The sequence below is a fragment of the Heterodontus francisci genome, chromosome 14, assembly GCF_036365525.1.
Source record: "Heterodontus francisci isolate sHetFra1 chromosome 14, sHetFra1.hap1, whole genome shotgun sequence".
Lineage (NCBI taxonomy): Eukaryota > Metazoa > Chordata > Chondrichthyes > Heterodontiformes > Heterodontidae > Heterodontus > Heterodontus francisci.
In genome coordinates, this window is record NC_090384.1 from 104,304,542 (window position 1) to 104,592,899 (window position 288,358).

Consider the following 288,358-nt stretch of genomic DNA (forward strand, 5'->3'; position numbering starts at 1 on the left):
GGCCTGGATAGAGTGGCTGTGAAGGGCCTATTTATCTTAGCAGAGAGGTCAGTGACTAGGAGACATAGATTTAAAGTGATCGGTAGAAAGATTAGAGGGGAGATGAGGAAAAAAATTTTCACCCAGAGGGTGGTGAGGTTCAGGAACTCACTGCTTGAAAGGATGGTAGAGGCAGAAACCCTCAACTCATTGAAAAGGAAATGCACCTCAAGTGCTGTGGCTTGCAGGACTACAGACCAAATGCTGGAAGGTGGGATTTGGCTGGGTGGCTCGTTTTTCAGCCAGCACAGACATGATGGGCCGAGTGGCCTGTTTCTGTGCCGTAAACATTCTATGATTCTAGTGACTCCCAGGTACAATAGTCGACATTTAGGGCCTCAAGTCACACTTGCAAGCATCCTTGAAGTAGAGCTATGGGCACCCCACTGGCCATTTGGCCCCAGCTACTTCACCATACAGAAGGTCCTTGGGTATGCGACAGTCTTTCATCCTGCGGATGTGTCCAATCACCGAGGCATCTCTGTTTGATTAATGCCAATACACTTGGGAGCTCTGCCTTTGAGAGGACTGCCGCATTTGTGATTTTGTCCTGCCAGGATATGCTCATAATGTGCCTTAGACAGCGAAGATGGAAATTATTGAGCTTCTTTTCCTGGTTGCTGTAAGTCGCTCATGTTTCACAGCCATACAGCTAGATGCTGAGAACACAGGTTTGGTCCTAAGGGTTTGCTTGGTGTTATCCCATGCGTGTTTCGTGAGTTGACCGAAGGTGTGTGAAGTATTTGCAATGGAACCAGTGACCTTCAGTTCCTTAGGTCTCAGGCCGATTGGAGTGGAAACTGGTACTAGTGACGACCGGTGGTGGGTGAGGGGCTGGGGGGGGACAAGAGTTTTCTTTTGCAGGAGAGGGAGCGAGGAGGGTTGGATGGAGGGTTGAAAGGAGGGAGGGATGGGAATTGGAGGGAGGGAGATAGAGGTTTGAATGGAGGGAATGAGGTTAGGAGGTTGGAGGGAGAGGGGAGGGTGTGGGGTTGAATGGAAGGTGGGTGGGAAGGAGAGAGGGGGGTTTGGAAGGAAGGGAGCATGAACCTGTTGGGCTGAATACCCTGTTTCTGTGCTGTAAACTCTTTGTAATGTACTGGAGGAGTAGAGGGTGAGACTTTTATCGGCTTAAACAAGGCATCTTGAATAATACAGAAGTATACAGGGGAACCCACCCTGAATGGCAGGAAGTTCCTCAGAGAAAGTTTCAAAACAATTCATTAAAAGATTTGCCTGACAGGATGGACTCAAATGTTATGGATAGTGTGTCTTTCTTTAATGACCCGCAAACCAAATGCAGTCACCTTTTCATATTTCCTTTACCTACACTGGCTGCGAAACGCTTGGGACATTCTGAGATTGTGAAAGGAGCTAAATGCAAGTACTCTCTTGACTGATTCCAGAGTTTTTGCCTCCACCACACTCCTCAGACAACATTCCAGGTATTTTTCACACTGCATGAAGAAGAGCTGCTGTACATTAGTCTTTAACAACACCTCATCTTTCAATTGGAAACTTTACAACCATTAACATTGAGTTTGACAATTTCAGATTAAAAGCACTGCTCGCATTATTCCAGGCAGCAGGTGTTGCCTTTCTTGTCCCATTATTCCCCTCTTTTGTCATGCACCATCATCCCTTTTGTTCCACCCTTTCCCTACCTCTGTACTTGCTTAAAATGTGGTACTTCTCTTACATTTACTACTTCTGACAAAAAGCAGTAGACCTGAAATATTCTCTCTCTCCACATATGCTGCTTTACCTGCTAAGTGTTTCCAGAATTTTCTGTTTAATTTCAGTTTTTAACTTGCTGTTTACCAGTTTGTACTCATGTCCTTGCAATCATTGCTTAGGATTATTGATTTCTGCTCTTCTTTTGGGCCTCCTTATCTCGAGAGACAATGGATACGCGCCTGGAGGTGGTCAGTGGTTTGTGAAGCAGCGCCTGGAGTGGCTATAAAGGCCAATTCTGGAGTAACAGGCTCTTCCACAGGTGCTGCAGAGAAATTTGTTTGTTGGGGCTGTTGCACAGTTGGCTCTCCCCTTGCGCCTCTGTCTTTTTTCCTGCCAACTACTAAGTCTCTTCGACTCGCCACAATTTAGCCCTGTCTTTATGGCTGCCCGCCAGCTCTGGCGAATGCTGGCAACTGACTCCCACGACTTGTGATCAATGTCACACGATTTCATGTCGCGTTTGCAGACGTCTTTATAACGGAGACATGGACGGCCGGTGGGTCTGATACCAGTGGCGAGCTCGCTGTACAATGTGTCTTTGGGGATCCTGCCATCTTCCATGCGGCTCACATGGCCAAGCCATCTCAAGCGCCGCTGACTCAGTAGTGTGTATAAGCTGGGGATGTTGGCCGCTTCAAGGACTTCTGTGTTGGAGATATAGTCCTGCCACCTGATGCCAAGTATTCTCCGAAGGCAGCGAAGATGGAATGAATTGAGACGTCGCTCTTGGCTGGCATACGTTGTCCAGGCCTCGCTGCCGTAGAGCAAGGTACTGAGGACACAGGCCTGATACACTCGGACTTTTGTGTTCCGTGTCAGTGCGCCATTTTCCCACACTCTCTTGGCCAGTCTGAACATAGCAGTGGAAGCCTTACCCATGCGCTTGTTGATTTCTGCATCTAGAGACAGGTTACTGGTGATAGTTGAGCCTAGGTAGGTGAACTCTTGAACCACTTCCAGAGCGTGGTCGCCAATATTGATGGATGGAGCATTTCTGACATCCTGCCCCATGATGTTCGTTTTCTTGAGGCTGATGGTTAGGCCAAATTCATTGCAGGCAGACGCAAACCTGTCGATGAGACTCTGCAGGCATTCTTCAGTGTGAGATGTTAAAGCAGCATCGTCAGCAAAGAGGAGTTCTCTGATGAGGACTTTCCGTACTTTGGACTTCGCTCTTAGACGGGCAAGGTTGAACAACCTGCCCCCTGATCTTGTGTGGAGGAAAATTCCTTCTTCAGAGGATTTGAACGCATGTGAAAGCAGCAGGGAGAAGAAAATCCCAAAAAGTGTGGGTGCGAGAACACAGCCCTGTTTCACACCACTCAGGATAGGAAAGGGCTCTGATGAGGAGCCACCATGTTGAATTGTGCCTTTCATATTGTCATGGAATGAGGTGATGATACTTAGTAGCTTTGGTGGACATCCGATCTTTTCTAGTAGTCTGAAGAGACCACGTCTGCTGACGAGGTCAAAGGCTTTGGTGAGATCAATGAAAGCAATGTAGAGGGGCATCTGCTGTTCACGGCATTTCTCCTGTATCTGACGAAGGGAGAACAGCATGTCAATAGTCGATCTCTCTGCACGAAAGCCACACTGTGCCTCAGGGTAGACGCGCTCGGCCAGCTTCTGGAGCCTGTTCAGAGCGACTCGAGCAAAGACTTTCCCCACTATGCTGAGCAGGGAGATTCCACGGTAGTTGTTGCAGTCACCGCGGTCACCTTTGTTTTTATAGAGGGTGATGATGTTGGCATCGCGCATGTCCTGGGGTACTGCTCCCTCGTCCCAGCACAGGCATAGCAGTTCATGTAGTGCTGAGAGTATAGCAGGCTTGGCACTCTTGATTATTTCAGGGGTAATGCTGTCCTTCCCAGGGGCTTTTCCGCTGGCTAGGGAATCAATGGCATCACTGAGTTCCGATTTGGTTGGCTGTATGTCCAGCTCATCCATGACTGGTAGAGGCTGGGCTGCATTGAGGGCAGTCTCAGTGACAGCATTCTCCCTGGAGTACAGTTCTAGGTAGTGCTCAACCCAGCGGTCCATCTGTTTGCGTTGGTCAGTGATTATGTCCCCCGATTTAGATTTGAGGGGGGTGATCTTCTTGATGGTTGGCCCAAGAGCTCTCTTCATGCCATCATACATTCCTCTGATGTTTCCGGTGTCTGAGGCCAGCTGAATATGACTGCATAGGTGTTGCCAGTAGTCGTTTGCGCAACGCCTAGCTGTTCTTTGTGCAGTACTTCTGGCTGCTTTAAGTGCTGCGGATGTTAAATCGCTGGGGGCTTTCTTGTAGTTCAACAGTGCAATGCGCTTAGCGGCTATGACAGGTTCCAGCTCTTCATTATGAGATTGAAACCAGTCTGCATTTCTCTTCGCACTTTTGCCGTAGGTGGTCAAAGCTGACTCATAGATGGCGTCTCTGATGTGGGCCCACTTGGTCTCAGCATCCCCTGTGGGAGTGTTTTGAAGGGCTGTTACAAGTGAATTTAGAAATTTTTGTAACAGCTGTGGGTGAGAAATTCTGCTCGTGTTGATGCGCGGGTGGCCCTTCTGCTTGGAATGATGCAACTTCTTTGGTCTGAGTCTAACCTTGCTGCACACCAGGGAGTGGTCGGTGTCGCAGTCCGCACTGTGGAAGCTGCGTGTGATTTGAACACTGTTTAAGGCGGCTCGCCTTGTGACAATGAGGTCTAGCTGGTGCCAACGACGTGATCTTGGGTGCCTCCATGAAACCTGGTGACAGGGTTTAGTGTGAAAGAACGAGTTGGTGATGCAGAGGTTATGATAGGTACACAACTCAAGCAGTCTCTGCCCGTTCTCATTCATCCTTCCAACGCCATAGCGCCCAAGGCAGGAGGGCCATGAGTCATGGTCGGCCCCAACCCTGGCATTAAAGTCCCCCAGCAGGAATAGGTGTTCGGTGTTGGGGATGCTGCTAATGATGTTATGGAGTTGTTCATAGAACTGGTCTTTAGCTTCAGGTGCGGAACAGAGTGTTGGAGCATAGATGCTGAGTAGGTGTACTGGACCAGAGGTGGTGAGCAGTCGGATGGACAGTATGCGTTCCGAGCCATTTGAGGGAGGCTCTATCATGCTGAGCAAGGAGTTTCTGATGGCGAAGCCCACTCCATGCTGTCTTGGTTCTTCAGGATCCCTGCCCTGCCAGAAGAAGGTGTAGTCTTGCTCTGCTAGAGAGCCACTCGCGGGGAGGCGAGTCTCCTGAAGTGCTGCAATGTCCACATTGAGTCTACTGAGCTCGTTGTTAATGATGGCGGTCTTCCGAGAATCGTTGATTTGTGTAAGGTCTTCCGACAGGCCAGGACACATAGTTCTGACGTTCCAGCTTGCAAAGCGAAGGGCTGGTACCTTCTTTCCTTTTTTCATGTTGTTTGGTGCGGTGTATCAGTCCACCTTTCGGGCAATGACCCTGAGCTCCAAGCACCCATTGAAGCAGGCAGACTGTGGCGGGACAGAACCTTATTGACCGGGGGCTGCCCGGTTTGAGGCGGGCGGTAGCTGTCCAGTGAGGTGCAATGACCTCTCCCACCGACAAAGGCAACCCGTGGCGCCCAGTTTCTACGCCAATTTATCTGGACTTATAACCCGTAACTGCTGCCTTCCGTGTTGTTTCAGTCGCTGTGAGGCAACTATGGAGTGACCTCTCCATGGCGCATGCCTGGGCAAATTTATGGAGGTTGAGAGTTGCCCAGTCGTCAAAACCCCCCTCTCGGCCTTTCTGGTGGGGTCCAAAGGAGTGCAGGACACGACGTTTGGCACCAGTATGGCTGCAGGAACTGCCGGAAACATGCCAAAGGTGACACATGACCGCCTACGGGGTTCCGCTCCGGATTTTCTGTTAGGGTTTACTCCCTTAGCCTTGGTCTCTCCCGAGACGCCCACAAGGCAGTGGGGTTGTTGGGGCCCCTACACAGGTGTAGGATGGTGCCGGTGGGAGGAGGGGATGCAAGGGGGAGGGGTAGAGGGAGGAGGGGGGGGTGCAGGGGAAGGGGGTGCGGGGTGAAGATGGTGCGAGGGGGGGGCGGGCTGGGACGGGGTTGTGAGGGGGTGAGCTGAGAGGGTGGAGCAGGGAAGGGGAGGTGGGTGGAAGGGGGGGTAAAGGGGGGGGGGAGGGGGGGTGGAATCTGGTGCAGGTAATAAGCCATTTCCTCAGTGCCCACCATCGACGTCGCTCTAATGTAGTATATTTAATAACTGTAAGGTCCTCTCTCAATTGTTTTGAAGACTGAACGTCATCTGCTACTGTTTGAGTATTTGATTTATGAAAGCATGGAATAATGTCCTAGAATTTCTATTGTTTATTATTAGAAATCTAGCTCAATAGACTTAACAGTTTAGCACAGTTCAATTAACGTGTTAGCGCTAACATTTTTGTGGAAATTGCAGTTTCCACAGGGATGTGAGTATATCATTTAATTAGACTATGGCGGATCTGCACTTTTCCCTCTTTTGCTCCATATTTCTTGATGCCCTTTAAGGGAGGCGGTGGCATAATGGTATTGTCACTGGACTAGTAACCCAGAGACCCAGGGTATTGCTCTGGGGAGAAGCAGAAGGTGGAATTTGAATTTAATTAATAAATCTGGAATCAAAAAAATAGTCTAATGATGGCCATGAAACCAGTCGATTGTTGTAAAAACCCATCTGATTCACTAATGTCCTTTAGGGAAGGAAATCTGCTGTCCTTACCTGGTCTCGCCTACATGTGACTCCAGACCCACAGCAATGTGGTTGACTCTTACAGCAAGCCACTCAGTTGCATCTAACTGCTAGCACCGTGGGTGTACCTACCCCACATGGACTGCAGCGGTTCAAGAAGGCAGCTCACCACCACATTCTCAAGGGCAATTAGGGATAGGCAATAAATGCTGGCCTGGCCAGCGATGCCCACATCCCATAAATGAATAAAAAAACCCAAAAAGTTACCAATCTGTTTTGAAAACTTCAATTGTGGCAGCATCCACCACCCTTTGGGTGAAAGAGATTCAAATTCAACTTCTAATTTCCTTGCTATGATCCATATTTGTATGATTTCTACACTGTTGTCTTTTTGTGATTGCAATTTTGTGATTATTACAGTCCCAAGAAATGCAAGTACTGCTCATGAACATCCTATATCAGTGTCATGTTCTGCATTCTAATAAAGTATTGCTCCCTAAAGTTTAATTGATCTTTCTCTTTCAGACACGGAATCACTTACTGCACTAAAATAAAAGCAAAATACTGCGGATGCTGGAAATCTGAAATAAAAACAAGAAATGCTGGAACCACTCAGCAGGTCTGGCAGCATCTGTGGAAAGAGAAGCAGAGTTAACGTTTTGGGTCAGTGACCCTTCTTCGGAACCTTCCGAAGAAGGGTCACTGACCGGAAACGTTAACTCTGCTTCGCTTTTCACAGATGCTGCCAGACCTGCTGAGTGGTTCCAGCATTTCTTGTTTTTATTATCACTTACTGCACATTGCCAGCATTTCTTCTTTTACACTATTAAAAAAAACTTGAGAATTGCATAAAAAATAAACAGGCCCCTGAGTACGAAAAATCTGCCACAGCAACGACGACAACAATAACAATAAGTACAACATCTCGAGGTGTTTCACAGGAACTTTATCAAACAAAAATTTTCACTGTGCCACATTAGGAGATACTAAGACATGTGACTGTAAACTTGGCTAAAGAGGTAGGTTTTAAGGAGTGTCTTTAAGGGCAGAGAGAGAAGGTGAGAGATTTAGGGAGGGAATTCCAAATCTCAGGGCTACGGCTGCCAATGGCGGTGCAATGAAAATCAGAGATACAAAACAGATGTGCTTCAATTAATCCAGACTGAATTGGAAGGGCTGGCTGCTTTATTTCCTCCAATGATTCGGATATCATTAATAATTTGGCAGCTGAGAGAGATGAATCTCCGAGATAGTGGTGAATATGTCACTGATTCATTAATAGAAAACTTCAAGAGTGTTGGTAATGAGTTAGGCTCTTGCTGTTCTCCGCTATGTCAATGAGTCAATACGTGCTATTATGTGTGATGACGTGTGATTTCCCATGGAGTTGAGTGCCCAATCTTGTCTGCTCTGGAGAAGATAGATGTAAATTGGGAAGAAGACAAGAAATAAGAGGGAAATTTACTCTAGGTTGAAGACGTGAATCTCCCAGGAGTTAGCTACAGACTGACTGGCAGCCGGTGGGGACACAATGCCTTAGTGGGAAGATGAAAGATGGGACGGAAATAAAATAGCACAAAAAAACCTGTCAACTCTTTTTCCAGGTTAATAAAGGTTTTGGAAAGCATACACAAGAGATTTATTAGAGTAATTCTGGGATGAGTTATATGGATAGACTGGTGAAGCTGGGGCTGTTCTCTTTAGAGCAGAGAAGGCTGAGGGGAGATTTGATAGATATGTTTAAAATCTTGAAGAGTTTAGATAAAGTAAATAAAGTAATTGCACTCGAGAGGGTACAGAGGAAATTTATGAGGGTGTTGCCAGGACTGGAAAAATACAGCTATGAAGAAAGATTGGATAGACTGGGGTTGTTCTGCTTGGAACAGATGAGGCTGAGGAGATTTGATTGAGATGCACAAAATTGTGAGAGGCCTAGATAGAGTGGAGGTGAAGGGTCTATTCAGCTTAGCAGAGAGGGCAGTGATGAGGGGGCATAGATTTAAGATGATTGGTAGAAATATTAGCGGGGAGATGAGGAAAACCTTTTCACCCGGGGGTGGTGGGGTGTGGAACTTACTACCTGAAATGGTAGTTAAGGCAGAAACCCTCAACTCATTCAAATGAAGTCTGGATATGCATCTCAAGTGCCGTTTTCTGCAGGACTACGGACCAAATGCTGGAAGGTGGGATTAGAATCGTTTTTCGGCTGGCACAGACACAATGGGCAAACTGGCCTCTTTCTGTGCCTTAAAATTTCTATGATTCTAAAAAAAAACTGTTTCCAATGCCTGAAGGGTTCATAACCAGATGCCACAGATTTAAAGGGATTGGTGAAAGAACCTGAGGTGATGTGAAGAAAAACGTTTTTATGCAATGAGTGGTTAGCAAGTTTGAATGCACTGCCCAATAGGGTGGTAGAAACAGATTCAAAAGGGAACTGAATACATGTGAGAAGGATGAAAAGTTGTAAGGATAAGTGGAAAGACAGGAGGAGGTGGAGTGTCTGGGTAGCACTTCTAAACAGTTGGCGCAGACTTGCTGGGGTGGCGCAGTGGTTAGCACCGCAGCCTCACAGCTCCAGCGACTCGGGTTCAATTCTGGGTACTGCCTGTGTGGAGTTTGCAAGTTTTCCCTGTGTCTGCGTGGGTTTCCTCCGGGTGCTCCGGTTTCCTCCCACATGCCAAAGACTTGCAGGTTGATAGATAAATTGGCCATTAGCAATTGCCCCTAGTATAGGTAGGTGGTAGGGAAATATATGGACAGGTGGGGATGTGGTAGGAATATGGAATTAGTGTAGGGTTAGTATAAATGGGTGGTTGATGGTCGGCACAGACTTGGTGGGCCGAAGGGCCTGTATCAGTGCTGTATCACTAAACTAAATGGCTTCCTTCTGTGCTGTATGCACAAATGGCACAATGCACTGCTGCAAGTTAGCAGGGTTACTTTGATAACACCTCCCTCCTCCTGTGGCCTCTTATCAGAGAGGAACAACAGCAGCAATGTTGTGGGGACACCAGAGCCTTCAAGTCATACCCAATCCTGCCACAGAAATACATCAACCATTACTGGCTTGTGACTGGATGAACTCCCTGCTAAACAGCGCTGTGGGAGCACCTTCATCGCACGAACTGCAGTGGTTCAAGAAGGTGGCTCACCACCGGCTTCTCAAGGGGCAACTGGGATGGCTGACTGCTGCATCCCAAGAGCAATTAAAAAAAAATACAAATCTGTTAAATGTTTGGCCACCAAGATTGGTGGCAGCAATGACTGGTATATGCTGGAGAAGATATTGCACTCAGTGATGAGATATCTCTGGTATCTACGCAGTTGCTTACTTACCAGATAAGTCAGAAGCAGCCCTATCCCAATTACAAGCATCCTCCAGATTGTAATCATGTCGTATGTCATTGCTGAGCAAGATATATTTCATTAATCACAGTTGAAATTATAAACTGAAAAACTTCATTTGTATATAGTTACTGTGTATCTATATATATTTATTTCAAAGCCTAAAATTAAAGAAAACTCCTGATGATGTTACTTTATAATTGTGATGTCACTACAGTGGAAAAATCTTGCATTAATTGATAAATGTGATTTTTTTAAAAGTTCATATAATCTCCCCTGATAAAACTACATAATTCTGGCTAAGACTTGGATGTGTGTTGTGCGTGTGTCTCACAAAAGGGGGTGCATGGATTTACTTTTCTAGTCTTCCCTAGCTGCTTGCAGTAGGATAACTCCATGACTACAAATTGCTGCAAAAACTTTGACAAGGAAAAAAAAAATTGTCAGAAAAGAAAGTTTTGAAAACAAAAGAAAAAGTTGAAGTCAGGGTGACAAAGGCCAAGTCGCACTCTGATTGGGTAGAAGTCTCGCCCAATCGTCGCGCGCTTGACAGCGGCGAGAGCTGTTATTGGTCGCTGTCAATCGCACGTCTTGTCCAATCAGGGGAGAGTGGGGCGTGGCTCTAGCTGCGGCGCTAGATTCGAAATTGCTTTTTACTTGACTGGAAGGGGCTTTGAGAGGAGCTTGTCATAGCTGTCAGGGGGAGAGTTGGAAATTTATAAAGCAGTTTCCAGCAAAGCATGAGCAGCTGCCCGATCGAGAAGCACTCTGTGCTGGGCTTTGACCAGTTCGGTTTCGCCGTGTTTCGGAGGCATTGTGACAATTGGAAGCAGCAGCATCGCAGCCATGAGTACAGGCAAGTCACCATCTCCTGAAAATTACCCACTTAATAACCCAGCCCCGACCCCACTTACACTGGCAATAACCCCTAGCCCAGCCCCCACTTACACTGGCAATAACCCCCAGACCAGACCCCATTTACACTGGCAATAACCCCCAGACCACACATAGCCCAGCTCAAAAACTCATTAAAAAACCTAGTTCAAATCCTCTTAGACCGTCAGTAACACTGACTTGCACACCTCCCCCCTCCCAAAACGCAGCAACATTTGACTGGAGACTGCAGATTTAAAAGAATTGGTTGTGGGTCTGTTGGACAGGTGCATCTGTTGCAGGAAGGATGGAGTCCACTTGATTTTTTTTTTAACCAAGAATCACATTGGCAGCTGAGTGCCTGGAGGGGTTATTGTTTGAGGACTGGACCAGTGGCGGGTACACAGGCAGCTGCTCAATCCAGCAACTGTCAGTATTGTGCTGTGTATTCGACAGCTTCATTCAAAGTGTTCCAGTGAGCAACCGTACGATTTGCTAATCTCGACCGCGAACAAGGCCAAGAGAGAATGCGGCTGCCAGTTTATCGAGTGGGTGTTGCAACTATTGAAAGTGATTTCAATGTTACTTCCCTTTCTGGAAATAGCGTTGCCGTTCGGGAAAAATGAGTACAAATTGTGGGCACATTTGCGGAAATGTAAGGTACTGTAGATGTGTCGCTTCTTGCTGACTCCGCAGTAATTACCTAGATGCGACCTGAATTTGAAATTAGGAATTGAGCTAAAGAGAAGGGGAAATTGGGAGGGGTGGCGGTATTGATTAAGGAGAGCATTGTAGTACTGGAGAAAAAGGATATCCCAGAGGGGTCGAGGACAGAATCAATTTGGCTAGAGCAAGGAACAAAAAAGGTTCAGTTACATTGCTCAGTGTTGTCTGTAGGCCACCAGTTAAGCGGGAAGAATGTAGAGGAACAATTTGCAAGGAAATTAGAGAGGTGCAAGGATTATAGTAAAAATGGGGGATTTATTATCCAAACATAGACTGGAACAGTAGTAGTGTAAAGGGCATGAGGGGCAAGAGTTCCTAGAATGTGTTCAGAAAAATTTTCTACAGCAGTATGTTTCTAGTCCAATGAGAAAGGAGGCACTGCTGGACCTGGTTCTTGGGAATGAGGTGGATCAAGTGTCAGTAGGAGAACATTTAGGGGACAGTGATCATTGTACCATAGGTTTAGGCTGATGGCTGACTATGGAACAGGATAAAGAACAATCCAGACTAAGAATAACTAACTGGGGGAAAGCCAACTTCAATGGGGTAAGAATGGATCTGGAACAAATAAATTGGAGTCAAAGGTTGCCAGGAAAAACAGTAGTACAATGGGCTACCTTCAAAGAAGAGATAGTTTGGTTTCAGTCCAGGTATGTTCCCGCAAAAGGGAAAGGGAGGATAAACAAATCCAGAGCTCCCTGGAGGACAACATGACAAGATAATAAGCTAAAGAAGAAAAAGTGTGTTTACGACAGATGCCAGACCGAAAATAATATCGAGAACCAGGCTGAATATAGAAGATTCAGAGAGGAAGGAAAAAAGCAATTAAGAGAAGCAAAGAGAGAGTATGAAAAGAGACTAGCAGTTAACATAAGAGGGAATCCCAAAGTTTTCTATAGACATATAAATCGTAAAAGGGTGATAAAAGGAGGAGTGGGGCCAATTCGGGACCAGAAAGGGGATTTACACATGGAGGCAGAGGGCATAGCTGAGGTATTAAATGAATACTTTGCATCGGTCTTTACCAAGGAAGAAGATGTAACCCAGGCAATGATGAACGAAGAGGTAATTCAGACACTAGAAGGGTTTAAAATTGATATGGAGGACATATTAGATAGGCTGTCTGTACTTAAAGTGGATAAAGCAGCAGGGCTGGATGAGTTGCATCCAAGAATACTGTGGGAAGTGAGAGTGGAAATTGCAGAGGCACTGGCCATAATTTTTCAGTCTTCCTTAGACTCAGGGGTGGTGCCAGAGGACTAGAGAATTGCAAACATTACACCCTTGTTCAAAAAAGGGTGTAAGGATAAGCCCAGTGGCTACAGGCCAGTCAATTTAACTTCAGTGGTAGGGAAAATTCTAGAAGGATTAATTCGAGACAAAATTAATTGTCACATGGACAAATGTGGGTGAATTAAAGAAAGCCATCATGGACTTCTTAAGGGAAAATCATGTTTAACTAACTTGCTGGAGTTTGTTTTGAAGAGGTAACAGGGTTGATGAGGGTAATGCAGTTGATGTGTACATGGACTTCCAAAAGGCATTTGGAGCAAAGTTACAGCTCATGGAATAAACAGGACAAACAGTAGCAACATGGATACAGAATTGGCTGACTGGCAAGAAACAAAGTAGTGGTTAATGGATGTTTTTCGGGATGGAGGTACGTTTGTAGTGGAGTTCCCCAGGGATCAGTGTTGGGACGCTTGTTTTTCCTGATATATATTAATGAGGTGGCAGCGGTGGTGTAGTGGTATTGTCATTGGACTAGTAACCCAGAGACCCAGGGTGTTGCTCTGGGGACATGGGTTTGAATTCCACCATGGCAGAAGGTGAAATTTGAATTCAATTAATAAGAAATCTGAGTCAAAGGAAGATGGTTGTGGTTATTGGAAGTCAATCTCAGCTCCAGCACATCTCTGCAGGAGTTCCTTAGGGTAGTGTCCTAGGCCCAACCATCTTCAGCTGCTTCATCAATGACCTCCCTCCATCATAAGGTCAGAAATGGGGACATTTGCTGATGTTAGCAGGATGTTCACCATTCGCAGCTCCTCAGAAATTGAAGCAGCCCATGTCCAGATGCAGCAAGAATATCCAGGCTTGGGCTGATAAGTGGCAAGTAACATTTGCGCCAAACAAGTGCCAGGCAATGACCATCTCCAACAAGAGAGAACCTAACCATCTCCCCCTTGACATTCAATTGCATTATAATCGCTGAATCCCCCACTATCAATGTTCAGGGGGGTTACCAATGACCAGAAACTAAACTGGAATAACCATGTAAATACCATGGCTACAAGAGCAGGTCAGAGGCTAGGAATCCGGCAGCGAGTAATCACCTCCTGACTCCGCAAAGCCTGTCCACCATTTACAAGGCACAAGTCAGGAGTGTGATGGAATACTCTCCAAATGCCTGGATGGGTGCAGCTCCAACAGCATTCAAGAAGCTCGACATCATCCAGGACAAAGCAACTCACTTGATTGGCACCCCATCCACGAACATTCACTTCCTCCACCACTGACACAGTGACAGCAGTTACAAGATGCACAGCAGCAACTCACCAAGGCTCCGTAGACAGCACCTTCCAAGCCTGCGACCTCTATCACCTGGAAGAACTAGGACAGCAGATACATGGGAACACCACGACATGCAAATTCCCCTCCAAGTCACACACCATCCTGACTTGGAAATATATCACTGTTCCTTCACTGTCACTGGGTCAAAATCCTGGAACTCCCTTCCTAACAGCACTCTGGGTGTACTGACCTCACATGGACTGCAGCGGTTCAAGAAGGCAGCTCACCACCACCTTCTCGAGGGCAATTAGGATTAAACAATAAATGCTGGCATAGCCTGCAACGCCCATGAATGAATAAAAAAAAGGCCTAGACCTTGATGTACAGGACACAATTTCAAAGTTTGCAGATGATACGAAACTTGGAAACATTGTGAACTGTGAGCAAGATAGTGTAGAACTGCAAAAGGACAGAGACAAGTTGATGGAATGGGCGGACAGGTGGCAGATGAAATTCAATGTAGAGAAATGTTAAGTGATACATTTTGGTCAAAAGAACATGGAGACACAATATAGAATAAAATGTGCATTTCTGAAGGGAGTGCAGGAGCAGAGGGACCTGGGTGTATATGTACATAAGTCATTAAAGTTGGCAGGGCAGGTTGAGAGAGTGGTTAATAAAGCATGCAATACCCTGGGCTTTATTAATAGGAGCATAGAGAACAAGAGCGAGGAAGTTATGCTGAACTTGTATAAGACACTAGTTCAGCCTCAGCTGGAGTATTGCGTCCAGTTCTGGGCACCACACTTTAGGAAGGATATGAAGGCGTTAGAGAAGGTGCAGAAAAGGTTCACAAGAATGGTTCCAGGGAATATGAAGTTCAGTAATGAAGATAGATTGGAGAAATTGGGACTGTTTTCCTTGGAGAAGAGAAGGCTGAGAGGTGATTTGATAGAGGTATTGAAAATCATGAGAGGTCTGGACAGAGTAGATAGAGAGAAACTGTTCCCACTCGTGAGGATTGATTACACGAGGACACCGATTTTAAAGTAATTGTTAAAGGAAGCAGAAGTGACATGAGGAAAAAGTTTTTCACACAGCGAGTGGTTAAGGTCTGGAATGCACTGCCTGAGAGTGTGGTGGAGGCAGGTTCAATTGAAGCATTCAAAAGGGAATTAGACTGTTAGCTGAAAAGGAAGAATGTGCAGGGTTATGGGGAGAAGGCAGTGGAGTGGCACTAGGTGAATTGCTCTTTCGGAGAGCCGGTGCAGACACGATGGGCCGAATGGCCTCTTTTGGCGCTGTAACAATTCTGTGACTACCTTGCGAGGGGAGTCCCTCACTTAAATGTCAGTTGATTTAGACTACACAAGTTTTAAATTTGATGAGGAATCTAAACTGTTTTCCTCTGACTCTAAGCTTTGTAGTTTTAAAACTAAATTTGCCTCTAAGTAATTTTAATTTCAGTGGAAGATGAGCCCCAACCCTGGAGAGAAATTATTTCTGCTGGTTGGGGAGTCTAGGACTAGGGGACATATCCTGAAAATTAGAGCCTGACCTTTTGGGAGTGAGATTAGGAAATACTTCTTCACACAAAGGGCGATAGCATTTTGGAATTCTCTTCCACAAATGGCAATTGATTCTTCTTCAATTGTTAATTTTGAAATTGAGATCAATAAATTTTTGTTAACCAAAGGGATTAAGGGACTAAAGGGATTAAAAGCGGGTATATGGAGATGGGTCACAGATCCCATTGAATGGCGGAACAGGCTTGAAGGGCTAACTGTCCTCCTCCTGTTCCTCTTTCCTAAAAATGACCCAGAAATTCATGAGACAGCAGAATTCATGCCAGAGTACAAAAGATCGAGTAAAACGAGCAGAATTCAGTGCAAATACTCGGGAAAGCATTGAATTTATTCCAGATTCCTCCTTTAAATTCTGCTGGGTTTGATGATTGGAGGGGTTAGTTCATCGCATCTCCGTGAGGTTAAATTAAGAATGGTTGCATTCTGTACAATATGTGTGCGGATAATATAAACCTAATTGGCGTACAGTCGGTCCTTGTCAGTAGTTCAAAACAAATTGGCCTTCTACTTTACACCCTGCCTATAATAATGATCTGACTGGGCAAAGTCAGCATGGATTTATGAATCGGAAATCATGTTTGATAAACCTGTTGGAGTTTTTGAGGATGTTACTAACAGAATTGATGAAGGGGAGTCGGTGGATGTGGTATACTTGGATTTTCAGAAGGCTTTTGATAAAGTCACCCAAAGGAGGTTGGTTAGCAAAATTAAAGCACATGGAATAGGAGGTAATAAACTGGCATGGATTAAGAATTGGTTAACAGGCAGAAAGCAGAGAGTAGGAATAAACTAGTCACTCTCGCGTTGGCAGGCTGTGACTAGTGGGGTGCCGCAGGGATCAGTGCTTGGACTCCAGCTGTTCACAATATATATCAATGATTTGGATGTGGGGAACAAATGTAATATTTCCAAGTTCGTGGATGACACAAAACTAGTTCGGAATGTGTGTTGTGAGGAAGATGCAAAGTGGCTTCGAGGGGATTTGGACAGACTTAGTGAGTGGGCAAGAACATGGCAGATGGAATATAATGTGGAGAAATGTGAGGTTATCCACTTTGGTAGGAGGAATAGATGTGCAGAGTATTTCTTAAATGGTAAGAGATTAGAAAGTGTAGATGTACAAAGGGACCTGGGTGTCCTCGTCAATAAGTCACTGAAAGCTAACATGCAGGTGCAGCAAGCAATTAGGAAGGCTAATGGTATGTTAGCCTTTATCGCAAGAGGATTTGAGTACAGGAGTAAAGTATTGCTTCAATTGATAGAACCTTGGTTAGACTGCACCTGGAGTACTGTGTGCAGTTTTGGTCCCCTTACCTTAGGAAGGATATTGCCATAGAGGGAGTGCAATGAAGGTTCACCAGACTTGTTTCCGGGATGGCAGGACTGTCCTATGAAGAAAGATTGGAGAAACTGGGCCTGTATTCTCTCGAGTTTTGAAGAATGAGAGGTGATCTCATTGAAATCTGAAAAATACTTAAAGGGATAGACAGGGTAGGTGCAGCTGAAATGTTTCCCCTGGTTGGGGAGTCTAGAACCAGGGGACACAATTTCAAAATATGGGGGAAACCATTTAGGACCGAGATGAGGAGAACTTTCTTTTCTCAGCGGGTTGTGAATATTTGGAATTCTCTACCCCAGAGGGTTGTGGAAGCTCAGTCATTGAGTATCTTTAAAGCAGAGATTGACAGATTTCTAAATATCCATGACATAAGGGGCTATGAGGATAGTGTGGGAAAAAGGCATTGAAGTGGATGATCAGCCATGATCATAGTGAATGGCGGGGCAGGCTCGATGGGCTGAATGGTCTACTCCTGCTCCTATGTTCCTATGCTCCTGCTGGCCCTTTTAGTTTGAAGCCAATGGAAAAGGAAATTGTGAGAATGGAAGTGCAATTCGCTATCACCTGCTTCGACGCTACACCAGGAACTAATTTCACCTGCTGTCTGTCAGTCATAGCTGAGTGGTTGTAATTTTGCTGCAGTCAGAAGGTCCCACTACAGAGACCTGAGCCCATTATCCAGATTGACATTCCCAGCGTTAGTACTGGGGGAAGCTTGTGCTGTCAGAAATGCCATCTTTCGGATGAGACATTAAACCGAGGCCCTGTCTGCTCTTTGGATGTAAAAGATCCCATGAAACTTTCAAAGAAGTGGAGTGGTGTTCTTCCCACTGTCCTAGACCAATTTAGCCCCGAACCAACAAATTATCTGGTCAGTTATCTCATTGCTGTTTGTGGGAGCTTGCTGTGCGTAAATTGGTTGGTTGTCTAGTTTCCCTACATTACAACAGTGGCCAAACTTCAAAAGTACTTAATTGGTTGTAAATCATTTAGGGATGTCCTGAGGTTGTGAAAGGCACTCTATAAATGCAAATCTGCCTTTCTTTCTCTCTCTCTCTCTGCTCTTGGGCTTTGACCTCTTGTATCTTGGTTCACAGTTACCCAAGTGTCAGTGCTTCCAAGCTAGAATTATGGCAGGAGATGCTTAGCAACTGGAATGAGGCTGGTGCCTGCACGAATAAGGTAATGGGAATATTGCAGACTTCTGAAAATGTTTTTTTAAACAAAGTGTAATGTGTACCAGTCGTGGGCATGTTGGTTGTATGTGGGATGTTCTCTTGCCTTCCTGACCTCATTTTCCCCCAAATAAAGATTCTGACCAATTGGTTGAGGAACCCGTAACTAGTAAACACCAATATGACAAACGTCAAGAAGAAACTTGCTTTGGGCGAAGCGTACTAGTGATGTTCTCCTTTCGAGGAGGGCATTTGTAGAATGTTTCGTTCATTTTATTGAAGGCACTGGATAACACCAGTGCCTGCAAGTGAGTGAGCTCATGCCCATGATTTGCCAGACTGAGAGCTACTAATCTTACCTCATGGTTGTAGAGAAAAGTCAAGCAGGGGCCAGGTCTTTCCGACACCCAAGAGGGAGAGGGAAATTAGATGGAGACTTGCCCTCTCCTGATCCCACTCACTCAGCTGGCAAGGAAGCAGCATCAGCGGAGGCATAGTGACCATGAGAGCAGAGAATATAACACTACATTACTTATACTAAAAGTTTACTAGTCCTGTCTGTTTTGGGAGTTGCACTGAAGGAACTGAAATGGATGTTGCAGCTATTGAAAGGGCACATAAAGTGGGAAATCAGAATGAATGCGGGAGAAAACAGAGGGATTGGATTCTGAGGAGCGATTACATATATTGGGTGTGTTGTCACTGGAAAAAAGAAGTTTGAGAAGGGTCTAAATATTGTGGAGCTGGACACGTCGTTTCACCTTGTCCAGAAAACTAGAACCAGAGGACACAGCCTGCATTTGAAGGGGATAAATTCAAAACTAATCTGTGGAAACAATATTTCAATGAGTGAGGGGTCAATCTATGTAACAGGATCCTTGAGGAGATGGGAAAGGATAGAGTGTTAATTCATTGAAATGCATATTAGATAGATTCCTTTCATAGACTATATTTTATGAGTAATGTGAGACACAATGTGTGCTGGGTGTAAGGTGCTTGGGAGGAATAGGTGACTTTGGGCGTATGGTTCCCACATCTCTCCATCATTGGGGGTTTTCCTCTCCATGTCTGGCTCTGTTGTAGACTCGTTGATAGAGATTGATCGCTGTGATTGGGCAACAACTCCATTATCATTGGATCATGTGACTGCCAGGATGGTAGAAGGTGAACATGGGAACATCGGAGCAGGAGTAGGCCATTTATAGGGGGAGATGGTGGCGTAGTGGTAAGGTCGCTGGACTAGTAATCCAGAGCCCAGGCTAATACTATAGGGGCTATGGGTTCAAATCCCACCACGGCAGATAGTGAAATTTGAATTCAATTAATAAATCTGGAATTAAAAGATAGTCTAATGGGTACCATGATTGTTGATTGCTGTAAAAACCTATCTGGTTCACTGATGTCCTTTTAAGGAAGGAAATCTGCTGTCCTTACCTGGTTTTGGCCTACATGTGACTCCAGACCCACAGCAAAATGCCTGAAATGGCCCAGCAAGCCACTCAGTTCAAGGGCATTAAGGGATGGGCAATAAATGCTGGCCTAGTCAGCGGCACCCACATCCCACAAATTAATAAAAAAAAATATTCTGCCTATCGAGCCTGCTCTGCCATTCAATTAGATCATGGCTGATCATCTACCTCAACGCTATTTTCCCGCACTGTCCCCATATCCCTTGATGTCATTAGAACTAGATGGTACTTGAGAAGCTGGTGGTAGGCTGCCTTCTCGACCCTCTATGGTCCCGATGATTCATGAAGGTTTGAAATAACTGAATAGCTGGCTAGCAGTTGCAGCATTTCTGCAGTTAATGGTAAAAATATGTTGGCATGGGACTGAGTCACATCTAGGCCCAGACCGGGTAAGGACGGCTCCTTTCCTAAAGGACATTGGTGAACCAGTTGTGTTTTTAACAATGATCTGACAACTTCACAGTCAATTTTGCTGATCCCAGCTCCTTATTTCCAAATTTAAGAAAAAAAAAACTAAATTCCAATACTCGAACTGCCCAAGTCGGGATTGAACTCCAATTCTGGAGGTTATTAGTTCAGAACTCTGGATTGCACTTGAATCTTACTGATCTCCATTTAAATATCTAGAGCTATATGTATCTTGATTTAATCTGCTCTGTATGAGGGAGGTAGAGCACCATCCTGATCCTTCAGCACGTGCAACACCAGATCCTTTCGAAAACCCATCTCCATTTACTTGCAAAATACTTCAAACTTTGTACGTTCTGCTGCACCGTTAAACTGCCGCTGCATTTGGTCAGTTTGTTCAAGAGTTCAGAGTCTTTTCTGATGAAACTTATTTCAGATGCATAGCTTCCTAGAAGCAGGCGTTCCCATCAAACTACGTGGTCATCTCTGGAAATGCCTTTTGGGCAGTGACCTGGTTAAAGAGGGTAGTACTCACACCTACCAGGTAAGAAAAAGTTTATTTTTGATCAGAAGTGCAAACATATTAATTTTTTAAAAAAGTATATCCGTATCATACTGTCCGTCAAAACACCAGGATAGAGATTACAGTAAAGAAAAAGATAGGCCTACATTTATAGAGCGCCTTTCACCCTTTATGGATTCTCAAAGTACTTTATAGACAATGAAGTACTTTTGAAGTGTAGTCGCTATTGTAATGTGAAAAAACGCAGCAGTTAATTTGCACCCAGCAAGCTCCGATTCACAGCAAGGTAATAATTTTAGTGATTTTGGTTGATGGATAAACACTGGGCAGGACACCAACGAGAACTCCCCTTGCTCTTCTTCAAAACTGTGCCATGGAATCTCGAAGGCAGATGGGGCCTCGGTTTAGCGTCTCACTCCAAAGATGGCACCTCCGACAGTGCGGCACTCTCTCAGTACTACACTGGGAGTGTCAGCCTCAAGTTTGTCTCTGGAGTGGGACTTGAACCTATGACCTCCTGTCTCTGGAGCGTGCTACCCACTGAGCCATGGCTAACGTGGCTGAAAGACATACCATTGACTCCAACTGTGATCAATGCCACAGGAGTCGCAATAGGGATTTTCAAAGGAAAGGTCATCAATCCAAAATTCATATTATATGAAGAAAATAGAAAATTTCACTCTGTAAATCTGACTGAAGTGCATAATAACGGTTACACCCAACATCCAATTTATAGCTGCTTGGCAGACAAAAAGCATATTCATTTTATTTGTGTCAGTTTTTGTTTGTTTAACTCTCAAATTTTAAGGTGTCCTTCTGAGTGAAGGAGGAAAGATTGCTGTATGAAAGTTGGACCATCTTTTCGAACATCAGCCTCAAAAGGTCCCACTCCCTCCGAAACTTCCACATAAACTGCAAAAGCCTCCTTTTCAAGTATTTATCCAATTCTCTGTTGAAAGTTACTGTTGCATCTGCTCCGACTGCCCTTTCAGGCAGTGTGTTCCAGATCACCACAACTTACTGCATTGAAAAAAAAATTCTCATTTCCCCTCTGGTTTGTTTGCCGATTATATTAAATCTGTATCCTTTGATTACCCTCCTGCCACAAGAAACAGTTTCTCCTTATTTACTCTTATCCAAACCCTTCAAGGCTCTGCACACCTCTATTAAATCTCCTCTTAACCTTCTCTGCCCCAAGGAGAACAATCCCAGCTTCTCCAGTCTCTCCACATAACTGAAGTCCCTCATCCCTGGTACCATTCTAGTAAATCTCCTCTACACCGTCTCCAAGGCTTTGCTGTCCTTCCTAAAATGTAGTGCCCAGAACTGAACACTATATTGCAGCTGAGGTCTAACCAGTGCTTTAAGGAAATAAGGAATACTTAAGGACTTAAAACTTCTCCCAGGAGTACATGCAGGAACTCTGCAGTCAGCTCGCAAGCCTTGGCGTGAATGAGTACGGAGTGCAGACGACTATTTCTACACTGGGCAATGCAAACAAAGAGAGGGCAGCAACGGACAGCAGATCTCGTAACCTGATGCCTTACCGAAACCCCGAGGACATGATTGAAACATTGAGACAGATTGTGCTGGATGTTGGTAAGGTGGTTGCTTTGTGTGGAAATTAATGGTTTTGTTTCTTGTTGCCCAGTTGATAAAGCTCAACGGGCCAACCTTTTAGGACTTAGGTAAGGAGATTGTGAATCTTTGGAATTCTCTACCCCAGAGAGCTGTAGATGCTTAGTTGAGTATATTCAAGACAGACGTTGATGTATTTTTGCATACTAAGGGAATTAAGGGTTATGGGTATAGGGGAAGAGATGGGACCAGTCATGGTGGAGCAGCCTTGAAGGGCCGAACAGCCTACTCCTACTCCTTCTTCTGTTCTTGTGTCTTGGGGTGTCTGAGGGCGGTGGGAGGAGGGCAGAATGGGTCTTGCATTTGGGCAGCCACGTGTGTGGTGAAGTGGACCTGGGCAGCAATACCCTTGCTGCCAAGGCGATGGGTAGTCCATGTATTTGGATGAGCAGAAGGGGGTTGGGGGTGGTCATTGATAGTTTGTAGTAGGGGGTTCTGAGAGCTCGGTCATAGATTATCTGCAAATTGGTGATTGTTGCCACGCTAATCGACCAAAATTGACCCGACAGGCAAAAAGAAAAGCATAATTACTGCACAATTTAATTACCCCACCTCCCATTGTCCCTTGCATGCATGCACATCTACTTAATGCCTCACCTGTCTAGACTGTGGAATGTCTAGCCAATGACTGACTAGTGTATGTCAAAATGTGGGTGGCACAATTGAAACAATTGCAGCACATCTTTTCTGACTATCTGGAGAGAGCAGGCTAGTTCTATTGATACAGGTATGATGTGGGGGATTGATACAGGGCAATGGGGAGAGTGCAGAGCAGTGGAATTAGTTTGGGAATGATACAGTGCTATATGGGAAGATTGGGGCAGTGGGATAAGTTTGGGATTTATACAGGGCTATGGGAAGAGCAGGGCAGTGGAATTAGTTTGGGATTTACACAGGGCTATGGGAAGAGTGGGGCAGTGGGATTAGTTTGGGATTTATACAGGGCTATGGGAAGAGCAGGGCAGTGGAATTAGTTTGGGATTTACACAGGGCTATGGGAAGAGTGGGGCAGTGGGTTTAGTTTGGGATTGGTACAGGACTATGGGGAGAGATTGGAGCAGTGGGATTAGTTTGGGATTTATACAGTGCTATGGGGTAAGGGCAGGGCTGCAGAAAGTAAGAGCCCTATTAATGACGTGATAATTCGTGCAATGCCGATGAATTTCTCTGGCCCAGAAAGGGAACAATTTAAACTATTGAATCTTATTCCTACAGGCAGTAAATTGTTGGAGATTTTAAAATTGTCAAAGTTTAATTATTCTTGCTTCTCCTTTCTGTCTCTCTTTCAATCTAATCTTTCTTTGCCTCTACCTCTCTTTGTCTGATTTGACTGTTGGTTCTGTCGCTCACTGAGGTCCCAGATGCCTCGTTTTCCTCACTGAGGCGTTATCAGCTCAGGCTCCCAGCAAATAACAGGGCAAGTTATATTCGAGACGAAGGGCGAAGGAAACTGTCTAGCTAACAGGGCAGGATGCGAGAGGCTCCACTCTGGCAAAAATCTGGGCCAATATTGTCTTTTGTTTCATGTTTCTTTGTCTAATGTTTTCCCTCAGAGTTTGTAAGTAACTTTTTATTTTGCCGGGGGGCATCAGAAGGTCTCCCTTGATAAATTACCATTGATAATGCAAATTTTTGGAACCTTTAAACAACAATAACTTTGTAAACAGTTACTTGTTCTGTGATTCATTAGTCTTTTAGTTATAAAAAAAAACTAGTAACCTTAACTTGGGAAATGTCCCAAAGACTCTTTGCAGGAGTGTAATCAGACAAATATTTACATCTAGCCAAAGATGCTGGGTTTTGGGAAGGAGAAATTTAGGGAAGGATTTCCAGAGCTTAGGGTCTCGGCAACTGAAGGTACGGCCCCTAATAGTGGAGTAAAGAGAGTTGGGGATGTGCAAGAGGCCTGAATTGGAGGAGTGCAGAGACCTCAGAGGGTTGTATGGTTGGAGAAGTTTACAGAGATGGAGAGGGACAAGTCCATGGAGGGATTTGAACATGCAGATGAGAATTTTAAATGTGAAGTGTTGGCGGACTCCGAGTTAGTGTAGGTCAGAAAGCACAATTGTGGTCAGTAAACAGAACTTGGTGTGAGTTAGGATACAGGCAGAAAAGTCTTGGATAAATTTTACAGCACAGAAACAGGCCATTTGGCCCAACTGACTTGTGTTTATGTTCGACTCCACTTCATCTCATCCCATCAACATTTCCTTCTATTCCTTTCTCCCTCATGTCTTTATCCAGCTTCCCCTTAAATACATCTATGCTATTTACCTCGACCACTCCCTGTGGTAGCGAGTTCCACATTCTCACCATTCTGAGTAAAGAGTTTTCTCTTGAATTCCCTAAAGAATTTTTTTAGTGACTATCTTATATTTATGGCCCCTAGTTTTGGATATCTGACAAGTAGGAACATCTTTTTTGCATCTACCCTCTCAAAACCCTTCATAATCTAACTGTGGCAACCCTCAGCCTTCTCTTTTCTAGAGAAAAGAGCCCCACTTGTACAATCTTTCCTGATAAGTATTATCTTATTATCTGATGATCTCAAGTTTATTGGAACAAAGACCATAAACAAATGGTTTTATAAACATTAATATTCTTTGTGGCTTTTTATTTATTGAAGCATGGAATGTGTAAAAGGCAATCTCTTTAAGCACAGTGCGCTTTGTACTTTTACTGTTTTGTGCAGAAAGATCGTTTCCTACTCACTGTTCCCTGATGGGTAGAAACCCAGAGGCTAAAGAGGGGCAGGCGAAGCTATTCAGGATCCTCTCTGCGTATGCCAAGTATAATCCACAGATAGGCTACTGCCAAGGTAAGAGCCACGGCCCCTGCTCGCATCTATCCAGCACACCTTTAATGCAGAGAAAACATACCAGGCACGTCAACTCTGTCACCACAATGTCATTGTAGATCATTCGAAACTCGTAAAAGGAAGGACAAAGTTGCATTTATACAGTTCATTTCATGACCACATCTGAGAGTTTTACAGCCAATGAAAAGTACTTTTGAAGTGTAATCACTGTCTTAATGTAGCTAATTGTGGCAAAAATTTAGGCACAGCAAGCTCCCACAATTAGCAATGTGGTAACCTGTTTTTAGGTGATGGTTGAGGGACAATTGTTGTCCCAGGACAGAGTTCTACTGCTCTTCTTCGAAATAGCAGCACTAGGATCTTTTTCCATCAACTGAAGAGAGGCAGATGAGGCTTCTGAGGCTTAGGGAAAATAAGATGCTGAACTAAAGGAAGAGAGAATAGGAGGAGCAGCCAAACACTTGGTCAGAAGTGGGCTGCAAAGAAGGAGAGTGGTGGTGAAGAGGGGATTAAGGAGGGGAATTGGAGAGAATGTGACTCAAACGGCAGAAGGCCATTAATGGTGAGGCAAAGGGAAGAAGGGGTGCACAGGAGACTGGAATCAGGAGCTGATGGCTCATGGGGCATCATTGGGTGACAGAATTGGTAGGGGGAAAGGCCTTGGTAGGATTGAAACAAAAAGGGAATGATTTTAAATTGGAGGGTTTGGGAGCTGGTATAGCTCAGCGACTGCAATTGGTGACGGTGCACCCCAAAAATGATGTTGGATAGAGAATGTCAGCATCGATCAAGGATCTGTCAGGATGATGGGTGACTTGGAGGTGTTGGAGTTTCCATCGAATTTCTGCTCTTGTTCACTTTGCTGATAGTGTACACTGTGGCTCAGTGAATTGCATTCTTGCCTCTGGAGTCAGAAGACTGTGGGTTCAAGTCCCACTCCAGAAAGCTGAGCACACCAAATCGAGGATGACACTCCAGTGCAGTACTGTTGGAGGTGCCATCGTTCAGATAAGATGTTAGCTCGCGACTCGGTCTGCCCCTTTTTGGTGGATGTAAAAGATCCCACAGCACTTTCTCAAAAAGGAGTAGTGGAGTTCACCCCACCTAGGCCAACAGTTATCTCTCAATCAACATTGCTGTTTGTGGGAGCTTGCTGTGCGTAAATTGGCTGCTGTGTTTCCTACATTACTAGAGTGACCACACTTCACAAAGTACTTAATTGGCTGTAAAGTGCTTTGTGGCATCCGGAGGTTGTGAAAGGAGCTATAGAAATGCAAGTCTGTCTTTTTAGGAGTGCAAAGAAGGCATATATATTCTGATAACCATAATATGTAATGGTTCCTGGAGTAGCACAAGGTGGGTGGGGGAATTGTACAGTGTTTGGTTAAGCATTCTGCTTCACATCACAGCATGTCAACCTTTTATGAGTTTGTACTTTTTGTGGATATAAAATTTAAGGGCGTGATGGAAAATCTAAACATGGTGTTAATCATTACAGCAGATACAATGTTGTCCTGAAGATCCCTCCCTGCTATCTCTGCAGGATCCCCTCCACTGGGGAAAATACAAGAACTTAACTGAAACACTCATTCCAGACAACTGCCTCTGTGTAGATATGAGCCAAAAGGGGGCAGTAATGTTCCAGCTAATCAAACAATCTGTTGAGGTCTCAGCACGATTTGCACACTTAGCATTTTAGAAAAGTGAAAATAAATGTAGCCTTCACTTTGTAGATAATCATTGACTTTTTAAGCCTTTCGAATGGAAAAGTTCTGGATTTAAAACCAGTTGATATTTTTTCCAACTACCCAGGTGCACTCGCACAATCCTTGGGTAAAGTGTATGTTATTGAAGTAGAACCTTCATTGGCTGTGATTTCATTCCTGCTTGATGAATGCAACGTTGTGAGGAGCCCTGCAGGTGGAAATTCAGCTGGGAAAGTTTCAAGTGAAGGGTCAAAGCAGAGCCAGCACGGCCACAAAGGGGAAGAAGGGATGGAAGAGCAATAACGAGCCGAGAGGGGAGATTACAATTGTGGGAGTCGGTGGCACCTATTGCCAGCTCGCTATGCAATCTATTGCCACCCTGGATATGACGAAGTTGGAAGTAATTCTGTAAAGTATTGCAACAACGACTCACATTTATATAGTGCCTTTAAAGTCGCAAAGTGTTGTACAGGACGACTACCAACAAAATCTGACTCCAAGCCACATGGGACACGTGACCAAAAGCTTGATCAAAGAGGTAGATTTTGAGGGGTGTCTTAAAGGAGAAGAGAGAGGTGGAGAGGTTTAGAAAGGGCATTTAAGAGCTTAGCGCCCAGGCACTAAAGGCACGGCTGCCAATGGTGGAGTGATGAAAATTGGGAATGCTCGAGGCCAGAATTGGAGGAGCACACAGACCTCGGGGTTGGGTGGGGCTGAGTAGTTGTAGGGTTGAAGGAAGTTTCAGAAATAAGGGATGAGTCCATGGAAGGATTTGAACATTGATAAGAATTTTAATTTTGAGGAATTGGTGGACCAGAAGCCAATGTAGATCAGTGAGCACAGGAGTGATAGGTATATTTACATAACCTAACCATCTTCTTCTTCTTCTTTGGCCTCCTTGTCTCGAGAGACAATGGGTAAGCGCCTGGAGGTGGTCAGTGGTTTGTGAAGCAGCGCCTGGAGTGGCTATAAAGGCCAATTCTAGAGTGACAGACTCTTCCACAGGTGCTACAGATAAAATTGGTTGTCGGGGCTGTTACACAGTTGGCTCTCCCCTTGCGCTTCTGTCTTTTTTCCTGCCAACTGCTAAGTCTCTTCGACTCGCCACACTTTAGCCCCGCATTTATGGCTGCCTGCCAGCTCTGGCGATCGCTGGCAACTGACTCCCACGACTTGTGATCAATGTCACAGGACTTCATGTCGCGTTTGCAGACGTCTTTAAAGCGGAGACATGGACGGCTGGTAGGTCTGATACCAGTGGCGAGCTCGCTGTACAATGTGTCTTTGGGGATCCTGCCATCTTCCATGCGGCTCACATGTCCAAACCAATAAGCTAATATACAACCCTTTAATTACACCTAGAGTTAGCTATCGATGAACGGAAGCATGTTAGGGATCTGAAATTAAGCTGCACATCTCTAGTGCTGATTCAGCAATCTAAACTCCCCTTCGAATGTGGGGTTGCGAATTTATCTTTCAACGTAACATAGTGTCTCTTCCAAAATTGTTTTTCCTGACCCCCACGTTTCAACAATTTTAAAAACTTTTATTTGAAGGCTTAAGAGTCAATGAGTTTGAAAACACTGGCGAATTATAAGGCAAGTGTAAAGTAAGGATGTATATGTTTTACAAGCTGTCTTTGTGTGTTTTGTTCTTTAAAGTAACTTTCTGGGTGGTATACATTTCAAAGCATGTGGCAGCAGTTGGTGTTTGTGGCTGCCCACAAGCTAAGGTAACACGACCCGTTGACATTTAAAGCGTAGAGGAAGAACCTGCATTTCACAGTACCTTTCATGACCTCAAGATGTCCCAAAGCACTTTACAGCCAACTTAGCAGTTCTTTTTTGAAGTGTAGTCTATTATAATGTAGGAAACATGGCAGCCAATTTGCTCACAAGAAGCTCTGGCAAACAGCAATGAGAGAACTGGCCAGATAATCTTTCTTTTTTGGTAACGTTGATTGAGGGATAAATATTGGCCAGGGCACTGGGGTGGGGGGAAACTCCCCTGCCCTTAATCAAGGTAGCGCCGTGGGTTTTTTTTTATTCTGAGGGCAGACGGGGTCTTGGTTTTGACGTCTCATCCGTAAGACGGCACCTCCAATAGTGCAGCACTCCCTTAGTATTGTTAACTGTGTTCAAGTGGTGTGTATTAATTGGGGACTCACCTGTGTTGACACGTAGGGGCAGGGTGAAAGAGGGGTTTTTGTTGGAGCTGTACAGAATGCAATGTAAATAAAAGCTTGTAAGCAAATAAAGTCTAATCTCCAGTGTTCTGTTCTTCACCACCTGGCTATCTGAGTTTTGACAAGTACTGCCCTAGGAGTGTCAGTCTAGATTTTGTGCTCGAGTCTCTAGAGGGGGACTTGAACCCATGATCTTGTGTCTCAGAGGCAAGAACACTCCCCACTGAGCCACGGCTGACATCTCATGTAGTGAAACACAATCACTCTGGAGTACCTTGGACTTGTGATTGACACCCTTGAGTGACTCACTAGTTGTGGGACTCTGGCTGTCCTGGGCTGGGTTTTGTGGAATGTGTATGGATGATTTGCTTTTGTTATCATCTTGGTTGTCCATCCTCCCCAAGCAGACTCCGAGGGCTTGTCTTCACCTACATGTTTGGACAGCTTTGCTGATGCTTAGTCACTGGCAAGACCGGCATTTATTGCCTATCCCTAGCTTCCCCCTTGAGAAGGTGGTGGTGAGCCACCTTCTTGAACCACTGCAGCCCAGTGTGCTGAAGATACACCCACAGTGCTGTTAGGGAGGGAGTTCCAGGGTTTTGACCCAGCGACAGTGCAGGAACAGTGATATAGTTCCAAGTCAGGATGTTGTGTGGCTTGGAGGGGAACTTGCAGGTGGTGGTGTTCCCATGCATCTGCTGCCCTTGTCCTTCTAGCTGGTAGAGGTCGCGGGTTTGGAAGGTGCTGTTGAAGGAGCCTCGGTGAGTTGCTGCAGTGCATCTTGTAGATGGTACACACTGCTGCCACTGTGCGCCGGTGGTGCAGGAAGCAGATGATTACGATGGTGGATGGTGTACTGATCAAGTGGGTTGTGCTGTCTTTAGAGGGAGTAAGGATATTAAGCATCAGAATCTTGCAATGTTCAGCTGTTGAGGCCTCCAACTGATTACCCATTTCGATTCTCTGAACTCTGAGTGTTCAGAATTCACTTATTCTAAACAGCACGCCGATTATTATCAACTTGACACAATGGGTAGCATTCTTTGGGTGCTGCATTGTCAAAACTGCAAAATTTGAGCTGGGACGTTAAAATGAGGCCCCAGCTGCCTGTTCAAGGAGACCTAAAAGATCCCATTGGCACCAAAGAGCAGGGGAGTTCTCCCAGTCTCTGAGCTGACATTCTTCCCTCTAACCCAAAAAAAATCAGCAGCTCACTCATGGAATTTGCTGTTTGTGCGGCCTTGCTGTCCATTAATTGGTTGCTGAGTTTGCCAACTCGCAGAACGTGTAGCAATCATCTGGCCTTGTATGAACTTGTATTCTAATAATACTCGGAGCAGGAATAGGCCATTTGGCCCCTCGAGCCTGCTCTGCCATTCAATAAGATCCTGGCTGATATTCTACTTCACTCCACTTTCCCACCTTATCTTCGTATCCCCAATGTGACATTAAATCCACTCACGTCATTGATTAGCCTACAGTTTGAACACTGTGACCAGCTTTGGGTGTCTTAGTTTAGGGAGGATGTACAGGTTACAGAGAGAGAGAAAAGCTTTCCCAAGCTGATGCCAGGGACGGGATGGTTTTAGTAATGAGTGAGGAAGCTGGGGCTCTCTCTGCTGAAGCAAAGCAAGTTAACAAGATCTGGTGGAAGTGTTCCACATTAAGGGCTTTGATGAGGGTAAATAGGGAAAACCTGGTTGGTGTGTTTGTAACTGGAATCATGGAATCAAGTCATGCAGTGCAAGAAGAGGCCATTCGGCCCATCATGCCTGTGCTGGCTCTTTGAAAGAGCTATCCAATTAGCCCCTCTCCCCCCTGCCCTTTCACCATAGCCCTGCAAATTCTTCCCCTTCAAGCGGATCAGGTGCTGGAAGGTGGGATTAGATTGGGCGGCTAGTTTTTCAGCCGGCACGTACACGACGGGCTGAATGGCCTCCTTCTGTGCTGTAATTTTTCTAAGGTTCTATGGTTCTGAGTACAGTCTTTAACTGATTCTATGTTTTACTATTGAATCTGCTTCCACCGCCCTTTCAGGCAGCGCGTTCCAGATCACAACAACTCACTGCGTTAAAAAAAGGTCTCCTCATCTCCCCTCTGGTTCTGTTGCTAATTATCTTAGCTACAGAGAATGCATTAAGATCATCATGAAAAGAATAAAGGGAGAGGTTAAGAGTATTTTTTTTCATGCAGATGTTTGTTGGGACAAAGTGGCGAGAAGCAGAATCCGTAATGGCTTTTAAAAGGGAAATGGATAAATCTTTGAAAAACAGAAAAAGTTTGAGTGGAAAGAGCGAGGAAGAGAGAGACTAGTTGGCTAGCTCTTTTAAAGAGCCAGCATAGGTGTGATGGGCCGAGTGGCTGTTTTCTGTGCTGCATAATTCCGAGGTGGTAATTTTAGGGTTCGGGTTTTGGGTTTTGCCCCATGCCCAATGTTCTTCATTGATGCTTTGGAGAATATATTTTAGCGTGGAGTAAAACTACCATAACTCGCCCATCTCCTATCTGGGGGTGGTGGTGTTTGGTTAAAATTAACCTCTGTGTTCATTGTTAGATTAATTATCAATTGCCTTTCACTGTAATGCATGCAGTTTTTTATTAGTGAATTCTGTACCCAATTTATTTTTAATGTATTTTATTTTGCCAGGTATGTCCTATATAGCTGCCATGCTCCTAATGAACATGCAGGAAGAGGATGCTTTCTGGGCTTTGGTTGTCCTACTAGAAAAGCCAAAGTACTTGGCTGGATTTTATGAACATTCTCTAGATACGTATGTGTCAGTACTAGGGATTTAAGTGCACCTGTGCATGTGTGTGTGTCTGTCATTGCTGCTCTCGCTCTCACTCTCCTCTCTCCCTCTCTGTGTGTGTGTGTGTCTCTCTCTCTGTCTATCACTGTGTATGGCTGTCTGTGTGTGTGTGTGTGCCATTGCTTTTCTCCCTCTCTGTGCCTGTCAGTGTGCATCTGTCTGTGGGTGTCTCTCTGCACCTGTCATTGTGCTTCTGGCACTGTGTGTTTCTGTTTCTTGTCTGTGTTGCTGAAATGTAATTTGTTAAGGAATCAAAATTAAAACCACAATCACTGAGATCGAACCACAAACTTCAGTCAAACAAAAGAAAAAAAGACTTTCATTTCTGTAGCACCTTATATTCTTGACCTTATAAAAGTCCCAAAGTACGTCACAGCTTGCAAGGTAATTTCAAAGCGTACTCACTGTTATAATGTAGGAAATGCGGCAGCCAATTTATGCACAGCAAGGTCCCACAAATCATCATCTTCTTTGGCCTCCTTGTCTCGAGAGACAGTGGATAAGTGCCTGGTGGTGGTCAGTGAAGCAGCGCCTGGAGTGGTTATAAAAGGCCAATTCTAGAGTGACAGACTCTTCCACAGGCGCTACAGATAAAATTGTTGTCGGGGCTGTTACACAGTTGGCTCTCTCCTTGCACTTATGTCTTTTTTTCCTGTCAACAGCTTAAGTCTCTTTGCCTCGCCAAACTTTAGCCCCGCCTTTATGGTTTTCGCCAGCTCTGGCGATCACTGGCAACTGACTCCTATGACTTGTGATCAATGTCACAGGACTTCATGTCGCGTTTGCAGACGTCTTTAAAGTGGAAACTTGGATGGCCAGTGGGTCTGATACTAGTGATGAGCTCACTGTACAATGTGTCCTTGGAGATTCTGCCATCTTCCATGCAGCTCACATGACCAAGCCATCTTGAGCACCGCTGACTCAGTAGTTTGTATAAGCTGGGGATGTTGGCCGCCTCGACGACTTCTGTGTTGGCGATGCAGTCCTGCCACCTGATGCCAAGGATTCTCCGGAGGCAACGAAGATGGAATGAATTGAAACGTCGCTCTTGGCTGACATACGTTGTCCAGGCCTCGCTGCCGTAGAGCAAGGTACTGAGGACACAGGCTTGAAACACTCGGACTTTTGTGTGTTCGGTGTCAGTGCGCCATTTTTCCACACTCTCTTGGCCAGTCTGGACATAGCAGTGGACTCCTTTCCCATGCGCTTGTTGATTTCTGCATCGAGAGACAGGTTACTGGTGATAGTTGAGCCTAAGTAGGTGAACTCTTGAACCACTTCCAGAGCGTGGTCGCCGATATTGATGGATGGAGCATTTCTGACGTCCTGTCCCATGATGTTTGTTTTCTTGAGGCTGATGGTTAGGCCAAATAATGCGGCAGCCAATTTGTGCACAGCAAGGTCCCACAAATCACAACGTGATAAATGACCAGAAACTCCATAAACTTGAGGTCATCCAATACTCACCTGTCCGTGTGTCCTTACTCGTTCCCCATCACCCCTGCATTCGCTGATCTACATTCACTCCCAGTCAAGCAAAGCCTCGATTTTTAAAATTCTCACCCTTGTTTTCAAATCCATCAATGGCCTCACCCCTCGTTATCTCTAATCTCCTCCAGCTCCACAACCCTCCGAGTTATTTGCACTCCTCTAATTCTGGCCTCCTGAGAATCCCTCATTTTAATTGCTTCACCGTTAATTGCTGTTCCTTCAACTGCCTGGGCCCTACGCTCTGGAATACCCTCCCTAAATCTCTCGGCCTCTCTACCTCACTTTCTTCCTTTTAAAATGCTCCTTGAAACCTACCTCTTTGACCAAACTTTTGGCTATCTGTCCTAATATCTCCTTACAGTCGCGCTGTCCAATTTTGTTTTATAATGCTCCTGTGAAGTGCCTTGGGTCATTTTATTATGTTAATGGTGCTCTATAAATAGAAGTTGTTGGATTGAGGTATAGATGTTGGCCAGGACATCAGAAAGAGTTAGACCAATAGCATTAGAAAGCAGATAATCTAGTCATTTGATCTCATTGCTGTTTGTGGGATTTTGCCGTGTGCAAATTGGCTGCCATGTTTCCTACATTACAACAGTGGCTGTACTTCAAAAGTGACTGTAATATGCTTTGGGACTTTGAGGTTGTTAAAGGCACTATATAAATGCAAGTCCTTTTTCTTTTTATATAGCTTCGTCAGGATGTCCCAAAGTGCTTTGCAGCCAGTGAATTACTTTTTGAAGTGTAGTCAGTTGTTTATATGTAAACATAGCAGCCAATTTACACAGCAAGACCCCTTGGCAATCTATTTTTTTCAGGCGTTGACTGAGGAATAAATAGTGGCCGAGATACCAGGAGATTCCCCTGCTTGTCTTTCATATCCACCCCACCAACCAGATGTTTGACACCTTATTTCAAAGATCGCACTTCTGACAGTGCTGCACTGGGAATGTTGGCCTGGATTACGCGGTCTAGTCTCTGGAGTAGGACCTGAACCCATCACCTATTGACTCAGAGGCAAGAGCGTGGACAACTAAGCCAAAACTGACTCCTGGCCAACATTCTTCCCTCAACGAACACTATGAAAAGCAGATGATCTGGCCATTCATTTCATTGCTGTTTGGGTGACCTTGCTGTGTGCAATTTAGCTGTACTGTTTGCTCACAAAACAACACTTTAAAGCAAATTCGCTATTTGAAGTCCTCTAAGTCCTATAATAAATATGAATTTCTTGTTTGATTCTAAATGAATCAAGGTACTCTTTCTCTTTTTTTTTAGTGTTTTTCTCCCTTTTCTCTTGCTTCTAGCCAGTTGAGGGGCCAGTTGACTTCCTTTAGCCCTCCTGGATGTGCACTGACAATCCAAAGGGATCATTCTCCCTGTCCAAGAGGCTTTGGTTTGATGTTGATGTGGGGCACCTACCTTCAGACACAAATTCTAGCCGCGTGGGCTTCACAGATTTTAATTGCTCCACCATTGGTGGCTGTGCTTTCAGCTGCCTGTGCCCTAAACTCTGGAATTCCCTCCCTAAACCTCTCAGCCTCTCTGCCCCTCTCCTCCTGTAAGACCCTCCTTAAACCCTACCTCTTTGATCAAGCTTTAGGGTCACCTGACCCAATGTTTCCCTGGATGATTCGGTATAAAAATTTTTTTTGATCACACTCCTGGTAGGTTTTAAATGTTAAAAGCGCTGTATAAATTCAAGCTGTTTTAAATCTTGCCACATTGCTTATGCACACTGAAATATAACTGTTTGCTTTGCAGAATCCAAAGGCACGCCAAAATCTTTCAACAGCTGCTGAAACATCGATTGCCCTGCCTCTGGCAACACATGGTAAGTGCTTATTAATAGACCTGTAGCTTTTATCCCATCCCACTTTCTCTCAGATTTAGTTACTAATTCGCTGCCTTGTGAGCTAAGTTTTCTCGGGCACAGACACATCTTGTTATGCAAATGTTGCGTTTCCTTAGTTTGGGGTCGCGCAGGTGTGTTTTACCAAGCATCTGTCGTGATTGTGAATGTGTAGAAAGGCTGCAGTTTACTCTGGGATTAAATGACTACCTTTCTTTACCGGTCATCTCTGTGAAACTAGCGAGAGGCCAGTTTGAGTACCAAAGCTGCTGCAATTCCGTCTCTTTTATCCAAATAAGACCTCCTGTTCATTCTTATTTTTATTTATTTTATTTTTTATATATTTTATTTTTATTTAGAGATACAGCACTGAAACAAGCCCTTCGGCCCACCGAGTCTGTGCCGACCAACAACCACCCATTTATACTAATCCTACATTAACCCCATATTCTCTACCACATCCCCACCATTCTCCTACCACCTACCTACACTAGGGGCAATTTACAATGGCCAATTTACCTACCAACCTGCAAGTCTTTGGCTGTGGGAGGAAACCAGAGCACCTGGCAGAAACCCACGTAGATACAGGGAGAACTTGCAAACTCCGCACAAGCAGTACCCAGATCTGAACCTGGGTCGCTGGAGCTGTGAGGCTGCGGTGCTAACCACTGCGCCACTGTGCTGCCCATTCTCATCCGTGATTTTGCTTCTTGGCGTCTGTGCTGTTGCTACTGTGCCTCCTTGTCTGCTCACTCCCACATATTGGTTTCCCCCTCCGACCTCACCACATTCTCGCTCTCTGCTGCTGCTGCTGCCCAGTCTTCCTTCGCCATATCATCTTGTACCATCCCCTGCAGTCCCCCCAATCTCCAGCCTCCGTATTCTTCCCCTTTATTACTTCCTGAGTTTACTGGGCCATGTGGTAGCCAGTTCCACATTCCAACCACACTCTGGTCACTGACTCCCTGATCTCATGCTTATCCCCATTAATTTGCATCTGCCATCACTCTGCCCATTACTGAATTAATATACTGTAATATACAGTGGGTTATTTGAACCAATGTTTCAAATTATAAAGATTGAACAGGCTAGGACTCTCTGCAGAAATGAGAAAATTGAGGGGTGACCTAATAGACGCCTTTAAAATTATGAAAGAGTAGACGTTGAGAAGATGTTTTCACTGGGGGATTCTAGATCTAGGGATCATAAATGTAAGATTGTCACTGATAAATTTAACAATGAATTCAAGAGAAACTTCTTTACCCAGAGAGTGGTTGGAATGTGGAAGTCGCTACCACAGGGAGTAGTTGAGGCGAATAACATAGATGCATTGAAACTCCGGCATGAACCAGTTGGGCCGAATGGCCTGTTTCTGTGCTGAACGCTCTATGCAAGAACTTTGAGTTGTAATTAATTGTGCCGTGCTGAGTTTGGAATTGTGTTTTTATAAGAAGTTTATAAATCCTGTGCTAATGCTTGAACTCTCCTTTCTATCTTGTTTGTGTGAACAGTGCTAATTGATGCATTCTGTTGTAAATCCTGGCAGGAGAATTTGCAAGTGGCACCATTGCTGTTCATCACCACTTGGTTCCTAACCCTTTTTACATCCTTCCCCTGCTGGGACTCAGTGTTGGCCATCTGGGATCTAATCGTTCTAGATGGTAAGAGCATAGTCACAGGGCAAATATTAGATAATCTTTGGAGTTAAATTATTTATACCGACCAGTAAATACGATGGCCAACCTTGCATGGTTCTATAAAAAAACATTGAAAGAATGCAACCTCAGTAGTATGATGCTGGTGTTATAAGCTGCGCTGTGATGATTTTTCTACAGAACCATAGAATCTTCCAGCACAGAATGAGGCCATTGAGCCCATCCTGCCCGTGCAGCCTCTTTGAAAGTGCGGTCCATCTAATCCCACTCCCCCTGCTCTTTTCCCATTGTCCTGTACAGTTTTTCCCCACAAGTATTTATCCAATTTTTTTTTTCCTGGAAGTTACTATTGATTCTGCTTCCTCTACTCTTTGTGTTTCTTCATATCGCCTCTGGTTCTTTTGTCAATCACTTTAATTCTGTGACCCCTGGTTATCGACCTTTCAGCTACTGGAAGCATTTCTCCTTATAAATGAAGAGTAATGTCCCCAAGGTCAGCTGCACTTTCTCCATGACTTGGACATGTTAATGAAGCAGGGTTAACCAGGTTTGACAAATTTACTTATTTGGGCTGAGTTGTCCTTTTCCCAGTCCTTTCATGGGATTCACTTTCACCTCTGGAGCTGGAGATTTCTGGTTCAGGACCTAAGACAGATTGTGCACGGTCTTTTAGATTCATTCATGAGATGTGGGCATCGCTGGCAAGGCCAGCATTTATTTCCCATCCCTAATTGCCCTTGAGAAGGTGGTGGTGAGCTGCCTTCTTGAACCACTGCAGTCCTTGGGGTGTAGGTACACCCACAGTGCTGTGAGGAAGGGAGTTCCAGGATTTTGAGTCAGTGACAGAATCACAGAATAATACAGTGCAGAAAATGCCCTTCGGCCCATCGAGTCTGCACCAATGCATTAAAGACACCTGACCTGTCTACCTAATCCCATTTGCCAGCACTTGGCTCATAGCCTTGAATGTTATGACGTGCCAAGTGCTCATCCAGGTACTTTTTAAAGCATGTGAGGCAACCTGCCTCTACCACCCTCCCAGGCAGGGCATTCCAGACCATCACCACCCTCTGGGTAAAGAAATTCTTCCTCAAATTCCCCTTAAACCTCCTGCCCCTCACTTTAAACTTGTGTCCCCTCGTAACTGACCCTTCAACTAAGGGGAACAGCTGCTCCCTATCCACCCTGTCCATGCCTCTCATAATCTTGTACACCTCGATCAGGTCACCCCTCAGTCTTCACTGCTCCAGCGAAAACATCCCAAGCCTATCCAACACAGGGCGTTGCAGTGGTTAGCACCGCAGCCTCACAGCTCCAGGAACCCGGGTTCAATTCTGGGTACTGCCTGTGCGGAGTTTGCAAGTTCTCCCTGTGACTGCATGGGTTTTCATCGGGTGCTCCGGTTTCCTCCCACCGCCAAATACTTGCAGGTGATAGGTAAATTGGCCATTGTAAATTGCCCCTAGTGTAGGTAGGTGGTAGGGAATATGGGATTACTGTAGGGTTAGTATAAATGGGTGGTTCTTGCTCGGCACAGACCCGGTGGGCCAAAGGGCCTGCTTCAGTGCTGTATCTCTAAATAAAATAAAATAAAACCTCTCTTCATAGCTTAAATGTTCCATCCCAGGCAACATCCTGGTGAATCGCCTCTGCACCCCCTCCAGTGCACCCCCTGACAGTGAAGGAATGGTGATATAACTCCAAGTCAGGATGGTGTGTGAATTGGAGGGGAACTTGTAAGTGGTGGTGTTCCCATGCATCTGCTTCCCTTGTCCTTCTAGGTTGTAGAGATTTTGGGTTTGGAAGATGCTGTCTAAGGAGCCTTGGTGAGTTACTGCTGTGCATCTTGTATATGGTACACACTGCTGCCACTTTGCGTCAGTGGTGGAGAGAGTGAATGTTGAAGATGCTGGATGGGGTGCTGATCAAGCGGGCTGCTTCGTCCTGGATGGTGTTGAGCTTCTTGAGTAGTGTTGGAGCTGCACCCATCCAGGCAAGTGGAGAGTATTCCATCACACTCCTGACTTATGTCTTGTAGATGGTGGACAGGCTTTGGAGAGTCAGTAGGTGTGTTACTCGCTGCAGAATTCCCAGCCTCTGAGCTACTCTTGTAGCCACAGTATTTATGTGGCTGGTTCAGTTAAATTTCTGGTCAATGGTGACCCCCCAGAATGTTGATGGTGGGGGATTCAGCGATGATAAAAAAAGACTTGCATTTATCTAGCGCTTTTCTCAAACACTGGATCCCAAAGTGCTTTGCAGCCAATGAAGTACTTTTGAAGTGTAGTCACTGTTGTATTGTAGGAAACATGGCAGCTAATTTGTGCACAGCAAGCTCCCACAAACAACAATGTGATAATGACCAGATAATCTGTTTTTTGTGATGTTGATTGAGGGATAAATAATGGTCTGGGCAGGGGGGAGAACTCCCCTGCTCTTCTTTGAAATTAATGCCATGAGCTCTTTTCTGTCCACCTGAGAGAGCAGACAGACCTCAGTTTTAATGTCTCATCCAAAAGATGGCACTTCCGACAGTGCTGCATTCCCTCAGTACTGTACTATAGTGTCGGCCTAGATTTTTTTTTTTTGTGCTCAAGTTCTGGATTGTGACTTGAACCTCCAACCTTGTGACTCGGTGGTGAAAGTCCTACCAACTGAGTTACAGCTGACACTACAATGTCAAGGGGCAATGGTTGGTTTCTCACTTGTTGGAGATGTTCATTGCCTGGCACTTGCAGGGCGTGAATGTTACTTCCAACTTATCAGCCCAAACCTGAATTTTCTCTGCGTCTTGCTGCAACACAGGAACAGACTGCTTTAGTACCTGAGGAGATGAGAATGGTACTGAATATTGTGCAGTCATCAGTGAACATCCCCACCTTTGACCTTAATTGGACAGAGGTTCACTGATGAAGCAGCTGAAGATGTTGGGCCTAGGACACTACCCTGAGGAACCTTTGCAGTGATGTCCTGGGACTGAGATGATTGGCCTCCAACAACCACAACCATCTTCCTTTGTGCTAGGTATGGCTCCAACCAGTGGAAAGTTTTCCCCCTGATTCCCATTGACTTCAATTTTGCTAGGGCTCCTTGATGCAACACTTGGTCAAATGCTGCCTTGATGTCAAGGACAGTCACTCTCACCGCACCTCTGGAATCCAGCTCTTTTGTCCATATTTTGACGAAGGCTGTAATGAGGTCTGAAGCTGAGTGGCCCTGGCAGAACCCAAACTGAGCGTCACTGGGCAGGTTATTGCTGAGTAAGTGCTGCTTGATGGCAGTGACACTTTCCATCACTTTGCTGATTGAGAGTAGACTGCAGTCCCTGTGGTGTAGGTGCACCCACAGTGCTGTTAGGAAGGGAGTTCCAGGATTTCAGGTTCCAGGCAGTAATTGGCCGGATTGGATTTTTCCTGCTTTTTGTGGACAGGACATAGCTGGGCAATTTTCCACATTGCCGGGTAGATGCCAGTGTTGTAGCTGTACTGGAACAGCTTGGCTAGGGTCGCAGCTAGTTCTGGAGCACAAGTCTTCAGTACTATTGCCGGACTGTTGTCAGGGCCCGTAGCCTTTGATGTATCCACCGACACTCCTGATGTGGTACCGAGGAATGCTGAACTTGCCAGAAGTGCCGTCTTTTGGATGAGGTGAAAAATCAAGGCCCCATCTGCTCTCCTAGGTGACACTATTGCATGAAAGGCTGGAATTCTCCTGGTAATATTTCACCCCTGAACCAACACCATCAGAGACAGATCATCTGAATCATTTGTTCATTTGCTGTATAGGGGAACTTGATGTGCTAGAATTGGCGGCCGCACTTGCCTGCATAGCAACAGTGACTATAATTCAAAGTTGGTTGTAAAGTGCTTTGGGATGTCCTGAGGATGTGAAAGGCAATTTATAAATGCAAGTTCGATCATTTCCTTCCTGCAATATGTGTCGCTCTGCTTCCCTCGCTTGTATGTTCAGTGGGAACTTTGCCACTTTCTTTGGCAGACTGTAGGGGAGGGCTGATGCTCACAGGCTCCACGCCAGGGCTCATTCTGAACCAAGACGCCAGGTGCTACTGGAGTGCTCCTGTCAGACTATCCTGTTTCCAGGGCGCGCTGCAGCAACTCACCAACACCTCCTTTGGTAGCACCTCCCAAATCTGCGACATTTCTACCCCCCCCCCCCCCCACCCCCCCATCCCAGAAGGGTAAAGGAAGTAGGCGCATGGGAACACCACCTGCAAGTTCCCTCTGTCCTGCCTTCCCTTTATTGGAGTAGTGTTTGGGGTGGGGGTGGGGGAGGGGGAGGGGGAGGGGGGTGGGGTAAAGAAGCAAGTAACTTCACCAAATCTAATTTACTAAAGGTAGCATTTTGCACTATTTCCTGGGCCGTCATTCCAGGAAGATGGCTGATTGATTATTCTGCGGTGACTGAGAGCATTCGGAATGAATGAGTTAACCCTTACACATAGATTAAAACAAACATAATCTTGGAGAGTTAACCTATCCTCCAAAATCCCTGACCTGTACCACCTCAGAGGACAAGGACAGCAGGCGAATAGGAACACCACCACCACCTGCAAGTTCCCCACCAAGTCTCTCACCATCCTGATTTGGAACTATATCGTCGTTCCTTCATCATTGCTGGGACTGAATCCTGGGCTCATTCTCCTGTTCGGTCCCACTGTACAGATGCAGTAGTTTGCTGCCACAGGGATATTGGAGGATAGTCTAACACTGTGGAAAATCTCCACAGTTTCCCCTGGTATCTCTCCTAGTACTCTCTGCAACCACCACTGCTCGTTTACTAAGACATCTGTCCTGCTTCCTACTGCCTGCTTGTTCTAATCCAGAAAGCCAGTTGGTGAAGGACTGAACTGGAGTGAATCTTTACACACTTTTATTTTCATTTACGGAGTTACGCATTACAAACATAGACTGCCTAACCCAATAAACACAGTTTTAGTCTGTGTCTGTTTATGGGGACTGAAGTGAATCTCCAGTTAATGTGCGCCACCTGCATACAATTAAACGCAATTAACACTGCACCTATTATAGTCACTGTCCAGAATAGCAAGAGGAGCATCTTTGATTTAAAGTCACTGAATGCACTCCAGCGCCAGTATTGAGGGGGTGCTGTATTGTCAGAGGTGCCGTCTTTTGGATCAGACATTAAACCAAGGCCCCGTCTGTCCTCTCAGACAAGGTAAAAAATTCCATGGCACTATTTTGAAGAAGAGCAGAGGAGTTATACCCAGTATCAGGGACAATATTTATCCCCCAACCAACATTAGAACAGATGATCTGGTCATTATCACATTGCTGTTTGTGGGAGCTTGCTGTGCACAACTTGATTGCTGTGTTTTCTACAAGAGTGACTATACTTCAGAAAGTACTTGCTTGGTTTTAAAGTGCTTTGGGATGTTCTGAGGTCATGAAAGGTGCTGTAGAAAGGCACGTTCTTTCCATTTTCTTTCATGCCAGCTCGGGGAGCAGTCACAGTGACCTAGATTTATGAGTTGAGGTTGTAGCTGGCTATGCATTGATTGTCCTCAGCAACGAGGCAGATTTTGATTTATAAGCTTTTGTAAAAGTACCTGAGTCAACAAGAAGTGGAATTCTTTAGTGCTTTTTCACATTGGAGCTTGCTGTGTATAAATTGGCCGCTGTCTTCTTCTTTGGCCTCCTTATCTCGAGAGACCATGGGTAAGCGCCTGGAGGTGGTCAGTGGTGTGTGGAGCAGCGCCTGGAGTGGCTATAAAGGCCAATTCTAGAGTGACAGACTCTTCCACAGGTGCTGCAGAAAAATTTGTTTGTCGGGGCTGTTACATAGTTGGCTCTCCCCTTGCGCTTCTGTCTTTTTTCCTGCCAACTGCTAAGTCTCTTCGACTCACCACACTTTAGCCCCGCCTTTATGGCTGCCCGCCGGTTCTGGTGATCGCTGGCAACTGACTCCCACGACTTGTGATCAATGTCACAGGACTTCATGTCGCGTTTGCAGACGTCTTTAAAGCGGAGACATGGACGGCCGGTGGGTCTGATACCAGTGGCGAGCTCGCTGTACAATGTGTCTTTGGGGATCCTGCCATTTTCCATGCGGCTCACATGGCCAAGCCATCTCAAGCGCCGCTGACTCAGTAGTTTGTATAAGCTGGGGATGTTGGCCTCCTCGAGGACTTCTGTGTTGGAGATACGGTCCTGCCTCCTGATGCCAAGTATTCTCCGGAGGCAGCGAAGATGGAATGAATTGAGACGTCGCTCTTGGCTGACATACGTTGTCCAGGCCTCGCTGCCATAGAGCAAGGTACTGAGGACTCAGGCTTGGTACACTCGGACTTTTGTGTTCCGTGTCATTGCGCCATTTTCCCACACTCTCTTGGCCAGTCTGGACATAGCAGTGGAAGCCTTTCCCATGCACTTGTTGATTTCTGCATCTAGAGACAGGTTACTGGTGATAGTTGAGCCTAGGTAGGTGAACCCTTGAACCACTTCCAGAGCGTGGTCGCCGATATTGATGGATGGAGCATTTCTGACGTCCTGTCCCATGATGTTCGTTTTCTTGAGGCTGATGGTTAGGCCAATTTCGTTGCAGGCAGCCGCAAACCTGTCGATGAGACTCTGCAGGCACTCTTCAGTGTGAGATGTTAAAGCAGCATCGTCAGCAAAGAGGAGTTCCCTGATGAGGACTTTCTGTACTTTGGTCTTCGCTCTTAGATCTGCCACCTGATCTTGTGTGGAGGAAAATTCCTTCTTCTGAAGACTTGAACGCATGAGAGCAGCAGGGAGAAGAAAATCCCAAACAGTGTAGGTGCGAGAACACAGCCCTGTTTCACGCCACTCAGGATAGGAAAGGGCTCTGATGAGGCACCGCTATGCTGAATTGTGCCTTTCATACTGTCATGGAATGAGGTGATGATACTTAGTAGCTTTGGTGGACATCCAATCTTTTCTAGTAGTCTGAAGAGACCATGTCTGCTGACGAGGTCAAAGGCTTTGGTGAGATCAATGAAAGCAATGTAGAGGGGCATCTGTTGTTCGCGGCATTTCTCCTGTATCTGACGAAGGGAGAACAGCATGTCAATGGTCGATCTCTCTGCACGAAAGCCACACTGTATTTCCTACATTACACCAGTGGCTGCACTTTAAGAATTACTTCATTAGCTGTAAAGTGCTTTGAGATGAACAAAGAACAGTACAGCACAGGAACAGGCCATTCGGCCCTCCAAGCCTGCGCCGATCTTGATGCCTATCTAAACTACAAACCTTCTGCACTTCCGGGGACCGTATCCCTCTATTTGAGATTGTGAACTTACTATAGAAATTTAAGTCTTTGTGTCTTTTTTTTGGGTGGGGGGGGGTAGTGCGGTGGGGGTCAATGAGGAATATTAATCGGCAGTTGGGTTAATGCCTTCTTTATGATTCAGCTTGGCATAGATGCTCTACAGGTTCATAATAACACCTCCGACTGTAATCTCTACCCCATAGGCATTTAAAGCAACACAGCCAAGCACAAGTTGGCACAATGCCCTGCGTGGAACTCAGTGTCACATGCGGACAGTGTTGAAAATCAGATCTATTCACTAATTATTTTAGATTTGCTATGTAAGGTGAAAAGCCCTTCAAAGGCAACGGTTACCAGTCGCGATTCTATTTTGGGCCAAGTGCATCGAACCCTTTTCTGTGTTTCTACCTTCAGGTGCCATTCCTCATCAAGGCGTGACATTTTTGACTTGCGTGCCAGCTCTGGCCTAGCTCCAAGATGTATGCATGTTTAAAACCTGAATTTTCTAAAACTCCTTACACGATTAAGACATTGATAACAAAAGAGGAAGAGTTTTGCTGAGGGGCATTTAGTCTACAGAGCCAGATCAGTGGTAAGGATAGGGTGTGTTCAGACTGTGCCTTCATTGTGACTGTGAAGTGGTTTCCGGCCCTCAGCAACGCTCCACTTGTGCTATCAATCTGAGATCAGCAGCCGACCTGAACTGGCTCTGGGAGCATGCTGGAATTTCCCTATCGGAGCAGCCGCCCACCCTCTTTTCCCCCCCACCCATTTACATGCCTGAAAACCGCTCAGGGAATCCTCAGGCACCTTCTAAATTTGACTGCTAGTGATTTTAAAATCACATTCTCCGCCACCCACATTCTCTCTGAATTAAATTTTTTCTTTTTTCAAGATATTATTCACTGTCGGACGCTTATTGCTGATCCCTAGTTGTCCTGAGAAGGTGGCGATGAGTCACCTTCTGTTTGAACTAATGATTGGATACAACTGAACAGCTTTCTAGGTTACTGCAGAGGGCAGTTAAATCAAGAATTTGCATTTATAAAACTCCTTTCGTGATCTCAGGATGTCCCAAATTGCTTTACAGTCAATGAAGAGCTTTTAAAAAAAAAGTGTAGTCCCTGTCGTAATGTAGGAAATATATTAACACAGTTAAAACACAACCACGTTGGTGTTGGCTGGAGTCACATATAGGCCCAGACGAGGTAAGGATGCCAAGTTGCCTTCTCTGAAGGACGTAAATGAACTAGTTGGGTTTTTATGACAACCCGACAGCTTCATGGATGCTTTTACTGACCCCAGCTTTTTATTTCCAGGGCTTTTGTTTAAAAGAGATTGAACTGAAATTCTCAAACTCCCATAGTGGGATTTGAACTTGAGTTCTCTATTATTCCATAAGAACGTAACTAACAGGACCAGGAGTTGGCCTTCTGCTTCCCTCATTCAATAAGATCAACTCCATTTTCCTGCCCGATCACCATATCCATTGATTTCTTTGGTGTTCAAATATTTATCAACATTAGTCTTGAATATACTCACCAACTGAGCATCCATAGCTCTGGGGTAGAGAATTCCAAAGATTCACAACCCTCCGAGTGAAGAAATTTCTCCTCATCTCAATCCTAAATGACCGACCCCTGTGCCCCTGTGTTCCAGACTCTTGAGCCAGGGGAAACTGTGTCTCTCAGCATCTACTCTGTCAAGCCCTCCCAAAATCTTGTATGTTTCGATGAGATCACCTCTCCATTCTTCTAAACTCCAGGACATGACCCACTGCACTACATTACCTATTAAAAGTTTCAATGCTAAGAGAACAAGTGTACACGTATGAGCTTGTGGTACAGACAGCAGCAACATTGAAACATAAACATGGCAATGAATGGGATCCTGGATTTAATGATGTGTGGGACCCCCCTTTCCTCACTGCTGTGTCGGTCCTCCCTCCCAGACTCTGATACGGGCCTACCTACTTTACAAAAACAAAAGCCACAGACACTCCTGGTTTTGATAAAGTAAATAAGGAGAAACTGTTTCCAGTGGCAGGTGGGTCAGTGACCAGAGGACACAGATTTACGGAAATTGGCGAAAGACCCAGAGGGGAGATGGGAATTGCTTTTATGCAACGCGTTATGATCCAAAATGTACTTCCTGAAGGGGCTATGGAGCCGACTTTATAATTTTCGGAAGGGAAATGGGTAAATGCCTAAAGCGGAAAAAATTGCCTGTCTATGGGGGAAAGAGCAGGGGAGTGGGCCTAATTGGATCGCTTTCAAAGAGCTAGCACAGGCGCGATGGGCCGAGTGACCTACTTCTGTGCTCGAAGATTCTAATCTTTTTTCATGCATTGGAATTCTTGCACCAACCACTGAGAGGTGCAAGAGAGCAACTTGAAGTCAATCTGGAATTTTATAAATTTCCATCCCTTCCCCAGAGAGGATTTCTGAGTTTAGTGGCCCTTAGTGGTTGCCATCCAGCAGAGCAGTTTCCCAATGTGATTTTTCACAATAGGAAGTAGAGAACTACAAATGCGCACTCAGTTCAATCATTCCAGCTGAACTAATCTGCAACAGTATTGAAATTATAAGAGATTCCAATTTGGAATAGACGGGATTGAGAGCTATTTCTGTGTGGCCCTTATTAAAAAAAAAACAACTTGTTGAAGAGGATGCACCTTGTCGTTGTGGCCTCTGGTATCGATCGTTCATTTTCCGCCCTCTGTAAACCTCATCAAAAACTCTGCTGTTCATATCCTAATTTGCACCAAGTCCTGTTCGCCCATCACCCATTGTGCTCACGGACGTACATTGGCTGTCGCTCCTGAAACACCTTGATTTAAAAATTTTCATTCTTGTTTGTCAAATCCCTCTCGTGTGTAAGCTGTGAGGAGGGATGATATGTTGGAAGGTTCATCAAATGAGGCCATATCGATTGAGCTAAGGAACAAAAAAGGAGCAATCACGCTGCTGGGAGTGTACTATAGACCCCCAAACAGTCGGAAGGAGATCTAAGAGCAGATATATAGGCAAATCTCTGAGAAGTGCAAGAAGGGCGGCACAGTGGCGCAGTGGTTAGCACCGCAGCCTCACAGCTCCAGCGACCTGGGTTCAATTCTGGGTACTGCCTGTGTGGAGTTTGCAAGTTCTCCCTGTGTCTGCGTGGGTTTCCTCCGGGTGCTCCGGTTTCCTCCCACAGTCAAAAGACTTGCAGGTTGATAGGTAAATTGGCCATTATAAATTGTCCCTAGTATAGGTAGGTGGTAGGGGAATATAGGGACAGGTGGGGATGTGGTAGGAATATGGGATTAGTATAAATGGGTGCTTAATGGTCGGCACAGACTCGGTGGGCCGAAGGGCCTGTTTCAGTGCTGTATATCTAAATCTAAACAAACAATAGGGCGGTAATAGTAGGGGATTTTAACTACTCCAGTATTAACTGGGAGAGTTTTAGTGTGAAAGGAATTGAGGGAACAGAATTCTTGAGGTGCATTCAGGAGAACATTTTTGCCCAGTATGTAGCAAGTCCAACAAGAGAGGATGCAGTAATAAAAACAAGAAATGCTGGAACCACTCAGCAGGTCCGGCAGCATCCGCGGAAAGAGAAGCAGAGCCAACGTTTCGGGTCAGATTTCCAGCATCCGCAGTATTTTGCTTTTATTATAAGAGAGGATGCAGTTTCAGACTTAGTTTTAGGAAATGAAGACAGGCAGGTGGAAGGATGGAAGTGGGAGAGCATTTTGGTAGTAGTGATCATAATTCAGTCAGTTTTAACATAATTATGGAAAAGGACAGAGATAGAACAGGAGTTAGAGTTTTCAATTGGGGCAAGGCCAATTCTACTAACTGAGGAGTGATTTAGCGAAAGTGGACTGGAAACAGCTGCTTGAAGATAAATCAGTGTCAGAACAGTGGGAGGCATTCAAAGTGGAGATTCAAGGGATTCAGGGTAAACATGTTCCCACAAAGAAAAAGGGTGAGACGGTCAAATCTAGAGCCCCATGGATGTCAAGGAGCCTACAGAGTAAGATAAGGCAGAAAAGGAAAGCTTATGTCCGACACAGAGAACTCAATACTACAGAAAGCCGAGAGGAGTATAGAAAGTGGAGGGGTGAAATCAAAAAGGAAATTAGGAAAGCAAAGAGAGGGTATGAAAGAACATTGGCAAGCAAAATCAAGGTGAACCCAAAGATGATTTATCAATACATTAAGAGTAGGAAGATAACTAAGGAGAGAGTAGGGCCCATAAAAGACCAAAAAGGTAACCTATGTGTAGAGGCTGAAGACGTTGGTATGGTTCTTAATGAATACTTTGCGTCAGTCTACAGAAGAGAGAGGGGCAATGCAGATATTGTAGTTAAGGAAGAGGGGTGTGAAGTATTGGATGTGATAAACATAGGGAGGGAAGAAGTATTAATGGGATTAGCATCCTTGAAAGTTGATAAATCTTTCGGGCCAGATGAAATGTACCCTAGGCTGTTAGAAGAAGCAAGAGAGGAAATAGCAGAAGGTCTGACCATCATTTTCCAGTCCTCACTGGATACAGGTGTGGTGCCGGAGGATTGGAGAACTGCAAACGTCGTACCTCTGTTTAAAAAGGGAGCGAGGGATGGATCGAATAATTACAGGCCAGTCAGTCTAACCTTAGTAATGGGCAAATTATTGGAATCTATTCTGAGACACAGGATAAACTGTCACTTAGAAAGGCATAGGCTAATCAAGGATAGTCAGCATGGATTTGTTAAGGGAAGATCTTGTTTGACCAACTTGATCGAATTTTTTGAAGACTTAACACGGAAAATAGATGAGGGTAGTTCAGTTGATGTGGTCTACATAGATTTTAGCAAGGCTTTTGACAAGGTCCCACATGGCAGACTGGTTTAAAAAACTAAAATCTCATGGGATACAGGGAAAAGCAGCAAGGTGGATACAAAATTGGCTCAGTGGCAGGAAACAAAGGGTAATTGTTGATGGGTGTTGTAGCGACTGGAGGGGTGTTTCCAGTGGTGTTCCGCAGGGCTCCGTACTGGGTTCCCTGCTTTTTGTGGTATATATTAACAATTTGTATGTAAATGTAGGGGGCATGATCAAGAAGTTTGCAGACAACACAAAGATTGGCCATGAGGTCGATAGCGAGGAGGATAGCTGTAGGCTGCAGGAAGATATCGATGGTCTGGTCAGATGGGCAGAAAAGTGGCAAATGGAATTCAACCAGGAGAAGTGTCAGGTGATGCATTTGGGGAGGTCAAACAAGGCAAAGGAATAAACGATAAATGGAAAAATACTGAAGTGTAGAGGAATTGATGGCCCTTGGAGTGAATGTCCACAGATCCCTGAAGGTAACAGGACATGTTGATACGGCAGTTAAAAAGGCAAATGGAATCCTTTCCTTTATTAGCCGAGGTTTAGAATATAAGAGCAGAGGGGTTATGCTGGAACTGTATAACTCATTAGTTAGGCCACAATTTGAGTACTGCGTGCAGTTCTGGTCACCTCATTACAGAAAGGATGTAATTGTGCTAGAGAGGGTAGAGAGGAGATTTACGAGGATGTTGCCAGGACTGGAAAAATGCAGCTGTGAGGAAAGATTGGATAGGCTGGGATTGTTCTGCTTGGAACAGAGAAGGCTGAGGGGAGATCTGATTGAAATGTACATAATTTTGAGGGACCTGGATAGAGTGGAATTGAATGGACTATTTACCTTAGCAGAGAGGTCAGTGACGAGGGGGCATAGATTTAAAGTGATTGGTAGAAAAATTAGAAGGGAGATGAGGAAAACTTTTTCACCCAGAGGGTGGTGGGGATCTGGAACTCACTGCCTGAAAGTGTCAGTCATAGAGTTGTACAGCACATAGAAACAGCCCTTCGACCCACCACGTCCATGCCAATCATATTGCCTGTCTATGCTAATCCCATCTGCCTGCATTAATTCTATATCCCTCTATGCCTTGCTCATTCAAGTACCTGTCTAAATGCCTCTTAAATGTCGCTACTGTTCCTGCCTCCACCACCTCCTCAGGCAGCTCATTCCAGATACCCACTATTCTTTGTGTGAAAAATTTACCCCTTTGATCCCCTTTAAACCTCCTCCCTCTCACCTTAAATCTATGCCCTCTAGTTTTAGTCACCCCTACCATGGGAAACAGACTCTGGCTATCTACCCTATCTATGCCTCTCATAATTTTATATACCTCTATCATGTCCCCTCTCGGCCTCCTTCGCTCCAGGGAAAACAGACGAGGCAGAAACCCTCAACTCATTCGAAAGGAGTCTGGATATGCACCTTAAATCCTGTAATCTGCATGTTGGAAGGTGGGATTAGATTAGGTGGATTGTTTTTCGTCCGGTACAGACACGATGGGCCAAGTGGCCTCTTTCTGTGCCTTAAGCTTTCTATGATAGCTATGATTTCTTGTCTCCTCGCCCCTCCCTATCGCTAATCTCCTTCAGCCCCACAACCCTCTGAGATCTCTGCACGCCTCCAGCTCTGGCATTTTGTGCATCCCCAATTTTAATCGCTCCGCCATTGGCAGACGTGCCGTTAGCTACCTGTGATCCTAAGCTAGCAATTCCCTCCCTAAGCCTCTCTGCCCCTCTTTCCTCCTTTTGATCCTTAAAACTACCTCTTTGACCAAGGCTTTTGCTACTTGTCCTAATATGTCCTTCTGTAAATCAGTGGAAAATTTTGTTTGATAATTGCTCCTGTAATTCTCCTTGGGACATCTGCCTATATTCAAGGCATTATATAAATGCAGGTTGTTCCTATGGAACTGGCCTGTAAAGTTGCAGAGCAGGTTCACCAATGCTAAATACTGTAACAACACAATCAGTCTTTGGGGCTGGCATTAGTGCCAGTAGCTGGTTGAGTGGTTATTACTCATATACTACAGCTGTCCCTATGTTTCTAGGTATATATTCACAATTCCAATGCATATACCCACTTGAGATGTGTACAGTTAGAAATTGCATTCAGTGCTGTTCTTGTGTGCATTTAGAGTAAGATTATAACCAATACTTCATTGCACTGTTTTGAAGTTAACCCAGCACATAGGAAATTTAGAACCTTAGAGGCTTACTACACAAACAGTCCATTCATCCCATCATTGCTGTGCCAACTCTTTACTGTAGCAACCTAAAATTGACGCCACTACCCTGTTTTCTCCTCATAGCCCTGTATCTTGCTCTGCTTCGAACATTTATCCAACTCTCCCATAATAGCTGCAATGGTCTCTGCCTCAACCACTCCCTGTGGCAAATCACTCTCCTGTTCCAGCAATTCTCTGTAGGAAGAACTTTCTCCTTATCCCTCTCCTCACTCTCTTAGTGACCCTTTTAAATTGATGTCTCCTTGACACTATTTCCCTAACCAGAAGGAAGTGCCTTTCCTTATCCGACCCTTCATTATTCTCCTTTAAAAAAAAACTTTCTATTAAGTACACACTCGGCCCTCTCTACTTCAGTGTAGAGGTATCTATAAGGACATAAGAAAAAGGAGCAGGAGCAGGCCATTCAGCCCCTCTAACCATCTCTGCCATTCAATATGATCATAGCTGATCTGATTATGGTCTTAACTCCATTTTCCTGCCTGCCCCCCATAATCCTTGACTTCCTTGTAGATCAAAAATCTGTCTAACTCAGTCTTGAATATATTCAATGATATAGCCTCCACTGCTGTCTGGGGAAGAGAATTCCAAACCCTAATGACTCAGAGAAGAAATTTCTCCTCATTGTCTTAAATGAGAGACCCCTTAATTTGAAATTGTGCTCCCTAGTTCTGACTTAAAGGTGAGAGCACTACCCACTGAGCCACAACTGGCATCCGATGCAGTAAATTTAAGACTGGTTACGAGCGATCGGATCTGAACCTGGGTGTCTCCAAAAATGTTTATATAAAACCGAGGTTCAGATCCAATCGCTCTTAACCAGTCTTAAATTTACTGCATCGGATGCCAGTTGTGGCTCAGTGGGTAGTGCTCTCACCTTTAAGTCAGAAGGTTATGGGTTCAAGTCCCACTTCAGAGGCTTGAGCACGAAAATCTAAGCTAACACTCCCAGTGCAGTAAGAGGGAGCGCAGCACTGTCAGGGCTGCAGTCTTTTGGATGAGATGTTGAACTGAGGCCCTGTGTGCTTTCTCAGGTGGACGTAGAAGATCCCAATGCACTATTTTGAAGAAGCTCAGAGGAATTATCCCTGGTGTCCTGGCTGGCCAATATTCATCAGTCAATCAACATCACTAAAACACATTATCTGGTCGTGATCACATTGCTTTTTATGGGAGCTTGCTGTGTGCAAATTGACTACTGCATTTCCTATGTAAGTGACTACACTTCAAAAGTTCTTTGGCTGTAAAGCTCAGTGCTATTCTAAGCTTGTGAATGGTGCTATATAAATAAAAATTTTTCTTTCTCATTTTATTCCCTTCCTCTCTAACTTGCACAAAGCCAGCTTGAGATTTTATTATTTTGGATTTCTAGCACTCCAGGGCCATCTTCATGAGCCTCTCAAGTTATTTTTCTATTGCTGCTGACAAACTGCATTGCTGTCAGTACAATGAATAATACTTGTTCAGAATGCCTTCAGTGACCCCTCAGAGCAGTGTGAAGTTGCCTTTTTGACCTGACAGCCTGTCTGTAGTATTTAGCAGTCCACGGGTTTGACTGATAACATTGCTGAAATATCTCCAATCCCTCCGGTCAATTCGTCAGCTAAATTAGTGAAACACCTTTCTGGTCGTTTGGGGTCCATCTTCTGTATGTGGCCCATACATAAAATATTTTAAAAATTATATGGGGCACCACAAATATAATCTGCTATAGTTCCATCTCTATCTCTCTTTTCTGTAGTACATATATATACAAAAAAAACTTGAATTTATATAGCACGTTTCACATCAGGACATCCCAAAGCGCTTTTCAGCCGATGTACTATTGAAGTATAGTCACTGCTGTAATGTAGGAAACATGGCAGCCAATGCACGCACAGCAAGATCCCACAAACATCCAAACAGCAATGAGATAATGACCAGTTTAGCTGTTTTAATGATATTGGTAATGGTTAAGAAAATTATGATGAATCTTTATAAAACACTGGTTCAGCCTTAACTGGTGTATTGTGTCCAATTCTAGGCACTGCACTTTAGAAAGTATGTGAAGGCTTTGAGAGAGGGTGCAGGAAAGATTTACGAGAGTGGTCCCAGGGATGAGGAACTTCAGTTACGGGGATAGATTGGAGAGGCTGGGGCTGTTCTCGGTGAAAAGAAGGTTGTGAGCGATTTGATAGAAGTATCAAAATCAAGAGTAGATAGGGAGAGACTGCTCCCATTGGTCAAGAACTAGAGGACACCAATTTAAGGTGAATGGCAAAAGAACCAATGGCGCCATGAGGAAGAACCTTTTTTTTTACACAATGAGTGGTTCGGATCTGGAATGCACTGCCTGAGAGTGTGGTGAAGGCAGATTCCATCAAGGCCTTCAAAAGGGAATCGGATAAGCACCTGAAGAGAAAGTTTGCAGAGCTACTGGGAACGAGTGCGGGAATGGGACTAGCTAAATCGTTCTTGGAGAGCTGGCATGGGCTCAAAAGGCCAAATGGCCCCTATCTGTGCTGTAACCATTCTGTGGTTAAGGTATAAATATTGGCTAGGACACCAAAGAGACACCTGCTCTTCAAAATAGTGGCCATGTGATCTTGTGCATCTCCCTGACAGGGCAGACGGTGACTCAATTTAACATCTCATTTGAAAGTTGGGTTAACTATAGGTGTGTATAGGTATGTGTATACATATACATAAATAATATATAGATCAGATTAATATAATGTTTGCACTGACATGCCCCATATGTCATTTTTATGTATCTTAATATGAGCTGACATTTGTTTTATGTTAAACACAGTTTTTGCGCTTGATGTATTTTGAAAACAGATCATTTTTTTTTAAATTATGAATTTCTGCACTTTGACAATTTACAAGGCTTTAGAATTATTGTTTTATTGTTCCAGTAAGATATTGGGGGCTTTTAATCATCACATTTGCTGAAATATAGTCTAAAATATGAGTCAGCAGAGGCTCATTTTTGTTCAAACTTCAGGTTTTGTAATCTAGCTGTCTGCTGCACTTTTAATGCAATTTGATTTTTTATCTCTCAGCAAAATCTCTTGGTTTCAGCAGTTTGGTACACCTCATTTAGGTGGGCTGAAAGGACTCTGTTCCAGGTCCTGTTGCCCTCTTTGCGCGCGTGTGTGCGCGTGTGAGTGTGCGTGCCAGTGAGTGTGTGTTTGTGTGGGTGCACCTACACCACACGGACTGCAGCAGTTCAAGAATGTGGCTCACTATCTCTTCAAGGACAATGAGGGATGGGCAATAAATGTTGGTTTTGCCAGTAATGCTCATATCCCATGAACAGATTCTTTTTTAAAAAGTGTATCCGTCAGCATCTGGGTGTTGCAAAGAGAGAGATAGAAAGAGCATTATACTTAATTGTGATGCCCTCTGGTACTCACTGTAGACTCGACCATGAAGATAAGCCAGATGAATGAGGGATCAGATTGGTCGTGCTGAGTGTGGATGAGTGCCCCAGTAGCACCCTCAGGATAGGAAGAGAAACGGAGAAGGAAGCAACTTACCTATTACACTCCAAATATAGTGAACCTACTGCACACGCTCAAAGATTACTTAAAGCAGACATGCATAAGTATTCTCAAACCCATAATCATCATCTCATCCTATCAGCATAATCTTCTATTCCTTTCTCCCTCATGTAGTTTCCTAAGTTTCCCTTAAATGTATCTATACTATTCACCTCAACCACTCCCTGCGATAGCGAGTCCCACATTCTCACCACTCTCTGGGTAAAGACGTTTCTCCTGAATTCCCTATTGGATTTATTGATGACACTCTTCTATTGATGACCCGAATAGCAATGTACATATCTGTCAGTGCATATTGATAAACAACGGGCAAGGTTCCTAGCATGCACAGAAGATTTCGACCATTATCTCTTGTTTCTCTCCATTTATACAACTGCTGCAGAGTCCACTGTTCTTGACCCGTGATGTTACATAGGGAGTTTTGCAGCTGAAGATATTTATCTGTCGATCTGATCCACAGAAAACAAATTAAAAGCAATACTGACACTAATCCGCTTGAGATCTGGGAAGTGCAGCGCATCAATAGTTGTCAAAACACAACACTTCCTAAAGAGATTGCGAAGCTGGATCATGGAGGAAATCTCGTTGCTGGAGAACAGCCAACATCAATGCTGGATTCTGCTGATTCTGCATGAACTTCAGTTGTGATGCACAATATTAATAACAGAACGGAGGGGTTATAACTATCAGGAAAGATTAAGCAGACTGGAGCTCTTTTCTCTAGAGAAGAGAAGATTGAGGGATGACCTGATAGAATTCTTCAAGATTATGATCGGGTTTTATAGGTCGATGTAGAGAAGATGTTTCCATTTGGCAGATGGGACCATAATTAGGGGCCATCAATATAAGATTGTCACTAATAAATCCATAAGGAAACTCAGAAAAATAATTACTGCTGCTGATTACCATCTACCGCCCTCCCTCAGGTGATGAATCAGTGCTCCTCCATGTTGAACACCAATTGGAAGAAGCACTGAGGATAGCAAAGGCACAGAATGTACACTGGGTAGGAGATGGCCAAGAGTGGTTCGGTAGTACCACTACTGACCAAGCTGCCCGAGCCATGAAGGAAATATCTGCCAGACTAGGCCTGCAGCAGTTAGTGAGAAAGTCAACAGGAGGGAAAATCCTACTTGACCTCGTTCTCGCCAATCTACCTGTCGCAGATGCATCTGTCCATGACCGTATTGGTAGGAATGACCACTGCACAGACCTTGTGGAGATAAAGTCCTGTCTTCACAATAAGGGTACCCTCCATTGTGTTGTGCACACTTTTCTTCTTCTTTGGCCTCCTTGTCTCGGGAGACAATGGGTAAGCGTCTGGAGGTGGTCAGTGGTTTGTGGAGCAGCGCCTGGAGTGGCTATAAAGGCCAATACATTCGCCCGGGCATGCGCCATGGAGAGGTGCATACTACTACTGTGCTAAATGGGATAGATTTAGAACAGATCTAGCAGCTCTAAACTGAGAATTCACGAAGCGCTGTGGGCCGTCAGCAACAGCAGAGTTGTATTAAGCCACAAACTGTAACCTCATAGTCCAGCATATCCCTCACTCTACCATTACTTTCAAGCTGGGGGACCAACCCTGGCTCAATGAGGAGTGCAGGAGAGCATGCCAACAGCACCAGGCATACTTAAAAAGGATGTACCAACCTGGTCAAGCTGCTATACAGGACTATTTGCATGCCAAACTGTGGAAGCAGCATGTGATAGACAGAGCTAAGCAACGGATCAGATCAAAGCTCTGCAGTCCTGCCACATCTAGTCGTGATTGGTGGTGGACAATTTAACAACTAACAGGAGGAGGTGGCTCCACAAATATCCCCATCCTCAATGATGGGGGAGCCCAGCACATCAGTAGGCTGAAGCATTTGCATCCACCTTTAGCCAACTTCAGCCGGAAGTGTCGAGTTGATGATCCATTTTGGCCTCCTCTTGAGGTCCCCAGCATCACAGATGCCAGTCTTCAGCCAATCCGATTCACTCCACGCGACATCAAGAAACAGCTGAAGGCACTGGATACAGCAAAGGCAATGGGCTCTGACAGCATCCCAGCTGTAGTATTGAAGACTTGTGCTCCAGAACAAGCCGTGCCCCTATCCAAGCTGTTCCAGTACAGCTGCAACACTGGCATCTACCCAATAATGTGGAAAATTGCCCAGGTATGTCCTGTCCACAAAAATCAGGACAAATCCGATCCAGTCAATTACAGCCCCATCAGTCTGCACTCAATCATCTGCAAAGTGATGTTATCAAGCACTCAGCAATAACCTGCTCAGGATGCTCAGTTTGGGTTCCACCAGGGCCACTCAGCTCGTGACCTCATTACAGCTTTGGTTCAAATATGGGCAAAAAAGCTGAATTCCAGAGGTGAGGTGAGAGTGACTGCCCTTAATATCAAGGCAGCATTTGACCGAGTGTGGAATCAGGGAGCCCTAGAAAAACTGAAGTCGATGGGGATCGTGAGAAAACTCTCCATTAGTTGGAGTCATACCTAGCGCAAGGGAAGATGGTTGAGGTTATGGGAGGTCAATCATCTCAGCCTCAGGACATCGCTGCAGGAGCTCCTCAGGCCCAACCATCTTCAGCTGCTTCATTAATGACCTTCCCTCCATCATAAGTTCAGAGGAGAAAATGTTCACTGATCTGCACCATTTGCGACTTCTCAGATAATGAAGCAGTCCGTGCCCACATTCAGCAAGATCTGGACAGCATTCAGGTTTGGGCTGATCAGTGGCAAGTAACATTCATGCCACACAAGTGTCAGGCAATGACCATCCAACAAGCCAGAGTCTAACCTTCTCCCCTTGACATTCAATGGCATTACTATCACTTGAGCCCGCTTGTTTGGCACCCCATTCATCACCTTAAACAATCACTCCCTCCAACACCGGTGCACAGTGGCAGCAGTGTGTACCATCTACAAGATGCACTGCAGCAACTCACCAAGGCTCCTTCGACAGCACCTTCCAAACCTGCAACATCTACCACCTAGAAGGACAAGGGCAGCAGATGCATGGGAATACCACCACCTGCAAGTTTCCCTCCAAGTCGCACATCATCCTGACTTGGAACTATATTGCCATTCCTTCACTGTCGCTGGGTCAAAATCCTGGAACTCCCTCCCTAACAGCACTGTGGGTGTACCTACACCAGATGGACTGCAGCGGTTCAAGAAGGCGGCTCACCACCACCTTCTCAAGGGCAATTAGGGATGGGGAATAAATGCTGGCCTTGCCAGTGACGATCACATTGCATGAAAGAATTTTTTAAAACTTCATTACGCAGAGGGTGGTGAGAGTGTGGAACTCGCTACCATAAGGAGTGGTTGAGGTGAATAGTATAGATGTATTTAAGATGAAGCTGGCTAAATTATGTGACATAAGGGAGAAAGGAATAGAAGGATATGTTGATAGGGTCAGATGAAGTGGGATGGGAGGAGACTCTTGTGACACATAAACACCAGCACGGATCAGTAGGGCTGAATGGTCTTTTTCCATGCTGTAAATAAGTTGTAATACTTTGTTACAATGCTCTCCTAGATTCTGATGCCACTGCAAGGTTGCGTTGTACACTAGGCAGTGGTGAATAGCCCTGCTCACTCCTTGCTGATGTTGCATCGGAACAGGCGTTGGCCATTTAGTCCCTCTTGCCTATTCCATTATTTAGTTAGATCGTGACTCATCTGCACCTTGACTCTATTTTCCCACCTTTGTTCAATATCGTTTAATACCCTTTACGCAACAAAAATATAGCAATCTCAGTTTTGAGATTTTCAACTCCCAGCCTCAATAACAATTTCAGGGAGAGAGTTCCAGATTTCCACTGTGGAAAAAGTGCTTCCTGATTTCATTCCTGAACAGCGTGGCTCTAACTTTTAAGATTATGTCCCCTTGTAAAGACGCAAACGTGAAAGGAAAGTGATTGAAAAAAATGTTTTTTGCACAGTGAGTGAGTAGAAGGTGGAATTTTGGGGGAAAAAAAAAAGGATCAATATAAAAGACTGCAGGTGAGCAAGAGAATTTGGAGAAAACTTGGCAGGTTGCACGGGTCGTTCTAACTGCTTCTTGTGAGGACGGAGATGCAATTCTTGCTGAGGGAGGGTGCTTGCAGGGGAAAGGTTCTTATAAGGGGCATCTTATAGAATCATAGAAGCACAGAAAGAGGCCATTTGGCCCATCGTGCCTGTGCCAGCTCTCTGAGAGAGCAATCCAATTACTCCCAATCCCCCTGCTCTTTTCCCATGACTCTGCCTTTCAACTTACTTCTCTAATTCCCTCTTGAAAGTTACTATTGAATCTGCTTCCACCACCCTTTCAGGCAGCGCGTTCCAGATCACAACAACTCACTGCGTAAAAAAAAAAATCTCTCTCATCTCATGCTGCCACCCTTTTCTCCCCCATGGCCCTGCAAATTTTTCTTAATTGTGCAAAGTACTTCTACGGATGGAAGTGAAGAAGTTTTTAGTACAGCTATTATATAAACATTTCTCTTGACCTGACTTTCATTGTGTAGTCTCTTTTAGAAATATTTCCAGAATTTAGGCAGCTCCACTATTGGGGAACTTGATTGAACAGTAGATCGCAGTGCAAGTGGACCGAAAAGGACCACCATATATTGCTGTATTTCAGCCCCAGGTGGATTCATCTCATGTTTAATAATTAGTGAGGTGGTTTCACAAAGTTTTGCAGGGTAGGACTTAAGCCCAAAGCCTGCCACTCACTGCCCCACGGCTGAGACCTGAGAAGAGAGAAAGAAGATTATTTTGCTTGAATTATTACTAATGAGAAATCCTGTTCTTTTCTTCCACCTCTAGGTATCAATGTAATATTCAGCACAGGCCTGTGTATTCTGCAGCTACTGGAACCTCGTCTCCTCGCTATGTCTGATGTCTCTGTGCTCCTTCCCACCCTGCTCCGGATCCCTGTCGATGTGTATGTACAATGCCACCTTGCAATTGCCAAAACTGCACCAATTGTCACTTGTTACTAGATGTGTGCGCGTGCGTGTTTGGGCGGTGTTTACTGGACCCAGACCTGCCAGCTTGAGGTTGAGAGTTCAGATCCCACCAGGCCAAGCCTTGAAATGAGTTTAATAATTCAGGCCAATTTGTGAACTGGTAGCAGAAAGTAACTGTGAAGCTGCTGTTTAGCCATTAAAAAAAAACAGCTGGTTCACTAATGTCTCCCTGGGTAAGGGGATCTGCAGTTCCTTGCCTGTCTGGTTTGCAAGTGACTGGATTGGAACTGGACCAGCCACATGGATACTGTAACTGTAAGAGCAGGTCAGAGGCTGGGAAATGTGCAGTGACTTACTCTCACCTACTGACTTCCCAAAGCCTGTCCACCGTCTACAAGGCACAAGACAGGGGTGTGATGGAATACACTCCACGACATCACTGCAGAAATTCCTCAGGGTAGTGTCCTAGGCCCAATCATCTTCAGCTGCTTCATCAATAACCTTCCCTCCATCATAAGGTCAGGAGTGGAGACGTTTGCTAATGATTGCACATTGTCCTGTACCATTCGCAACTCCTGATAATGAAGCAGTCCATGCCCACTTGAAGCATGACCTGGACAACATCCAGGATTGGGCTGTTAAGTGGCCAGTACATGTACCTACCCCACATGGACTGCAGTGGTTCAAGAAGGCAGCTCACCACCACCTTCTTGAGGGCAATTAGAGATCGGCAACAATTGCTGGCCTTGCTAGTGATGCCCACATCGCATGAATGAATATAAAAAAAGACCCTAGTGCCACTGTACCTGGGTGACTCCTAATGCCCTCAAAAGCAGAAACACTTCTCAGGGCATTTCAGGATGGTCTATCAATGCAGTCTTACCATTGTCACCCACACCCCAAGAATGATTTCATTTTTGTTAAAAAAAAAAAGGCTGCCTGTAATGACATCACAAGTCCTGGAGAGAATGGAAAGGATTGGATAATCTTCCTGTCAGGAATGCCTGGAGACCGCACTCCTGTGAGTGACAGGGATTGATTTTATGCACATCACGCGTAGCATGTAACTATCCTCCACTAACTGCATTTTGCTGTGGATATAATCTTGCTGGAATCAGGAGAAGTTGCTGCAGTTTCAGTCATGAGTTCTATTTGCTGCAGTTCATTGACACTCCTTTTGAAATGACACTGTAGACTCTTTGCTGTAGCTTGTAGAGATGCTGTTTAAACAGACTGTATTTATGAAGTAAATTCACTATGTTTCCTGTGAAATAGACTGCTGAGAGTCTCGTCCCATCTCCAACTCATTGGCTGGCACAGTGGTGTCAATATTCACGGTTTGAAAAAAATTGCCTTTGAGTTGCTAAAGTTGTAGAAGGTGTATCCTGTTAGTAAACATGTTTCCTCTATGAAGACAATTACTGAAAATTACAGAGCAGGCATGGCGGAGTTATATTTCAGTGTCATCGCTGGTTCAGTGGTAGCACTCTCACCAGAAAGTCATGTGTTCAAGCCTCGCCCCCATAATCCATGCTGACATTCCCAGTGCAAGTACCAAGGGAGTGCTGCACTGTCGGGAGGTGCCGTTACTAAACTGAGGCCCCATCTGCCCCCTCAGGTGAACGTATTATCCACGGCACTATTGCTGGTATCCTGGGCCAATATTTATCCCTTAGTCAACATCACAAGAACAAAGACGATTAATCCGATCATTTATCTCATTGCTGTTTGTGGGATCTTGTTGTGCACAATTTGGCTGTCGAATTTCCTACATTGCAACAAGTGACTGCACTTCAAAAAGTCCTTCATTATCTGTAAAGCACTTTGGGATAAACTGAGTGGTAGTTTCCATCCTTAAAATTCAGGCGTGGGAGCTAGATGCATCTCAGAAATGTGGGCAATCATGGTGTGCGATCTGCAACCGTGCATTTCGGACTCTCAGCCAGCTAGGAATGGTCAATAAGTGTCTTGCCTTACCAGCGAGTTCCACATCTCAAGAACGAATATAATTTTTTCCAAAATGATATGTCAGAATCTCTAGAACGCAAACTCTTCAAATGGAAAATTACACCTTGCACACACAGGCCAAATCGAAAGCTCCACACCCATGGGACAGATCATGTTGCTGTCCTGCCAATGCCCATGTCACCAGATGTTTCCTATCAGCAATTGTTCATGCTGTGCTTAAGGATTTTTTTTTTATTATGCGCTGTCGACAGTGCATCATTCTCAGACCCCCTGAGAGTGCGGGTCTTTACTAAACAATTTTAGTTGCCAAAAGTTATTTCCTTTTACCCGTGGTTTTAGCTACACTTCTGTTAACACAACCTGCTACTGGTGACGGGTGAACAATTTCTTCAGATAACTTGGAGCAGATTTTGGTTTTTCTGCTTTATTTATAATGTGGATAATATGGGATTCTTTTTATATACCGACACACATTCATTCACACATACGCATACTCTCACACACATTCATTCACACACATTTGCTCACTCACTCATACACTCTACCCATGCATACTCACACTCGCTCACTCATACTCATGCATTCAAAGAATCGCTCACTCACTCTCTGTTGACATTGGAATGTCTGCATTAATTTTTGTGCTCAAGCCCTGGAGTGGGACTTGAACCCAGAACTTTTTTATGCAGTGGTAAGAGTGCTACCATCTGAGCCATAGCTGACATGGTGCAGGATATACTTGCCTCAGAGGGAGTGCAATGAAGCTTCACTAGATTCATTCCTGGGATGAGGGGATTATCCTATGAAGAGAGATTGAGTGGACTATATTCCCCGGAGTTTAGAAGAATGAGATGCTGAGAGGGCGTGTCCCCTAGCTGGGGAATCTAGAACTAGGGGTCACTGTTTCAAGATAAGGGGTCGGCCATTTACGACTGAGATGAGGAGAAATTTCTTCACTCAAATGGTTGTAAACCTTTGGAATTTTCTACCACAGTGAGCTGTGAATGCTCAGTTGTTGAGTATATTCAATACAGAGATTGATAGATTTTTGGACACTAAAGGAATCAAGGATAAGAAGATAGTCTGGGAAGGTGGGGTTGACATAGAAGATCAGCCATGATCATCTTAAACGGCAGAGCAGGCGCAGGAGGCCGAATAGCCTACTCCAGCTCCCATTTCTTATGTTCACACGCTCACACACATTACAGCTTTATTTTCTTTTGGTTTTGTCTCTCTCGCATTTCCTTCTGGGCAAGTGTTTTCCATACAGATGGGCCTCCAGCGAATATTGTATCCGTTGATTTCACGCTTGTGACTGAGTGCCAAAACAAATGGATTGATGGGGGAGTGGGGGGGGGCGGGGTGCATGGGGGCAGGTGGTGTTACATTGCAGCTGTATACATTGGAAGGTGGACAAGTGACAAGTCTTCAAAGTGGTTTGATAGTTTTGGCACAGTCCCAAGTAGAACTGTTTTTCTGAACGCCTTGTGTGGAACGGAGGTGAGACACAGGACAGCTGGACCTTGGAATCTCAAACTGAAAGCTGAAGGGATTGCACCCTCCCACTCACCTGCCCCTTCCACCTGCTGCCTATCTGAATCTCAACTACACATGTTAAATTCTGATAATTTGGTCTCTCAGCAAGATTTCATTTTGCAACAACTTTGCCTCATGGTGATTTTTGGTGATATTCTTCACTTCGTGGTCCATTTAAAGAAAAGGGACAGAATTAATTTCATTTGTATAGCACTGTTCACATCCTTAAGACCTCCCAAGTGCTTCACAGCCAGTAGCAATGTTTTGAAGAGCAGCCACTGAGTGTTTTTTTACAACGATTACAAGCTAACAGAGAGACACCCGTCACAGAGGCAACAGACTGTGGACACTGGAAATCTAAAATAAAAACAGAAAATGCTAAATACTCAGCAGGTCAGGCAGCATCTGTGGAGAGAGCAACTGAACGAATGTTTCAGGTCGATGACCTTGCATCGGGCCAGGATGAGGTTAGAGATGTAACGGGTTTAAGCCAGTATACAAAGGTAGGGAAAGTGGTGGTTGGGGTGGGGGGGGGCGGGGGGAGGAAAAGAACAAAAGGGAAAGTCTGTCATGGGGGAAAAGCATGAGATTAAACAACAAAAGCTGATGGTAAGGGTTCCTTGGGGATAGCTCCCCTGCTCTTCTTCGAAATAGTGGCCTTGGGATCTTTTATGTTCACCTGAGCGGAAGACAGGGCCTCACTTTAATGTCTCATCCGAAACATGGCACTGCAGTACTTCCTCAGTACAGCACCAGAGTATCAGCCTAGATTTTTCTGCTCCACTTGCCTGGATGTGTGCAGCTCCAACAACACTCAAGAAGCTCGACACCATCCAGGACAAAGCAGCCCGCTTGATCACACCATCTACCACCTTATCTTTACACAGAGGGTGGTGAGTGCCTGGAACTTGCTGCCGTGGGTGGTGATGGAAGCAGGTACGATAACGAAGTTTAAGAGGCATCTTGACAAATACATGAATAGGATGGGAATAGAGGGATACAGTCCCCGGAAGTGCAGAAGGTTTTAGTTTAGACAGGCATCAAGATCGGCGCAGGCTTGGAGGATCGAATGGCCTGTTCCTGTGCTGTACTGTTCTTTGTTCTTTTTAAACATTCACTCCCTCCACCACTGATGCACAGTGGCAGCAGTGTGTACCATCTACAAGATGCACTGCAGCAACTCATCAAGGATCCTTCGCCAGCACCTTCCAAACATGTGACCTCTACCACCTAGAAGACAAGGGTAACTGATACATGGGAACATCACCACCTGCAAGTTCCCCTCCAAGTCACACACCATCCTGACTTGGAACTATATCGCCGTTCCTTCACTGTCGCTGGGTCAAAATCCTGGAACTCCCTTCCTAACAGCACTGTGGGTGTACCTACCCCACATGGACTGCAGCGGTTCAAGAAGGCAGCTCACCACCATCTTCTCAAGGGCAATTAAGGATGAGCAATAAATGCTGGGGCTGTCCATGATGCTCACATCCCATGAAATGAATAATAAAAAAGATCCTGGAGGGGGAACTTGAACCCACAACCTTCTGACTTTGAGGTGTGAGTGCTACAAACTGAGCCATAGCTGATATCCAACAGTTGATTCCTCCTATATCTTCTAGTACTCTGAACCTTGCCCGCTGCTCCTCTCATACTGCAACACCACCTCAACCCCCCAATCACCCCGCCCAGCCCCTCATCCATCCACCTCTTCCTTATACGCCTACTGCCTTTGAGAACCAACTTCTTCAATCCAACTTTTGGTCACTATTTCTAAGAAGAGCAGGTGAGTTATTCCCGGTGTCCTGGCCAATATTTATCTCTCAACAAAAATCAACATCACAAAAACAGATTATCTGGTCATCATATTGCTGTTTGTGGGAGCTTGCTGTGTGAAAATTGGCTGTGTTTCCTACATTACAACAGTGACTACACTTCAAAGTACTTCATTGGCTGTTGTTACGACCAGGTGAGGAAGGGGTCTTAGGCTCCCCTTTCGCCCCTTCTCTGGTTTGACCGCAACAGGGTTTACCTTTTTAACCCAGTGATTTAACTTAGCACATCAGTGAGCACTTGCTCCTGTTCCTCTAATTATAATTGTAAATGAACCAATCAGACAGGTTTTCTTGAGTTTAAACCAGAAAGATTTAAGTTTATTAACCTTATCACTCTAAACCGGTTAAAGTTACTAAAATATGCGATGCATCCACTCTCATCTTCTTACAAGAGACACGCGCACAGATACAAAGGGGACAAGACAGAGTCGGGAGGTTGGAGTAGAGTCCTTAATAAAAATGGAATTTAAATATGAAGTGTAGTCCCAGTGTCTTTAGTTGAAATTCAAGTCCTCGCTGGGCCATGTGCATAATTCGGGCATTTTTCTCTGTTCTGGAAGACTGAAGAGTGGCTTTATCCGTCCTCTTCTGCTGACTGTGAGGATCTGTTTTGAGGTTTGGCTGCAGCCGACGTTCTTCTGGGACTTTGCTGGGGAGAGAGAGAGAGAGGTGCTTTCTTCCTTGGAGTTCAGTTACTGTTTGCTTTCAGAGGCACAATTCACAAACTCTGAGTCACACAGGCAGTCATGTAATGTGACCATTTCTTGGTTTGAAACAGAAGTTTCTGGAATGATCTTTGAAATTCAAGTTTGTTCAGACACACTCGGGGGAGGGGGGGCGGGTTTGGCTCTTTCAAAGTCAATGGCTGGAATTTTTTGCCATCCCAGCGAGCCGGATGGTGGCGGGGGTGGTGGTGGTGTAAAATTGAGTGGGAGGCTCCGGGAGGCCTTCCTGACCCTCTCCCGCCTCCGCCCCACTTTACGTGGGGGGGAGTGGGGGGTGAAAAATGGGCCGCCTGCCCGAGGCCAATCAAGGCCCTTAAGTGGCCACTTAAGAGCCTTCGCCTGCCTCTAAAGGGGATTTTACCTGTGGCAAGTGGGCATCCTGGGGACGTGAAAGGCCACCTAGTGAAAGCTGGCGGCCTCTCAGCACCCCGGGGCTGGGCGCTGACAAACAGGCCCAGGGTTCCCAATTGAGGGCCACCCCCGCTTCCCCAACCACCCCCAGGACCAGAGATGCCCCCCCACTGCCCCCCAAACGACCACCCTTGTCTCACCAGGGCGTGACCGATTTCCCTGGCGAGGCAAACCAACCTTACCTGCACGCCTGGCTCCATGTCCTTGGCTAGGCTGCAGTCCCAGCAGTGGCCATTGCTCCCGGTGGCACTGCTGCAACTAAGAGCTACTGGCCTGATGATTGGTCGGCAGTTCAGTGAGGCGGGACTTCCTCCCACAAAAGGGTGGAAGTCCCGCCTTGGAACAATTAAAGCCAGAGGACCCGTATAATGGGGGACGGGTCTCGAGCTGGGCGGAAGTGGGCTCGCCACCAACTTTTACGTCGGTGGCCAGCTCCCATCCGCCTGGCGTAAAATCCAGCCCAATGGGTGTCGATGGCTTTTGATGACCAACATTGACAAAATCATTCTAGGTGATTGAAACAGAGTGCACCCCTATTGTTCCGGCTAGACTGGGTAATCACTTCTGTCTCCCAGCCGGCCTTTGGCTTCTCATATGCAAATTGTGCATGGCCGTCTTTAGCTCTTACGTTCTACTTTTTAAAAGTTATTTATAATAATCTCCAGTAAAAAAAAAAGTCTCAGGCAGAGTTCCATATGGCAAAATTAATATTTTCCATTTGGATTGTGGGGTTTCTGTCACACTGTAAAGCACTTTGGAACATACTGTGGTCGTGACAGGTGCTATAGAAATGCAAGTCTTTATTTTAACATTCAGGTGACAAAGGTTGTAGAGGTAAAACGAGGGAACAAGGCCCTGGAGAGATTCGTAAATGAGGACAGTGTATTAAATTGGTGGGTTCTGGAATAGGGAATCAATGGAGGATGGGTGAGCAGGATTGATTGCGTTCAATAAAAGCGAAATACTACAGATGCTGGAAATCTGAAATAAAAATAAGAAATGCTGGAAATACTCAGCAGGTCTGGCAGCATCTGTGGAAAGAGAAGCGGAGTTAACGTTTCGGGTCAGTGACCCTTCTTCGGTTGCGTTCAATATTGTTACAACCGGGTGAGGAAGGGGTTTCAGGCTCCCCTCTGGCCCCTTTCCTGGTTTGGCCAAAACAGGGTTTAACTTTTAAAACACAGTGCTCACTGCTTTCTAATTGTAATTGTGAATGAGCCAATCGGACAGGCTTTCTTAGGTTTAAACAAGAAAGATGTAAGTTTATTAGCCTTAACACACTAACTCAGTTACAATTACTAAAAATAATAATGCAACCATGCTAGCATGCATATGAAATAAACACACAAGTAAGTACAGAGGAGGAGAAAGAATTAAAGAGGGAGGGTTTTGGAGTAGTCGATGGAATTCAGTTACTGTCTTTGGGATGTAAAGTCCTTGATTGGATTTAAGTCTTGCAGTTCTCGTTGGGGCCCAGTGCACTCTTTCAAACTTGTTTTGCTGGTGCCAGAAGGCTGAAGAGGTCTTTTGTCTTGAGGCTTAAGCTGCTTCCATGGGTCCCTGGAACCTTGCTAGAGAGAGAGAGAGAGAGACAGGGAGAGAGCGGTGCTTTCTTCTTGAAGTTCAATTGCAGTTTCCCCTTTCTGTTTGGCACAATTCAAAAAGTCCCCAGATTGGCCAGCAGGTTAATCATGTGACCAACTATTTGTTTGAAACAGCATTGTCTGCGAGGATTGTTGATTTCAAAAGTTCTCCAGTCACACTCAGTGGGGGGTGGAGCGCTGGCTCTTACACAGACAATGGTTCTCAATGTCTTTTGATCATCACTATTGACAAAACCCATCTCGCTAATTGAATCGGGGAGCACTTCCATTGTCTCTCTATTCAACTGTCTCTCAGAATGCAAATATGCAGCCATGTTTTCAGCCGTTCAGCTCTGTGGTCTTCTTAAACAAGTTATGTTCAATGTCCAGTAAAAGTTCAAATAATGTTCCATATGACAAAATTAATGTTTCCATTTGGCAGGTGTGGTTTCTGTCACATCTGCACCGCTGGCTGAATGAAATACGACATTAGGGGGAGCATTTAATTATAAATTAGAAAGAAGAGAAAGTACAGGAAAACACACATGCATTTCTCTCATTCATTCAGAAATCTTAAAATTGTTACAGCCTGTCATTCCTTTGTAGCAGTGCCGCTTTGGACTGCCCCTTTTCCATGATCTGAGATAGTTATGTGTTGCCCAAGGGGTTTAAAGTTTCTTCACTATCAGCCTGCAATATGTTGGGAATGGGCATCTCAACGAACATGTGATTTTTGGGAGGTTTGAAGTTTGCACATTTCCATGATTTTCCAACTGCCTTTGTTCCCGTTGGGCTGATCATCCAACTCAGTAACCTGTTCCCGCTTTCTCTCCATATCCTTTGAACCCTTTAGACCCAAGAGCTATATCTAACTCCTTCTTGAAAACATACAATGTTTTGGCCTCAACTGCTTTCTGTGGTAGTGAATTCCACAGGGTCACCACTCTCTGGGTGAAATAATTTCTCCTCATCTCAGTCCTGAAAGGTTTACCCCGTATCCTTAGACTATGACCCCTGGTTCTGGACTCCCCCATCATCGGGAACATCCTTCCTGCATCTACTCTGTTAAGTCCTGTTAGAATTTTATAGATTTCTATGAGATCCCCCCTCACTCTTCTGAACTCCAGCGAATATAATCCTAACCCCCTCCATCTCTCCTCATACGTCAGTCCCGCCATCCCAGGAATCAGTCTGGTAAACCTTCGCTGCACTCCCTCTATAGCAAGAACATCCAACCTCAGATAAGAAGACCAAAAGTGCACATAATATTCCAGGTGTGGCCTCACCAAGGTCCTGTATAATTGCAGCAAGACATCCCTGTTCCTGTACTTGAATCCTCTCGCTATGGAGGCCAACATACCATTTGCCTTTTTTACCACCTGTTGCACCTGCTCTCTCAGTTTATAGCCGTTCAGCTAATAATCTGCCTCCCTGTTTTTGCTACCAAAGTGGATAACCTCACGTTTATCCACATTATACTGCATCTGCCATCCATTTGCCCACTTGTCCAAATCACCCAGAAGCCTTTCTTAGATTTAACTAGCCCTGGTTTGGAGCTCTGATCGTGGGAGGCGGCAGTGGGTGGATCCACTCTGACCTCACTTTCAGTGCTCTGGTGAGCCATGAAATTCATGTTCATGTCAGGGTATTGTTGGTTACCTTTTCTCCTGACTGTGGGGGAGGCAGATTCTTTGCTAATCTCCCCATTGTCCTCTGGGACATTCCTGCTTGCAGGTATTTGTCCAGATTCTACTGCACTCCCCTGTGGCACTTCAACTAGGTGAGGCATCACCCTCACAGTTTCTCTGCCCGCTTGAGGGCTTTATTTGTCCCTGCAAGTTATGTGTGATTGCTGTTAGCAACCCTGGTGGGCTGCTTCTGGTGTCTGTATTTACATAGGAGGATGTGGGGTTTAATCTTTCCAACATTTCTGGGTTGGCTGACCAAACAGTATGGCTTTTCATTTGGGAATCCTCCCTGACCTCCTTTAACTTGTCCTCTTTGTCCCTTTTTCCTCTTTCCTCTCTAACTTTTTGCCAGACCTTTGCCTGATTAGCCCCTTTTGTTCTTGGCAGGGGTCCCTTGCTCTTCACTAGCCCTCTGCTGGAGGATTTCCCAAAAGCCGATACAGGACTTAGGGGTGCAGTTTTCACTGTAGGTTGGGGTTTCTCCTCAACCTGACACATGACACCTGATACAGTACTCCACTGCATCTTTGTGGCGTTTTGGCCAGTCAAACTGCTGTCTTATGCGGGGTTTGGTGTTTTTCACATATCAATATGTACAGCCACTGTAATCTCATGAACCATTCTTAATCTTTCTCTCCACCTCTGTGACACCACAAACTGGTGAACCACTGTCCATTCTTTGTCCTCGGGTCTTTGAGGAGAGTTTCACTTCCTCATCAGTAACTCATTTTTTAAATAGTAGCAATCAGGGACTCCCTCTGCTTTAATTTCAGTCTGGGCGGCCTGTGCTAACTCTCTCAAGACTGGGTCAGCTCACTGAGCCTCAGCTAGGGAAGATTCATTTAATCTATTCCCTGGGTCCTCTAACTTTCCAAAGAAAGTTTCAGACAGACCCAACCCCAGGCTCATCTTCCTGCAATGCCAATGCAGTCTTCTCTGGGGAAGCTGGTTTGGACATGGCATTCAGGGGAACTGCAGGGGCGAATCTCCTGCCACTGCCCCGTCTCTCTGACCTCCTTTGGTCTCTCTATCACTATTGGGGAAGCTACCACCTTGACCCCCACCAGATCATTACCAAGCAGCAGGTCAACTCCAGGACAATCCCTTACGGTCACTGGTCCAGTCCAAGTGCACCTGGTGTAAAGGTACAGAGGAACACTGCCCTTCAATACCATTCACCACCATTCTGGAGTTTACTGCGCTCCTGGGGAGAGAGATCAGGGCTTTTCCCAGTATTTTTAAAAAATTCATTCATGGGATGTGGGTGTCGCTGGCCAGGCCAGCATTTATTGTCCATCCCTAATTGCCCCTGAGAAGGTGGTGGTGAGCTGCCTTCTTGAACCGCTGCAGTCCTTGTGAGGTAGGTACACCCACAGTGCTGTTAGGAAGGGAGTTCCAGGATTTTGACCCAGCGACAGTGAAGGAACGGCGATATAGTTCAAAGTCAGAATGGTGTGTGACTTGCAGGGGAACTTGCAGGTGGTGATGTTCCCATGCGTCTGTTGCTCTTGTCCTTCGTGGTGGTAGAAGTCGCAGGTTTGGAAGGTGCTGTCGAGGGAGCTTTGGTGCGTTGCTGCAGTGCATCTTGTAGATGGTACACACTGCTGCGACTGTGCGTCAGTGGTGGAGGGAGTGAATATTTGTGGGTGGTGTACCAATCAAGCGGGATGCTTTGTCCTGGATGGTGTCGAGCATCTTGAGTGTTGTTGGAGCTGCACCCATCCAGGTAAGTAGAGAGTATTCCATCACACTCCTGATTTGTGCCTTGTTTGGACAGGCTTTGGGGAGTCAGGGGATGAGATTCTCGCCACAGGATTCCTAGACTTTGACCTGCTTTTGTAGCCACGGTATTTATATGGCTACTCCAGTTCAGTTTCTGGTCAATGGTAGCCCCGAGGATGTTGATAGTGGGGGATTCAGCGATGGTGATGCCATTGAATGTCAAGGGGAGATGGTTAGATTCTCTCTTGTTGGAGATGGTCATTTCCTAGCACTTGTGTGGCGCAAATGTTACTTGCCACTTATCAGCCCAAACCTAGATATTGTCCAGGTCTTGCTGCATTTTTACCCAGACTGCTTCAGTATCTGAGGAGTCACGAATGGTGCTGAACATTGTGCAATCATCAGCGAACATCCCCACTTCTGACCTTATGATTGAAGGAAGGTCATTGATGAAGCAGCTGAAGATGATTGGGCCTAGGCACTACCCTGAGGAACTCCTGCAGTGATGTCCTGGAGCTCAGATGATTGACCTCCAACAACCACAACCATCTTCCTTTGCACTAGTTATGACTCCAACCAGCAGAGTGTTTTCCCCCTGATTCTCATTGACTCCAGTTTTGCCAGGGCTCCTTGATGCCATACTCGGTCAAATGCTGCCTTGATGTCAAGGGAAGTCACTCTCTTGAGTTCAGCTCTTTTGTCCATGTTTGAACCAAGGCTGTAATGAGGTCAGGAGCTGAGTTGCCCTGGCGGAACCCAAACTGAGCATCACTGAGCAGGTTATTGCTATGCAAGCGCTGCTTGATGGCACTGTTGATGATGCCTTCCATCACTTTACTGATGATTGAGAGTAGGCTGATGGGGCAGTAATTGGCTGGGTTGGACTTGTCCTGTTTTTTGTGTACAGGACTTACCTGGGCAATTTTCCACATTGCCGGGTAGATGCCAGTGTTGTAGCTGTACTGGAACAGTTTGGCTAGGGGCGCGGCAAGTTCTGCAGCACAGGTCTTCACTACTATTGCCGGAATATTGTCAGGACCCATAGCCTTTGCAGTATCCAGTACCTTCAGTCGTTTCTCGATATCATGCGGAGTGAACCGAATTGGCTGAAGTCTGGCATCTGTCATGCTGGGGACTTCAGGAGGGGGCCGAGATGGATCATCAACTAGGCACTTCTGGCTGAAAATTGTTGCAAATGCTTCAGCCTTATCTTTCACACTGATGTGCTGGGCTCCCCCATCATTGAGGATGGGGATATTTGTGGAGCCACCTCCTCCAGTTAGTTGTTTAATTGTCCACCACCATTCACGGCTGGATGTGGCAGGACTGCAGAGCTTAGATCTGATCTGTTGGTTATGGGATCGCTTAGCTCTGTCTATCGCATGCTGCTTACGCAGTTTGGCATGCAAGTAGTCCTGTGTTGTAGCTTCACCAGGTTGACATCTCATTTTGAGGTATGCCTGGTGCCGCTGCTGGCATGCCCTCCTGCACTCTTCATTGAACCAGGGTTGGTCTCCTGGCTTGATGGTAATGGTAGAGTGGGGAATATGCTGGGCCATGAGGTTACAGATTGTGGTTGAGTACAATTCTGCTGCTGCTGATGGCCCACAGCGCCTCATGGATGCCCAGTTTTGCATTGCTAGATCTGTTCGAAATCTATCCCATTTAGCACGGTGATAGTGCCAGACAACACGATGGACGGTATCCTCAATGTGAAGGCGGGACTTCGTCTCCACAAGTATTGTGTGGTGGTCACTTCTACCAATACAGTCATGGACAGAAGCATCTGCGGCAGGCAGATTGGTGAGGACGAGGCCAAGTATGTTTTTCCCTCGTGTTGGTTCCCCCACCACCTGCCGCAGACCCAGTCTAGCAGCTATGTCCTTTAGGACTCAGCCAGCTCGGTCAGTAGTGGTGCTACCGAGCCACTCTTGGTGATGGACATTGAAGTCCCCCACCCAGAGTACATTTTGTGCCCTTGCCACCCTCAGTGCTTCCTCCAAGTGGTGTTCAACATGGAGGAGGACTGAGTCATCAGCTGAGGGAGGGCGGAGGGAGGGCGGTAGGTGGTAATCAGTAGGAGGTTACCTTGCCCATGTTTGACCTGATGCCATGAGACTTCATGGGGTCCGGAGTCGATGTTGAGGACTCCCAGGACAACTTACTCCCTACTGTAGACCACTGTGCCGCCACCTCTGCTGGGTCTGTCCTGCCAGTGGGACAGGACATACCCGGGGATAGTGATTGCAGTGTCTGGGTCATTGTCTGTCAGGTATGATTCCGTGAGTATGACTATGTCAGGCTGTTGCTTGACTAGTCTGTGGGACAGCTATCCCGACTTTGGCACAAGCCCCCAGATGTTAGTAAGGAGGACTTTGCAGGGTTGACGAGGCTGGGTTTGCCGTTGTCGTTTCCGGTGCCTCGGTCGATGCCGGGTGGTCCGTCCGGTTTCATTCCTTTTTCTTGACTTCATAGCGGTTAGATACAACTGAGTGGCTTGCTAGATCATTTCGAGGGCATGTAAGAGTTAACCATATTGCTGTGGATCTGGAGTCACATGTAGGCCAGACCAGGTAATGACAGCAGATTTCCTTCCCTAAACGACATTAGTGAACCAGACGGGTTTTTACAACAATCAACAATGGTTTTACAGCCATCATTAGACTAGCTTTTAATTCCAGATTTTTATTAATTAAATTCAAATTCCACCTTCTGCTGTGATGGGATTCGAACCCATGTACGCAGAGAAATACCCTGGGTCTCTGGGTTACTAGTCCAGTGATAATACCACTATGCCACCGCTTCCCCTATGTTTCCATTTGGCCGGCGTGGTTTCTTTGATAGACTGTGGCAAGATTGCAATGCTTAAAATTCTATCTGTAATATGTGGCAAACTTGCACCTGCATCCAATTCCCATATCAATTGGCCACTATTAATCCTAATGGTCACATTTATAATGCAAGCTGCCTCTATAAACATGTCACGCTGTAGTTGCACCTTCTGCCACTGCCAACACTATCCCATCTCCCAACCTCCTAATACTGCAACCAACTCTACTTCCCAAAGTGCCCTAAGTTTTGTTGGAGTATTCTATAAATTCAAGGACAGAACCTGTGACTTTGAAATGTTCACATGCATGGTGATCTCAAGAAGCACTTCTTCACACAAAGGTTAGTGGAAATCTGGAACACTCGCCTCGAAGAAAAGCCTTTGGCGCTGTGGGGGAGTTGAAAAATTCAAGACTGATATGGAATCAAGGCGGGTAGATGGAGTTAAGATCAAATCTGTCAAATCTAATTGAATGGCATAACAGGCTCAAGGGGCTGAATGTCCTCCTTCTGTTCCTAAAGTGCTAGTCATTGGACTTCACTCACATTCAAATTCACCAACTGGGTACCTTCTATGTTCCCATATTGCTCGTACTGCCTTTCCCTTAAAATCTACACTAGGCCTTCATTCCCTGTTACAACACCCCGGAAGATCAGATAGTAGTACAATAAGTGTGAGAAGTGTACGATTTTTATAGGTTTCTGAAGTCCTATCTTTACAGCTTTCATCAGTGAAAGTCAAAGAACATCTATTTTTATCAGTGCAATGTCAGTCAAATGGGTTTGAGTAACTTGAAACCTAAAAGTGGGATGTGGGCGTGGGGTTCTTCAGTGCTCAGTGGGTTAAAGGAGTGAAGGACAATTAGTGCAGAGTGGTGGAACCGTTTTATACGAAGGTAATGGACCGTACTGGAACTCCCTTTTGTTCCAAGCAGAGTTGAAATAATGACCAGAATTTGCTGTAGCAGGGCACCTAATGGTGTCAGCCATTTGTTAGACTTGCCCCTGCACCCTTCTGCTGGAAAGAAATTTATTGCCTACGAAGTCGCTGTAAGTCTGAGCTGATAATGTGGCAGCAAGGGAAACTGGGATCGCAATGAACGGAGCCAAGCAGCCAGGTATCTTCCTTAACCAATGGGATGTAAGGATTGGGAAATAAACAGGAAGGGCAGAGAAGGAAGGTGAATTAAAAAGGGTGAATTCACTGTTGAATCAGAAAGAGAGGGAAAGAGCGATTGGATGAAAAGACAAAGGAAAAGTAAGAAATTAAAATTAATTATTTCACATTTTTAAATTCTTTCTGAAAAATGCAAAAGCTGAGATGCCACACTTGTAATAGTTAATTTTTGGTGCCAGAGGAGGTTGATTGATGGTATTTAACATTTAACACATCATTAAAAGGGTACTTAAACTTCTAACGGCAAGGATTAACTTTAAAAACTATAAAAATAGAAAATGCTGGAAGTACTCAACAGATCAAGCTGGAAAGAAAAACAAGAGTTAGCATTTCTGTGTGAGTTCGATGGGTTGCAACTTGGAAAGCAACTTTTGGATATCCGTGTTTAACCTCGCATCTGCCCTCGCCTGCAGTCGCTGTATCATTCACACATAAATAACAGCGAGTGGCATTAGCCTCATCATCACTGTGACAGCAAGATCCTTGCCCAGTCTCTTTCACACTGGGATCCATGATGAACATGCGAAAGGGACACTGTCATACCAACTTCTATTTATTATCACATTCCTGTATGTTTTCCCTCTGATACCTGGCATTGTCTTTATATAAAAAAATAGGATTGGGTCACAGGACAGCTGTGGACTTTATAGAAAGCAGTTTGACGGGATGGTGGAGGGTACTCAGGGATATTTATTTGAATAGGGGTGGGGAGGCGGTGTAGCTTGCTTTGCAGGGAACAGGTAACTTTGAGCCTATGGGTTCTGAATCTTTGGAATTCTCTTCCCTCAGAGAGCTATGGATGCTCAGCTGTTGAGTATATTCAAGGTCGGTGGATTTTTGGATACTAAGGGGATTTAGGGATAGTGCAGGAAGGTGGAGTTGAGATAGAAGATCAGCTATGATCTTGTAGAATGGTGGAGCAGGCTCGAATGGCCAAATGGCCTCCTCCTGCTCCTATTTTTTATGTTCCCAAAACACTCCACCACTGGGAGTTTTCCTCACCTCATGTCTGGATCTGTTGCAGACTCATTGGTAGAAATTTATTACCGTAATTAGTCAACAACTCCATTATTATGTGACTACCAGAATAGTTGAAGGCAAACTAGATAGACCATTCCAATGGCCCCAGGGGTTAGTGTATATTTTCCAACTTCCGTTTGATTGGCACCCCATCCACCACCTTCAACACTCACTCCCTTCACCACCGGCGCACAATGGCAGCAGTGTGTACCATCTGCAAGATGCACTGCAGCAATTTACCAAGGCTCCTTCGACAGCACCTTCCAAACCCGTGACCTCTACCACCGAGAAGGACAAGGGCAGCAGATGCATGGGAACACCACCACCTGCAAGTTCCCCTCCAAGCCACACACCATCCTGACTTGGAACTATATCGCCATTCCTTCATTGTCACTGGGTTAAAATCCTGGAACTCCCTTCCTAACAACACTGTTAGTGTATATACTCCTGATGAACTGGAGCAGTTCACCATCACCTTCTCAAGGGCAATTAGAGATGGGTAATAAATTCTGGCCTGGCTAGCGATGTCCACATCCCATGAATGAATAAAAAAAAACTAAATTTTCCTGCATTGGAACACAGTGTGGTTTTGTGTTAAACTTTCAATTCTGAAATGATGGGGCTTACGGTAGAGATTAGAAAAACTCCCACAGTTAATAACTGTCACAGTCACATCATAAACCTGTGAAGTTGTCCCATTCTATGTAAAAGTGACAAAACTTTGCAAGTGCGTGAAAGGAGTAAGCACTAATCTGCAAGGGTGTTTTTTTTGAATTCCCTTTCGTGTTCAAACTAACAAACTCTCAAAGTGAAGTGACCCCCTTTGAACGCAGCAGCTCTGTTTGAGCAGGCTTCAGAAGTCTCCTGTTCAGTCATCATCCTTCTCATCTGCAGCCGCAGGACCTTCTGCCATTAATCTCACACCACAGCCTTTTGAAAGATTAAATTGAACAGGGGCCGATGTTTGCACTTACCTGTCAAGAGGATTCAAGGATGTTTGCATTAGTGAGCTTGATATAGTCTTGGTTTCACCTAATAGGGAGGGGAGGGAGAGACATAGCTATGGAAACAGTGCCAATGCCCCTTTATTTTGGCATCTGCCTTGAGGCATCTTACAATGTAATAGTTAAGAGGCCTCTGTGCTTTCACTGATTAGGCCCATCTTTCACCTTTCTGCCCTAGTGAGCATGACTTCACTACCCAAGAATTAAGCAACCTACACAAAGCACTTTCACAGTCGATGGTCCAAAGCCAAATTTAAACAACTGTTCTTGTAGAATGACTCTGATTTGGTTTACGACCCCACGCTTTCGAACTCTCCACCCCTTTTGCCTCTTGTAAATTTCTTTGACATCCCTCGGGGCCTGGTTTTTAAACACAGATTTTTTTGAGATGGCTTTTGGTTCAAACTTTTTCCTTCAAGCTAAACAGTTTGATGCTCCCAGTGACTTGTGACAGCCAGAGAAAGGGAATGTGGTCTTGTTTTTCACAATCAACAAAGTCTGAGTCTTAATGTTTTTGTAGCAAAATTGATTTCTCAGTGAAATAGGGTTGAAGTATGCTGTAATACTAATCATTAAGGGCAGTCATAAAAGACTTGCATTGCTTTAGCACCTTTCACAACTTCAGGACATCCCAAAGTGCTTTGCAGCCAATAAAGTACTTTTGAAGTGGAGTCACTACTGTACTGTAGGAAACGCAGCAACCAATTTGTGCACAGGAAGATCCCACAAACAGCATTGTGATAATGATCAGATAATCTGTTTTAGTGATGTTAGTTGAGGAACAAATATTGGTCAGGACACTGGGAAAGCTTCCCTGCTCCTCTTCGAAATAGTATCCCTGGGATCTTTTACATCCAGCTGAGAGGGCAGATGCTGGCCTTTGTTTCACGTCTCATCTGAAAGGCAACAAAGTTGAAACATGAACCTACATTCAGAAAGTCACTAACGAAACAGCTAAAAAAAAAACCTACAGACGGTTAAAATTACTTGATGTTGCCAGTAAATAGCACACTTTGACTTTCTTTTAACTAAATGAGTCATTTAATGACGGGCAAGTATTAAATTGCAGTTGGAGAGAGCACTGTTGCAAAACTGGATTGTTGGCAATGGAGACCTGGTAGAAATGGGGATCTTGTGGTAATTTCCATCCCCACTTTGGCACGTAACCAAGCACCCTTACTGGAAACCCTGGCTTTCATTTTTTCTTGAGCCAACCTATCAACGATTGCAAAATAATTTTTTTTTTTACATAGAATTTTACAGAACAGAAACAGGCCATTTGGCCCAACTAGTCCATGCCAGTGTTTATGCTCCAGATGAGCCTCCTCCCACCCCTACTTCATCTCATTCTATCAGCATATCCTTCTATTCCTTTCTCCTTCATGTACTTATCTAGTTTCCCCTTAAACAGGACTACTTGCATGCCAAACAACAGAAGCAGTATGCAATAGACAGAGCTAAGCGATCCCACAACCAACGGACGGATTAGATCCAAGCTCTGCAGTCCTGCCACGTCCAGTCATGAATGATGGTGGACAATTAAACAACTGACAGGAGGAGGAAGCTCCACAAATATCCCAATTCTCATTGATGGAGGAGCCCAGCACATCAGTGCAAATGAAAAGTTTGAAACATTTGCGACCATCTTCAGCCAGAAGTGCTAAGTAGAGGATCCATTGTGGCGTCCTCCTGAGATTCCCAGCATCACAGATGCCAGTCTTCAGCCAATTCGATTCACTCCACATGCTATCAAGAAATAGCTGAAGGCACTGGATGCTGAAAAGGCTCTGGGTCCTGACAACATTCTGGCTGTAGAACTGAAGACTTGTGTTCCAGAACTAGCCCCAACCCTCGCCAAGCTGTTCCAGTACAGCTATTATTATATTATTTATTGGCTATCCCATACAGGCAAGGATGATTGTTTTCCGCGAGTCCGAAGATGGCTGATGAGGCCAATTCGGGATCTAAAGACTTTATGGTATGAAGAGCATTTGTTATCATGTGGGATGTCTGGTCGTTTATTATTAGTTCAGGTCGTGGCTTGTTCTTTCCGCCGCTTTTGCTTTTCCTCTACATTTTGTCATTGTTGGGTCTGAAAATACTGGGATCCTTCCCACAGATTCTGCATCCATCTGGATCGGTCCAAGGTGATGGTCTCCCAGGATTTGATGTCAATGTTGCATTTCTTCATGTTGCATTTCAGTACATCCTTGAAGCAATTCTTTTGTCCTCCTCTAGTGCGTCTGCCCTGACTGAGCTGGGAGAAGACGACCTGCTTTAGGAGCCTGGTATCTGATATCCAAACTATATGACCAACCCAACGAAGCTGATGGCGGATAATCACAGCCTTGATACTTGTGCCTGCTTGTGAGAGGATATTCATGTTGGTGTGCCTGTCCTCCCACTTGATATGTAGGATCTTCTACAGGCAGCATTGAGGAAATGACTGCAGAGCCTTCAGGTGTCTCCTGTACGTTGTCCATGTTTCAGCCCCATACTGCAAGGTAGGGATCATGACCACACGGTAGACCTTGAGCTTGGTTTCAGATTTAATGTCGCAATCTTCACTCGCTTTCTCAGGTAGCCAAAGGCTGCGCCAGCAGATTTCAGACGATGCTGGATTTCTTTATCAACGTCAGCCTTCTGTGAAAGATAACTTCCAAGATACTGGAAGTGTTTCACATTTTCCAGACACTCATCATGAATCCTAATCAGTGGGGCTGGGGCATGTACATTTGGAACTTGCTGATGGAGGGCTTTGGTCTTCTGAATGTTCAGTGCAAGTCCCATCTTCTCACAAGCCTCAATAAATACGTCGATGATTCTCTGAAGATCAGTTTTTGACAGAGCACTTACTACAGCGTCATCAGCATATTGGAACTCAATGACTGAAGTTGGGGTGGTCTTTATTTTTGATTGGAGTCGTCTGAGATTAAATAGTTTACCATCCATTCAATAAATAAGCTGCACTCCAACAGGGAGCTTGTCTCCAGTCAGACGGAGCATGGTTACTAGGAAGATCGAAACAAGAGTTGAGGCGATGACAAAACCTTGTTTAACTCCTGCATTAACCTCAAAGGGCTCTGTAATGGATCTGTTGTTAAGGATCACTGCTCACATATCATCATGAAGCAGGCAAAGGATGATGACGAATTTTGGAGGACATCCATAATTCATCAGAATCTTCCAAAGTGCCTCATGATTTACAGAGTCGAAGGCTTTTATCAAGTCAAATAATGCTATGTAGAGTGATTGATGTTGTTTGTAACATTTTTCTTGTGGTTGGTGAGCTGTGAAAATCATGTCAGCAGTGCCTGTCGATGGCCTAAACGCACATTGAGATTCGGGGAGTAGCTCTTCAGCAAGTGTAATGAGTCGGTTCAGAAAGGTTCTTGTAATGATCCTTCCTGCAATGGAGAGCCGGGAGATGCCTCTGTAATTTCCACACTTGGCTTTGTCCCCTTTCTTGAAAATGGTCACAATCATGGTATTCTTGAGATCATTCAGGACTTCCTCTTCATTCCAGATCTGTAGGATGAGGGTGTGGAGCTGTAATGTTAGTTCCTCTCCTCTGTGCTTCAAGATTTCAGCGGGGATTTCATCACCTCCTCCGCTTTGTTGCTTTTCATTTGTGTGATGGCTTTCATCACCTCCATTAGTCTTGGTGGAGTTCCGAACTAGTCTCTAACTGGATGTTGTCGGATGGAGTTGTAAACACTCTGGTCAACAATGGATTCTTGATTGAAAAGGTCTTCAAAATGCTCCCTCCAATGGGCATTGACAGCTTCCCTTTCCTTGATCATATCTCCCCCATCCTTAGTCCTCAAGAGTTGGTCTTACGTACTTGGACCACAATTGGTCTTTGTGGCAGTGACGAAGCCATGGATATCATTCATGTCAGTGAGATGCTGAATTTCCTTTGCCTTGTCTGCCCACCACCTGTTCCTTTATACCTCTGTCTTTGCTTGTGGATAAGCCAGTTTCTTTTGCTTTGAGTTTGAATCATTCTGCCAGGCACAGAAAATCTTGTGCTTGCGATCAATCAGTTCGTTAATGTCCTGATCATTTTCATTAAACCAGTCCTGATGTTTCCCGACTGAAAATCCAAGTGTATCATTGCAGACGTTGATGATATTGGACTTGAGGACATCACAAGAGCTGTGGACACTCGTTTTCTGCTCTTGATTGAAGTTTGAATGTTTTTTTCCTTAGGCATTGTTGGAATTGGTCTCTTTTTATTGGATCCTTCAGAGCTTCGATGTTGATCTTTTGATCTTTCGTGGACATCTTTTCTGTTGCATCCGTCGTTTGGGAGCCAGTTTGATGGACATTGAACAAATAAGTCGGTGATCAGTCCAGCAGTCATTAGCTCCTGACATTGCTCTGGTAGTGCGGATATCTTTGCGATTCCAGGCACGGGCGATGATGTAATCAATCAGGTGCCAGTGTTTGGACCATGGGTGTTGCCGTGACAGTTTATATTTGTTCTTCTGGTGGAACAGGGTATTGGTGACGATTAGCCCATGTTCTGCACATTTGGTAAGGAGAAGAATGCTGGTACAGTTGACATTTCTAATTTCTTCCCTGCCAGTTGTTCCATTTCAGAGATTGGAATCTCTTCCAACTCTGGCATTGAAGTCTCCGAGATGAATAAGCCTGTCCTCCTTCGGAACCCCAGCGAGAACATAGTCAGGTTTAGCACAGACATCTTCCTTGGTTTAAACAGCGTCTAGAGTTGGGGCATATACAATGATCATGGTGGTGTATTGGCTGCTTGCCAGTTTGAGACGAAGAGTTATAAGGCGCTCATTGCTTCCAAGAGAGAACTTGTGAAGCTGGTTAACAAGTTCACCTTGATGGCAAATCCAACTCCATGAATTCTGTGTTCTTCTTATTTTCCCTTCCAGAAGAAAGTATAGCTGCCAGCACAGCTACAACACTGGCATCTATCCGACATTGTGGAAAATTGTCCAGGTGTGTCCTGTCCATAAAAAGCTGGACAAATCCAATCTGGCCAATTACTGCCCCATCAGTCTAGGACAAAGAACAGTACAGCACAGGAACAGGCCATTCGGCCCTCCAAGCCTGCGCCAATCTTGATGCCTGCGTAAACTAAAACCTTCTGCACTTCCAGGGACCGTATCCCTCTATTCCCATCCTATTCATGTATTTGACAAGATGCTTCTTAAACGTCGCTATCGTACCTGCTTCCACCACCTCTCCTGGCAGCAAGTTCCAGGCACTCACCACCCTCTGTGTAAAGAACTTGCCTCGCACATCCCCTCTAAACTTTGCCCCTCTCACCTTAAACCTATGTCCCCTAGTAACTGACTCTTCCACTCTGGGAAAAAGCTTCTGACTATCCACTCTGTCCATGCCGCTCATAACTTTGTAAACCCCTATCATGTCGCCCCTCCACCTCTGTCGTTCCAGTGGAAACAATCCGAGTTTATCCAACCTGTCCTCATAGATAATGCCCTCCAGACCAGGCAACATCCTGGTAAACCTCTTCTGTACCCTCTCCAAAGCCTCCACATCCTTCTGGTAGTGTGGCGACCAGAATTGCACGCAATATTCTAAGTGTGGCCTAACTAAGGTTCTGTACAGCTGCTGCATGACTTGCCAATTTTTATACTCTATGCCCTGACCGATGAAGGCAAGCATGCCGTAGGCCTTCTTGACTACCTTATCCACCTGCGTTGCCACTTTCAGTGACCTGTGGACCTGAATGCCCAGATCTCTCTGCCTGTCAATACTCCTAAGGGTTCTGCCATTTACTGTATACCTCCCACCTGCATTAGATCTTCCAAAATGGATTACCTCACATTTGTCCAGATTAAACTCCATCTGCCATTTCTCTGCCCAAGTCTCCAACCGATCTATATCCTGCTGTATCCTCTGACAATCCTCATCACTATCCGCAACTCCACCAACCTTTGTGTCGTCCGCAAATTTACTCTTGAACATCAGCAAAGTGATGGCAGGTGTTGTCGACAGTGCTATCAAGCGCTGCTTAAACAGCAACAACTGATCACTGATGCTCAGTTTGGGTTCTGCCAGGGCCACTCAGCTCCAGACTTCATTACAGCCTAGGTCCAAACATGGACAAAAGAATTGAATTCAAGAGGTGCATTGAGAATGATTGCCCTTGATATCAAGGCAGCATTTGACTGAGTGTGGCATTAAGGAGCCCAGGCCAAATTGAAGTCAATGGGAATCAGGGGGCAAACTCTCCACTGGTTCGAGACAGAAACAGGGGAATTTATTATGGGGAATAAAGAAATGGCTGACCAACTAAATGCATACCTTGGTTCTGTCTTCACAAAGGAAGACACAAATATCATACCGGAAATGTTGGGGAACACAGGGTTTAGTGAGAGAGAGGAACTGCAAGAAATCAGTATTAGTAGAGAAATGGTGTTGGGGAAATTGATGGGATTGAAGGCCGATAAATCCCCAGGGCCTGATGGTATGCATCCCAGAGTACTTAAGGAAGTGGCCCGAGAAATAGTGTATGCATTGGTGGTCATCTTCCAAGATTCTATAGACTCTGGAACAGTTCCTACAGATTGGAGGGTAGCTAATGTAACCCCACTATTTAAAAAGGGAGGTCGAGAGAAAGCAGGGAATTATAGACCAGTCAGCCTGACGTTGGTAGTGGGGACAATTCTAGAGTCCATTATCAAAGATTTTATAGCAGAGCACTTAGAGAACAGTGGTAGAATCGGGTAGAGTCAGCATGGATTTACGAAAGGGAAATCATGCTTGAAAAATCTACTAAAATTCTTTGAGGATGTAACTAGTAGAGTTGATGAGGGGGAGCCAGTGGATGTGGTGTATTTGGACTTTCAGAAGGCTTTCGACAAAATCCCACATAAGAGATGAGCATGTAAAATTAAAGCGCATGGGATTGGGGGTAGTGTATTGGGATGGATAGAAAATTGATTGGCACACAGGAAACAAAGAGTAGGGATAAATGGGTCTTTTTCCGAATGGAATGCAGTGACTAGTGGGGTACCGCAGGGATCGGTGCTAGGACCCCAGCTATTCACAATATACATTAATGATTTAGATGAGGGAACTAAATGTGATATCTCCAAATTTGCAGGTGACACATATTTGGGTGGGAGGGTGAGTTGTGAGGAGGATGCAGAGAGGCTTCAGGGTGATTTGGACAAGTTGAGTCAGTGGCCTAATGCATGGCGGATGCAGTATAATGTGGATAAATGTGAGATTATCCACTTTGGTAGCAAAAACAGGAAGGCAGATTATTATCTGAATGACTATAAACTGAGAGAGGGGGATATGCAGCGAGACCTGGGTGTTTTCGTCCACCAGTCACTGAAGGTAAACATGCAGGTGCAACAGGCGGTAAAAAAGGCAAATGGTATGTTGGCCTTCATAGCGAGAGGATTCAAGTACAGGAACAGGGATGTCTTGCTGCAATTATACAGGGCGTTGGTGAGGCCACACCTTGAATATTGTGTGCACTTTTGGTCTCCTTATCTGAGGAAGGATGTTCTTGCTATAGAGGGAGTGCAACGAAGGTTTACCAGACTGATTCCTGGGATGGTGGGACTGACGTATGAGGAGAGATTGAGTCGGTTAGGATTATATTTGCTGGAGTTCGGAAGAGTGAGGGGGATCTCATAGAAACCTATAAAATTCTAAGAGAACTTGACAGGGTAGATGCAGGAAGGATGTTCCCGATGGTGGGGGAGTCCAGAACCAGGGGTCAAAGTCTAAGGATACAGGGTAAACCTTTCAGGACTGAGATGAGGAGAAATTTCTTCACCCAGAGAGTGGTGAGCCTGTGGAATTCGCTACCACAGAAAGCAGTTGAGGCCAAAACATTGTATGTTTTCAAGAAGGAGTTAGATATAGGTCTTGGGTCTAAAGGGATCAAAGGGTATGGGGGGAAAGCGTGAACAGGCTACTGAGTTGGATGATCAGCCATGATCATAATGAATGTCGGAGCAGGCTCGAAGGGCCGAATGGCCTGCTCCTGCTCCTATTTTCTATGAGACATACCTAGTGCAAAGGAAGATGGTTATGGTTTTTGGAGGCCAGTCATCTCAGGCCCAGCATATTGCTGCAGGAGTTCCTCAGGGTAGTTTCCTAGGCCCATCTTCAGCTGCTTCATCGATGACCTTCCCTCCATTATAAGGCCAGAAGTGGGGATGTTCAGCGATGACTGTACGATGTTCAGCACCGTTCACACTCCTCAAATACTGAAGCAGTCCATGCCCATATGCAGAAAGACCTGAACAACATTCAGGCTTGGGCTGATAAGTGGCAAGTATCATTCATAGAAACATAGAAAAATAGGAGCATTCGGCCCTTCGAGCCTGCACCGCCATTCAGTACGATCATAGCTGATCATCCAAACTCAGTACCCTGTTCCCGCTTTCTCCCCGTATCCCTTGATCCCTTTAGCCCCAAAACTATATCTAACTCTTTCTTGAATATATTTAATGATTTGGCGTCAACTGCTTTCTGTGGTAGCGAATTCCACAGGCTCACCACTCTCTGGGTGAAGAAATCCCTCCTCATCTCAGTCCTAAATGGTTTACCCCTTATCCTTAGACTGTGACCCCTGATCCCAGAGTCCCCCGCCACAATGCCAGGCACTGATGATTTCCAACAAGAGAGAATCTAACAGTTGTATGTTTGGTCGGTATGCTGCCACCTTAATATAGTTAGTTAGTCTAGTTAGAGAGATTCCTTAGTCTTGAGTACTTAGAACATTAACCTTTATTATGTTAAAACTATGTACAGATTCACACCAATCTGTGTGACTCCTCTGAAGCCACGCTGCATCTCTCTTCAAGTCTCTCTCACATGTGATCTCTTACAACATCATGGTAGGAGGTATTCTTTACACTGTCTCAACATGAACCTTTCAGACCCTTATACTACATCTCCCCCCAAGTCTTTATCCAAATATATATATTAATACATTCACATATTTATTTTTACATACTACCCCATCTCCCTTCTTCCTAGGCAGTCCCTCGGGAACGAGGATGACTTTCTTCCACTCCAGGGTTGTGGGTCCTTAGGTGAATGAAGAGCCCAATTCTGGATCCACACACTCTGCCACAGGTGAGGCAGGTGGTGTTTGGTGAGGCGAGTGGATGGGATGCTCAAATTTCCAAATGCCCCTTCCGCTGTTTGTGTTTGGTTGCTGCCTGGGCATGTCGACGCCGTTCGAGCTGGCAGGCACCTTCGCGGATACTTCTTCTCCATTTTGGGCGGTCTCAGGCAAGAGATTCTCACAGTGGTGCAGTGGTTAGCACCGCAGCCACACAGATCCAGCGACCCGGGTTCAATTCTGGGTACTGCCTGTGTGGAGTTTGCAAGTTCTCCCTGTGTCTGCGTGGGTTTCCTCCGGGTGCTCCGGTTTCCTCCCACATGCCAAAGACTTGCAGGTTGATAGGTAAATTGGCCATTAGCAATTGCCCCTAGTATAGGTAGGTGGTAGGGAAATATATAGGGACAGGTGGGGATGTGGTAGGAATATGGAATTAGTGTAGGATTAGTATAAAAGTGGGTGGTTGATGGTCGGCACGGACTCGGTGGGCCGAAGGGCCTGTTTCAGTGCTGTATCTCTACTACTACTACATACGAATCAGTGAAGATGTCACATTTTTTCAGGGAGGCTTTAAGGACATCCTTGTAGCGTTTCCTCTGCCCTCTTGGTAGCCTCTTGTAGTGACAGAGCTTGGAGTAGAAAGCTTGTTTTGGGAGTCTTGTGTTAGGTATGTGGATGATGTGGCCGGCCCAACATAACTGACTAGCCATGATCAGTGTCTCGATACTGGGGATGATGGCCTGAGAGAGGATACCGATATTGGAGTGTCTGTCCTGCCACTGAGTTTTCAGGATCTTGCAGAGGTATCTTTCTTTGAACTCGTTTCTTGTCTTGGATGGCCTTCATTGGGATTTGTAGTGTCCGATGCTTTCTGAATTTCAGGTTCAGCTACTGTTTTGTCCAAATGTATGACTGGCATCTTTGATAAATAGGAATACGATTCCTCCTGTTTCTTCTTATAGTACCTGTTGAAATATGTACTAAATAGGATCACTGTTGATTCTCATCTCTATGGACGATAACTCCTTCTCTGCTTTGGTCTCGTACCTGTACCTTTTGTCCTTCTGTCAACTTAGGTAGGTTCCTGGTATGGTATTTCCTAATATAACTAAATGCTTGTTGCTTCAGTAAGACTTTTCTCTGTCTTGAATTCTCTGATAATCCTGGATTTGTAGCCCTGGAAGTAAATTTTTGGGTCGGATGGGAAGTTGAGTTTTAAGCTTCCTTCCCATCAACGGGTCTGATGGTGCTAATCCACTTGGCAAAGGAGTAGTTCTGTAGTTCAGGAGTGCCATTTGAAAATCTTGATTTTTCTTTAACAGTGCTTTAATAGTTCTGACTCCTCGCTCAGCTTCCCTGTTAAATTATGGATATCTAGGGGAATTTGTAACATGGATAAGTCCACAGATTTCCGCAAAGTGCGTGAAGTAGTCATCTGCAAATTGTGATCTATCCTGGTCATGAATTCTGGTTGATGTTGGACTTGCTTCATTAGTGCGTGTGGTATCTTCCTAGGCATGAAAAGACATACTGGTTTAGCATCTTTTTGCAAAGTAGAACTATATACTGTCTTCAGTCTCCCTAGACCAGTAAACAATTTTGGGAAGTCCTTTTGGAAGTGACTCCTGGATTCTTGTTGCTTTAAATGCTTCCACTTTCCTTATAAGATGAAGGTCAATAAAAGCTATTCTACTTAAGAGAGAGAATTCCTGATTCCTTTGATCATAGTGTTTCCAATATTTGCTTTCCCTGTACTGGAATGTTGCATGTAGCTTTCCCTTTTAACTTCCAGTTCAAATCCTCCTGGGCCTTGTTACTGAGTTTCTGTTAGTTGCAGATAATGCATTGATAACCATGGATGGCTGTTTGTCTGAAAAGACCGTTTCTCCAGTGTCCAATTTAAAATTAGTGATATGTCCGTTGATATATATATATATCTCTGCAGACCAAAATGCCTGATCAGGATCATTGATCTCACCAAGGAAGTTTTTTGGTTTCTCTCCTGATAGAGGTTGTCTAACTTTGTTAACCACTCTATGCTTGAATGCTTTTTCTTTTGAACTTATGGGAGTAGAGATTTTACTTTGACACATTTTACCAAAATGCTCTATTTCCTTACAGTGGAAGCATTCTGCTTTGTTTGCAGGACACCTCGCCCCTGTGGGTCTTTGTGGTGCCACTGGCAGGGTTTCATGGCGTCTTGTGCTTCCCATCCCCCGCCCCAGCGTACCTTCTTTTCTGATGCCTGTTTTACAGCTGCCTGGTTAAGGAACTGTATGGTGACTGGAAATTTCCTGAACCAAGGTCTTTCTTTACCTCTCAGGATTGCTCTGTTGTTCTTCAAGACCTCTGCTTGTCTCACCAGTTGAATAGCTTTGTCCAGGGTGAGGTCGTCTTTAGACTGCATTCATCAACAATACCTACTGCAATGTGGTCTCATTAATTCTGCTTTAGGTCTCCATATTCACATCCTTTAGCTAGTCTGTAAAGGTCATTGATAAAAGCATCAACTGTTTCATCTAATTCTGGACCTTTCTGTTAAATCTTCTTTTTTCTAGAATCTTATTGTTCCACAGGTTGAAATAGCTATCAAAGACTTTTAAAACTTCATCAAATTTGTCTGATGTCTCATTAATGACTTGTTTTGTAATAACATCGTCTGCTATTGCCCCAATGGAATACAGCAATGGCTGTCTAATTTGGAAGCAATTCTGTATCTCAAAAATCTTTTTGCCAGAGTGACCAATTTTGAGTTTGATTTGGTCCTTCTATGTGTCCAAACCTTTCTGGTATTGTGAATTGAAGATCCATAGCTTCTATTTGGTTTATTTTCACTTTTGAATTTCTCCCTCCAGTATCTGAAGTTTCCCACATGTTTCAGCCTTGTGCTGACTCCTGCCAAGGCTACCATTTCTCCCTTTGGACTTTGCATTTATTTCTTCCTTGTTTTACACGCAGTTTTGTAGTGTTACTGTTATACACCTTTAGCTCCTTTATCTTAGAGTATCGAGTATTTGCAGCCTTGTTTTTTTTTTCTTTCGCTCACTCCGGTCACAACCTGCAATGGCACTGACCTCAGATCCACCCTTGCTAAGGACTTTTGATTTTCCCAGTGCTGTCTGCCTAGTGCTGTTAGGGACACATTTTTTACCCTCTTTAAGGGTTGCTCACCAGATCCCCGATCGTTGCATGGCTCTCCAAACTCAAAGCCTGCAATCGCCAGACCGGATTTCTACCACCGATTCCCTGACTCTCCGTGCTTCCTTTGTTCACGGGCAGCTCTGGAGCTTTTCCACAGCCTCTTCTCGATTTCTGCAATTTTGATGATTTTTCAGGTCAGCCCTCTTCAAAATTTCTTCAAATTCTTCTTCTGGGTGTTGCATGTTTAAGAACCACTGTTGTTTACAATCTTACCGCTGGTCACCATAGTGTTTGTTTGTTTGGTATGATGCCACCTTGATTTACTTAGTTATTCTAGCTTAGAGAGCATCCTTAGTCTTGAGTACTTAGAACATTAACCTATATTATATTCTAACTATATACAGCTTCATGCCAGTCTGTGCAACTCCTCTGAAGCCATGCTGCATCTCTCTTCAAGTCTCTCTCTTTTGTGATCTCTTACAACATCATGCAGGAGGTATTCTTTACTCTGTCCCAACATTAACCCTTTCAGACCCTTATACTACACTAATCATTTCCCATTGACATTCAACGGCATTACCATTACTGAATCCCCCACAATCACCATTACCATTGACCAGAAACTGAACTGGAGCAGCCACATAAATACTGTGGCTACAAGAGCAGGTCAGAGGCTGGGAATTCTGTGGCGAGTTAGCCACCGCCTGTCTCCCCAAAGCCTGTCCACCATCTACAAGGCACAAGTCAGGAGTGTGATGGAATACTCTCCACTTGCCTGGATGGGTGCAGCTTCCAACAATATTCAAGAAGTTCAACCACATCCAGGACAAAGCAGCCCGCTTGACTGATATCCCATCCATTACCTTCAACATTTACTCCCTTCACCACCGACACACGGTGGCAGCAGTGTGTACCATATAAAGATGCGCTGCAGCAACTCACCACACCTCCTTCGACAGGACCTTCCAAACCCATGACCTCTACCAACTAGAAGGAAAAGGGCAGCAGACACATGGGAATACCACCACCTGCATGTTCCCCTCCAAGCCACACGCTATCCTGACTTTGAACTATATCGCCGTCTGTCACTGTCGCTGGGTCAAAATCCTGGAATTCCCTCCCTAAAAGCACTGTGGGTGTACCTGCACTAGATGGACTGCAGCATTTCAAGAAGGCAGCTCACCAGCACCTTCTCAAGGACAATTAAGGATGGGCAATAAATGTCAGCAATGTCCACATCCCATGAAACGAATAAAAAAACATGCATCTATGCTATTCACCGCAACTACTCCATGCAATAGCAAGTTCCACATTCTAATCACTCTCTGAGTAAAGAAGTTTCTCCTGAATTCCCTATTGGATTTATTAGTGATGATATTTTCTTTGTGGCCCCTCATTCTAGTCTCCCCACAAGTGGAAACACCTTCTCTACATCTAACTGTTTGGTATTTATTATGGGATTTATTTATAGAACATGTTGCCTATACCTAATTCTGTTGTTAAGGTTATTACGAAGGGTTCCATTTGTGACCTCTGAGCATCCCTGATTTTAATCGCTCCACCATTAGCAGCCATGCCTTCAGCGGCCAAGGCCCTAAGCTCTAGAATTCCCTCCCTAAGTCTTTCCGCTTCTCCACGCCCCTCCTCCTTTAAGATGCTCCTTAAAACTTAACTCTTTGACCAAGCTTTTAGTCACCTGACACAATGTCTTTTTATGTGACTCGGTGTCTAATTTTGTTTAATAATGATATTTTTAAGTGCCTTGGGACATTATACTATCAGTCGTTTGGTAGTACAGAACTTGAGTATTTCTGAAAATAGAGACAGGATGCTGCCATCAAGCCAAAAAGACGTCCTGCCTATCACACAAATGAGTAATGTGATATATGAATTTCAATGCCAGTGTGATGCTAGGTATATAGGCTGTACATCCCAAAGACTGGCGGATTGCATCAAACAACCTGTCCCTTCCGCTGTTCGCAATGGACAAGATACAGACCTTTTCCAATCAGCCCATGCTTGCAAAGCTCAAAACACAGTGTCCAACATTAGATGTGATTCTGCGATTGGACAACATTTGCTAAATAATCCTCAGTGTGCGAAGAATTACGCTGACAGTCAATTTAAGATTGTCAATCGGGCTCGCAGTGTTGCGCATTTGCGTATACTGGAAGCTACATATATTAATACACTGGGCTCTGTTCTTTGCAGACAGAAAGAACATGTACAAACAATGCGCCTGTTTCAGCTAAACAAAATAAGTGACAGCCATTTGTTGGTTCATTCCTCAGGGCAGTGCCTTGACCAAACAGAGTCAAGCTGCCTGGTTTAAATTTCAAACAAAGCTTGGCAGTGAACTGTCAGTCACCGTAAGATGGTGCATTCTCCATGGCAACGCCTCTACCAATCAGAGTTCACTTGCTAACCAATCAGCACTCTCTTCTCATACAGTATAAATTTGTTTTTTTCCCTTACATTGGTATTCTTGCAGATTGTCCTCATGAGTGCAAGATGAAAAGCTTTGACAACATGTCTCTATTTTCAGCAAAGCACATTATACTATGTTAAAGGTGCTGTATAAATACAAGTTGTTGTTGTTGAATGACCATAATTTTAAAATTCAAGTGGAAGACTTGTATTTGCGTTGGACCTTTCACATCTTGAGGTTTTTTATTCTTTCATGGAATGTGGGTGTCACTGACAAGGCCAGCATTTGTTGCCCATCCCCAATTGCCCTTGAACTGAGTGGCTTGCTAGGCCATTTCAGAGGGCAGTTAAGCATTAACCACATTGCGGTGGGTCTGGAGTCACATGTAGGCCAGACCAGGTAAGGACGGCAGATTTCCTTCCCAGAAGGACATTAGTGAACCAGATGCTTATTTTTTACAACAATTGATAGTTTCATGGCACCATTACTGAGATTAGCTTTCAATATCAGATTTTTAATTAATTAATTAATTGAATTTAAATTCCACCATCTGCCATGGTGGGATTTGAACCAGTGTCTCCAGGGTATTAGTCCAGGCCTCTGGATTAATAGTCCAGTGTCATGGATGTCCAAGGTATTCTTGAAGTGGTATTATGTATGTAGGCTAAGCAGATGCACTGACCATAGCAAGGTCCCACAAACAACAATGGCCGCATGGCCAGTTCATCAGTTTTGGGGTTGATTGAGGGATGAATATTGTCCTCCGAGAACTGCTTGTTCCTGTTCAAATAGTACCATGGGATCTCGTACAGTGATCTGCAATTCAGGGATGAATGTTGGCCAACACAAAGGGAGAATTCACTGTTCTTCTACAGAAAAAAGTGCCTTGTGATCTTTTACAACTACCTGAATAGGTAAGTTAGAGCTCTTAAAAGCAGCATTCCCTTAATACTGCACTGGAGTACTCAAGTCCTGGATCAGCCTTGAACTCCTGATGTTCTGAGACGAAAGTGCTAGCCACTGACCACAGCGGACACTGAACAAAGCCAGTTCAAAGTGAATCCAGAAGAAAGTTTCTTCATGTAAGGTGTTGTGAGAACACTACTCTCAAAGACCATGGATGCAATGTCAATGGAGATGGATATAAGGGAGATAAATGCATGGAAAGTAAGGGGTAGAGAGAAAGACGGAGAATCAGGTCTGAAAAGATGGAACTACTAAGCCTGGTAAGATGGTAGGTTAATAGATCAAATGGCCAACTCCTGTCTCTATGTAGATGCCTTATGGAAAACCAGCAGTTATCAAGGAACTGGGTTAAAAAATAATAAAGACAAACAGACTTGCATTTATATAGCACCTATCACAACCTTCGGACATCCCAAAGTGCTTTACAGCCAATGAAGTAACTTTTAAAGTGTAGTTATTGTTGTAATGTAGGAAAACATAGTAGCCAATTTACGCAAAGCAAGCTCCCACAAACAGCAATGGGATAAAAGTCCAGAGAATCTGTTTGAGTGATGTTAGATAAACATAGTCCAGAAAGGCCAGTCAACAATTCTCTTTACTATATTGCCCCCCCACCCCCGGCCCCTGCCGCCTTGCCCCACCCCCAATCCCAAGACATAATGGCCTAGATTTTGCTGCAGAAAGGGAACTTGCGGTGTGCCCTGTTAGTTAGACTTTGTCTTCACCCTTCAGCTCTAAATTCTTTTGTACCATAACGTGCTGGCAGTGTGAGTTGATAATGGTGCATCTGAGACCAACAGTCTGTCTCCTTAACCAATAAGATTTAAGGATTGAGAAAGAAACAGACGAATGACTGAGGAGGAAATCGAGTGATTTAGGATCAAATCAGGTACAGAAAAAAAAATAGAGAGGAAAGAAAGATTGGATTAAGAGAGAGAGAAAAGAGACAGAAAGGAAAAGTAAGAAAATATTTTTTTAAAATTAAGACCTCTCAAAACAATTTACTAGCTGCAGGAGTGAGACTTCACAGTCTCAATTGTTCCTTTCTGGGCCAGAGAGGTTTATTGCATAAATCTCATTAAAAAGGTCCTTACGCTATTAAGTACTAGCCCTAACTTTATGCACCCAGTTTATTGGGTAATTAAGGCTCAATTTCATGAAACTCACAGACAGGTTGAGGGTGAGCTGCCGTTTTCACGAACCAGCACAAATTGTCTGGACACATTTGGTGATTCACAACTCATGGGGGAATCTCTTCCTCACCACAAAATGCCAAATGATTTACACATTAACAACAGCGAGTGTTATTAAAATTGCAGTTATTTTGGCAGCAAAATCTGGACCAATGAAAAAGATGATGGGAAGGGGATGGTGACGAGCAACAGCAGTAAATAGTCTTACCAATTCTGATGATAAAAACCTGCGCTGTACAACGGGAGAGTGCATAGGAGGTGCTTGAGTCCTGGAGAATTGTAATGCTCGTGAGTCGGCCAATCATTTTATTGATAGTCACAGCTCTCCGTCAATGGAAATCTGAACCCTGACCCTAAAACTTGAAATAATTAAGAGCTGATAGCGAGTCCTTCTTGTCTTGTGCCTCGGGCAATGTTGAAAGATTCAGCTAACTTGGGCAAGGGGCTTTCCTGCGTTGGCAAGCTGATAAGGGAAGGAATTTGAAAGTGAGTGGAGTGGTGTTCCTTCATTCTGACCCCTTTTCCCCATCCAAAGTTACGAATCATTCTTTACTCTAACTCTGCTTCGCTGTTACCTCCTCTCCAGTGTGTTAAAGCTCTTCACTCAATCTCTAGCTCTCTTTCTATAAAAAGGACTTGCATTTATACAACACCTTTCGCCACCTCAGCACGTTCCAAAGTGCTTCTCAGCCAATGATATGCTTCTTGTAGCGTCGTCACTGCTGTAATGTTAGGAACACAGCAGCCAATTTGTGCACAGCAAGCTCCCACAACCAGCAATGAGATAATGACTAGATCACCTATTTTATTAGTTATATTAGTTGAAGGATAAATATTGACCCAGGACACCTGGGAAGAACTCCCCTGCTCTTCTTTGAAGTGGTGCCATACGATAGTTTACGTTTAACTGAAAGGGCAGATAAGGTCTTCATTTAACTTTTCATCTGAAAGACAGCATCTCTGACAGTGCAACGCTCCCTCGGTACTACACTAGCAGTGTCAGCCTAAATTTTGTGCTCAAGTCTCTGGAGTGGGATTTAACCCCACAGCTTCTGACTCAGAGGTCAGAGCGCTACCACTTAAAATAGGTACTGTTTTGACAATGTACTGCACGTTGGGAGCACCAGCCTGGATTATGGGTTCAAGTCTCTACTTGAGTTATATCATTTTCTTTCAAATATGTAGCGTCTTTCGCGACTTCAAAGTGTTTTCCAGCCAGTAATGAACTTTTTGAAGCTTAGTCACTGTTGTAATGTAGGGAAACATGGCAACCAATAAAAACAGAGCAAGCTTCCACAAACTGCAATGAGATAAACGACCAGACAGTCTGTTTTAGGTGTTTGACTTCTTCTGTTCCATCTCACCTCCACTTCCGTTCCACAAGATCTTATCACTGCTTTACCTCGGATGATCCCAGCCCTGATATCGCATTCTCCTAACTGTAATACGTAAAACCTGCCTGTCTCTTATTGCTTTTACTTGCAAGTATTGTGAAATACTGGAGAGATAGAGGAAGCACAAGGTGTTGATTCATTCAAATGCAAAGTAGATGAATTTCTTACAGGAAATAATATCTAAGGATATGTTATATGAGTAATTTGAGACATGATAAATGGTGAGTAAAATGTGCTTGGGCAGAACATAGCAGATGGAAAGAAATTATTTCCACTGGTTGGGGATTCTCAGACTCGCAGAAGTGAAATGAGGGGAATTTTATGCAGTCCGCCGCAGCAGATTTGATGGCGTGTGGGGTGATATAATTAGGCGGGATGTGTTTTTACAGATATCCTACGGCAGGATATTTTAGAGGAATTAAGTCGGTGACAGGTTTGTGGGGTTCTGTGGTGGCAGACTGCATCTTTGCATTCATTTAAATAACATGAATACTCATTACCCTACGCATAGTTACGATTTAGTTCTACCTGCCAGATTAAATGAATGGCGAGCGATATTCCTGTGCCACCCGGTTCATAAATGTTTCAACGTGGTGTACAATAGTCGGATTTGTGCAGTTGAGTATCAGCACTGTGCTCGTCTCGCTTTCACTCAGACACTCCACTAACGCCAGCATTGGAATGGATGTTTGCCTCCACGTCACCAGTGGAATGGATGTTTGCCTTCAGCAAGCAAGGGTAAATCATCTCAGGGAATGGTGGCAATGACATGGGCAGGGGCAACATGGAGGAGCAGGGGAGGGTAGTTGGGGAGGGAAGAGTGGGTTTGATTGGGTGCATGGAGGAGACGGCAAGGTAGTCGGGGATGAAAGGGTGGAGTTGATCGGTTCATGGAGGACCAGAGGAGGGTGGAGTGGAGTGTCCAGGTTGTTGAATGTTTGATGTTGATGGTGAAGATGCATTTTGTCGACTGCGGGGTGGTGGGTGGATTAGATCAGTACAGTGTGAAGATATTTGACAAGGGCCTAAAGGGAGGGATGAGTGCTGTCAACATCAGGGAGGGTACTGTCACAGTCAATGGGGGCAAATGGATTCTGTAGGGAAGAAGGTCAAGACTAATGGGTCAACAGCTTCATATCGAGGGGGACGGGACTCGGCAGAAATGATCAGTTCGATGTGTGGAGCTTCAAGGATCAGAGTCAGCCTGTCAATAATAACAGGAATAGGAACAGGGGAGAGGGATGGCATGAATATATTGATGATTACACTGTGCACGTTAATGGGGGGGGGGGTCAATGGTAACGGAGGGAAGGGTAATGGTAACATGGGGTGGGTCAAGGGTGATGGGTTCAAACTGGAAGGTTGCTGGAGGAGGTTGAAAGGTGGGGAGACTTGCCCTGAATTCCACGTGCACCATCTTCTCCAACAATAATGAGAACCATGTGGACACTCAAGGATTGCAAGGAAAGTGGGAGGATGCAAACGACAGTGGGTGTGTCTTCTACCTGGCTGCAATTTGAAGGCAAAAATAAGGGAGCTGGTCAGTGCCACTAGCAACAGAGGGCTGAATCACCACGCTCTGCTTATTTATTGTTCAGAAAAGCCACAGCGACATGGGTCTGATACACCCAGTTTGTCTAGTACCATGGGAAGAAGGGCAGAGAGACGAAGGAGGGTTTTTTTCCCTCAACTTGTGATGCCTGAGCACCAGCAACAAGCAGAGCAGGAAGGTGAGGATGCTCCGAATGATAACATTGAGGAACGGCCTTATGGAAGATGGGCACTGACAGGGCATCTCATCCTCAGGACAAGGACAAAGTACCTTCAAATGTCAGAGACATGATGCCAGAGATGCCTAAGGATGTCAGGTGAAATGGTCACAGAAATTTGTAGGATCCTGCAGCATGACCTGCAGCCACTCAGCTTCGGTGGGAATCCCATGCCAGTTGAACTCAAGGTGACTGCTGCACTCAATTTCTTCTCCAGTGGCTCCTGTCAGGGGTCCCCGGGTGACATATGAGGCATCTCGCAGTCTGCGTCCCACAGGTGCATCAAAGAGGTGACCAATGCCCTTTTCCAACATGCCAATGATTTCATCTACTTACCTGCAGACGAGGACAGCCAGGCAGCAAGGTCTGTGGCCTTTGGCGCCATCACTGAGTTCCCTAGAGTGCAAGGTGTGATCGACTGTACTCATGTGGCCATTAGACCTCCCTAAGACCAGCCTGCTGTCGTTAATCGCAAAGGCTTCCACTCTTTAAACATACAGCTGGTTTGCAACCACAGGAGAAGAATCATGCATGTTTGCACTCGTTTCCCAGTTGTCATGATTCCTACATTTTGAGGAACTTCCAGTTGCCAGCAGTTTTTGAGGAACCAGCCGGTGGACGGATGGGATGGATCCTGGGTGACCAGAGTTACCCCTCTTAGTACATAGTTGATGACACCAGTACGCCATCCCCAAATTGCTGCTGAAAAGAGGTATAATGTACTCATGCGTCCACCAGAGTCATCATGGAACACACCACTGGCATGCTGAAAAAGTGATTCCGTTGCCTTGACCTGTCTGGAGGGGCTCTTCAGTACACGCCACAGAGAGTGCCATGAATAATTGTCATCTGCTGTGCCTTGCACAACCTTGCAATTGGAGGTGGCAACATTCAGATGAGGATAACTTTGAAGAGGCTGAGGAGGACAACAATGCCAACGATGTCATCATCGATATGAGGGCCATGGAGAGACATGCAAGGGACATCAGGAAGAACCTCATTTATGCATGTTTCAGCTAACAATAAGCCACAGCATCAAAGAACGTTGGGAAGAGAAACATAACAATTTGCCACAGGAATTCCCTTTTTTGCATGAAGTTTAGTTTAGAGATACAGCACTGAAACAGGCCCTTCGGCCCACCGAGTCTGTGCCGACCATCAACCACCCATTTATACTAATCCTACACTAATCCCATATTCCTACCACATCCCCACCTGTCCCTATATTCCCCTACCACCTACCTATACTAGGGGCAATTTATAATGGCCAATTTACCTACCAACCTGCAAGTCTTTTGGCCTGTGGGAGGAAACCGGAGCATCCGGAGAAAACCCACGCAGACACAGTCTTATTCATCATTGCAATCTTAACAAAGCATTGCTGCACTTTCATGTGATTGGCATTTGAAATCATCTATGGGCTACAATGAATGCGACTACACACCACTGCAAGTAGCTTTAAGTATTGGAAAGTTATTAATCATCAATAGGAAAATGGCTATCATTGAAGAGTGAAGGATCAACTTCCAATGAGATATGGACATTGGACATTTCCCGAGATGCTTTGCAAGCATCATTACGTTCCCGCCAGAGGCCTCCAAAAAACCGCTTTGTATTCATCTGTAACGTTACCAAAAATGAATCAAATTTTGCATGAAATAAAAATGTTTTAATACATCTTTACAATCGTGACAATTTGTACATCACCCGTGCCATCTTCATGCTCAAAACTGTTATAATTTCCTTTTCTCTCCCACTACAACTAGGTGCTACCCCAGACATTAGCAGCTGAGGTGGAGGCAGTCTGCTCAGTATGCTGCCCCTTTCCGTGACGGGTGTCCTCTGGATGAATGGGGCCTTGATGGTTCCATCCTACTGGGGGTCTGCAGCCATGGTGCTTGGGTATCCCCCGTGTGCTCGCCTGCTGGAGGTAAGGGGGTCAATGTCGGGGTGAGGACGAGCTGCCGCTTTCCCTGGGAGTGTCCTGAGAGGAAGGCCCCGGGGCAGCTGGCATGCGCTCGACTTCCATCCGTGTGCACAATGGCACCTGCCTGTCTCCCTGAGGGGAAGGTCCTGGTTCCTCGACCTCTCTCGCTTAGATTCTGCTGCATTGAGCCCAAGGCAACAGCAATGGAGTGCAGGTCAGATCGCATATGGCTCAAGTGATCAACCAGACTCGCTACGGCACTCGCCAGACTCTCGACTGAGGAAACCATACACTCAAATGCTTGGGACACGGCAGACATCATGGCCTGCACAGACCCTCCATGGCATGTACAAAGTCACGCATGACCTCCGGCAACTCCGACATATTTTCCACATGACTTTGCTGCACATCCAGCAGATGTCTCATCGGAACAAACAGAGGATCATCATGAATATGGGGCTGAGCCGGGGGCCTGGTCCCCAGCAGTCCTCCGATTGTCAGGGGACCCGGCTGGCACATGCTCCCTCAGCTGCTGGGATGTGTCTGTGTCGTGACCACCAGACTGTCACCCAGATTCTAATCTTAAACCCCGATGTGGACCATGTGGATGTATCTGCGCTGGCGGAGGTGGAAGAAGAGGCAGGTCCCGGTGCACCCTCTGGAGCATTGGCTTCATCTCCTCCCCAGAGGAGGATTCTTGGGCCTTGCGGCGTTCTGCTACTCGAGTGTGGGCACCTGCAGTGGAGACACAAACAGAGGCACTTTAAACATGTGCTTCATATGAGTTCACACAATTTCCTTCGGTTTCCACATATGGCTGCAAGAGCAGAGATGACACTTCATCCTTACGCCTTGTGCTCCTGCCTCACCATCTCCACTCGTCCTGTCTCCCTCCTCTCTTGCGATCTCCGAAGCCTCCTCCTCAGCTATGGTCAGCAGCCTTATGTCAGGGTCTCCTCCTCCCATTTTAACACGCTCACGCTGGCTGTGACATCATTTATCCTACAACAGACAGTGTAGATATAATGACATGGCAAATGATGCATCACAACCATTGCATTCATGCATCAACTTCACTTATTCTGCATTAGCTTTCGCACAACACATCCAATCACATAAACAATGCCAATCTTCATTTAGGAAATGGCACCAAGGCTGCTCAAGCATTCGACTGCATTCCTTGTGTACCCTCTGCCATAAAGAGACAGAGTCATGGGAGAAATCAATGGGGCAGCCTCGCCAGGACCACTTACCCTCACTGATCTGAGCAAGTCATTGATTCGCTTGCGGCACTGCACCCATATTCTAACAGTGACCACGCGGTTCGAGAGCTCCTCCACTACCGCCAGCCGGGCCGTCTTGGTGAGGCAGGAAGGTCTTTGCACTCCATCTGCAGTGAAGAGGACCTCCTGCCTTTCCCTGACGGCCTGGAGGAGAACCTGCAGGGAGGCATCACTGAAACGTGGGGCGGGGCACTGCCCGCTGGCTGCCATTTGATTCTCTTTAGCTGCAGGGAAAATAAATGATATGAAGTTGGTGGAGACTTTCACAAAACAAGGGAGGCAAAAACATTTTGATTTAAGTAAAAGCTTCAGTTGAAGTTAGTCTGAAGATATTCACATGAAAGGAAGGCTGCTGCTCCTTTGCTGCAACCACAGAATGTTTTCTATCTATGCCGATCATGGTGCTTGGGGCAGTGACGACGGGTTCCACCAATGAAAGGCTGCCCCTGCCGCATGATCCCACGTGTTCCCCGTGCCCGTCGCTGCATGGCTAATTTAAATACAAAATCACGTGGGAAATGGGATTTGCAGCGGGAGTGGAAGTTACGATAACTTCCAATCCCACCGTTGGGAATGCCACGGCATTTATAAGCTTTCACCCAGGAAACACTTCTACACACAAAGGGTGACAGAATTTTGGCATTGATTTTAAATCAGCGATTTTCGTTACCCAGAGGTATTGAGAGATATTGGGGCAAAGGCGGGTATACAGAGTTAGGTCACAGATCAGTCATGATCTCCTTGAATGGTGGAACAGGTCAAGGGGTTAAATGGCCTCTTCTTGTTCCTATGTTCTCTTTACAGCAGAGAAGGTTGAGGGTGATGATGAAGAGAAATTTCTTCACCCAGAGAGTGGTGAGCCTGTGGAATTCGCTACCACAGAAAGCAGTTGAGGCCAAAACATTGCATGTTTCCAAAAAGGAGTTAGATATAGCTCTTGGGGCGAAAGGGATCAAAGGGTATGGGGAGAAAGCGGGAACAGGCTACTGAGTTGGATGATCAGCCATGGTCCTAATGAATGGTGGAGCAGGCTCGAAGGGCCGAATGGCCTACTCCTGCTCCTATTTTCTATTTTTCTATGTAAGGTTAAGGAGTAATTTAATAGAAGCATTCAAAATCTTGAGCAGTTTTGCTCGAGTACATGGGGCGAAATTGTTTCCACTGGCCAGTAACCAGAGGATACAGATTTTGAGGTAATACACAAAAGAACTAAAGGGGAGATTAAAATTTATTTACACAGTGATTTTTAAAAATTCATTCATGGGATGTGGGCGTCGCTGGCTAGGCAAGCATTTAATGCCCATCCCTAATTGCCCTTGAGAAGGTGGTGGTGAGCTGCCTTCTTGTACCGCTGCAGTCTGTGTGAGCTAGGTACACCCACAGTGCTGTTAGGAAGGGAGTTCCAGGATTTTGACTCAGCGACAGTGAAGGAACGGTGATATAGTTCCAAGTCAGTATGGTATGTGTTGTGGAACGTGCTGCCTGAAAGGGCAGTGGAAGCAGATTCAGTAGTAACTTTCAAAAGGCAATTGGATAAATACTTGAAAAGGAAAAGAATTGCAGGTCTATGGGGTAGGAGCAGAGGAGAGGACTAATTGGATATCTTTTTCAAAGAGCCAGCACAGGCATGATGGGCCGAATGGCCTCCTGCTGTGCAGTAATTCTATGATTCCAACAGGTGACTTTGGACCTACGGTTCCGAAAGTTCTCCACTACTGAGTTTTTCCTCACCTCATGTCTGGGTCTGTTGTGAACCTAATTAAGAGAGATTAGTCAACAACTTCATTATGGTGTTATCATGTGACTACCGGGATGGTAGAAGATGAGCTAGAAGGGCCTGGACTTTTTCTGTCTAGGAATTCCTAAGTTGCTACTTGCACTATGGATGAAACCACTCCTGAGGGAGTATATGAACTTTCCTTGTACAAAATTTTTCTTTTTGAATGTTGAAGTCCGAGAGCCCAATGGCTGAGAAAACCAAGTCAAGGAACTGCTGACAGATAAGAACAAGCATCTCTGAAGCAAATGTCCAAGAATGCAATTTTGTTACAAGCCGATGGCAACTCAAAGCATCTGACAAGTGTTGGCAAGTTTAATCGAGCTGAGGAAAATTTGCAAAAAAGAAAGGCAATTGAGAAGAAGTTGATGCAAAGCCAAGCGCTGGTAAACACAATGTTAGTGTCATTCCATTCAACGCTTTCTTAAATAGCTCCAGAACCTCATCTCAGCTACCCTACCCAAAGGCCCATCAATAAGAATTTGCATTTATATATCCCCTTTAACACAGTAAAAATGTCCAAAGCTGCTTCACAGGAGGGTCATCTGACAACATTTGACACAAAGTCACACAGAGAGATATTAGGGCAGGTGGCCAAAAGCTTGGTCAAAGAGGTAGGTTTTAAGGAGTGTCTTGAAGGAAGAGAGCACAGTAGAGAGGCAGAGGGAGATGTAGGAGGGGAATTCCAGAGCTTAGGGCCCAGGCAACTGGAGGCGCAGTTTCCAATGGTGGAGCAATTAAAATCTGGATGTGCAAGAGGTCTGAGTTGGAGGAGCACAGAGTTGTTGTCGGCAGGGGTTGGGGGGGGGGGGGTCATAGCGTGGGAGGAGGTTACCCGCCTTGGTTCTGTAACTTTCAATACCTTACCCAATGAAAATCTATCAATCTCTGTTAAAATTTTCACTTGACCACACCACCCCCATTGCTCCCTCCCCCGCTCCCCCACCAGCCTGAACTGCTTTTTGGGGGAGAGAATTCCACTTTCCACTACCCTTTGTATAAAGAAGTGCTTCCTGACATCACCCTGAATGGTTTGGCTCTAATTTTAAGGTTATGCTACCTTGTTCTGGAGTCTTCCCACCAGAGGAAATAGTTGCTCACTATATATCCTATCAACCCCTTTAACCATCTTAAACACCTCGATCAGATCATCCCCTAATCTTCTATACTCCAGGGAATACAATCTTAGTCCATGTAACCTGCCCTCATAATTTAACCCTTTTAACCCCAGTATCATTCTGATTAATCTGCTCTACACTCCCTGTAAGACAAATATATCAATCTTGAGGTGCGGTGCCCAGAACTGAACTCAGTTACTCCAGTTGGAGTCTAACCAGAGCTCTGTCCAGCTATAACATAACAAATGGATAGATTGAAGAAGCTGGTACTATTCTCCTTGGAGAAGAGAAGATTGAGAGGACGTTTGATGGAGGTGTCCAAAATCATGAGGGGCCTAGAAAAAATAGAGGGAAAGAAACTGTTCCCATTGGCAGAGGGGTCGAGAACCAGAGGACACAGGTTTAAAGTGATTGGCAAAAAAACCAAAGGCGACATTAGCAAAATCTTTTTTACGCAGCGAGTGGTTAGAATCTGGAATGCACTGCCTGAGAGTGTGGTGGAGGCAGATTCAACCATGGCTTTCAAAAGGGAATTGGACAAGCATCTGAAAGGGTGGGAGGGGAATGCTGGGCTATTGGGAAAGAGCATGGGAGTGGACCTAGATAAATTGCTCTTGCAGAGAGCTGGCATGGACTCAACGGGCCAAATGGCCTCCTCTGTACTATAACCATTCTATGATTTTAAATCCTTTAATTGTCTTAAACAACACAACGTGATCAGCCCTTAATCAGTCCTGCAGGAAAGGGGGCCAAAGCAGGGAGAAAACCACCATCGCTGCCAGGTGCCTCCTTGGCTATTGTCATAACAATTCAATTGTTTTAGCTCTCACAGCACCCCTGAGCTAGAAGTCAAGTCATTGGACCCTAAAATGACCTTGTTTGTTGATCTTAAGGAAAGTTGTATTAGAGACAGTGCACAGGTGAGCGTGGGGGGTGGGGGGAGGGGGGAGGGGACCTTTTGATGATGCAGCAAGTTGTAGCTATGTGTGTTTTTTTTGTGTGACAGAAAGGTGCTAATTTCTCTCAGGTTTGTAAGACTATCCCCAATAGTGGTCAGAATACCTTGTGGAATGAGGGTAGTCTTTTATAAACAGCTCGAGTGATCCCGGTTCCTCAGGAAGTGCAGAGGACTGAACTAAGGTGTGAGTAAAATGTGACTTTAGATGAACCAGTTATCATTAATGAATGAGTTATAGTAGCAACTGTGTTGGAATTCCATTAATGGAATAGTAAATTGTCAACTAGTAAGTGACCATCACAAAATTAAATGCAATGTTTAGTTTTATGACTTAAGAATTAACTTGCATTTATATAGCACCTTATACAGCCAATTAATTACTTTTTCTTTTGAAGTAGTGTGACTGTTGTGATATAGGGATATGTGGAGACAGGATTGCACACAGCAAGATCCCACAAACAGCAATGAGATAAATGACCAGATAATTTATTTTAGTGATGTTGGTTGAGGGATAATTATTGATCATCCTTCAAGTGCCTTCAAAATATATTGAAAAACAAGAATCTCTAAGTGAATTTACAGGTGCAAACTTGCAACATGTCTCATTCCACCTTAACATGTACAAAACAAAAGGGCTAAATATTTTGTGTGTTGTGACAAACGATGTGCTGTACTGAATGCCTCATTCCTCTTCATTGCAGCCTCCTCCACCTGGGAGGAAGATCAGGCTAACAAGGGGCTGGTCCCTTTTAAGACATTAAGTCATTAGGGTATTGCTTCTGGTGTTCCTCTCTGTTTTTGGCTTTAGGTACTAAAGTGGAACAAAAACTTGCATTTAGATAGCACCTTTAACATAGGAAAACATCTCAAGGTGCTTCACAGGAGGGTTATCAAACAGAATTTGACACCGAGGCCACATAAAGCCACATTAGGTTGAGTGATCAAAAACTTGCTCAAAGAGGTAGGTTTTAAGTAGCGCCTTAAAGAAGGAGAGAGAGGTAGAGAGACTTAGGACCCGGGCTGCTGAAGGCATGGCCACTAATGGTAGAACCCATGAAAATCGGGGATGTGGAAGAGGCCAGAATTGGAGGAGCCCAGAGATCTCGGAGAGTTGTGGGGCTGGAGGAGGTTACAGAGATAGGGCAGTTACCCAGAGAGATGGTGACTTGAGTTGAGCCAAAACACAGCAGCCCAGCTGTGTACTTTAGTTGGTTTTACGTCCAACCTGAGAAAGCAGATGGGGGCCACGGTTCAATATGTCATCTGACTGATAATATCGACAGGTGGGAGTGGTGGGGGAGCTCTGATAAAATGTTGCTGTGTGCAACCTGGCACTGGGGAGGGAGTCGGGGTATCTGGCTTCCACAATTTCAGTGGGCCGGTGCGGATGACCCCCTAATCCAATCACAGATAGCCCCTCACCCCTCAAAAAACACTGAATATCTGTGTCACGACCACCTTTAAGCGCGCAAGTGGCAGCCGCAGCAAAGGCAACTGAGCGCCTGCTATTGATGGGGACTTTCTCAAGGTTTATTTGAGAAAACAAAAACCTTTCATCAAATGGAACAAAGTGGACTTTGTGCCTTGTTGTGGAGATGATATTCAGCCAGAGCTTTGTTACGTGTTCAATACCATTTTAGAACTTTTCAATGGGGCGGGATTTTGATGGTGGTACAACTGGAGACGGTGAAGTAAATGTTTCCCAAGTCGATAGCAATCAGCGCGTCACTGGAGACCTTCATGGATCTGAATGAGAAAGCCTCTTTTGCATTGTGCTGTCAAAGGAGCAATTTACAGGGTTTCACCTCCTGTCTCTCCTGGTGTTCCACTTTAAATCTGGCCTTGCTGCAATTACTGTCCGACGAGGTAAATAGAAACCATTTAGCGTGAATCACAATAATACAAGGGGGTTTTCTTTTGTGAAAGGCACCACATTGTGCTATTCATATTTTCCCCAGTGGAATCGGTTTAAATTATAAGGAGATTATGCCCCCTGCAAACTCGCTGTCACATAAATGCCTGACAACAACCAAGCCTTACCTTTATATAGCACCTTTAGCTTAGTAAAAAGTTGCAAGGTGCTTTACAGGAGCGTTATCAAACAAAGGTTTGACAACAAGCCACATAAAGAGATATCAGGATCAAAGGCATGGCCAAAGAAGTGGGTTTTAAGTAGTGTCTTAAAGGAGGAGAGGGAGGCAGAGAGGTTAGGGAGGGAATTCCTGAGCTTAGGGCCCAGTTGCTGAAGGCAGTGCGCTAATGGTGGAGTGATTAAACCCAGGGATGCTCAAGAGGCCAGAATTGGAGAAGCGCAGATGCATTCTGCTGGCATTCGATGCCGGTTCCGATTTATATTGAAACTGAACGAAAAGTTCCCGTTCAACTTTAACTTTGTCCCGAATGGAATGTGGAGGGATATTTCTTCTTTCAAAGACCAGCACAGGCACGATGGGTTACCGGTGACAACTTGCCCGAAAAAATTCTCCATGGGAAGTTGGCCTTGAATAGTGATTCTCAAACATCTTTGCTTGACAGACCCTTTTTCCAATGGATTAGTAACCACAGCACCCACCCCTCCCCCCCTCCCCCCACTCCCTGCTGCATCTAAGTTATAATATGAAAGAGCTACATGTAATGAGCTTTAATGATGCTTTTAAGAAAACAGGTATTTATTTACAGATATCAGTGGGATGTGTGTGCCTGTTTCTCACCGCAGAGTCTGTCAATGCTTGATGTGATGTTTGACAATGACCCATAAATCATTCTCCACTTCCAGATGAGATCAAGCTTGTATTCTGGTGCCCTTTCTTTGAGCTTAAGTAAATAATACTTAAATATTTTTTATAAACTCCCCGCTCTTGAACAAGGCGTAGTCACCTAGCGCCCACCCAGTTTCAGAACCATTGCAATTTGTATGGGACGATCCCACGAGTTTAATCCGCAGGCATGTCTAAGGAATGGCAGTGAGCTACCTGTTGTGTCTCCACTGGATGACCATCCATCGGATGCCTGCACTTTCCGCCCACCTGCTTTGCCACCAGTTGCCATCAGGCAATCCCTGGTGAATGGGGGGCGCAGGGTGGTGCAGAAGGACGCGGGAGGGGGTTATGGCACTGATGGAAGCATTCCTGCTTCTCCCAGCTCCACCTACAACAGCCCCCATTCCCCACCTCCCTCTCTACACTGGAGCCTCCATTCCACAGTCTCCCTCTCTTCCCCCGGAGTCCCCTTTCCCCAGTTTCCCATCTCCCCCTGGAACCCCCATTCCCCAGTCTCACTCTCTATCCCCGCAGCCCCCATCTCCCTCTCTCCCTCGGAGCCTCCATTCCCCATCTCCCTCTCTCCTCCGGAGCCTCCATTCTCCATCTCCTTCTCTCCCTCTCTCCCCGGAGCCTCCATTCTCCATCTCCTTCTCTCCCTCTCTCCCTGGAGCCCCCATTCCCCATCTCCCTCTCCCTCTCTCCCCCGGAGCCTCCATTCCCCATCTCCCTCTCCCTCTCTCCCCCGGAGCCTCCATTCCCCATCTCCCTCTCTCCCCCGGAGCCTCCATTCCCCATCTCCCTCTCTCCCCCGGATCCTCCATTCCCCATCTCCCTCTCTCCCCGGAGCCTCCATTCCACATATTCCCTCTCTCCCCGGCGCCCCCATTCCCCAGTTTCCCATCACTCTCCGGAGTCCCCATCCCCAGCTCCCTCTCCATCCCCGCAGCCCCCATCTCCCTCTCTCTCCCAGAGCCTCCATTCTCCTTCTCCCTCTCTCCCCCGGAGCCTCCATTCCCCAGCTCCCTCTCTCTTTCGGAGCCCCCAATCCCCATCTCCCTCTCTCCCTTGGAGCCTCCATTCCACAGTCTCCCTCTCTTCCCCCGGAGTCCCCTTTCCCCAGTTTCCCATCTACCCCTGGAACCCCTATTCCCCAGTCTCACTCTCTCTCCCTGCAGCCCCAATCTCCCTCTCTCCCTCGGAGCCTCCATTCCCCATCTCCCTCTCTCCCACGGAGCCTCCATTCCCCATCTCCCTCTCTCCTCCGGAGCCTCCAATCTCCATCTCCTTCTCTCCCTCTCTCCCCGGAGCCCCCATTCTCCATCTCCTTCTCTCCCTGTCTCCCTGGAGCCCCCATTCCCCATCTCCCCTTTCCCCCGGAGCCCCAAATCTCCAGTCTGGAAAATAGGTCCACGTTGCATGATGAGGTCTGATTTAAACCCCACTCAGCTTTGACAACCATGTGCAGTTACATACAGCTGTTTACTGTGAGACATTTTAGAACAACAGCAGGGAAAATAATTAATTAAAACTTAAAGGTCAGAGAGTTCAGGGCTGGTCTGTTAGGGTTTATGTTGCACTTCCGATAAAGTTATGGCAGCAGGATTGGCAGATGTGAGTGAACTCTTGGTCAGAAAGAAAGATTTTAAGAAGGGTTTTAAAGGAGGAGAGAGGCAAAGCCTGTTGGTGAGGGAGTTTCAGAGAATGGGGCCAACAGTTGAGCAAAGGAAGGTGGATGGGAGGGGAGGATAGGAACACAGGAACAAGAGGAGGCCATTCAGCCCCTCAAGTCCGTTTTGCTATTTAGTTAGATCATGGCTGTTCTGCATATCAACTTATTTTTTCCACCTTTGCTCTATATCCCCCAATACCCTTACCCAACCGAACCTATCAATCTCAGTCTTGACCCCCGGAATGCATTGTTTCCCAACATCCACAGCTTTTTGCAAAGAGAGTTCTGGATTTCCACTACCCTTTGTTTCCTGACATCAACCCTGAAGGGCCTGGCTCTAATTTTAAGACTGTGCTCCCTTGTTCTAGATTCCTCGGGAACATGAAAGCTTATCCAAGTGCGAATAGAAACGCTGAATTTCGCTGAGCCTCATTCTGGCTTCTCTTTCACACCTGCTTGTATTTTGTTTTCACTCCAAGCTCCAAGTATGATGTCCTGGTCCCAGCTCTGTGGCAAACCAAGGTGCACAAATGGGAGCTTGACTGCATGCAGAATGTCGTGCTGGAAGAGGAGGAGGAAGAGCTGCTGTCCTCAGGTACCAGGTCAAGTTTCACCATTTCTGTTCTTTATCTGGGCTTCCTGAACAATAACCACTCTGTCCATTCACTTCTAACCACTTTCACAAAAAAAGTACTTGCATCTCTATAGCACCTTTCACAACCTTAGGACAGCCAAAATGCTTTACAGTTGATGAAGTACTTTTTAAAGTGTGGTTGCTGTTGTAATGCATAGAAACCAATTTGCACAGCAAGATCCCACATGCAACAATGTGATTATGACTAGATCATGGATGTTGCTTGAGGGATAAGTGTTGGCCCAGGCCCGGGAGATCTCCACTGTTCTTCTTTGAAAGAGTGTGATGGGATCTTCTCTACCCACTGAATGTGAGTAGGGACAGTTGCAATCTTGTTCATTCATTCATCAGCGCCACGAATTAGATGACAACAATAGATCTTCCCTTCCCTCTCCACCTTTCTCCCTCTCACCCTCTCTCTCCTCCTCCACTCCTCTTTGCCTCTCTTCCCCTCCACTCCTCCTAGTCTTTGACATTTAATCCCCCTTACCCATCTTTCCCCTCTCTCCCCCTTGCTCAGCTCCTTTCTTTCCCAGCACGCATCTCCTTCCTGCAGGCTCCAAGTTTAACATCTGATCTAAAAAACAGTACCTCCAACAGTGCAGCACTCCCTCAATACTGCATGGCAAGAGTCAGCCTGGATTACATGTTCAAGATTCTGGAGTGTGGGCTCAATCCCATAACCTTTTTACTCAGAGCGTGCAACCCACTGAGCCACGGCTGACAAGCTTTAGATCCTCTGGCAGGGCAGATAGTCATTCATTCTGCTGCAGGCTGCACAATATGCGAGTAAAACTAGACAATAAGAGCACAGCACTAGTTTAACATGAATTATTTCACTGTCAGGGTATGGTCATAACACACTCATTTATGAAAGTGGAAATGAATGGAAATAGACTAAATGAATTTTAATAATTATATGCTTTGTCGTAATCAATAATCTGTTTTCAAATCCTGAATTCTTTTACAGAAGTGTTGAAATATTTGTCATGCAGTGTTGCTAAAATTAGAGAATTGTGTTTTTGATAATGGGCAAACAATTGTTGTTGAAAATATTAGTGGGTGAACATTCCCTGTTTTAATAATATAGGTTGATTCTTTGAAAGTAGAACTCTTAATACCACTATTTTAAAATAGAGCAGGGGAGTTCTCCCCAGTGTCCTGTGGCCAATATTCATCCCTCAGTCAACATCACTAAGAAACGGCATTATCACATTGCAGTTTATCACAACGTGCGGTGTGCAAATTGACTGCCTCATTTTCAACGCTATAACACGACTACCCTTCAAAAACTACTTCAATGAGTGTGAAGCACTTTGGGATGTCTTGAGGTTGTGAAAGGTGCTATATAAATGCAAGTGAGTTTTTTTAGGTCAGCAAAGTTTAGCAGCAGTTCTGGGAAAATCATTGAAGCAGTTTTAATTGGAAGTTGAACAGTTGGAAGAAACAGGTCTTGCAAAAGCAGAGTCAGCAAGGAGTCACGCAGGGGAGGTAACGCTTAACTAACTGGCTGGAGTTTCTCAAAGGTAGTACTAACAATGTGAATAAGGGAAACGTGTGTGAAACAAACCTGAATAGTGGAGAGCTGCTGGCACAATTCCATATCATCAATTAAAGTCTAAAGCAAGTTATAGAATGGGTGTTGGGAGGGGAGGGGCAGGGACTGGCGTGTGGTGAATTGTGCAGCTGGATGGATATTTAGTTTAAAAAGATATGGGATGGTTATAATAATTGCTTTTAAAGCTGGGAAGATGCTTTAACAGGGAAATCTCAGAGACTGTGTCTTTAATGCAATGGCTTCCCTTCCTGCTTCTGCACTGTTACCTCTGGTGTCCCCAAAGATCTTTCCTTAGAATCATAGAATGGTTACAGTGCAGAAGGAGGCCATTCAGTCCATCGTGTCTGTGCTGGCTCTCTACAAGAGCAACTCAGCTTGTCCCACTATCCCACCTTTCCCCCTGAGGCCTGCAAGTTTTTTTATCTTCAGATAATTGTTCAATTCCTTTTTGAAGGCCTCGATTGAATCTGCCTTCACCACACTCTGAGGCAGTGCATTCCAGATCCTAACCACTCGCTGCGTAAAAAAAAAAATCCTCATGTCACCTTTGTTTCTTTTGCCAATCATCTTAAATCAGTGTCCTCCAGTTCTCGACCCTTCCACGAATGGGAAGTTTCTCTCTGTCTACTCTGTCTGGACCCTTCATGGTTTTTAACATCTCTGTCAAATCTCATCTCAACTTTCACTTCTCTAAGGAGAAGAGCTCCAGCTTCTCCAGTCTATCAGGGTAACTGTAGTCCCTCGTCCCTGGAGCCATTCTTGTAAATCTTTACCATGCCCTCTCTAATCCCTTCATATCCTTCCTAAAGTTTGGTGCCCAGAATGGGACACAATACTCCAGTTAAGGCCAAACCAGTGTTTTATAAAAGTTCACCATAACCTCCTTGCTTTTGTACTCGATACCTCTATGTATGAAGCTCAGGATCCCGTATGTCTTATTAGCCACTTTCTCAACCTCCCCTGCCAGCTTCAATGATTTGTGCACATATAACCCCAGGTCCCTCTGCTCCTGCATCCCCTTTAAAATTGTATCTTTTATTTTATATTGCTTCTCTCTTCCTCCCAAAGTGAATCACTTCACACTCCATTGCATTAAATTTAATCTGCCATGTGTTCGCCCATTCCAGCCTGTCGTCTTGAAGTTTATCACTATCACTATCCTCCAAACAGTTCACAATACTTCCAAGTTTTGTGTCATCCACAAATTTTGAAACTGTGCCCTGCACACCCAAGTCAAGGACATTAATATATATCAGGAAAAGCAGTGGTCCTAATATTGGGGAACCGCACTAGATGGCTCCCTCCTATTTCTCATCTACTTGCTGCCCCTCGACGACATCATCTGAAAACATGACAGGTTCCACACATATGCTGATAACACCCAACTCTACCTCATCACCACCTCTCTTGACTCCTCCACGGCCTTTGATTTGTCACACTGCTTGTCTGACACCCAGGAGCAGGACTGGATAAGCAGAAACTTCCTCCAACTAAATATTGGAAAGAACAAAGTCATTGTCTTCCAGTGACAGTTGAAATGACAGTTAGAGGGGTGAAGTGCTTCACCTGTGAGATGTGGGAAGTCCGTGACGCTTCCAGCGTTCCGGGCGTCTACATCTGCAGGAAGTGTACCCAGTTGCAGCTCCTCACAGACCGCATGGATCGGTTGGAGCAGCAACTGGATGCACTTAGGAGCATGCAGGTGGCGGAAAGCGTCATAGACAGGAGTTTTAGAGAAGTGGTTACACTCAAAGTGCAGGCAGATAGATGGGTGACCGCTAGAAGGGGCAGGCAGTCAGTGCAGGAATCCCCTGTGGCTATCCCCCTCTCTAACAAGTATACCGTTTTGGATACTATTGGGGGGGATGGCCTATCAAGGGAAAACAGCAGCAGCCAGAGCAGTGGCACCACGGCTGGCACTGTTGTTCCGCAGGGAGGGACAAAGCGCAGAAGAGCAATAGTTATAGGGGACTCTCTAGTCAGGGGCACAGATAGGCGCTTCTGTGGACGTGAAAGAGACTCCAGGAAGGTATGTTGCCTCCCTGGTGCCAGGGTCAAGGATGTTTCTGAACGGACAGAGGGCATTCTGAAGGGGGAGGGTGAACAGCCAGAGGTTGTGGTACACATCGGTACCAATGACATAGGCAGGAAGAGTGATGAGGTCCTGCAGGGGGAGTTTAGGGAGTTAGGTAGTAAGTTAAAAAAACAGGACCTCTAGGGTTGTAATCTCGGGATTACTCCCTGTGCCACGTGCCAGTGAGGCTAGAAATAGGAAGATAGTGCAGCTAAACACATGGCTGAGCAGCTGGTGTAGAAGGGAGGGTTTCAGATATCTGGACCATTGGGCTCTCTTCAGGGACAGATGGGACCTGTACAAGAAGGAAGGGTTGCATCTAAACTGGAAGGGCACTAATATCCTGGCTGCAAGGTTTGCTAGCGTCACTCGGGAGGGTTTAAACTAGTGTGGCAGGGGGGTGGGAACCAGAGCAGTAGGACAGCTAATGAAGTAAATGAGGAGGACATAGTAAATAAGGCCAGTAGGACTAAGAGGAAGAGCAGGCAGGGAGATGTTGCTGAGCACAGCGGGACTGGTGGTCTGAAGTGCATTTGTTTCAATGCGAGAAGTATAACAGGTAAGGCAGATGAACTTAGAGCTTGGATTAGTACTTGGAAATATGATGTTGTTGCTATTACAGAGACTTGGTTGAGGGAAGGACAGGATTGGCAGCTAAATGTTCCAGGATTTAGAAGCTTCAGGCGGGATAGAGGGGGATGTAAAAGGGGTGGAGGAGTTGCATTACTGGTTAAGGAGAATATCACAGCTGTACTGCGGGAGGACACCTCGGTGGGGTCGTGCAGCGAGGCAATATGGGTGGAGCTCAGGAATAGGAAGGGTGCAGTCACGATGTTGGGGGTTTTCTACAGGCCTCCCAACAGCCAGCGGGAGGTAGAGGAGCAGATATGTAGACAGATTTTGGAAAGATGCAAAGGTAACAGGGTTGTAGTGGTGGGTGATTTTAACTTCCCCTATATTAACTGGGACTCACTTAGTGCTAGGGGCTTAGATGGGGCAGAATTTGTAAGGAGCATCCAGGAGGGCTTCTTGAAACAATATGTAGATAGTCCAACTAGGGATGGGGCCGTACTGGACCTGGTATTGGGGAATGAGCCCGGCCAGGTGGTCGAAGTTTCAGTGGGGGAGCATTTCGGGAGCAGTGACCATAATTCCATAAGTTTTAAGGTACTTGTGGATAAGGATAAGAGTAGTCCTCGGGTGAAGGTGCTAAATTGGGGGAAGGCTAATTATAACAATATTAGGCAGGAACTGAAGAATTTAGATTGGGGGCGGCTGTTTGAGGGTAAATCAACATCTGACATGTGGGAGTCTTTCAAACGTCAGCTGATTAGAATCCAGGACCAGCATGTTCCTGTGAGGAAGAAAGACAAGTTTGGCAAGTTTCGGGAAGCTTGGATAACACGGGATATTGTGAGCCTAGTCAAAAAGAAAAAGGAAGCATTTGGAAGGGCTGGAAGGCTAGGAACAGATGAAGCACTTGAGGAATATAAAGACAGTAGGAAGGAACTTAAGCAAGGAGTTAGGAGGGCTAAAAGGGGTTATGAGAAGTCATTGGCAAACAGGATTAAGGAAAGTCCCAAGGCTTTTTATACATATATAAAGAGCAAGAGGGTAACCAGGGAAAGGGTTGGCCCACTCAAGGACAGAGATGGGAATCTATGCGTGGAGCCAGAGGAAATGGGTGAGGTGCTAAATGAGTACTTTGCATCAGTATTCACCAAGGAGAAGGACTTGGTGGATGATGAGCCTAGGGAAGGGAGTGCAGATAGTCTCAGTCATCTCATTATCAAAAAGGAGGAGGTGTTGGGCATCTTGCAAAGCATTAAGGTAGATAATTCCCCAGGGCCTGATGGGATCTACCCTAGAATACTGAGGGAGGCAAGGGAAGAAATTGCTGGGGCCTTGACAGAAATCTTTGCATCCTCATTGGCTACAGGTGAGGTCCCAGAGGACTGGAGAATAGCCAATGTTGTTCCTTTGTTTAAGAAGGGTGGTAAGGATAATCCAGGAAATTATAAGCTGGTGAGCCTTACGTCAGTGGTAGGGAAACTATTAGAGAGGATTCTTCGGGACAGGATTTACTCCCATTTGGAAACAAACGAACTTATTAGCAAGAGACAGCATGGTTTTCTGAAGGGGAGGTCGTGTCTTACTAATTTGATCGAGTTTTTTGAGGAAGTGACGAAGATGATTGATGAGGGAAGGGTGGTGGATGCTGTCTATATGGACTTTAGTAAAGCCTTTGACAAGGCCCCGCATGGCAGACTGGTGCAAAAGGTGAAGTCACACGGGATCAGAGGTGAGCTGGCAAGATGGATACAGAACTGGCTCGGTCACAGAAGACAGAGGGTAACAGTGGATGGGTGTTTTTCTGAATGGAGGGATGTGACTAGTGGTGTTCCGCAGGGATCAGTGCTGGGACCTTTGCTGTTTGTAGTATATATAAATGATTTGGAGGAAAATCTAGCTGGTCTGATTAGTAAGTTTGCGGACGACATAAAGGTTGGTGGAGTTGCGGATAATGATGAGGATTGTCAGAGGATACAGCAGGATATAGATCGGTTGGAGACTTGGGCAGAGAAATGGCAGATGGAGTTTAATCCGGACAAATGTGAGGTAATGCATTTTGGAAGGTCTAATGCAGGTGGGAGGTATACAGTAAATGGCAGAACCCTTAGGAGTATTGACAGGCAGAGAGATCTGGGCGTACAGGTCCACAGGTCACTGAAAGTGGCAACACAGGTGGATAAGGTAGTCAAGAAGGCATACGGCATGCTTGCCTTCATCAGTTGGGGCATAGAGTATAAAAATTGGCAAGTCATGCAGCAGCTGTACAGAACCTTAGTTAGGCCACACTTAGAATATTGCATGCAATTCTGGTCGCCACACTACCAGAAGGACGTGGAGGCTTTGGAGAGGGTACAGAGGAGGTTTACCAGGATGTTGCCTGGTCTGGAGGGCATTGGCTATGAGGAGAGGTTGGAAAAGCTCGGATTGTTTTCACTGGAACGGCGGAGGTGGAGGGGCGACATGATAGAGGTTTACAAAGTTATGAGCGACATGGACAGAGTGGATAGTCTGAAGCTTTTTCCCAGGGTGGAAGAGTCAGTTACTGGGGGACATAGGTTTAAGGTGAGAGGGGCAAAGTTTAGAGGGGATGTGCGAGGCAAGTTTTTTACACAGAGGGTGGTGAGTGCCTGGAACTTGCTGCCAGGGGAGGTGGTGGAAGCAGATACGATAGCGACGTTTAAGAGACATCTTGACAAATATATGAACAGGAAGGGAATAGAGGGATATGGGCCCCGGAAGTGCAGAAGGTGTTAGTTTAGGCAGGCATCAAGATCGGCGCAGGCTTGGAGGGCCGAATGGCCTGTTCCTGTGCTGTACTGTTCTTTGTTCTTTTTTCTTTATTCCCACCATAATCTTTGTTCCCTAGCCATCGACCCCATCCCTTTCCTTGGTCATTGTCTGAGGCTGAATCAGACTTTTTGCAACCTTGCTGTTGTATTTAATGTGGAAATGAGCTTCCGATTTCATTTCATCTCCATCACCTCCGTAACATCACCATCTCGAGCCCTGCCTCAACTCCTCTGTTGCTGATACCAAACAATTTTCAAGGGACCTTGTGACCCAAAGACAAATTTTCATGTGTTATTTATAGCTGTGGTTCAGTGTGTTGCAGAGGGAGTGCTGCACTGTCAGAGGTGCCATATTTTGGAGGACATGTTAAACAAGGTGCAGTCTGCCCTCTCAGGTGGAAGTAAAGGATCAAAGAAGAGCAGGGTTTTTTTCCCCAGTGCCCTGACCAACATTTATCCCTTAACCGTTGTGACGAAAAGCAATTGATTCTTGATTCACTGCCAGGTCAATGTGCTTCATGAATTGGAAGCTCTTTCGAGTGTGATGGGCACAATATAAATGCAAGTTCTTTCTGTAAAAGTGCCAGTTTGGAGTGTCTTGTATTGTTGCTTGGTAGCTCTCATACCAAGCCCTACCTGAAGTTTAGATGTGTAATGCACACACCTATCTAATAAGTTATTTGTCTGTACAAGAATTATCGCTGTATGATTATAGTGACTTTGACTTTGCAGATTGATACAATTACCGAAAAGGGGAGGGAATGTTGCCATTTCCCAAAACAACAAGAGGATAATGCATGGCCTTGGCAACCCCCTCGAATTTCTGTAACCTCCTCCAGCCCTACAACCCCTCGAAATCACAGAATCGTTACAATGCAGAAGGAGGCCATTCGGCCCATCGTGTCCACACCGGCTCTCTGAAAGAGCAATTCCCTCAGTTCCATTCCCCCTGCCTTCTCCTCATAGCCCTGCACATTCTTCACAATATCTCATCATTCATTTCATCACTCTTCCATTTCTGGCCTCTTACACATCCTTGTTTTTAATCGCTCCACTATTGGTGGCCGTGCCTTCAGCTGCCTGGGCTCTAAACTCTGGAATTCCCTGCCTAAACCTCTCTGCCTCTTAACCTCTCTCTCCTGCTTGAAGCCATTCCTTCAACTTACCTCTTTGTTGAGCTTTTGGTCATCTGTCCTAGTATCTCTTTATGTGGGTCTGTGTCAAATTTTGTTTGCTACTGCTCCTGTGAAACATTTTGGGACGTTGTACCAAGTTAAAGGCACTATATAAATGCAGTTTTTTTGATTCTGGGCCATGCATCAAAATGGGGTATGGTAGTATCAGAAAAAGAACCCATTTTATATGTCATCCTCGATCCCCAGCACTTGTTGATGGTGTCAGGCACTCCTTGGTCAGGTGTAGCACAAGTTGTATGTTGATGTAGCATTCCCTGAAGTCTCCGAAACATTCGCTTCAGTTTTAAAAGATTTGTGAAATGTCTTGGGACATGTTACAACATTAAAGGCACTATATAAATGCAAGCTGTTGTTGTTGTGGGGGGGGGCTGGACAGTGACGAAGGATATTGTTATAAAAAAGTTGGATGTTCTTAAAGTACCCACAGGTAGTTCGCCCAGATGACTTCAATTTGTTGGGTAGATTTTAAGGCCGGAATTTTATGCCCCCCCAAAAGAATGGGCTGGTGGTGGAGGGGAGGGGTGGCAGAGGGAGGGCGGGCGGGGGGGGGGGGGGGGCATAAAATAGAGTGGGAGGCTTGGGTGGCCCTTCCTGACCCACTTCCACCTCCGCCGTCAATTTACGTGGGACAGCGACGACAAGAAACGACCTCCCTGTCCCAGGCCAATCAAGGCCCTTAATTGGCCAATTAACAGCCACTTAAGGGCCTCTGCCCACCGCCAAGGGGATTTTACACATAGCAGGTGGGCTAGGCCTCAGAAAAGCTGCCTGATAACAGTAGGTGGCCTTCTGATGGGCTGGGGGGGTCCCTCCTGATTGGGCACCCTATGTCTGATGGACCCCGAAGCCCTAACCATCCCCAACACACAATATGTCCCCCGCACCCCCCCCAGCCGATTCCCCCCCTTGCCTTGCCAGGGCCCGACTGATTGCCCCCAGCAAGGCCCCTAAGACGTACCCGTTTTCCGGTTTGCCCTGTCACCTTCATTCTTCAGTCAGGTTGCAGTCCCAGCAATGGCCACTGCTCCCGGTGGCGCTGCTGGGACTATGAGCTGCCGGCTCGTGGATTGGCCAGCAGCTCCATTAGGCAGGACGTCCTGCCACAATGAGGTGGAAGTCCCACCCAAGACCAATTAATGGCCTTGGGACTGTAAAATCCGGTCTGGATCCCCATGCCCAGCGGAGGCGGGATCGCCACTGACTTTTCGGTCGGTGGACGGCTCCCGTCTGGCCACCATAAAATTCCAGCCGAACTTTGTTGCAATACTGTGAAACGGATAATGGAAATAAAAATCAGGAGAGATGTAGGGCTGGATCTTGCCACAGCCTTTTGGACTCTGAAGCCTGCACTCACTGGCAGCGGGACCGGATCAGCAGTATTCCCCAAAATGCCAGTGGCCCTGAAAAAGTGCCCCTAATAGGGGACTTAATTGCTTAAATTGACTGCCTGCCTCCGTGTGGCAGGCTCCCAGCGTGTCACTGAGAAACCTCCCCAGTGGTGGGAATGCGTCGAGGAGCCATCCTGACCCCGCTATTTTACTGGCCCCAACCCCCCAGCTCCCAGCCTGCCACCACGGGCCAGGAAAAATTTGCTCATAAAATGGGCCACCGACTCGCTTTACACTATCGCACAAAGACCAGATGAGCCCGAAAGGAAATTACTGAAAGTTTTTACTGGCATATTTCTAAATTCACTGAAACCTGTGCAGGATTCTTGAGGATTGAAAAGTGGATAAGATAAAACAGACTACTTAAACAAGCTCAGGAGACATACCTGGAAACTGTAAACTGTGGACCTTTGAAATGAGTTTAGGAGATCCAGCTGAGAAACAGGGTCTGTTTTCGTCAGAGCGGAGGAGATTAATGGGCGATTCAGTCAAGGTACTTTAATGTGATGAAGGAATGGGGCAGGCAGACTGTTTCCCATGTTCTGATTCAGAAATGGGAATGCTGCAACAAGGCTAAAGGCTCATTCCTTTTAAAATCTACTATTACCATCACATTGATAACATTTATTTGGAAGTCAGCATACAGAGAAATTTACAGACAATTGCAAACAATTATTACACAGCAGGGATCTACGTTCATAGTACCAAGAAGTAGAAATCACCGGTTAGGCCTGAGCTGGAGTATTCTGGGCACCGCACTTTAGGAAGGATATCATGGTGTTGTAGAGGGTGCGGAGGAGATTTACTAGAATGGTACCAGGGATGAGGGATTTCAGTTATGTGGAGAGACTGGAGAAGCTGGGGTTGTTCTCCTTAGAGCAGAGAGTGTTCAAGAGAGATTTAATAGAGGTGTTCAAAATTATGAGGGGTTTTTATAGAGTAGAGAGTGAGAAACTGTTTCCACTGGCAGAAGGGTCAGTAACCAGAGGACACAGATTTAAGGTGTTTGGCAAAAGAGCCAGAGGAGGAGATGAGAATGCTTTTTTAAGCAGCAAGTTGTTGTGATCTGGAATGCAGTGGATCAAAGGTGGGTGAAAAGGGAATTGGATAAATACTTCAAAAAGAAAAATTTGGGCTTTGAGGGAAAGAGAAGTGGAAAGTGGAACTATCTAGATAGTTCTTTCAAAGAGTCAGCACGGGTACAATGGGCGAATAGCCTTCTTCTGTGCCGCATCATTCTATGATTTCTGGCTCACGTGGAAGAACATGTTGTGAGTTGAAACCTCTCGCCAGGACGTGAGCTCATAATTCAATCAGATGCTCCAGTACTGCGCTGGGGAACTGCTGCATGGGAGAGAGTGCTGTAGGGGCAGGGGTGCGTTCCCCGGGTGGGAGTTTTTGCATGGGGAGAGAGTGCTGTAGTGGCAGGGCTGCGCTGCATGGGGAGTGAGTTTTGCACGGGGGAGAGAGTGCTGTAGAGGCAGGGATACGCTGCATGGGGAGTGAGTTTTGCACGGGGAGAGAGTGCTGTAGGGGCAGGGGTGCACTGCACGGAGAGTGTGTTTTGCAGGGGGAGAGAGTGCTGTAGGGGCAGGGATACGCTGCATGGGGAGTGAGTTTTGCACGGGGAGAGAGTGCTGTAGGGGCAGGGATACGCTGCATGGGGAGTGAGTTTTGCACGGGGGAGAGAGTGCTGTAGTGGCAGGGATACGCTGCATGGGGAGTGAGTTTTGCACGGGGGAGAGAGTGCTGTAGGGGCAGGGATACGCTGCATGGGGAGTGAGTTTTGCACGGGGGAGAGAGTGCTGTAGTGGCAGGGATGCGGTGCATGGGGAGTGAGTTTTGCACGGGGAGAGAGTGCTGTAGGGGCAGGGGTGCACTGCACAGAGAGTGTGTTTTGCAGGAGGAGAGAGTGCTGTAGGGGCAGGGATACGCTGCATGGGGAGGGAGTTTTGCAGGGGGAGAGAGTGCTGTAGGGGCAGGGATACGCTGCATGGGGAGGGAGTTTTGCAGGGGGAGAGAGTGCTGTAGGGGCAGGGGTGTGCTGCACCAGGATGGAGTTCTGCGCAAGAGGAAGTGCTGCATGGGGAGAGAGTGCTGCACTGGTAGGGGTGTGCTGTATGAGGAGAGGGTGTGCTGTATGAGGAGAGGGCATGCTGTACAGGGCTTGCGTGCTGCACGGAGGGGAGTGATGCTGCACTGACCTCCCATTTCCGTGAGCCTGATGGCAGAGTGGTGTAAATGGTCCAGCAACTTGTGGCGCAGAAAAGAATCCCCATGTGTTGTGAACCAACACAACTTGCTGGACAATTTGTGACGCTTCTCTGTTATCTTTGGCAAAATGACAGCTCTCCCTCAGCCTCACCCCTGAGTTTAATGAAGTTGCTGCATTAATTACCCATTAAATTCACCACAGGAAGTTACGGCTGGAACTTCACAGCTTAAGGACTCTTTTAATGAGGTGATTTATGTTCCTGCAATTCCACTCAACCTCTCCAGCCCAGAGAGGGAACAATTTAAACTGTTCAGTCTCCGGCCTACAGGCAGTAAATTGTTGCGAGAGATTTTTAAAATTATACATTTTAACATTTTTTCTTACGTTTCCATTCTGTTTCTTCCCTCTCTCCCTCTTAATCCAATCTTTCTTGCCCTCTCTCACTTTCTCTTTCTGGACCTGATTTGACTCTAATTCACCTGATTTACTTCTCCGTCACTCCTCTGCTTCTTTCTCAATCCTTAACTCTCCTTGGTTCAGGTGTGTTGGACCCGTCATTCGTTGAGATCCCAGATGTCCTGTTGCTCTCACCAAGCTGTTATCGGCTCACATTCCCAGCAAGTTATAAGTCAAAAAGAATTTGTGTTGAAGTATGAGTAAACTGTCTATTTAATGGGGCACGTGTCAGATGCCTCACTTGATCAAAATCTGGGCCAATATGTTCCCTTGTGTGTGGGAGAGAGGGTGGAGGTAGTCTCATTTCCTGTAGTCAGTGATGATTAGCACAATAAGTAAGTAACCTATCCGCTAATTTGTAAACAGTGACTAAGAATGCAGGTGTAGTATTAAGGTTCAGAATTCTTTGGTAATTGATCAGTCTTTTTTTTAGAGATACAGCACTGAAACAGGCCCTTCGGCCCACCAAGTCTGTGCCGACCATCAACCACCCATTTATACTAATCCTACACTAATCCCATATTCCTACCACATCCCCACCTGTCCCTATATTTTCCCTACCACCTACCTATACTAGGAGCAATTTCTAATGGCCAATTTACCTATCAACCTGCAAGTCTTTGGCATGTGGGAGGAAACCGGAGCACCCGGAGGAAACCCACGCAGACACAGGGAGAACTTGCAAACTCCACACAGGCAGTACCTGGAATTGAACCCGGGTCGCTGGAGCTGTGAGGCTGCGGTGCTAACCACTGCGCCACTGTGCCGCCCTCTATTCTATAGCTTTATACCTTTCCTGAAATGTAACTGTTAATGCACTGATGCCCGAGGATCACTGTATATTAAATATACCCAGTAAATTCACTGTTAGGATATCTCAAAACTCACTCACTCATCATTCCTGCCTTTGTTGACTTACACTGGCTCCTGGATCCTCCAAATTAAAGTTCTACTCCTTCTGTTTAAATCACTTCTTGGCCCTCACCCCACCACCAACCTCACACTCCCTGTTTCTAGAATATTAAAAATAGAAGCTGGAGTAGTCTATTTGGCCCTTGAAGGCTGCTCGGCCATTCAACAAGATCATGGCTGATCTTCTACCTCACCTCCACTTTCCCGCACTATCCTCCTACCCCTTAATTCTCTTAGTACCCAAAAATCTATCAACCTCTGTCTCGAATATATTCAATGACTGCGCATCCACAGCTCTCTGGGATAGAGAATTCCAAAGATTCCCAGCCTTTTGAGTGAAGAAATTTCTCCTTTATCCCTGTCCTAAATGTTTCAGTGAGATCATGTCTCATTCTTCTAAACTCTAGGAAATATAGGCCTAGTCTACTGAACCTTCGCAACCTCCTCCCCACCAGAACTCTTTAAGGTCTTCTAAATGTTGACTCTTGTGAATCTCCCCTTCCTTCACCCTTCCATTGGTGGTCGTGCCTTCAGCAATCTACACCGGACGCCCTGGAATTTCCTCCCTAAACCCTTCTGCCTCACTAACTCTATTTCTTTAAGACACTCCTTAAAACCTGATGTGCGTTCCCAGCTGGCTAAGCTCCAATCGACAGTATAAGCTGTCAAAATAGCTCCTACTTGGATAATGTTGCTGTTGTGTTTCCATATCCACATTGAACACCCCATTTGAAAGGGAAACAGATAAATATATGAAAAGGCAGGTTGCAGGGAAATGGGTTTGGAACAGTTAAATCCAGGGGGAGAGCTAGCACCAGCACTGGCTGTAGAAGGATATAGACAGGTTGGGTGAGCGAGCAAGGACATGGCAGATGGATTACAATGTGGTGAAGCGAGAAGTTATCCATTTTGATATGAAAAATAAAAAAGCAGAATATTTTTTGGATGGTGAGAGACTGGGAAATGTTGGTAATCAGGGGGGCCTGGATGTCCACATGAATCATAAAATTTAACATGCAAGTACAGCAAAAAATTAGGAAGGCAAATGGTATGTTAGCTTTTGTTACAAAGGGATTAGAGTACAAGAGTAAAGATGTTTTACTACAATTATATAGGGCATTGGTGAGGCTATACTGAAGTACTGTGTACAGTTTTGGTCTCCTTACCTAAGGAAGGACATATTTGCCTTGGAGGGAGTGCAACGAAGGTTCACTACACTGAATCCTGGGATGAGGAGATTATCCTATGAGGAGAAATTGAATAGACTAGGCTTATATTGCCTTGCGTTTAGAGAGGTGATCTCATTAAAACATAAAGCGCCAAGAACTCAGAGACCGGAAAGAGAGAGAGAGAAAACACAGTGGGAGCAGAGGTTTAAAAAGTGCACCAAGAACTCGGAGAAGAAAAAGAGAGAAAAACACAGCTGGAGCAGAGGCAAGGGGGGGGGGAAAAAAATGGAAAAGTGACATCAGAGTGACGTCACATTCAACAGTGAGAGCAAGGAAACAGAAAGCAGCTGGGGTCAGTATTCAGGTAAGCTTTTAATTTAATTGAAATCAAATAGAGAGTAAGACTTGATCGATTTATTAGTATATAAACTAAAAACTAAAGCGAATTAAAAAAACTAAAGACCAGTCAGAAATTTAAAAAACAAATTAAAATCTAATTATATAAAATAGAGATGCAGGACCAGGCGATGTGTTGTACCTGCATGATGTGGGAGCTGGTGGACCCCATTGTGGTTCCTAGTGACCACATCTGTAGCAAGTGTTGGTTGCTCGAGGAACTCCGGCTCAGAGTTGATGAGATGGAGTCTGAGCTTCGGACGCTGCGACACATCAGGGAGGGGGAGAGTTACCTGGACGCTGTGTTTCAGGAGGTAGTCACACCCCTTAGATTAACTACCTTGAATTCGGCCAGTGGTCAGGGACAGGAGGGTGTGACTATGAGTGAGGCAGGTAGAGGGATCCAGGAGGTAGTGCTGCAGGAGCCTCAGCCCTTGTCCTTGTCCAACAGGTTCGAGATTCTTGCTCCCTGTGTGGACGAGAGCAGGGACTGTAGGGAGGATGAGCAAACTGACCATAACACCGCGGTACAGGGAGCCATTCAAGTGGGGCGAGAAAAGAGAAATGTAGTTGTAATCGGGGATAGTATAGTTAGGGGCATAGACACTGTTCTCTGTGGCCAGGATCCAGAGTCCCGAAGGCTCTGTTGCCTACCTGGTGCCAGGGTTCAGGATATCTCATCTGGGCTGCAGAGGAACTTGGAGTGGGAGGGGAAAGATCCAGTTGTCGTGGTCCACGAAGGTACCAATATAGGTAGAACGAGGATAGAGGTTCTGCTGAGGGAATATGAGCAGCTAGGGGCTAAATTAAAAAGCAGAACCAAAAAGGTAATAATCTCCGGTTTACTACCTGAGCCACGAGCTAATTGGCACAAGGTCAATAAGGTTAAAGAGGTAAATGCATGGCTCCAAGATTGGTGTGGGAGAAATGGGTTCGAATTCATGGGACATTGGAATCAGTACTGGGGAAGGAGGGAGCTGTTCCACCTGAATCATGCTGGGACCAGAGTCCTGGCAAATCGCATAATTAGGGCTGTAGATAGGGCTTTAACCTAAATTGAGTGGGGGTGGGGGGGGGGGAGTGTTCAGTTGCATGGAAAATTTGGAAGTCAAAGTTAAAGGAGAAGGTAGGAGTGCAGGTTAGTGATGAGGCTGATTGTTTCCAGAAAATAAAAGGAAGGGACAGAACGTGTGAACGTCATATTGCACCAAGGAATCGTACAAGAGTAGGGAAATTTTATAATAGAACAAACGTAAAGGCTTTGTATCTGAATGCACAAAGCAATCGGAATAAAATTAATGAGTTAAAAGTGCAAATAGAGATGAATGGGTATGATTTAGTGGCAATTACTGAGACGTGGTTTGCAGGGAAACCTGGTTTGGGAACTGAATATCCAAGGGTTCTCAGTATTTCGGAAGGATAGGCAGGATGGAAAAGGAGGTGGTGTAGCTTTGTTAGTAAAGGAAGAGATCAGTGCTGCAGTGAGAAATTATATAGACAATGGAGATCAAGACGTAGAATCAGTCTGGGTAGAAATAAGAAATAGCAAGGGAAAGAAGTCCCTGGTGGGAGTAATCTATAGGTTCCCAAATAGTAGTTCCGTAGTGGGGCACAGTATAAACCAGGAAATACTGGGGGCTTGTAAAAAAGGTACGACAATAATCATGGGTGATTTTAATATGCACATAGACTGGATTAATCAAATTGGCAAGGGTAGCCTCGAGAGAGAGGTCATTGAATGTATCAGAGATTGTTTTTTTGGAGCAATATGTTGTGGAACCAACCAGGGAGCAGGCTATTCTAGATTTGGTATTGTGTAATGAGGTGGGATTAATTAATGATCTCATAGTTAAGGATCCTCTAGGGAAGAGTGATCATAGCATGCTAGAATTTCAAATTCAGTTTGATGGCGAGAAACTGGAGTCCCACACTAGCGTTCTGGAGTTAAACAAAGGTAATTACATAGGCATGAGGACAGATTTGGCCCTAGTGGACTGGGCAGGAAGACTAAAAGGTAGGACAGTTGATGAGCAGTAGCAGATGTTTAAGGAGATATTCAATTCCTCCCGACTAAAATATATTCCAGAGAGGAAGAAAGATTATAAGAGGGGGAAAAAACATCCATGGCTAAACAAGGAAGTTAAGGATAACATAAAGACATAAACTAAGGCATACCATATTGCAAAGGCCAGTGGCAGGCTGGAAGATTGGGAAACTTTTAAAGATCAACAAAAGGTTACTAAAAAATGCAAAGGTAAATTATGAAAGAAAACTAGCACAAAATATAAAAACTTCTATGAGTATATAAAAGGGAAGAGAGTACCTAAAGTGAAACAAAAACAAGAAATGCTGGAATCACTCAGCAGGTCTGGCAGCATCTGTGGAAAGAGAAGAGGTTTCTCTTTCCACAGATGCTGCCAGACCTGCTGAGTGATTCCAGCATTTGTTGTTTTTGTTTCAGATTTCCAGCATCCGCAGTATTTTGCTTTTATTTTAGTACCTAAAGTGAATGTTGGTCCCTTGGAGGATGAGACTGGGGAGTTAATAGAGACACAGAAATGGCGGAGACACTAAATCAGTATTTTGCCTCAGTTTTCACAGTGGAGGACACTAGTACCATCCCGATAGTAACTGGTAATGCAGAGGTTATAGAAAGGGAGGAACTTAGAACAATCATCATCACTAGGGAAAAAGTACTGAGCAAACTATTGGGATTGAAGGCAGACAAGTCCCCAGGGCCTGATGGCCTACATCCTAGGGTCTTAAAGGAAATGGCAGCGGAGATAGTGGATCCATTGGTTGCAATATTCCAAAATTCACTGGATGCGGGAAAGGTTCCAGCGGATTGAAAAAATCCTAATATAACGCCATTATTCAAAACCGCAGGGAGGCAGAAAGTAGGAAACTATAGACCAGCTAGTTTAACATCTGTCGTTGGGAAATTGTTAGAATCCATTATTAAAGAAGTAATAACAGGACATTTAGAAAGTCAAAACGCAATCCATCAGAGTCAGCATGGTTTTATGAAGGGTAAATCGCGTTTGAATAATTTGCTAGAGTTCTTTGAAGATGTAACAAGCCAAGTGGATAATGGGGATCCTGTAGATGTAGTATATCTGGACATCCAGAAGGCATTTGATAAGGTGCCGCACAAAAGGTTAATACACAAGGTAAGATCACATGGGGTTAGGGGCAGTTTATTAGCTTGGATAGAGGATTGGCTAACCAACAGAAAACAGTCGGGATAAATGTGTCTTTTTCTGGTTGGCAAGTTGTAACTATTGGGGTGCCACAGGGTTCGGTACTCGGGGCCCCAACTATTTACAATCTATATTAATGACTTGGGTGCAGGGATAGAAGGTACCATAGCCAAATTTGCAGATGATACTAAAATAGGTGGGATAGTAAGTTGCAATAAAGAAATAAGAAATTTACAAATGGATATGGATAGGTTAGGTGAATGGGCCAAAATTTGGCAGATGGAGTTTAACGTGGAAAGTATGAGGTTATCCATTTGGGTCGGAAGAATAGAAAGGCAAATTATTATCTAAATGGAGAGAAACTTCAGAGTGCTTCGGTGCAGAGGGATCTGGGTGTCCTCGTGCATGAATCACAGAAAACTAGTATGCAAGTACAGCAGGTAATAAGGAAAGCAAATGGAATTTTGGCATTTATTGCTAAAGGAATAGAGTATAAAATGTAGGGAAGTGTTGCTGCAACTGTACAAGACATTAGTGAGACCGCACTTGGAGTATTGCGTACAGTTTTGGTCCCCTTACTTGAGAAAGGATGTAGTTGCATTGGAGGCAGTTCAGAGGAGGTTCACTAGATTGATTCCAGAGATGAGGGGTTTGTCTTATGAAGAGAGATTGAGCAGTTTAGGCCTTTACTCTCCTGAGTTTAGGAGAATGAGAGGAGATCTAATTGGGGTATATAAGATGATTAAGGGGATTGACAATGTAGACGTAGAGAGGGTGTTTCCTTTGGTGGGGCAATGTAGAACGAGAGGTCATAGTTTTAGGATAAAGGGTAGCAGATTTAAAACAGAGATAAGGAGAAATTACTTCTCTCAAAGGGTCGTGATTCTGTGGAATTCACTACCCCAGAGTGCGGTGGATGCCGGGACATTGAGTAAATTTAAAGAGGAGATAGACAGATTTTTAATTAGTAATGGGTTGAAGGGTTATGGAGAACGGGCAGGAAAGTGGAGTTGAGGCCGAGATGAGATCAGCCATGATCGTGGAGCAGGCTCGAGGGGCTGAATTGCCTGCTCCTCCTCCTAGTTCTTATGTTCTTATGTTCAGGGGCTTGACAAAGTAGATGCTGAGAAAATGTTTCCCCTGGCTGGTGAATCTAGAACATGAGTTCGCAGTTTCAGAATAAGGGGTCAGCCATTTAGGACTGAGATGAAGAAAAACTATCTTTACTCAGAGGGTTGTGAATCTTTGGAATTCTCTAGCCCAGAGAGCTGTGGATGCTCAGTTGTTGAGTACATTTGAGATAGAGACTGATAGAGTTTTGGGTACGAAGGGAATTAAGGGATTTGTAATAGTGCGGGAAGTTGGAGTTGAAGTAGAAGATCAGCCATGACCTTGTTGAATGACAGAGCAGTTTCAAAGGGCCAGCTCCTATTTTTTATGTTAAGATCTTTCAGATAAGACATTAAACTGAGCCCCATCTGTTCTCTCTGTTATACATAAAACATCCCATAGCCACTTTTTTGAAATATTTGTTCCTCAACTGACATCACTATAATGGAACAGATTATGTGGTCAACGCTGTTGTGGGTGTGCAAATAGTCAGGAGTCGAAGCATGATGTTAATGCTACTGAACTAGTAATCCAGGGGCTCAAATGAATGCACTGGAGACATGAGTTCAAATCCCACTTTGCTGCTGGGGGAATTTACATAAGAAATAAGAGCAGGAGTAGGCCATTCAGCCCCTCAGGCCTGCCCTGCCATTCAGTAAGATCATGGCTGATCTGCCCCAGACCTCAACTCCTCTTTCATGCCAGCTCCTCATAATTAAGTTAAATTAGTTAATAAATTTGAAATGAAATGCTAGTCTCGTTAACGATGATCATGAAATTACTGGATTGCTGTAAAAACTCATCTGGTTCACTAATCCACGTCAGGGAAGGAAATCTGCCACTCTTACCTGGTCTGGCCTACACGTGACTGCAGACCCACAGTAATGTGGTTGACTCTTAACTGCCCTCTGAAATGGCCTCGCAAGCCACTCAGTTTCAAGGGCAATAAATGCTGGCCTCGCCAGCAATGCTCACATAACCAGGACGAATAAAAAGAACAGGGACTGCACTTGAAAAAAAAAAGTATGTAATTGGCTACGAAGCATTTTGGCAGGTCCTAAGGTTGTGAAAGGTGCTATATAAATGCAAGTTCTTTCATTCTTTATTTTCAATACTGGGCACAAATCCAAAGTGAACGGTCAGCAAGCAGCTGAATACTGCAGACATGTCGCAAGTGTTTGCATCTGAACATTTACAAGATTTCCCTCCATGTGCTTAGAGTTCTAGCCGAGAGGCTCACACTGTCACAGGTAGACAGTGCCTCCTTTTCTGCTGCAACATCTATGGTGAAGGTACAAAAGAATAAAAAACACCCATTTCCTCCTGAAACAGGTATTAATTTTTTTCCAGATCAGTCCTCCTAAAAGCATGCATCAAACCAGCCCCTAAGGTACCTGTTTCATTCACTGGAGCCAACGTTACTTTGCTCAGGTAACTTGTTTTAACAAGAAAAAAATAATGGTTCACTGGATTTTTCTACCACCTAGAATCTGACAGCGCAGAAGGAGGCCATTCTGCCCATCATGGCTGTGCTGGCTCATTTGAAAGAGCTATCCAATTTAGTCCAACACCCCAGCTTTTTCGCCTTAATCCTGCACATTTACAAAGTATTTTCCAGCACAGAAACAGGCCAAACGGTTCATGCCAGTGATTTGTCCTCTTCAAATACATGTCCAATTGCCTTTTGAAAGTTACTATGGAATCTTCTTCCCTTTCAGGTAGTGCATTCCAGACCTTAACAACCCTCTGTGTGAAACAAATTCTCCTCATTTCCCCTGTAGCTCTTTTGCCAATTATTTTAACTCTGCGACCTCTGGTTACCGACCTGTTTGCCAAAGAAAGGCAGTTTCCTCTCAAAGTTCAACACCTCTATTAGGTCTCTCCTTAACCTTATGTGGGGTGATCTGACATCTCCCAGGAAGCACATTCTCAGCACTGCTCCCCTGGATAGCAGGATTGCCTCTACAGTCCTCTGACAATGCTTCTTCAAGACAGGTCTCATTAGGGCGCTCCTCTTACACAAACGCTTAAGGTGAATCCTTCTCTGCTGATTGACACCCTAACTAGTTCATGGGCAAACGGCAACGACTGTTTTCCATCACCGTAGCACCACTTAAACCATAGTTAGCGCGTTAGCTGTTTATGGCAGTGCAGGACTTTACCGATTGAAAATCTCCACCAATTTCAGGCCAAGTCAGGTCTTCAAAGAGATTCAATCAGCCGGTCTCTCTGTTTAAAAACCACAGGCATTATTTCTGCTATGACCAAGTAAGGTTTGAGCATCCACAGCACATAGCAGGAAAATTGCGCTAGCGTGAGCGCTATTTGCGACGGGGTCTGTAGGGAAATGGCCTTAACATCCACCTTATCTTAATGACACGAAAGTCAACGGGACCCTCACTAAAGATCTAAAGCCTAGCCTCCAATATAACATTGCATGCCCATTGCTATTGTCTTGTAAATTTTTCTAATGGTAGTTTCCAAGCTCCAGAATTATCACCTCCTTCATTAAAAATTAAACAGACTTTGTCACATCTAGTACTCTGCATTGCAAAGGGGAACACAGGGGTAAATTTTTCACACAAAGAATAGTGGGTATCTGGAATGAGCTGCCAGAGGAGGTGGTGGAGGCAGGAACAGTAGCGACATTTTAAGAGGCATCTGGACAGGTACTTGAATGAGCAAGGCATAGAGGGATATGGAATTAATGCAGGCAGGTGGTATTAGTATAGATGGGCATTATGGTCGGCATGGACACGGTGGGCCGAAGGGCCTGTTTCTATGCTGTACGACTCTATGACTCTATTGTTGCTTCCAATAAATCCCACGACGGGCAGAGTGCTGAGCCCTATTCATTGTCAGTGAGTTTCAAGGGAGAACTTTCTACGCCTCTAAAAATGAAAAGCATCCCACACGAGGATCGGAGTTTGGGAACATTAGCCTTGCAACAACTGCTGGCCAGATGTTTAACATTGGTCTGATATTAAAGGGCCACCCAGATAGAATGCAATGTCTTTCCAGTTCTATAGTTCCCACTGTTCCTAGTCCCCTGTTCATTGCACTGGCAAGAGGCATTGGGAAAAATTAAAATAATAGGCAAAGGAATGTCACACATGCATGCTGCACATCGGTGGCCAATATCTAGCTTTTAGTCTCTTGTGCTAGCGAGTGTAAAAGCTCTTTAGGTGAGGAATGCACAGCCTGAAAGGGCAGTGGAAGCAGATTCAATTGTAATTTTCAAAGGGGAATTGGATAAATACTTGAAAAGGAAAAACAAATTGCAGGGTATCAGGAAAGAGTAAGGGGGACTAATTGGATATCTCTTTCTGAGAGCCAGCAGAGGCACGATGGGCTGAATGGCCTCCTTCTGTACTGTAAAATTCTATGATTTCTTGCTCATGTGGATCAAAGCTGGGTGAATGAAGTTAAGGTATAGATCAGACATGATTTAATTGAATGGTGGAGCAGGCTCGAGGGGCTGAATGGCCTTCATCTGCTCCTGTTGATAGATTTTTTTCCCACTTTCTCCCTTGCAGTGCCCAGTTTTGTTGTCAAAGGGAGTCCAACGTGACCCAGCCTGACATGAATTGGCCTCATTTCAAATGTGCTCCCAAATGAGTGACAATTACTAATTAGTAGGGTTTACTGGATTAAACAAACACATGCAGGCAATGGAAACTGAGTTTTGAAATTGAACAAGTGTCTCACCTTGAGCTTACATTCCTATCGCTGCATTTCAAACAATTTTCTTTTCTGTAATGTGAATGCGCGGTATGTTCCAGAATGCATGTACTAAGCTGTTTAAGATACATTTACCTATTAAATGCTTCACGGGCAGGAGTATGGTACCTTAATGGATGACATGATTTATTGGCAAGACGGCAGCTGTAACTATTCTCGCTGTGCCTGAGACGATAATTTTTCAGACTTAAGTCAATAATTTATCAAGTAAAGTGACATGCCAGTCCCTGCCTATTGAAGTCCACATCAATAAAGTCTTATATGAGCCATAATTAGTCATCTAATCAGCTGGGCCTTCTGAGCATGTCTGTGTTGCAAGTGTTGAGTTCAGTCTCTGCCTTTGCCAAAATTATCTTTTTAAATAATGATTGAAGTTACTTGAACTCATCCCTCCCCTCCCACCAGCCCCGAGAAATAATCTTTCCTATTTTCCCTGGAGGGCTCCTGATTGAATTGTGCAATTTATACTTTGCTGTTCATTTGTGTTTGTTTAAAATTTTTAATGTGTTCCAACACTGCCTGCTTTTCGTTACTGACTCTCGTTAACCCTTAACCTGCTAACTAACAATGTGCATTCACTGCTGAAAGTATGGCCTAGAAATCATCTGTTGCCAACAATGCAGAGCAGAGTCTCAATGCATGCCTTCCACCATTAACCCATTAATTCCCTTAGCAACTCCACTAAAACACCAGGCAGAGGGCATTAAGCATTCGTGTGTTAATATTGCCAACTGTAAGTTATAGCAGTACATTGTACTGTAATCTGGTCAGTGTACATCGTACTGTAAAATTATAACAGTACGTTGAGGGCACTGGAGACAGAAAAGGTTATGAGCCCTGACAACATCCTGGCTGTCATTCTGAAGATTTCTGGGTGGCACAGTGGCACAGTGGTTAGCACCGCAGCCTCACAGCTCCAGCAACCCGGGTTCAATTCTGGGTACTGCCTGTGCGGAGTTTGCATGCTCTCCCTGTGACCTCGTGGGTTTCCAACCGGTGCTCCGGTTTCCTCCCACAGCCAAAGACTTGCAGTTGATAGGTAAATTGGCCATTGTCAATTGCCCCTAGTGTAGATAGGTGGTAGGAGAATGGTGGAGATGTGGTAGGGAATATGGGATTAATGTAGGATTAGTATAAATGGGTGGTTGTTGGTCAGCACAGACTTGGTGAAGGGCCTGTTTCAGTGCTGTATCTCTAAATAAATTTTAAAAAAAATTTTTTGCTCCAGATCTAGCCACGCCCCTAGCCAAGCTGTTCCAGTACAGTCACGGCACTGGCAATGTGGAAAATTACCCAGGTATGTCCAGTTCACAAAAAGTAGGACAAATCCAGTCTGGCCAGTTACCACCCCATCAGTCTACTCTCAATCATCAGCAAAGTAGTGGAAGGTGTCGTCCACAGTGATATCAAGTGGCACCTACACAGCAATAACATGCTCACCAATGCTCAGTTTGGGTTCTGCCAGGACCACTCAGCTCCTGACCTCATTACAGCCTTGGTCCAAACATGGGCAAAAAGCTGAATTCCAGAGGGAGGTAAGAGTGACTGCCCCTCACATCATGGTAGCATTTGACCAAGTGTGCCATCATGGGGACCTAGTAAAATTGAAGTCAAAGAGAATCAGGGGGAAAACTCTCCACTGGCTGCAGTAATACCTCGGACAAAGTACGATAGTTGTGGTTGTTGGAGACCAATAATGTCAGCCCCAGGACATCACTGCAGGAAATCCTCAAGGCAGTGTCCCAGGCCCAACCATTTTCAGCTGCTTTATCACAAACCTTCCCTCCAATTAAGGTCAGAAGTGGGAATATTTGCTGATGATTGCACAGTGTTCAGTTCAATTCACAGCTCCTCAAATAATGAAGCAGCCTGTGTCCACATGTAGCAAGACCAGGACAAAATTCAGGGTTTGGCTGATAAGTGGTAAGTAACATTTGCACCACACAAGTGCCAGGTAATGACCATGTCCAACAAGAAGTGTGAAGTGATCAATTTTGGGAGGAAGCACAAGGAGAAACAATATAAAATAAAGGGTACTTGAGCAGAGGGACCTGGGGGTATATGTTCAAAAATCATTGAAAGGTTGCAGGGCAGGTTGAGAAAGTGGTTAATAAAACATATGGGATCCTGGGCTTTATAAGTAGGGGCATAGAGTACAAAAGCAAGGAAGTTATGAAAAACCTGTATGAAACACTGGTTCGGCCTCAACTGAGTATTCGGTACAGTTCTGGGCATCACACTTTAGGAAGGATGTGAAGGCATTGGAGAGGGTGCAGAAAAGATTTCCGAGAATGGTTCCAGGGATGATGAACTTTAGTTACTTGGATAGATCGAAGAAGCTGGGGCTGTTCTCCTTGGAGAAGAGGAGACTAAGAGAGCATTAGATAGAGTTGTTCAAAATCATGAGGGGTCAGGACAGAGTAGATAGGGAGAAACTGTTCCCATTGGCCGAAGGATCCAGACCACAGGGCACCGGTTTAAGGTGATTGGCAAAAGAAGCAATGCGACATGAGGAAAAAAAATGTTACATGGCGAGTGGTTGGGATTTGGAATGCACGGCCTGAGAGAGTGGTGAAGGCAGACTGAATCCAGGCTTTCAAAAGAAAATTCAATAATTATCTGAAAAGAAAAGATTTGCAGGGCTACAGGGAAAAGGCGGGGGAGTGGGACTAGGTGAATGGCCTCCTTCTATGCTGTAACCATTCTATGATTCCAAGGCAGAGTCTAACCATCTCCCCTAACTTAACGGCATTATCATCGCTGAATCCCTCACCATCAATATCCTGGAGTCACCATTGACCAGAAACTTAACTGGACAAGCCACATAAATACTGTGGGTGCAAAGTAGGTCAGAGGCTGGGAATTCTGCAGTGACTAACTCACTTCCTGACTCCCCAAAGCCAGTCGTACATCTACAAGGCACAAGTCAGGAGTGTGATGGAATACTCTCCACTTGCTTGGATGAGTGCAGCTCCAACAGCACTCAAGAAAACTTGCGCCATCCAGGACAAAGCAGCCCATTTGATTGGCATCCCATCCACCACCTTAAACATTGACACCCTCTACCACTAACGCAGAGTGGCAGCAGTGTGTATCATCTACAAGATGCACTGCAGCAACTCACCAAGCCTCCTTCGACAGCACCTTCCAAATCTGCGTCCTCTGCCACCTAGAAGGACAAGGGTAGCTGACACTTGGAAACACCACCTGCAAGTTCCCCTCCAAGCCACACACCATCCTGACTTGGAACTATATTACCATTCCTTCACTGTTGCTGGGTCAAAATCCTGGTACTCCCTTCCTAACAGCATTATGGGTCTACCTACTCCACATGGGCTGCAATGGTTCAAGAAGGCGGCTCCCCACCACCTTCTCAAGGCCAATTAGGGTTGGGCAACAAATGTTGCCCTTGCCAACAATGCTCACATCCCATGAACAAATAAAAAAAATTGTACAGTACTATTGCAATTACATTGTGCTGTAATACGCTATAATGTAATTTATGTTGTAACTACAACACACTGTAATATTGTACTTTAAAAGTCTGAAAGGAAATTGTGTGAGAATTTTAAAGGATAGAAGATCATGGGCTATACCTACAAATTCTCGAGTTCCTGATTGGAGGATCACCCCCTATATATAGTAATCTCTTCATATACGCGCACTTGCATATGTGTCTATGTGTATATTTATATAGTTAGTCTCATCAGTCTGCAATGTTCCTTTTCTCTCCTCTTGCTATCTCCACATAACACACTGTGTGATGAACAGGTGAGAAGGGGTCTAGGGGTTCTCTCTCAGCCTTTACCTGGTTTAACCGTAACAGAATTAATTTTAGAAACACCGTGTTTTTAGCTGCCCCTCAGTGAATCCTTGCTCACTGCTCCAATTGTAAGGCAAAGAAATCAGACAGGTTTCCTTAGTTTTAAACAAGAAAGGTGGAAGTTTATTAATCTTAAACTCTAATCTGGTTACCGACTACAAATATGCAACGTGACCACGCTAGCATGCATACGTGATAAACGCACATGCAGATAGAGACAGAAAAGAAAAGAATAAAGGGGAAAAGTTTGAGGCAATCTCGGGATTATAATTACAGTTCTTTAAGTTCAATGGGGAATCTTTGGTTACCGGTAAGTCCTGCCATTCGTTGGGGCCCAGTTCACGCTTAAACTTGTTTCGATGTCTGAGTCTTTTCTCTCTTGAGGTTTACATGTCTTCCCTGGGTTCGGTGGCTTGGGAGAAAGTGAGTGAGAGAGACAGCCAGGAGAAAGGCTTGCTTGTTCCAGCTTCAGCTGCAAACTGCCTTCTCAATTCAAACTGTCCTGTGGCTAGCTCAAAAAAACCTGGACCAGCCAGTTAATCATGTGACCAGCTGGTTTCACCAGTCCTGACTTTGTGGATTGCATCATCTTGGCAGTCCCTGGAATGCGCTTCCTTACACCTTCAATGTCTGATGACTAAAATCCATTTGGGTTAATTGGATCAGGCAGTAATTCTTTTGTCTCTCCAAGCACTGTCTCTTAGTGTGCAAATGTTCTTCCAGCCAAGTCTGGTGAACTTCAAACAAGTCATTTCACTCCAGTAACAGTTTAAAATCAATGTTCATATGACGAAATTAATATGCCTAACTCTTGACAGGTAGGGGTCTGCATGACAGCTGTCATTTATTCGTGTTTTCACATGAGCTCAGCACACCCACATCTACAAACAGAAATGGGCATATTCTCATTCACATAAACACACGCATGCTCATTCTTTCACAAACATTTTAACTTACTAACACAGTTTCGCAACCGTGGACTCACTAATATCAAAACGGCTGCCCCATGCCCCCAATTGTTTTCTATTCTGAGTACACACCTATGTTGTAAGCACCTTTTACCACTTGTTACGACCAAGGTGGGAGGAGTGCACTGTCTTTTCTAGTTCCACTTCTCCACCGGTCACAACATATATTTAAATGTTTACCCAGTTACCGATGTGGTCAATCATATACTCTACTCTTTATCCCAGAATAACACACACCAACCAGACTTCTTTAATAAACAACAAAATTATCAGTTTATTATAAAACAAGACTTAACCAGTAACAAAGCAAAGCATCAACACACAGATTGAAATATGAAATTTCCCTTTTACCTTCGAGACACACACACACACACCGGTTAACTGAAAAATAGAAATTTTCTCTTTAGAGCTCTGTTATATTTTTCAAAAAGACAAAAAAGACTACATTGGCCAAATACTTGCTAATTCTTGAAGAAAAAAAAGATATGGAAAGATGTCAGTTGTCCCTTTTTAATTTGGCGTCCCAAATACGCATAGATGGCTGTCACTGGGAGCTTTCTGGAGCAGTTCTTTTCAGGCGACTTTGAAGATCAGTTTGGCAGGCTTTCCAGGAGAAATGCTGCATCTGTTTCTCTATTTCTTACACTTAATTCTCAGGAAGTTCTCAAAGAGATGAACGAGGGAGCTGATGGTGACTGCTCTCTTGGCTGGTTTTCTCCAACTGCCTTCAAAACAATTCACACCCCAACACACTGTCCAAAGCAAAACCAAAAAAATCTCAAGAGTCAAGCCTCCTGACCCCTATAAATCTTGACCTTTCACCTCTCTGTAAACATCTCCCCCAAGTCAAAAAGCCCCTGCTGGGTATTTATCTGAAGACAGGTAACTTCTAGTAAATGTTATTTTCAAACAAGACCTTTCAATGTCCTATCAATGACCCCAGTGAAAAAGAAATCCATGGAATCCTTTTCCGTTTTCCTAAATAAAACAGTGTCCATAAGTCTAAAATACATGGCTGCTGATTGGCTGGTGGAAGACTGCAATGGTCATCTTCAGTCTCCCCTCCCCCCAGTGAGAGTCTGCAATCTTTCACCAGCCAATCAGGAGCCACTGGGATAGCACTGCCTAGAAGCACTAGGACAGATACTAAAGGAATGCAAAAGGATGAATAGTTCAGTGTTGCATGTATATTTGGATGTGTTGTTATGGAAAGGTGTTTTGTTGGTGGCTTTAATTTCAGAATTTTGGCCAGGAGGACACTGTGATAGTCTGTAGCAGATGGATTGAAAGGTGGGGAATTATGGAACAGCTGTGATGACATCTTAGGTGAATCAACGTCATAGTAGCCACTCACAGAGAGCCTGCCAGAGTGAAGGGATCTCGGATGCTTCCTCTCTGCCTCCTCCTCGTCCCCCGGAGGTGGCCTCCGAATGCCTGGTGGCAAGGACTGCCTCATGATAGCTTTGTGGAGGACAAGGCAGGCCACCACGAAATTGGACACCTGCGCTGGTGAGTGGAGGGCTCCCCTTGAAGGGTCCAGGCAACGGAATGATTGCTTCAGGATGCTGATGGTTTGTTCCACTATGTTCCTTGTGGCTGTATGGCTCTCATTATGGACACGCTATCCTTGCGTGGTCAAGTAGTAGAGAGGAGCCTTGAGCCAGGTGTACAACGTATATCCCTTATCACCAAGCAGCCAGCCTCTGGTTTATCTTGGTGGCCCATTGACGGCAGGAACAGCTGACTCCCCCTCCACAACTCCCCCTCCACCCCCACCCCTCACCCAGGATGAAGGCATCGAGGCTGCTGCCAGCATAGTGGGCATTTACTGACATGGTGTTCTGTGCATGGTTACACACCAACTGCACGTTGATGGTGTGGTAGCCCTCGCCCTTCCTTTACATCTCCCTGTTTATATCTGTGGCTGCAGAGCATTGGGAATTTGCCTGTTTCACTCCCGCCTGAAAGGATCCACTTGCGCAGGAATTCAGGACAATGGTGGCCTTGATGGCCACTGGCAGCACTTTTCGCCGTGCTGTAGGTTCTGTTGAAGTAGGAGGCAAGTTTGTATCTGAATTTAAGGTGCCTGACACATTGCCCCTGGCTGAGATGGAGGGAGGAGAAGTGTTCCCTGAAGACCCTTGTTCAGCTGGGAATGTGCGGATAGAACATTATCGAGACCATCACAGTCCAAATTGACAGAGTGTACATCAATTCAGCCATAGAGACCTCACAATCCCCCCACTCTGCGTGCTTCTGCAGTCAGAGCACCCCGTATGGCCTACGCCAGAAGTGACTGGAAGCATTCCGGCTGCCATTATTTCTCTTTGGGGAAGCCAGCGCTACGGAGACCAATTTTACAGCCAAGCTGCTTGACCTGGTTAGGTTTTATAATAATAAAACAAAGTATTCGTGAATTCTATTTTCAATTTTTAAAAACTTTTTAAATTAAAGATTTGATAAAGTTCTGCATTTTGGCGTTCAATATTTGGCAACCTCTCAGACTTTGCAGTCTTGATCCTACTCCCCGGGATCCTTCGAAGGTACTTGAAACCCTACGCTCTTCTAATTGTGATCCTTAAGCTATCTCAGAGATGTGAAGAAAGCCCAGTGAGCAGAGCTATGGTGAGAGCTTGACTGGACCCACGGGAACCTGCCCTGTTTATCAGACGTCCAGAGAAAGGCACAATAATTGCACAGCAGTTCACGAGGGAAAGTCCCTGTAGCAATCCCACGTACCTTTGTTGTTTCAACTCTATAGAGAAATATTCAAGGAAAGCCTGAAGGAAAATGTTAAAAGGGTCTCATGTTGAATAATTGCAGCTTATTGTTGTCTTTCTGGCTGGTGGGATCATATTTGACTTCGCTATTTGTTATTGAGAAAATATTGTCATTTTTCATAGTCATTTATGGCACAAAAGGAAACCATTCGGCACATCGAGTCTATACTCGATTATTTCAATCAATACGTCTTTTTCTAGGAAAACCAGGAAAGAACTTGTATTTTAACAGCACCTTTCACAGCCGCAGGATGTGTCAAAGAACTTCGCAGCTATTGAATTATTTTTAAGTGTAGTCACTGTTGTGAAGTAGTGAAACACAGCAGCCAATTTGTGCACTGCAAATTCCCACAAACAGCAATCATGTGTTTTAGTGACTGCTGGAGTGATTCCATCAACACTGTCTTCAATCCATATCAGATGGCAGGACTACATCACAACAATGAAGTCCTCAACAGAGCCAATATGCCCAGCATTGAGTGCGTTCTCTTCCAACCCCAGTTGTGCTGGCTTGGGAATGCGTCACGCTTAGAGGACTCCAGAATGCCAAAAGCAGTGCTTTATGGTGAACTATACTCTGGTAAGCGAGATTGAGGTGCACCTCACAAACAGTTCAAAGACCAGCTGAAAAGACAGCTCTCTCTAGCTGACACTGACCAATGGGTGAGGGAGCAGGAGGCTGATGACAGAGACAGCTGGCACACAATCATCAGGAAAGCAGCTTACAAGTTCAAAACAAACAGTAGAGGCAGCTGAAGAAGGTGCAGACAATGGGAGGAGTCTGCTTATACCTGAGAGTGCATCCAGGAGATCTTTTTGAGCCAGCACGTAGAAAGTCCTACAAGAGAAGGGGCGGTACTGGACCTAATCCTGGGGAATTAAGCCAGACAAGAGGTTGAAGTGTCAGTGGGGGAGCATTTCGGGGATAGTGACCATAATTCTGTAAGACTTAAAGTGGTTATTAAAAAGGACAAAGAGAGACCAGAAATAAAAGTACTGAATTGGGAGAAAGGCTGATTTCAACATGATAAAACAGGATCTGGCCAAAGTGGACTGGGAGCAGCTACTTGTAGGAAAGTCTACATCAGAGTGGGAGTCATTCAAAAAGGAAATAGTGAGAGTTAAGGGCCAACATGTTCCCATAAAGGTGAAGGGTAGAACCAACAAGTCCAGGGAACCCTGGATGTCAAGGGATATAAAGGATTGGATAAGGCATACGGCAGATTCAGAGGGCTGAAAACAACGGAGGCCCTACAGGAGTATAGAAAATGTGGGGGGTACTTAAAAAAGTAATTAGGAGAGCGAAGAAGGGACATGAAAAAACACTGGCGGGCAAAATAAAGAAAAATCCCAGGTATTTTATAAGTATATTAAGGGCAAGAGAATAACCAGGGAAAGAGTAGGGCCCATCAGGGACCAGAGTGGCAGTCTGTGTGTGGAGCCGGAGGACAGGTGAGGTTTTAAATGATTACTTTTCATCTGTGTTCACTATGTAGGTGTAGAGATCAGGGAGGGAGATTGTGATATACTTGAACAAATTAGCATTGAAATGGAGGAAGTATTAGCTGTTTTAGCGGGCTTAAAAGTGGATAAATCCCCAGGCCCAGATGAGATGTATCCCAGGCTGCTATGTGAGACAAGGGAGGAGATTGCAGGGGCTCTGACACAAATTTTCAAATCCTCTCTGGCCACAGGAGAGGTACAGGAGGACTGGAGGACAGCGAATGTGGTACCATTATTCAAGAAGGATAGCAGGGATAAACCAGGTAATTACAGGCCAGTGAGTCTAACATCAGTGGTAGGGAAACTATTGGAAAAAATTCTGAGGGACAGGATTAATCTCTACTTGGAGAGGCAGGGATTAATCAGGGATAGTCAGCATGGCTTTGTCAGGGAGAGATCATGTCTAACAAACTTGATTGAATTTTTCAAGGACGTGACTAGGTGTGTAGATGAGGGTAAGGCAGTTGATGTAGTCGACATGGACTTCAGTAAGGCTTTTGATAAGGTCCCTAATGGGAGATTGGTTAAGAAGATAAGAGCCCATGGGATCCAGGGCAATTTGACAAATTGGATCCGAAATTGGCTTAGTGGCAGGAGGCAGAGGGTGATGGCCGAGGGTTGTTTTTGTGAGTGGAAGCCTGTGACCAGTGGTGTACCACAGGGTTCTGTGCTCGGACCCTTGCTGTTTGTAGTGTACATTAATGATTTAGATGTGAATATAGGAGGTATGATCACTAAGTTCACAGATGACACAAAAATTGGTGGTGTTGTAAATAGTGAGGAGGAATGCCTTAGATTACAGGATGATATAGATCGGCTGGTAAGATGGACAGAGCAGTGGCAAATGGAATTTAATCCTGAGAAGTGTGAGGTGATGCATTTTGGGAGGACTAACAAGGCAAGGGAATATACAATGGATGGTAGGACCCTAGGAATTACAGAGGGTCAGAGGGACCTTGGTGTACTTGTCCACAGATCATTGAAGGCAGCAGCACAGGTAGATAAGGTGGTTAGGAAGGCATATGGGATACTTCCTTTTATTAGCCGAGGCATAGAATATAAGAGCAGGGAGGTTATGATGGAATTGTATAAAACACTAGTTAGGCCACAGCTGGAGTACTGTGTACAGTTCTGGGGTCACCACACTATAGAAAGGATGTGATTGCACTGGAGAGGGTGCAAAGGAGATTCACCAGGATGTTGCCTGGGCTGGAGCATTTCAGCTATGAAGAGAGACTGGATAGGCTAGGGTTGTTTTCCTTAGAGCAGAGAAGGCTGAGGGGGGACCTGATTGAGGTGTACAAAATTATGAGGGGCATGGATAGGATAGATAGGAAGAAAATTTTTCCCTTAGCGGAGGGATCAATAACCAGGAGGCATAATTTAAGGTAAGGGCAGGAGGTTTAGAGGGGACTTGAGGAAAAGGTTTTTGCACCAGGAGGGTGGTTGGAATCTGGAACACACTACCTGATGGGGTGGTAGAGGCAGGAACCCTCACAACATTTAAGAAGTATTTAGATGTGCACTTGAAACGCCATAGCATACAAGGCTACGGGCCAAGTGCTGGAAAATTGGATTAGAATAGATAGGTGCTTGATAGCCGGCATGGACACGATGGGCCGAAGGGCCTGTTTCTGTGCTGTATAGATATGTGACTCCGAGTCCCTCCAAAGCAGGAATTCTTCTGCCCCAACTGCTCAAGAGACTGCAGATCAAGAATTGGCCTCTTCAGTCACCAACCATCATGACAAGTAGCACAAGGACAAGCCTTCCCATGATTTTCGCCTGTGAAGAATCTGCCATCGTCAACATCATCAAGGGAGAAATATTTGGCCAGGACACTGGGGAGAACTCCCCTGCTCTTCTTCAAATCGTGCAGTGGGATCTTTTACATCCACCCAAGAGGGAAATCTACGCCAGCTCTCGCCCAACCAAAAAACATACAAGATTAATAAGAATCTCTTTGAAAGATAACTGCGTTCAATTGTAATTGCGGTTCAGTCAAGTAAATAACTTTAAATATTCATTCCATATATTTTTTATTACTTCTTCCAAGCCTCTTAAAAGTAAGTATTTGATGAGACTACAGCTCCTGTGTTTGAAGTGTTGTTGCTGAATAGAGTTGGCTGTGAGCCATTTACTCCAAGGCAAGTTAGTAACAGTAGTATTTTCAAACAGTATTCATCGTGTACACTGACCAGATATCATGATGCAGTCAATGAAAAATGAGAAAAGCACCTTTTTAAAACATCATGGTTAATATGCTGAGAGAATATTATATTTCATCAATGCAATTGTATTTGCTGTAATCAGAAAATGATGCAATATCTACCTTCTGATCCTATAACATTTCAAATTAGCTGGAAGCTCTCTAGTGCTACTGAATCTATCTATTTGTTGGAGCAGTGTGGGAAAAGTCAATTTTATTCCAACTTGAAAGTGGCATTTATTTTTAAGTAACTTAAGTTTTATTTTAGCAGGTTCCTGCAATGGTTGTTGGATAGCACTCTTACCTCTTAGGCAAAAGATTGCGATTTCAAGTCCCTCTCTATAGACTTGAACATAAAGCCCAGGTTGACACTGGCGATACAGTATGGAGGGAGTGCTACAGTACAGTGAGACACTGCCTCTACTTTAACCCAGCCCCCATACACATGTACCGTTCTCACCAGCAAAGACAATAAAATAAGCTCTCTAGTCTTCCGCATCCCATCTGTTCACCTCTTTTGTTCTCCCTCCTTTTGATAGCTGTAGCCTTCTATATATCTGACTGTCTCCCCTTGAAAGAGTCTGGACTGAAATGAGATGAAGTCCAAGTCTTTTCTGGGTGGATGTGAACTCACAGCAACAAACTGCACAAAAAGGCGATCTGATTTGAGCTACTGGGATACCTGGAGCTGGCAATGAAACTTCTATGTAAAATTTTAGGTGGGGCCTTCCTCTGTCCTCTTCCTGATCCCCCTGCCCCCCCCACCCCCGTTTCCATGTATTAAGCTACTTCACACAGAGCAGGACAGCACAGGAGTTCCCATTATGGGGAGGTGGTGGTAATGTCACTGGACTAGTAGTCCAGAGGCCCAGGCTAATGCCCTGAGGACATGGATTCAAATCCCACCACAGCAGCTGATGGAATTTAGATTCAGTTAATAAATAAAAATCTGGAATTGAAAGCTAGTCTCAGTAATGGTGTCATGAAACCATTGTCAATTGTTGTAAAAACCCATCTGGTTCACTAATGTCCTTTAGGGAAGGAAATCTGCCGTCCTTACCTGGTCTGGTCGACATGTGACTCCAGACCCACAGTAATGTGGTTGACTCTTCATTGCACTCTGAAATGGTCTAGCAAGACACTCAGTTCAAGGGCAATTAGGGATGGGCAGTAAATGCTGGCCTTCCTAGCAACACCCACATCCCATGAAAGGATAACATGAAAGGAAAGAAATACATGAATAGGATGGGAATAGAGGGATACGGTCCCCGGAAGTGCAGAAGGTGTTAGTTTAGGCAGGCATCAAGATCGGCGCAGGCTTGGAGGGCCGAATGGCCTGTTCCTGTGCTGTACTGTTCTTTGTTCTTTGATTTAAAAAAACTCACTTGCCACTGACTGTTCCCCAGGCAGTGCTTTTTAAATTACTTTATTTGTTCATTCACGAGCTATGCATCACTGACAAGGCCAGCGTTTATCGCCCATCCCTAATTGCCCTTGAGAAGTTTGTGGTGAGCCACCTTCTTGAATCACTGCAGTCCATCTGCTGTAGGTACACCAACAGTGCTGCTAGAGAGGGTGTTCCAGGATTTTGACCCAGTGACAGTGAAGGAATTGTGACATAGTTCCAAGTCAGGATGATGTGTGGCTTGGAGGGGAACTTGCAGGTGGCAGTGTTCCCATGCGCCCGCTGCCCTTGTCCTTCTAGGTAGTAGAGGTCATGGGTTTGGAAAGTGCTGTTGAGGGAGCCTTAGCAAGTTGCTGCAGTGCATTTTGTAGATGGTACACACTGTTGTCACTATGCACTGGTAATGGAGGGTGTGAATGTTGAAGGTGGTGGATGGGATGCTGATCAAGTGGGCTGCTTTGTCCTGGATGGTGTCAAGATTCTTGAATGTTGTTGGAGTTGCACTCATCCAGGCAAGTGGAGAGTATTCCATCACACTCCTGACTTGTGCCTTGTAGATCGAGGATAGGCTTTGGAGAGTCAGGAGGTGAGTTACTCGCTGCAGAATACCCAGCCTGTTGTAGCCATGGTATTTATTTGGCCAGTCAGGTTAAGTTTCTGGTCAATGGTAACCTCCAGGATGTTGATGGTGGGTGATTCAGTGATGGTAATGCCATTGAACGTGAAGGGCTTATGATCTCGCTTGTTGGAGATAGTCATTACTTGACAGTTATGTGCCGCGAATGCTACTTGCCATTTATTGGCCTAAGCCTGAATGTTGCTGCATGAGAGCACAGACTGCTTAGGTATCTGAGCAGTTGTGGGTGAAACTGAACATTGTGTAATCATGAGCGAATATCCCCACTCCTGACCTTATAGTGGAGGGAAGGTCATTGATGAAGCAGCTAAAGATGTTTGGACCTCGGACACTACCCTGAGGAAATCCTGCAGTGATGTCCTAGGGCTGAGACAATTGGTCACCAACAACCATCTTCCTTTGTGCGAGGTATGACTCCAACCTGTGGAGAGTTTTCCCCCTTATTCCCTTTGACTTCAATTTCACTAGGGCTCCTTGATACCACAGTCAGTCAAATACTGCTTTGATGTCAAGGGCAGTCACTCTCACCTCACCTCTGGAATTCAACTCTTTTGTCCATGTTCAGACCAAAGCTGTGGTGAGGTCAGGAGCTGAGTGGCCCTGGCAGAACTTAAATTGAGCATTGGTGTGTAGGTTATTGCTGAGTAAAGGCTGCTTGATAGCACTGTCGATCACACCTTCCATCACTTTGCTGATGATTGGGAGTAGACAGATGGGGTGGTAATTTGCCAGATTGGAATTGTCCTTTTTGTGCCCACAAGAAGCAGGACAAATCCAACCCGACCAATTACCATCAGTCGACTCACAATCATCAGCAAAGTGATTGAAGGGGTCGTTGACAGTGCTATCAAGCCACACTGGCTCTGCAATAACCTGTTCGTTAATGCTCAGTTTAGATTCTGCCAGGGCCACTCAGCTCCTGACCTCATTACAGCCTTAGTCCAAATATGAACAAAAGAGCTGAACTCCAGAGGTGAGGTGAGAGTGACTGCCTTTGACATCGTGAGTATGGCATCAAGGAATCCTAGCAAAACTGGAGTCAATGGGAATCGGGGGGAAAACTCTCTGCTGATTTGAGTCATACCCAGCACAAAGGAAGATGGTTGTGGTTGTTGGAGCTGCTTCATCAATTATCTACCCTTCATCATAAGGTCAGAAGTGGGGATGTTCACTGATGATTGCACAATGTTCAGCACCATTCGCGACTCCTCAGATACTGAAGCAGTCCGTGTCCAGATGCAGCAAGACTCGGACAATGTCCAGGCTTGGGCTGATAAATGACAAGTAATATTTGTGCCACACAAGTGCCAGGTAATGGCCATCTCCAACAAGAGAGAATCTAACCATCTCTCCTTGATATTCAATGGCATTACCATCACTGAATCCCCCACTATCAACATCCTGGAGGTTACCATTGACCAGAAACTGAACTGGACCAGCCAAATAAATACTGTGGCTACTCGAGCAGGCCAGAGGCTGGGAATTCTGTGGTGAATAATTACTGACTCCCCAAAGCCTGTCCACCATCTACACCACAAGTCAGGACTGTGATGGAATACTCTCCACTTGCCTGGATGGGTGCAGCTCCAACAACACTCAAGAAATTTAACACCATCCAGGACAAAGCAGCCAGCTTGATTGGCACCACATCCACCACCTTCAATCTTCACTCCCTTCACCACTGATGCACAGTGGCTGCAGTATGTACCATCTACAAGATGCATTGTAGCAACTCACCAAGGCTCCTTCAATGCACCTTCCAAACCCACAACCTCTACTTCATAGAAGGACAAGGGCAGCAGATACATGGGAACATCACCACCTGCAAGTTCTCCACCAAGCCACACACCATCCTGACTTGGAACTATATCACCATTCCTTCACGGTCACTGGGTCAAAATCCTGGAACTCCCTTACTAACAGCACTGTGGGTGTAGCTACACCACAAGGACTGCAGCGGTTCAAGAAGGCAGCTCACCACCTCCTTCTCAAGAGCAATTAGGGGTGGGCAATAAATGTTGGCCTAACCAGCGATACCCACATCCCATAAACAAAAAAATAAATGAATGTAGTGCTGTGTTGTAGCTTCACCAGGTTGGCAGTTCATTTTTTGGTATGTCTCTTGGCATGCTCTCCCCACTCCTCATTAAACCAGGGTTGGTCCCAGGGGTCATAGTCTAAGGATAGGGGGTAAACCTTTCAGGACTGAGATGAGGAGAAATTTCTTCACCCAGAGAGCGGTGAGCCTGTGGAATTCGCTACCACAGAAAGCAGTTGAGGCCAAAACATTGTATGTTTTCAAGAAGGAGTTAGATATAGCTCTTGGGTCTAAAGGGATCAAAGGGTATGGGGCGAGAGCCAAAACAGGCTATTGAGTTGGATGATCAGCCATGATCATAATGAATGGCGGAGCAGGCTCGAAGGGCCAAATGGCCTACTCCTGCTCCTATTTTCTATGTTTCTATGTCCCCTAGCTTGATGCTAATGGTAGAGTGGGGGATATGCTGGGCTATCAAGTTACAGATTGTGGTGGAATACAATTCTGTTGCTGCATATCCCACAGCGCCTCATGGAAGCTGAGTTTTGAGCTGCTAGATCTGTTCTGAATCTATTCCATTTGGCATGGTGGTCATGCCACACATTGTGATGAAGGGTGAATCAATGGGAAGACAGGACTTCATTTCCTCAAGGACTGTGTGGTGGAGTCACATGTAGGCAAGACCAAGTAAGATTGGCAGATTTCCTTCCCTAAAGGACATTAGTGAACCTGATGGCTTTTACAACAATCTGCTAGTTTTACCATTACTGAAACTAATTTTCTAAATTCCAAATTATATTTAATTAACTGAATTTAAATTTCCCAGTTGCTGTGGTGGGATTTGAACTTGAGTCTCTGGATCAGCAGTCTGTAACATAACCACTATACTGCCATACCCCTCACTACCCCGTGGAGTAGTTGAGGCAAATAGCATAGATTTAAGGGTAAACTAGATTAACATGAGGGAGTAAGGAACAAAAAGATCTGGTTGGATGTAGGGGCAGTTAGATGCACCAGTGTCCGTGGTAAAAATTTTGAGGTCCATGGTAATATATTCAAAAAACATACAACTTACAAGCTCTGTTGAAAAAAGACATGATTTATCTGTGTACATATTGCAATTCAGATGGGCAAGATTTGATTCTGCTTCTCCCCATAATTTGACAATGACACCAAGATTCTACAGTAACTCGAGTTACTGTGGAACCTTGATGACACCGAACCAAAGGAGGCTTGTTATCCAATCAGACAAAGTCTTAGCTATGTTCACGTTTTTCACCTTTTTTTCTTACCCATGGGAAAAAAAAACATGGTGTTGAATTCGAAAAAAATCATTCAACCCAGCTTGGGAAAGAGAATTTTCTTTTGTAGCTGTGGCAGTGAGGTACTTTCAAAAACTGTAAAGTTCTTCTTCTTCTTCTTTGGCCTCCTTGTCTCAGAGACAGTGGGTAAGCGCCTGGAGGTGGTCAGTGGTTTGTGAATCAGCGTCTGGAATGACAGACTCTTCCACAGGCGCTGCAGATAAAATTGGTTGCCAGGGCTATTACACAGTTGGCTCTCTCCTTGCGCTTCTTTCTTTTTTCCTGCCAACTGCTAAATCTCTTCGACTCGCCACACTTTAGCCCCGCCTTTATGTCTGTCCGCCAGCTCTGGCGATCACTGGCAACTGACTCCCATGATTTGTGATCAATGTCACAGGATTTCATGTCGCGTTTGCAGACGTCTTTAAAGCGGAGACATGGACGGCCGGTGGGTCTGATACCAGTGACGAGCTCGCTGTACAATGTGTCCGTGGGGATCCTGCCATCTTCCATGCGACTCACATGGCTAAGCCATCTCAAGTACCGCTGGCTCAGTAGGGTGTATATGCTGGGGATGTTGGCCACCTCGAGGACTTCTGTGTTGGAGATACGGTATTGCCACCTGATGCCAAGGATTCTCCGGAGGCAGAGAAGATGGAATGAATTGAGACGTCGCTCTTGGCTGACATACGTTGTCCAGGCCTCGCTGCCATTGAGCAAGGTACTGAGGACTCAGGCTTGGTACACTCGGACTTTTGTGTTCTGTGTCAGTGTGCCATTTTCCCACACCCTCTTGGCCAGTCTGGACATAGCAGAGGAAGCCTTTCCCATGCGCTTGTTGATTTCTACATCGAGAGACAGGTTACTGGTGATAGTTGAGCCTAGGTAGGTGAACTCTTGAATCACTTCCAGAGCATGGTCGCTGATATTGATGGATGGAGCATTTCTGACGTCCTGTCCCATCATGTTCGTTTTCTTGAGGCTGATGGTTAGGCCAAATTCATTGCAGGCAGCCGCAATCCTGTTGATGAGTCTCTGCAGACACTCTTCAGTGTGGGATGTTAATGTAGCATCATCAGCAAAGAGGATAAAAGCAAAATACTGTGGATGCTGGAAATCTGAAATAAAAACAAGAAATGCTGGAACCACTCAGCAGGTCTGGCAGCATCTGTGGAAAGAAAAGCAGAGTTAACGTTTCGGGTCAGTGATCCTTTATCGGAACTGACAAATATTAGAAAAGTCACAGGTTATAAGCAAGTGAGGTGGGGGTGGGGCAAGAGATAACAAAGGAGGTCTAGATTGGACCAGGCCACATAGCTGACCAAAAGGTCACGGAGCAAAGGCAAACAATATGTTAATGGTGTGTTGAAAGACAAAGCATTCGTACAGATTAGGTGTAAATACACTGAATATTGAACAGCAGCAAGTGCAAACCTGGAAAAAAAACAGTGGGTAAGCAAACTGAACAAATGAAGATGAAATGAAATAAATGCAAAAAAAAGATTGTAAAAAATGTAAAAAAGAAAGTAAAAAAATAACTAAAAATGAAAGTAAAATGGGGGGCTGTCATGCTCTGAAATTATTGAACTCAATGTTCAGTCCGGCAGGCTGTAGTGTGCCTAATCAGTAAATGAGATGCTGTTCCTCGAGCTTGCGTTGATGTTCACTGGAACACTGCAGCAATCCCAGGACAGAGATGTGAGCATGAGAGCAGGGGGGAGTGTTGAAATGGCAAACAACCGGAAGCTCAGGGTCCTGCTTGCGGACTGAGCGGAGATGTTCCGCAAAGCGGTCACCCAGTCTGTGCTTAGTCTCCCCAATGTAGAGGAGACCACATTGTGAGCAGCGAATACAGTATACTACATTGAAAGAAGTCCAAGTAAATCGCTGCTTCACCTGAAAGGAGTGTTTGGGGCCTGGGATAGTCAGCAAAGAGGAGTTCCCTGATGAGGACTTTCCGTACTTTGGTCTTCACTCTTAGACGGGCAAGGTTGAACAACCTGCCATCTGATCTTGTGTGGAGGAAAATTCCTTCTTCTGAAGACTTGAACGCATGTAAGAGCAGCAGGGAGAAGAAGATCCCAAACAGTGTAGGTGCGAGAACACAGCCCTGTTTCACGCCACTCAGGGTAGGAAAGGGGTCTGATGAGGCTGAATTGTGCCTTTCATATTGTCATGGAATGAGGTGATGATACTTAGTAGCTTAGGTGGACATCCGATCTTTGCTAGTAGTCTGAAGAGACCACGTCTGCTGACGAGGTCAAAGGCTTTGGTGAGATCTATGAAAGCAACGTAGAGGGGCATCTGTTGTTCTCGGCATTTCTCCTGTAGCTGGTGAAGGGTGAACAGCATGTCAATGGTGGATCTCTCTGCTCGAAAGCCACACTGTGCCTCAGGGTAGACACGCTCGGCCAGCTTCTGGAGCCTGTTAAAAGCGACTCGAGCAAAGACTTTCCCCCTATGCTGAGCAGGGAGATTCCACGGTAGTTGTTGCAGTCACCGCGGTCACCCTTGTTCTTATAGCGGGTGATGATACTGGCATCGCGCATGCCCTGTGGTACTGCTCCCTCATCCCAGCACAGGCAAAGCAGTTCCTAGAGTACTGAGAGTATAGCAGGCTTGGCACTCTTGATTATTTCAGGGGTAATGCCGTCCTTCCCAGGGGCTTTTCCACTGGCGAGAGAATCAATGGCAAGTTGAATTTATTATTATTATTAGCTTGCCATCTAATTAGGACAGCGAGCTCATCCCTATTTTACTGGTTGAATGACATAAAGTTACTTCTCAGTCCTGGTTTTTATTGTGTAATGGTTTAGCCAGTTGGCTACATGCTAACGCAGCATTAGTACATGGTGTAGCGAGCTCTATTCTGTCAGCAAAAGTAATTCATATTCGCATTGCATACTGTTTTGTTTGCTAGCCAGCTAATACATTTGTGTTGCTCTCCATTATTGTTTGTATGCTTAGCTACTTTATTTATAGGGAGAAATGTGTTTTACATCAGACTGTGTTTTGATGGCATTAGGTTGGCTATACACTTTACATACAGATTAATTACCCCCATGTCCGTGCCAGAGTCCAATAATCTTGTCAAATGTCTGTGGTGCAACATGTTGGTGCTTATCCCTGGTTAGATGTAGAAGGGCTTGTTTGGAATACATATGCCAGCATAGACCAGTTGGGCCAAATGTTCTGTTTCGATCCTGTAAATACTATATAAAGGCATGTATCATTAAACAGGTTTCAGTTGGTTCCCATTTAGCAAGATAAACCTGAACAAGGTTGACACCCCTCTTTCATCCATCGCTCCTGTTAAAGGATTCCATGGCACTATTGCAAAGAAGAGCATTGAAATTCTTTTTGTGACTGGGCCAACGTTTATCCCGAATGCATTCAAAGCTCACCATCGCAGTTTGAGAATTTGAATTCAGTTTTATAAATCTGTAAATAAAAAATACTGGTACCAGTGGAAGTGACCACGAAGCTGTCGGATTGTGGTAAAAACCCATCTGGTTCACTGACATCCTTGAGGGAAGGAAACCTGCCGTTCTTACCCAGTCTGGGCCTAAATGTGACTCCAGTCATACACCAATGTGATTGACTCTTAACTGCCCCTCTGAGCAATCACTGAGTACCATCATCACATAGAATGCAACAGTTCAAGACAACGGCTCATCACCACTTTCTCAAGGCAACTAGGGATGGTTAATAAATGCCAGCCTTGCCTACAATGCTCACATCCTAAGTATATTAAAAAAATCTGGTGCCACTGTTATGTAATTTTGAAATGAGCTTATGGCATGTTCTATTTGGGTAGCATATGCAGTGAAATCTTAGAAACTTAGTTGTTACATGTAAGCTTGCCTTTTGGTTTTCTTGATCTCTTACAGCGCTTTAGTAGCAAAAATTGGTTTTCAAATCAGTTTGCTGAAATGTGAAGCCCCTGGTTTGTTTTGAGAAAAAAGCATTTGGAGAATTTGTATTTAAAGCTTAGGTTGCCACACAGAAATATTTGGAGCTGGTCGTGGTTGTCTCAACATCTTCTCACCATTGTCTTGAAACAAGGTTTGTTTATAAAACAACGAGCTTCCCATATTATGTCTAATTCACGAGCTCCTGCAGTGCTTCTTCCCGGGGGTTAGTGTAAGATCCGTCTGCTGTCGCTCACCCACATGGAGAACGGATGCGCTACAGGAGGAGCTCAGCTTTATTATCATAATTTAGCGCAAAGACTCTGCTGTGGTTTTGTCTGCACTGTTACAGCTCCACACACATGTCTGCACACCCACGGTCGATGGACGTGGAGATAAGAAGGAACAAAGGACCGTCATGCTGAATTGGACATGTGAAACCTAATGCGTTTTTATTTCAATGAAAGTTCACAATGTTAAAGAAATAAACATGTCCTGCCCTGTGTGAGCACCATCACTGACTCTACACTCCCTGCTCTTAACCCTTGCCCCAGATAGGTATTTTTTTATGAAGGAGAAGTTTGAAAGGATTCCTTTTTTTTGTCCAAAGTACTTTTATAGAAAGAAAAGAATGCTATTACCTGAAATTGCTCTGGTATTTTATATAAAATATCACTTTTTGCCATAACAGCTGTCACTGCTCTTCTACTGTAATTAACTGTATAGAAAGCTTCCACGTTAGGTGTTATAGTCATACAAGAATTACCACCTCAATAACAAACTGTTACAGACATATAGTCACATACTCATGTTTTAATGCTTGTGTTATAACTTGTACACCACCAGGGACCTATCTAGTCAGTGCGTAATATCATCAAGGCACGAAATTGTACAATTGGTGTATTCTTTACTCTTTATTCTTAGTGATTTTTATATTAATTTCTAACTTTCCCTTCCTCATGCTGGAATTATTTGCCTTAGAGCATTATAGGCTAATGGAAAGTTTAGCAGAGGTTTTTAAATAAAGAAATAACTTCCATTTATCTAGCGCATTTTCACGACTTCAGGATGCCCCAAAGAAGTACTTGGAGTCAATTAAGTCCTTTTTTGAAATGTTTTGCCCCACTGGAGTCTTCAGCTGTCTTGTCCCCACACCATAAATTCACTCCCTAAATCCCTCTGCTTTCCTCTCCGTCACTCCCCTCCTTTATAAACAAGCCTCCTCTTGTTCCTGTGACAGAAAATGTACATTTTGCTTCATCGACATTTCAAAAAAGATGTGATGACGATTGAGTTTTAAAGAAAAAAGCAGGAATTCTGCACTTGGAAAGAAAGGATGTACATTTATATAGCACCTTTCGGCCAATGAAGTACAGTCATTGTTGTAATGTAGGAAACACAGCAGCCAATTTGCACACAGCAAGCTCTCATAAACAGTAATGTGATAAATAGCCAGGTAATCATTTTTATGATGTTGGTTTGAGTGGTAAGTATTGGTCTGGGACACCAGCGAACTTCTCTGCTCTTCTTCAAAATAGTGGCTGTGGAATCCTTTATGTCCATGTGAGAGAACAGATGGGGCCTCAATTTAGCATTTCATCTGAAAAGAACATAGGAACCAGAGGAGGCCATTTAGCCTTCTCAAGCCTGTTCCGCCATTCAATGGCATCATCACTGATCTGTGACCTAACTTCATATACCTGCCTTTGCCCCATGTACCTTAATATCTTTGGATAACAACAATCTATCAATCTCAGATTTATAACTTACAGTTCATCTGGCATCAATTGCTCTTTATGGAGAATTCCAAACTTCTATCATCCTTTGTTTTGTTATGAAAATGCTTCCATTATTTTTAATATTTTTATTTTTTGAGAACTTGTGTTAAAAATGAAAAGATTCCATGGATGTGTTTTTTTTTTTACCAAGTTCACTGACAGGACAAAATGTTGTTTGAAAGCCACCTGTGCTGAGGCCACCTGTGATTTGGGCTCAGAAAATAGCAGAACCCTTGGTGACATGAAAAAAAAATGGTTACAGGGAAGCCACATGCCAAGGTTTATGGAGGTCAGGAGTTTGAACATTGTTTTCAGTTTTAGTTGTGGTGTGAACTTTTTAAAGACAGTTGGTGTTTTCCTGCCAAGAAGAAAAGAAACCACTTGGCTCACCTCCTTCTCCACCTTTCTGAAGAAATTCTGCCAGGATCCAATGTGGGGAAAAAATCCCTGGTGCCGTATAGCTCCTGAGGAGGTGGAAAAAATATCCTGCTATTCAAGTGCGTGCTGGTAGAAGAACCTTGATGCCACATTTCTCCTAGAAAGCCTACTCGAATAATTCTCAACATCTCCAGAACGGACGGCTCCTGAAACGATCCCAGTGACCAGTCTTCTTTATTCGTCAAGAATTAGCAAGTATTTTGCCAAAGTATTTTTTTTTGTAACAGAGCTCTGCAGAGTGAATTTTTGTATTTTTCCTGTGTGTGTGTCTGTGTGTATGTGTGTGTGTATGTGTCTGTGTCTGTGTGTGTGTGTGTGTGTGTGTGTGTGTGCCTGTGTGTGTCTGTGTGTGTAGGTGTGTGTGTGTCTGTGTGTGTGTGTCTGTGTGTGTCTGTGTGTATGTGTGTGTCTGTGTCTGTGTGTGTGTGTGTGTGTCTGTGTGTGTGTGTCTGTGTGTGTGTGTGTCTGTGTGTGTGTGTCTGTGTGTGTGTGTCTGTGTGTGTGCCTGTGTGTGTAGGTGTGTGTGTGTCTGTGTGTGTCTGTGTGTGTGTGTCTGTGTGTGTGCCTGTGTCTGTGTGTGTGTCTGTGTGTGTGTGCCTGTGTGTGTGTCTGTGTGTGTAGGTGTGTGTGTGTATGTGTGTATGTGTCTGTGTGTGTGTCTGTGTCTGTGTGTGTGTGTGTGTCTGTGTGTGCCTGTGTGTGTGTCTGTGTGTGTAGGTGTGTGTGTGTATGTGTCTGTGTGTGTGTCTGTGTCTGTGTGTGTGTGTGTCTGTGTGTGTGTCTGTGTGTGTGCCTGTGTTTGTGTCTGTGTGTGTAGGTGTGTGTGTGTCTGTGTCTGTGTGTGTGTGTGTGTCTGTGTCTGTGTGTGTGTGTCTGTGTGTGTGTCTGTGTGTGTGCCTGTGTGTGGAGGTGTAGTTGGGGAATTTTTAAAAAGGGAACGTTCATATTTTAATCAGTGTGTTTACGCTTTGCTTCGTTATTGGTTAAGTCTTGTTTTATAATAAACTGATAATTTTGTTGTTTATTAAAGAAACCTGGTTGGTGTATTTTATTCTGGGATTTGAAAAAAGAATATATGATTGGCTGTATTGGTAACCGGGTAAACATTTAAATAGATGTTGTGACCTGTGGAGAAGTGGAACTAGTAAAGACCGTGCACTCCTCCCACCTGGGTCGTAACTGTGTATAGAAGTGTTTCCTAACTTCACGCCTGAAAGGTCTGGCTCTAATTTTTAGACTATTGTTGGGAGATGATGGTGTACTGATTATGTCACTGAATTAGTAATCCAGAGGCCCAGGCTAATGCCCTGAGTTCAAATCCCACCATGGCAGCTGGTGGAATTTAAATTCAATTAATTCATGTATTCAAATTAATTAATAAAAATCTGCAATTGAAAGCTAGTCTCAGTAATGGTACCATGAAACAATCATTGATTGTTATAAAAACCCATTTGGGTCACTGATGCCCTTTAGGGAAGGAAATCTGCCGCTCTTACCTGGTCTGGCCTACATGTGACTCCAGACCCACAACAATGTGGTTGACTCTGAATTGCCCCCTGAAATGGCCGAGCAAGCCATTCGATTGTCATGGACAATTAGGGATGGGCAACAAATGCTGACCTTGCCCCTGATGCCCACATCCCATGAAAGAATAAAAAAACTATGCCTCCTAGTCCTGGACTCCCCAACCATTGGAAATAGTTTCTATCTACCCCATCTATTCACCTTAATATCTTGAAAACTTCAATCAAATCACCTCTCAATCTTCTAAATTCCAGACGATACAACACTGCTTTGTGTAATCTCTCCTCATAATTTAACCCTTGGAGTCCAGGTAACATTCCAGTAACCCTACACCCTGTAAAACCAACATATCCTTCCTAAGATGTGGTGCCCAGAACTGCTCACAATAACTCCGGGTGTGGTCTAACCAGGGCTTTGTATAGCTGAAGCGTGACTTCTACCCCCTTGCATTCTAGTCCTCGAGATATAAAGGCCAGCATTCCATGAGCTTTTTTGATTATTTTCTGTAACTTTTCATGGCATTTTAATGATCTGTGTACCTGGACCCCAAGTCTCTTTGAACCTCCACTGTTTCTAGCTTTTCACCATTTAGAAAGTACCTTGATCTATCCATTTAAAATCCAAAGTGGATGACCTCACATTTGCCTACACTGAAATCCATTTGTCCATTCACTTAATCTAACAGCATATCTTTGTAATTTTACGTTTCCATCTGCACTACTTACAATGCTGTCTATCTTTGTGTCATTGGTAAACTTGGATGTGTGGTTTTCCATTTCATCATTGTTAATAAATGCAGTGAATAATTGAAGCCACACAGATACTTGTGGAGCACCACTAGTCACATCAGATGTCACCTCTGACGTTGCAGCACTCCCTCAGTTCTGCGCTGGGAGGGTCAACCTGAATTTTGGGCTCAAGTCTCTGGAGTGGGACTTAAAACCATGGTCTTGTGAGGGGAGAGAATGCTGCCCACTGTGACAGGGCTAACATTTGTGTCATGGTCTGCTGTTCTGTGATATATCAACAGGCAGACACTCCATTCAAGCGGCCGCCGTGCAAAAGGTAACAAAGTTAAACAAGAAAAATGCACTTGACTCAAAAGGAGCGGCCGGAAAGAGGTCAACGAGGTCAAGTGCATCAACTGGAAGAGGTACCGCTCCACTTTACATATTACCTTTTCAGACTTGAGTGAGAGCTTCAGTTTGTTTTCTGTACAGGATTCAGAGTCATTTATTTACGGCATTCGGCCCATCGGGTCCATGCAGGCTTTCCGCGGAGCTATCCAGTGTCAGTCCCACTCCCACTCCCCAGTTTAATCCCCGTGGCACTGCAAGTTAATTTCCTGCAAGTGATCATCCAATTTCCTTTTGAAATCATTGATCATCTCCACTTCCACCACCCTCGTGGGCAGTGAGTTCCAGGTCATTACCACTCGCTGCATAAAAAAGCTTTTTCTCATATTCCCTCTGCATCTCTTACCCAAAACCTTCAATCTGTGTCCCCTAGTCCTTGTATTATTAGCTAATGGGAACAGTTTAAACAAAATAAATGTCATAAATAGCAAGTAGATAATATTTCGACACGTTTAAGCACCAATATGTAGACTGGCCACCATTCCGTAAAAAAGAATCACTTGGAATGGCAAGCGGAAAGAGGGTCAGTATCCAAGGGATACAGAGTTAAGGGAATCAGCAAAAGAACCAGAGGGAAAATGAGAGTGCTCTTTATGCAGAGAGTTGCTGTGACCTGGAAAGGTGGTGGAAGCAGATTCTTGCCACAGTGCCCTTACCCTAGCACAATGCCTGCAAGGTGCTTCACAGGAGCGTTACCAGACAAAATTTGACAGCAAGCCACATAAGAACAGGCGATAGAAGTCTTAGTCAAAGAGGTAGATTTTAAGGAGTGTCTTAAAGGAGGAGAAGTTTAGGGAGGGAATTCCAGAGCTTAGAGCCCGGGTACTGAAGGCGCATCCGCCAATCGTGAAGCAACGAAAATCGGGGATGTGCAAGAGACCAGTGTTGGAGGAGCACAGAGAGTTGTAGTGCTGGAGTTGTGGTAACTTTCAACAGGGAATGGATAAAGACTTGAAAAGGAAAATATTTTCAGAGCTATCGGAGAAAGAGAAAGGAGAATGAGACTAATTGGATAGCTCTTTCAACGAGCCAGCATAAACATGATGGGCCAAATGGCCTCCTTCTGTGTTGTATTGTTCTACAAAACAGCAACGTTCATGCAGAAGGCGGGTGTTTGCAACATTCTCCAGAATAGGAAAGATGCAGAAAAATTCAACCCCCTATCCCACCCAGTCAGTCTCAGCTCTCCACATTCATCCTACAGAATGATTGGTGAATCATAATCATTCATATTGCAATATTAAGATCAAACTCACAATGCAAATATAACATTATAAAACTGGGGTCTGTTGTGTGTCAATGGTATGTTCTCTTTCATGTATTTGTAATTGTTTCTGAATCTCTCTAACCCACATTCTTCCATCACCTTCTTGATCAGCTGGTACACAAGATGTGGTAGTGAGTCTGTTACTTCTGTCATTGTATCGCTGTGTTCTCCAATAGAAATCGCTGACTAACCATGGTGTTGCTACAGCAACGTTTTGGTTTCACGCACTAATTTGATATAAAATGCCTCACATATGATCCGGGTAAATGTACTTCATTGGTGTATATGGGAGGCCGGCCTTCCATCTTCCACTTTCCATAAACTTCAGCACATCCAAAACTGCTGTCCATATCCGAACTCCCACCAAGTCTGTTCACCCACCACCCCTGTTCTTGCTGACCTATACTGGCTCCTGGTCTGGCAACCTCTCTATTTTAAAATTCTCATCCTCTTGTTCCAATCCCTCCGTGGCCTCGCCTCTTCCTACCTCTGGAACCTCCTACAACCCTCAAACATCTGGATCGGAATGCACAACTGGATGGGAACACATGACTAGACGGGAATGCACGGCTGGGTGGCATTGCGTAGCTGAATAGGAATCCACAGCTGGATGAGAATACACAGGTGGATGGGAGTGATGATGGGTTAACTCAACACAAACCATGTAAAAAGACAGCATGTATCACAACCTGGGATCTCCCTGATCTACATACCAAGTGGTTAGGGCCGCCAACTGTCCAGGATTGTCCTGGAGTCCCCAGGAATAAAAGATGAATCTCCCAGACACTGAAGCAAGCAACACCCAGGAGTGCAAACATAGATGAACAGTGAATCCGACTGATCTTATTTCCTGCTCCCCATTAGTTGCCAGGAGAGTCTAAAGTTCAACGTGATTGTCAGGTCAAGGCAATGCACTTGTCCCCCCTCAATCATCTTATTGGCGTACTGTGAACTACAGCGTCACCGTAAAGCCAACACCCTCTCACTTCATGGTGGAAAACCAAATGTAACTCAGGCTAACGATGGAACCCTCAAGGAATGCATCCAACCAGAGTGGAGATGGGGGGAGGGGGAGAGAGCATGGTGGATTGTAGCTTAATTCACCCATCCACCTGAAAGAGATTTAAACTTCAGTCCAGAACAAAATCCAGTCCTACACTGCCAACTAAAACTTAGTATTGAGATCACAAGAACTGCTGAAGATTTGTTTGCTGTGGGTATTGAGTGTTACACAGAGCATTGTTGAGTTTTTAATCTGTGCAGGTGTCCTATGCTGTGGTTAGTTAACTGGATAGAATTCTACTCCTGTTTGTCTAAAGTCACAACTGCATGTTTTACCCATTCTCTTTTCCATGGATAGATTTTCTCTTCAGTTATATCCAGTAAGCAATTCAAAGCATGAACTTGCACAGAGTTCTGACGAAAGATTATCAATGGTTCTTATTTTGTTTTGTCTGAAGTTAATCTTGCCTAGTTTCTGTGGTTTTTTTTGGACAAGTTTCTTTTCTTATCATCCATCTCCATGACCTGATTTTTTTTTTATTTTTCACGTTCTTTCTCGGGACGTGGGCAATACTTGCAAAGCCAGCAAGTGCCCATCCCTAGTTCCCCTGAGAAGGTGGTGGTGGGATGCCTCTCCCTTGAGTAGCCATTGTTTGTACAATTGAGTGGCTTGCTAGACCACTTCAGAGGTCAGTGAGGGGTCCCAGTCTGCTGGTGGAACTGCAGTCAAGTGAGACCTTACAGAGTTAGTGGAGGAAAATGCAGAAATACAGACCACCCCCATCTACCACACCCATCTCAAACCTCCATTTGAGGCAGGGGGTGCCTCGGTGTAATGTTGGAATTGATTGCAAATGGAACTCCAAGGCCCTTATAAATTGTACAGCACAGGAGGAGGCCATTCGGCCCATTGTGCCTGTGCCGACTGTTTGGAAAAGCTTTCCAATTAGTCCCACTTCCCCTTTATTCTTTCGCCATAGCCCTGCAAATGTTTTCACTTCAAGTATTTATCCAATTCCCTTTTGAAAGTTGCTATTGAATCTGCTTCCACCGCCCTTTCGGGTGGTGCATCCAGATCACAACAACTAACTGGTTAAAAAGAACTCCCCTTGATTGAACATACGAACATGCAATGGTTTGGATTAGTTTCACCTCTCGGTTGGCACACAGACAGCAGTGGTTGGGATGAAAGTTTTCTCTGCTCGAGTTGTGGGTGCTAAAGCTAAGTGGGTTTGGCCACCATCCAAGACTCCACGACCACAGAAAAATGTCTTCACAGCTATGGGTGAGCTGGGTTTGAGCTGGAGCAGCTGCTCTGTGTCACAACATCACAACCTATGACTGGCAAAAGGAAAAAAAAACATGGAAGTCAGAAAATGCTGGAACTGCACAGCAAGATCCATCAGCCTCTGCAAAGGAGAAAGGGAACATAGGAAGAGGAGGCGGCCAGTCATCCTCTCGAGCCTGTTCTGCCATTCAATGAGATTGTAACTATTATGTATCTTAATTCCATTTACCAACCTTGGCTCTATAATCCTTAATACAGTTTCTCAACAAAAATCTATCAATTACAGTTTTGATATTTTCCATTGACTCCCAGTATTGACAGCTTTTGGGGGAGACAGTTCCAGATTTCCACTACCCTTTGTGTGAAGATGTTTAACATTTTGTCCAGCACCCATTGGTCTACACCTGAATTGTTCAAGTCTTTCTCTACTTCTCCAATATAGATAAGTGTGAGGTGGTGCATTTTGGTAGAGGAATAAAGATGCCACACACTCCTTGGAAAATAAGCGTCTACATTGGGTAGAAGGGTAAAGAGATCTGGGTATAGGATATACAGATCACTAAAGCTAGCAATGCGGTTTAGCAAAGCCATAAAAATTGCAAACAAAATTGCAACATAAAAATTGCATAGGGTCATTTCAAGGGAAATAGAATCAAAAAGCAGAGAAGTTATGTTAAACTGCATGGAAGTTCAGTTAAAATACCGAGCACAGTTCTGGTCTCCATATTACATAAAGGGTTACTGAAGCATTGGTGAAGGTACAAAGGTTATTTACAAGGATGGTATGAGAATTGAGAGAGTAGAACATTCAGGAAAGATTGAACAGACTGGGAATCTTTTCTCTAGAAAAGAGAAGGCTAAGAGCTGACCTGGTAGACGTCCATAAAATTATAAAGGGGTTTGATATGGTAGATGTAGAGAAAATGTTTCCACTAATGGAGAGACCTAAACCAGGGGCCATTAATATAAGATAGTTATTAATAAATCCAATAAGGAATTCAGGAGAAACTTCATTACCCCGACAGTGGTTAGAATGTGGAATGCGCTACCGCAAGGAGTAGTTGAGGCAAATAGCATAGATACATTTAAGGGGAAGCTAGATAAATACATGAGGGAGAAATAGAAGGATATGTTGTTGGGTTGAGATGAAGTAGAACTGAGAGAAGGTTCATGAGGAGCCTAAACACCAGCATGGACCAGTTGGGTTGGATAGCCTGTTTTTGTGCTGTAAATACTACGTAAACCTGCTGTGCATTTCCAGCAATTTTTCAGTGCAAAAGTTTCGCAACAAGTTATAGCAAACACTTACCTTGCTGTATGGGCTGTCCCTCTACATTGATCATTTGGAGGGCTTGTTCACCCTTGTCAGTTGATGAGGGAATAAAGCATCTTTGGATCCACCCCCAGTGATAGTTCTCTCACAGTGACTGTGGGCTCATCACTAAACAAGTGCTCTCAGCACAAGAAGGTAACGAGGGCTAGCCAACATGCTGACAGGCTGTGGGCTAAGGGCTTGGGGAATTAAGAAGGAAGGAAATAAAGAACAAAAGACTTGTACTTATATAGTACCTTCAATGATGTCAGGATGTCCCAAAACCCTTCACAGACAATGAAATATGTTTTTTGAAGTGCAGCCACTGTTATAATGCAGGAAATGTGACAATCCCTCAGGTGAAACACAAATGATACAGGAGCATATTGATATTGTCCATCTCTGCTGAGTCCAGCAGGGTCAGGACACCTTACAACAAGGGCACCATTAACATATTGTTTGCCTTTGCTCCGTGACCTTTTGGTCAGCTATGTGGCCTGGTCCAATCTGCACCTTCTCCTTTGTTATCTCTTGCCCCACCCCCACCTCACTTGTTTATAATCTGTGACTTTTCTAATATTTGGGTCAGTTCCGAAGAAGGGTCACTGACCCGAAACGTTAACTCTGCTTCTCTTTCCACAGATGCTGCCAGACCTGCTGAGTGATTCCAGCATTTCTTGTTTTTGTTACAACTAGGGCAGGTGGATTCAGGAGGACAGTGTTCAAAGCTCCCTTGCAGCCAAGGAATCAGCTCTAAAACCTATATGTGTACTTCTGAACACAGGATTAAATCAATAGAATCGTGGAATCTTACAGCATAGAAGGGGGTCATTCAGCCCATCATACCTCTTTGAAAGATCTGTCCAATTAGAGTCACTTGCCCCTGCCCTTTCCCCATAGTCCTGCAAATGTTGCCGTTTTAAGCATTTATCCAATTCCCTTTTGAAAGTTGCTACTGAATCTGTTTCCACCGCCCTTTCAGGCAGGGCATTCCCGATCTCAAAACTCACTGCAGAAAAAAATTCTCCTCATCTCCCCTCTGGTTCTGTTGCTAATTATCTCTGTGTTCTCTGGTTACTGACCTTCATGCCACTGGAAACAGTTTCCTCTTATTTTAACTATCAAAACCATTCATGATTTTGAAATCTACTAAATTTTCCCGGAACCTTTTTTGTTTATTTGTTTTGTGGGATGTAGGCGTTGCTGACTAAGCCAGCATTTATTGCCCATCCCTAATTGCTCTTAAACAGAGTGGCTTGCTGGGCCATTTCAAAGTCAACCACATTGCTGTGGGTCTGGAATCACATGTAGGCCAGACCAGGTAAGGATGGCAGATTTCCTTCCTTAAAGGGCATTAGTGAACCAGATGGGTTTTTAAAACAATCATGGGGGTGATTATCAGACAAAACGTGACACTGAGCCACATAAGGCGATATTAGGACAGGTAACTAAAAGCTGGTTGAAGTTTTATACTTTCACATAGTACTTTTTAAGCTATTACTAGAACTGTTTTGCTAATCAACACTGTACCAAATTGCATTTTATTTTGCATGCATGAGCATGCGCAAAATATAGAACCATAGAATAGTACAGCAGGGATTGAGGCCATTCAGCCTATCACATCTGTACCAGCTCTTTTGAAGAGTAGCTCAGTTAGACCCACTCCCTGTCTCTTTCCCCAATTCCCTTATATTTTCCCTCCTTCGAGTAGTTAAAATCTAAAGCCCTTCTAGGTTTCAGTTACTTCAATATTGAAGCCGGTGCCCATTTGGATCATAAGGCAATCTGAGCTGAGATCTCAGCCTCAGGGACAGAGTCGCACTAACAGAAAGCAGCAGCGACTTGTGTTCATGCCAAAATTAACCCCCGACATAATAACAGCTAACATTAGGGAAAAACTTCAACCTTTTGGGATTGCAACCTGGCAAAGTCATCAAGAAGTGTACTATTTGGATCCAATCCTGCACCACATTGAGCATACCAGGCTGGAACTCTGTATCTGGATGAGAATTATGCTTGGTATGCCTTCATCTGAACACTCCTGTAGTAACATAACTTAGTGGTGACATCAAAAGAAAAGATTCCTCAATTACGTGGGATTAAAAGTAATTGGTACTCTGCCCTGTCTCATTTTATTCATATGTGCTTACCAATTTTATTATTTACTGAGCCAAGTTCTGCTGAATGTTTGTAGTGCTTGTAAAATTGCATCTCAGAGTTTGCATTTTGTAATTTCCTTTTTTATCCAGTAATATATTTTGTTCTTGTCCATTCTCGAATGTGGGTGTCCCTGGCATTTATTGTCCACCTCTGGTTGTTGCTTGAAAACCCCTCACTAAATTTGAACACCTCTATTAAATCTCCCCTTAACCTTCTCTGCCTTAGGGAGAACAATCCCAGCTTCTCCAGTCTCTCCACATAACTGAAGTCCCTCGTCCCTGGTACCATTCTAGTAAATCTCCTCTATACCCTCTCTGCAGCCTTGATATTCTTCCTAAAGTGTGGTGCCCACAATTGGACACAATACTCCAGCTGAGGTCCAACCAGTGATTTAAAAAGGTTTACCATGACGTCCTTGCTTTTGTACTCTGTGCTTCTATTTATAAAGCCCAGTATCCTGGATGCTTTTTCAGCAGCTTTATCAACTTGTCCTGTCACCTTCAAAGACTTTTGTACATGGACCCCCAGATCTCTCTGTTCCTGCACCTGCTTCTAAAAGTGTACCTTTTAGTTTATATTGCCACTGCTCATTCTTCCTACCAAAATGGATACGACAGCAAAATCCACAGATACATTTATGGGGACTCTAGATGAACAGGAGCCAGAAAGGAAGATAAGGATATGCTGATGGGGTGAGATGAAGAAGGGTGGGAGGAGGCTCGTCTGGAACATAAACACAGCATAGATCAGTTGGGAAGAATGGTCTGGTTCTGTGCTGTAAAGTTTGATGTAATTTTTACCCCAATTGTTAAATGTGGTGTCTTTTTTTTCATTCTACAAGGAGCTGGGCAACAAGAGACATTGAAGAACACACTTACCAAGATGCTAAAGATAGCCCAATGTTATCTGCAAGACTTCAGCCACCTGTCTGAAGGACACAAGGAGAGCCTGTCGTAGGACAGAGCAGTGATTGTCCACAGTCACTCAAAGTGTGGATCAACTGCCCTCAACAGCAAAGGGCAGGTGTGGAAGGTGAACAGTGTGAGGGGCAGTCGTGAGAGAATTTCTCGATAAGCGCAGGTTGATCTTGCGATCAGCAGGTGACCAATAAGAGGCAATTGTTTCCTTGTCCAATTTAGTAAAGAAAAATATTTGAAAGAGGGGCTGGATATTTTGAGTCTGTAATTAGCTGTCCAGTGCTTTTGATTCCATGTTATTTGTTCGTAAACTTGCCTAGTTAAATAACTTTATCTCTTAAATATATTTTTTAAAAGCTGCAACAGTCCTCATACTTTCACTGATGCACTTGTGCCTAGTGAAATGCACTCTTGGGATTTATGAAAAAAAAAATTTTGAAATTCCTTTCCACCGTCTCGTTTCCTCTGTCCGTTCATCTCAGAAGCTCAATGCCTCATCATAAAAGGTCACAAAAAAATCTCACAGCCTTCCCCCACCTTCCTAAAATCTCCCCAATGTCAGAGAATGCGTTAAGGAATATCTTCGTCCAAAGTGGCAACCCAATTCTGCCTGGCTCAAGCTCGTTTGCCACCCCCCTCCTTTTAATTATACCAATGGGTGAGTTGGGGGAGAGAGAGCAACTAATGCAGGCCCATCCCACCCCACCCACTATGCCCAGGTCAAGGGGGCCATTTTTGAAGGATTTCCCAGACTTTCTTAGGAATTATTCCCATGGTAATCTTCAGCAGAAGCCCTGCTGGCCGAGAGCTGGCCTCATTCCCACTGAGGCCTCCAGAAAAGCGCCAAATCCTCGCCAGGTTGAGGCGATTGATGCTGGAGGATATCAGTTACCATCAGAAGGCACTCATCTCCACTGGGAGCTGAAGATATTAGGGTGGTGCGGAAATTTAAATTTATTCTTCGGCATAATAGGGATAGCGGATAAACCACAATGAACCCAACCTGGCCGCGTAGATGATTCCACCCTGCAATTTGGGATGGGGTCAACGTCAATGGCTTAGGCGGATAAGGGTTCTGCTCCATTACAGGGAAAGGAGGCCCCTCAAATTTGAGGGCCTATATCTTTTCCCATAACAATATGACCCCAAGTGTAATTTACTCTCATCCCATGGGGAGAGGGAGCTAAACAAGACTTAATTTAGTTCACTTTTAGCCCACTGGTAGATTCCCACAACTTTACTCCACAGCCCAGATTTTCATGGGTTATGGGTTAGCCGGGACTCAGCGAGTGATGCAGGCACACCTTACTGCGAATGCACTTCCACACTCCACCAGCACTACAAGAGTTACAATCAGCCGACAGGGGTTACTACAACCCATGCTACAGCAAGGCACAGGAAGCCCAGCTTTAGTAATTGAGCCATGCACATCATGGTGTCAGGGACAGCCTTGGATGTGAGTTTCAACTAGTTTGGCAGGAAAAGGGGAGCCCGGACATAGCAGCAGAGAGGAGAGACAGCATGCATCGAAAACAGGGAGGGACAAGCAGAGTAAAGAAGCGTGTAGAAGGAGAAGGAGTATATTCAAGACAGAGTTTTTTTGGATGCTTAGGGAGTCAAGGGATATGGGGTTAGTGTGGGAAGGTGGAATTGAGGTAGAAGATCAGTCATGATTGTATTGAATGGGGGAGCAGGCTCAAAGGGCTCCTGCTCCAATTTCGTATGTTCTTACTAAACGCAAAACATACCAGAATCGTGTTGAAATACATGTGTATGAATGCAAGGCGTCTTGCAAATAACGCTGAAGAGCTGCAGGCACAAGGTGAGGTTATGTTATCGTGGCTATAACAGAGACTTGGCTTAAACATGGGCAGAAATGAGAACAAAACATTCCTGGCTAGAATATATCAGGAGAGGGAAGGGAAAAGTCAGGAAAGGGGTGGTGGCATTATTGACCAAACATAATATTCCAGTTCTACAGAGGGACAATATACTAGCGGGTTCAAAGAATGAATCTATTTGGTTAGAGTTAAGGAACAGAAAAGGAGCTGTTACATTGCCAAATGGTGAGAAGGAGCTAGAGGGAGCAAATCTGTTTGTAAATTTCAGAGAAATGTAAAAATAATAGAGTAGTATTTATAGGAGACTTCAATTACCATAATATAGACTGGGTGGGTTGGATGCGGGAAGGATGGGGGTGGGGGGTGGAGAATTGTGTAAAGGGAAAGGAGACTGAAAAATTCCTAAAATGAGTGCAGGAGAACTTTCTTAATCAATATGTTTCTAGCTCAACGAGGAAGGAAGCAGTGCTTGATTTACGTTGCAAGGAGTGAAGTAGGGCAAGTGGAGTTCGTTGCAGTGGGAGAACATCTGGGTATTGGGGTTCTTAATACAATTAGGTTTGAGGTATTTTAGAAGATGTCAAAGAAAAAACAACAGTGAAAATACCCAACTGAAAGAGAGCCAATTTCAGCAATTTAAGAAGGCATCTAGTACAGGTGGACTGGAAACAAAAATTGGCCAAGAAAACAGTAAATGAGCAATGAACAGTTCGTCAAGGCAGAGATACTTCAGGCAAGCACATTCTGAAAAAGGTGAAAAAAAAAGAGCATCTAAAACTAGAGTTCCCGAGATGACAAAGGAAATAGAGGTTAAAATAAAACAGGTTATGACAAGTAAAAGCAAAATACTGCAGATGCTGGAAATCTGAAATAAAAACAAGAAATGCTGGAAATGCTCAGCAGGTCTGGCAGCACCTGTGGAGAGAGAAGCAGAGTTAACGTTTCAGGTCTGTTGACTTTCAGACCTGAAACGTTAACCCTGCTTCTCTCTCCACAGATGCTGCCTGACCTGCTGAGATTATGACAAATGTCAGGTTCAGATTACAGCCAAAAACCAGGCAGAATACAGAAAGCGCAGGGGGAAGTTGAAAAAGGATATAAGAAGGGCAAAGAGAGAATATGAGAAAAGACTGAGGGTAGCATAAAGGGAACACAAAAAATCTTTTATAAGCATATAAAAAGTAAAAAGATAGTTAAAGGAATGGTGTGGTTGATTAGGGACAAATAAGGAATTCTTGCTGGGGCATGACTGAGGAACTGAATGAGTATATTGCACATGTCTTCACAAAGGAAGAGGATGAAGTTATTGTTGCACTGCAGAAAGAGCAAGTAGAGATATTGGATAGGATATAAACAGATTTTTTAAAAAGGTGCTAAATAGGTTGATATCACTCAAAAGTTAACAAGACTGGTCCAGATGAGATACATTATAGTTTGTTGGGGAAAGAAAGACTTTTATTTAGATATCACCCTTCTCAACCTCAGGACATCCAGAAGTGCTTTACAGCGAATGAAGCATTTTTGAAGTCTAGTTAGTCACTGTTGTAATGTAGGAAATGCGGCATCCAATTTGTGCACAGCTTCCACTAATAACAATGTAATAATGACCAGGTAATCTGCTTCAGTGATGTTGACTGAGGGATAAATATTGGCCCGGACAGTGGGGAGAACTCTCCTGATCTTCTTCAAAATAGAACCATGGGATCTTTTACATCCACCTGAGAGGGAGGCAGGGCCTCAATTTAATGTCTCATCTGAAAGATGGCACCTCCAAGAGTCCAGCGCTTCCTCAGCACTGCTCTGGACTGTCAACCTAAACTTTAGTGTTCAAATCTCTGGAGTGGGACTTCAATCCACAGTCTTTTGGTTCAGAGGTGAGATTCCCACCCACTGAGCCATGGCTGATGAGAGTGGAGTTAGCAGAAGCTCTGACCAGCATCTTTCGAACCTCCTTGGATATGGAAGTGTGAGAGGACTGGAGATTGCAAATGTTACACTCCTATTCAAAAAAGGGGAGAAAGAAAAACCTGGTAACTACAGACCAATCAGTCTTAAGTCAGTGGTGGGAAAACCACAAGAGACCATTGTTAAGGACAAAATTAATTCCCACTTGGGTTAGTGAGGGAGAGCCAACATGAGATTGATAAAGGCAAATTGTGTCTGACTAACGTGATTGAGCTCTTTAAGGAAGTAACGTTTCCTCCGGGTGCTCCGGTCTCCTCCCACATGCCAAAGACTTGCAGGTTGGTAGGTTAATTGGCCATTATAAATTGCCCCTAGTATAGGTAGGTGGTAGGGAAATATAGGGACAGGTGGGGATGTGGTAGGAATATGGGATTAGTGTAAGATTAGTATAAATGGGTGGTTGATGGTCGGCACAGACTCGGTGGGCCGAAGGGCCTGTTTCAGTGCTGTATCTCTAAAAAAAAAGGGTTGATGAAGGGAGTGCAGTAAATGTATATATGGACTTTCAAAAGCCATTTGATAAAGTACCACCTATACAGACTTATTCAGAAAATAGAAGCACATGGTATTAAAGTGACAGTACTAACTTAGATATGTAATTGGCTAAGGGTAGGAGACATAGAGTAGCAGTGAATGGATGTTTTAAGCGCTTCGATATCCCTTTTGTAATATGGAAACCAGAACTGTGCTCAGTGTTCCAAGGGTGGTCTAATCTAGGTTTGATGAATTCTATTCAGCTGGAATTGCTTTGTTTGCACTTTTATGGCTTTGCTAACCTGCATTGCTATTTTCAATGATTTGTGTATCTTACGCCGAGATCTCTTTATCCTTTTACCCAACATGGATTTTTATTTTTCCAGGAGTGTGTGGTATTTTTATTCCTCTTTCCAAAATGCACCACCTCACACTTATCTATATTGGAGAAATGGAGAAAGACTTGGTTACCACTTCAGGTGTAGACCAATGGGTTCTGGCTGAAATGTTAAACATCTTCACACAAAGGGTAGTGGAAACTGGAACTGTCTCCCCCAAAAGCTGTCAATACTGGGAGTCAATGGAAAGTATCAAAACTGTAATTGACAGATTTTTATTGTGTATGTGTATTAAGGATTACAAAGCCAGGGTGGGTAAGTTAAGGTACAGATCAGCCATGATCTCATTGAATAGCAGAACAGGCTCGAGGGACTGAATGGCCTCCTCCTATTGCTATGTTCCTTTTTCCCTTTGCAGGGGCTGATGTATCTTGCTGTGCATTTTCTGGCTTCCATGTTTTGTTTTCCTTTCAGCCAGTCAAGGATTTCGATGCCGTGACACAGAGCAGCCGCTCCAGCTCAAACCCATCCCACCCAGAGCTGTGAAGACATTTTTCTGTGGTTGTGGAGTCCTGGACACCGCTCAAACCCTTTCAGCTTTAGCACCCACAACTTGAGCGGAGAAAACTTTTGTCCCAACCACTGATACTTGTGTGCCAACCGAGAGGTGAAACTAGTCCAACCCATTAAATAGTTCATCCCCTCAAAACAAGCTTGATGCTGAGATGCTAATTGATTGTGAAAGATTTTGATGGAGCTGATAGGGAGAAACGGTTTCCACTGATGGGACGGTCAGTGATGATTAATGAGTACAGTAGTATAGTAGTTATATTACTGGGCTAGTAATCCAGAGACCTGGACTAATGATCCAATGACACAAGTTCAAGTCTCACCATGGTAGCTGGGGAATTTGTTATTCAGTTAATTAAATAAATCTGGAATAACAAGCTCGAATCAGTAACAGTGGTTGTCATAAAAATCCATCTGGTTCACTGATGTCCTTTATGGAATGAAACCTGCCGGCCTTGCCTGGTCTGGTCTACACGGGACTCCATTCCCACAGCAATGTGGTTGACTCTTAACCGTCCTCTGAAATGGCCTAGCAATGCCCACCTCGAATGAATAATGGCAAAAAACAAATTTAAGGGAATTTGCAAAAGATGCAGTGAGTTGTTATCTGAAATGGCAGTGAAAGCAGACTCAGTAGTAATTTTCAAAAGGGAATTAGAAAAATGCTTGAAAATGGAAAAATTTGCAGAGTTATGGGGAAAGAGCAGGGAAGTGGAACTAATTGGGTAGTGCTTTCAAAGAGTTGGCACAGGTATGATGGGCTGAATGGCCTCCTTCTGTGCTGTATGATTCTTTGATTGGAAGGAATCAGCCAAGGTGAGTATGAAGGTTGATTTAAGCATCTTACACAAATATATACTGATAATCACTGTAAATGGAGAGAGAGGCCTGATCTGCAATGATGGGACATGTTCTATGTAAGGCTATTACCCACAGACGTCAATGGAAAAGCATGGAGGCAACAGATGCCAGCATTGCTTTGCTGACAGTTTTCAGTAAATAATATTGTTGCCATCAACTATGGCATCACTCAGTAAACAGCTAACAGATGCATTGCATAATCAGAAATGTCTGCTACAAAAACACACTCCTGCCTAACTGCAACTGAGAAATATTGTTCAGTAAACAGATGTGTGAGCCTCTCTGATTCAGTGTGTGTACCCACAGTGCTAGCTCACTGCTCTGTACAATGAAGACAATGTGGTGCAGCGTTCGCTCTCACTCTGCCTCTGACAACGTGGCCGTTCTTCTTGAACCACTGCAGTCCATGTGGTGAAGATGCCCACACAGTGCTTTTATAATCGCTGGGATTTTAATGCCTCAACAGTGAGGCAGTTGATTATATGCACAGATCCAGATGGTGTGTGACTTGGAGGGGAGCTGCAGGTAGTGGTGTTCCCTTGCATTTGCTGCCCTTGTCCTTCTAGGTGGTAGAGGTCACGGGTTTGGAAGCTGCTGTCGAAGAAGATTGTGAGTTGCTGCAGTGCATCTTGTAGATGGTACACACTGCTGCCATGGTGCTCTGGTGGTGGAGGGAGTGAATGTTTCGGATGAGTCGTTGAACCGAGACCCTGTCTGCCTTTGCAGCAGGGCATAAAAGATCTCAATATCAAGAGTGGAAAATAACCAGGGGCGTTTTCTCTGGTATCCTGATCCAATAGTTATCCCTCAATCAACATCACTGTTTGTGGGATCTTGCTGTGCACAAATTGGCTGCTGCGTTTTCAACATTGCAACAGTGACCACACTTTAAAAAGTACTTCATTGGCTGTAAAGTGCTTTGGGACATCCTGAGGTCCCAAGTGAAAGGAGCTTTATAAACACAAGTTCTTTCTTTCTGTAAGATGGTGGATGGGCTGACGATCAAGTGGGTTGCTTTGTTCTGGATGGTGTCCTGTACAATGCATTTTGTTAAGAGCCCTTTGCTGAATAGCATTCAGGTTCCCCAGGGTGTTGCAGCCTATGTCTCCCAGGAGCTTACTTTGCAACCTGATTCTAGCAAGATGTGTGCACCATGGTTACAGAAAGGAGCACTCACCCATATAGTTTTATGCCTGTGGTCACATGCCATCTGTACATTAAGTGAGCAGTAAACCCTTTCTATTCGCAAAAGGGTTGGCATTGTGGTAAAAGGCAAAAAAAGCTACAGTCAACTGTTTGCATGAAACATAGGGCAGGTTGAGAAAGTGGTTTTCGGGATCCTGGACTTTATAAATCGAGGCATAGAGAACAAAAGCAAGGAAGTCAGATAAAACACTGTTTCAGCGTCAGCTGGACCATTGTGTTCAATTCTGGGCACCGCATTTTAGGAAGGATCTTAAGGCTTTTGAGAAGGTGTCGAAAAGATTTACAAGAATGGCTCCAGGAATGAGGGACTTCAGTTACGTGGATAGATTGGAGACGCTGGGGATTTTCTCCTGGAGATAAGAGAAGGTTTAGAGTATACATTTGATAGAGCTGTTCAAAATCATGCGGGGGCTACACAGAGTAGATAGGGTGAAACTGTTCCCATTGGTGGAAGGGTCAAGAACCAGAGGACAGCGAGTTAAGGTGAATGTCAAAAAAGCCAAAGGCAACATGAAGAAAAACATTTGCACGCAGCGAGGATCTGGATCTGGAATGCGCTGCCTGAGTGTGTTGTGGAGGCAAATTCAATCATGGCTTTCAAAAGGGAATTGGATAAACACCTGAAGGGAAAAAGCTTTGCAGGGCTACAGGGACAGGGCTATAGGGAAAGGGCAGGTGAGTGGGACTAGCTAAATTGCTCTTGCAGAGAGTCGGCATGGGCTCAACTAGCCAAATGGACTCCTCTGTTGTAACCATTATGATTCTATCCCTAGAATGTCACACATCTGAAAGAATGGGGGTATTAACCTAACTCACAGGCAGGAAACCCCCATGGTCGGGTGCAACGCTGATATACCACCCTGTCCACTGCCCATCGAAATCAACGGAAATATTGGGTGGAGAGTAAAAATAGCATTCTGCTCGATCCCGTGGGTTCCCTTTTAGAATAATAATACCCCCAACGCACCTGTTTCTCCAACTGTTGTTGTCTGGGACTGGTGAACTGTATTCACAAAGACATTTTTGATGCTGAATGTATTCTTCCTACCGAGCTCCCCATCTAGCTGCTCTGTAATTCAGTGTAATACTGACTTTCGACAGTGGATTCTGTGTCTATATGTTTCTCCTTGGCTGCAGGTCTGCTTGCATCAGCATCTTTGCAGATAAAAAAAAATTGCATTTCTATAGCATCTTTCACCTCCTCAGGACATCCCAAAGCACTTTTCAGCCAATAAAATACTTCTGAAGTTTAATCCTGGTTGTAATGTAAGGAAATGTGCCAGCCAATCTGCACATGGCAAGCTCCCACAAACAGCAATGAAATCCCTTATTTAATGGGGGAGGAATATTGGCCAGGACACTGGGGAGAACTCCCGTTTTCTTCATAAATTAGTGGCCATGGGATCTTTTACACCTACTTGAGAGGGCAGACGTGCCTTGGTTTAGCAATTTCATCCAAAAGGCAGCATCTCTGACAGTGCAGCACTCCACTGGGAGTGTCAGCCCAGAGTTTGCATACAAGTCACTAGAGGAGGAATTGAGCCCAATTTAGAGGCAGGAGTGCTACCACTGATCCACTGTTAACACACTCTGGCTGTTAGCTTTTGATAAGGTCAAGATGACACATATATAGAAATCTCAGTGCCTTGAGTGGGGCTAAGTCCTGAAAGTCTACCACCAGGACTTTCATATTTTAATAGGTGTCAGCTGTGGCTCATTTCCTACATGACAACAGTGACTTCACTTCAAAAGTACTTCATTGGCTGTAAAGCATTTTGAATCGGTGATTGTGCAAAGTCTTATATAAATATAAATTTTCCCTTTCTTTCTCCTTCGCCATGACCTTTTGTTGTTTCAGCCATGGCTCAATTGGTGACCTTTCAGGCCTTGAGTACGTGGAACTCCTGACCTCTGTTGACCTATTCCCAGTGTCGCACCCTCATGTATACCCATTCAGCAATCATTGTATTCTGGTGAAGACCGAGAGGAGGTTTGAGTAGTGATGGCATTTTGGATGTGATCTGCCCAAATTGCAGCTGGAGGACACCAGGTGCAAAAAGTAGACCCTTTCAGCTCAACAAGTGGAATACTGAATACGATCAATATGCTCGCTGATCTACATTGACTTCAGGTTCCTGAATGCCTCCATTTTAAAATTCACATCCTCCTGCTCAAGTCCCTACATAGCCTTGCAACCCCCACCCAACCCCCATCCCATCCCAGTAATCTCCTCCAGCCCTACACTCCATCTCCGGAATTCTCTCTCTCTCTCCTTTAAGATCCTCCTCAAAAACGAGCTCTTTGACCAAGCTTTTAGGTCACCTGTCCTAACATTTCCTTACATGGTTCAGTGTCAAATTCTGTCTGATAAGCTGGCACATTCTACCAGGTTAATGGCACTATATAAATGCAAATTGTAGTTACTGTTGTTGCTCCGTGACATATGGCCATCAGTGAAACAAACTGTCATGCCAGTCAGGCAGCCGTAACCACCACATTCTGAATGAAACCTGTACTTTGATCACAAGCAGTCATCTCTTCCCTGTGCCTTAACCACAGCCAGGCGGTGCCATTAATCTCTTAACAAACAGGGAAGTGAAATAACTCAAATGGTAATGCTCAGGTGTGTCTTGCATTGCTAAACTAAAGATGTCTGAGATTAATGAAGAGTGAGACACGTGTGTAGTGTCTTTTGCCCTCGCTTGTGGCTCAATGAAAGGAGAAATGCACTGAAATTAGAAGATCAAAGAGTCATTAATCAAACCCAGCTATTTCACCCATTCAGCTTCCAGTATAATTGAATGTGTTGTATTTATATGGTGTTTTTAACCTCTGGGTCCATTGAACATCTTAGCCAACTAGGATTTGCACAACTGTGGCATGAGTCAGTGATGTCTTGACTTGGTAGATTGCATAGTGTTTCTCTGACTAAGTTTCCTGCATATAGCATCTCCCCTCATTGACTCATCTCCCAACTCCTTCCCCCCTCCATGCCCCAATGCACACCACCAGTGGAAATTCACCCCAGAAAGTGCAAGAATAAAGAGGCAATGCTAAACCTGGACAGAATCTAGGCTGACTCTTCCAGTGCAGTACTGAGGGAGTGCTTCACTGTTGGAGGTGCAGTCTTTTGAATGAAATGTTAAACCTAGACCCCCGTCTGTCCACTCAGTTGGACGCAAAATGTTCCATGGCCACTATTTCAAAGAACAGCAATGGATTTCTCCCCAGTGTCCTGTCCAATATTTAACCCTCAACCAACCTCACTAATAACACAGGCTATATCTGGTCATTCGTCTGATTGTTGTTTGTGGGATCTTGCTGTGTGCATATTATCTGCTGCATTTCCTACATAACAACAGTGATTGCACTTTAAAAGTACTTCATTGGCTGTAAACTGTTTTGGAACGTCCTGAGGCTGTGAAAGGTGCTATAGAAATGCAAATCCTTTTTGTTTATTGGGTTTGTGTCTGCAAAAGGTCTAGGGATTTAGTTCAGTACCATGACCACTTTCTTTTGGGCCTCCTTATCTCGAGAGACAATGGATACGCGCCTGGAGGTGGTCAGTGGTTTGTGAAGCAGCGCCTGGAGTGGCTATAAAGGCCAATTCTGGAGTGACAGGCTCTTCCACAGGTGCTGCAGAGAAATTTGTTTGTTGGGGCTGTTGCACAGTTGACCACTACAATAGCAAAAACTGATCCATTTTAACATTTGCATGCTCCTGTTTAAACTCTCCAGGGCCTTGTCTCTTCCCCTCCTTGACCTCCCCCAGCCCTACAACCCTCAGAGATCCAAGAGGCGCCCAGCACTTTCAACCCGTGACTAACACTCCTGGAGGAGGGAAAGCAGAACCTGTGGTGCATTCCCAGAGTGAGCACAGCCCTTTTGATAGGAAGCATGGTGGAACTAGAATCAATTGAGGATTGCACACTGCTGTGTAACTATGCATACAACTGGATAAAGACTTGAAGGGAAGTTTTTGTTTGCTGGGCAGAGTAGCAGGAGGGGGTGTATAGGATAGCTCTTTCAAAGGGCCATTACAGACGCGATGGGCCAAATGGGCTGCTGTGCCGTATCATTGTATGATACCTTGTACTGACTTGCAAGCCATAATATTATTTTCCTTTTAATGCACAGGAAGTACATAGGAAAATTTGCCCTGGTAATTGGCACCTTTTAACAAACTTCAGTTAATGCAAGTACCTTTAAAAGCTTCTAGCCTGTTGGGAAAGCTTCCTTTCCCCTCGCCTTTGCCAGTTGTATTGTGAAGAGTAACATTAATTCTATAAACATTTCACTTGGATATAAAACAGTTGGTTTGATAGTAGCCGCTCCAAGCCAAATGCGCATAGCTTATTCCACTTAACGCTAAATTTTTTTCAATTACGAAGCTCTGATTATAATCAGGATTGTGCTCGAAAGCTGTGGGAGACTGATCATTGCCTTTGCAGAAACCCTTTCAACCTTTTAGAAAATTCTCTAATGGGTTCCACGTCGTAAATAACCCAGGTTAATCCTGCTCCATTCCGTGCCTGCCTGTACCTCGTAACTAAAAGTCACAGGGAAACAGCACTGTAGATCCAATCAGCTTTGCATGGGCGTTTTTCTCCTCTGCGTTGTGTGGAGAAAGAGTAACATTTGAAGGAAAGTATCGAACAAAACTTGGAAATCTTCACACCTACTTAATGCAACAATGTGTAAACTTATTTGCTGGGTCCTTATTTAAGGTAAACACTTAGCTGACAACGTGTGAAATTGAAACCCAGCAAAAGACTGATGCAGTCTCACTGACCTAAGAGATTAACATTCTTCACAACTTCTCGAAAGTTCCTCAGAACTGCTCCAGTTCTGGTCTCCATATATCTTGGTTAGACCAAACATTCGCCTGAAGTTCCATCCTATTACATAGAATGTACAGCGCAGAAACAGGCCATTCTGGCCTGTGCCCATACTGTACTCCACACGACCCTCCTCACACTCAATTACCTCTTCCCACCCTACTATAAGTGGTTATCACATATTTATGTCCCCTTGTTCTGGAATCATCCACAGGGAAATAGTTACATCACATCCACACTATCAACCCTCTTCATAATTTTTGAAGACCTCTATCAGGTCTCCTCTTTTCCAGAGAAAAGAGTCTCAACCTGCGCAATCTTTCCGAATTGTTGTATCCTGTCAATTCATATAACTTCCTTGTAATCTTTCCTGCACGTTCTCCAGTGCTTCAATATTCTTTTGGATGTTTGGAGACCAGAACTGAGTACAGTGCTCCAAGTGTGGTCTAACCAAGGGTTATTGAGACTAGAACTGAACTCCATGCTCCAAATGTGGTCTAACCAATGTATATGGGGACCAGAACACGCTGCCAGCAAATGTCCTGTTTTGAGACCAGAGTTTTATTTGATGCTAAACCTTTATAAATCACTGGCTAGGGTTCAGGTGGAATTTTGTGTCCAATTCTGGGTGCCGCACTTTAGGAAGGATATAAAGGCCTTGGCGAGGGTGCAGAGGAGATTTGTTAGAATGGCACTGGGGATGAGGGGCTTGAGTTACATGGAGACACTAGAAAAGCTGGTGGTGTTCTCCTTAGAGCAGAGAAAGCTAAGGGAGATTGAATCGAGGTGTTGAAAGTTGTGAAGAGTTTTGACAGAGTGAATTGGGAGAAACTGTTTCCACTGGTAAGAGGTTTGGTAACCAGAGGATGCAGCTTTAAAATAATTGGCAAAAGAATCAGAGATGAGATGACAAAATCTTTTTTTTACGCAGCGAGTTGTTGTGAGCTGGAATGCACTGCCTGTAAGGGCGGTGGAAACAGATTTAATAGTAACTTTCAAAAGGGAATTGGATAAATACTTGAAGAGGAAAAACTTGCAGGGGCCAAGGGGAAAGAGGAGGGGAGTGGGACTAATTAGACAGCTCTTGCAAAGAGTCGACACAGGCACGATGGATCGAATGGCCTCCTTCTGCGCTGGAAGATTCTATGATTTGCCAGAGGACAGGAACACACACAAAGTTTGACCTTGCTTAAACGCTCCGCAGCAGCGATCGTTGGTTTTGACACTCCCCAACCAGCTGTCATTGGACCAGCATCTACATTTTGAATGGTGTTCACAGGTGCTCTCACTGAGCCTCTGTCCTCAAGGCAGGAGGAAGGAGGTATCATCAGGACACTTATAAAGAAATAAAGCTTTGTACCGGGTTCAGCTGGAAAACAGTTAAGAAGGAGCAGCTTTCAGTCATCCGTGGTTTTGGATGAGGATGTGAGGGCATGGTATGTATAAACAAGCAAAGCTGAGATACTAGTATTGTGACATTGCACCTTCTGACTGGTGTACTTCGGGATTTAAGTTTTTCCCAGACTTTCAAATAAAGTTGGTTTATTTCCTTCCTGTTTTCATGAGTGTACAAATCAGGGACTTGAGCACAAAATCTAGGCTGATACTCCCAGTGCAATACTGAGGGAGGTACAGTCTTTCAAATGCGACATTAAACCTAGTGCCACCTCTGCCTTCTCAGGCAGATGTAAAAAAGACAAGGGGAATTCTCCGCCTGTATCCAATGTTTATCACTCAATCAACATCACAAAAAATAGCTTATCTAGTCATTATCACGTTTCCTTCATTAGAATAGTGAATACACTTCAAAAATATTTCTTGACTCTAAACAGCTTTAGGGTATTCTGAGGTCATGAAAGGTGCTATATAAATGCAAGTTCTTTCTTTTCGTATAGTAATGGGAAAATAACCAGTATGTCTTTACTCTCATTGCAGCTCTGCAAATACATTTTGTGCAATGAATAATTGCAAAACTAAAAACAGCAGCCTGCATTTATATAGTGCCTTTGATGTAATTACTGCATCACATCTTAATCTGACAAAAGCTGACACCAAAAGAAAGAAGCAGACATTAGGATAGGTGATCAAAGGCTGATTTAAAAAAAAAACTTTCATGCTGTTTAAAAGAGAAGTAGACAAATATTTGAAAGAAAAGTTAAATAGAGAATGGGAAAAGGACAGGGTCATTTGACTATATCAGGCAGCCAGTCCAGGTTTGGGGCTGAATGGCCTCATTCTGTGTTGTAAGTTTCTACCTATAGTAGATCATTGGAATTGGATAAATACTTGAAGGGGAAACATTTTCAGGGCAAAGGGAAAAGAGCAGGGTGCATGGGACTATTTACACAAACATCAACCATGTCCTACTGCAGCTGGCATTGAATGTATTCATTACTGGTCAAATAATCCTGAACAACATTTATATAGCACCTTTAATGTAAAACATCCCAAAACACTTCACAGGAGGGCTTATCAAAGAGAAGTTGACACCAAGCCACATAAGGAGATATTAGGACAGGTGACCAAAAGCTTGGTCAAAGAGGTAGGTTTTAAGGAGCATCTTAAAGGAAAAGAGAGAGACAGACGGAGAAGGAGGGAGGGAGTTCCAGAGCTAAGAGCCCAGGCAGCTGAAGGCACAGCTTGAGCAATGAAAATCAGGGATGTGCAAGAGGCCAGAATTGGAGGAGTGCAGAGATCTCGGAGGGTTGTCGGACTGGGGGAGGTTATAGAGAGATTTGATCACCAGGATGAGAATTTTAAAGTTGTGGAATTGCTGGACCAGCAGCCAATGCCAGTCTGCGCAATTTTTCGGTACAAACACGCAGCTGTGGGTGTCAGTGAGAGTCCATCGAGCGACTGTTTGAAGGGAGGACATAGTTCAGTGCCAAACCCTCAGGAAGATTTGTATCATGAGCAAAGAATGAGTTCTTTTTGTTTTTCCGTACGCTGCACTGACTTTCCTAATGTTTTGTTTTGATATGATTGGCATCATTCTTATAGACTGAACACACAAATAGGACAGATAAAGAAGAAATGCCAGAAGTCAGAATTAAAAAACAGTAAAGTTCATTCAGTGTCTGAAAAGAGATGTTAAGGTTTTTCATGTAGGAGCACCAGAAACTGAGTTTCGCTAAAAAGTCTGTTTCTAAATCATTAACCCATGTTTCCCCTCTTCAGGTGGTGATGAAACACTTGGTTTTATTTCACATGCTCATTTTAACAGTGCCCTTGAAAGCAAGGGTTGCATTTATCAACAGCCTTGCCCGACCTCAGAATGTCCCAAAGCACATTACAGCCATTTTTGTTCTGTTTCTAAGGACTTTGCTATAACTTGTTGCTATCGTCAGAAAAACAATCATATTGAAGGAATGTTTTAGCCTGAAGTAGCTGAAAGAATGTGATCTGGCCTCTACACATGCAAAAGAAACTTCATTGATGTTCTGCTCCTACAAACGTTACTCACAGCCTGTGACTGTAAGAATAAGAAAGATTTGCATTTCTGTAGCACCTTTCACAGTCTCAGGATGTCACAAAACGAGTTACAGCCAATGAAGTACTTTTGAAGTGTAGTCGCTGTTGTAACTTAGCAAACGTGGCAACCAATTTGCGCACAGCAAGATCCCACAAACAGCAATGAGCTGAACCCCCGATCATCTGTGTTCTTGTGATGTTTGTTGAGGGATAAACATTGACCAAGACACCGAGGAGAACTCCTCCGCTCTTCATCAGAATAGAGTCATTTACGGCATAGAAGGAGGCCATTCAGCCCATCGGGTCCATGCCGGCTCTCTGCGGATCGATCCAGCGAGTCCCATTCCCCCACTCTATCCCTGTAGCCCTGCAAGTTTATTTCCTTCAAGTGGCCATCCAATCTCCTTTTGAAGTCATTGATTGTCTCCATTTCCACCATCCTGTGGGCAGCGATTTCCAGATCATTATCACTCGCTGTGTAAAAAAGTTCTTCCTCACATTCCCCCTGCATTTCTAGCCCAAAAACTAAATCTGTGTCCCCTAGTCTTGTACCATCAGCTAATGGGAATAAATTTTCTTTGTCTAACTTACCTAACCCTATTGTACACTTGTATCAGATCTCCCCACAATCTCCTTTGCACCAGGGAGAACAACTCCAGCTTTTCCAACCTATCCTTGTAACTAAAATCCTCCATTGCCAGAACCATTCTGGAAAATCTTCTCTGCACCTTCTCAAGGACCCTCACATCCTTCCTAAAATGTGGTGACCCGAACTGGACACAGTACTCAAGTTGGGGCCTAACCAGAGCTTTATAAAGGTTCAGCATAAGTTGCCTGTTTTCACTCTATGCCTCTATTTAGGAAGCCCAAGATCCCATATGCTTTGCTAACCATTCTCTCAATATCCCTGCCACCTTTAATGATCTATGCATATGAACCCCCAAGTCCCTCTGTCCATGTACACTCTTTAGAACTGTACCATTTAGTCTATATTGCATCTCCTTATTCCTTAAGCCAAATTGCATCACTTCACATGTCTCCATTAAATTCCATCTGCCACTTGTCTGTCAATTCTGCTGCTCTATTTCCTGTTGCAAGCGGGTTCATATAATCCTCACTATTTGCAACTCTTCCAAGTTTGGCATCGTTGGCAAATTTTGAAATTCTACTCTGTGTTCCAAAATCCAAATCATTTATTTCTAGCAAAAAAAACAGTAGTCCTAGCACTGACCCTTGGGGAACACCACTATCTAACATCCTTCAGTCTTTACCATAGTGCCATGGGATCTTTCAGATTAGAGGCCTGCTACCTGACCCAAACCCGACGAGACCTGATGACATGTGTCGGGTTCGGATCGGGTCGGGCCGAGTCTGGATCGGGTTGGGCCGGACACACGGTAAGTGCTCTGCTGGTAAGTACTAAAAATTAAAAAACTTACCTGAGCTGGGAGTCCGGGACGAAACTGAGTCTGCGCAGTGAGCGAGTGACGTCACTATGACGTCATCACACATGCGCTGCAGCTTCTTGCAGGCTCGATGTCAGGAAGGTAAGTAAATGGATGGTCGGGTCGGATTGAGTAATGGTGGGTTCGGATCGGGTTGGGCTCGGGGTGAAATCGGAGGGACTCGGGCCGGGTCAGGCTTGGGTCCACTGTAGTTTGGGTCGGGTTCTTTTTCCTAAAGCAGGCCTCTATTTCAGATCCACCTGAGAGGGCATATGGGGTCTAACTTAATTTCACATCCAAAAGACAGCACCATCTCAGTACTACACTGACACGTCAGCCAGGAGTTCTGTGTGTAAGTTCCTGAAGTGGCACTTGATCATACCATTCGCCTTCCTAATTGCTTGCTGCACCTGAACACTTGCTTTCAGCGACTGGTGTACAAGGAAACCCAGGTCTCGTTGCACCTCCCCCTTTCCCAATCTGTCACCATTCAGATAATAATCTGCCTTCCTGTTTTTGCTGCCAAAGTGGATAACCTCACATTTATCCACATTATGCTGCATCTGCCATGCATTAGCCCACTCACTCAACTTGTCTAAATCACCCTGAAGCCTCTCTGCACCCTCCTCACAGCTCATCCTCCCAACCAGTTTTGTGTCATCTGCAAATTTTAGATATTACATTTAGTTCCCTCATCTAAATCATTAATATATATTGTGAATAGCTGGGGTCTTAGCACCGATCCCTGCAGTACCCCACTAGTCACTGCCTGCCATTTGGAAAAAGACCCATTTATCCCTACTCTTTGTTTCCTGTCTTGCCAACCAATTTTCTATCCATCGCAATACACTACCCCCAATCCCATGCGCTTTAATTTTACATGTTAATCTCTGATGTGAGACTTTGTCGAAAGCCTTCTGAAAGTCCAAATAAACCACATCCACTGGCTCCCCCTCATCAACTCTACTAGTTACATCCTAGAGGAATTCTAGTAGATTTGTCAAGCATGATTTCCCTTTTGTAAATCCATGCTGACTCTGCCCGATTCTACCACTGTTCTCTAAGTGCTCTGGTATAAAATCTTTGATAATGGACTCTAGAATTTTCCCCACTACCGACGTCAGGCTGACTGGTCTATAATTCCCTGTTTTCTCTCTACCTCCCTTTTTAAATAGTGGGGTTACATTAGCTACCTCCAATCTGTAGGAACTGTTCCAGACTCTATAGAATCTTGGAAGATGACCACCAATGCATCCACTATTTCTAGGGCCACTTCCTTAAGTACTCTGGGATGCAGACCATCGGGCCCTGGGGATTTATCGGCCTTCAATCCCATCAATTTCCCCAGCACCATTTCTCTACTAATACTGATTTCTTACAGTTCCTCTCTCTCACTAAGCCCTGTGTTCCCCAAGATTTCCAGTATGATATTTGTGTCCTCCTTTGTGAAGACAGAACCAAGGTATGCATTTAGTTGGTCAGCCATTTCTTTATTCCCCATAATAAATTCCCCTGTTTCTGACTGTAAGGGACCTACATTTGTCTTCAATCTTTTTCTCTTCACATACCTACAGAAACTTTTACAGTCAGTTTTTATGTTCCCTGCAAGCTTGCTCTCATACTCTATTTTCCCCTTCTTAATCAATCCCTTGGTCCTCCTTTGCTGAATTCTAAACTGCTCCCAATCCTCAGGTCTGTTGTTTTTCCTGGCAAATTTATATGCCTCTACCTTGGATCTAATGTTATTTCTAATTTCCCTTGCAAGCCAGGGTTTGGCTACCTTTCCCGTTTTACTTTTGCGCCAGACAGGGATAAACAATTGTTGCAGTTTGTCCATGCGCTCTTTAAATGTTTGCCATTGCCTTTCCACCCTCATCCCTTTAAGTAACGTTTCCCAATCCGTCATGGCCAACTCACGCCTCATACCTTTGGAGTTTCCTTTACTAAGATTCAGGACCCTTGTCTCAGGATCAACTATGTCACTCTCCATCTTGATGAAGAATTCTATCATATTATGGTCGCTCGTCCCCAAGGGGTCTCGCATCACTAGATTGTCAATTATTCCTCTCTAATTACACAGTACCCCATCTAGGATGGACTGTTCTCTAGTTGGTTCCTCAACATATTGGTCCAGAAAACCATCCCGTATACACTCCAAGAATTCCTCCTCTACGGTATTGTGACTATTTTGATTTGCCCAATCTATATGCAGATTAAAGTCACACATAATTACAGATGTTCCTTTATTGCATGCCTCTCTAAATTCCTGTTTAATGCCATTCCCAACATCACCACTACAGTTTGGGAGTCTATATACAACCCCCACTCACGTTTTTTGCCCCTTAGTATTTCTCAGTTCTACCCATACAGATTCCACATCATCAGAGCTAATATCTTTCCTCACTATTGCGTTAATTTCCTCTTTAACCAGCAATGCAACTCGGCCACCTTTTGCTTTTTGTCTGTCCTTCCTAAATACTGAATATCCCTAGATGTTCATTTCCCATCCCTGGTCACCTTGCAGCCATATCTCTGTAATCGCGACTATATCATACCCGTTTACATCTATTTGCACGATTAATTCATCCACTTTATTGTGAATGCTCCATGCGTTAAGGCACAAAACCTTAAGGCTTGTCTTTTTAACATTACTTGTCCTCTTCCCACTATTTTTCACTGTGGCCCTGTTTGATTCTGGCCCTTGATTTCTCTGCCTATCACTTTTCTTATTCCTCTTACTGTCTTTTGTTCTAGTCTTTGATCCCCCTCCTCTGACTTAGAGTCATGGAGAGATACAGCACTGAAACAGGCCCTTTGGCCCACTGAGTCTGTGCCAACCAACAACCACCCATTTATACTAATCCTACATTAATCCCATATCCCTACCACATCCCCACCATTCTCCTACCACCTACCTACACTAGGGGCAATTTACAATGGCCAATTTAGCTATCAACCTGCAAGTCTTTGGCTGCGGGAGGAAACCGGAGCACCCGGCAGAAACCCACGCAGACACAGGGAGAACTTGCAAACTCCACACTAAACCCGGGTCGCTGGAGCTGTGAGGCTGCGGTGCTAACCACTGCGCCACTGTGCCGCCCCTTCTTGCAAAGGTTCCCATCCCCCTGCCATTTTAGTTTAAACCCTCCCCAACCACTCTAGCCAAATACTCCCGCTAGAACATCCGTCCTGGTCCTGCCCAGGTGTAACCCATCCAGTGTGTACAGGTTCCACCTCCCCCAGAACCAGTCCCAATGCCCCAGGAATCTAAAACCCTCCCCCTCACACCATCTCTTCAGCTACGTATTCATCTGATATATCCTGCTATTTCTACTCTGACTAGTTCGTGGCACTGGTAGTAATCCTGAGATCACTACCTTTGAGGTCCTACTTTTCAACTTACTTCCTATCTCCCTATATTCTGCTTTTAGGACTTCATCCTTTTTTTTTTAAACTTATGTTGTTTGTACCAATGTGTACCACGACCACTGGCTGTTCACCCTCCCCCTTCAAAATGTCCTGTGACTGCTTTGAGACATCCTTGACCAGGGAGGCAACATAGCATCCTGGAGTCTCGTTTGCTGCCACAGAAATGTTTATCTATTCCCCTTACAATTGAATCCCCTGTAACTATTGCATTCCCACACTTTTTACTCCTCCCTTGTGCAGCAGAGCCAACTGTGGTGCAACGAATTGGGCTGTTGCTGCTTTCCCCTGAGAGGCCATTCCCCCCAACAGTATCCAAAGCAGTATATCTGTTTTTCAGGGGAATAGCCACAGGAGATTCCTGAACTGCCTGCCTAGTCCTCTTGCACTGCCTGGTGGTCACCCATTCCCATCCTGCCTGTGGAGTCTGAGCCTGCGGTGTGACCACCTCTCTATACGTGCTATCCACGATACTCTCCGCCTCGTGGATGCTCCACAGTGTCCCCCAGCTGCTGCTCCAGCTCCGAAACCCGGGCTTCCAGGAGCTGCAGCTGGATACATTTCCTGCACACATGCTGGCCCCGGGCACTGGAAATGTTCCCAGCTTCCGACATGGAGCACGAGGTGCACACCACGGCTTTGAGCTCTCCTGCCATGACTTAACTCTTTAAATTAAATTAAACCATCTGGAAGATCTTAATGTCCAATAATATCAGTTACTCTAGGGGCCTTCTTCCCTGGTCCTCGTTACTACAGAACTCCCTGAAAAAAAAGCTACTTACTATATTTGAAATAAACTTTAAACTTTTCTTACCTGAGATACTTACCCAGCTATTTAGAGTTATTCCCTAACAGCAGTGACTCATCAACCAATCACCATGCAGCTCTCCTGTGATGTCACTGTTGGCTTTTTTTCTCAAAACTCCTTCCCGCTGCCGCTGCACTTTTAAACTCTGCTGGTCTCACTCAGTCTCGCTCCTTCCTGCCGCACTTTTAAACTCTGCCGGTCTCGCTAAGTCTCGCTCCTTCCCGCTGCCGCAGCACTTTTAAACTCTGCCAGTCTCGCTCAGTCTTGCTCCTTCCTGCTGCCGCTGCACTTTTAAACTCTGCCAGTCTCGCTCAGTCTTGCTCCTTCCCGCTGCTGCTGCACTTTTAAACTCTGCCAGTCTTACTCAGTCAAAATTCTACTGCCAGTGTCTTTGCTCATACCAAGTCCTATTCAGCCATCACCCTTGTGCTCAGTGACCAGCATTGAATCCTGATTAAGCAATGCCTTGAGTTTAAAACTCTCATCCTTGTTTTCAAGTCCCCTCATGGCCTTGCCCCTCCCTATCTCTGTAATCTCCTCCAGCCCCTCAGACCTCCAAGATCTCTGTGCTTCTCCAATTCCAGCATCTTGAGAATCCTGATTTTAATCACTCTACCAGCTGCCCGGGCCCTAAGCTCTGGAATTACCTCCCTAAACCTCTCTGACTCTCTCTTCTTCTTTAAGGCACTCCTTAAAACCCATCTATCTGACTCAGCCTTTGGTCATCTGTCCTAATATCTCTTTATAGAGCTCAATGCAAATTTTGTTTGATAATGCTCCTGTGAACCACGTTTGGGACACTTTGCTGCATTGAAGGTGCTATATCAATGCAGGTTCTTGTTGGAAGAGTAGTTAAATATTTGAAGTAGAGAAAGATATGAGACTATGGGGAGAGGGCTAGTTTTGGATTATACTAGCAATGAGCCATGACAGACAATAGCTGCTCTACCTTGCAAAATTTTACAATCCAGAGAGGAGAAATCCTTCAATCAAAAGATTGCAAAGGTCGGCTTAGGGTTGCTAACTCTTGGTTGACGTGTTCCTGTAGGTTTCATCACATGACATCCTGTCTGCAATCACCAGGCCCAATCAAGTGGCCTTATCTCCCATTTTCAATATTTTTTTTCACTAATAAATCAAGTGTTCAATATAAATTTTTAATTAACAATTTTTCTCCTGGGTTGCTTGCAGCAGTGTCCAGGGGATTAATCTTTGAAATTGTGCAGACTCCAGGGAAATCCTGGAGGGTTGACGTCTCTAGTTCAACCTGCAGACTTGGCAGAGGAGAAAACTGCTGGGGACAAGACTGACGGGCAGCCGTTCATTGACAGCACTCCCTACTGAGATCTGACCAATGGCTTTCTTCATAATATAGTGGCCCCATGAATAACATGGCCTTGTCTGTCACCACTGCCTCTTCCACTATCCCTGCTTATATCCCACCACATGCAACCGTAGCTTCATGGTCACTTATCCTGATATTTTTTTTTTTAAATGGGAAAGCGCTGCCTGAAAGGGCAGTGGAAGCAGATACAATAGTAACTTTCAAAAGGGAATTGGATAAATAAAGTCCTGGAGTCATTACGGCACAGGAAGAGGCCATTCGGCTCATTGAGTCTATGCTAACTCTCTTTAGAGCAATCCAGCCAGTCCCATTCCTCCGCTTTATCCCCATAGCCCTGCAAGTTTATTCCCTCAAATGTCCATCCAATATTCTTTTGAAATCATTCAACGTCTCTGCTTCCACCATCCTCGTAGGCAGTGAGTTCCAGGACATTACCACTCGCTGCGTAAAAAAAGCTCTTCATCACATACCCCCCTGCATCTCTTGCCCAAAAACCTTAAATCTGTGTCCCTTGGTTCTTGTAGCTAATTGGAACAGTTTATCTTTGTCTACTTTATCTAAACCTGTCATAATATTGTACACCGCCACCAAATTTCCCCTCGATCTCCTTTGCTCCAAGGAGAACAACCCCAGCTTCTCCAACCTAACCTTATATCTAAAATTCCCCATCCCTGGAATCAGTCTGGTAAATCTCCTCTGCACCCTCTCAAGGACCCTCACATCCTTCCTAAAATGTGGTGACCAGCACTGGATGCACTACTCTAGGTGTGGCCTAATCAGAGCTTTATAAAGATTCAGCATAACTTCTTTGCTTTTGTACTCAATACCTCTATTTATGAAGCCCAAGATCATATATGCTTTGCTAACTACTCTCTCAATATGTCCTTTCACCTTTAATGATCTATGCACATAAACCCCCAAGTCCCTCTGTCCATGTACACTCTTTACAACTGTACCATTTAGTCTATATTGCCTCTCCCTATCCCTTCTGCCAAAATGCATCACCTCACATGTCTCTGTATTAAATTCCATCTACCACTTGTCTGCCCATTGTGCTATCCTATCTATGTCCTGTTGCAGGTTGTTCGTATCATTCTCGCTGTCTGTCACTCTAAGTTTGGTATCATCGGCAAATTTTGAAATTTTATTATGCATTCCAAAATCCAAGTAATTTATAAATAGCAAAAAAGCAGTGTCCTAGCACTGACCCTTGGGGAACACCATTGTCTACCATCCTCCAGTCTGACAAACACCCATTTACAATATCTCACTTTTTCTGTCCTTAAACCAATTTTTATCCATGCTGGCACTGACCCTCCTATTCCATGAGCCTCAATTTTATTAACCAGCTTTTTGTGTGGTACTTTGTCAAACACTTTCTTAAAATCCAAATAGACAACATCCATTGCTTTCCCTTCATCAACCTTCTCTTACTTAATCAAAACATTCAATTAGTAAAGCATGATCTGCCTTTTACAAATCCGTGCTGTCTCTCCTTAATTAACTCAAACATCTCCAAGTGCCTGTTGATTTTATCCCATGATTATTTCTATAACTTTACCCACTACTGATGTTAAACTAACTGGCCTGTAGTTACTAGGACAGTCCTTACACACTTTCTTGAATAAGGGTGTCACATTTGCCACTCTCCAATCCTCTGGCACCTCCCCCGTATTTAGGGAAGATTGGAAGTTTATGACAAGCCCTTCCACAATCTCCATACGCACTTCCTTCAGCAACCTGGGATGCAAGCCATCTGGACCAGGCGACTTATCCACTCTAAGCATAGCCAGCCTTTCCAGTACATACTTCCTATCAATTATCCCCCCATCCATTACTTCTACCATCTCTACTTCTGCCAATATTTTGTCAGCATCCTCTTCCTTAGTAAAAACTGATATAAAGTACTCATTAAGTATTCTGACCTTGCCTGTGCTTCTTTGTCCCGAATAGGACCCCACCCCCCCACCACCTCTTACTACCCACTTACTATTTATATGCCGGTAGTAGATTTTTAGCTTTCCTTTTGTTAACTGCCATTCTTTTCTTATATTCTCTCTTTGCCAGTCTTATTTTCATCTTCACCTTCCCTCTCAACTTATTGTGTCTCTCCTGACATGAATCAAACACCCTCTTTTTTGTTTAATCATATTCTGTCTCTCCCTTGTCATCCAAGGAGCCCTGGCTTTGGCTCCCTTACCTTTTCCACTTGTTGGAATGTACCTAGTCTGTACCTAAAGCATCTCCTACTTAAAGACAAGCCATACGGTCTACTCCAGTTCATATTTCTTGTTGTTGTATTGTTCCATTACTGTTTCTCATGTCAATCTTTGGTTCCATTTTACCCTGGCTAGATCCCCTTTCATCCCATTGAAGTTAGCCCTCTTCCAATTTAGAACTTCTATTTCAGATTGTTTCTTGCTCTTCCCAGTTGCTAACCTAAACCTTATGATACAATGAATATTCTTACCCAAGTGTTCCCCCACAGACACTTGGTCCACTTGGCCCACCTCATTTCCCAGCACCAGATCCAGCAATGCCTCCTTCCTACTCAGACCAAGAACGTACTGGTCAAGGAAGTTCTCCTGAACACATTTCAGAAATTCTTCCCCCTCCCTACCATTTACATTATCCCAATCAATATTTGGGTAATTAAAGTCCCTAAAATCACCACTCTATAGTTCTTGTACATCTCTGTGATTTCCCTGCAGATCTTCTCCTTTATCTCTCTCTCACTATTTGGAAGCCTCTAGAATACCCCCAGAAGTGTGTGATCATCCCCTTTTTGCTCTCAGCTCTAAACAAATAGATTCTGTCTTTGCCCCCTCAAGGACATCCTCTCTTTCCAACACTACAATGTCTTCTCTATCTTTTCTGAACACTTTGGACAGGATTTTATCCTGCCCTTGGAGACAGGAATGGAGGTGGGGAGAAGAGGTGCCATTCCTGACATTGTCCAGGCCCCCTGTCATTTTGTCCAGGGTGGGGAAGCCCTTTATGCCACAGGCCAATTGAGGCCCTTAAGTGGCCAATTAATGACCACTTCAGGGCCTCTTCCCGCCTCCACTCCAATTTTGTGGGGGACGGAGGGGCCAGCTGCCAAGTGGAGAAGCCACCAGCTAAGACCTGGTGGCCTCCTAGCAGGTTCGGGGTGGGGGAGGGGGTTCCTCCTTTAGGGTCAATCCATGGGTCCCAGCAGCGATAGTTGCATTCCTGGCAAGAACCCCCTACCCGCCCTCACCAAATTCCCCCTTGCCCGACTGGCCTCGGCGATGATGACCCCACTCACCTGTCCTGGGGTCTTCACTGCTCTTCTCCTCTGCAGGGCCTCCTGCAATACCAGTAGTGGCCATTGCTCTCAACGATACTGCTGGCACTGCAGAGCAGCTGGCCGTCTGATTGGCCAACAATTCTGGAGGCGGGAGCTCATCCCTTAAAGGGATGGCATTCCCGACAACAAACAGTTAATTGGCTTCCCACTGTTTAATTGAAACGGGGGTCTGAAAGAGGGCCAAGGCGGGTTCTCCCCCGACCTTCCAGCCTTCCAACCAATCCCCCATCGTCGGAATAAAATCCAGCCCTTCGTATCCTTGAATTTTAAGCTCCCAGTCCTCACCATTTTTAAGTCATGTTTCTGTTATTGCCACTACATCATAGTCATAGAGTCATACAGCATAGAAACAGGTCCTTCGGCCCACTGCGTCCATGCCGACCATAATGCCCATCTATACTAATCCCACCTGCCTGCATTAATTCCATATCCCTCTATGCCTTGCTCATTCAAGTACCTGTCCAGATGCCTCTTAAATGTTGCTACTGTTCCTGCCTCTACCACCTCCTCTGGCAGCTCATTCCAGATACCCACTATTCTTTGTGTGAAAAATTTACCCCTTTGATCCACTTTAAACCTCCTCCCTCTCACCTTAAATCTATGCCCTCTAGTTTTAGTCACCCCTACCAAGGAAAATAGACCCAGCCTATTCAATCTCTCTTTATAACTCAAGCCCTCCAAACCAGGCAACATCCTTGTGAATTTTTTCTGCACCCTCTCTAGCTTAATCACATCTTTCCTGTAGTGTGGCGACCAGAACTGCACACAGTACTCCAAATGCAGCCTAACCAACGTTATGTACAACTGTAACATGACGTCCCAACTCTTGTACTCAGTGCCTCGGCCGATGAAGGCAAGCATGCCATATGCCTTCTTCACCACCCTGTCTACCTGTGTTGCCACTTTCAGGGAACTATGTACTTGCACCCCAAGGTCTCTCTGCTCAACAACACTCCCCTGGGCCCTGCCATTCACTGTATATGTCCTGCCCTGGTTTGACTTCCCAAAATGCATCACTTTACACTTGTCTGCGTTAAATTCCATTTGCCAATCCCTTGCCCACTTTCCCAGTTTGTCTATATCCTGTTGTAACCTTAGACAACCTTCTTCACTGTCCACTATACCACCAATTTTGGTGTCATCTGCAAACTTACTAATCATGCCCCCTACATTCACATCCAAGTCATTAATATAAACGACAAAAACAGAGGCCATAACCGATCCCTGGGGCACACCACTGGTCACCGGCCTCCAATCTGAAAAACAACCCTCCACTATCACTCTCTGCCTCCTATCACCAAGCCAATTTTGTATCCAATTTGCTAGCTCACCCTGGATCCCATGTGTTCGAACCTTCTGGACCAGCCTACCATGCGGGTCCTTGTCAAAGGCCTTGCCAAAATCCATGTAGACAACGTCCATCACCCTGCCCTCATCAATCCTCTTGGTCACCTCCTCAAAAAACTCAAATTCGTGAGACATGATTTCCCATGCACAAAGCCATGCTGACTATCCCCAATCAGACCTTGCCTTTCCAAATGCATATAAATCCTGTCTCTCAAAATCCCTTCCAATAACTTTCCCACCACTGATGTAAGGCTCACCAGCCTGTAGTTCCCTGGCTTATCCCTGCTGCCCTTCTTAAATAAAGGCACAACATTAGCTATCCTCCAGCCTTCCAGTACCTCACCCATGGCTAATGACGATACAAAAATCTCTGCCAGGGCCCCAGCAATCTCCTCCCTTGCTTCCCATAGCATCCTAGGATACACCTAGTCAGGCCCTGGGGATTTATGTGCTTCAAAACCTCCAACATCTCCTCCTTTGTAATGTTGATATGCTCCAGGATATCGCTGTTCCCTCCCTTGAACTCATTAGCTTCCATGACCTTCTCCACGGTAAATACAGACGAGAAGTATTCAGTTAAGACCTCGTCCATTTTTCGTGGCTCCACACATAGATTACCACACTGATCCTTAAGGGGACCTACTCTCTCCCTAGCTACCCTTTTACTCTTAATACACTTATAGAATCTTTTAGGATTCTCCTTTATCTTATCTGCCAGGGAAATCTCATGGCCCCTTTTCGCCCTCCTAATTTCCTTCTTAAGTGTAGTCCTACATCCCCTGTACTCCTCGAGGGTCTCGCTTGACCCCAGCTGCCTATACCTGACATATGCCTCCTTCTTTGTCCTGACCAGACCCTCAATATCCCTCGTCAACCAAGGTTCCCTAAACTTGCCAGCCTTGCCCTTCCATCTAACAGGAACATGCCGGCCCTGAACTCTTCCTATCTCACTTTTAAAAGCCTCCCACTAGCCAGACGTCCCTTTACCTGTAAACAACCTCGCCCATTCATCCTGTCTGATGCCATCGAAATTAACCTTCCCCCAATTTAGCACTTCAACCTGAGGACCAGTCTTATCCTTTTCCATAACTATCTTGAAGCTAATAGAGTTATGGTCACTGGTCCCAAAGTGCTCCCCCACTGACACATCAACCACCTGCCCAGCCTAATTTCCTAAGAGGAGGTCGAGTGTAGCCCCTTCTCTAGTAGGGCCATCCACATACTGCTTCAGAAAACTATCCTGGACACACTTAAATTCTTCCCCATCCGATCCCTTAGCACTAAGGCAGTCCCTGTCAATATTAGGGAAGTTAAAATCACCTACTATTACAACCCTATAATTCCTACACCTATCTGTGTTTTCCCTACATATATGCTCCTCCACTTCCCTCTGACTATTGGGGGGCCTATAGTATAATCCCATCAAAGTGATCACCCCTTCCTTATTTCTAAGTTCTACCCATACGGCCTTGCTGGACATTCCCCCCGGGATATCCTCTCTAAGTACTGCCGTAAGTCCTACATGGCTATTTGTGCTTGTAGCTCACCAACCTTATTCACCACACTTTGTGTATTTACATACATGCATTCCAAACCTGCCCTTGGATTCATAGTGTCATAGAGTCATTTACAGCACAGAAGGAGACCATTTGGCCCATTGACTCCATGCCAGTTATCCACGGGGCAGTTCAGTCAGTCCCATTCCCCTGTTCAATCCCCGTAGCCCTGCAAGTTTATTTCCTTCAAGTGTCCATCCAATTTGCTTTTAAAATCATTGATTATCTCCACTTCCACTACCCTCATGGGCAGTGAGTTCCAGGTCATTACCACTCGCTGCATAAAAAAAGTTCTTCCTCATATCCCTTCTGCATCTCTTGCCCAAAACCTTCAATCTGTGTCCCCTAGTTCTTTATCATTAGTTAATGGGAACAGTTTTTCCTTGTCTAACTTATCTATTCCTGTTATAATCTTATACACCTCAATTAAATCTACCCTCAATGTCCTTTGCCCCAAGAAGAGAAACCCCAACTTTTCCAACCTAGCCTTGTAGCTAAAATCCCCCATCCCTGGAACCATTCTGGTAAATCTCCTCTGCACCCCCTCAAGGGCCCTTGAAGTCCTTCTTAGTCTATCTAAAGAACAAAGAACAAAGAAAATTACAGCACAGGAACAGGCCCTTCGGCCCTCCAAGCCTACGCCGATCCAAATCCTCTATCTAAACCTGTCGCCTATTTTCTAAGGGTCTGTATCTCTTTACTTCCTGCCTATTCATGTATCTGTCTAGATACATCTTAAAAGACGCTATCGTGCCCGCGTCTACCGCCTCCACTGGCAATGCGTTCCAGGCACCCACCACCCTCTGCGTAAAGAACTTTCCACGCATATCCCCCCCTAAACATTTCCCCTTTCACTTTGAACTCGTGTCCCCTTGTAATTGAATCCCCCACTCTGGGAAAAAGCTTCTTGCTATCCACCCTGTCTATACCTCTCATGATTTTGTACACCTCAATCAGGTCCCCCCTCAACCTCCGTCTTTCTAATGAAAATAATCCTAATCTACTCAACCTCTCTTCATAGCTAGCACCCTCCATACCAGGCAACATCCTGGTGAACCTCCTCTGCACCCTCTCCAAAGCATCCACATCCTTTTGGTAATGTGGCGACCAGAACTGCATGCAGTATTCCAAATGTGGCCGAACTAAAGTCCTGTACAACTGTAACATGACCTGCCAACTCTTGTACTCAATACCCCGTCCGATGAAGGAAAGCATGCCGTATGCCTTCTTGACCACTCTATTGACCTGCGTTGCCACCTTCAGGGAACAATGGACCTGAACACCCAAATCTCTCTGTACATCAATTTTCCCCAGGACTTTTCCATTTACTGTATAGTTCACTCTTGAATTGGATCTTCCAAAATGCATCACCTCGCATTTGCCCTGATTGAACTCCATCTGCCATTTCTCTGCCCAGTCTATCTATATTCTGCTGTATTCTCTGACAGTCCCCTTCACTATCTGCTACTCCACCAATCTTAGTGTCGTCTGCAAACTTGCTAATCAGACCACCTATACTTTCCTCCAAATCATTTATGTATATCACAAACAACAGTGGTCCCAGCACGGATCCCTGTGGAACACCACTGGTCACACGTCTCCATTTTGAGAAACTCCCTTCCACTGCTACTCTCTGTCTCCTGTTGCCCAGCCAGTTCTTTATCCATCTAGCTAGTACACCTTGGACCCCATGCGCCTTCACTTTCTCCATCAGCCTACCATGGGGAACCTTATCAAACGCCTTACTGAAGTCCATGTATACGACATCTACAGCCCTTCTGATACTATCTAATATAGTACTACTTCCTTCTCTAGTACAATCCAACACTCTCACTCCTTTATGCACCTTATTCCTCTTTTCTGCTTCTATTTGCTGGTCCCCAATGTCCTGCCAATTTAGTTTAAACCCTCCCCAACTACACCCCAACCTCCCGGTGAGAACATTGGTCCCAGTCCATCTGAGGTGCAACCCGTCCCTTTTGAATAGGTGCCTCCTGCCCCAGGACTGGTCCCAATGCCCCAACAATCTGAAGTCCTCCCTCCTGCATCATGCTTCAAGCCATATATTGATCCTCCCCAACTTCCTATTTCTACTCTCGCTAGCGCATGACACTGGGAGTAATCCAGAGATTACTACCTTTGAGGTCCTCCATTTTAACTTCCTCCCCAGCTACTGAAAATCTGACCGTAGGATCTCAATACTGACTCTTCCCACTGTTGAATATTATGCACCCTCTCCGTGATGCCCTTTACCCTGCCAGCAAAGAGGCAACACACCATGCAGGACTCACGATAATGGTTACAGAAGCGCCCTAACTATGGAATCTCCTATAACAACTACATTTCTACTCTTTGCTGCTCCCTCCTGTACGGTCCCTTGCCCATTGGTGCCAGGGTCTGGACTGCTCTCCTTCAAGGTGTCGCCACTCCCAGCAGTCTGCAATGCTGAGTATCTGAGAGTGGCATACACTCCGAAGACGTCTGCACCTCCTGCCTCTTCCTACTCTTCTGGATGGCCACCCACCTACTATGCTGAACTACTACTGCTTGTGGGATGACCACCTCATCGAACATATGATCCTGAAAACTTTCATCCTCCCTGATGCTCCGCAGTGACTCCAGCTGCCCCTCAAGCTTGAAAATCCTGAGCTCAAGCAGCTGTAGACACTCCCTGCACGAGGTCCCCTAAGACATGAGAAGTATCCTGAAGTTTGCACATGGCACAGGAATTGCAAGCAACAGATCTCAGCTGTCCGTCCACGATCTTAAAAATAAATCTCTATTCCCTCTTTTAGAATCTAGTTATTTCCTTCTTTAAACTAATAATTTTAATGAATGCCTCTAGACCTGCTCTGTGCTAATACTCTTATTAATTTACTTACTGATTGAAATATTAATTAGTTTAACTAGCTATAAATTTAATATAGTTTCTCAGTCCTAGTTTAAATCACTACCCTGTTTATTTAAAATAAAACAATATTTACCAATCACCTACCTGCTGTTCTCTGACATCACTCCTTGCTTTTTTTGGAAATACACTGATCAGCTGTTACCCTGCTCTCTCTCTTTTATCCTCTGCTGCTGGTGTCTCTGATCATGTCCGCATTGTTCCACTGCTTGCTTGCTCTTTCTTTCTTTTATCCTCTCTTTTATCGCAAACACTTGAAAAGGGAACATTTACACGGCTATGGGACTAACTGATTATCTCTTTCAAAGAGCCAACATAGGTACAATGGGCTGAATGGCCTCCTTCTGTCCACAACATTCTATATTCTTAAAGTAGCATGGTGGGATTTGAATGCACATTTTCTGAGATTACCAGTATAGTAACATAACCACTACACCACCACACCCAGCAATTTGAGTGATTGTTTGCAAGCTCACATTACAGAATAATTAGTAAGCTGCATCTTGGGACCCCAGAATTTGAAAAGAAAAAAATGATTTACTTAAAGCACTGTTCAAGTTGAAGGATTGCTTTAATTTCCCAACAATAGCTGAAGATAAACCTTCACAAGAACTAAACTCCATCCTAGCTCTCAACTTTATTATCACAAAGCCCCATTATGGTGATAATGAACTCTTAAATTTGGTTTCATTTCACAATGGACAAAGCTTTATTCTTGTGCAGGATCGTGACAGGTGTTCTGGGGGGGTGGCAGGAGGGGGGGGGTGGCGGTGGTTGGTGGAAGGAGCGGAGAAAAAGTGCTGCTGTAATTTTCAGCTTATACTGTGGAATTTGAACTCTCGTGCTTGTGATGAGTTTTTTCTCATGACCTCATGCACTGTGTTTTAAAGCACAGTCAGACTTGACATGAGACGGGTTAACATTTATTAAGGCAGTCGCAAAACGCAGGTGGGAATAAGGGACCAAAATATGTCAGGGAACTTGAACGAAAATGACCAGCATAGAGACACTAAAGATCTCAAGTATTTTGTTTATCCTGTCAATACATTAGATTTTTTTTTTAGATTTAGAGATACAGCACTGAAACAGGCCCTTCGGCCCACCGAGTCTGTGCCGACCATTAACCACCCATCTATACTAATCCTACACTAATCCCATATTCCTACCACATCCCCACCTGTCTCTATATTCCCCTACCACCTACTTATACTAGGAGCAATTTATAATGGCCAATTTACCTATCAACCTGCAAGTCTTTTTGGCTGTGGGAGGAAACCGGAGCACCCGGAGGAAACCCACGCAGACACAGGGAGAACTTGCAAACTCCACACAGGCAGTACCTGGAATCGAACCCGGGTCCCTGGAGCTGTGAGGCTGCGGTGCTAACCACTGCGCCACTGTGCCGTACAATAGTTATATTTTGCCCCATTAAGGAGATGGGAAAGTTTTTGGGGTGAAAATTACTTTTTGCACTGTGCACTTGAATGATATTTTGATTGTAATCTCCAACGTTACAATCAGAAATGATCACTTCCATTCCAACACAGGCACGATGGGCTGAATGGTCTTCCATGCTGTATGATGCTAAGGTGCCAGGAGTGAATGACCCACTCAGTTAGAATCATGAAGGTTTGTGGGTTCAAGTCCCACTCCAGCAACTTGGCATGAAATCAGTTGCTGACACTTCAGTGCACTTCTGAAGGAGTGCCACATTGTCCAAAATGCCATATTTCAGATGAAATGTTAAACCAAGGCCCTGCCTGCCCCTCAGATGGGTATAAAAAATCCCAAGGCATTAAGAGGAGCATGGGAGTTCTCCATAATGTCCCAGCCAACATTGATTCTTCTACCAAAATCACGAAAGAACAGATGATCTGGTTATTATTCCATTCCTGTTTGTGGAATCTTACTGTGTGAAAATTGGCTGCCAGGTTTCCATACATTACAACAGTGACTACATTTCAAAAAAGTACTTTGTGGCTGTAAAACGCATCGGAACTTTGAGGTTGTGAAAGACAATGTAGAGATGCAAGCCCATTCTCCTCCATCGCATATGATTCATTCCATTGTGAGATTACAGGGATGTGATGTTTCGGGTCAGGGGGAGGTTCTTGGACACACTCCGCCACTGTAAACCACAGATTCCATCAGCTGAACACTGCATCCATTAGTGGAGCTGGCAGACCTCTTTGTCTCTGAGTGCCAAGCTTGAGCAATCACACAGTTAAAGGAAAATTCCAGGGAAAGGCTCCCGAAAGTTCTGTGTGTGAGAATGTAAGTCTTGCCCTTTTACTTTTTGTTTGTAATTGGAGGGATCCACCAAGTCATCCTCCTGAGTGTTGGGGTTGGTGCCACCTCTGATTATGTTCCCACGCCCATGGGCTCCCAGCTCCCCGGCTTCACTGCTGAATTGCGAGCTGGAATTCAAACAACCTCATACGCTGACTTCCCAGGAAAACAAACATTCAATCTCACTGGGAGGGCGAACCGGTTTTCAAATTTTAATCTGGTCCAGCAGTCAAAGAACCCACATGAGAAATTTCTCCCGACAGTGACACCAGACATGTGGAACAGATGCTGTTTTGGAAATTCTAATTGCAAACAGAAATAAGCGCGCATTTGCATTGTGAGAATTATAGAATGATACAGCCCATCGCGCCTGTGCCAGCTCTTTGAAAGAGCTATCCCATTAGTTCAACTCACTCACCACCCCACCCCCCAGCCCTGCTCATTCCCTGTAGCCCAGCAAGCTTTTTCCCTTCATTTCTCCAATTCCCTTTTGAAACTTACTATTGAATCTGCTTCCACTGCGCTTTCAGGCAGCGCATTCCAGATAAACTCACTGTGTAAAAACAAATTCTCCTCATTGCCCTTCTGGCTCTTTTGCCACTTACCTTAAATCTGTGTCCTTTGTTTACTGACTATCCTGCCATTGGAAGCAGTTTCTCCTTATTTATTCTATCAAAACCACTCACAGTTTAACACAACTATCAAATCTCCTCTTGTGAGATTTTGGATTCACCAGTATGATCTGGATACTCTCCCTCGAGTATTGGTCTAAAGAACACATTAAACAGTACAAAGTTACTTAATCTTTATATTTGATGCATGCAGAGTTGGCCATCTTACAGCATTGTCGTCACCAACACGCAAATCATATAGACTACCAGATAGCTTAATTAATGGTCAGAATTCAATAATATGGGAAGTAAGTACATAAGAAACAGGAACAGGTGTAGGCCATATGGCCCCTCGAGCTTGCTGCAACATACAATAGGATCATGGCTGATCTTTTACAAGAACTCCTCCTTCCCATCCTCGCCCCATATCCCTTGATTCCCTTTAGTGCCCAAAAATCTATCAAACTCTTTCTTGGATATAATGACTGAGCATCCACACTGTCTAGGGTAGAGAATTACAAAGATTCATAACCCTCAGAGTGAAGGGGTTTCTCATCTCAGAAAGCTTTGAGTAGAATGGGCTTATATCTCCAAGAATGAGAGGTGATTTTATTGAAACATATAAGATCCTGAGAGGGTTTGACAGGGTAAATGCTGAGAGGCAGTTTTCCCCTGGCTGGAGAATCTAGAACTAAGTGTTATAATCTCATGTTAAAGGGTCAGTCATTTGGGACTGAGCTGAGGAGAAACCTCTTCACTCAGAGGGTTATGAATCTTTGGAATTCTCTACCCCAGAGAACTGTGGCTGCTCAATCATTGAAAACATTTAAGACAGAGTCAATAGATTCTTGGGCATTAAAGGGAATCAAAATGATATAAAGATTGGGCAGGAAAGTGGAGTTGAGGTGGAAGATCAGCCATGATTTTATTGAATGCCAGAGTAGGCTCGAAGGGCCGAATGGCCTACTTCTGCTTTTGCATGAGTGTTTATGTTCTCAGTCCTATATGGTCAACCCCTTATCCTGTGACCCCCTAGTTCTAGACTCTCCAGCCAGGGAAAACAAGATCCCAGCATCTACCCTCTCAACCCTCCAAGAATTTTATACATTTTAACAAGATCACCTCTCATTCTTCACAACATCAGAGAATATGGACCCATTCTGATCAATCTCTCCTCATAGGACAAGCTTCTCATCCCAGGAATCAAACTAGTAAACCTTTATTGCAATTTCGTTAAGATAGATATATCCTTTGTTTGGTAAGGAGAACAAAACTGCACACTGTACTCCAGGTGGAGTCTCACCAAAGCTCTATATAATTGTAGTAAGACTTCGCTACTCCTGTACTCCAACCCCCTTGCAATAAAGGCTAACACATTTGCCTTCCTAACTGCTTGCTGTGCCTGCATATTAACTTTCTGTGATTCATGTACAAGGACTGCCAGGTCCTTCTGAATATCAACATTTACTAGTCTCTCACCTTGTAAAGAATGTTCTGCATTTCCATTTTTCCTGCCAAAGTGGATAATTTCACATTTCCCCATGTTATATTTCATCTACCACCTTCTTGCCCAATCACTTAACTGGTCCATATCCCTTTGCAGCCTCTTTGCATCCTCCTCACAGCTTACACACCTAGCTTTGTATTGTCAGCAAACCCGGATATATTATACTCAGTACCCCATGAGTTGCAGCTTGACAAGCCGAAAATTACCTGTTTATTCCTATTGTCTGTTTTCTGTCCAATAACCAATCCTCTATCCATGCTAATATATTACTCACAAACAGATGAGCGCGAATCACGTGTAACAACCTCCTATGCGGCACCTTATCAAATGCCTGCTGAAAATCCAAATACAGTGCATCCACTGGTTCCTCCTTATTTACCCTGCTGGTTACACCCTCAAGAAACTCTAGTAGATTTGTGAAACACAATTTCGCTTTCAGTAAATCCATGTTGACTCGGACAATGCTTTATAAATAGAGGCATAAAGAATGACGTGCATTTATATAGTGCCTTTCACAATCTCAGGACATCCCAAAGCGCTTTACAGTCATAGAGTGATTACGGCACAGGAGAGCATTCAGCCCATCAAGCCTATGCTGGCTCTTTGTAGAGCAATCCAGTCAGTCCCATCCCCCTGTTTGATCCCTGCAGCCCGGTAAGTTTATTTCCCTTCACTGCCCATCCAGTTTCCTTTTGAAATCATTCATCGTCTCTGCTTCTACCAACCTCGAGGGAGAGAGTTCCAAGTCATTACCACTTGCTGCGTAAAAAAAGTTCCTCACATCCCCCAATACCTCTTGCCCAAAATCTTAAACCAACTTCCCTGGGCGGCACAGTGGTGCAGTGGTTAGCACTGCAGCTTGAAAGCTCCAGTGACCCAGGTTCAGTTGTGTGTGGAGTTTTCAAGTTATTCCTGTGACCATGTGGGTTTCCTCCCACAGCCAAAGACTTGCAGGTTAATCGGTAAATTGGCCATTGTAAATTGCCCCTAGTATAGGTAGGTGGTAGGGAATATGGGATTAATGTAGGATTAGTATAAATGGGTGATTGTTGGTTGGCACAGACTCGGTGGGCTGAAGGGCCTGTTTCAGTGCTGTATGACTCTAGTCCTTGTACCATCAGCTAATGGGAACAGCTTTTCTTTGTCTACCTTATCTAACCCTCTCATAATCTTGTACACCTCTATCAAATCTCCCCTCAACCTCCTTTGCTCCAAGGAGAACAACCCCAGTTTCTCCAACTTAATCTTGTAGCTAAAAGCCCTCATCCCTGGAACCATTCTGGGAAATTGCCTTTCAAGGACCCTTGCATCCTTCCTAAAGACCAGAACTGGATGCAATACTCTAGTTGGGGTCTAACCAGAGCTTTATAAAGGTTCAGCATAACTTCTCTGCTTTTGTACTCAATACCTCTATTTATGAAGCTCAAGATCCATATGTTTTGCTGACTACTTTCTCACTATGTTCTGCCACCTTCAAAGATCTGCGCACATGAACCTCCAGGTCCTTCTGTCCATGCATATTCTTTAGAACTGTGCCATTAAGTGTTTATTGCCTGTCCCTATGCCTTCTTCCAAAATGCATTATCTCACATGCCTCTGTATTAAATCCCATCTGCCACTTGTCTGCCCATTCTGCTAGCCTATCTATGTCTTGTTGTTCTCAATTGGTATCATCCTCACTGTTTGCCACACCTCCAAGTTTGGAATCAGCAGTAAATTTTGAAATTTTACTCCATCTTCCAAAATCCAAGTCATTTATATGTATCAAAAAAGCAGTGGTCCTAGCACTGACCCTTGGGGAACACCACCGTCTACCTTCCTCCAGTCTGAAAAACAACCATTTACCATGACTTGCTGCTTTCTGTCCTTGTCAAATTTTTATCCAAGCTGACACTGACCCTCCTATTCCATGAGCCTCAATTTTGTTAACCAGCCTTTTATGTGGTACTTTGTCAAACACTTTCTTAAAAGCCATATAGATAACATCCACCACATTCCCTTCATCAACCTTCTCTGTTACTTCATCAAAAAATTCAGTTAGATTAGCCAAACATGACCTGACATGCTGGCTCACATTAATTAGCTCAAACCTCTCCAAATGCCTGTTAATTTTTTTTTCCTTGATTATTGTTTCTAAAACTTTACCCAGCACTGATGTTAAACTGACCAGCCTGTAGTTACTAGGAATGTCCTTGCACCCTTTCTTGAACAATGGTGTCACATTTATAGCCAATGAAGTACTTCTTGAAGTGTGGTCACTATAGTAAGGTAGGGAACTCGGCAGCCAATTTGTGCACAGCAAGCTCCCACAAAGAGCAATGAGATAATGATCAGATAATCTGTTTTTTAATGATATTGATTGAAGGATAAATATTGGTTAAATCCCATGTAACTGAAATTTTAATGGTGTGATAAACCATTGTATCATTATAGACAAATAGTAGTCTTTGTATTGGGATTGTTCGTAATTCGTCCCCAGCTCTATCTACATTGAGAATTGACTACCTGTTTGTTTTAAGCTATTGACTTCAATTTATATACACAAGATTTGCAAGAAAGGAATTTGGTTTATTTTAAAGGATTAGGAGATGAGGAAGAGAGAGTGGCATCAGAGAAAGACAAATGAAAAATATTTCGACAAAGTGAGTTACGACATGAGCGATAATTTTAGTGTTGCTCATTCTCCTCTGCATCAGAAGGTTGTGAGTTCAAAGCCTACTTCATCACATAGTCCAGGTTGATGATGCACTGCAGTGTTGAGGGGCTGCTACACTATCAAGAGGAGAAACTCAGGCCCGACCTGTTCCAATGGTTTGGTGAAGGGGACAGGATGTTAACAAATACATGGCATTGTTTAAAGAAAAGAAGTTTTTTTCCAGTGTCCTGGCCAATATTACTCCCCTCAGATGAAATTGTTAGAAGTAAATTAACTGTTCATTGCTGTGTGAAAAAAGAAAGACTTGCACCTTTCATGACCTCAGGCCGTCCCATAGCGCTTTACAATAAAGTAATCTTTGAAGCGTAGTCATTGTTGTAATGTAAGAAACAAGGCAGTCAATTTGAGCACAGCAAGATTCCGCAAAGAGCAATGTGATAATGACCAGAATCTGTTTCCAAATGCAAAATACTGTGGATGTTAGCATTGTGGAATAAAAACAAAAAATGTTGGAAATACTCAGTGGGTCTGGCAGCATCTGCAGAGCAAGAAACACAGTTAATGTTTCATGTCAGTGACCTTTCATCGGGATATTGACCTAAAGAGTTAACTCTGTTTTTCTCTCCACAGATAGTCGGATTGATGATTTTGGTGGAGGGATAAATATTGGCCCAAGACAATGGGAGAACTCCCCTTCTGTTCTGTAAGATAATGGCTGTGGAATCTTTCACCTTGACCTGAGAGGGCAATTTAACATCTCGTCTAAAAGGACAGCACCTTAAACAGTGGCAGTGTCAGCCTAGATTTTAGCTCCGATTTTAACTGTGTAAGTGAATGGATTTTGAGTCAGTTAAAATCTCATCCAAATTTGTGTTCAAGTCTCTGAAGTGGGACTCAAACCTATAACCTTCTAACTCAGAGGCAAAAGAGCTACCCACTGAGCACTATGTGAGTCTATGTGTTCATAATGTCAGTGGCCACATGTCATAGTCACTCATTAGGGTTTATAATCGAGTCTATTCCAGTGGTCCCCGCAGTTTCCCCATCCCTGCTCCCAGCGGCACCCCAACCCCCACTCCCAGTGGCTCCCCCAGCCCCAACTCCGTGAGGAGGGCTGTCAGAATCACCCTTCCCTCTCCGGGACTGAGGACTCACTGCTGCCGCCGGTCCCCTGGAGATTGCAGGGCCTGCTGCCCATCACTGACCAGGCTCCCTGCTCCACACTCACTCCCACGTCTGCTCCCCTTCCTGCTCTCTCCCTGTGCTCTGCCCTCCAGCCCGGCTCCACTCTCACTCCCCCAAACACTAGCAACTATCTTCATTTTCCTCACTGCAATGCTGCACCTCACCTGCAGCAAACTACCCACAGGTGTGGAGATAATCTACAGAACAGACGGGACTGTTCAACCTACGTCACCTTCAATCCAAAACCCCACATCACTCCAATCTCAGTCATCGAGCTTCAGTATGCAGATGATACTTGCGCTCACTCTGAAACTAAGCTCCAGATCATTGTCGACTCCTTCTCCAAAGCATATGAGAAAATGGGTCTTTCACTAAACACTCAGAAAATGAAAGTTCTCTTCCAACCAGCTCCCACAACACACCTCCCCTGTCAATCAAGATCAATGGAGAGATCCTGAAAATGTAAACCATTTTCCATATCTTCGGAGCTTCCTCTCGGCGAAGACAGGCATAGACTACAAGGCTCCAATGTCCCAGCTCAGCCTTCGCCCGACTGAGGAAGAGAGTATTTGAGGATCAGGATATCAAAACCAAAAAAAAATCATGGTTAACTGGGCAGCAGTGATCCTTGCGCTTCTATATGCTTCAGAGACTTGGGCAACCTACAGAAGGCACCTCAAAGATCTGGAAAAGTACCAGAGGTGCCTCCACAAGATCATCCAAATCCAATGGCAAGAAAGGCAGTCTAGCAATGTCATCCTCTCCCAAGCCATCCTACCCAGCATGGGGGCGCTAATCACCCAAAACCAGCTCCGCTGGACGGGACATGTCATTCCCATGCCTGACACCAGATTCCAGAAGCAGCTGTTCTACTCTTGGTAGGACACTCCCAGGAGGACAGCGGAAATGTTTCAGAGACGCCCTCAAAGCAGCCCTAAAGTGATCAAACAGCCCCGTCGACTCATGGGAGTCCCTGACCCATAACGATCCGAGATGGAGAAAGCTCCTTCGGGAAGGCATCGTACACCTCGAGGGACTTCGTCGGGAACATGTGGAGGCAAAGCCAAAGTGTCAGAGGCAGCTCACAAACCTCCAAACTACTCATCTACCTGACCCTTCAAGCACCCCCTGTCCCCCATGTGCCAGAGTCTGCAGATCACACATTGGACTCATCAACCATCTCAGAACCTATCGAAACAGAGAGGAAGCAAATCACCCTCGATCCTGAGGGACTGCCCAAGACGAAGAAGAATTCCAGGCGGTGAAGAGGAAACCCAACCGCAACTTTCAGCCTCAGCATTGTTTACAATCTGCAAACGAGCTTCAGTGAGCCAAACGAATGTCTGGACTCAGCCTGACATATTGGAGACTGGAGTTTGGACCAGAGCTGTTCCCAGAAAAGGAGGTTATGGGTGGGAGGGGCGTGGGGGAGTCTGGGGGACGGGGAGTGCAATCTCGGAGGTACCGAGCAACAGAAGCCAGGATTTTTCAAGACTTACCTTTAGAGGGGCCTCTTCTCTTCCATCATCAGTGGAGTTAGTCGCTCCTACCAGATTCTATCTAACGTGGCAACCAGAGTCCAACTTATGTCATAGGACCCATGATTTCCATATTTAAAAGGGGTCCATTGCCTGAAACAAGAGGGCGCTTCAGAATGGAGCCGGCTGCCATCGGCCATGTTAATGAGGCGGTAAGTGGGTTAATTGACCTGCGATGCTCTCAAAATCAACCCCACGGGTGTGAAACCCTTTGGGATGTTTCTGAGAAGCAATGATAGAGCACGAGATCAATGTGTGTCTTTCGAATCTCCTCTGTTCTGAAAGGTGCTCAGTGTAAAGTCTCAGCTGAGGAACAGTGTGTTGCACTCTCATCTTTGAGTCAGAAAGCTGTGGGTTCATAGTCCTGCACATAATCCAGGCTGACACCCCAGTGCTAGTATGGAGGCCCCACCCCCACCCCACTCCACTCCGCCTGCCCTCTCAGGTGGATGTGAAAGATCCCATAGCACTATTTTGAAGAAGAGCAGGGGAGCTCTCCTGGTCTCCTGGCCAATATTTATCCCTCAATCAACTGCAAATAGATGATCCGGTCATTGATCTCATTTGTCTCGTTGCTGTTTGTGGGAGCTTGCTGTGCGTGAATTGGCTACCGCGTTTCCTACATTACAACAGTGACTATACTTCAAAATGTACGTCATTGGCTGTAAAACACTTTCGGACGTCCTGAAGTTGTGAAAGTTTTTTAGTTTTTAGAGATACAGCACTGAAACAGGCCCTTCGGCCCACCGAGTCTGTGCCGACCATCAACCACCCATTTATACTAAATCCTACACTAATCCCATATTCCTACCACATCCCCACCTGTCCCTATATTTCCCTACCACCTACCTATACTAGTGACAATTTATAATGGCCAATTTACCTACCAACCTGCAAGTCTTTTGGCTTGTGGGAGGAAACCGGAGCACCCGGAGAAAACCCACGCAGACAGGGAGAACTTGCAAACTCCACACAGGCAGTACCCAGAATTGAACCCAGGTCGCTGGAGCTGTGAGGCTGCGATGCTAACCACTGCGCCACTGTGCCGCCCCAAAGGTGCAATAGAAATGCAAGTCTCTCTTTTTCTACCCACTTTTCTTTGCTTCCAGCTGTAACTCCTGCTACTAAAGGCAGACAGACAACGCTTGACAGGAAAGAATACAAAAAAATCAATTCAGTGCAAGTAAATCAATGACTCAAGACAAGGTTTCATATCCAGCGGCAAATCTATATCCAGCTAAGAATGCAAGATCTGAACTGGCAGCTGCTGAACGTGAGTCACTTTGAGGTTAACTGGTCCTTAGGGGTTGGATACAGTACAAATCGGAGTCGCAGCATTGAAGAAAGCCCAACAGATTTTACTCTAAAACTAAAAGCTTAACCCTACTACTGTGCCTTGGAATGTTTTAGCATGTCAACGGTGCTATATAAATGTAGGCTGTTGTTGCTGGGTGGACAAAATTACATAGGAACAACAGGAGGTCATTCAGCCCCGTAAGTCTGTTCTGTCATTCAGTTAGATTATAGCTGATCTGTATCATAACTCCATCTACCCGCCTTGGATCTGTAACCCTTAACCCCCTTACCCAACAAAAATCTGTCAATCTCAGTTTTAAAATTTTCAACTGACCCCCTCATCCTCAGCAGCTTTTTGGGGGAAGAGAGTTCCAGATTTCCAATACACTTTGCGTGGAGAACTGCTACCTGACATCACCCTGAACGGCCTGGCTCTAATTTTAAGGTGATGCTCCCTGGTTCTGGATATACCCTACCCAATCCTTTAATCATTTTAAACACCTCAATCAGATCACCCCTTAGTCTTCTGTATTCAAGGGAATACAAGCCTAGTCTATGCAATCTGTCCTCAATTTAACCCTTTGAGCCTCAGAATCATTCTGGTGATAGCAATAAATACACAATAGACCATCAGGGCTGTGAGGAAAGAGCGGGACAGAGTGCGACTAAATGGATAGTTTTTTCCAAGAGCCAGCACAGGCATGATGGGTTGAGTGGCCTCCTCCTGTGCTGTAAAACTCTATGGCAATACTAACCTACATAAACAACCAACCCAATCCTCAAAGCAATGCTCACTTCAAGAGTCAGGGGTCCCCTGATATATGAGATGAGGTATTTTATGTTCGTTTATCAATTGGGTACAAGAGCCGTAAGGAATATTGGTTACATGGAAAAGCAGAGTTCATGAGGAACTACTTAGACATAGGGAAGATGTTTCCACTTGTGGGGGAGACCAGAACTAGGGGCTATAAATATAATACAGTCACTAATAAATTCAATAGGGAATTCAAGAAAAGTGTCTTTACCCAGAGAGTGGTGAGAATGTGGAACTCGCTATCACAGGGAGTGGTTGAGGTGAATATTATAGATACATTTAAGGTAAAGATAGATAAACACATGAGGGAGAAAGGAATAGAAGGATATGCTGATAGGGTGAGATGAAGTAGGGTGGGAGGAGGCTCATGTGGAGCATAAACACCGGCTTAGACCTGATGGGCCGAATGGCAGGTTTCTGTGCTAGACATCCTATGTAAGCTGTGAAATATACATGAATTATTTATTTCAATATCCAAAAACTAATCAAAGAGAATAGCAGACATTTGGAGGTTACACCCAATGAAGTTCTCATTCAAGTGAGGTCATTGTTGTAATGTAGGAAAGGGGCAGTCAATTTGCACAAAGCAAAATCCCACAAACAGCAATGAGGTAAATGGCAGATAATCTGTTTTTGTGATGTTAGTTGAGAGATAAATATGGCCAGGACACTGGGGAGAACTCCCCCGCTTTTCTTCGAAATAGTGGCTATGGGATCTTTTATACCCACCTGCGAAGGGCAGACGGGGCCTTGGTTTAACATCTCATCTGAAAGACGGCACTCCCTCAGTACTGGCACTGGGGGTGTCAGATTGGATTATGTGCTGAAGCGTTACAGGGCTGGAGGAGGTTATAGTGTAGGCCATGGGAGGGATTTGAACTCAAAAGATGAGAATTTTAAATTCAAGGTGCTGGACCAGGTGCACATAAGCCTCACATAGCTGAAACTTGGTTATCACAAAAGAAAAGGTTATTTATATGCTTGTCACCTCAGATTTAGTGGTAAATGAATTGCCAAATTAGACTTTCTATATGAAAAGGAGTTAGTTTGCCATGTCCTATGTTCAAGCAAGTTTCACATTTTAATTTTTCCCCCCAGAAAGTTTGTGTGGTTGCTTAAAGTACCATCTTTGTCATTACATGTTTTATATTTCTGAGTTATGGATCCTGGTTTTGGCAGTGGAAAGTTATCTCCTGTAGGCTTGATTCTTTCTTTAGATTACAAAAATGTTTTAAATTGCTCTAAGCAATTAACTCAGTGTGATGAGACCAGATTGCTATGTTTGCGAGAATGGGTAGACGAATCCAGGGAACTGCAATCATAATACTGGCTAATGACTGCACAGAAAAGGCACCAAATACTTGTCTTGTCTCTCAAGCACCACGTGTTCAATCTTCATTACCCTTCCAGACTACTCTGCAGATTGGCTGGCGTCTGTCTGCCACTGAACACATTTGTTGATTCAAAATCCTTTGGAAAGTTTACCCTTGGTGATGAGGATATGTTTACACCACACATAGAGAGATCAAGTTAAAGGCGGATGTTGAGAAATTACCCCACCTTCATTTCGGAACATGGCAAAATGAGGAGGACAGTCAGTCCCTCAAGCTTGTTCCACCGTTCTGTTAGATCTTGGCTCATATGTATCTCAGCTCCATTGCTCCACCTTCGATCCGTATCTTAATACCCCAACCCAACAAAATCTAGCAATCTCAGTTTTGAAATTTTCAGTTGAGCCGCCCCCCCACCCCTCAACCCCAGCCTTAACAGTTTTTTGGGGGAGCGAGTTCTAGATTTACACTAGCCTTTGTGTTAGGATGTGCTTCCTGATATCACCTCTGAACTGCCTAGCTCTAATATTACAGGTCATTAAAAAAAAAAGACGCAAATATTGGAAATCTGAAATAAAAACTGCAAATGGTGGCATAAATGACAGGTCCATCAGCATATGTAAAGAGAAAAGGCAGGTAGGCATTTGGTAGGCAGGCAGGCCCCAGTTTAACGTCTCATCAGAAAGACCGCATCTCCGACAGTGCAGCACACCTTCAGTACTGCACCCAAGCGTCAGCCTAGACTCTGTGCTCAAGTCTCTGGAGCGGGGATTGTGCCCACAGTCGTCTGACTCTGAAGCAACAGCACTGAGACAAGACTGTGTATTTTTAGCATTTTCTCTAATTACATAGGAACGCTCGCATCTTTCTTCACGAAAAGAATATCTTCAATCTAAAGATTATATAGATATAGCTCTGAGCGGTCATGAATGGCTGAATGTGAGATGGCGCATTAAGAATGGCAGAATTTTGACACGCAATAAACCTTTAGAATATTTCCCATTATGTAAACTTTGTTGACAGCGCCGAAGGAGGGTGCAGTTGAAGAATAGCAGCACTAGATTTTCTGTAACTCAAACAATGGGTTTTTTTTTGCCTTTTAACTGAAACAGTACACTGAATCAGACAAGGCAGAAATCATTCAACTGCAGCAACAGACAAGGTGGCACTTGATTTTGGCATAACGGTGAAACAATTCATGTAGTTCTTCAGAGATAAAAGCAGAAAACTAAAACCTCTGCAAATGTAGATTTGCATTAGTGGAAGAGCGATTTCAAGATCACAAGCAGGTGCCAGTCAAACAGCACAGTAAAACTCTACAAGAATGTTTGTTACAAGATGCAGAAAGCAGTACGATGGCAGTTTGAACAGTGCGCTGCTCTTAAACATTGTAAAATACAAAGCAACAGTAAAGAAACACAATTTACTAAATGACAGGGTTCGACATCAAAGTAATTATTGGGTAGAGGTAGTATGTCTTTGTCTAATTAGTTTGATTCATTGACAAACTTAAATTTATTGATGTCATTAATTCATTGATGCTTTGGATGTCCGATGGTTGTGAAAGGTGCTGCAGAAATGTTAGACTTTCTTTAGACACCTGGGGTGCAAAATTCATCTGCCCCAATTTCTGGGCACAGAGGCTGTGATTTGCTGGTGCCCATTCAGATCGAGGTGGGCAAGATACAAAATTCGTCTATCCACCTCATCTGAATGATTTTGGTACTAGCTGATGCAATTCCAGTAGTGCTCCCTCCTTCTCAATGCAGCTCTGGGCACAGCAGGAGGCCCAGCAGCATTGCTGCAGGCCACATGGTACAGGCAGCCTGCTCTTTCTTAAAGGCAGGCTGCCTCTTAAAGGGAAGCTGCACGAAAAGACTGCTGCAATGGAAATTCTTGAAAAGTGAACAACAGGGCAGACAGAGGGATCCAGACTGATGGATGAGGTGCTGGAGGCATTAGTGGTGCAGGTAGGCAGGAAGGGAAATTCTATGGTCTCGAGGGAAGGTCAGGAGACCCTCAAGGACCACCCTCAGAAGGGAGAGGGAGCAGGTGGCCAGGAAGGTCAACTCCTGGAGTCTGGATCCAAGGATGTCACCAAGGTCCGCAGTTGATCCTTGGAAGGAACCAGAAGCAAAGAAATTCAAAGCCACAGTGACTTTGGCCACTACTGGCAGGTCGTGGAAAGCAGTGCTGTGAGGTGTGAGGTCTTCCGTGATGATGGCATAAGTTTCTGTGACTGCCTAGATTGTCGCAGTTTCCTGTGACATTGGTTCTCCAAAATGTCCAGGAAGCTCCATCCTCAGTGGTGGATCCTGTGCTGAGGGTATGGCCTCAGTGTCCTTCCTGTCCCTTGTCCTTCTGCTCTGCACTCCTCATGTCTGGGGCTCTGCCCTTCCTGTGGAGGATGTTGCTCATCATCATTGGACCTGTGCTCCAGAACTTGCCGCACCCCCAGCCTAGCTGTTCCAGTATAGCTACAACACTGGCATCTACCCTGCAATGTGGAAAATTGCCCAGGTATGTCCTGTACACAAATAGCAGGACAAATCCAACCCAGCCAATTGCCGCCCCATCAGTCTACTCTCAATCATCAGTAAAGTGATGGAAGGTGTCATCAACAGTGCCATCAAGCAGCACTTGCTCAGCAATAACCAGCTCGGTGATACCCAGTTTGGGTTCCGCCAGGGCCACTCAGCATCTGATCTCATTACAGCCTTGGTTCAAACATGGACAAAAGAGCTGAACTCAAGAGGTGAGGTGACATCAAGGCAGCATTTGACCAAGTATGGCATCAAGGAGCCCTAGTAAAACTGGAGTCACTGGGAATCAGGGGGAAAACTCTCTGCTGGTTACAGTCATACCTAGCACAAAGGAAGATGGTTGTGGTTGTTGGAGGTCAATCATCTGAGCTCCAGGACATCACTGCGGGAGTTCCTCAGGGTAGTGCCTAGGCCCAACCATCTCCAGCTGCTTCATCAATGACCTTCCTTCAATCATATGGTCAGAAGTGGGTATATTCGCTGATGATTGCACAATGTTCAGCACCATTCGCTCCTCAAATACTGAAGCAGTCAGTGTAGAAATGCAGCAAGACTTGGACAATATCCAGGCTTGGGCTGATAAGTGGCAAGTAACATTTGCGCCACACAAGTGCCAGGCAATGACCATCTCCAATAAATGAGAATCTAACCATCTCCCCTTGACATTCAATGGCATTACCTTCGCTGAATCCCCCACTATCAACATCCTAGGGGCTACCACTGACCAGAAACTGAACTGGAGTAGCTATATAAATACCGTGGCTACCAGAGCAGGTCAGAGGCTCGGAATCCTACGGTGAGTGACTCATCTCTTGACTCCCCAAAGCCTGTCCACCATCTACAAGTAACAAGTCAGGAGTGTGATGGAATACACTCCACTTGCCTGGATGGGTGCAGCTCCAACAACACTCAAGAAGCTCGACACCATCCAGGACAAAGCAGCCCGCTTGATTGTTTGTGGATGGTGTGCCATTCATTCCCTCCACCACCGACGCACAGTGGCAGCAGTATGTACCATCTACAAGATGCACTGCAGCAATGCACCAAGGCTCCTTAGACAGCACCTTCCAAACCCGCGACCTCTACAACCGAGAAGGACAAGGGCAGCAAATGCATGGGAACACCATCACCTGCAAGTTCCCATCCAAGTCACACACCATCCTGACTTGGAACTGTATTGCCATTCCTTCACTGTCGCTGGATCAAAATCCTGAAACTCCCTTCCTAACAGCACTGTGGGTATACCTACCTCACATGGACTGCAGCGGTTCAAGAAGGCAGCTCACCACCACCTTCTCAAGGGAAATTAGGGATGGACAATAAATGCTGGCCTGGCCAGCGACGCCCACATCCCATGAATGAAAGAAAATCTGAGAGTCTTGCTCCCATTACCAGCTGCCGCCTTCCTTGTGCTCAGGTGGCCTCCTTATGGTTCCCCAAAACCTTGCCCCCTTCAATGTCCCCATGATGCCAGGAGGGTGACAACTGCCTGAGCATGCCAACATTCTCCCAGCAACCTGCTCAGACCCGATGGCACCTGTGTGCCAATGGCTGAGTCGCCCCTCTGAGCCCTTTTCCTTTTTATGACCCCACCTGATTCCCTGGAGTGACCATGACTGGCTTCCCACTGTGTTGCCACCTCCATGCACCTGGTCTGCACCCGGACTCAGTGACACCTGTGTGTCCCCACCAAAATCTCAACGTGCTCCTTAACAAGCTGTCAATAAACTCTTTAACGACATTAATGGCACAAGGGGCTTCTCAGGCCCAGAGTCACACCCAACACCGCCCCCCCCCCAGTGAAAATCACTGGCAGTGGGAACGGTGACGAGAAATCACACACTGGCAGGTATTTTCATCAGCCGCCTGCCTCCTCTCCCACCCCTGGCGGGACCTAAAAATCCAGCCCCATTCTTTTACAACTTGCATTTATACACAGTAACAAGTCCCAAGGTGCTTCACAGGAACGTTATTTGACACCGAGCCACATGAGGAGGTATTAGGACAGGTCAAAATCTTGATCAAATAGGTTAGTTTTATGTTTTAAAGGAGGAGAGAGAGGTAGCGAGGCCAAGAGCTTCAGGGAGGGAATTTTTTTAAAATTCTTTCATGGGGTGTGGGCGTCACTGGCAGCTCAGCATTAGTTGCTCATCCCTAATTGCCCTTGACAACTGAGTGACTTGTCGGCCATTTCACACCCACATTGCTGTGGGTCTGGAGTCGCATGTAGGCCAGACCAGGTAAGGACAGCAGATTTCCTTCCCTGAAGGACATTAGTGAACCAGATGGGTTTTTATGACAGTCGATGATAGTTTCATGGCACCATTACTGAGAACAAGTATGAGAATTTTAAAATTAAGGCTTTAACCATCCCTCATCCAGCCATCCATCAGGATTGTGCAGAACGGCTGAAAAACACATGGTTGCTGTACCCAAGGACATTTTAATATTTTTTATTTCTGCACAACTTAGAGAAAGAGAAACAGTTGCATTTCTATAACGCCTTTGACAATCTCAGGACTTCCCATTTTAGAACCAGTGAGGTGTTTTTGAAGTGTAATTGCTATTGTAACTTGGGAAACTTAGGCAGCCAATCTGCGCACAGTAAGATGCCACAGACAGCAATTTGATAATGACCAGTCTATCTGTTTTTAGTGATGTTCGTTGAGGGATAAATATTAGCCCAGGACACCAGAGCGAAGCCTCCTGCTCTTCTTCGAGATAGTAATGTGGGATCTTTTGCGTCCACCTGAGAGGGAAGACAGGGCCTCAGTTTAACATCTGATCTAAAAGACGGTCCTTAACTTGGTGTTCTGGCTGATAGTTACTCCTCAACCAATACCTTAAAAAAAAGGATGATCTGGTCGTTACCACATTGATGTTTGTGGGATCTTGCTGTGCACAATTTGGCTGTCGTGTTCCCTACAACAGTGACTAACCTTCAAAAGTAAGTCATTGGCTGTAAAGATCTTTGGGACGTCCTGAGGTTGTGAAAGGTTCTATAGAGAAGCAAGTCTTCCTTTCGTAACTCCCTCCCACTCCCCTCCATTGTTTGCAATCTGACCTTCCTGCCCTGAAGATACAAACTGAAAACACCCTAACCTGCCTTGTCGTTTAACCGGAGCTGTGTATCGCCAGCATTTTCTGCTTTTATTGCAGATTTGCAGCATTTGTGCTTTATTTTATAGCTTTGACTGGGCCTGTGTTCTGTTATAAAGTCAGGAAATACGATCGCAGTGTTCTTAAAATCGAAACAATCCCAGGGATCAGAAGAGCTGAAAAATCCAACAAAAAGAATCCAATCATGATGGAATCGGGAGCGAGACCAGCAGCTTCTAGGAAAATGCCACCAGTTGCTACAGACTGTAAAAGTGGCATTAAATTTAGATGTATGACATTTTAATGCCCAGCTAATACATTACCTCCACAGGTAGTCCCAGCATGATGGAATCTGCACTGCACCCCCACTCTTCCCCTCCAGTCCTCAGCAGCAGCAACTCACTAGAGAAACAATTACAGCCCTCTTTACCCCTTTTGTCTGCCCATTACATGACTCTTAAGGAGACAAAAAGGGAAAGCAGAATAGTTTGAAGGCCCTGATCTCTCTTGACCTCCCCAAACTTGACAATTGGCCCGTGACAGAGGGGACAAAGCCCTGTGTACCCACCCACTGAGCCCAGCAGGCTCCAGTTTCGAGATACTTTGCAGTTCTTGGGAGGTGGGGGTAGTGCAGCTTTCTGTCACATTTTCTTGTCAAAATGTGTTTGCTCTGAAATTGTATTGGGAGGGCGACAAGATTTTCTTGTCCTTTTCCAGGCTTAAGTCCTGATCGGTTTCATTTGAAAGGGTGGATGTGCGGAACTCTTATGACCTGACGCACATCCAAAATTCTTACTCCCCTCAGCTGCAACTCCGAGCTGACCTCGTAATTCATTCAAACCATTTACACACTGGGCTGTTTAATATCATACATTGCTGACCCATACAGGGAGTGCAATGGTGCAGGTTTGATTCCCATCACACTCATACAGATCCAAGCGCAGTTAAGGTCATTCTGCTCTTCATACAATGCACACTGCAAACAGACATGTTATCACAAGGCTGTAACATGTTCAAAATGTTTAACTGATGCAAACGAACAAAGGCCATTTACAGAGTCCTCCAAACTAGTAGTAAGAGGGCCAATTCAACCAGTTCTACTTGAAGCAAAGATCAGAACCAGAGGCCATCAATATAAGGTAGTCACTAATAAATCCAACTGAGAAATCAGGAGAAACGTCTTTACCCAGAGAGTGGTGAGAATGTGGAACTCGCTACCACAGGGAGTGGTTGAGGTGAATAGCATAGATACATTTAAAGGAAAACTGGATAAACACAGGCGGGAGAAAGGAACAGAAAGGAATGTTGATAGAGTGAGATATAATAGAGTGGGAGGAGTTTAATGTGGCAATGGGACCTGTTGGGCTGATTGGTGTTTTATAAAGGTTTATTGTAACAAATTCAAAATCCGCTAAAAATAAAATTTAAAAGGTCAGCTCATCAGGTTCCAACTGGCTCAGCCGGCCAGTCAAAAGAAAAACACAGCCTATCGTCAAGCCTGCAGCACCCTTCAATGTAAACCGAGGAACATCCAAAATGACTGGAGGATCACACTTGCGGAAAAACTCAACTGTACGCTGATACTGACAACATAAGAAGTTTCTATGAAGCACTAAAATCTTTCTATGGACCAGCATATCAAACCCAAAAGCCCCTGAGGAGCACCGGTGGCAAGACCCTACACATCGACAAGGAGTCATTCCTGGATCACTGGTCGGAGCACTTTGAAACTCACTTCAGCACCAAGTGCACAGTGCATGATACTGCCATCAATCGCATCCAACAACAGCCTGTCAAAGAAGAACTGGATGAGAGCCCAACTCTGGAGGAAACTGTGACCGCCATCAACTAGATGAAGAACAACAAAGCTCCCGGAGCCGATGGAATTCCACCCGAAGCCTTGAAGGATGGTGGCCCTGCCGTATACACCAAGCTCCATGAGTTTTTCATGGCCTGCTGGGAACAGGGCAGGATTCCATGGGATCTTCGTGATGTTGTTACCATCATCTTGTACAAAAACAAAGGAGAAAATCAGACTGCTCCAACTACCGTGGGATCACCCTCCTTTCTATCGTTGGGAAGATCCTGGCTAGAATACTTCTGAGCAGGCTTGTGCCTACCATTGTGGAAGAAAACCTCCCAGAGAGACAGTGTGGTTTCAGAACAAACAGAGGCTCCACAGAAATGGTATTTGCACTCAGACAATTACAAGAAAAGTGTTGTGAGCAAAACAAAGGCCTGTACATCACCTTTGTAGACCTCACCAAGACATTCGACACTGTGAGCAGAGATGGACTTTGGAAAATCCTTGTAAAACTTGGATGCCCACCCAGGTTCCTGGCCATGGTGAAGCAGTTTCATAAAAATTAGTACGGACACATCAAGCAAAACAGCAACCTCTTGAACCTCTTCCGAATCTCCAATGGTGTGAAGCAGGGATGTGTGCTGGCCCCGACCCTATTCACCATCCTTTTCAGCATGATGCTGCATCAGGCAATGGAAGACCTTGAGGGAGTTTACGTACACCTCTGGACTGAGGGAGGCCTTTTCAATCTCAGGCATTTTCAGGCTCACACAAAGACAAAAGAAAAACTCATCCGTGAACTTCTTTTCACCATTGACTGTGCTCTCCTGGCCCAAAGTCAGTCAGACCTGCAATGTATAACACATTTTTCCGAGGCAGCACAACTTGTTTAGAGATACAGCACTGAAACAGGCCCTTTAGCCCACCGAGTCTGTGCCGACCATCAACCAACCATTTATACTAATCCTACACTAATCCCATATTCCTATCACATCCCCACCTGTCCCTATATTTCCCTACCACCTACCTATACTAGGGGCAATTTCTAATGGCCAATTTACCTACCAACCTGCAAGTCTTTTGGCTTGTGGGAGGAAACCGGAGCACCCGGAGGAAACCCACGCAGACACAGGGAGAACTTGCAAACTCCACACAGGCAGTACCCAGAATTGAACCCGGGTCACTGGAGCTGTGAGGCTGCAGTGCTAACCACTGTGCCACTTCAGACGAAAAATCAGTTTAAAGAAAACTGAAGTCCTGCATCAGCCTACACCCCGAGAAGAATATAGACCATCAAGCATTGTCATCGAGGGAACTGAGCTGAATGCCATCAAGCAATTTACTTATTTGGGGAGAATCATCTCATTTGATGCCACCATAGACAAGGAAGTGGACAATAGGCTCTCAAAAGCAAACAGTACATTCGGTAGACTGTACAAACGTGTGTGGAGCAGCCACAGCCTCAGAGCACAGACCAAACTCAAAGTGTACAAAGCCATAGTCCTCACCACCCTTCTGTATGGCGCCGAGTCATGGGTCCTATACCACTGTCATGTACGCCTTCTAGAGCGCTTCCATCAGCGCTGCCTCCGCAGCATCCTCAAGATCCACTGGCAGGACCGCATCACAAACATTGAAGTCCTGGAAACAGCCAAGATCACCAGCATCGAGGCCATCCTCCTGCAAAGCCAACTGCGTTGGATGGATGACCGTCCCCTGCCCAAGATCGTGTTGTATGGAGAGCTGACTATGGGTAAAAGGAGCAGAGGGACACCATGCAAACATTTCAAGGACTCCCTGAAGAAGTCCCTCTCTGTGTGCCACATCGACCATCGCCAGTGGGAAGCGCAGGCCATAGATCGTGATGCCTGGAGATGCTACATCAGGAGGGCTACAGACACCTTTGAGATTGAGTGAAGAACCAGCATGAAAGAGAAAAGGGGGAGAAGGATAGATCCAATTGCCCCCAGCAGTGACTACACCTTCACTTGTACCCACTGTGGGAGAATCCGCCAGTCACAGATAGGCCTGACTAGCCACCAGCGGGCCTGCAACCGATGACTACAACCTTCCCAAAATCTTCATCCACGAAGAAACGCCAAGAAGCGCAACTCATGGAATTTACAGCATAGTAACAAGCCAGTTAGGCCTCAGCTTGAGTATTCTGCCCAATACTTCAGGAAGAATGTCAAAGCCTTGGAGAGGGTGACCGAGGAGATTTGCCAGAATGGTACTGGAGATGAGGGGCTTCATTTCTGTGGAAGAGACTGGAGAGCTGGGGTCGTTCTCCTTTGAAAGGAAGTCAGTTGGAGAACATCCAATAGTGCCCAGATTCACAAATGCCACCAGGAAGCAAACTGATGGTTCAGTCAGTAACACCTACCTGCATTGTTCCCCTATATCTGAAGATTTCATCTGAAATCACAGCCATTCAGCTCATCACACCAGTATCCATGCAAATACACTTCAAAACTACATCATTGCCTGTAAAGCACTTTGAGACATTGAGGTGGTGAAAGGCACTAGAGAAATGCAAAACAGAAAGGAAACACTTAGAATCTTAAAATCACAGCACAGAAGAACACAATCTATCAACTAATCATGTCTGTGCCAGCTCTTCGAAAGAGCTATCCAATTAGTCCCACTCCCCCCACTCTTTCTCCAGAGCCTGATATTTGTTTCCCTTCAAATATTTATCCAATTCTCTCTTGGCTGTTACTATTGAATCTGCTTCCACCACCCTTTCAGGCAGAGCATAACAACTTGTGATAAAAATGTTTCCTCATGTCACTTCTGTTACTTTTGCTGATCACCTTTAATGTGTGTCCTCTGGTTACTGGCCTTTCTGTCACTGGAAACTGTAGCGTTGTGCTGTGTTTTCTTAACTCTTCATGAAATGATAAGTGCAGGTTTTATATTCAAATTCAACACAAACACTATTTATTGTCTTACTTATTTACATTGCGTGATCTCAGGTCCAGGACTTTTCCAAACGGGTGCTCTCTTCACAAGCCATGTGTTCAATGCATCTCTCCAAATGACGTCTCCTCCTTATATATGTATGATGATGTCATCAGTTGCATCAGTGGCCTGGTCGCTTAAAGCTACAGTTTCTTAAAGGTGAAGTCACCACTACATTACATTACAGAAACAGTTTCTCCTTATCTAATCTGACAAAACCATTGTGATTTTGAACACCTCTATTAAATCTCCCTTAACCTTATGTGCTCTAAGGAGAACAATCCCAGCTTCACCAGTCTCTCCTCATTAACTGGAGTCCATCATCTCTAGAACCAAGGAAAGAAAGGTTAAGTGGTTTAGGGAGGGAATTTCAGAACTCAGAGCCCAGGCAGTTGAAGTCATAGCCACCAATTGTTTGGTGAAGAGAGTGGAGGATGCACAAGAGGCCAGAGCTGGAGGGTCGCAGAGATCTCGGAGGGTTGTAAGACTGGAGGAGATTACAGAGGTAGAGAGGGATGAGATCATAGAGGGGTTGGAATATAAGGATGAAAATTTTACTTCTGAGATGTTGGTAGACTAGGAGCCAATATAAATCAGCAAGCACAAGGGTGATACTCCTTGTTGTCTATGCTGCATCATTGGATGTACTTAAAGTAAACCACTGCCCATTTCTCCCAACTTCCTTAGGAAAATAGGACTATCCAGAACCGAAAGTAACTATCCCCGTCTATTGGGAAGGCCACAAAGGCTCTAACTCCATGTTACCTCTTTATCTTCCTACTGAAATTTTGCTGTCCGGCCCCTTACTAAAAGAACTTGCATTTATATAGCACCTTTAGCATCCTCAGGATGTCCAAAAGCACCTCAGCCAATTAAGTAATTTTGAGGTGTAGTCATTTTTGTTATACAGGCAAACGCAACAAACTGCCACAAACAGCAGTTAAATACATGATCAGTTAATCTATTTTAATGATGTTGGTTGAGGGATAAATATTGGCCAGGACACCAAGAAGGACACCTGCTCTTCTTTGAAATAGTGCCATTGGATCTTTTACATCCACCTGAGAGGGCAGATGGGGCCTTAGTTTCATATCTCACCCCAAAAACAGCACCTCTGACAGTGCAGCACCGTATTGCACTGGGAGGGTCAACGTGGGGTTGAATGGTCAAGTGTTTGGATTGGGACCTGAGACCCTCAACCACCTGACTCAGAGTGGAGAGAGAATGCTACCAACATAGATCCAGGCATCATTTGAGTTTTCTACAATGTAAAGCAGTTGGCCATTAATCCTGTTTGTAATGCAATCCATGGCAGACTTGTTGCTTTAGTCCTTGACTGAATAGAACTTAGCTGTGGAATTGCATGGTAGGAATACTGAATATTGTATTTCATGGTTGCTTTAATTGCGCCCGAATGAATTTTTAATTACATTCTACTTCTGTCGCCTGGATTGTATTTCTGAGAAGTCTTTCACTTCTTGCCAGCTGAATGAAGGGAACGTGATGGAATTGATGGGGGGCAGTCTGCAAGTGGCTGATTATTTTTGCCATGAAAGCTTGTGGTTTTTTTTAATTCTTCTAATAATCTTTTAAGAGGTGACTCTGTTCTGGTGGGATTTACTTGATATTTTATAATCGTCTGCTGTGGATTTATTTCAGGATTATATAAGCAAACTCCTTATGCATTTATCCTACTGAAGAACTATTGGAATCTTTGAAGTCTCCCTGCTTCAGGATCTTCAGCAGAGTGAGAGGATCTACCAGAGCTATTCAGCATTCTACAGCAGAGGATAGTATGTTGGGTAGGCTCCCGTGTATAAGGAAAACGCTCTCTTTGGGAACCTGACACACAAAGGAAACCATTGAGATTCAATGCTATGCTTAACCATTGCTCACTGCATCATTAAAATTAATAAGTCTACTCAGCCTATATTGCTTGTTAATAATTAATAAATGCAGGCATTCCACTGTCACCATTATCCCCTTCAGCTGTAACAAGGCTCACTCAAAGAGGAGAAATAAATAAACTGAAAAATTAAATTTAATTTGGAACATTGACAATAATTGCAAATTGTTTTGCACTAAAAACTAAACTGCAGTGCAGATTATAGAATCTCACAGCACAGAAGGAGACCCACCATGCCTGTTCTGGCTCTTTGAAAGAACTATCTAATTAGTCCCACTTCCCTGATCTTTCCCCATATCACTGCAAAATTTTCCTTTTCAAGTATATATCCAATTCCTTTTTGAAAGTAAGTACTGTGGCTACAAGTGCAGGTCAGAGACTGGGAATTCTGCGGGGGGTAACTCACCTCCTGACTCCCCAAAGCCTGTCCACCATCTACAAGGTAGAAGTCAGGAGTGTGATGGAATACTCTCCACTTGCCTGGATGGGTGCAGCTCCAACAACACACAAGAAGCTCGACACCATCCAGGACAAAGCAGCCCACTTGATTGGCACCACCTCCACCATCTTAAACATTCACTCCCTCCACCATCAGCTTACCGTGGCTGCACTGTGTACCATCTACAAGATGCACCGCAGCAACTCACCAAGACACCTTAGACAGCACCTTCCAAACCTGCAGCCTCTACCACCTAGAAGATCAAGGGCAGTAGGGCAGCTCACCACCACCTTCTCAAGGGCAATTAGGGATGGGCAATAAATGCTGGCCTGGCCAGCGACGCCCACATCCCACGAATGAATAAATATTTTTTTAAAAGACGCAAGGGAACACCACCGCCTGCAAATTCCCCTCCAAGCCACACACCATCCTGACTTGGAACTATATCACCGTTCCTTCACTGTCACTGGGTCAAAATCCAGGAACTCCCTCCCTAACAGCACTGTGGGTGTACCTACCCCACATGGACTGCAGCGGTTCAAGAAGGCAGCTCACCACCACCTTCTCAAGGGCAATTAGGGATGGGCTATAAATGTTGGCCTTTTCAGCGATGCCCACAGCCCATGAGCAAATAAAGAAAAATCTGCTTCCACCATCCTTTCAGGCAGCGCCTTCCAGATTATAACAACACATGGTGTTAAAAGAAAGTCTTCTTCTCTACCCTCTGGCTGCTTTGCCAATTATCTTAGGTCTGTGCCCTTCTGCTAGTGGAAACAGTTTCTCGTTATTTACTCTATCAAAACCCTGCATGATTTTGAACACTTTAATCAAATCTCCCCTTAATCTTCTCTGCTCTAAGGAGAACAACCCCAGCTTCTCCAGTCTCTCCACATAACTGAAGTCCCTCATCCCTGCAATCAACTGCAAGAAAGCAACATGTTTGCGATAGCTTGTGATGATATAATCCTTGCTCAATGACATCTTTGGGTTGTTAGTATAATGCACGTGTGAGTTACGTGATCCCACTAAAGGTGGAACATTGCCACTCCATAGTTGTTCAGGTGAAACTGGGAGTGCATTTTAATTGTTGTAATTCAGTAAAACACATGTATTATAGAAAATAATGGGTACCTGGGAGCGAGTTATAAATGTAACCTGATCAGTGCACTTCAGATTGTGTGTAAACTACTTTGTTCTTTTGAACTGCTTGATTGAATCCTAAGTCTTGTCCGTGCCTTCTGTCTCTTGGATTTCTTGGACCCCCACTGGTTACATCTAAAGTTTCAATCCCTCTTTCCTTTAACTAGTAGGCACCTCAAACTGCTCTGATACTAACAGACCTGGATGTTCTGATTTAGCATTTAATCCACCAGTGAGGCAACAGACCTTTCCCAAACCTCTATGCTCACAAAATTCAATGCAGAATAAACGATGAATCTAAAAATCAAAAGGATTTTCATTTATTCATTTTTCACTATATCACAAAATGTTTTAAAGCCAATGAAATGCTTTCTGAAATGTGGCAGCCAATTTTCTCATGGCAAATTCTCACAAAGAGTAATGAAATGAATAAGCAGATAATTCTTTCAGTGATAAACATTGGCCCAGGAAACTGGAGTAAACTCACCTGCTCTTTGAAATAGCGGCTATGGGATCTACAGCATTCACATGAAAGTGCAGCCAGTATCTCAGTTTAGAATTGCATATGGAAGACAGTAACTCTGATACCACAGCACACCACTAGGAATGGTATCGTGGACTACATGCTCAAGCTTTAGACTGGGACTTGAACTGACAACCTCCTAACCCATGGATATGGGTGCTACCCACTACCCTATATCAAAGTGGAGCCTGTACTGCCTACATTACAACAGTGACTACACTTCCGAAGAACTTCATTAGCTGTAAACCTCTTTGGGACATCCTGAGCTTGTGAGAGATGGGATATAAATGCAAAGCTTTCTTTCAATATACTGCGAGCAGAGAAAGCTACCATTGGAAGCCATTAAAATAAAAGCAAAATACTGCAGATGCTGGAAATTTTACCAACCTGAATCGGGTCTGTTCGGAGGCGCCCGGGTCGTGAAATGGTGTCCGATGATATCGGGTCGGGTCCCCGGTGTCATCACCCACAGACGCCATTTTACGATCCAGGAAGCTGGGTGCGATCGATTTGACGCTCGCACACCCGACTGCAAGTAATTTCAAGGCACTTAAAGCAATTGAGAAGCCAATTGACTGGAAATTTACGTGGCCGTTTGATTTTATGGCCATAATTCAGGTCACTGATAGTGTTGGGGACCTGGCAGCTTTAAAAGGGCGGAAGCCAGGCAATCAGTGTGGGTGTTGCAGGTCAAGCTTTTGGTGTTGCTTTAGCTGTGACAGTTTCTGTGTTTTATATAATTTGTACACATTTGTGTACAGGGCACCAAGTGAGTCTGACTCACTGCAGCTCAGGACCTATCTGTTCTCAGTCAGAAAGAAGGGGGTTGTGTGTGCCTGTCCTGACAGCTGGAACTGAAGAGATTTTGTCATTGAATCTGGTAACCAGTCCAACGCTGGGGATTGTGCATTCTGGAGGCAGCTCTTCAGAGGAGGCGGACCATGCCCCAATCAGGGGCAGAAGGACAGCTGAGCATGGGCATGCACAATCGGCTGGTCAAGTTTCTCCTTGTTATGTGGGAGGGAGAGCAGACGGCAGTGTCGGGCGTGAGCGACCGCGTGTCAGGAGACGCGCCTACCCAACAGACAGGGTATACCGACCGCGTCTGAGCTACCTGCACCTGTCGGAACTCCAGTGCAGAAGAAGGCTGCATCTGTCACATGAGACTGTGACATTTCTTTGTGAGATTGTCGCAGTGGATGTAGCCTCAAACTGCCTCGGTGGTCATCCATTGCCGGTCGCTCTAAAGGTGACTGTCGCCCTTAACTTTTATACGTGTGGCTCTTTCCAAGCTCAAGATGAGATTTAGGTGTCTGGACCGCTCAGGTGGAGCACAGCAGTCCGCGCAAGCACAGGTATCCAGGATTATTGTCATTTGCTGTGCCTTACATAACCTGGTGATGGAAAGGGGAGACGCCATTGAGGAGGATCAAGGTAACAGTGAGGCGTCATCAGATGAAGATGGAGTTTCTGATGAGGATGATGGGCAACACTCACATGCTGGCAGGGGAGAGGAAGCAGAATGTCCTCTGGAATTAAGAGCAAGCGAGATCTGGGATGCCCTAATAGGCGTTTCTCTTGGACAAATGCCTGAGAGTTTGCAGCAGACATGCCCTGGATGGAAGTTTCCAGGTCATGTGCTATGCATCGCAGCATCTCTGGCAACTCCGCCAGATGTTCATGCCCCGCATGTTGAACTTGCAACATCTCCCGCTGAATGGATGTTCTCAGAGGCGCGTCACCAGCTTGCGGCTCTACACTGGCCTGTCCTCCCACACTCCTCCGAGTGTGTGAGGTGTCGGCCGCTTCTGCCTCTGGTGGCTGGTCCAGCGACTGTACTGTGCTAACACCCGTAAGTGACATAGTTTCCGTGGAGACAGTAATCCCAACCGTGGTGGAAGTCTCTGCACTGGCACTTGGTGAGATGCCTTGATGTGATGGTGCACCCTCTGAGGCGATCGCCTCATCCTCAGAGGTGGAATTTTGAGCCCCCAAGACCCCTCATGGCCGCTGATGTGTTTCACCTGCAGGGAAAATCAGTTTGATCAGTTTGATCAGCATCACCAATTGCAGCACATGTCCCTGACTGCAGTTTGATCACATTTGTGTGCATCACCTTTTATTAGCACACTTAAGAGCATGACAATCACCACTTCAACTACCCCCCATAAACACCCCTCCCCCCACCCTCTCACACCCTCCCACCACATTATGGGTTACACTCTGACAGCCAGGGCTGCCAACCTCACCATCTGCCACGGCACGTCCTCCATCCTCTCCTGCCAGCATCAAGGAATCCTCCTCCATACTTGTCAGGTATGCCTGATTGCCCTGACCGCCACGGTCCGGGACCTCTCTCGGGCATTGTGAGCCCTCGTCTCCTATTTAAACAAGCACATCTAGTCTAGACATATGATTTGGTCTCTCACGCCCTCACCCATTGGGTTTGTTGTTGCATTTCAACGCGACTGCAATGCAGTTCCCAATTGGAACACGACTGCATCACAATGCATCCCAGACCTGCCCATCCTGCGTCCCAATACAATGCAGCAGGCAAGGACTGCTCATTGCTGGTTTCCAACTTGCATCACTAGGACAGACTGACCCTTCCCTGACACATTCACAATGAGATTAATGAGGAGTACCCCTTACCCGGGCAGAGTGAAGCAGGTCATTGAGCCGCTTGCGGCACTGGAGCCATGTCCTCCGTGCCACACAGCAGCTGCTGACCTCCTCAGAGCCAGGCCCTCTTGGTCAGTTCTGCGGGCCTTCTTCGGCCATCGGCGTTGAATAATATGTCACACCTCGCCTCCACCGCCTGGAGGAGGACCTGCAGAGATTCCTCTGAGAATCTGGGGACTGTGGTGAATCTTTCCCCTCCATCGCTCTGGCTTTTGTCTGAAAATGTTGGCCCCTTTCCTGCCCCTGGGCACTGTCACTGTTCCTTGACTTCTTCACTTTCCAATTAGCTGGTCACCTCGGCAGTTACACTGACAACTTCTCCTCTGCTGTATTCCTCTGAGCATCTGCTCCATTGTAAAGGGCTGACATTGGCCCCGCCCCCAAATCCACTGAATCAGCCAGCCGTGCGCACCTTGTCGGGTGCCGAATACGCCGAGGGACCGCTAATTGGCAGCCCTGCACGTGATGCTGGTTGGCGGGCGGCGCAGAGCGGATTTGGATTTCTCGGCCGCTTCCCACCCGGCTTCCTCGAAGTCTGTGAGAGCCGAAAAATTCTGGCCGTTAACTCTGCTTCTCTGTCCACAGCTGCTGCCAGACCTGCTGAGTATTTCCAGCATTTCCTGTTTTTATTTTATGTATTATATTGGAAACCATTATTTGTTCTTTATTATGATGACCATCATCTCACCACATGAAAAGTCCTCAACAGTAAAAGACTCCCCTGGGTACAAATTGTTGCTTTCTGGGGATTTGGGAAATTTTATTAAATTTAAGGTGCTATAACAATGAAAGCAGTTGTTGCTGTTCACACTTTTTTTTAATGTAATTGGCAAGAGAACTTCATCCTTGTGTCTTAAAAGAAGTGGCTAGTGAGATAGTTGATGCGGTAGTTTTAATTTTCCAAAATTCCCTATATTCAGGGGAGGTTCCACTAGACTGGAAAATAGGGAATGTAACTTCTTTATTCAAAAAGGGAGGGTGACAGAAAGCAGGAAACTACAGGCCAGTTAGCTTAACATCTGTTTTAAGGCAAATGTTAGAAGCTATTATTAAAGATGTTATAGCAGGGCACTTAGAAAAAAATTAAGGTAATCAGGCAGAGTCAACATGGTTTAGTTAAAGGGAAATCATGTTTAACCAATTTATTGGAGTTTTTTGAGGGAGTTACATGTGCTGTGGATGAAGGGGAACCGGTGGATGTACTGTACTTAGATTTTCAGAAGGCATTTGATAAGGTGCCACATCAAAGGTTATTGCAGAAAATAAAAGCTCATGGTGTAGGGGGTAACATATTGGCATGGATAGAAGATTGGCTAGCTAACAGGAAACAGAGAGTAGGCATAAATGGGTCATTTTCTGGTTGTCAAGATGTAACGAGTGGTGTGCCACAGGGGTCTGTGCTGGGCCTCAACTTTTTACAATTTATATAAATGACTTAGATGAAGGGACCAAAGGTATGGTTGCTAAATTTGCTGATGACACAAAGATAGGTAGGAAAGTAAGTTGTGAAGATGATATAAGGAGGCTACAAATAGATATAGATAGGTTAAGTGAGTGGGCAAAGACCTGGCAAATGGAGTATTATGTGGGAAAGTGTGAAATTGTCAACTTTGACAGGAAGAATAAAAAAGAAGTATATTATCTAAATGGTGAGAGATTGTGGAGCTCTGAGATGCAGAGGGTGTCCTAGTGCATGAATCACAAAAGGTTAGTATGCAGGTACAGCACGTAATTAGGAAAGCTAATAGAATGTTATTGTTTATCACGAGGGAAATTGAATACAAAAGTAGGGAGGTTATACTTCAGCTATACAGGGCTTTGATGAGACCACATCTGGAGTATTGTGCACAGTATTGGTCTCCTTATTTAAGGAAGGATGTAAATGCTTTGGAAGCAGTACAGCGAAGGTTTACTAGACTGATACCTGAAATGGACGGGCTATATTATGAGGAAAGATTGGACAGGCTAGGCTTGTATCTGCTGGAATTTAGAAGAGTAAGAGGTGACTTGATTGAAACATATAAGATCCTGCGGGGTCTTGACAGGGTGGATGTGCAAAGGATGTTTCCCCTTGTGGGAGAATCTCGAACCAGGGCTCACTGTTTAAAAATAAGGGGTCACCCATTTAAGACAGAGATGAGGAGAAATTTTTTCTCAGAGGGTTGTGAGTCTTTGGAATTCTCTTCCTCAAAAGGCGGTGGAAGCAGAGTCTTTGAATATGTTTAAGGTAGAGGTAGATATATTCTTGATAAGCAAGGAGGTGAACGGTTATTGGGGGTAGGTGGGAATGTGGAGAAATCAGTTCAGTGATAAACGTATTGAATGGCGGAGCAGGCTCGAGGGGCCGAGTGACCTATTCCTGTTCCAAATTCGTATGTTCGTACATTCGTAACTAGAGGGGAGTTGAGGAGAAAGTTTTTTATGCAGTGAGTTGGTGACCTGTCCTGATATCTCCTTATGTGGTTCAGTGTCAAATTTTGTCTGTTTCTGTGAAGAGCCTTGGAAGGTTTTCACTACGGTAAAGGCACTATATAAATGCAAGTTGTTGATTTCTGGGGAGGGGTAAAGCACCAATTTCAGGGTCGTAACATCCCGCATCTGGTCCGCACCTGCATCCCTGGTGGCAGCTTCAAAACAAGCGTCAAGCCCTTTGCACTTGTAACTGATGCACATCCTTGGTCCCCTTGCAGAAATCTATTTGGGATGAGGGCCTGTTTCAGTCAGGATTCTTCAACAACTGTCAATGCAGTGTCACTTTTTAAAGAGGAACAATTTTGAGAAACGTTGCCATGGAGAAAGGTGGATCAGGATTGTTCCCTCCTTCTCCACAGTACTGCAATCGAGCCCCGCAGTCTTGTTTCCACCCCTCCCCCTCCCCGAACACTGACGAATCAAACAGCCTGATATTAATCTTTAAACTCTTCCAAATAATGTGAATAAGACCCGAGGACCACTTTCAAGCCCAATTGCCCAAAAAGAAGCAATGACCAATTTCTATATCCTCTCCACCCTGCCGCGCACAACATCTTTATATACTGTAATGATCAGTCTCATGGTTAATTGGTTTGGACCAATTGATTACCTGAGGGTCTTTTGGAAGGGAAGGCTTTTCTACAACTTAGAATCATAGAAACTTACTGAGTGGAAGGAAGCCATGTGGCCTGTCGTGTCTGTGCTGGATCTTTGAAACAGCAGTTGTACTTACTCCCACATCCCTACTGTTTGTCCATCACCCTGTATGTTCCTGATCCTCAAGCACCTGTCCAACTCCCTTTTAAAAGTAGTTATGGAATCAGCTTCCACCAGCTTTTTAGGTCAAGCACTCCAAATTCTGACAACTCTCTGAGCGACATTTGACATTTGCTTACCAGTGACAATTTTTTTGTGTGTTGAAATGTCCTCACGAATGACGCCTGTCGATGAAATAAGGTAAAAGACTACCGTCACTTTGAGAGTTAGAATACAGCTGAAGTAAAGAGTAATGTTTAAAAATATAAGAAGTTGCATTTATGTAGCAACTTCCGCAAACTCAGGACGTTCCAAAACACTTTGCACGCAGTGTTGTACAGGTGCTGGAGTCCACTGTCCATAGGGTGCACTGAACAAGCGCTGAGCAGTGCAACAGCAACTTACTTTTATATAGCACCTTTAATTTTGTAAAACGCCCCAGGGCGCTTCATAGGAATGTTACCAAACAAAATGAGACATTTTAGGAAACGTCTTAAAGAAAGAGCGAGAAGCAGAGAGGTTTAGGGAGGGAATTCCAGAGCTTAGGGCCCAGGGCAGCTGAAAGGCACGGCCATCAGACGAAAATGGGAGATGCGCAAGAGGGCAGAATGGGAGGAGCGCAGATATCTCGGATGGTTGTAGGGCTGGAGGAGGTTACAGAGATCGAGGATAGGGGGCAAGCCATGGAGGGATTTGGAGACATCAGGGCGAGAATTTTAAAATCGAGGCATTGCCGCACTAGGAGTGCATGTGAGTCAGTGAGCAGAGCAGCTGATGGTGTTGGAAAGGCAACAGTCAGACATGGTCATTTCTACCTGAAACCAGACCTGTACTAAGTATGCACTGAAACTTGTAAATTTAAGTTAATAAGCAGTGCTAACAGTGTTTAAAAAATCCTAAAGTGCTGTGGTAGTTTGCTTGTATCTCAGCTACATTTTCTATTCATTCACAGGCTTTGGGCGTCGCTGGCTAGGCCAGCATTTATTGCCCATCCCAAATTTCCCTTTAATACAACGGAGTGGGTTGCTGGGCCATTACAGAGGGCAGTTCAGAATCAACCACATTGCTGTGGGTATGGAGTCACGTGAAGGTCAGACCAGGTAAGGATGGCAAATTTCCTTCCCTAAAGGACATTAGTGAACCAGATGGACATTTACAACAATCTGGCAGTTTCATGGTCACCACTACTGAGACTATCTTTTTAATTCCAGATTTATTTAATTAATTGAATATAAATTCCCCAGTTGCCGTGGTGGGATTTAAACTGATGGCCGGAATTTTACATTGGGCAGGAGGCCCCCCCCCCCCCCCCCCCCACCCCCACTCCACCGTCCGAAAAGTCAGTGGCGAGCCCACCTCCACCGGGCCTGGGGAGCCACGCTGAGATTTTTCACTCCCCAGGCCCTTAATTGGTCTTGGGTGGGTCTTCCACCTCCTTGATGGCAGGAAGCCCTGCCTAATGGAGCTGCCGGCCAATCAGTGGGCCAGCAGCTCTTAGTCCCAGCAGCACCACTGAGAGCGGTGGCCATTGCTGGGACTGCACCCAACCACCAGAGGCAACAGGAAGGATGGCCCTGGATAAAAGGTACTTTTTCGGACCCCGGCAAGGCAAGGGGGTGGTGGTGGGGGAGGTCAGTTGAGGGGGGGCCAGGGGAATGTTGTGAGTTGGGGGTGGTTGGGGCTTCAGGACGGTCCTCCTGTCACTCCAACACGCAAGAAGGCTGCCTGGTTTTACCAGGCGGGGTTCTTCAGACCTTTGCCATCCGGCCGAGGAGGGTAAAGTAACCACAGCAGTGGGTGTAGACCCTTAGGTGGCAGTTAATTGGCCACTTAAGGGCCTTGATTAGACTAGTGTGGGCAGGCCATTTCTCGCCGCCCTGTGTAAAATTGCAGCGGGGACAGGAGGGGTTCGGGAATTGCTCCCCCCCCTCCACTCAACTTTATGCCCCCCTCCCCCCTGCCACCCCGGCACCAGCCCGCTCGTTTGGGGGCAGTAACATTCCAGCCCATGTCTCAGATCATTAGTCCAGGCCTCTGGATTACTAGTCCAGTAACAACCACTATGCTAACATTCCCTACAAATGTTGGCAATTGTTGACAAGCTGTTGCTCGTTGCACAGAGGATAGTCACAGGCACCCCATAAAATACACAACATCATCAACAGGCATGAGCAAATTGAGACTGAACTTTGAATTTAATCCAGATTCACCTGATCGATACCAGGGACAAGGGACTTTAGTTAAAACTGGCAACTTCTACTGGCATGGGAGCCAGTTGTGTCACACGTTATGGTGCATAGACAAGGAAATTCAAGTTATGCTAAAAATAAAAATTAAAAGGGCAGCTCATCAGGCTCCAACTGGCTCTGCCGGCCAGCCAAGAGAAAAAGAGAGCCTCCCGTCAAGCCTGCAGCACCCTTCAATGTAAACTGAGGAACATCCAAAATGACTGGAGGATTGCACTTGCGGAAAAACTCAACTGTACGCTGATACTGACAACATAAGAAGTTTCTATGAAGCACTAAAATCTTTCTATGGACCAGCATATCAAACCCAAAAGCCCCTGAGGAGCACCAATGGCAAGACCCTACACATCGACAAGGAGTCATTCCTGGATCACTGGTCAGAGCACTTTGAAACTCACTTCAGTACCAACTGCACAGTGCATGATACTGCCATCAATCACATCCACTAACAGCCTGTCAAAGAAGAACTGGATGAGAGCCCAACTCTGGAGGAAACTGTGACCGCCATCAACTAGATGAAGAACAACAAAGCTCCCGGAGCCGATGGAATTCCACCCGAAGCCTTGAAGCATGGTGTCCCTGTCCTATACACCAAGCTCCATGAGTTTTTCACGGCCTGCTGGGAACAGGGCAGGATTCCACGGGATCTTTGTGATGCCGTTATCATCACCTTGTACAAAAACAAAGGAGAAAAATCAGACTGCTCCAACTACCGTGGGATCACCCTCCTGTCTATTGCTGGGATGATTCTGGCTAGAATACTTCTGAATAGGCTTGTGCCTACCATTGTGGAAGAAAACCTCCCAGAGAGACAGTGTGGTTTCAGAGCAAACAGAGGCTCCACAGACATGGTATTTGCACTCAGATAATTACAAGAAAAGTGTTGTGAGCAAAACAAAGGCCTGTACGTCACCTTTGTAGACTTCACCAAGACATTCGACACTGTGAGCAGAGATGGACTTTGGAAAATCCTTGAAAAGCTTGGATTCTCACCCAGGTTCCTGGCCATGGTGAAGCAGTATCGTGAAAATCAGTACGGACACGTCGAGCAAAACAGCGACCTCTTCCGAATCTCCAATGGTGTGAAGCAGGGATGTGTGCTGGTCCCGACCCTATTCACCATCTTTTTCAACATGATGCTGAAGCAGGCAACGGAAGACCTTAAGGAGGGAGTCAACGTACACCTCTGGACTGAGGGAGGCCTTTTCAATCTCAGGCGTCCCCAGGCTCACACAAAGACACAAGAAAAACTTATCCATGAACAGCTTTTCACTGATGACTGTGCTGTCCTGGCCCACAGTCAATCAGACCTGCAACATATAAATACACATTTTTCCGAGGCGGCACAACTCTTCGGACTAAAACTCAGTTTAAAGAAAACTGAAGTCCTGCATCAGCCTGCACCCCAAGAAGAATACAGACCACCAAGCATTGTCATCGAGGGAACTGAGCAGAATGCCGTCAAGCAATTTACTTATTTGGGGAGAATCATCTCGTTTGATGCCACCATAGACAAGGAAGTGGACAATAGGCTCTCAAAAGCAAACAGTACATTCGGTAGACTGTACAAACGTGTGTGGAGCAGCCACAGCCTCAGAGCACAGACCAAACTCAAAGTGTACAAAGCCATAGTCCTCACCACCCTTCTGTATGGCGCTGAGCCATGGGTCCTATACCACTGTCATGTACACCTTCTAGAGCGCTTCCATCAGAGCTGCCTCCGCAGCATCCTCAAGATCCGCTGGCAGGACCGCATCACAAACATTGAAGTCCTGGAAACAGCCAACATCACCAGCATCGAGGCCATCCTCTGGCAAAGCCAACTGCATTGGGCAGGTCACATTGCCAGGATGGACCACAGTCGCCTGCCCAAGATGGTGTTGTATGGAGAGCTGACCACAGGTCAAAGGAACAGAGGGGCCCCATGCAAACGGTTCAAGGACTCCCTGAAGAAGTCCCTCTCTGTGTGCCACATCGACCATCGCCAGTAGGAAGTGTAGACCATAGATCGTGATGCCTGGAGATGTTACAGCAGGAGGGCTACAGACACCTTTGAGACTGTGCAAAGAACCAGCATGAAAGAGAAAAGGAGGAGAAGGATAGATCCAATTGTCCCAGCAGCGACTACACCTTCACTTGTACCCGCTGTGGGAGAACCTGCCGGTCAGGATAGGTCTGACTAGCCACCAGCGGGCCTGCAACGGATGACTACAACCATCCCTAAATCTTTGTGCGTGAAGAAATGCCAGATAGACTTCCTTATGATCACTGAGAAACCCTTCATTCATCCATATTATCAAAAGAATATAAAGGCACTGGAGAAAATGCCAAAAAGAAATCACGAGGATGATTCCAGAACAGAGAGGTTATAATTGTCAGGAAACATTGAACAGGCGAGAGGTCTTTTCTCCAGGAAACAGAAGGTTGAAGGGGGTGACCTAATAGAGGTCTTTAAAATTCGGAACATTTTTATAGGGTAGACATAGAGAAGAGGTTTCCACTTGTGGGTGAGACCAAAACTAGAGGTTATAATGTGAGATAGTCACTAATACATCCAATAGGGAATTCGGGTGAAACTTCTTTACCCGGAGAGTGGTGAGAATGTGACGAGAATGTGGAACTCACTATCACAAGGACCAGTTGAGGCCAATAATGTAGATGCATTAACGGCTGAGCTGGATAAGCTCCTAAGGGAGAAAGCACGAGTTGGGCTGAATGGCATGTTCCTGTTCTGTCGGCTCTATGTAATTCTGTGTAACTTGTCAGCTACTGCCTGGAACTTGGAAGTGAATTTGGATTTGGATATGGGCCTGATATCAGTATTGTTCAGCTTCCAATACTCAAAACTTTGTCTGCGTTTATTTCAGCTATGAAAGGTTAGGTAACTCTACACATAGATAGTGGGTGCTTTGTCTCTGGTTTGGTACACTGACTGAACCAGTTTGCGGACCTAGTCTATTATTACATCTATAATTCTGTCTTAGTTTCACGCAGCTGAAGACATTGCGATCTTGAACCGAGGCCCATCTGCCGATTCGTGTGGACATTAAAGATCCCCCAGCACTTTCTGACAAAGAACAGACAGAACTTCCAGTGCCTTGGCCAACATTCCACTCAAAACCAACAACATCAAACACAGTTCAACTGGTTAGACATCTTGCACGCTGTTTGTGGGACCTTGCTGTGTACAAATTGGCATGTATCTGCATAACAAGTGTTCTGTATTTCAAAAAAAATATTGTATTGACTGTGAATTAATCTGGAAATGTAAGTCATTAAAAGTGACCATGAAATTGTTGGATTGCCACAAGAATTGGTCCCCTTTCGGGAAGAAAACCTGCCGCCCTTACCTGGCCTGTGACTCCAATCCAATACCAATGAATTATACAAGATGGCACCAGGGCCATATCAGTGGAACATTAACCAGGGTTAAAAAGGAAGACTTGATTGACTTGTATTTCTATAGCACCTTTCATAAACTCAGGGTGTCCCAAAGCGCTTAACAACCAATGAAGTACTTTTGAAATGTAGTGACTGTTGGAATATAGAAAACATGGTATCCAATTTGCGCACAGCAAGCTCCCACAAACAGCAAAGATTTAATGACCAGAAAATCTGTTTTTGTTGCTGTTGGTTGAAGAATAAACAGTGGCAAGGACAAACTCCCTTAGTCTTATTCAAAATAATGCCACGGGGTCTTTTATGTTCACCTGAGAGAGCAGATGAGGCATTGGATTATCATCTCATCTGAAAGATGGCTCCTCTGACAGGGCAGCACTTCCTCAGTACTGGCATTAGGAGCATCAGCCTAGCTATTTGTGCTCGTGTCTGGTGTGAGAATTGAACCTACTACCTTCTACTCAGTTGGATAGATCTTGGTGGCTGACAGCTGCATTTAGGTCCTGAAAGAAGGGGTAGAGATGAAACCGAGGGTTTGGTGGTGGGAGGGTGGGGAACGCAGATGAGAGAACACGGGCTGGCAACGACCCGTGTTGGGCCTGTGCGGCCCTCTGGATCACTCCTGCTACTCCTGGCCTCCCAGAATAATGTCAAACTTGCCATTCCAGGAGCCTCCAGATCAACTTGCGGATGACACGAAGGTCGGTGGAGTTGTGGATAGTGTCGAAGGGTGTTGTAGGGTACAGAGGGATATAGATAGGCTGCAGAGCTGGGCTGAGAGATGGCAAATGGAGTTTAATGCGGAGAAGTGTGAGGTGATTCACTTTGGAAGGAGTAACAGCAATGCAGAGTACTGGGCTAATGGGAAGATTCTTGGTAGTGTAGATGAGCAGAGAGACCTTGGTGTCCAGGTACATAAATCCCTGAAAGTTGCTACTCAGGTTAATAGGGCTGTTAAGAAGGCATATGGTGTGTTGGCTTTTATTAGTAGGGGGATCGAGTTTTGGAGCCACGAGGTCATGATGCAGCTGTACAAAACTCTGGTGAGGCCGCACCTTGAGTATTGCGTGCAGTTCTGGTCACCGCATTATAGGAAGGATGTGGAAGCTTTGGAAAGGGTGCAGAGGAGATTTACTAGGATGTTGCCTGGTATGGAAGGAAGGTCTTACGAGGAAAGGCTGAGGGACTTGGGGTTGTTTTCGTTGGAGAGAAGGAGGAGGAGAGGTGACTTAATAGAGACATACAAGATAATCAGAGGGTTAGATAGGGTGGATAGTGAGAGTCTTTTTCCTCGGATGCTGATGGCAAACACGAGGGGACATAGCTTTAAGTTGAGGGGTGAAAGATATAGGACAGATGTCAGAGGTAGTTTGTTTACTCAGAGAGTAGTAGGGGCGTGGAACGCCCTGCCTGCAACAGTAGTAGACTCGTCAACTTTAAGGGCATTTAAGTGGTCATTGGATAGACATATGGATGAAAATGGAATAGTGTAGGTCAGATGGTCGGCGCAACATCGAGGGCCAAAGGGCCTGTACTGCGCTGTAATGTTCTAATGTTCTAACTGTCAGTGAAATCGGTCATTGAGGGCATGGACAATTTAGTCCTAAAATGGCTTCCAGGGTCCTATGTACATCATGTATCCTTCTATTTGCATATTAAAAGGGGCCCACTGCCCGAAACAGGCAGGTGCTTCAGTCACCACCACAATGAAAAGAGTTCCATGGCCTCACCCCTCCCTATCTCTGTAACCTCCTCCAGTCTTACAACCCTCCGAGATCTCTGTGCTCCTTTAATTCTGCCCTCTTGCGCATTCCTGATTTCCTTCACTCCACCATAGGCGGCCATGCCCTCAGCTGCCGTGGGCCTAAGCTCTGGAATTCCCTCCCGAAACCTCTCGATCTCTGTCTCCTCCTTCAAGAACCTCCTTCAGACCTACCACTTTGAACAAGCTTTTGGTCACCAGTTCCCTCATATAACCAGATGTGTCTCGTGTCAAACTTTGGTTGATAATCGCTCCTGTGAAGCAGCTTGGGACGTTTTGCTATGTGAAAGGTGGTATAGAAATGCAAGTTGTTGTTGTTGTTGTAAACGGTCAATTGTGGGGTTAACGCGGCAGTAAGTCTGACATCCCATTAACACCTATTTCAGCTGCTGAAAACTAACACCAATGATATCAGTGGAGGAGGGAGCACTGGACCGTAAAGACGAGCCTCTTTACCACACAAACATACCCTGCATTCAGTTTCTGATAGGAGTGGCTTTAGAGAGGTGAACACTAACATACTTAATGAGGATTCCTGGTCACACTTCCCAAGATAGTTTTCAAACTGTGTGTTTCTGAAAGGAACCTTCTGAGAGCTAATTGTTCTCTTTTTGCTGGTGTAGTAGAGTCAGTTCAAAAGTGAGATATAGAGTCATATTGAGGAGATAGCGAGGGGTTTGAGGCAGTGAAAGGTGATCTGTACTCGAAGACACATGAGATTAGTATTGCTGTAATGGGCACATCTGTGAAACCAGTATTTAGAGTTTAATTTTACTCTTTGTCACATTTGACCACACAAGTGTCATTTTCAGAAGTTTAACTGGCCCGCAAAGGAGTACAAATTCAGGGTGTGGGGAAGGCCAGCTGAGAACTGTGCTGTGTGGCCTGGGTTTCACATTCCTTCACCACTAGACAGAGGAGAGGAGGGGGCTGCTGTGGGTGTGGGGGGCAGTTGAATAATGCGTTGCTTTGGCAGGGTTCCAAAGAGTGGGCGATTGAAACAGTGACTCTGCGTAATTTATTTTTAAAACATCTCTCGAAAGCGGCACATTTACTGAGCTACACGGCACGTGCTGGTCCTTCCTGTACACATCCGCTAAAATGCTGTCTGTAAATTGCAGGTCCTCTTTAACAGGAAAATAAAGGAAGTCTTGCGTTTCTATAGCAACTTTCAGGAGCCAATGAAATACTTTTGAAGGATTGTCACTGTTGTAATGTAGGAATTGTGACAACCAATTTGTACACAGCAAGTTCCCACAAACAGCAATGTGATAATGATCAGATAATCAGTTTTAATGATGTTGATTGAAGTATAAATATTGGAACTCCCCTGCTCTTCTTCAAAAAGTGCCATGGGATCTATTTTTTATTATTCATTCACGGGATGTGGGCGTCGCTGGCCAGGCCAGCATTTATTGCCCATCCCTAATTGCCCTTGAGAAGGTGGTGGTGAGCTGCCTTCTTGAACCGCTGCAGTCCGTGTGAGGTAGGTACACCCACAGTGCTGTTAGGAAGGGAGTTCCAGGATTTTGACCCAGCGACAGTGAAGGAACAGCGATATAGTTCCAAGTCAGGATGGTGTGTGACTTGGAGGGGAACTTGCAGGTGGTGGTGTTCCCATGTATTTGCTGCTCTTGTCCTTCTAGTTGGTAGAGGTCACGGGTTTGGAAGGTGCTGTCTAAGGAGCCTTGGTGCATTGTCTCTTGCAGATGGTACACACTGCTGCCACTGTGCGTCGGTGGTGGAGGGAGTGAATGTTGAAGGTTGTGGATGGGGTGCTGATCAAGTGGGCTGCTTTCTCCTGGATGGAGTCGAACTTCTTGAGTGTTGTTGGAGCTGCATCCATTCAGGCAAGTGGAGTGTATTCCATCACACTCCTGACTTGTGCCATGTAGATGGTGAACAGGCCTTGGGGAGTCAGGAGATGAGTTACTCGCTGCAAGATTCCTAGCCTCTGACCTGCTCTTGTAGCCACTGTATTCATATGGCTACTCCAGTTCAATTTCTGGTCAACGGTAGCCCTTAGGATGTTGATAGTGGGGGATTCAGCGATGGTAATGCCATTGAATGTCAAGGGGAGATGGTTAGATTCTGTCTTGTTGAAGATGGTCATTGCCTGGCACTTGTGTGGCATGGGTGTTATCAGCCCAAGCCTGAATATTGTCCAGGACTTGCTGCATTTCTACACGAACTGCTTCAGTATCTGAGGAGTCGCAAATAAACCTGCGAGGGTAGATGGTTTAACGTCACATCTGAAAGACAGCACCCTCCGACAGTGCAGCACTCTCTCTGTACTGACCCTCCGACAGTGCAGCACTCCCTCAGTACTGACCCTCTGACAGTGCTGCCCTCCCTCAGTACTGACCCTCCGACAGTGCAGCGCTCCCTCAGTACTGACCCTCCGACAGTGCTGCCCTCCCTCAGAACTGACCCTCCGACAGTGCTGCCCTCCCTCAGTACTGACCCTCCGACAGTGCTGCCCTCCCTCAGTACTGACCCTCTGACAGTGCAGCGCTCCCTCAGTACTGACCCTCCGACAGTGCAGCACTCCCTCAGTACTGACCCTCTGACAGTGCAGCGCTCCCTCAGTACTGACTCTCCGACAGTGCAGCACTCCCTCAGTACTGACCCTCCGACAGTGCTCCCCTCCCTCAATACTGACCCTCCGACAGTGCAGCACTCCCTCAGTACTGACCCTCTGACAGTGCAGTGCTCCCTCAGTACTGATCCTCCGACAGTGCAGCACTCCCTCAGTACTGACCCTCCGACAGTGCTGCCCTCCCTCAGTACTGACCCTCCGACAGTGCAGCGCTCCCTCAGTACTAACCCTCCGACAGTGCAGCACCCCCTCAGTACTGACCCTCTGACAGTGCAGCACTCTGTTGGTATACTGACCCTCCGACAGTGCAGCGCTCCCTCAGTACTGACCCTCCGACAGTGCAGCACTCCCTCAGTACTGACCCTCTGACAGTGCAGCGCTCCCTCAGTACTGACCCTCCGACAGTGCAGCACTCCCTCAGTACTGACCCTCCGAACGTGCTCCCCTCCCTCAATACTGACCCTCCGACAGTGCAGCACTCCCTCAGTACTGACCCTCCGACAGTGCAGCGCTCCCTCAGTACTGACCCTCCGACAGTGCAGCACTCCCTCAGTACTGACCCTCTGACAGTGCAGCACTCTGTTGGTATACTGACCCTCCGACAGTGCTGCACTCCCTCAGTACTGACCCTCCGACAGTGCAGCACTCTGTTGGTACTGACCCTCCGACAGTGCTGCACTCCCTCAGTACTGACCCTCCGACAGTGCAGCACTCTGTTGGTACTGACCCTCCGACAGTGCTGCACTCCCTCAGTACTGACCCTCCAACAGTGCAGCTCTCCCTCAGTACTGACCCTCTAACAGTGCAGCGCTCTGTCGGTACTGACCCTCCAACAGTGCAGCACTCCCTCAGTACTGACCCTCCGACAGTGCTGCACTCCTTCAGTACTGACCCTCTGACAGTGCAGCGCTCTCTCAGGCAGTGACAGTCTGAACCTTTGCACACAAATGTCTGGAGTAGGACTTGAACCCACAATTTTCTGACTCAGAGGCGAGGGTGCTGATCACAGTGTCACAGGCCGACACCCGTTACTTTACTAAAGGAGAGGCAAATAATCTGGCTGGGTTTCTGGATGAATATTTTTGTGCGTGTTTTCTACTCGCTGAACAAGAAAATTGCTTTAACTTCACATTGCTGCCATTTCCCATGATGTTCAAGGAGACCCAGTGTTAGGTTGATGTCTGGCACTCACTTGGTCTGCTCCCTCTATATGTACGTATCTTAATGAAATAAATGAAGGACATTCCTGTCTGCTTTAATTATCTCCCACCTACACACTATTCACAACCATCTTGTCCCAGAGTCACAGCAGGTGGTCAGATTACAGATGATCATTACAGTTTCAGGAAGAACAAAAGATCTCGGACAAGTTCCGAGCAATTGCTGAACACAAGGAACAATGCAGGATCTGTTCCGTGTTCAAATAAAAGGGCTTTTAGTCCTCTAAAAGTACACAGAGTTGGTGATCCACTTACATACTGTCCCTTGGCGATATATATATTTATTTCTCTCTTCACTCATTCTCCATAAACTCACAAAGGAAGCCAGCTTTGCCTGGCTGTACTTTGCTTTGCAGAAAATGTAAAACTGAACAGAAACCACACTGCAAACCCCTAGACCTCCAGATGTATGGGGATAGGGTTTAAAATACAGTATTCCTTCTCATTGGCCTGCAAGTACATTCAGAAAGGAACAGACTGTCCCCCTCCTACCAACCACATAGAAAATCCCGTCGTACCTGCTAGTTGGTGTCATAGAATGACAAGTTTCTGTTCTTCATAGTTTTACAATTGCATCTGCCAACAACATTTTGCAGAGTGCATTCATATTACAGCTGTAGGTGGAACATTCTGTCAATTTCATGCCAATGGGTGATCAGTAATCATAGAACTGTACATCACAGAAAGAGACCATTTGGCCCATCGTGCCTGTGCTAGCTCTTTGAAAGAGTTATGCATTTAGTCCCAATCCCCCTGCTCTTCTCCCATAGACCTGCAATTGTTTACTTTCCAAGTATTTATCCAATTCCCTTTTGAAAGTTACTATTGAATCTGCTTCCACCGTCCTTTCAGGCAGCGCGTTCCAGATCACAACAACTCACTGCGTAAATAGAATTTCTCCTCATCTCCCCCTCTGGTTCTGTTGCCAATTACCTTCAATCTGTGTCCTCTGGTTACGGACCCTCCTGCCAGTTTCTCCTGATTTACTCTATCAAAACCCTTCATAATTTTCAACATCTCTATTACATCTCCTCTTAACCTTCAGATCTCTAAGGAATTTATGATTTTTTTTGCAGGATATTAGTACTTAATGCATTCCATGAAAAGTAAAAGTTTTCTTCACCAAAGACAAGGAGAAAATAGGGTGAACTGTTTGAGGTCTTCAAACATCATGAGCACATAATCCAGGACGACACTCCAGTGCCGTACTGAGGGAGTACTGCACTGTCGGAGGGTCAGTACTGAGGGAGTACTGCACTGTCGGAGGGTCAGTACTGAGGGAGTACTGCACTGTCGGAGGGTCAGTACTGAGGAGCACTGCACTATCGGAGGGTCAGTACTGAGGGAGTACTGCACTGTCGGAGGGTCAGTACTGAGGAGCACTGCACTGTCGGAGGGTCAGTACTGAGGGAGTACTGCACTGTCGGAGGGTCAGTACTGAGGAGCACTGCACTGTCGGAGGGTCAGTACTGAGGAGCACTGCACTGTCGGAGGGTCAGTACTGAGGGAGTACTGCACTGTCGGAGGGTCAGTACTGAGGAGCACTGCACTGTCGGAGGGTCAGTACTGAGGGAGTACTGCACTGTCGGAGGGTCAGTACTGAGGAGCACTGCACTGTCGGAGGGTCAGTACTGAGGGAGCGCTGCACCGTCGGAGGGTCAGTACTGAGAGAGTGCTGCACTATCAGAGGATACTACTGAGGGAGGGCAGCACTGTTAGAGGGGCAGTACTGAGGAGCGCTGCAATGTGGAAGGGTCAGTACTGAGGGAGCGCTGCACTGTCGGAGGGGCAGTACTGAGGGAGCGCTGTACTGTTGGAGGATCAGTACTGAGGGAGTGCTGCACTATTGGAGGGGCAGTACTGAGGGAGTGCTGCACTGTCGGAGGGGCAGTACTGAGGGAGCGCTGTACTGTTGGAGGGTCAGTACTGAGGGAGTGCTGCACTGTCGGAGGGGCAGTACTGAGGGAGCGCTGTACTGTTGGAGGGTCAGTACTGAGAGAGTGCTGCACCACTGAAGGTGCCGTGTTTTGAATAAGACGTTAAACTGATTTCCTGTCTGCTCTCTCAGGTGGATGTTAAAAACTCCCTGGAGCTATTTCGAAGGAGATTAGGGGAGTTCTCCCTGGTGTGCTGGCAAATATTAATCCCTTAACCAACATTGCTAAAGACAGATTCTCTAGTCATTAAAATCATTGCTGTTTTGGGATCTTGCTGTGTACATATTTTCTGCCATGTGCCTTCCATTATAACAGTGACTGCATGATGTCATTGACTGTATGTGAAGCACTCTCGAATTTTCCTGAGAGACATGGTAAGGTGTCAGATAAATGCACTGTCAGCCGATGGAACTCAGGAGAATTCCACGGAAACTCTGCATGTTGACATTCCTGGCATTGCGTTTGGTCTTGCAACTCTCTCAGCGACCTTTATAAAGCTAAAAATGAATTTTGCCCATCATTCATCACCAGCTCATTCAGTGTTCAGGGCCCAGGTGTTGAAGTTTCAGTGAACAGAGAATTAGACTTGCCTTGAATGTTTGGACAAATTGCTGCCTTCTGTCCATGAAGAGACTGCTGATAGAAACTACGATAAATGAGTCAAGAGCCTTCTTGTTGTGATAGCCCTTGCAGTCAAATAGTCAGCGCCCAGACCAATGCATGAAGTATGGTCACTTGGTGAGTAGGATATTGGAAGGTAAACCAAGGTAGGTAAATAGAGTTAACATACAGATCAGCCATGATCTCCTTCACTACTGCCCCTCCAACAGTGCAACACTCCGTCAGTACTGCCCCTCCAACAGTGCAACACTCCTTCAGTACTGCCCCTCTAACAGTGCAACACTCCGTCAGTACTGCCCCTCTAACAGTGCAGCACTCCTTCAGTACTGCCCCTCCAACAGTGCAACACTCCATCAGTACTGCCCCTCCAACAGTGCAACACTCCTTCAGTACTGCCCCTCTAACAGTGCAACACTCCGTCAGTACTGCCCCTCCAACAGTGCAACACTCCTTCAGTACTGCCCCTCTAACAGTGCAACACTCCGTCAGTACTGCCGCTCCAACAGTGCAACACTCTGTCAGTACTGCCCCTCTAACAGTGCAGCACTCCTTCAGTACTGCCCCTCCAATAGTGCAACACTCCGTCAGTACTGCCCCTCCAACAGTGCAACACTCCTTCAGTACTGCCCCTCCAATAGTGCAACACTCCGTCAGTATTACCCCTCCAACAGTGTAACACTTCCTCAGTACTGCCCTTCTGACAAACCTGAGGGGCTGAATGGTCTCCCCCTGTCCCTATGAAACTAATTACCCATGGATTGGTACATCAGCATCAGAGAGGAGAAACAGGAAGGGGAAATGATGGGATAATGGAATCCCGTTATTAACTGGTGCAATAACTTTGAGATGTTCCTTCCATAGTTAACCAGCATAAGCAATAGAACCAAGACTCAGTTGCCTTACCAGGACATGTAAACAACTGGATTAACTCAATGGGAACTGGCATACTGTAAGCCTTGATGTGTTACACACTTGCAACCTTCCGTCTGCCATCTGCTATTCTCTTGTGTCGTCTGAAACATAGGTTTGCAAACTGAGATCCCCAGACCACCGGGAGATCTGTGAGGTCAGGAGATTTCTGTGCCAACTAGTTATTTCTGATTCCCGTTCAAAACATTTTCCCTGCACTGTTTGGACCTGAAAAAACAAGATGAACTTGCATTTATATAGTGCCTTTCACAACCTCAGGATGTCCCTAAGACCCTTACAATAGGGGCTCTCAACTGTGGGGGCGGGGGGGGGGGGGGGTCCCTAGCCCACTCGAGGTCTGCCAGATGGTTTCAAGGGGTTTGCCAAAAATGCACAGAAAGAATACAACATGTATCGATAAATTACCATCAGCTGCTTACTACCCTTAAAGAAATGCCTACATTTGTCTGAGTGAATCTGCTTACCTAAATAGGGTTATTGCTTTCTGAAGATAATTCAGAAGAATGAGAGGTGATCTCATTGAAACATAAAAAATTCTTAAGTGTCTTGACAGGGTAGATGCTGAGAGTCTGTTTTCCCCCCTGGAGAGTCTAGAACACACAGGGTCACAATCTCAGAATAAGGGATTGGTCATTCAGGACTGAGATGAGGAGAAATTTCTTCACTCAGAGGGTTGTGAATCTTTGGAATTCTCTACCCCAGAGAGTTGTGGATGCTCAGTCGTTGAGTATATTAAAAGCAGAGGTCACTAAGACACTAAGGGAATTAGGGATATGGGAGTAATGCAGGAAGGTGGAGTTAAGGCAGTAGATCAGCTGTGATCTTGTTGAATGGCGGAGCAGGCTTGAAGGGCCAAACGTCCTACTTCAGTTCCTATTTAATATGTCCACTTTCTGGGTCAGAGAAGTTAATTGGCAGTCATTAACAATTATCACATCATTAGAAGGGTACTTCTTTTGGGCCTCCTTATCTCGAGAGACAATGGATACGCGCCTGGAGGTGGTCAGTGGTTTGTGAAGCAGCGCCTGGAGTGGCTATAAAGGCCAATTCTGGAGTGACAGGCTCTTCCACAGGTGCTGCAGAGAAATTTGTTTGTTGGGGCTGTTGCACAGTTGGCTCTCCCCTTGCGCCTCTGTCTTTTTTCCTGCCAACTACTAAGTCTCTTCGACTCGCCACAATTTAGCCCTGTCTTTAGTAAGGGTAAAAGGGATAGGGGGATAGTGTGGGAAAAAGGCATTGACATGGATGATCAGCCATGATCATATTGAATGGCAGAGCAGGCTCGATGGGCTGAATGGCCTACTCCTGTTCCTATGTTCCTTACGCTGATAATTAATAGACTTAACTTCCTGTGGCCATTTAATGGGCAATTAATGCGCAACTTGACAAAACTCAAGGGGAGGCAAAGATGTCATTTTCGTGAAGCTAACAGTGAGTGGATCATCACAATTCAACTGGCAACGTGATGATTCACAATGCACAGGGTAGCTCTTCCTCATCACAAGGTGGTGAACAATTTGCGCGTTAATAACGGTCAGCGTCTTTCACACGCTGTTATTTCTGTTTTCAGCACATTCTATCCCGTTAATTGTTTTTTTTCCATTACCTTCGAGTCGCAGTCCCCTGGTCTGACGGTCTTTGTTCCTTTTAAGAAATGTCTAATGTCAGACACATTGTTAATGAAATTGATCCAGGCCATTCACATGCTTGCAGTGCCTCTCCAGAACAACATTCCAAGAGGTATATAAGTGTAATACAGTAATAGTATTCATGGTTTTAACATTCCAACAGTCTTGAGAGCTATCACATTTCACTCAGCTCAACAGCAATCTGTCCCTTTGATCTTGGTATATGCAGGCTAATCCCGTCAAACACTAAATCATTCCTTCAAAAAATTTTAAATACACCTTTCTCCATGGATCGTATTGTTAAAGGAAAAAAGTGAAATGTAGGTTCTCATCATATATGATTTTGTGTTATTCCAACACAATGTAATTATAAAGTATTCTGCAAAACCATCAATTACAACAGTAATGTTTAGTTAGATATATCTACTTTTGTCCAGGTCTGTTGTAGACTAATTGATAGAGATTGCTGTGATTAAAAAAAAGAAAGACGTGTAGATATAAAGCACCTTTCATGACCACTGGACATCTCAAAACACTTTACAGCCAAATTGATTAATTTTTTTGAAGTATAATCACTGCTGTAATGTCGGAAAGGAGGCAGCCAATTTGCACACAAGCTAACCCTCACAAACAGCAACGTGATAATTACCTGATAATCTGTTTTGGTGATGTGGATTGAAGGATAAATATTGACCAGGACAGTGGGGATAACTCCCCTACTCCTCAAAATATTGCCCATGGGATCCTTCACTTCATGTCCCCCGGAGAGAGCAGACAGGCCACAGTTTAATATCTCATCTGAAAGACAGCACATCTGACAGTGCAACACACCCTCAGTGTTGCACCAGAGTGGCAACCTGGATTGATACAATCAAGTCTTATAGTCGGACTTAAACCCACAACATTCAGACTCAGAGACAAGAGTGCTGTCCACTGAACCAAGGCTGACACATTATAGCATTGCATATCATGTGACTACCAAGATGGGGGAGAATAGATGGTCCATGGTGGTCTTGCTTCATCCAGCAATTCCTACATCCCAAATATATATATATAATTATTTAGACACTGCCAACAGCGTGCAAGTCTGCTTGGTGCTGCCCTGCTCTTCTTCACATTAGTGACTATAGGATCTTCTACAGACTGAGATTAATGCCTCATCTGAATGATGGCACCTCCAACAGTGCTGCACTTTCTCAGTATTGCCATTCTGGATTATGGGCTCAAGTCATAGAGAAATACAGCACTGAAACAGGCCCTTCGGTCTGTGCCGACCAACAACCACCCATTTATACTAATCCTACATTAATCCCATATTCCCTACCACATCCCCACCATTCTCCTACCATCTACCTACACTAGGGGCAATTTACAACGGCCAATTTACCTATCAACCTGCACGTCTTTGGCTGTGGAAGGAAATCGGAGCACCCAGTGGAAACCCTGCAGTCACTGGGAGAACTTGTAAACTCCACACAGGCAGAACCCAGAACCAAACCCGGGTTGCAGAAGCTGTGAGGTTGTGCTGCTAACCACTGCACCACTGTCCCTGGAGCTTACTTTCTCTCTCTCTTCCTCTCTCTCCTTTCTTCCTTCTTTCCTTCCATCCCTCCTAAAATTGGGCAGGGTGTAAATCAAGTGGGTGTAAATTGAGCAGGACTAAATTGAGCAGGTGTATTTCGGGCAGGTGTATAAACAGGCAGGTGTAAATTGGGCGGGTGTAAATTGAGCTGCTGTAAATCAGGCGGATGAAAAATTGGGCGGAGTGCAAATCGGGCAGGTGTAATTTGGGTGGGTGTAAATCGGGCAGGTGTAATTCGGGTAGGGTGTAAAATCGGGCAGGTGTAAATCAAGCGGGTGTAAAATCGGGCGGGTGTGAATCGGGCAGGTGTAATTCAGGCAAGTGTAAATCGGGCAGGTGTAATTCGGGTGGGGTGTAAAATCGGGCAGGTGTAAATCAAGCGGGTGTAAAATCGGGCGGGTGTGAATTGGGCAGAGGTAAAATTAGGCTGATGTAAATCGGGCAGGTGTATTTCAGGCAAGTGTAAATCGGGCAGGTGTAATTCAGGTGGGTGTAAATAAGGCAGGTGTAATTCAGGCAAGTGTAAATCGGGCAGGTGTAATTCGGGTGGGTGTAAATCGGACGGGTGTAAAATCGGGAGGGTGTAAAATCGGGCGGGAGTAATTTGGGCGGGTGTAAAATCGGGTGGGTGTAAAATCGGGCAGGTGTAAATCAAGCGGGTGTAAAATCGGGAGGGTGTGAATTGGGCAGAGGTAAAATCAGGCTGGTGTAAAATCGGTCAGGTGTAAAATTGGGTGGGTGTAAATCGGGCAGGTGTAAAATTGGGCGGGTGCAAAATAGGGCGAGTGTAATTCGGGTGGGTGTACAATTGGGCGTGTGTAATTCAGGCATGTGTAATTCGGGCGGGTGTAAAATTGGGCGTGTGTAATTCAGGCAGGTGGAAAATCGGCCGGGTGTAAAATAGGGCGTGTGTAATTCGGGTGGGTGTACAATTGGGCGTGTGTAATTCAGGCGTGTGTAATTCAGGCATGTGTAATTCGGGCGGGTGTAAAATTGGGCGTGTGTAATTCAGGCAGGTGGAAAATCGGCCGGGTGTAAAATAGGGCGTGTGTAATTCAGGTGGGTGTACAATTGGGCGTGTGTAATTCAGGCATGTGTAATTCGGGCGGGTGTAAAATTGGGCATGTGTAATTCAGGCGTGTGTAATTCGGGCGGGTGTAACATTGGGCATGACTAATTCAAGCATGTGTAATTCGGGCGGGTTTAAAATTGGACAGGGTGCAAATTGGGCAGGTGCAAATCAAGCTGATATAAATCGGGCATGTGTATTGTGGGCACGTGTAAAATTGGGCAAGGTGTAAAACCGGCAGGTGTAAATCGGACAGGTGCATCTCGGTTGGGCCTACATCGGGCAGGTGTATTTCGGGCAGGTGTAAATCGGGCAGGTGTATATCAGGTGGATGTAAAATTGGGCAAGGTGTAAATCGGGCAGGTCTAAATCGGGCGTGTGTATTTCGGGCAGGTGTAAAATTGGGTGGGTGTAAATCGGGCAGGTGGAAAATCGGCCGGGTGTAAAATAGGGCGTGTGTAATTTGGGCGGGTGTAAAATTGGACAGGGTGCAAATCAGGCAGGTGTAAATCAAGAGGGTCTAAGTCGTGCAGGTATATTTCGGGCAGGTATAAAATAGGGCAGATGTAAATCGGACAGGTGTAAATCCAGCGGGTGTTAGTTGGGCCTGTTTTAATCAGGTACTGTGTAAAATCGGTCAGGTGTAAAATCGGGCGGCTGCAAAATAGGGTAGCTGTAAAATCGGGATGGGGGGGCAGGGTGGGGTTGTAAAACGGTCAGGTGTAAGTAGGTCGGGGGTAAACCGGGCGGGTTGTAAATCGTGTGGGTGGAAATCCTCCGGGGTGTAAAATTGGACAGGGTGTAACATCGGGCGGGTGTATAAAAAAGCAGCTGTAAATCGGCTGGGTGTAAACTGAGCTGCTGTAAATCAGGCGGATGAAAAATTGGGCGGGATGCAAATCGGGCAGGTGCAAATTGGGTGGGTGTAAATCAGGTGGGGTGTAAATCAGGCTGGGTGTAAATCAGGCTGGGTGTAAATCGAGCTGGGTGTTCATCAGGCTGGGTGTAAATCGAGCTGGGTGTAATCAGGCGGGGTGTAAATCGGGCTGGTTGTAAATCGGGCTGGGGGGAAATCGAGCTGGGTGAAAATCGAGCTGGGTGTAAATCGGGCTGGGTGCAATCCGGCGTGGTGTAAATCGAGCTGGGTGTAAATCGGGCTGGGTGTAAATGGAGCTGAGTGTAAGTCGGTCTGGGTGTAAATTGGGCTGGGGGTAAATCGAGCTGGGTGGAAATCGAGCTGAGTGTAAATCGGGCTGTGTGTAAATCGAGCTGTGTGTAAATCGGGCTGTGTGTAAATCGGGCTGTGTGTAAATCGGGCTGGGTGCAATCCGGCGTGGTGTAAATCGAGCTGGGTGTAAATCGGTCTGGGTGTAAATTGGGCTGGGGGTAAATCGAGCTGGGTGTAAATCGGGCTGGGTGTAAATCGGGCTGGGTGTAAATCGGACTGTGTGTAAATCGAGCTGGGTGTGAATCGGGCTGGGTGTAAATCGGGCTGGGTGTAAATCGAGCTGGGTGTAAATCGAGCTGGGTGTAAATCGGACTGTGTGTAAATCGAGCTGGGTGTAAATCGGGCTGGGTGTAAATTGGGCTGTGTGTAAATCGAGCTGGGTGTAAATCGGGCTGGGTGTAAATCGGGCTGGGTGTAAATCGAGCTGGGTGTAAATCGAGCTGGGTGTAAATCGGACTGTGTGTAAATCGAGCTGGGTGTGAATCGGGCTGGGTGCAAATCAGGCTGTGTGTAAATTGAGCTGCGTGTAAATTGGGCTGTGTGTAAATCGAGCTGGGTGTAAATCGGGCTGGGTGTAAATCGAGCTGGGTGTAAATCGAGCTGGGTGTAAATCGAGCTGGGTGTAAATCGAGCTGGGTGTAAATCGAGCTGGGTGTAAATCGGGCTGGGTGTAAATCAGGCTCGGTGTAAATCGAGCTGGGTGTAAATCGGGCTGGGTGTAAATCAGGCTGGGTGTAAATCGAGCTGGGTGTAAATCAGGCGGGGTGTAAATCAGGCGGGGTGTAAATCGAGCTGGGAGCAAATCAGGCTGGGTGCAAATCGGGCGGGGTCTAAATCAGGCGGGGTTTAAATCAAGCTGGGTGTAAATCGAGCTGGAGTGGAAATCGAGCTGGGTGTAAATCGGGCTGGGTGTAAATCGGTCTGTGTGTAAATCGAGCTGGGTGTAAATCGGGCTGGGTGTAAATCGGGATGGAAGTAAATCGGGCTGGGTGAAAATCAGGCTGGGTGTAAATCGAGCTGGGTGGAAATCGGGATGAGTGTAAATCGAGCTGGGTGTAAATTGGGCTGGGTGTAAATCGGGCTGGGTGTTAATCGAGCTGGGTGTAAATCGAACTGGGTGTATATCGAGCTGGGTGTAAATCGGGCTGGGTGTAATTCGAGCTGGGTGCAAATCGAGCTGGGTGTAAATCGGGATGAGTGTAAATCGGGCTGGGTGTAAATCAGGCTGGGTGTAAATCGAGCTGGGTGTAAATCGGGATGAGTGTAAATCGAGCTGGGTGTAAATTGGGCTGGGTGTTAATCGAGCTGGGTGTAAATCGAACTGGGTGTATATCGAGCTGGGTGTAAATCGGGCTGGGTGTAATTCGAGCTGGGTGCAAATCGAGCTGGGTGTAAATCGGGCTGGGTGTAAATCGGGCTGGGTGTAAATCCGGCTGGGTGCAAATGGAGCTGGGTGTAAATCGGGCCGTGTGTAATCAGGCGGGGTGTAAATCGAGCTGGGTGTAATCAGGCGGGGTGTAAATCGGGCTGGGGGAAATCGAGCTGGGTGTAAATCGAGCTGGGTGTAAATCGGGCTGGTTGAAAATCGGGCTGGATGTAAATCGAGCTGGGCGTAAATCGGGCTGGGGGTAAATCGAGCTGGGTGTAAATCGGGCTGGTTGAAAATTGGGCTGGATGTAAATCGAGCTGGGTGTAAATCGAGCTGGGTGTAAATCGGGCTGGTTGAAAATTGGGCTGGATGTAAATCGGGCTGGGGGTAAATCGAGCTGGGTGTAAATCGGGCTGGTTGAAAATTGGGCTGGATGTAAATCGAGCTGGGTGTAAATCGAGCTGGGTGTAAATCGGGCTGGGTGTAAATCGAGTTGAGTGTAAATCGGGCTGAGTGCAAATCGGGCTGTGTGTAAATCGGGCTGGGTGTAAATCGGGCTGTGTGTAAATCGAGCTGGGTGTAAATCGGGATGAGTGTAAATCGAGCTGGGTGTAAATCGGGCTGGGTGTAAATCGAACTGTGTGTATATCGAGCTGGGTGTAAATCGGGCTGGGTGTAATTCGAGCTGGGTGCAAATCGAGCTGTGTGTAAATCGGGCTGGGTGTAAATCGGGCTGGGTGTAAATCCGGCTGGGTGTAAATCGAGCTGGGTGTAAATCGGGCCGTGTGTAATCAGGCGGGGTGTAAATCGAGCTGGGTGTAAATCGGGCTGGGTGTAAATCGGGCTGGGGGGAAATCGAGCTGGGTGTAAATCGAGCTGGGTGTAAATCGGGCTGGTTGAAAATCGGGCTGGATGTAAATCGAGCTGGGTGTAAATCGGGCTGGGTGTAAATCGAACTGTGTGTATATCGAGCTGGGTGTAAATCGGTCTGGGCGTAAAGCGGGCTGGGGGTAAATCGAGCTGAGTGTAAATCGAGCTGAGTGTAAATCGGGCTGTGTGTAAATCGGGCTGTGTGTAAATCGGGCTGGGTGTAAATCGGGCTGGGTGTAAATCGGGCTGGGTGTAAATCGAGCTGGGTGTAAATCGGGCTGTGCGTAAATCGAGCTGGGTGTGAATCGGGCTGGGTGTAAATCTGTCTGGGTGTAAATCGGGCTGTGTGTAAATCGAGCTGGGTGTAAATCGGGCTGGGTGTAAATCGAGCTGGGTGCAAATCGAGCTGGGTGTAAATCGGGCTGGGTGTAAATCGGGCTGGGTGTAAATCCGGCAGGGTGTAAATCGATCTGGGTGTAAATCGAGCTGGGTGTAATCAGGCGTGGTGTAAATCGGGCTGGGGGGAAATCGGGCTGAGTGTTAATTGAGCTGGGTATAAATCGGCAGGGTGTAATCCGGCGTGGTGTAAATCGAGCTGGGTGTAAATCGAGCTGGGTGTAAATCGGGCTGGGTGTAATCCGGCGTGGTGTAAATCGAGCTGGGTGTAAATCGGGCTGGGTGTAAATCGAGTTGAGTGTAAATCGGGCTGAGTGCAAATCGGGCTGTGTGTAAATCGAGCTGGGTGTAAATCGGGCTGGGTGTAAATCGAGCTGGGTGTAAATCGGGCTGGGTGCAAATCGGGCTGGGTGTAAATCGAGCTGGGTGTAAATCGAGCTGGGTGTAAATCGGGCTGAGTGTAAATCGGGCTGGGTGTAAATCGGGCTGGGTGTAAATCCGGCTGGGTGTAAATCGAGCTGGGTGTAAATCGGGCCGTGTGTAATCAGGCGGGGTGTAAATCGAGCTGGGTGTAAATCGGGCTCGGTGTAAATCGGGCTTGGTGTAAATCGGGCTGGGTGTAAATCGAGCTGAGTGTAAATCGAGCTGGGTGTAAATCGGGCTGTGTGTAAATCGAGCTGGGTGTAAATTGAGCTGGGTGTAAATCTGTCTGGGTGTAAATCGGGCTGGGTGTAAATCGGGCTGGGTGTAAATCGAGCTGGGTGTAAATCGGGCTGGGTGTAATCCGGCGTAGTGTAAATCGAGCTGGGTGTAAATCGAGCTGAGTGTAAATCGTGCTGAGTGTTAATCGGGCTGAGTGTAAATCGGTCTGGGTGTAAATCGGGCTGTGTGTAAATCGAGCTGGGTGTAAATCGGGCTGGGTGTAAATCGGGCTGAGTGTAAATCGGGCTGGGTGTAAATCGGGCTGAGTGTAAATCGGGCTGGGTGTAAATCGAGCTGGGTGTAAATCGGGCTGAGTGTGAATCGAGCTGGGTGTAAATACAGCTGGGTGTAAATCAGGATGGTTTTAAATCGAGCTGTGTGTAAATCGGGCTGGGTGTAAATCGAGCTGGGTGTAAATCGGGCTGGGTGTAAATCAGGCTGGGTGTAAATCGAGCTGGGTGTAAATCAGGCTGGGTGTAAATCGGGCTGGGTGTAAATCGGGCTGAGTGTTAATTGAGCTGGGTATAAATCGGCAGGGTGTAACTCGGGCTGGGTGTAAATCGGGCTGTGTGTAAATCGAGCTGGGTGTAAATCGGGCTGGGTGTAAATCTGTCTGGGTGTAAATCGGGCTGGGTGTAATTCGGGCTGGGTGTAAATCGGGCTGTGTGTAAATCGAGCTGGGTGTAAATCGGGCTGGGTGTAAATCTGTCTGGGTGTAAATCGGGCTGGGTGTAAATCGAGCTGGGTGCAAATCGAGCTGGGTGTAAATCGGGCTGGGTGTAAATCGGGCTGGGTGTATATCCGGCTGGGTGTAAATCGATCTGGGTGTAAATCGAGCTGGTGATATCAGGCGTGGTGTAAATCGGGCTGGGTGTAAATCGGGCTGGGGGGAAATCGAGCTGGGTGTAAACCGAGCTGGGTGTAAATCGGGCTGGTTGAAAATCGGGCTGGATGTAAATCGAGCTGGGTGTAAATCGAGCTGGGTGTAAATCGAGCTGGGTGTAAATCGAGTTGGGTGTAACTCGGGCTGGGTGCAAATCGGGCTGGGTGTAAATCGGGCTGTGTGTAAATCGAGTTGGGTGTAACTCGGGCTGGGTGCAAATCGGGCTGGGTGTAAATCGAGCTGGGTGTAAATCGAGCTGGGTGTAAATCGGGCTGGGTGTAAATCGAGCTGGGTGCAAATCGAGCTGGGTGTAAATCGGGCTGGGTGGAAATCGGGCTGGGTGTAAATCCGGCTGGGTGTATATCGAGCTGGGTGTAAATCAGGCTGGGTGTAATCAGGCGGGATGTAAATCGAGCTGGGTGTAAATCGAGCTGTGTGTAAATCGGGCTGGATGTAAGTCGGGCTGGGTGTAAATCCGGCTGGGTGGAAATCGAGCTGGGTGTAAATCGAGCTGGGTGTAATCTGGCGGGGTGTAAATCGAGCTGGGTGTAATCTGGCGGGGTGTAAATCGAGCTGGGTGTAATCTGGCGGGGTGTAAATCGAGCTCGGTGTAAATCGGGCTGGGTGCAAATCGGGCTGGGTGTAAATCGAGCTGGGTGTAAATCGAGCTGGGTGTAAATCGGGCTGAGTGTAAATCGGGCTGGGTGCAAATCGGGCTGCGTGTAAATCGAGCTGGGTGTGAATCGGGCTGGGTGTAAATCGGGCTCAGTGTAAATCGAGCTGGGTGTAAATCGGGCTGGGTGTAAATCGGGCTGGGTGTAAATCAGGCTGTGTGTAAATCGAGCTGCGTGTAAATCGGGCTGTGTGTAATCTGGCGGGGTGTAAATCGAGCTGGGTTTAAATCGAGCTGGGTGTAACTCGGGCTGGGTGTAAATCGAGCTGCGTGTAAATCGAGCTTGGTGTAAATCGGGCTGGGTGTAAATCGAGCTGGGTGTAAATCGGGCCGGGTGTAAATCCGGCTTTCTGTAAATAGATCTGGGTGTAAATCGAGCTGGGTGTAAATCGGGCCGGGTGTAAATCGAGCTGGGTGTAAATCGGGCTGGGTGTAATCCGGCGTAGTGTAAATCGAGCTGGGTGTGAATCGAGCTGAGTGTAAATTGGTCTGGGTGTAAATCGGGCTGGGGGTAAATCGAGCTGGGTGTAAATCGTGCTGAGTGTAAATCGGGCTGAGTGTAAATCGGGCTGGGTGTAAATCGGACTGTGTGTAAATCGAGCTGGGTGTAAATCGGGCTGGGTGTAAATCGAGCTGGGTGTAAATCGGGCTGGGTGTAAATCGGGCTGGGTGTAAATCAGGATGTGTGTAAATCGAGCTGCGTGTAAATCGGGCTGTGTGTAATCTGGCGGGGTGTAAATCGAGCTGGGTTTAAATCGAGCTGGGTGTAAATCGGGCTGGGTGTAAATCGAGCTGGGTGTAAATACAGCTGGGTGCAAATCGGGCTGGGTGTAAATCGAGCTGTGTGTAAATCAGGCTCGGTGTAAATCGATCTGGGTGCAAATCGGGCTGGGTGTAAATCAGGCTGGGTGTAAATCGAGCTGGGTGTAAATCAGGCTGGGTGTAAATCAGGCTGGGTGTAAATCGAGCTGACTGTGAATCGGGCTGGGTGTAAATCGGGCTGAGTGTTAATTGAGCTGGGTATAAATCGGCAGGGTGTAACGCGGGCTGGGTGGAAATCGAGCTGGGTGCAAATCGCGCTGGGTGTAAATCGGGCTGGGTGTAAATCGGGCGTGGTGTAAATCGAGCTGGGTGTAAATCGGGCTGGATGTAAATCGAGTTGAGTGTAAATCGGGCTGAGTGCAAATCGGGCTGTGTGTAAATCGGGCTGGGTGTAAATCGGGCTGTGTGTAAATCGGGCTGTGTGTAAATCGGGCTGGGTGTAAATCGAGCTGGGTGTAAATCGGACTGGGTGTAAATCGAGCTGGGTGTAAATCGAGCTGGGTGTAAATCGGGCTGGGTGTAAATCGAGCTGGGTGCAAATCGAGCTGGGTGGAAATCGGGCTGGGTGTAAATTGGGCTGGGTGTAAATCCGGCTGGGTGTAAATCGAGCTGGGTGTAAATCTGGCAGTGTGTAATCAGGCGGGGTGTAAATCGAGCAGGGTGTAAATCGGGCTGTGTGCAAATCGGGCTGTGTGTAAATCGAGCTCGGTGTAAATCGAGCTCGGTGTAAATCGGGCTGGGTGTAAATCGAGCTGAGTGTAAATCGGTCTGGGTGCAAATCGGGCTGGGTGTAAATCGGGCTGGGTGTAAATCGGGCTGGGTGTAAATCGGGCTGGGTGTAAATCGAGCTGGGTGTAAATCGGGCTGTGTGTGAATCGAGCTGGGTGTAAATACAGCTGGGTGTAAATCAGGATGGTTTTAAATCGAGCTGTGTGTAAATCGGGCTGGGTGTAAATCGAGCTGGGTGCAAATCGGGCTCGGTTTAAATCGAGCTGGGTGTAAATCGGGCTGGGTGTAAATCAGGCTGGGTGTAAATCGAGCTGACTGTGAATCGGGCTGGGTGTAAATCGGGCTGAGTGTTAATTGAGCTGGGTATAAATCGGAAGGGTGTAACTCGGGCTGGGTGTAAATCGGGCTGTGTGTAAATCGAGCTGGATGTAAATCGGGCTGGGTGTAAATCGAGCTGGGTGTAAATCGGGCTGGGTGTAAATCGAGCTGGGTGCAAATCGAGCTGGGTGTAAATCGGGCTGGGTGTAAATCGGGCTGGGTGATATCAGGCGTGGTGTAAATCGGGCTGGGGGGAAATTGAGCTGGGTGTAAATCGGGCTGGTTGAAAATCGGGCTGGATGTAAATCGAGCTGGGTGTAAATCGGGCTGAGTGCAAATAGGGCTGTGTGTAAATCGGGCTGGGTGTAAATCGGGCTGTGTGTAAATCGAGTTGGGTGTAAATCGGGCTGGGTGCAAATCGAGCTGTGTGTAAATCGGGCTGGGTGTAAATCGGGCTGGGTGTAAATCGGGCTGTGTGTAAATCGAGTTGGGTGTAAATCGAGCTGGGTGTAAATCGGGCTGTGTGTAAATCGGGCTGGGTGTAAATCGGGCTGTGTGTAAATCGAGTTGGGTGTAAATCGGGCTGTGTGTAAATCGAGTTGGGTGTAAATCGAGCTGGGTGTAAATCGAGCTGGGTGTAAATCGGGCTGGGTGTAAATCGAGCTGGGTGCAAATCGAGCTGGGTGTAAATCGGGCTGGGTGTAAATCGGGCTGGGTGATATCAGGCGTGGTGTAAATCGGGCTGGGGGGAAATTGAGCTGGATGTAAATCGGGCTGGGTGTAAATCTGTCTGGGTGTAAATCGGGCTGGGTGTAATTCGGGCTGGGTGTAAATCGAGCTGGGTGTAAATCGGGCTGGGTGTAAATCGAGCTGGGTGCAAATCGAGCTGGGTGTAAATCGGGCTGGGTGTAAATCGGGCTGGGTGATATCAGGCGTGGTGTAAATCGGGCTGGATGTAAATCGAGCTGGGTGTAAATCGGGCTGAGTGCAAATAGGGCTGTGTGTAAATCGGGCTGGGTGTAAATCGGGCTGTGTGTAAATCGAGTTGGGTGTAAATCGGGCTGGGTGCAAATCGAGCTGTGTGTAAATCGGGCTGGGTGTAAATCGGGCTGGGTGTAAATCGGGCTGTGTGTAAATCGAGTTGGGTGTAAATCGAGCTGGGTGTAAATCGGGCTGTGTGTAAATCGGGCTGGGTGTAAATCGGGCTGTGTGTAAATCGAGTTGGGTGTAAATCGGGCTGTGTGTAAATCGAGTTGGGTGTAAATCGAGCTGGGTGTAAATCGAGCTGGGTGTAAATCGGGCTGGGTGTAAATCGAGCTAGGTGCAAATCGAGCTGGGTGTAAATCGGGCTGGGTGTAAATCCGGCTGGGTGTATATCAAGCTGGGTGTAAATCGGGCGGGGCGTAAATCCGGCTGGGTGGAAATCGAGCTGGGTGTAAATCGAGCTGGGTGTAATCTGGCGGGGTGTAAATCGAGCTGGGTGTAAATCGAGCTGGGTGTAAATCGGGCTGGATGTAAATCGGGCTGGGTGAAAATCGAGCTGTGTGTAAATCGGGCTGGGTGCAAATCGGGCTGGGGGTAAATCGAGCTGGGTGTAATTCGAGCTGGGTGTGAATCGGGCTCAGTGTAAATCGAGCTGGGTGTAAATCGGGCTGGGTGCAAATCGGGCTGGGTGTAACTCGAGCTGGGTGTAAATCGAGCTGGGTGTGAATCGGGCTCAGTGTAAATCGAGCTGGGTGTTAATCGGGCTGGGTGTAAATCGGGCTGGGTGTAAATCGAGCTGGGTGTAAATCAGGCTCAGTGTAAATCGAGCTGGGTGTTAATCGGGCTGGGTGTAAATCGGGCTGGGTGTAATCTGGCGGGGTGTAAATCGAGCTGGGTTTAAATCGAGCTGGGTGTAACTCGGGCTGGGTGTAAATCGAGCTGGGTGTAAATCGGGCTGGGTGTAAATCGGGCTGGGTGCAAATCCGGCTTTGTGTAAATCGATCTGGGTGTAAATCGAGCTGGGTGTAAAACGGGCTGTGTGTAAATCGGGCTGGGTGTAAATCGAGCTGGGTGTGAATCGAGCTGAGTGTAAATCCGGCTTTGTGTAAATCGATCTGGGTGTAAATCGAGCTGGGTGCAAATCGAGCTGGTTGTAAATCGGGCTGGGTGTAAATCGGGCTGGGTGTAATCCGGCGTAGTGTAAATCGAGCTGGGTGTGAATCGAGCTGAGTGTAAATCGGTCTGGGTGTAAATCGGGCTGGGTGTAAATCGGGCTGGGTGTAAATCGGGCTGGGTGCAAATCCGGCTTTGTGTAAATCGATCTGGGTGTAAATCGAGCTGGGTGTAAAACGGGCTGTGTGTAAATCGGGCTGGGTGTAAATCGAGCTGGGTGTGAATCGAGCTGGGTGTAAATCGGGCTGGGTGTAAATCGGGCTGGGTGCAAATCCGGCTTTGTGTAAATCGATCTGGGTGTAAATCGAGCTGGGTGTAAAACGGGCTGTGTGTAAATCGGGCTGGGTGTAAATCGAGCTGGGTGTGAATCGAGCTGAGTGTAAATCCGGCTTTGTGTAAATCGATCTGGGTGTAAATCGAGCTGGGTGCAAATCGAGCTGGTTGTAAATCGGGCTGGGTGTAAATCGGGCTGGGTGTAATCCGGCTGTGTGTAAATCGAGCTGGGTGTAAATCGAGCTGGGTGTGAATCGAGCTGAGTGTAAATCGGTCTGGGTGTAAATCGGGCTGAGTGTAAATCGGGCTGAGTGTAAATCGGGCTGGGTGTAAATCGGGCTGTGTGTAAATCGAGCTGGGTGTAAATCGGGCTGGGTGTAAATCGAGCTGGGTGTAAATCGAGCTGGGTGTAAATCGGGCTGGGTGTAAATCGGGCTGGGTGTAAATCGGGCTGTGTGTAATCTGGCGGGGTGTAAATCGAGCTGGGTTTAAATCGAGCTGGGTGTAAATCGGTCTGGGTGTAAATCGGGCTGGGGGTAAATCGAGCTGGGTGTAAATCGGTCTGGGTGTAAATCGGGCTGGGTGTAAATCGGGCTGGGTGTAAATCGAGCTGGGTGTAAATCGTGCTGAGTGTAAATCGGGCTGAGTGTAAATCGGGCTGGGTGTAAATCGGGCTGGGGGTAAATCGAGCTGGGTTTAAATCGAGCTGGGTGTAAATCGGTCTGGGTGTAAATCGGGCTGGGTGTAAATCGAGCTGGGTGTAAATCGTGCTGAGTGTAAATCGGGCTGAGTGTAAATCGGGCTGGGTGTAAATCGGGCTGTGTGTAAATCGAGCTGGGTGTAAATCGGGCTGGGTGTAAATCGGGCTGGGTGTAAATCGGGCTGGGTGTAAATCAGGATGTGTGCAAATCGAGCTGCGTGTAAATCGGGCTGTGTGTAATCTGGCGGGGTGTAAATCGAGCTGGGTTTAAATCGAGCTGGGTGTAAATCGGGCTGGGTGTAAATCGAGCTGGGTGTAAATACAGCTGGGTGTAAATCAGGATGGTTTTAAATCGAGCTGTGTGTAAATCGGGCTGGGTGTAAATCGCGCTGGGTGCAAATCGGGCTGCGTGTAAATCGGGCTGGGTGTAAATCGGGCTGGGTGTAAATCGGGCTGGGGGTAAATCGGGCTGAGTGTAAATCGGGCTGGGTGTAAATCGGGCTGGGGGTAAATCGAGCTGGGTTTAAATCGAGCTGGGTGTAAATCGGTCTGGGTGTAAATCGGGCTGGGTGTAAATCGAGCTGGGTGTAAATCGTGCTGAGTGTAAATCGGGCTGAGTGTAAATCGGGCTGGGTGTAAATCGGGCTGTGTGTAAATCGAGCTGGGTGTAAATCGGGCTGGGTGTAAATCGGGCTGGGTGTAAATCGGGCTGGGTGTAAATCAGGATGTGTGCAAATCGAGCTGCGTGTAAATCGGGCTGTGTGTAATCTGGCGGGGTGTAAATCGAGCTGGGTTTAAATCGAGCTGGGTGTAAATCGGGCTGGGTGTAAATCGAGCTGGGTGTAAATACAGCTGGGTGTAAATCAGGATGGTTTTAAATCGAGCTGTGTGTAAATCAGGCTCGGTGTAAATCAATCTGGGTGTAAATCGGGCTGGGTGTAAATCAGGCTGGGTGTAAATCGAGCTGGGTGTAAATCAGGCTGGGTGTAAATCAGGCTGGGTGTAAATCGAGCTGACTGTGAATCGGGCTGGGTGTAAATCGGGCTGAGTGTTAATTGAGCTGGGGATAAATCGGCAGGGTGTAACTCGGGCTGGGTGTAAATCGAGCTGGGTGCAAATCGAGCTGGGTGTAAATCGGGCTGGGTGTAAATCGGGCTGGGTGTAAATCCGGCAGGATGTAAATCGATCTGGGTGTAAATCGAGCTGGGTGTAATCAGGCGTGGTGTAAATCGGGCTGGGTGTAAATCGGGCTGGGGGGAAATCGAGCTGGGTGTAAATCGAGCTGGGTGTAAATCGGGCTGGGTGTAAATCGGGCTGGGTGTAATCCGGCGGGGTGTAAATCGAGCAGGGTGTAAATCGAGCTGGGTGTAAATCGAGCTGGGTGTAAATCGAGCTGGGTGTAAATCGGGCTGGGTGTAATCCGGCGGGGTGTAAATCGAGCAGGGTGTAAATCGAGCTGGGTGTAAATCGAGCTGGGTGTAAATCGGGCTGCGTGTAAATCGAGCTGGGTGTAAATCGAGCTGGGTGTAAATCGAGCTGGGTGTAAATCGGGCTGGTTGAAAATCGGGCTGGATGTAAATCGAGCTGGGTGTAAATCGGGCTGGGTGTAAATCGAGCTGGGTGTAAATCGAGCTGGGTGTAAATCGGGCTGGATGTAAATCGGGCTGGGTGAAAATCGAGCTGTGTGTAAATCGGGCTGGGTGCAAATCGGGCTGGGGGTAAATCGAGCTGGGTGTAATTCGAGCTGGGTGTAAATCGGGCTGAGTGTAAATCGGGCTGGGTGCAAATCGGGCTGTTTGTAAATCGAGCTGGGTGCAAATCGAGCTGGGTGTAAATCGGGCTGGGTGTAAATCGGGCTGGGTGTAAATCTGGCTGGGTGTAAATCGAGCTGGGTGTAAATCGAGCTGAGTGTAAATCGGGCTGTGTGTAAATCGGGCTGTGTGTAAATCGGGCTGGGTGTAAATCGGGCTGTGTGTAAATCCAGCTGGGTTTAAATCGGGCTGGGTGTAAATCGGGCTGGGTGTAAATCGGGCTGGGTGTAAATCGAGCTGGGTGTAAATCGAGCTGGGTGTAAATCGGGCCGTGTTTAAATCGAGCTGGGTGTAAATCGGGCCGTGTTTAAATCGGGCTGGGTGTAAATCTGGCTGGGTGTAAATCGAGCTGGGTGTAAATCGAGCTGAGTGTAAATCGGGCTGTGTGTAAATCGGGCTGTGTGTAAATCGGGCTGGGTGTAAATCGGGCTGTGTGTAAATCCAGCTGGGTTTAAATCGGGCTGGGTGTAAATCGGGCTGGGTGTAAATCGGGCTGGGTGTAAATCGAGCTGGGTGTAAATCGAGCTGGGTGTAAATCGGGCCGTGTTTAAATCGAGCTGGGTTTAAATCGGGCTGGGTGTAAATCGGGCTGAGTGGAAATCGGGCTGGTTGTAAATCGGGCTGGGTGTAAATCAGGCTGGGTGTGAATCGGGCTGGGTGTAAATCAGGCTGTGTGTAAATCAGGCTGTGTGTAAATCGAGCTGGGTGTGAATCGGGCTGGGTGTGAATCGGGCTGTGTGTAAATCGAGCTGCTTGTAAATCGGGCTGTGTGTAATCTGGCGGGGTGTAAATCGAGCTGGGTTTACATCGAGCTGGGTGTAAATCGGGCTGTGTGTAAATCGAGCTGGGTGTAAATCGGGCTGGGTGTAAATCGAGCTCGGTGTAAATCGGGCTGGGTGCAAATCGGGCTGGGGGTAAATCGAGCTGGGTGTAAATCGAGCTGGGTGTAAATCGAGCTGGGTGTAAATCGGGCTGGGTGTAAATCGGGCTGGGTGTAAATCCGGCTGGGTGTAAATCGAGCTGGGTGTAAATCGAGCTGAGTGTAAATCGGGCTGGGTGTAAATCGGGCTGGGTGTAAATCGGGCCGTGTTTAAATCGAGCTGGGTGTAAATCGGGCTGGGTGTAAATCGAGCTGGGTGTAAATCGAGCTGGGTGTAAATCGGGCTGGGTGTAAATCGGGCTGGGTGTAAATCGGGCTGTGTGTAATCTGGCGGGGTGTAAATCGAGCTGGGTTTAAATCGAGCTGGGTGTAAATCGGTCTGGGTGTAAATCGGGCTGGGGGTAAATCGAGCTGGGTGTAAATCGGTCTGGGTGTAAATCGGGCTGGGTGTAAATCGGGCTGGGTGTAAATCGAGCTGGGTGTAAATCGTGCTGAGTGTAAATCGGGCTGAGTGTAAATCGGGCTGGGTGTAAATCGGGCTGGGGGTAAATCGAGCTGGGTTTAAATCGAGCTGGGTGTAAATCGGTCTGGGTGTAAATCGGGCTGGGTGTAAATCGGGCTGTGTGTAAATCGAGCTGGGTGTAAATCGGGCTGGGTGTAAATCGGGCTGGGTGTAAATCGGGCTGGGTGTAAATCAGGATGTGTGCAAATCGAGCTGCGTGTAAATCGGGCTGTGTGTAATCTGGCGGGGTGTAAATCGAGCTGGGTTTAAATCGAGCTGGGTGTAAATCGGGCTGGGTGTAAATCGAGCTGGGTGTAAATCAGGCTGGGTGTAAATACAGCTGGGTGTAAATCAGGATGGTTTTAAATCGAGCTGTGTGTAAATCGGGCTGGGTGTAAATCGCGCTGGGTGCAAATCGGGCTGCGTGTAAATCAGGCTCGGTGTAAATCAATCTGGGTGTAAATCGGGCTGGGTGTAAATCAGGCTGGGTGTAAATCGAGCTGGGTGTAAATCAGGCTGGGTGTAAATCAGGCTGGGTGTAAATCGAGCTGACTGTGAATCGGGCTGGGTGTAAATCGGGCTGAGTGTTAATTGAGCTGGGTATAAATCGGCAGGGTGTAACTCGGGCTGGGTGTAAATCGGGCTGTGTGTAAATCGAGCTGGATGTAAATCGAGCTGGGTGTAAAACGGGCTGTGTGTAAATCGGGCTGGGTGTAAATCGAGCTGGGTGTGAATCGAGCTGGGTGTAAATCGGGCTGGGTGTAAATCGGGCTGGGTGCAAATCCGGCTTTGTGTAAATCGATCTGGGTGTAAATCGAGCTGGGTGTAAAACGGGCTGTGTGTAAATCGGGCTGGGTGTAAATCGAGCTGGGTGTGAATCGAGCTGAGTGTAAATCCGGCTTTGTGTAAATCGATCTGGGTGTAAATCGAGCTGGGTGCAAATCGAGCTGGTTGTAAATCGGGCTGGGTGTAAATCGGGCTGGGTGTAATCCGGCTGTGTGTAAATCGAGCTGGGTGTAAATCGAGCTGGGTGTGAATCGAGCTGAGTGTAAATCGGTCTGGGTGTAAATCGGGCTGAGTGTAAATCGGGCTGAGTGTAAATCGGGCTGGGTGTAAATCGGGCTGTGTGTAAATCGAGCTGGGTGTAAATCGGGCTGGGTGTAAATCGAGCTGGGTGTAAATCGAGCTGGGTGTAAATCGGGCTGGGTGTAAATCGGGCTGGGTGTAAATCGGGCTGTGTGTAATCTGGCGGGGTGTAAATCGAGCTGGGTTTAAATCGAGCTGGGTGTAAATCGGTCTGGGTGTAAATCGGGCTGGGGGTAAATCGAGCTGGGTGTAAATCGGTCTGGGTGTAAATCGGGCTGGGTGTAAATCGGGCTGGGTGTAAATCGAGCTGGGTGTAAATCGTGCTGAGTGTAAATCGGGCTGAGTGTAAATCGGGCTGGGTGTAAATCGGGCTGGGGGTAAATCGAGCTGGGTTTAAATCGAGCTGGGTGTAAATCGGTCTGGGTGTAAATCGGGCTGGGTGTAAATCGAGCTGGGTGTAAATCGTGCTGAGTGTAAATCGGGCTGAGTGTAAATCGGGCTGGGTGTAAATCGGGCTGTGTGTAAATCGAGCTGGGTGTAAATCGGGCTGGGTGTAAATCGGGCTGGGTGTAAATCGGGCTGGGTGTAAATCAGGATGTGTGCAAATCGAGCTGCGTGTAAATCGGGCTGTGTGTAATCTGGCGGGGTGTAAATCGAGCTGGGTTTAAATCGAGCTGGGTGTAAATCGGGCTGGGTGTAAATCGAGCTGGGTGTAAATACAGCTGGGTGTAAATCAGGATGGTTTTAAATCGAGCTGTGTGTAAATCGGGCTGGGTGTAAATCGCGCTGGGTGCAAATCGGGCTGCGTGTAAATCGGGCTGGGTGTAAATCGGGCTGGGTGTAAATCGGGCTGGGGGTAAATCGGGCTGAGTGTAAATCGGGCTGGGTGTAAATCGGGCTGGGGGTAAATCGAGCTGGGTTTAAATCGAGCTGGGTGTAAATCGGTCTGGGTGTAAATCGGGCTGGGTGTAAATCGAGCTGGGTGTAAATCGTGCTGAGTGTAAATCGGGCTGAGTGTAAATCGGGCTGGGTGTAAATCGGGCTGTGTGTAAATCGAGCTGGGTGTAAATCGGGCTGGGTGTAAATCGGGCTGGGTGTAAATCGGGCTGGGTGTAAATCAGGATGTGTGCAAATCGAGCTGCGTGTAAATCGGGCTGTGTGTAATCTGGCGGGGTGTAAATCGAGCTGGGTTTAAATCGAGCTGGGTGTAAATCGGGCTGGGTGTAAATCGAGCTGGGTGTAAATACAGCTGGGTGTAAATCAGGATGGTTTTAAATCGAGCTGTGTGTAAATCAGGCTCGGTGTAAATCAATCTGGGTGTAAATCGGGCTGGGTGTAAATCAGGCTGGGTGTAAATCGAGCTGGGTGTAAATCAGGCTGGGTGTAAATCAGGCTGGGTGTAAATCGAGCTGACTGTGAATCGGGCTGGGTGTAAATCGGGCTGAGTGTTAATTGAGCTGGGGATAAATCGGCAGGGTGTAACTCGGGCTGGGTGTAAATCGAGCTGGGTGCAAATCGAGCTGGGTGTAAATCGGGCTGGGTGTAAATCGGGCTGGGTGTAAATCCGGCAGGATGTAAATCGATCTGGGTGTAAATCGAGCTGGGTGTAATCAGGCGTGGTGTAAATCGGGCTGGGTGTAAATCGGGCTGGGGGGAAATCGAGCTGGGTGTAAATCGAGCTGGGTGTAAATCGGGCTGGGTGTAAATCGGGCTGGGTGTAATCCGGCGGGGTGTAAATCGAGCAGGGTGTAAATCGAGCTGGGTGTAAATCGAGCTGGGTGTAAATCGAGCTGGGTGTAAATCGGGCTGGGTGTAATCCGGCGGGGTGTAAATCGAGCAGGGTGTAAATCGAGCTGGGTGTAAATCGAGCTGGGTGTAAATCGGGCTGCGTGTAAATCGAGCTGGGTGTAAATCGAGCTGGGTGTAAATCGAGCTGGGTGTAAATCGGGCTGGTTGAAAATCGGGCTGGATGTAAATCGAGCTGGGTGTAAATCGGGCTGGGTGTAAATCGAGCTGGGTGTAAATCGAGCTGGGTGTAAATCGGGCTGGATGTAAATCGGGCTGGGTGAAAATCGAGCTGTGTGTAAATCGGGCTGGGTGCAAATCGGGCTGGGGGTAAATCGAGCTGGGTGTAATTCGAGCTGGGTGTAAATCGGGCTGAGTGTAAATCGGGCTGGGTGCAAATCGGGCTGTTTGTAAATCGAGCTGGGTGCAAATCGAGCTGGGTGTAAATCGGGCTGGGTGTAAATCGGGCTGGGTGTAAATCTGGCTGGGTGTAAATCGAGCTGGGTGTAAATCGAGCTGAGTGTAAATCGGGCTGTGTGTAAATCGGGCTGTGTGTAAATCGGGCTGGGTGTAAATCGGGCTGTGTGTAAATCCAGCTGGGTTTAAATCGGGCTGGGTGTAAATCGGGCTGGGTGTAAATCGGGCTGGGTGTAAATCGAGCTGGGTGTAAATCGAGCTGGGTGTAAATCGGGCCGTGTTTAAATCGAGCTGGGTTTAAATCGGGCTGGGTGTAAATCGGGCTGAGTGGAAATCGGGCTGGTTGTAAATCGGGCTGGGTGTAAATCAGGCTGGGTGTGAATCGGGCTGGGTGTAAATCAGGCTGTGTGTAAATCAGGCTGTGTGTAAATCGAGCTGGGTGTGAATCGGGCTGGGTGTGAATCGGGCTGGGTGTAAATCAGGCTGTGTGTAAATCGAGCTGCTTGTAAATCGGGCTGTGTGTAATCTGGCGGGGTGTAAATCGAGCTGGGTTTACATCGAGCTGGGTGTAAATCGGGCTGTGTGTAAATCGAGCTGGGTGTAAATCGGGCTGGGTGTAAATCGAGCTCGGTGTAAATCGGGCTGGGTGCAAATCGGGCTGGGGGTAAATCGAGCTGGGTGTAAATCGAGCTGGGTGTAAATCGAGCTGGGTGTAAATCGGGCTGGGTGTAAATCGGGCTGGGTGTAAATCCGGCTGGGTGTAAATCGAGCTGGGTGTAAATCGAGCTGAGTGTAAATCGGGCTGGGTGTAAATCGGGCTGGGTGTAAATCGGGCCGTGTTTAAATCGAGCTGGGTGTAAATCGGGCTGGGTGTAAATCGAGCTGGGTGTAAATCGAGCTGGGTGTAAATCGGGCTGGGTGTAAATCGGGCTGGGTGTAAATCGGGCTGTGTGTAATCTGGCGGGGTGTAAATCGAGCTGGGTTTAAATCGAGCTGGGTGTAAATCGGTCTGGGTGTAAATCGGGCTGGGGGTAAATCGAGCTGGGTGTAAATCGGTCTGGGTGTAAATCGGGCTGGGTGTAAATCGGGCTGGGTGTAAATCGAGCTGGGTGTAAATCGTGCTGAGTGTAAATCGGGCTGAGTGTAAATCGGGCTGGGTGTAAATCGGGCTGGGGGTAAATCGAGCTGGGTTTAAATCGAGCTGGGTGTAAATCGGTCTGGGTGTAAATCGGGCTGGGTGTAAATCGGGCTGTGTGTAAATCGAGCTGGGTGTAAATCGGGCTGGGTGTAAATCGGGCTGGGTGTAAATCGGGCTGGGTGTAAATCAGGATGTGTGCAAATCGAGCTGCGTGTAAATCGGGCTGTGTGTAATCTGGCGGGGTGTAAATCGAGCTGGGTTTAAATCGAGCTGGGTGTAAATCGGGCTGGGTGTAAATCGAGCTGGGTGTAAATACAGCTGGGTGTAAATCAGGATGGTTTTAAATCGAGCTGTGTGTAAATCGGGCTGGGTGTAAATCGCGCTGGGTGCAAATCGGGCTGCGTGTAAATCAGGCTCGGTGTAAATCAATCTGGGTGTAAATCGGGCTGGGTGTAAATCAGGCTGGGTGTAAATCGAGCTGGGTGTAAATCAGGCTGGGTGTAAATCAGGCTGGGTGTAAATCGAGCTGACTGTGAATCGGGCTGGGTGTAAATCGGGCTGAGTGTTAATTGAGCTGGGGATAAATCGGCAGGGTGTAACTCGGGCTGGGTGTAAATCGAGCTGGGTGCAAATCGAGCTGGGTGTAAATCGGGCTGGGTGTAAATCGGGCTGGGTGTAAATCCGGCAGGATGTAAATCGATCTGGGTGTAAATCGAGCTGGGTGTAATCAGGCGTGGTGTAAATCGGGCTGGGTGTAAATCGGGCTGGGGGGAAATCGAGCTGGGTGTAAATCGAGCTGGGTGTAAATCGGGCTGGGTGTAAATCGGGCTGGGTGTAATCCGGCGGGGTGTAAATCGAGCAGGGTGTAAATCGAGCTGGGTGTAAATCGAGCTGGGTGTAAATCGAGCTGGGTGTAAATCGGGCTGGGTGTAATACGGCGGGGTGTAAATCGAGCAGGGTGTAAATCGAGCTGGGTGTAAATCGAGCTGGGTGTAAATCGGGCTGCGTGTAAATCGAGCTGGGTGTAAATCGAGCTGGGTGTAAATCGAGCTGGGTGTAAATCGGGCTGGTTGAAAATCGGGCTGGATGTAAATCGAGCTGGGTGTAAATCGGGCTGGGTGTAAATCGAGCTGGGTGTAAATCGAGCTGGGTGTAAATCGGGCTGGATGTAAATCGGGCTGGGTGAAAATCGAGCTGTGTGTAAATCGGGCTGGGTGCAAATCGGGCTGGGGGTAAATCGAGCTGGGTGTAATTCGAGCTGGGTGTAAATCGGGCTGAGTGTAAATCGGGCTGGGTGCAAATCGGGCTGTTTGTAAATCGAGCTGGGTGCAAATCGAGCTGGGTGTAAATCGGGCTGGGTGTAAATCGGGCTGGGTGTAAATCTGGCTGGGTGTAAATCGAGCTGGGTGTAAATCGAGCTGAGTGTAAATCGGGCTGTGTGTAAATCGGGCTGTGTGTAAATCGGGCTGGGTGTAAATCGGGCTGTGTGTAAATCCAGCTGGGTTTAAATCGGGCTGGGTGTAAATCGGGCTGGGTGTAAATCGGGCTGGGTGTAAATCGAGCTGGGTGTAAATCGAGCTGGGTGTAAATCGGGCCGTGTTTAAATCGAGCTGGGTTTAAATCGGGCTGGGTGTAAATCGGGCTGAGTGGAAATCGGGCTGGTTGTAAATCGGGCTGGGTGTAAATCAGGCTGGGTGTGAATCGGGCTGGGTGTAAATCAGGCTGTGTGTAAATCAGGCTGTGTGTAAATCGAGCTGGGTGTGAATCGGGCTGGGTGTGAATCGGGCTGGGTGTAAATCAGGCTGTGTGTAAATCGAGCTGCTTGTAAATCGGGCTGTGTGTAATCTGGCGGGGTGTAAATCGAGCTGGGTTTACATCGAGCTGGGTGTAAATCGGGCTGTGTGTAAATCGAGCTGGGTGTAAATCGGGCTGGGTGTAAATCGAGCTCGGTGTAAATCGGGCTGGGTGCAAATCGGGCTGGGGGTAAATCGAGCTGGGTGTAAATCGAGCTGGGTGTAAATCGAGCTGGGTGTAAATCGGGCTGGGTGTAAATCGGGCTGGGTGTAAATCCGGCTGGGTGTAAATCGAGCTGGGTGTAAATCGAGCTGAGTGTAAATCGGGCTGGGTGTAAATCGGGCTGGGTGTAAATCGGGCTGGGTGTAAATCGGGCTGGGTGTAAATCGGGCCGTGTTTAAATCGAGCTGGGTTTAAATCGGGCTGGGTGTAAATCGAGCTGGGTGTGAATCGGGCTGGGTGTGAATCGGGCTGGGTGTAAATCAGGCTGTGTGCAAATCGAGCTGCGTGTAAATCGGGCTGTGTGTAATCTGGCGGGGTGTAAATCGAGCTGGGTTTAAATCGAGCTGGGTGTAAATCGGGCTGGGTGTAAATCGAGCTGGGTGTAAATACAGCTGGGTGTAAATCAGGATGGTTTTAAATCGAGCTGTGTGTAAATCGGGCTGGGTGTAAATCGCGCTGGGTGCAAATCGGGCTGCGTGTAAATCAGGCTCGGTGTAAATCAATCTGGGTGTAAATCGGGCTGGGTGTAAATCAGGCTGGGTGTAAATCGAGCTGGGTGTAAATCAGGCTGGGTGTAAATCAGGCTGGGTGTAAATCGAGCTGACTGTGAATCGGGCTGGGTGTAAATCGGGCTGAGTGTTAATTGAGCTGGGGATAAATCGGCAGGGTGTAACTCGGGCTGGGTGTAAATCGAGCTGGGTGCAAATCGAGCTGGGTGTAAATCGGGCTGGGTGTAAATCGGGCTGGGTGTAAATCCGGCAGGATGTAAATCGATCTGGGTGTAAATCGAGCTGGGTGTAATCAGGCGTGGTGTAAATCGGGCTGGGTGTAAATCGGGCTGGGGGGAAATCGAGCTGGGTGTAAATCGAGCTGGGTGTAAATCGGGCTGGGTGTAAATCGGGCTGGGTGTAATCCGGCGGGGTGTAAATCGAGCAGGGTGTAAATCGAGCTGGGTGTAAATCGAGCTGGGTGTAAATCGAGCTGGGTGTAAATCGGGCTGGGTGTAATACGGCGGGGTGTAAATCGAGCAGGGTGTAAATCGAGCTGGGTGTAAATCGAGCTGGGTGTAAATCGGGCTGCGTGTAAATCGAGCTGGGTGTAAATCGAGCTGGGTGTAAATCGAGCTGGGTGTAAATCGGGCTGGTTGAAAATCGGGCTGGATGTAAATCGAGCTGGGTGTAAATCGGGCTGGGTGTAAATCGAGCTGGGTGTAAATCGAGCTGGGTGTAAATCGGGCTGGATGTAAATCGGGCTGGGTGAAAATCGAGCTGTGTGTAAATCGGGCTGGGTGCAAATCGGGCTGGGGGTAAATCGAGCTGGGTGTAATTCGAGCTGGGTGTAAATCGGGCTGAGTGTAAATCGGGCTGGGTGCAAATCGGGCTGTTTGTAAATCGAGCTGGGTGCAAATCGAGCTGGGTGTAAATCGGGCTGGGTGTAAATCGGGCTGGGTGTAAATCTGGCTGGGTGTAAATCGAGCTGGGTGTAAATCGAGCTGAGTGTAAATCGGGCTGTGTGTAAATCGGGCTGTGTGTAAATCGGGCTGGGTGTAAATCGGGCTGTGTGTAAATCCAGCTGGGTTTAAATCGGGCTGGGTGTAAATCGGGCTGGGTGTAAATCGGGCTGGGTGTAAATCGAGCTGGGTGTAAATCGAGCTGGGTGTAAATCGGGCCGTGTTTAAATCGAGCTGGGTTTAAATCGGGCTGGGTGTAAATCGGGCTGAGTGGAAATCGGGCTGGTTGTAAATCGGGCTGGGTGTAAATCAGGCTGGGTGTGAATCGGGCTGGGTGTAAATCAGGCTGTGTGTAAATCAGGCTGTGTGTAAATCGAGCTGGGTGTGAATCGGGCTGGGTGTGAATCGGGCTGGGTGTAAATCAGGCTGTGTGTAAATCGAGCTGCTTGTAAATCGGGCTGTGTGTAATCTGGCGGGGTGTAAATCGAGCTGGGTTTACATCGAGCTGGGTGTAAATCGGGCTGTGTGTAAATCGAGCTGGGTGTAAATCGGGCTGGGTGTAAATCGAGCTCGGTGTAAATCGGGCTGGGTGCAAATCGGGCTGGGGGTAAATCGAGCTGGGTGTAAATCGAGCTGGGTGTAAATCGAGCTGGGTGTAAATCGGGCTGGGTGTAAATCGGGCTGGGTGTAAATCCGGCTGGGTGTAAATCGAGCTGGGTGTAAATCGAGCTGAGTGTAAATCGGGCTGGGTGTAAATCGGGCTGGGTGTAAATCGGGCTGGGTGTAAATCGGGCTGGGTGTAAATCGGGCCGTGTTTAAATCGAGCTGGGTGTGAATCGGGCTGGGTGTGAATCGGGCTGGGTGTAAATCAGGCTGTGTGTAAATCGAGCTGCTTGTAAATCGGGCTGTGTGTAATCTGGCGGGGTGTAAATCGAGCTGGGTTTACATCGAGCTGGGTGTAAATCGGGCTGGGTGTAAATCGAGCTGGGTGTAAATACAGCTGGGTGTAAATCAGGCTGGTTTTAAATCGAGCTGTGTGTAAATCGGGCTGGGTGTAAATCAGGCTGGGTGAAATCTGGCGGGGTGTAAATCGAGCTCGGTGTAAATCGGGCTGGGTGTAAATCGAGCTGGGTGTCAATCGGGCCGGGTGTAATCAGGCGGGGTGTAAATCAAGCAGGGTGTAAATCGAGCTGTGTGTAAATCGGGCTGGGTGTAAATCGAGCTGGGTGTAAATCGAGCTGTGTCTAAATCGGGCTTGGTGTAAATCGGGCTGGGTGTAAATCCGGCTGGGTGGAAATCGAGCTGGGTGTGAATCGAGCTGGGTGTAAATCGAGCTGAGTGCAAATCGGGCTGGGTGTAAATCGGGCTTGGTGTAAATCGGGCTGGGTGTAAATCCGGCTGGGTGTAAATCGAGCTGGGTGTAAATCGGTCTGGGTGTAAATCGAGCTGGGTATAAATCGGGCTGGGTGTAAATCGAGCTGAGTGCAAATCGGGCTGTGTGTAAATCGGGCTGGGTGTAAATCGGGCTGTGTGTCAATCGAGCTGGGTGTAAATCGGGCTTGGTGTAAATCGGGCTGGGTGTAAATCGGGCTGGGTGTAAATCGGGCTGTGTGTCAATCGAGCTGGGTGTAAATCGAGCTCGGTGTGAATCGGGATGGGTGTAAATCGGGCTGGGTGTAAATCGGGCCGGGTGTAAATCGAGCTGGGTGTAAATACAGCTGGGTGTAAATCAGGCTGGTTTTAAATCGAGCTGTGTGGAAATCGGGCTGGGTGTAAATCGAGCTGGGTGCAAATCGGGCTGGGTGTAATCTGGCGGGGTGTAAATCGAGCTGGGTGTAAATCGGGCTGGGTGTAAATCAGGCTGGTTGTAAATCGGGCTGGGTGTAAATCGGGCTGGGTGTAAATCCGGCTGGGTGTAAATCGAGCTGGGTGTAAATCGAGCTGAGTGTAAATCGGGCTGTGTGTAAATCGGGCTGTGTGTAAATCGGGCTGGGAGTAAATCGGGCTGTGTGTAAATCGAGCTGGGTGTAAATCGGGCTGGGTGTAAATCGGGCTGGGTGTACATCGAGCTGGGTGTAAATCGAGCTGGGTGTAAATTGAGCTGGGTGTAAATCGGGCAGTGTGTAATCAGGCGGGGTGTAAATCGAGCAGGGTGTAAATCGGGCTGGGTGTAAATCGGGCTGGGTGTACATCGAGCTGGGTGTAAATCGAGCTGGGTGTAAATTGAGCTGGGTGTAAATCGGGCAGTGTGTAATCAGGCGGGGTGTAAATCGAGCAGGGTGTAAATCGAGCTGTGTGTAAATCGGGCTGTGTGTAAATCGAGCTCGGTGTAAATCGGGCTGGGTGTAAATCGGGCTGGGTGTAAATCGAGCTGGGTGTAAATCGAGCTGGGTGTAAATCGAGCTGGGTGTAAATCGGGCTGTGTGTAAATCGAGCTGGGTGTAAATCAGGCTGGGTGTAAATCTGTCTGGGTGTAAATCGGGCTGGGTGTAAATCGGGCTGGGTGTAAATCGAGCTGGGTGTAAATCGGGCTGTGTGTAAATCCAGCTGCGTGTAAATTGGGCTGTGTGTAATCTGGCGGGGTGTAAATCGAGCTGGGTGTAAATCGCGCTGGGTGTAAATCGAGATGCGTGTCAATACAACTGGGTGTAAATCAGGCTGGTTTTAAATCGAGCTGTGTGTAAATCGTGCTTGGTGTAAATCGGGCTGGGTGTACATCGAGCTGGGTGTAAATCGAGCTGGGTGTAAATTGAGCTGGGTGTAAATCGGGCAGTGTGTAATCAGGCGGGGTGTAAATCGAGCAGGGTGTAAATCGAGCTGTGTGTAAATCGGGCTGGTTGAAAATCGGGCTGGATGTAAATCGAGCTGGATGTAATCCGGCGTAGTGTAAATCGAGCTGGGTGTAAATCGAGCTGAGTATAAATCGGTCTGGGTGTAAATCGGGCTGGGGGTAAAGACAGCTGGGTGTAAATCAGGAAGGTTTTAAATCGAGCTGTGTGTAAATCGGGCTGGGTGTAAATCGAGCTGGGTGCAAATCGGGCTGGGTGTAAATCAGGCTCGGTGTAAATCGAGCTGGGTGTAAATCGGGCTGGGTGTAAATCAGGCTGGGTGTAAATCGAGCTGGGTGTAAATCAGGCTGGGTGTAAATCAGGCTGGGTGTAAATCGAGCTGACTGTGAATCGGGCTGGGTGTAAATCGGGCTGAGTGTTAATTGAGCTGGGTGTAAATCGGCAGGGTGTAACTCGGGCTGGGTGTAAATCGTGCTGTGTGTAAATCGAGCTGGGTGTAAATCGGGCTGGGTGTAAATCTGTCTGGGTGTAAATTGGGCTGGGTGTAATTCGGGCTGGGTGTAAATCGAGCTGGGTGTAAATCGGGCTGGGTGTAAATCGAGCTGGGTGCAAATCGAGCTGCGTGTAAATCGGGCTTGGTGTAAATCTGTCTGGGTGTAAATTGGGCTGGGTGTAATTCGGGCTTGGTGTAAATCGAGCTGGGTGTAAATCGGGCTGGGTGTAAATCGAGCTGGGTGCAAATCGAGCTGCGTGTAAATCGGGCTGGGTGTAAATCGGGCTGGGTGTAAATCGGGCTGGGTGTAAATCGGGCTGGGTGTAAATCGGGCTGGGTGTAAATCCGGCTGGTTGTAAATCGGGCTGGGTGTAAATCAGGCTGTGTGTAAATCGAGCTGGGTGTGAATCGGGCTGGGTGTAAATCAGGCTGTGTGTAAATCGAGCTGCTTGTAAATCGGGCTGTGTGTAATCTGGCGGGGTGTCAATCGAGCTGGGTTTACATCGAGCTGGGTGTAAATCGGGCTGGGTGTAAATCGAGCTGGGTGCAAATCAGGCTGGGTGAAATCTGGCGGGGTGTAAATCGAGCTGGGTGTAAATCAGGCTGGGTGAAATCTGGCGGGGTGTCAATCGGGCCGGGTGTAATCAGGCGGGGTGTAAATCGAGCAGGGTGTAAATCGAGCTGTGTGTAAATCGGGCTGGGTGTAAATCGAGCTGGGTGTAAATCGAGCTGGGTGTAAATCGAGCTGGGTGTAAATCGAGCTGAGTGCAAATCGGGCTGGGTGTAAATCGGTCTGGGTGTAAATCGAGCTGTGTGTAAATCGAGCTGGGTGTAAATCGGGCTTGGTGTAAATCGGGCTGGGTGTAAATCGGGCTGTGTGTCAATCGAGCTGGGTGTAAATTGGGCTTGGTGTAAATCGGGCTGGGTGTAAATCGGCTGAGTGTAAATCGAGCTGGTTGTAAATCGGGCTGGGTGTAAATCCGGCTGGGTGGAAATCGAGCTGGGTGTAAATCGGTCTGGGAGCAAATCGAGCTGGGTATAAATCGGGCTGGGTGTAAATCGAGCTGAGTGCAAATCGGGCTGTGTGTAAATCGGGCTGGGTGTAAATCGGGCTGTGTGTAAATCGAGCTGGGTGTAAATCGGGCAGGGTGTAAATCGGGCTGGGTGTAAATCGGGCTGTGTGTAAATCGGGCTGGGTGTAAATCGGGCTGTGTGTCAATCGAGCTGGGTGTAAATCGGGCTTGGTGTAAATCGGGGTGGGTGTAAATCGAGCTGGGTGTAAATCGAGCTGGGTGTGAATCGGGCTGGGTGTAAATCGGCTGAGTGTAAATCGAGCTGGTTGTAAATCGGGCTGGGTGTAAATCGGGCAGGGTGTAAATCAGGCTGTGTGTAAATCGAGCTGCGTGTAAATCTGGCCGGGTGTAAATCGAGCTGGGTGTAAATACAGCTGGGTGTAAATCAGGCTGGTTTTAAATCGAGCTGTGTGGAAATCGGGCTGGGTGTAAATCGAGCTGGGTGCAAATCGGGCTGGGTGTAATCTGGCGGGGTGTAAATCGAGCTGGGTGTAAATCGGGCTGGGTGTAAATCGAGCTGGGTGCAAATCGGGCTGGGTGTAAATCGGGCTGGGTGTAAATCGGGCTGGGTGTAAATCAGGCTGTGTGTAAATCGAGCTGCGTGTAAATCGGGCCGGGTGTAAATCGAGCTGGGTGTAAATACAGCTGGGTGTAAATCAGGCTGGTTTTAAATCGAGCTGTGTGGAAATCGGGCTGGGTGTAAATCGGGCTGGGTGTAAATCGAGCTGGGTGTAAATCGGGCTGGGTGCAAATCGGGCTGGGTGTAAATCGAGCTGGGTGTAAATCGAGCTGGGTGTAAATCGGGCTGGGTGTAAATCGAGCTGGGTGCAAATCGAGCTGGGTGTAAATCGAGCAGGGTGTAAATCGAGCTGTGTGTAAATCGGGCTGTGTGCAAATCAGGCTGGGTGTAAATCGGGCGGGGTGTAAATCCGGCTGGGTGGAAATCGAGCTGGGTGTAAATCGAGCTGGGTGTAATCTGGCGGGGTGTAAATCGAGCTGGGTGTAATCTGGCGGGGTGTAAATCGAGCTGGGTGTAAATCGGGCTGGGTGTAAATCGAGCTGGGTGTAAATCGGGCTGGGTGCAAATCGGGCTGAGTGTAAATCGAGCTGGGTGTAAATCAAGCTGGGTGTAAATCGGGCTGGGTGTAAATCAGGCTGGGTGTAAATCGAGCTGGGTGTAAATCAGGCTGGGTGTAAATCAGGCTGGGTGTAAATCGAGCTGACTGTGAATCGGGCTGGGTGTAAATCGGGCTGAGTGTTAATTGAGCTGGGTGTAAATCGGCAGGGTGTAACTCGGGCTGGGTGTAAATCGGGCTGTGTGTAAATCGAGCTGGGTGTAAATCGGGCTGGGTGTAAATCTGTCTGGGTGTAAATTGGGCTGGGTGTAATTCGGGCTGGGTGTAAATCGAGCTGGGTGTAAATCGGGCTGTGTGTAAATCGGGCTGGGTGTAAATCGAGCTGGGTGTAAATCGAGCTGTGTCTAAATCGGGCTTGCTGTAAATCGAGCTGGGTGTAAATCGAGCTGGGTGTAAATCGAGCTGAGTGCAAATCGGGCTGTGTGTAAATCGGGCTGGGTGTAAATCGGGCTGGGTGTAAATCGGGCTTGGTGTAAATCGGGCTGGGTGTAAATCGGGCTGGGTGTAAATCGAGCTGAGTGCAAATCGGTCTGGGTGTAAATCGAGCTGGGTGTAAATCGAGCTGGGTGTAAATCGGTCTGGGTGTAAATCGAGCTGGGTATAAATCGGGCTGGGTGTAAATCGAGCTGAGTGCAAATCGGGCTGTGTGTAAATCGGGCTGGGTGTAAATCGGGCTGGGTGTAAATCGGGCTGGGTGTAAATCGGGCTTGGTGTAAATCGGGCTGGGTGTAAATCGGGCTGTGTGTAAATCGGGCTGGGTGTAAATCGGGCTGTGTGTCAATCGAGCTGGGTGTAAATTGGGCTTGGTGTAAATCGGGGTGGGTGTAAATCGAGCTGGGTGTAAATCGAGCTGGGTGTGAATCGGGCTGGGTGTAAATCGGCTGAGTGTAAATCGAGCTGGTTGTAAATCGGGCTTGGTGTAAATCGGGCTGGGTGTAAATCCGGCTGGGTGGAAATCGAGCTGGGTGTAAATCGGTCTGGGTGCAAATCGAGCTGGGTATAAATCGGGCTGGGTGTAAATCGAGCTGAGTGCAAATCGGGCTGTGTGTAAATCGGGCTGGGTGTAAATCGGGCTGTGTGTAAATCGAGCTGGGTGTAAATCGGGCAGGGTGTAAATCGGGCTGGGTGTAAATCGGGCTGTGTGTAAATCGGGCTGGGTGTAAATCGGGCTGTGTGTCAATCGAGCTGGGTGTAAATCGGGCTTGGTGTAAATCGGGGTGGGTGTAAATCGAGCTGGGTGTGAATCGGGCTGGGTGTAAATCGGCTGAGTGTAAATCGAGCTGGTTGTAAATCGGGCTGGGTGTAAATCGGGCAGGGTGTAAATCAGGCTGTGTGTAAATCGAGCTGCGTGTAAATCTGGCCGGGTGTAAATCGAGCTGGGTGTAAATACAGCTGGGTGTAAATCAGGCTGGTTTTAAATCGAGCTGTGTGGAAATCGGGCTGGGTGTAAATCGAGCTGGGTGCAAATCGGGCTGGGTGTAATCTGGCGGGGTGTAAATCGAGCTGGGTGTAAATCGGGCTGGGTGTAAATCGAGCTGGGTGCAAATCGGGCTGGGTGTAAATCGGGCTGGGTGTAAATCGGGCTGGGTGTAAATCAGGCTGTGTGTAAATCGAGCTGCGTGTAAATCGGGCCGGGTGTAAATCGAGCTGGGTGTAAATACAGCTGGGTGTAAATCAGGCTGGTTTTAAATCGAGCTGTGTGGAAATCGGGCTGGGTGTAAATCGAGCTGGGTGTAAATCGGGCTGGGTGTAAATCGGGCTGGGTGTAAATCGAGCTGGGTGCAAATCGAGCTGGGTGTAAATCGGGCTGGGTGTAAATCGAGCTGGGTGTAAATACAGCTGGGTGTAAATCAGGCTGGTTTTAAATCGAGCTGTGTGGAAATCGGGCTGGGTGTAAATCGAGCTGGGTGTAAATCGGGCTGGGTGTAAATCGGGCTGGGTGTAAATCGAGCTGGGTGCAAATCGAGCTGGGTGTAAATCGAGCTGGGTGTAAATCGGGCTGGGTGTAAATCGAGCAGGGTGTAAATCGAGCTGTGTGTAAATCGGGCTGTGTGCAAATCAGGCTGGGTGTAAATCGGGCGGGGTGTAAATCCGGCTGGGTTGAAATCGAGCTGGGTGTAAATCGAGCTGGGTGTAATCTGGCGGGGTGTAAATCGAGCTGGGTGTAATCTGGCGGGGTGTAAATCGAGCTGGGTGTAAATCGGGCTGGGTGCAAATCGGGCTGAGTGTAAATCGAGCTGGGTGTAAATCAAGCTGGGTGTAAATCGGGCTGGGTGTAAATCAGGCTGGGTGTAAATCGAGCTGGGTGTAAATCAGGCTGGGTGTAAATCAGGCTGGGTGTAAATCGAGCTGACTGTGAATCGGGCTGGGTGTAAATCGGGCTGAGTGTTAATTGAGCTGGGTGTAAATCGGCAGGGTGTAACTCAGGCTGGGTGTAAATCGGGCTGTGTGTAAATCGAGCTGGGTGTAAATCGGGCTGGGTGTAAATCTGTCAGGGTGTAAATTGGGCTGGGTGTAATTCGGGCTGGGTGTAAATCGAGCAGGGTGTAAATCCGGCTGGGTGTAAATCGGGCTGGGGGGAAATCGAGCTGGGTGATATCAGGCGTGGTGTAAATTGGGCTGGGTGTAAATCGGGCTGGTTGAAAATCGGGCTGGATGTAAATCGAGCTGGGTGTAAATCGGGCTGGGTGTAAATCGGTCTGGGTGTAAATCGAGCAGGGTGTAAATCGAGCTGGGTGTAAATCGGGCTGGGTGTAAATCGAGCAGGGTGTAAATCGAGCTGTGTGTGAATCGGGCTGGGTGTAAATCGAGCTGGGTGTAAATCGGGCTGGGTGTAAATCGAGCTCGGTGTAAATCGGGCTGGGTGTAAATCGAGCTCGGTGTAAATCGGGCTGGGTGTAAATCCGGCTGGGTGGAAATCGAGCTGGGTGTAAATCGGGCTGGGTGTAAATCGAGCTCGGTGTAAATCGGGCTGGGTGCAAATCGGGCTGGGGGTAAATCGAGCTGGGTGTAAATCGAGCTGGGTGTAAATCGGGCTGAGTGTAAATCGGGCTGGGTGCAAATCGGGCTGTTTGTAAATCGAGCTGGGTGCAAATCGTGCTGGGTGTAAATCGGGCTGGGTGTAAATCGGGCTGGGTGTAAATCGGGCCGTGTTTAAATCGAGCTGGGTGTAAATCGGGCTGAGTGTAATCTGGCGGGGTGTAAATCGAGCTGGGTGTAAATCGGGCTGGGTGTAAATCGGGCTGAGTGTAATCTGGCGGGGTGTAAATCGAGCTGGGTGTAATCTGGCGGGGTGTAAATCGAGCTGGGTGTAAATCGGGCTGGGTGTAAATCGAGCTGGGTGTAAATCGGGCTGGGTGCAAATCGGGCTGAGTGTAAATCGAGCTGGGTGTAAATCCAGCTGGGTTTAAATCGGGCTGGGTGTAAATCGGGCTGGGTGTAAATCGAGCTGGGTGTAAATCGAGCTGGGTGTAAATCGGGCCGTGTTTAAATCGAGCTGGGTGTAAATCGGGCTGAGTGGAAATCCGGCTGGTTGTAAATCGGGCTGAGTGTAAATCGAGCTGGGTGTAAATCGGGCTTGGTGTAAATCGGGCTGGGTGTAAATCGGGCTGTGTGTAAATCGGGCTGGGTGTAAATCGGGCTGTGTGTCAATCGGGCTGGGTGTAAATCGGGCTGTGTGTAAATCGAGCTGGGTGTAAATCGGGCTTGGTGTAAATCGGGCTGGGTGTAAATCGGGCTGTGTGTAAATCGGGCTGGGTGTAAATCGGGCTGTGTGTCAATCGAGCTGGGTGTAAATTGGGCTTGGTGTAAATCGGGGTGGGTGTAAATCGAGCTGGGTGTAAATCGAGCTGGGTGTGAATCAGGCTGGGTGTAAATCGGCTGAGTGTAAATCGAGCTGGTTGTAAATCGGGCTTGGTGTAAATCGGGCTGGGTGTAAATCCGGCTGGGTGGAAATCGAGCTGGGTGTAAATCGAGCTGAGTGCAAATCGGGCTGTGTGTAAATCGGGCTGGGTGTAAATCGGGCTGTGTGTAAATCGAGCTGGGTGTAAATCGGGCAGGGTGTAAATCGGGCTGGGTGTAAATCGGGCTGTGTGTAAATCGGGCTGGGTGTAAATCGGGCTGTGTGTAAATCGGGCTGGGTGTAAATCGAGCTGGGTGTAAATCGGGCTGGGTGTAAATCGAGCTGGGTGTAAATCGAGCTGGGTGTGAATCGGGCTGGGTGGAAATCGGCTGAGTGTAAATCGAGCTGGTTGTAAATCGGGCTGGGTGTAAATCGGGCAGGGTGTAAATCAGGCTGTGTGTAAATCGAGCTGCGTGTAAATTTGGCCGTGTGTTAATCGAGCTGGGTGTAAATACAGCTGGGTGTAAATCAGGCTGGTTTTAAATCGAGCTGTGTGGAAATCGGGCTGGGTGTAAATCGAGCTGGGTGCAAATCGGGCTGGGTGTAAATCGAGCTGGGTGCAAATCGGGCTGGGTGTAAATCGGGCTGGGTGTAAATCGGGCTGGGTGTAAATCAGGCTGTGTGTAAATCGAGCTGCGTGTAAATCGGGCCGGGTGTAAATCGAGCTGGGTGTAAATACAGCTGGGTGTAAATCAGGCTGGTTTTAAATCGAGCTGTGTGGAAATCGGGCTGGGTGTAAATCGGGCTGGGTGTAAATCGAGCTGGGTGTAAATCGGGCTGGGTGCAAATCGGGCTGGGTGTAAATCGAGCTGGGTGTAAATCGAGCTGGGTGTAAATCGGGCTGGGTGTAAATCGAGCTGGGTGCAAATCGAGCTGGGTGTAAATCGAGCAGGGTGTAAATCGAGCTGTGTGTAAATCGGGCTGTGTGCAAATCAGGCTGGGTGTAAATCGGGCGGGGTGTAAATCCGGCTGGGTGGAAATCGAGCTGGGTGTAAATCGAGCTGGGTGTAATCTGGCGGGGTGTAAATCGAGCTGGGTGTAATCTGGCGGGGTGTAAATCGAGCTGGGTGTAAATCGGGCTGGGTGTAAATCGAGCTGGGTGTAAATCGGGCTGGTTGCAAATCGGGCTGAGTGTAAATCGAGCTGGGTGTAAATCAAGCTGGGTGTAAATCGGGCTGGGTGTAAATCAGGCTGGGTGTAAATCGAGCTGGGTGTAAATCAGGCTGGGTGTAAATCAGGCTGGGTGTAAATCGGGCTGGGTGTAAATCAGGCTGGGTGTAAATCGAGCTGACTGTGAATCGGGCTGGGTGTAAATCGGGCTGAGTGTTAATTGAGCTGGGTGTAAATCGGCAGGGTGTAACTCGGGCTGGGTGTAAATCGGGCTGTGTGTAAATCGAGCAATGTGTAAATCGGGCTGGGTGTAAATCTGTCTGGGTGTAAATTGGGCTGGGTGTAATTCGGGCTGGGTGTAAATCGAGCTAGGTGTAAATCGAGCTGGGTGTAAATCTGTCTGGGTGTAAATTGGGCTGGGTGTAATTCGGGCTGGGTGTAAATCGAGCTAGGTGTAAATCGGGCTGGGTGTAAATCGGGCTGGGTGTAAATCGAGCTGGGTGCAAATCGAGCTGCGTGTAAATCGGGCTTGGTGTAAATCGGGCTGGGTGTAAATCCGGCTGGGTGTAAATCGGGCTGGGGGGAAATCGAGCTGGGTGATATCAGGCGTGGTGTAAATCGGGCTGGGTGTAAATCGATCTGGGGGGAAATCGAGCTGGGTGTAAATCGAGCTGGGTGTAAATCGGGCTGGTTGAAAATCGGGCTGGATGTAAATCGAGCTGGGTGTAAATCGGGCTGGGTGTAAATCGGTCTGGGTGTAAATCGAGCTGGGTGTAAATCGAGCTGTGTGTGAATCGGGCTGGGAGTAAATCGAGCTGTGTGTAAATCGGGCTGGATGTAAATCGGGCTGGGTGTAAATCGGGCTGGGTGTAAATCGAGCTCGGTGTAAATCGGGCTGGGTGCAAATCGGGCTGGGGGTAAATCGAGCTGGGTGTAAATCGAGCTGGGTGTAAATCGGGCTGAGTGTAAATCGGGCTGGGTGCAAATCGGGCTGTTTGTAAATCGAGCTGGGTGCAAATCGAGCTGGGTGTAAATCGGGCTGGGTGTAAATCCGGCTGGGTGTAAATCGAGCTGGGTGTAAATCGAGCTGAGTGTAAATCGAGCTGGGTGTAAATCGGGCCGTGTTTAAATCGAGCTGGGTGTAAATCGGGCTGAGTGGAAATCCGGCTGGTTGTAAATCGGGCTGGGTGTAAATCAGGCTGTGTGTAAATCGAGCTGCTTGTAAATCGGGCTGTGTGTAATCTGGCGGGGTGTCAATCGAGCTGGGTTTACATCGAGCTGGGTGTAAATCGGGCTGGGTGTAAATCGAGCTGGGTGCAAATACAGCTGGGTGTAAATCAGGCTGGTTTTAAATCGAGCTGTGTGGAAATCGGGCTGGGTGTAAATCGAGCTGGGTGCAAATCAGGCTGGGTGAAATCTGGCGGGGTGTAAATCGAGCTGGGTGTAAATCAGGCTGGGTGAAATCTGGCGGGGTGTCAATCGGGCCGGGTGTAATCAGGCGGGGTGTAAATCGAGCAGGGTGTAAATCGAGCTGTGTGTAAATCGGGCTGGGTGTAAATCGAGCTGGGTGTAAATCGAGCTGTGTCTAAATCGGGCTTGCTGTAAATCGGGCTGGGTGTAAATCCGGCTGGGTGGAAATCGAGCTGGGTGTAAATCGAGCTGGGTGTAAATCCGGCTGGGTGGAAATCGAGCTGGGTGTAAATCGGGCTGAGTGCAAATCGGGCTGTGTGTAAATCGGGCTTGGTGTAAATCGGGCTGGGTGTAAATCGGTCTGGGTGTAAATCGAGCTGGGTATAAATCGGGCTGGGTGTAAATCGAGCTGAGTGCAAATCGGGCTGTGTGTAAATCGAGCTGGGTGTAAATCGGGCTTGGTGTAAATCGGGCTGGGTGTAAATCGGGCTGTGTGTAAATCGGGCTGGGTGTAAATCGGGCTGTGTGTCAATCGAGCTGGGTGTAAATTGGGCTTGGTGTAAATCGGGGTGGGTGTAAATCGGGCTTGGTGTAAATCGGGCTGGGTGTAAATCGGGCTGTGTGTAAATCGGGCTGGGTGTAAATCGGGCTGTGTGTCAATCGAGCTGGGTGTGAATCGGGCTGGGTGTAAATCGGCTGAGTGTAAATCGAGCTGGGTGTAAATCGGGCTGGTTGCAAATCGGGCTGAGTGTAAATCGAGCTGGGTGTAAATCAAGCTGGGTGTAAATCGGGCTGGGTGTAAATCAGGCTGGGTGTAAATCGAGCTGGGTGTAAATCAGGCTGGGTGTAAATCAGGCTGGGTGTAAATCGGGCTGGGTGTAAATCAGGCTGGGTGTAAATCGAGCTGACTGTGAATCGGGCTGGGTGTAAATCGGGCTGAGTGTTAATTGAGCTGGGTGTAAATCGGCAGGGTGTAACTCGGGCTGGGTGTAAATCGGGCTGTGTGTAAATCGAGCAATGTGTAAATCGGGCTGGGTGTAAATCTGTCTGGGTGTAAATTGGGCTGGGTGTAAATCGGGCTGGGTGTAAATCGGGCTGTGTGTCAATCGAGCTGGGTGTGAATCGGGCTGGGTGTAAATCGGCTGAGTGTAAATCGAGCTGGGTGTAAATCGGGCTGGTTGCAAATCGGGCTGAGTGTAAATCGAGCTGGGTGTAAATCAAGCTGGGTGTAAATCGGGCTGGGTGTAAATCAGGCTGGGTGTAAATCGAGCTGGGTGTAAATCAGGCTGGGTGTAAATCAGGCTGGGTGTAAATCGGGCTGGGTGTAAATCAGGCTGGGTGTAAATCGAGCTGACTGTGAATCGGGCTGGGTGTAAATCGGGCTGAGTGTTAATTGAGCTGGGTGTAAATCGGCAGGGTGTAACTCGGGCTGGGTGTAAATCGGGCTGTGTGTAAATCGAGCAATGTGTAAATCGGGCTGGGTGTAAATCTGTCTGGGTGTAAATTGGGCTGGGTGTAATTCGGGCTGGGTGTAAATCGAGCTAGGTGTAAATCGAGCTGGGTGTAAATCTGTCTGGGTGTAAATTGGGCTGGGTGTAATTCGGGCTGGGTGTAAATCGAGCTAGGTGTAAATCGGGCTGGGTGTAAATCGGGCTGGGTGTAAATCGAGCTGGGTGCAAATCGAGCTGCGTGTAAATCGGGCTGGGTGTAAATCGGGCTGGGTGTAAATCCGGCTGGGTGTAAATCGGGCTGGGGGGAAATCGAGCTGGGTGATATCAGGCGTGGTGTAAATCGGGCTGGGTGTAAATCGATCTGGGGGGAAATCGAGCTGGGTGTAAATCGAGCTGGGTGTAAATCGGGCTGGTTGAAAATCGGGCTGGATGTAAATCGAGCTGGGTGTAAATCGGGCTGGGTGTAAATCGGTCTGGGTGTAAATCGAGCTGGGTGTAAATCGAGCTGTGTGTGAATCGGGCTGGGAGTAAATCGAGCTGTGTGTAAATCGGGCTGGATGTAAATCGGGCTGGGTGTAAATCCGGCTGGGTGGAAATCGAGCTGCGTGTAAATCGGGCTGGGTGTAAATCGAGCTCGGTGTAAATCGGGCTGGGTGCAAATCGGGCTGGGGGTAAATCGAGCTGGGTGTAAATCGAGCTGGGTGTAAATCGGGCTGAGTGTAAATCGGGCTGGGTGCAAATCGGGCTGTTTGTAAATCGAGCTGGGTGCAAATCGAGCTGGGTGTAAATCGGGCTGGGTGTAAATCCGGCTGGGTGTAAATCGAGCTGGGTGTAAATCGAGCTGAGTGTAAATCGAGCTGGGTGTAAATCGGGCCGTGTTTAAATCGAGCTGGGTGTAAATCGGGCTGAGTGGAAATCCGGCTGGTTGTAAATCGAGCTGCTTGTAAATCGGGCTGTGTGTAATCTGGCGGGGTGTCAATCGAGCTGGGTTTACATCGAGCTGGGTGTAAATCGGGCTGGGTGTAAATCGAGCTGGGTGCAAATACAGCTGGGTGTAAATCAGGCTGGTTTTAAATCGAGCTGTGTGGAAATCGGGCTGGGTGTAAATCGAGCTGGGTGCAAATCAGGCTGGGTGAAATCTGGCGGGGTGTAAATCGAGCTGGGTGTAAATCAGGCTGGGTGAAATCTGGCGGGGTGTCAATCGGGCCGGGTGTAATCAGGCGGGGTGTAAATCGAGCAGGGTGTAAATCGAGCTGTGTGTAAATCGGGCTGGGTGTAAATCGAGCTGTGTCTAAATCGGGCTTGCTGTAAATCGGGCTGGGTGTAAATCCGGCTGGGTGGAAATCGAGCTGGGTGTAAATCGAGCTGGGTGTAAATCCGGCTGGGTGGAAATCGAGCTGGGTGTAAATCGGGCTGAGTGCAAATCGGGCTGTGTGTAAATCGGGCTTGGTGTAAATCGGGCTGGGTGTAAATCGGTCTGGGTGTAAATCGAGCTGGGTATAAATCGGGCTGGGTGTAAATCGAGCTGAGTGCAAATCGGGCTGTGTGTAAATCGAGCTGGGTGTAAATCGGGCTGGGTGTAAATCGGGCTGTGTGTAAATCGGGCTGGGTGTAAATCGGGCTGTGTGTAAATCGAGCTGGGTGTAAATCGAGCTGGGTGTAAATCGGGCTGGGTGTAAATCGGGCTGTGTGTAAATCGAGCTGGGTGTAAATCGAGCTGGGTGTAAATCGGGCTTGCTGTAAATCGGGCTGGGTGTAAATCGGGCTGTGTGTAAATCGAGCTGGGTGTAAATCGGGCTGGGTGTAAATCGGGCTGTGTGTAAATCGGGCTGGGTGTAAATCGGGCTGGGTGTAAATTGGGCTTGGTGTAAATCGGGGTGGGTGTAAATCGAGCTGGGTGTAAATCGAGCTAGGTGTGAATCGGGCTGGGTGTAAATCGGCTGAGTGTAAATCGAGCTGGTTGTAAATCGGGCTGGGTGTAAATCGGGCTGGGTGTAAATCGGGCCGGGTGTAAATCGAGCTGGGTGTAAATACAGCTGGGTGTAAATCAGGCTGGTTTTAAATCGAGCTGTGTGGAAATCGGGCTGGGTGTAAATCGAGCTGGGTGCAAATCGGGCTGGGTGTAATCTGGCGGGGTGTAAATCGAGCTGGGTGTAAATCGGGCTGGGTGTAAATCGAGCTGGGTGTAAATCGGGCTGGGTGTAAATCCGGCTGGGTGTAAATCGAGCTGGGTGTAAATCGAGCTGAGTGTAAATCGGGCTGTGCGTAAATCGGGCTGTGTGTAAATCGGGCTGGGAGTAAATCGGGCTGTGTGTAAATCGAGCTGGGTGTAAATCGGGCTGGGTGTAAATCGGGCTGGGTGTAAATCGAGCTGGGTGTAAATCGGGCCGTGTGTAAATCGAGCTGGGTGTAAATCGGGCTGGGTGTAAATCGGGCTGAGTGTAAATCGGGCTGGTTGTAAATCGGGCTGGGTGTAAATCAGGCTGTGTGTAAATCGAGCTGGGTGTGAATCGGGCTGGGTGTGAATCGAGCTGGGTGTAAATACAGCTGAGTGTAAATCGGGCTGGGTGTAAATCGAGCTGGTTGCAAATCAGGCTGGGTGTAATCTGGCGGGGTGTAAATCGAGCTGGGTGTAAATCGGGCTGGGTGTAATCTGGCGGGGTGTAAATCGAGCTGGGTGTAAATCGGGCTGGGTGTAAATCGAGCTGGGTGTCAATCGGGCCGGGTGTAAATCGAGCTGGGTGCAAATCGAGCTGTGTCTAAATCGGGCTTGGTGTAAATCGAGCTGGGTGTCAATCGGGCCGGGTGTAAATCGAGCTGGGTGCAAATCGAGCTGTGTCTAAATCGGGCTTGGTGTAAATCGGGCTGGGTGTAAATCCGGCTGGGTGGAAATCGAGCTGGGTGTAAATCGGTCTGGGTGCAAATCGAGCTGGGTATAAATCGGGCTGGGTGTAAATCGAGCTGGGTGCAAATCGGGCTGTGTGTAAATCGGGCTGGGTGTAAATCGGGCTGTGTGTAAATCGAGCTGGGTGTAAATCGAGCTGGGTGTAAATCGGGCTGGGTGTAAATCCGGCTGGGTGGAAATCGAGCTGGGTGTAAATCGAGCTGGGTGTAAATCCGGCTGGGTGGAAATCGAGCTGGGTGTAAATCGGGCTGAGTGCAAATCGGGCTGTGTGTAAATCGGGCTTGGTGTAAATCGGGCTGGGTGTAAATCGGGCTGTGTGTAAATCGGGCTGGGTGTAAATCGGGCTGTGTGTCAATCGAGCTGGGTGTAAATTGGGCTTGGTGTAAA

At 46.1% G+C, this 288,358-nt stretch overlaps 1 protein-coding gene across 2 annotated transcripts; it reads left to right on the top strand.

Moving 5' to 3' along the window:
* Window positions 1-10,471: 10,471 nt before the first annotated feature.
* si:ch211-266k8.4 (TBC1 domain family member 10B) lies at window positions 10,472-165,615 on the top strand. Of its 2 annotated transcripts, none has more exons than XR_010976401.1 (12): window positions 10,472-10,654; window positions 17,934-18,018; window positions 20,325-20,432; window positions 21,818-22,010; window positions 24,742-24,867; window positions 31,406-31,529; window positions 34,824-34,893; window positions 36,458-36,572; window positions 59,299-59,416; window positions 108,895-109,017; window positions 157,172-157,294; window positions 165,148-165,235. XR_010976401.1 is itself a non-coding variant. In XM_068046951.1 (12 exons), exons 1-12 carry the CDS (start codon window positions 10,539-10,541, stop codon window positions 165,261-165,263), a joined length of 1,410 nt encoding a protein of 469 aa, XP_067903052.1. In that variant the 5' UTR covers window positions 10,472-10,538; the 3' UTR covers window positions 165,264-165,615. The 2 variants fall into 2 exon arrangements, 1 of the variants encoding a protein (XP_067903052.1); XM_068046951.1 differs by having other exon boundaries at window positions 108,895-109,010; window positions 165,148-165,615.
* Window positions 165,616-288,358: the final 122,743 nt, after the last annotated feature.

Excerpts from the sequence above, each read along its gene's own strand:
- si:ch211-266k8.4 (XM_068046951.1), top strand. The coding sequence starts at position 10,539 with ATGAGCAGCTGCCCGATCGAGAAGCACTCTGTGCTGGGCTTTGACCAG. Across the intron at positions 36,573-59,298 it reads GGATCTAATCGTTCTAGATG|GTATCAATGTAATATTCAGC; the intron begins GTAAGAGCATAG and ends TTCCACCTCTAG. Across the intron at positions 59,417-108,894 it reads CTCCGGATCCCTGTCGATGT|CTCCAAGTATGATGTCCTGG; the intron begins GTATGTACAATG and ends TTTCACTCCAAG.